At 37.3% G+C, this 288,358-nt stretch overlaps 2 protein-coding genes and 1 long non-coding RNA gene across 12 annotated transcripts; 2 read left to right on the top strand and 1 right to left on the bottom strand.

Annotated features, from left to right (window-relative positions):
- Positions 1 to 2,497: 2,497 nt before the first annotated feature.
- Positions 2,498 to 14,007, top strand: LOC308194828. Its single transcript, XR_013950904.1, has 4 exons — positions 2,498 to 2,710; positions 3,631 to 3,869; positions 12,523 to 12,659; positions 13,990 to 14,007. It is a non-coding gene; the product is annotated as an uncharacterized lncRNA (long non-coding RNA).
- Positions 14,008 to 14,022: 15 nt separating this feature from the next.
- Positions 14,023 to 110,401, top strand: LOC308194825 (uncharacterized protein). Of its 9 annotated transcripts, XR_013950894.1 has the most exons (15): positions 14,023 to 18,140; positions 18,811 to 18,882; positions 30,894 to 30,980; positions 31,218 to 31,819; positions 35,123 to 35,272; positions 41,685 to 41,746; positions 46,157 to 46,236; positions 51,175 to 51,267; positions 51,951 to 52,031; positions 60,268 to 60,363; positions 61,952 to 62,009; positions 89,905 to 89,983; positions 95,240 to 98,383; positions 98,454 to 98,561; positions 103,052 to 110,401. XR_013950894.1 is itself a non-coding variant. In XM_080591281.1 (5 exons), exons 2-5 carry the CDS (start codon positions 38,313 to 38,315, stop codon positions 80,894 to 80,896), a joined length of 282 nt encoding a protein of 93 aa, XP_080447407.1. In that variant the 5' UTR covers positions 35,134 to 35,272; positions 38,202 to 38,312; the 3' UTR covers positions 80,897 to 82,538. The 9 variants fall into 9 exon arrangements, 3 of the variants coding, with proteins under 3 accessions (XP_080447407.1, XP_080447405.1, XP_080447406.1); XR_013950893.1 differs by having other exon boundaries at positions 95,240 to 98,561; XR_013950895.1 differs by lacking the exons at positions 89,905 to 89,983; positions 95,240 to 98,383; positions 98,454 to 98,561; positions 103,052 to 110,401 and adding exons at positions 71,235 to 71,368; positions 79,601 to 79,668; positions 80,788 to 82,538.
- LOC308194824 (uncharacterized protein) lies at positions 96,310 to 225,212 on the bottom strand. Of its 2 annotated transcripts, XM_080591277.1 has the most exons (29): positions 225,021 to 225,212; positions 223,526 to 223,625; positions 222,592 to 222,773; positions 221,979 to 222,061; positions 221,259 to 221,389; positions 220,596 to 220,705; positions 216,477 to 216,540; positions 214,401 to 214,537; positions 213,995 to 214,164; positions 210,548 to 210,615; positions 205,967 to 206,067; positions 203,590 to 203,737; positions 203,428 to 203,485; positions 201,112 to 201,287; positions 198,612 to 198,681; positions 195,998 to 196,054; positions 183,201 to 195,589; positions 182,950 to 183,108; positions 181,805 to 181,870; positions 181,623 to 181,711; positions 180,461 to 180,556; positions 177,141 to 177,257; positions 176,226 to 176,362; positions 165,377 to 165,417; positions 160,330 to 160,408; positions 155,981 to 156,016; positions 153,233 to 153,414; positions 120,569 to 120,646; positions 96,310 to 101,952 (listed from the first exon to the last, which is right to left on the bottom strand). In XM_080591277.1, the coding sequence occupies exons 23-28, from the start codon at positions 176,266 to 176,268 to the stop codon at positions 120,593 to 120,595; spliced, it is 435 nt and encodes a 144-aa protein (XP_080447403.1). In that variant the 5' UTR covers positions 176,269 to 176,362; positions 177,141 to 177,257; positions 180,461 to 180,556; positions 181,623 to 181,711; positions 181,805 to 181,870; positions 182,950 to 183,108; positions 183,201 to 195,589; positions 195,998 to 196,054; positions 198,612 to 198,681; positions 201,112 to 201,287; positions 203,428 to 203,485; positions 203,590 to 203,737; positions 205,967 to 206,067; positions 210,548 to 210,615; positions 213,995 to 214,164; positions 214,401 to 214,537; positions 216,477 to 216,540; positions 220,596 to 220,705; positions 221,259 to 221,389; positions 221,979 to 222,061; positions 222,592 to 222,773; positions 223,526 to 223,625; positions 225,021 to 225,212; the 3' UTR covers positions 96,310 to 101,952; positions 120,569 to 120,592. The 2 variants fall into 2 exon arrangements, with proteins under 2 accessions (XP_080447403.1, XP_080447404.1); XM_080591278.1 differs by lacking the exons at positions 96,310 to 101,952; positions 120,569 to 120,646; positions 153,233 to 153,414; ... (6 more) ...; positions 181,623 to 181,711; positions 181,805 to 181,870 and having other exon boundaries at positions 181,879 to 183,108; positions 183,201 to 183,250; positions 183,484 to 183,574; ... (1 more) ...; positions 195,450 to 195,589; positions 225,021 to 225,211.
- Positions 225,213 to 288,358: the final 63,146 nt, after the last annotated feature.

Consider the following 288,358-nt stretch of genomic DNA (forward strand, 5'->3'; position numbering starts at 1 on the left):
TTGGCACCATGACTGAGACATTGATAGGTCACTGAGAAATGTCCTTCAGTTTTCTGTTTGTTCTTTTTAGTGCTACCAGGTAACTGTGCTCATTGGGAATCTTAAGTCTAAAACTCGAAGTGTTTATCTAGCAACATGCAGAGATCACTGTTATGTCTAGAATTCATTGACTTCAGAGCCTGTGTCAATTTGGGAAGCAAAGTTATCGGGGATACATTGTTCTACTGTTAAAATACAATGCATTGAGATAATGTCTTACACAGCTAGTAACATATGTACATGTCACAGTCTAATTGTGCTTGCAAGCATCTAAGAATTACTTTAAAACACACCAATGATTTTGTAGATTTTTAATGTTTGCCACCTTCTTTCCTTCTTTCTTATACATGTCACAGCATGATTCTTAAGAATTAGTGTGTCCACTAGTAACATGTAGTAACATGCCATTCAGGATGGAAAAAGAAGTTTCATTTTGTTAAAACTCCATATTTCATTTGTTTGGCTTAGTGAACCTTTAGCTATGTATTCATGAGACCGTGCCTCTGGATGAATGTGGAGGTGGAATTACCAACAAATCCAGTGCAACATATTAAAAATGATCTGTAAAAGGTTTCAAATTTTTTATTTCTGTGAAAGGAATTAAAACTAAAACAGACCAGAACTGTAACTGGAACAAAAAATGGCACCAAGTAAATTAATTGTAATGAAACTGACTGTAGGAATGGAGAAGAAAGGTAAGAATCTTGGTATTTAGAACTTCAAGGTCATTGTATTTTGGTTGCTTTCAGATTTTACAGCATGGAGAATGAAATGATTATACCAAAACTGCATATACATTAGCTAATTGTATATGATTTTTCCATTAAGGCTGCAATACTCATTTTTAGAATTTCCCTTTTAAAATATTTTTTCTATTCATTTCCTTCCCAAGACTGTCATGCAAATAGTTTACATTGAACAATAAGAATTGGTTTTCATTCTTTCTTGGTCTGTATTCATTGCAAAAATCATAACCAAAGCAAAAAAATAGTGCAGATGTAATACGTTCTTATATCACAAATCATAAAAAGTATAAAATAAGGCAACAGTTTGTTTTTAACATGCCTAAATTACTCATAAGAGTCACTACTTCTTTTTTCTCTGTCAAATTCTTGTTTGACTCTCACAGTGGTTTAAAAGTAGTTCATGTGCAAAACCATTATATCAGGCATACAAAATGCTATCTAATTATTCCAATCAGAGAAATTTTAAAGCTGCAAATTTTAGGATTTCAAAGATGCCACATGTCATGGTCTGGCTGCAGGGTATTTTTAAGTACATTGGAAATTCTGAAGAGTACTAATTTTACAAGTCAAAGTTTTCTGATAGAAAAATGTTGCAGGATACTTGGAGTAAAATCCTGTTAAATATATACAGCTTAACACACAGCAGTGCGTTAGCTGTAGGAGCTATTTTGCTCTGTGCTGATTAGAAATAGGAAATTTCTCAAACCGCTATTGTAGCTTGAATTAAGGTACTACAGAATACATGTATATTTAAAACAACTTTCGTTAAAATATTTACATTCTTCACCTCAACCTACAAAAAGCATCTATTAGATTTATCTGGAACTAGCGCATTGCAGTTATGCAGTTAATTCATATTGCTCAGTTTTACGTGTTTTAAACCCTAGCTGCATGCCTCACCTAATTATTATAGCACTGCCATGGAAATTTACATTAGGAAATGTTCCCTGGGGGGTGTCCTTGTAGGAGAAAAAAATGTAATTGCAATACTATCTGGAAAAACTCTGTGAGCTTATCAGAGATGAGAGTTAAGCCAATAGCTGTAAAGATGATTTCTCTGCTACTTAATACAGGATGAGTTAAAGAGACGCGTTGCTGTGATGCTGGATTAACTGACCCAGCCAAACAAACAAACAAAAAAGAAACAATAGATGTGAGTACAGCCCATCCTGACGTGCTAAGAACAAGAGCAGAAATCCTGCAGGGCCCTGGGAACTCCTGCATACCCCAGCTGGATCCTGCTGCTATGAACACACCAGCACACCACAGTACATTTACTTTTTACTGTATGTGTACCTAAGTCAAAAAAGAGTCCGCATTTCCAATACTTTGTCGTGCGTCAAGCAGTAGTCCAAGCTGCCAGCTGCAGCTAGTGCCAGGCATGGTCCCTAACCTTTCCAACTGTGGGAATAAAAATGTTGGTTTTTTGCAGAGTTACATTGGTTAAAAGTAAGGAATGTGGTATTGAGATATGCTTGCAGTGATAAGAAAATTTAGCAGGCGACCTTGTAAAATGCAGACAACCAGACTCCTCAAAACAATTAGGTGAAAATCACGGTGTCAAGTCAGGTAAGTGAAGAAACATTACCACTTCAAACAGTAAAAAAGTCAAAAGAAATTTGAAATTGAACAGGCCGGCAACTGAAGGCCATGTATTGTCTGTGAAGCATCGGATAGGTTGTGAACCTGGATTACCCAGTCAGTGGGGAAACAGGGGAGGGTCCCGGTCATCGAGACATAAAGTATATAAACCGTACTGTGTGACTAGTAGGTGCGCTCCTGCTTGTGGGATGCCCGCCACTGCAATTGTGAATAAATTACTACTTCACTGAGATCCTCGCCGGAGCCTAAGCTACTGGCTACGGAGTGTTTCTCACACAACCAGCATCAGCCAGCATGGAAAGAGGAAGGCTCTTACTAGCAGGGTAAGGCGTCTGCTATTGTCAAAATGGAGAAGATAGAGCAGAACGTGTATGCATTGTTCAATAAATGAACCTAGTTGCTTCTCATACAGTCTGATATTTTCTCATTTACTGACATGGAAAACTCTGACGGATAGAGCTATTATAATTTCTTTTTCTTTTATTTTGTTAAGTGTTGTAGAGGAAGATGTTACCTAGCTTTTACTTCCTCCTTAAATGATCCTCCATTTTTACCGTGCAGATAGGGCTTCTTTTGCTGGCCACTTTTGTTCAACAGATGATTCTCATGAAACCTGGATTGCTTCATGTGTACTGTACGTGAAAATGATCATCAATGTGCCTTTTCTTCAAGTGTATACTAGTTTCCTAACAGTTAATGTTGTTGCAGATTATTTAACATGTAATAGATAACATTTGATGTTAAGGTTTTCTGAGTTCTTCAGTTTGTCATCAACCTGAAAATGGCACATTTCCTTCCAGGTTGAAAATATCTCCTTAATTTGTTACATAAGTCCAGTGCAATGCAATATTAACAAACTAACACACCTAAGAGAAATTAACAAATAATTAAGTGCTGTTATATCAGCTCTTCAGACTGGAAAAATTTAAGATAATATTGAAAGTCCAGTATTTAAAGTGCTAGCAGTCCTAGCTGTAATGTGTGAAGGAAACGGGGTTCCACACCGTCAACCAACTATGAGATTGCTACAGCAGTATGAAAAGAAAAAAAGAAAAAAAAAAAAAGAAATCGCTGTCAGATTTAACTGAGATATGAAATAGGCTGTGGTTGTTCATGTCAGAAAACACCACCAGTAATCCAATGGTAGAGAACATTTACTAAAATAAGTAGAAGATGAGAAGGGGCTATGTGACCACTGAGAGTAGTCTTAATTCTGGAATTGCTTGTTACTTTTATGTTTCAGTGCTTCATCTCACACTGTGATTCTGCCCTTATGAACTATGTGCTTGCATGTATATTGCTGACAGTGGCCTTTTATTAAAGATGTGCAATCATCAGAAACAGAAGAAAGGAGAACATGAGACATTATCAAATCTTTGGAAGTTTTGCCTGTAGTCTGGAAGCCAAAGCTATGCCTTTTCTGGTTTATACATTATCAGTCATGAAGAATTTGCAATGAGAGTTCAGTTTATCCCAATGCTGGTAAGCCAAAATTGAAACCACTTTGCACTTCTAGAATTCTATTAAGTTTGCAGTGCTAGCAGGACTTGAAAGGAGAAACCATTTATTTTTGTTACTAAGGAAATCAGCCATGTCTCTGAGTTTACATAGATAGTAGCTCAGTTAAATAGAAGTGCATTCCATTTAGAGTAGGATTGTGCTTTAATGTTGAATGAATGCGACTGCGGAGTTGTTGACTCTCACTTCCCTGTATATGTGCGTACATTCATCATATAGAGAAATAGATCGTGAGGGTCCTTCACTTTGTATAATGGAGTATTTGACAGTGCATTGAAGGCTGCTTAGCTTGGAGATGTACAGAGAGTGGTACCTAGCAGAAGTATTTACAAAGTTTTTGTTGCTGAAACGTTTCTTCTCATATTTATTTAAATTATCTTCTTTAAAAAATCTGCTTTGGAGTCATGGGAAACTCTAGATTAACAACTGTGTTTTTAATCAAATATATCTTGAATCAATTCAGTTTCTCCAATGTAGTCTGTTTTTTATATTACAAGCAAATATTTAAGGATGTCTAAATTACAGTCTGTAATGTTTAGTGAAGGATATCAAGTAATATTAAATTAGAAACATGCTGCTCCAGTATCAAACAGTTCTCATTTCAGTGAGGTTTTTCAATAACTACCGTAGGTGTCTTCCACTATCTTCCTATCCTGTATTTATGTTATCAGATTGCATCTTAGTACAACAGTCCAATTGATTTAATTCTAAAAGAACTAGATTCATTCTTTTTTATTTATATTCCTGAACTTTAGTATCTTCCCAAAAGTTCATCTTATGTTCATAATATTCTTTGTTTCTCACTTTCTATAGAAAAACCTACCTGCAGCCACTGGATATGGCAGGTTAGCATCTGTGAAGAGATCCCAATTTTCACAAGCATTTTTTTTTTGTTTTTTTTGGCCTTCCCCCCCCCCCCCCCCCCCCCCCCCCCCCCGCCACTTACATTATAAATAGCCATCTTCTCTCCCCCTACCTTCCCCAGTCTTAAAGATGAGTCAAAGAAGGGTCAGTTCATACAGTTCTGTTAATCTACTGAAAGAACAAAAAGAAACTATGAAGAAATTTAAACTTTTTATTCACACATATTTGCAATATAAAGTTCTTGCTGTAATAAGAAATTAAATATTATAGTGCTACTTTGCAATTCAAAGTAGTCAGATAAGTTATGGTTTTCTAACTGAAAAAAAATAATTTTTGTTCATTGTGGCGTAACGGACCCCACGGACACCAGGGTTCTTTCAGGATCAGTAACTGCTGCTACTTTATTGATGACATAACTTCATTATCCTATGTTGCATCCCCATATTGAGGACAGGCTCCCTTCTTATACCATTCCCCCACAGCAGCCCTTCTCCACTAACTATTCATTGGTCAACAGCTCTGCCCGGCATCCACAAACCCCCAGCACCTTCCATGCCTTAAGGCTGGAGAACAAGCAACCCGAGACAGCGAGGCGTCTCCTGAATCACCCTTCTTTGTTCCCGCTAAGCTCTTTACACTCCTGATGGCCTCATCGTTAAGAGCCCGATGTTATCACCAACCATGGGGCTTGTCAACCCCCATGGCCACACTCCCACAGTTCATTTTCTGAACTAAAAGTTAAATCATGTGAAGCAGAGTGAGTGTTGATCAGTTATTACACTAGAAGGTACATCCTGAGCCGGTAAAATTTTTAATAACTGAGAGAGAAAATTTTTGCCATCTGTTAACTTTTTCAAGAATCAGATACCAGATTATTCTGCAATTCTGTTTTTGAAATTTCAACACTACTAAATTGATACTCACTGATATTTTAATACACAAACTCTGTAGCTGTAGACCAATGTGTTTGATGCAAGACCTTTATGGCAAATATGGCATATGCTTTCAGCACTAACATAGGGGCAGTGTATGAAAAACAAACAGACGAGGTGGTGCGAGGGAAGGCAGACTGCTTGGTGGTAATGGTTTCACTGATAGGCAGCCAATCCCTCTGGCGGTGCTGGAGGGAAGTCCAGTCTCCTGTGCCATGTTACATCTCCCCAGTGTGAAAGCTGGAAGAGGAAGGAAAGAAATACCATACTCCTGTTTATCTGAACAGAGTAACATTCCTCTGAACTCCTTCCCTGCAGGGGATGGAGAAGGAATAGTGTCTACAGTCCTACAGTGCTATTGGCCACTCACTGGCTGAGGCTGGAAAGGAAAAACAAAACGGGGGGCTTTGCGTAACCCTGGCAGAAGGATGCAGACTCTCCATGGGATGAACCAGTGTGTCAACCTGCTCTGAGAGATTAATGGGTTGGCTAAATTGAAATTTTGTCTACACTTTTAAGAATTCCAGAGACAAGAATGGACACTTCTGTTTAACCTCACAAATGCATTTAGAATGCTGTTCCAGATCTGAACCTTCTGGACATCATGCAAATCATTGCTAAATATAGCTTTAGATTATTAAGTTGAAGTCCACCTGACATTTTTGACTAGAGGTTTCTAATTTTGTCTCCTTGGGTAAGCAGACTTTTGGCTTATGTTCAGCACAGCCGATCAGTTTTGTCTAGGAACATTGCAGGGAAGCAAAGCTTGGTTCCAGTCCATTCTTACCTGGCATGTGCATATACTGCATTTTTTCAGATAGCAATAGCACCATCAACTGATAAAGCCTTTTATTTTACATATGGGGAACCTGAGGAGATGGTACAAGACAGAAAGACAAAAGAATTCAGGCAAGATCTACAAGAGAAGGATAATTGAGAAAGACTGAGCTGAGATCTGTCAAAATGTTCAGTAGTTCCAGACCTCTCAAAATTTCTTTGCCTTCGGAGAAACTATGGAGTAAAAGTTCCACATGTTCTGAAAGCCTGTTTTGGGGGCTGCCCAGACACATTTTTGTGCTGAGAACTCTAGTTCTGTCCATATGTCTTGTGTTTAAGCACAGTCAAGATCTCCAGTTAAAGAATTCCTCTCTGTCTTATGTGGTCTAATAACATAGACCTTCTGAGAGCATTGTTATTTTTTCTGTTGCATAGTACAGGGAACCACCATGTCAGTTCAGATGTTCAGATTATGTTTAGTGGAAGGGTGCTTAAATGCTGTTGCTCAGAGCTCTGACATCTCCATCTCTTAATGGAGTGAATCCTCTTGCTTTATTCTGACCAGATCTTTGAAAAAGTAATATTTCCTCAGCATGTCTGCTTTAGGGAAGTGAAGAGGGAACATATCATCAAGAGCCAGTGTCAGGGTGTACGCATACAAGCATAGTTCATTTAGAATTACTGTGTCAGCAGGCTGTCTGGGTAAATTTGTTGTCTGTTTTTATGCATGTGAATATTCATTATTGCCTGTATTGCAATTGTTTTTGCATAAATAGGAAGAACAAATCCACTGTGGCATTACAGTGACATAAAAGAGGAGGTTCCAGATTTATAGTAACATAGAAGTCATGTTGCAGTCAGAGTAAATTGATATCTCTGTCCAGGTACATGAGAATTCCTTATGGAGCTGCACTGCTGCATAATGTCATTATCCTTGTTGAATCTGCCTCTGTCTACTTAAATTAATAAACAAAAGCCAGTGTGTTCTTGCACGTGCTGTTGCCCAGAGAAAATATCATTTAGGTATTTCAGGAATTAAGATATCACAGCAATTGGCAACTGTACGAAAATCCAGCTCAATAACATACAGTGACAAAATGTTAAATCAAAGTTACATCTGAAGAGTACACATGGTTCTCACAATAATATTTACATAAACACATTTATATTTTATGGCATTACATTTGTTACCTGAATTTGAATTATCTGTTGTATCATTATACATATAACAGCAAGGTTCAGAGTATTTTTTTTATATCTGAATAAGTTAAATTTCTTTCATAATAAATATTGAAAATACACTGCTGTATTTAATGTTCAAATAAAATGAATGGCAAGGAAATAGAGAAATGGTTACAATACGCTGTTTAAAACTCCTCCTGCTATACAGCATCTGACAGTGAACAAATGAAGCTTTATTGACATTTTATAGATGATATTTAATATTCAGTGATGCAAAGTTTGGCTTTGCCAGATATGTGAACCAATCCTATTACTTTCAAAATATTCATCATTCAGAAATATTCTATAATATTTTTATTTATTGCATTAAAAAAAAAAAAAGGTTGCTTGTAAACTATATATACACAAAACATCCAAGTTTGCTAATCAGGCTTCTGAATGGAATCCTTCAGTCACAAGGACACAAGGACACAAAGACACAAGGAATACACAGAACATCATTCAAAAGGTAGGCTGTGGTTTAGATTGAGCTATGTAGACTCGTTTAGAAACTTGCAGTCCTAACTAACAGTCCTTTTTCCTAAGAAAGCCAGAAGTGCAGCTCTCTCCTGGAGGAGACAGAAGGAAAAGGGACTCAGAAGGGTTCCTTGTTTGATACAGTTCACAGATTTCCACATCAAACTTGCTTAGCTTACAAGTACAAATATAGTTTTCTTTCTGGTTTCTTAATTTTGGCAGCCTGCTCAGCATGTTCACCCCAGGCTCTGACAGTCAGCCTGGGTTCTTTCTATTTCATGTCTCATTGCTGGTAATAGAGTCTCTGCAGGCTTTATTATGCCTCCAACATATCTCTATGTGGTTGTTTTCAGATTATGCCATTGGTGACACCTGTGTTAACCCTCTTAATCTTCAGTGGTGTGGTTAAAGCATTGTGAAAGCCATAATCATAAGACTCAGTAGTTTCTATATATACAGGAGATCAAAACAGTCCTCAGAGCCTTTCCAGCCAGCAATATAGGCTTCTGGACTTCATATATGAAGTGCTATCTTCCATATTTCAACTTTGCACCCCATGTCCACTGTTAAGGATGCATAAGACACTATTCCATGTGTGGTTTAAACACGTGTGTGTAAACAGGAAGTTTTCCCACTACTTTCTCTCCTCTTGCTTCATTCTTCACAGCCTCCTCTGGAACTACGTCTGGTAGTTCATAACTTCTGCCCGCATGGCAGAAGCAGCAGCAGCGACAAATTGCTGCCAGAGAGGTGGCCTGGCACAGCACTGGACATGGGGTGGGGGCAGCCTAGGGGCCTGGCAGCAGAGACCTGCCTGCTTCACTGCAAATGTCATGGCTGGGTTAGTGCCCTTCTCTGGGAGGTGGCAGCTGGAGCAGCCAGAGGCTGCTGTGATGAGGCATGTGGGGTAGAGTCCTGGGCACAGCAGTCCAAGTGGACATCCCTTTCCGTCATGGTGTCTAACGTGAAAACAACTGAGGTAGGTTCAGCTGTGAAATCAGGTCTTGGGAGAAAACAGTGCAAACATTTACATCAAAACTAAGAAATGTTATACACAAATCTATAACCTGATGTAGCCACTACATAGAAATCAATGCCAGGTTTAATTGGGTCCTAAGACAGTTTGTTAATTTCTATGTGTAATGCATTTTGTGTTTTATTTATTCATGAAAGTCCAGACCACTGCATTGGCATTTTCAACAGATGTCTGATATTAAGAGCAACTCTGAGGCTGCCCTGAGTTACTCTTGGGTGAGTTCATCCTGCCCAGCCTGAAGTTCAGCACCAAGTAAAGAGGTTCAAAGGCTCTTTCCTGTCTATCCAAATAGAACCTCTTCACAGCAGGAAGCCTGACTGTGTAGATTATGTATCAGGCTGCCCTTTTCTCAGACAACAGAAGGCAGGTTTTGAGATCAGCTGCCATGCTCTGTGGCTGAGAACTAACTTATTGGGGAGGGGCAAGCAACCCATGTCCAGCTTCAGGGAAATGAAAATAAGGATTGGATCAAAGACCAGTAATCACGGAAGAGCCTTCTCTGAAAATGACAGTAACATGCCAGTTATTGACTTTCTGTGTACAGTTAAACAAAGCAACAAGCAAAATCCCTCCAATCTGTTTTCTACCTTGTGCAAGCCTTGAATCTCTCCCCAAATCAACTCTTCACTTATCCACTCAAGCCCTGACACCTCAGGCTGGGTCACTATGTGAAAGCAGAACACAGAGCTGGCTGAGAGCTAACATTTGAGCATAACAATTGAGCTGCATTCAACTCCAATGTCATGAGCTCTGGCAACAGCATATCAGCATTTGTGAGTAAGCTGCTAGAGCACAAGCTGTTTTCCTAACCTGACAAGTAATGCATTTGCAGATGCAGATGAAAAGAGGAGGATACTAAACTTTTGCATGGTCTATTGATGATTTTTCTTTATAGGAAAGCAAAGGTTATTGAATAGCACAACCGAGAAAATGAATTTGTCCATATAACCTCAAATAGGGAAAACCTAGCAGGGCTGGAAAGGGAGCGAGGATGGGGCTGGGCGGAAGACCTTTGAAATACTGGTGATAATCCACAGATATGCCTTCAATGTGTTGCAGATTGCTTTCTGCAGGGTGCTTCCCCCTTGTGTTGTGACTGATTTTCTCCAGGATGGGAAAATCTCATTCTTCTTGTCCCTTTTGCTTCTACCCCTTTCTTACATCCTGGTAAGAGCTGTTCAAGGCAACCTGTATCTAGGTTTTCAATCAAGTCAGATTTGTTATGAACATTTTTTTGAATGATCGTCTGTTAATGATTTCTTAGAAGATTTCACAATGTGTCATGTAAAAGGCAAAATCATTGTGGGTATCTGCTTTTGTTTTGGATTTGCATGTTATCCAGTTTCTGAATAATTCTTCATTTTTTGTCCTGGTGCTTTCTTTTCAGTGAATAATTCCTCATACGTTTGCATTAAATCACAGCTGATTCACTGCAAGCGTGTCTATTGTCTTAAACATTTGACAATGTAATATTTCATAAGCCCATTATCTAGGTGATTTAGAAATTTCCGCAATGAATAATTCTTCAACCTTAAGAGACTTGCAGAAATAGCTTGGGATTTTCAAAATGTTTCTGAAATTCTTTTAAAAATCAGTAAATCAGTGTCCTTTTTTTTTTCTTTTCATTTTTCTTTTTTTTTTTTTTTTTATACTGAATCCTGGACAAATTGTCCAACTGTGAGATGAACAGGCTCACGTTACACTGGGTGAAGAACTGGCTCAATGATAGAGCTCAAAGGGTTGTAGTAAACAGGGCTACATCTGTCTGGTGGACAGCCACCAGCAGTGTTCCACAGGGCTCAGTTCTAGGGCTGGTCTTATGTAAATTTTTTATCAGAGAGCTGGGTGCAGGAGTGGAGTGCATCTTCACCAAGTTTGCTGTTGACACTAAACTGGGATGTGCTGTTGGCTCCCAGGAGGGCTGAGAGGCCTTGCAGAGGAATCTAGATAGATTGGAGCATTGGACAATCAGCAACAGCATGCAGTTCAGTAATGGAAAATGCTGGCTTCTGCACCAGGGATGGAGTAAAGCTCGACACAGGTCAGGCTGGGAGATGAGTGTCTGGGTGTCAGCTCAGCAGAAAGGGATCTAGGGTTGCTAGTTGACAGCAGGCTTAGCATGAGCCAACAATGTGCCCTGGCAGCCAAGGGGGTAAACCGCATTGTAGGGCACGTTAAACAGAGCATCGCCAGTTGGTCAAGAGATGATTCTCTAAATATCCTGATATTTTGCATTGAAGTGGCCTCACCTTGAATATTGTGTGCAGTTCTGGGTTCCATGGAATAAAAAGGATGTTAAGGTATTTGAAAGCATCCACAGGAGGCAAAAAAACTGGAAAAAGGGATGGAATGCATGTCCTGTGAGGGGAGGCTGAGGACACTTGGGTTGTCTAGTCTGGAGAAAAAGAGGCTGAGAATTGGCCTCATTGCTCTCTGCAGTTTCCTGAGGAGGAGAAATGGAGAGGGAGGTGCTGGTCTCCTCTCCTTGGTAACCGATGATAGGAGACACAGGTATGGCACAAAGCTGTGCAAGGGGAGGTTCAAACTGGACATTAGGAAAACTTTCTTTACCATGAGGGTGGTCAAACACTGGAACGGGTTTCCTGGAGAGGTAATTGATGCCCCATGCCTTTCAGTATTCAAGAGATATTTGAATGATGCTCTCCATAATATGCTTTAACTTTTGGTTAACTCTGAAGAGGTCAGGCAGATGGAGTGGATGATCCTTGTAGGTCTCTTCCAACTGAACTATCCTAGCCTACTCTAACAAATAAAATGTTGTTAGTTTTTCCTCTTTTTCCACTCATTAGAGACTCATTAGACTGGTGTAAGTACATGTATGTTTTATATCTACCTTTTCCTCTCTAACTTTCTCCATCTCTTCTTCTATGAATTTTGGTATCTTTATTTATGTTCAGAGTATTTTGAAATACAAAAGGAATGGAATTATTGTATGTGTTTTACAGAAATAAGTTATCACATATCTTGCCTGGATACTAACAAAAGATTTCTGATCCATTGAAAATAACGATTATGTATCTATAATAGTATATTGGTCTTTTTTTAAAAAGCAAACAGTATCTTTTTTTTTTTTTTAATTGCTGGTGTTTCTATTTTAACTCTTATTTTTAAAGCAGAATTTCAGCAACTATATCTATTATTGCTAAACTCATCTTGGTCCTGAGAAAACACATGCTACTAAACATTTCTGTTGAACCATACTCAGTAAGGGAAAGTGAAAGATAAAAATAAATACTCTGTATGGAACCTTTTTTCTTTTTCTTTTTTCTTTTTTATTTTTATTTTCAAGAGGTCATTTTCTTACCACTTTCTAATGTTTGCTTGATGAGATCCAGCTGAGTATTGTTGAGAGGATGGGAAATTTAGATAAAAGCAGAAGCTAGAAGGAACCCACTTCTTCACTAAGCACAATCCATGACATTTCAGGTACTTATCCTAAGACATATATAGGATATTAACTGTCTGTAATCTTCTGGTGTTTTTGCTATAAATGGGAAATGTACTAGAATGAGAGAGGCAGCATTTGTTTTCAGTTCTTAAATGTATCACATATCATTTTTTTTCATGTTTCTACAAATATGTCTATCATGTATATGTATAATTTGTAATGATATATGTAATCACTTACATTCCTTAATTCTCTTATACTGTATAATGCTATTTTAAATAAGTTGTCCCGCCCCCCCCCCCCCCACACACACACATTGGAAAACTGGATTTGTCACATGTTGAAATGTATTTGTTTCCATCTGTTATAAGCAAAATTCATTTACAGATTCATAGTTTTCATAGGCATTTAAAAAAAAGTCTGTAGTATCTGTAGAAATGAAATATTCTGTGACGGAAAACATCTTGAAGTTAATATATCAAAGCTAAAATCATTAACCCAATCCAAAGCATTTGGGAATCCAAAGCATCTCTTCAGAGTGCAAAGTAAGTTAAACAAGTATAATGCACTTGTGTGACCTAGTCAGTCTTGGCTGTCTGATCAAACATGCTACTTCTCCCCAAACAAATAAACAAGCAAAAAAATATTACTTTTTTATGGTTTAAAAACAAAGTGAAAGTTTGCTAAGATTAGTCACAGAAGTCTGAACTGAGTAGTCTGGACTCAAAGATGATAAATACTAAAGTTATCTGGAAGAATGGAAGATGGAAGAATGTCCTAACTATCAGATTTAACCGAGGGGGAGAAAGAATTTTAAAACTTAGTTCAGGCATACTTTAAGAGAAGTGCTAAATGTTAATTTTATGGAAAATCAGTTCTACAAATTGCCAAAGCTTGAATGTGACAAAGAATTAACTATAAAAAGATTTCCATTAAAGGGTACCCTCACCAGTGTTTTATCCATTTCATCTTTATTTTGAAGATCAGGATGTCACTAGATGATATAACATAGTTTTAGTTCAGATCACAACTTTTCCTTCTATTCAGTAAATGTAGTAATTCCCCCTAGAGTCAGCTTATTCTTTCAAAGAAACAACATATCCAGAGTGGAAAAGAAGTCAAATTTGGCTAGTAGTGTCTATTAAAACTATTGAACAAAGGGTAAGAAAAAAGTTTAGTATAGTGAAATATAGCTATTGTCTGCCTGAATGTATATTTCTCTCTTTACACTTTATTTAATCATTTGCTATGATGGTTTTGTTTTTGCTTTTTAGGGTGATGGAAATATTTCAGAGTAAGATTCTGTTATTACATTTTTAATGGGAATATCGGCACTTATTTTTTTTCTTTTCATTTTTTTTTCTTCAGATTATGGTGTCCTGTTACACAGGTAAGGTTAACAGGTAAGGTTTGGTGTAAGACTGCAAGTCACTAAAAGACAAATTATTGCATGTGCAATTAGGTTGATCAGTATTTCCAGTTCCTACCATAGATTAACTTATTTGCTAAGTGATTATATTACAGTGCTTTATCCAACAATGTGTATATGTACGTATGACCCATAAAGCACAGAACAGTAGTTATAAAAACCAGTTTAAGTAACTGGTACATTAACCTGACAAATTAGTTTTTCTCCTAATCACAGATATAAGGCCATTTCTAACTATTATGATTTTTAAAAATAATATCCTGACATGGACAATATTTACTGCTATAGAGTTTATTATAGTATCTGACTATCCATGCATACATATAAAATTAAAATTAATAGAAGCCATAGAGATGAGTAAGAGTTGGAGACTTAGGTCTGTTTTAATGTAGTAAGAAAGATACTGAGGAAAAAAAATATTTTACATTCCCATCATTTAAGAAGTGAAGCCACTCTCAGCAGTACCTGAGTACCTTTCAGAATGTACAGCAGGACTTTTAATAAATTACCTTGTGTGTTTGAACTAAAGGTGATTCAGAGTAATTATGTAGGACAGTCCAATATAGTAGGGCAGGAAATTACCTGAGTCCATTAATTTCATTTGTGTCCTGTCAGAGAAAAGTCAGTTAGAGGTGTACATCAGGGGACTGCAGTTCTCAAAAAAAAAAAAAAAAAAAAAAAAAAAAAAAAAAAGGTAGAGCATGTAAAAGATCCCCTCCCCTTGTCAGTTCCCCCAGATCACTCTTTGATTAGGGGATGAGGTGGGCTAACCCCAGTAGCTATCACAGAACCAGAACCACATTAATCAATAGGGTTTGTATCACTCCATTAAGTTGCTATGTGAGAGCCTCAGTCTTCAATGACTATATATGCACAACAAATCAGAGACAAGGAAATATTAAGAACCCTCTCATAAAAAGGGATCTGAGACACAGAGACTAATATACCTACAGAGTGACTTGGATGGACTTCTAGGGCAGGAGTTGTGTGGTCTTCTGTCATCTAAATTGATTATCTAGTGTGAGAAAAATCTTACAGATTCCCTTACAGTCAGAGGAAGGAGAGAGAGGAAATGCTAGGGAGTGATTTGTTCTCCTTATTGTAGGATGGGATGAATCACCTGCAATGGTTTTAAAAGAGGGGAGATTTAGATTAGATGTTAGGAGAAAATTTTTTACTCAGAGGGTGGTGAGGCACAGGAACAGGTTGCCCAGAGGAGTTGTGGATGCCCCATCCCTGGAGGTATACAAGACCAGGTTGGATGAGCTCCTGAGCAACCTGATCTAGTAGGTAGCATCCGTGCCCATGGCAGGGGGGTTGGAACTAGATGATCTTTAAGGTCCATTCCAACCCGAGCTATTCCATGATTCTATGATTTTACGAATGAGGTATTCTCAAGAGGGAGAATATATACCTCCAGTTTAGGAGGTATGCTCTAGGCAACATTTACGCACATGCAAAAACAGAAATGTAGGACACTATGGAGTTATAAACAGCTGAGTTTGGGCATCTCAGGAATTGTAGTTTTGGTTCTGGATATGAGATACAAGTCATTTTATGCGTGTAAAACTAGTAGATTTCATCCTAAATGAACTACTAGTAAAAAACACAAGAAACCATGATAAAACAGGGATTATACTTACTAGGACATGTACAGTTTTTGTTAAAGGAACAAGCAAAATATATCATTTCCTTGTACATCTTTCCCACCACTCCCACACTTTTCAGATCTATTTCAAAATTATTTTGGAAGCCTTTGCACACTAAACTCTTATGAGGTATCTGTGATCCAGGAAAGAGAAAAAGAACAAATTCTAAGCCTTAATTTTTAATGTGAAGTCAGTAGTGCAGAACCTTTTCTAGGAGAAGCTAAGTGGGGGGCAAGGTTTATTAGTATTGGAAGTAGCACATTGAAAACTGACTTCAAGCTATGAATTAATTTCATCCTTATCAGTAAAGATAGAAACAGCATTAATTTGTGAGCAAATAATCTTATAGTTGTTAGATCTCAGGTTGCAGGACAGCCAAGTAGTAGAAATCCATACAAAAGCTAGGATCAAAATAGAATTCTAAACCTGAACTTCTAAACACAAAACTCAAAGTCATATTTAAGTCATGTAAACATTTGCAGTGCCTGATAAGCAATCAGAAGATGCAATTTTTCTGTAACAGCATTTCTGAAAATCTAAGTAAATAAGAAACTGTTTTTGGAGCTTCAGATCATGTAATAACAAAAGAAAAAAGAAAAAGTGAAAAAATGTTATGTTCTAAAAACTAAAAAACATTAGAATAATTGAAACAAATATTTTTAAACAATGCTAGACATAGCTCTTTACTACAAGACTTTGAGATCACTGGTTTTATCCTAATATCAGAAAAGTGGCATTCTCTTCTTGGAACCCATATTTCTCATATAAAAAAAAAAAATCACCTAACATTCCCGTAAACTGCGATTATGCAATGTCCACTAACATCATTGTCTGTTAAGTCGGTCAGTTCTACAGCTTCTCATTAATATTGGTGTCCTTCCAAATGAACTCAGAAGAGGTTTGTAACATTATCAACGTGATGATAAATCTGAACGTGCTCTCACTTCCATGCATTGAATATTGTGTGGAAAGCAAGCTGGTGTAAAACTGCCCTACATCTTTAGAGAAGGGGGGACTCTGGGGACTACCAGCATAGCTGAAGATTGGGGTTATATCAGCATGACTAAATACTGCAGTTTCAGGGATTGATCCCTGACATGTCAACTGTGCGTTACAAAAAAATTCATACCGACATGGATCTAAGTCTCTTTGGAGTAGACAAGTTTAATTAACACTCAGCCCTGCGTCTTTTCTGGTTTACACATAGTGCTACTGTGGCACTAAAATGCTTATTGTTTCTCTCAGCATGGGCTATTTTCTTTCTTTTCCCCAGTGCAGAGAGTCTGAAATAAAATGAGGGACATATTATAACCCACTACAGTGTTCCTACAGTATGGAAGGCATGGGTTACACACCTCAGGTTGTACCAGAAGGAAATGTGGGGGGATATGATAGCGCTGTGTGTATTGGCACATTGTTGCAAGAGGTAGAGGGGGAAGCTGTTGAAGCTTCCTTCATGCAGCCTTTTGGGAATTCTTTCTGGTGCCCATAGAGGCTCCATAGATTTTAGTTTTGACAGAGCTAGTTGGAGTAGCCTGAAGATGCATGTACCCCTCTGTATGTAGTATCATTTGATGTAGGAAATACTCTTGCAATATTTTAGTGATGCATCAAAGTACACTGTGAGATCTGATAGATGTTCTTTTTCAATGTTCTTTCTCTGAGTGTTGGGAGAAGCTCCGTGTCAATGTGCTGGAATTTTGATAACCTGCTACTGCAGGGGTCATCAGCATAATACAAGCCCTTCTTCTGCCATGCCCATTGATGATAAATATTCATTTTCCACTCTTGTCAGCACCAACATTTCTATTACAGCTGAATATTTCTGGGCCACCAAGGTGTTCACTTCATTGCCCATAGTTACTTACCACTGTAGATGTTCCCAGGGTGATTTTTTACCTGTTTCAAGTTCAGTTGAAACACCAGTCTTGGAAATGTTTGAGCTAATAATAAGTTAATAATTGAGAATTTTTTTAGTGTCAAGTTGACTTTGAAATTTCATTTTGTGCTGGCCTTTCTGAAGATACTATTCTAAATAATATTATTAATTTGCATTGCTAAGCAAAAAGTCATCTCAAGCCAAAATTTGGAACTTTTCATTTAGAAATTGCCAACATGGGAGACATGGGAAGATGTGACAACTATGAAACATTTCTGAAAATATTTTTAAATTGGAAGAAAAATACCACCCCACCTTCAAAATCAACACTTTTAAACACGTTTTTGGTTTCAACAAATCAGCAACAATAAAAGTTCAATCAAAAAGTGCCAGTGAAGCTGAAGTCAGTGTGAATGTGATGGCCATTGCCTTTTGCAGTTCCTAATCCTGAATTATGTGGCATCCTGAAAAGAATCATCTATGTTTGCAGAAGGGAAGAGTGCCTAGAATGGACACAGTTCCTGATTCTTCACTTCTCCAAAGTGCAGTTGAACAGGTTAAGGTCTGTATATGGGGTTGATTTCCTACTTTTGTTTAAACAATAAGAACTTATTAGTCTTTTCTTGTAGTTCAGTTATGGAAATTTTGAGTGTTAGAGTTTTGATCTTTCTTAGGATACGTTCTTGCCAGAAATGTGTGTTATTTGTTTTGTTTGGTTTGTTTGCATTACACTACCAACATTAGGTGTCCTAGACAAGTTGAATGTATTGGAAGAGATGTTTGTTGTTTTGTTTTGTTTGATTTGTTTTTGTCTGTTTGTTTGTTTTCCAGGCAGGATTGGGTTGGTAGATATGTGGCTATACCTGTCACACTATATTAGCAAGAATTTCATTGTCTATGATGTCTGAACCTTTTACCATAAGTAAAGCAAGAACTGTACAATATTGTTACATGAATCATTCAGTCTGTAATTTTTACAGATCAATAGAACTGCTTATTTATGTCACTGAAGCAGCTTTTGACAGCCAGCTCTAAACAAGTAGTCAATTTTGAGGAAGAATATGGGATTTTGATTAAATTTGGTTCTGCTTATGGATATGGAGGTTTTGGCTTCTTATGACACTGGTTCTGCTTGCTTTAAGCAATGATGAGAAAAACCCATATCTCCATGTACCTGCAAATTGCCATGTTAGACCACATACTTGACAGCTGTAATTCTGTTGTTTATCTAGTTGTGTTCATGTCCATCATGAGTAAATGAGAATGGCTTGACTTCCAAGGATGACTTTGAGCATATCTTTTAAGTAAGTATCTTTTTCACAATTTTGAAAAAAACAGTGGTAGTGATGAACCAAAATATTACATCTTGAAAGAAGGATATGCTGTTTATTATTACTATTTTATGCCTATTATCCCTTGACTTTGAAACTAGAAAAAGAGAAGCCATCTAACACGTCACCAAAACAATATACTAAACAGGCATCCTACCTGTCCAATAAAAATTAACTCAGAAAATCAATGATTTCCTCAACAAAAATTTTGGGTCATTTCACTACATAGCATAAGCTTGACGAAACCAAGCAAGTTACTGTGTACATCTGTGGGTAACTGACCCATGTCTCTTCAGTTCAGAACTGAACAGAGATATTTGATTATCAGTTTTATAGTTGCATACAGATACAACCTTCATAGGGATTTTTTTTTCACTGAACTGACTGACAAAAGGCCATGAGTCATATCTGAAATCTATAGCTGATCTCCATACAAACCATACAATTAAACTGATTTATGGCTTTTAAAATTATCACTACCAAGGTTGATTTACAATGTCATCACCGCATCCTCTTTTAAAATAGATAACAAAATCCATACATAATGATCTTAAAAATGAAGCAAAACAGAAATTCAAGCATGTTTTCTTTGCTACCACTTTAAATGAACTTCAATTCTCCTAACTGCAAAAGCCCTTTGCATTTTCTTGTCATCAGAACATACGATGATGACTGCAAATCAAAGACTTAAAGTAATGTGCTGCTTCTGCTGTCTATTCCTACCCAAATATAGTTGCCACTTACTGCTTCACGTTGCATATACTATCAATAACAAATGTCAGTGAAACAGTGTAGTATAACATTAATTATAGCTGTATGTTCAGTGAAGTACAAAAGGAATGCCCCTCTTATAAGCAGTTTTCTCCATAGAAAGTCCTAAAGTACCCTGGTTGTAGATGGCTGTAGAAAATTCCTAGCCAGAAATAATGTCAAGACTTGACAGAGCTTCAGCACTAAAAATTGTTGTAGTTGCATTTACTTTATTAGAGCCATATCAGTTTACATCAGATGTGGCACTTACATAGTTATATTATTATTATATTTGTTTCTCTATTTCTTGCTCATTTCCTGCAGCATATTTTATATGTTAAAATAACTTGGTAAAATGATAACACAGACCAGGAAAAAAATTTTGCTGTTCTCTGGCTGGCAGTTGGAAAATCACATTAAGACTATAATAGATTTGATAATACATATTTTCTCATCTTAATTCCATTTTCCAAGAGCCTGTAATGGCAAAGTAACTTTCCTGAGTGGGGAAATAGGCTAGAGATAGCAATATTATAAGAAGAAAGAAGATCCAGATTCCACAATGGAAGACTCCTTCTGTTCTGCTTCTAAAGACACACAGAGAAACTCACTAAAAAGTAATTGTCTTTTCACTTGAAGTATATATCATCTGCAGAAACTAGTTACATTTTGTTCCCTAACTTGTGAAGTTCTTTATCTGCATAAGCCTTTTATGCTTTGTGTGTCCCATCAAGAGAATCAAAATATTTCATACTGCACAAGACAAGGGGCAAGACAAGGGTTTTCTTTTTTTTTTTTTTCCTTTTCTTGTGCATGCTTGTCTGGCATTTAACATTACAGACAAATATGAATATATTGAAAGAACTTGGGAGATACTAAAGAAGAAATTAGATCTTAAACAGAATGGCTTTTTGGAGAGTGGGCATTACATAAGCTTCTCAAGGATATAGAAAAGTACATGCACTTGATGAAAACTGATTAGTGTCTGGTCTAGGTCCTTAAGACCGTGTGTTTACCAGGTGATATGCTATAACCACGTAGGAGGGTGTCTATGTTATCAGCAGCACAAAAGATTGCTCCTTGATACAACCATTTTCTTCCATCCAGAGCAATAAGGAAGCGTCTCTGTTTAGCCACAGGCAACATTCAAGTGTTTGGATAGCAAAATAAACAAGCAAAAGTATTTGATCCTCTGGCAGGTAATCCTTAGTATGGTTAATATTATATTGGTTCACTGGTAAATGCTCTTATACACCAAAAATTAATTTAGTCAGGAGCCAGAATAGCAGCTCTTTCAGATAAGCATCTCTTGTCAAGACTGTTTTAGAGATTTGGGTTTCATTGTTGTCCCACGGATGATAACAGAAAACCATTCAGGTTTTTAAATATTGTGGCAGGTCCTACTGAAATATTCTAAGGCAAATAAGCAATTGTCAGTTGTTACTTTATGGGTTTTGGCTTAAGGAATTCGCATAGTCATGCCACTTCAATAATGGTTAAATAGGTAACCTAAACCATTTTTAGTGGAACATCTGTGAATGTTTGAATTGGCTTGCACCAGATTAGTATGTTCCAATTTTTGCTAGACACTATTTTCACAGAAGTTTTTCTATTGCATAATAGACAATTTGCAATTCTTCAGTATCCACTTCTTGTCAAGTATGTTGTCTTTGCAATACATTAACTTGCATCTTGTTTAAGCTAAATGAAGCCTGCAAAGTAATTCTACAAATTTTCTAATCTAATATTCCCATAAGACTACATATAGTCCTGCTGTAGATGCTAGATGCAGTTACTGAACATTGATTTAGATGAGTTCTTGTCAAAATCAAGAATGAATGATGATTCACAAACTTTTTTGACTGTTTTCTTCTTTAGTCTGATCAGTGGCAGCTACCAGGCTAATAAATAGATGGTGACATAGCAGACAGCTAATATCACCAATCTTAAGCTGCATTTTTATTTTCCATTCAAATCTTTCTCACATTTTATCAGCAGAATTTTTATCTTCATTACAAAGAAAAAAATAAAGCATAATTTTAAAGTTTCATTTACATATTCTTGAGGAAAGCAGAATCAAAGAAAAAGTGTTTAGGATTACTGAAGCATCTGATTAATTGCAAGCCTTTTCTCACTTAGTTACACATTAATCTTGAATTGATGCTTCAGTCTTTCTGGTGACTGAAATCTCTGTTATTCAGGGGACATTTCCAGCTGTCTGTGTTGGTAGCAGCAAATGACACTCATAGGTCTCTGTTAAGAAGCTGCCTAAATCAGAAAGCAAACAGCACAACAGCACCATGACAGAGCCAGAAGATACTTTGGGGCTGTCTAATCAATCACTTCTCTGTGAGAGGAATACTATATTTTCTTGAATTTGTTTCTGACAAAATGAGTGTGTGTGTAAAAGCCCAGTGGGCCAAATTTTGTTGTCACAACACTGGTAGAACTGGTAGAAACTGGTAGTTTACAGTTACTGTTGATTTACGCTGTTGTAAATAGGATGGGAGAATGACTTAGTGTCTTCATATAGCAGAGTTTAATGTTGTCTTTATTGTCTTCAGCAATAGATTAAATGGTGGTCATCTACAAGAAGTTCCCTCCCCTTCCCTGCCTTTCCGTTCTTCTTCCTAATTTATTAAACAAACTATATATTTTTTTTCTATTTAGTTATTCTGTACCAGGCACAGAATTTACAAATATATGACTCATGCCCAAGTTTTCACTTTGTAGAAGGAGGAGTTCTGTTTGTCTCACTATCTTTTTAGTTAGTGCTTTTCTGTACTCTCAGGAGTTTCATGGATATGAATTGAGCGAATCTTTGCCTGAGCAACATACATAGAGAATGAGAGCAAGAAGTCTGAAGGTATATATATATGTATATTAAAAAAAAAAAAAAGGAATAATGAAGGGGGTGAAAATACCTCCCTGCTACATGCGCCCAGTATGAGGCAGCTGCTATAGGACAGAACTAGTGTTTCCCCAACAGTACGCACCCTGGTGGGTTGGGGGAGGGTGAGAAGCTGTTTTGCAAATTGTACTGAATAAGAGAGCTGTGAATCATTCCTGTTGCTTGAGCCTTTCTGACAGGCTCCTTGCAGAATTGGATTAAGCTGGGCAGAGTGTAGTTGCTATAGCTGCTGCATGCTAAGAGATCTCTCTCTGTCCCTCTCTTGCTTTCTTCTCCCTCCTTTTATAGTACAAAATTCAGAAAGAGGGATGCAGGGGAAGCAAGCCCCAATCCAAATTTTTACCTAAGATCCATTGCTCTCTGAATCAAACCCTGGTGGTGGACTGCTGTCTTTATTTTTCCCTGTCTGAGAAGTCAATCATCTTCAGTGACTCTTCTCTGCTTTAGCAAGTGTGTGCTTGTGGAGAAAGGGATCATGTCACTGTGGGCTGGAGGTGTAAGGATCACTTCCTGACACTTGTAACATTTGTCCTGCAGGGACCCAGAGAAAAAGTACTACTCCTCTAGTTCAGCATCATGGAGGGAAGGGCATTGCCCTGGTGGGATTTGCTGGGGAAGGGCCAGAGGACTGTGGTATAACCAGGGACTCCTAGTTTGCAAAATGTTGTAAGGTGCTACTGTAGCTGCTTTGGGATCTGCTAATTCTGAGGACAACAGCTCAACCTTTGGGTCCATGCATCCAGGCAGAAATGGGCTGAGGAACCGGTAAATGCTCTGCAGTCACGCCGCAGGTCCTCTGCAGCATGCCTGGTGTGGGTGAGGCTCTACACTTGCTGGGGCATAAAGGAGGGGATGTGAAGTTGAGTCTCAGTTTTGGGGCATTATCCCTTTCTGGGCTGCCCCACATAGTGTCTGGCACAAGTGTGGAAGGGTGAAGGCAGCAGGGAGTCACCCTGCCAGGCAAAGAACAGGTTCTGTAACTGCTGGGGGGGACCGGGAAGAGACTCAGGTATGGAAACCAGACCTGATTCCTGGGGGTTTGCTTGAGGCAGGAAAACTCTGTGACAGTTCAGCTACCTCAGCATGGTCCAGAGTGGGAAGGTCTAAGCACAGCCCCTGGGAAAAATGCCTTAGGTGACGGAACAACTCCCAACAAATCCTCCCAAGGCTAGAGATGGGTTTTGGTCTTGACCACCGTCAATGCTGAGCTTCTTGGTCATTACTATGTTAGAAAAGATTTGGGCAGGGGGACTGGCCAAATCACACACAAAGTTGACGCTTTGTTCCTATATTCCTTCCTGAAGTGTCTTGGACAATGTCTACAGCACGAGGTCTGGTTATCACTGAAAACTGCCCTCCTCTCTTCAGAAAGGAGTAGAGAGCTGTTGCTACCAGTGCTACAGTGTTGATGAAAGCTCGTTACCTTTCACTGGTCTTCTATTCTTCGGAAATATTGTAATTCTTCCCTGTGTCTTTTGAATAGAAAACTAGGTGCTTGGTCTCTTCTTACTCTTGACAGCATTTAGTTCTCACTGCCCATTGCTATCTGATCCAAAATACGTCCATTGCAGATAGGAAGACACCTATTGCCTTCAGCAGCTATTCACCAGTTCTGCCTGCAGTATGTGGATCAGGGATATCTATCAGAAATTAGCCGGCTATGGTATCTTACTGGAAATTAACGTTACCTACAGCATTTTCCTTTTGGCTATTTTATATTCCCAGCCCTTATTCTTTACTTTCAGTGCGTTAGCAAAATTTTGCTTTCATTTTAAGTTCAGTTGGGAAGCAAATATTGTTGGTGGTTCGTTCTTTCTTTCTTATAAGGCAGTGCTATTGGAAGTTGGGAAACTTCTTTATTTGTGTCCGATGTTTACATGTAACTATAACAGATAAATTAATTGCAACATCACGGCTGAATTTACAGATTAAATTGCGCTATGCACAGTTAACACAAAAGTTACTGAAAATGGATATTTATGTATGACGTATCCAATTCATTTCAACAGTCATTGGCTACATATTGCAAAGTTTTTGTAAGTTGCAAAAGATTGCTTCCAAACATCTATTTTTCTCCAACTGACACACAGTTAAAAGGCAAGAAGTGTAAGTTTAAAATTCACTGTGAACTCTGGTCAGGTTTCATAGACATATTTGAAGCCTGGTTGAAGAACCTGCTTGAAGAGAAAACAGAAAAGCAGTTGATGTACCAAGAACTGAAGCTGTGGCCCTGCTGTCTGTGGAAAGCTAGTATTCACAGCTGGGGTAGGACATAATTGCAGTCCTAGAATAAATCAATTTCAGTAAAACATGGAGATTATGGTGGCTAAAGTTGGTGTTAGAATAATAGAAAATTAGAATAATAGAGAAGAGAATTGCTTTATAAAAATATTTCAAAGCTGACAAGTCTACTCAAAGCAGTTAATGAATTAATGTTAAGGTTGTCATGTGATTTGGTTTAAATCTTAAAAATGATTGTAAGCACCCAAATCGCACCCACCCCTTTCCTTACAAGGCTATAAGAAGTGAGACGAAATGCACCCATCTGTCATGTTGATTGTTGTTGGAAGACCAGAGTAAATCCCAACTATTCACACCAACATTTTCCTTAAAATTAGCCACTCTCCTAAGAATATATGCCTTAAAAACAAGCTGGCTGTAAGGCAGGACATGGCCTTTTACTAATGTAGACTCACAAATATAGCTGATGTGTGCTTTTAGATGGGTTATGTTGATTTACCTAGCTAAAAAAAGTGGTATGGGAAGGGCACAGATATTTTTTCACACTCATGTTGTCTCTACAGGATTTTGATTAATTACAGTCATGTGTTAGGCAAGGAACTGATCACCCACGGTGATCATGAATTTCCCACTGTCTGCTGTACGGCACTGAACAATGAAATAGCTAGTTGCAAGAAAAGAACCATTATCAGCAAATATTTTAACAAAGAATGATGGAATTGGTATTTTTCACAGTAACAATTCTAATACTTGTCCCATTGTCATCTGATTATGCATGAGAAATGTCTTTAGACAATGGGACTTCATATGTGAATAAGGATAACTCTCATGAGAAGCTAAATAATTAATTCCTGAATAGTTAACTTTAATATATTATGTGAACATTTCAAATGGCCTATTTACACAATTTTAATCTGAATAAAATAGAAAATGTCACCTCAATGCTAATACAACATTCCTGTAAATTATGCACATTTTTAAAGCTAACAAACCTGTCATTATCTTATTAAAATTTGGCACAGCAGTTATTTTTAAGTTATCATCATGACTTTTAAAATATTTTGCAATTAAATGGCTGTAATTCATTTGTATAACTCATAGATTCTATGAAAACTATTTTTTATCATTACTATTAATATGAATGATGGTATTATGTTTTATTACACGTTCAATCACATTTGAAAACTTGGCGACTGTCATTTCCCACATCAACAAAGGTTGTTTCAATCCAGGTCTCAGTGAAATGAGAGACAAAATTTCAGTTGATTTCACTTGAAGCAGGCCTAAATACTGAACTTATACAGCTAATAATAAGAATAAAGATTTATATTTTAATACATTTTCAAATAACTTATCATTGTATATAGAATAAAATATTTGGGTGTTTACAATCATTTTTAAGATTTAAACCAAATCACACGACAACCTTAACATTAATTCATTAACTGCTTTGAGTAGATTTGTCAGCTTTGAAATATTTTTATAAAGCAATTCTAGCAGATTCATTTTTTTAATCTGAACCAGTTTAAAGTAACCAAAAGAACAGAAGTCTGCTACTATGAGTGAGTTATAAGGAAATTCTATCTAAGACAATGAGCTGCATGTATAGGGCTTTTGGGTGCTAAATTAAGAATATTAAGAACTGGCTGAATCCAATGCTACTTCACTGCCCCCACACACTCTAGCCGAGTTCCTGGTAAAATGTTAGTCTTCCTACCAAAAGCTATTGTTGGATACACCAAAAGCTGGCTCCATAGGCAGTGAACATCAGAATCACTCCTACCCACTTCCCCAGGAAAATATTTACTTAAGCAGATTCAGGATTTCACCCTCCTTTTTTTTTTTTTCTTTCCTAAAGTGTTTTTATGAAACTGGCTTGTACTGTTAATGTTTTTTTTGGTTGGGTTTTTTTTCAGAGCAGAAGGAATTTTAGCAAATATGCTGAAGTAAAGAAAATAAATTCAGTGGTGAGGACAAAACATGATTAAGTATATGAAACTTTAGTATTTTTGCTGTTTTCTGGTAAAAGCATCCTTCCAAAATGGTGTTTGTGGGCACTTTTAGCCACAACTCCTGAGAACAATGGTATCTTCGGAGTAGATGATTGCCTGGAATTCTGTGCAAGTGGTTGGCCTAAAATTCAGTTTCATGGTGTAAGTGCCATAGTGAAGTTAATTTTGGAAAAATACGGGTCATTGTCATCTGAGATAACCAAACAACTGGCCAATTTAGTCATTTGTAACATATCTTCATTGCAGTTCCCTACAAACATCAGTTTTGCGGATTTTCTCTATAGCAAATCTTAATTTATTGACAAATATATTTGTTTTTTGTAAGTAAGCCTTTCATGGGACTCGTGATCATCAAAGGATCTGTGGGCCACTAGCTGAAAAGCAATGCTTCAACTGACATGTTAGTTAATTTCAGTACAATTTATATTCCTAAACCACATGGCAACATTATGATAAATTTTTTGATAACCTAAATACAGATGTAGCCCCTTAGATTTTATTACATGTTTTTTGTATCTGTTCTTTGAACCTCTCTGCATCAAGCCTAGTATTCTATATTATTATTTTCCATGACTTATTAAAAGGTATGTGTATTTGAAATGAAGAACTTTTTTGAACATTTAAAAATCATTATCCAGTAGTACAGAGAAAAGGATTCCTTGGGATTTACATGAGTCACTTGTTAAAATATGTCAGCTACTCATCCTGCAGTTTATAAACAGTGAATCTTCATCACCAAAAGAGATGAAAATGTTTCCTAAAGCAATCTTGTTTGCTTTTTAATAAATCAGACTTGTGCAATATGGTAGATAATTCAAAATAGTATTAGGAGAGGAAAGCTGTAGATCCTCTTAAAGGACTGTTTCTTCTTAAGTCTTAGTTGAAGACCACAATCTACTATTATACTGATATCCAGAATCCATTAAAATATTTTTTTGAGAGAAGCTTGCTGACTAATCCTGTTTACTCAGTCTTCATAGCTGACTGGGGGGAACAACAACTTTTGTTTTTATTATTTCCCCTTTTGTCAAGAAGACTTATCTCCTAGTATATTTCAGTTTTTCCTTTAGTTAGCAACAAGTTTTAAAAAATAAAAAAATATTGGCAGCTGTTATGACCTCTACCTGTTGGATCCAGAAGCTCATTCCAAAATATTTTAAAACTAGTATACAGAAATGGAAATGTTCCAGAATAATTGTGTAGCCTTCTTTGTGTATTCAGCTGCTTAAATAGCACAATCTTTCATTCACCATAAAGAAAATATTCAACATTTGGGTTAAGTTCTTTTCGTTGAAGGGCAGTAACAATGTTAAGCAATTGGGAGATTATTTATATTCACAGTCTTGATGTAAAGCATTTGAAAGAACCCAGTAATGTTTCAGCAGACGAATTCAGAAGACTTTCAGAGAATTCCTAAGTAGTTAATGCATTCTTTTAAAATGCAATTTTGATGATTATCCCTTTGAGTAGGAAAAGAAGGGTTGCTGTAATGGAATGAAAATGGCTGTATGCATCTATGTGAAGAAATATCAAAGTCATAATATGTAGTCTTATCAGGGGGGCAAAACTTTTTATTAATACATGCAATTTTAAAAATAGGATGGAATATCTCTGACAAGATATGGAATCACTTTTGTCACCTTAATTAATTTGCCCCTGTGTCTTGTAAATCATTTCATGACACAAATAATTGATTAGTGACTGAAGCAGAAATGAACAATTCAGCCTGTGATTTAAAGGGAATTAATTCTTAATTAAGTTGGCTTACTTTGGATTTTCATCTTTAGGGATAATGTGCTGCTAAGCCTTCACAATACATTCACTTAGTTTAATATTAGGAAAAGCCTTCATAAGAGATTAAGGCACTCTTCACATTAGGGAGATCAGAATGAAGTACCTGAATTTAAGACTAAGAACCAGAACTCATATGAATATAGAGGGGTCTGGTGTCATCCACTAAGTGAGCTTAACTTTATCCAAAGAAGTGAGGCAAAATGGAAAGTTAAGAATTCTGTGTCTGCAAAGGAAGTAGACAGTTAATCCCAAAGTCTTTGTATGATGATGATCTCTCCCTCTGGTGCATTCCTCTGATATGGCTGCTATCCAGAATTTCCAATAAGAATAATACAGTCCGTTCATTGTCATCTAATTGTAATATTTTATGGGTACTTATGTATAAGAATATTGAATGTTTTTTCTAAATATTTCTAGAACTATGCATTGCCTCAAAAGTTCTCCTTCTCTACGTCTCATGGTCCTCCTCTTCATGTTAATTCTTATACTGTCCTCACGTGTTATTTAATTGCAAATGGATACGTACTTTCACATTAACTTTATAACATAGTTTGGAAACTATATTATTAATCATTCTGCATAAATTATGTAAGTGCTGAAAAAAATGTTCAGATAATAAACATACATTAAAAGAACTATTCAAATCTTACAAACCGAAATGCTTCTTTCTGAATTACTTAAATTATGAGGAGGTGTTATGGAGAAGCTATTTAAAGGTTCTTCAAAGTCTTAAATGTTGAGATGGCTTCTAGATAGGTTCTTCAAAACTATGTAGGTGTTTCACTTTAATTGGAAATCTGGCTCTTAATTTCCTGTTACAAAATTTGAGTTGTGCTTGCATTGTATTAAAAGCACATAAAATTCTGAGTTTAGCTGGTCATAAGCTAAAAGCATTTTTTTCAATTTAAAAAGTGTTTGTTTTTTTCTTTTTTTCTTTTTTTCTTTCTTTTTTTTTTTCTGAAAGACAACATAAAATTATTGGTTTCACCAGTGCTTGCTCCTCAGAAATGAAAAGAATATCATAGTTAGTCATCAAGGAGCACTACGTTTTAGAATGCTTAAGTGTAAATATCTTTTGTGATTATGAAGAGATGGGACAAATTTGTTAGTGCCTCCTTAAGCCCAGATTAGAAGCACCTTAAAGACAGAGTATAAAGAGAAAGGGAGATGTATGTAATGTCAACACATGTCATTAGATTCCTGTATCCATGTCATTGATGCATTTGAAGTTGAATACCTGTGTTGGATTCTTTTAAAGCATTTGGTATGTAACAATGAGATGTAAGATACATGTAGAAAATGGCATTAAAGAAGTAACTGGGAAACACAGCATAGACATGTCAGTGGAAAGACTAGAGCTGAATAACTAGCAACACAATTGTTAGTGAAAACTCACGTACTTTGGCATGGGAATGCATTTGCTAGGAAATAGCAACAAGGAAGATGAAACTGATTGTATGGATAAGGATTTAGAAGGCGTCCTTGGAAACAGTTGTGTTTCAAACTCATTCAAAGTAGGGTAATTTAGGAAGGTCAATCACTGGATAGCTGCCACAACACAGTCTCAGTGGAAAGAATTTACTGTTTAATTAATTTAAAACGTTAATAATTCTGTGCTTGAATTCACCCTTTTATAAGGCCTAACTTCCAGGGTGAGGGTGAATTATTAAAGTTTATTGTGTAAATTCTCCTACTATTACATGACCTAGAAGACACCAGAAACTAGATCAAAAGTATACAGATAACTAGTTTGGCAGGTACGTGCAAAGGTAGCAAGCAATGGTTCTAGGCAATTCGTACATCTCAGACTTCCTCATCTCACCAGAAGGGACAAGAAGCAATATGCCATAGAGCATGTCCTGAGAGCCTGTGTATTTGGCACATTTTGGATCAGTCTGCAGAGTGAATATTCAGTCACAGAATAACTCCAAACATTTTTTTCTTTACATTTACTTCAGATTTATTTGTATATTCTTTTATGACTTTTTTTTTTCAAAAAATTGAGTCTCCATTTTGTACGGCTGGAAAATTTTAAAATCTACTGAATTTTTATGTATGTTGATAAGATTATTGGGATGCTGTTCATTCTGTAGTACATTTGAAAACTACTCAGTGCTTCTACCTGACAACTTGATGTATTTTAGTATGCTACTCAATTAATTGCTTTAAGTGTTTGCAGAAGACAGGAAATGAAGCATCGTGGTCAATGCTCATGATTTTATTGCAATGGTTGTGAAATCATGTAATTAGATGAATTTCTGCTATTATGTTTCTAGCCTTTACAGTTATGGAGGAAGGGAAGGAAATGTGATTCAGAAGACTGATAGAAAAGACTCAAAATACACACACCTCATGACTTTAAGGTAGTCTTGTCACTTCTTTGGGTCTAGCTCACAATTTGTCAGTCTCAGGGTAGGTAGCATTTCTGAAGATACAAAACCAAGTCTGATATAGGAGGTGGTTTGATTCTTCATGTGCGTTAGGGTTAGTGTTTCCAAATATATTTCTATAATGGAGTGCTAGTGTATTTGATGTTTCATTAAATGTGTCAGTTTTAAAATTCTTCAGAAATCAATCTCCACTTATGGTTATTTTTAAAGGTCATGAGGCAGAAAAAAGTAAAGGACAAAGTTAAGGGAAAAAAATGGAGAAGATCCTACCCTTGGAAAAAAAAAAGTGAGCTATGTTACCTGTGTTTTATTTTTTGCAATACATGCATGTTGTCCTTTTGACTAAGTTTCTGTGTTTCCCTTAAGGTGTTTCTGTTCAGTAGTGTCTCCAGAGGTAGTTTAGCTTTTAATTAAAATACAATTTTCAGGTTTTTTAGTGTGTTAATGAGACAGCAAAAATGAATTCATTGAAAGAGGAACAGATATCTAGGCCTTACAGCAGTGAAAGTTAGAGCCTCATTAGTAGCTAATTATGCAGAACATTGTATATAAATAGAGCTGTTATGGCATTAAAAAAAAAAAAAGCCTCAGTGCATTACCTAATGACATAAAATGTTTACAGTCTGTTCAGAGTATGGTATAATGTGTTAGTGAAGTAATTAATGGCATATTTAACAGTGACACAACTGGAATCCCAATTGCTTTTCAGGTACAAGTTGAAGGCAAGGGAATGCGAAAAAGTCTTTGAGAAACAGATTATTTGTCCACTAATAAATATAAGACTATCAGCAGATAAAAGAGGAACACATAAGGTAGGATAATGTCCCTTTCTGACAAGGGCAGACTAGAAAATACTTTAGTCTCATTTTTTCCAAAAGCAAGAGTGAGATGCCAGAAGTCCAAACAGGGATGGTTCCTTGAGAGAACTGAGGCCCCTCTTTTGATAACTAAGGTGAAAAATATTTTGGAAATCTTCCTTTTAGATTTAAAAAAAAAAAAAAAAAGGCAAGCAAGACCAATAATACACACAAGGTGAAAAAAGGCCTTTTTTTTTTTGTTTTTTTTTTTTTTGACTATAAGGACCCAGGGAATTAGAGAAAGATACTCAAAATAATGCTCTTATAGCAAGTTAAAAATGTTTCCAATAAACTGAAATGTAAATATGATTTTCACTCTGCCTAACAAGAACTGCATATGCAGCTTTTTGGTTAATTATTATTGTTATTATTATTAATAATAAAGAGCTTTATATTTCCATAAGGTAATGCTTCATACTAAGAATAAAGATGCAAACAGAAATAACTAACCATAGCTGCTTAGATGCAGTATAATAAAAAATGGTCTGAATACCATAGCAGTAGTGGTAGGGGAATGGCTGAAGGAGAATGTTACATCAGGGGAAACATACTAACTATGGAGCTTGTCTAGCACATTGGAGATAATTTGGATGTAAGTAGAAAAAATATTGTGAAAAGCTAGAGAGGGTGAGAAGGCAGATGAGGAGATGTTTACGCAAATAAGAAAGCCCTGTGAAATGATCTGAGCATTAGTCATGATGATTCCAATTACTGTCATACTGACTAGCAGCCACAGAATCAATTAGATGTTTAAAAATATAAAAAGCTATTTCCTTGCTCAATTTGTTCATCAGTCAAAAAGTTTAGAGTTTGTTCTGGGAAATTATTTTGGTGCAGTGACCAAGTTAGAAACTGATCTAGCTGTGGGTAGGTGGATGGAAATTATATTGCTATGAATTCTGTGCTTTATTTCTTATCTGTGACACTTGGTGAAATGACTTGGAATGATGGAAAACAAAGCTTCTGTGTTAGCAGTGTTGCATGTGTTAAAGACACCATCAGCTGTACTGGGAGGAAGAGTTAATGTCTTGCAAAACCCTTTTATAAGAATTTCTGCAGAGGTTTTGATATTTTTCTGCTTTCATTATGAGATAAATAGTCTGTATAATATTTTGGTTATTAATGTAAATTGCTTCATATATCGAATCAATGATGGAATCAGCTAGTGGGGAAAAAAGCTCTGGTAGATCAATCTTGATTAGAAAATGTATGGATCAGAATGGTTTTGGTGATAGTAATGTAGTGGGACAAATCTTGTCTTTATTTGTATTGGTACTTTTGTATTAAAAACCTACCTAGCTTGTAATTCAAAGAGTTATTTTCTATTTTTTAATTAATTCATATATTTATTAAAAAATATTCTTCTGCTACATAGCTATGAAAATATTGAATTAATTCTATCTGAATCTTTAATAATTATGAAAAATTAGGATTCTGGAAGAACAGTATGCAGTTTAGCTCAGTGTATTGCTTTTAAATGATAATTTTGATAATGTGATAAAGGAAACACTGGATATTCATGCAAAAATATACAAGCAATGCTCTTTTTCTGCAGCACGCATAGAATATCTCCTATTTATTTTTTGTTTTAGTATCACATGTGTATGATTTTAAAAAGTCATATAAATCAGATTGACAAGTAGTGCTAATTTATATAAAATACTTCAGCATCTCAATATTATATATTTTTCTGTTTTTATTTACTCTTCATACAGGAAAACATTCAGCTTGGTGGCAATGAACAGACTTTTTTTTTAAAAAAAAGAAAGCTTTAATAAAATATTATAAAAGATTAATACAGACCTTGTTGTATAACCATGAAGACAATGCAATAAGCTTCTGCAAATAAACCTTTACAAGAAAGGTTTAATTATATGCCCTTTTTTGTTATACGTAAAGACACAAGTGTAGAATTAAAGTGACATTCCTCAGTGTTCTCTGTAGGAGAAAATATGTTTCATTAGGATTGTTTCATACCACATTTCCTCATTTGGAGGCACTCTTTCAAACTCGGAATTCATTAAGTCAAATTAGAAACTTCAACAGGATTTTCAGGAAATTTCTATCGTTCAGGCAAGGTAACAGAAAAAAATATCAACTATTTCATATTTAATTGCTTGTGTTTCTCATAGCAAAAGAATACACAAATATTTTATTACTGTGCTGTCTATTGTATAATGGATTAACACAAATAAGCTATTGGGAAGCCTACATATGTGGAAAATTGCCTAAAAATGCTAATCTAAAACCACTTTTTGCTTTCCGTTTTCTCTACTGCCCCTTAGAATCTTTGTGCCTCATTTTAATTTATGTGATGAGATATCTAGGTCTATAGAGTCACGTAGAAAAACTGGACATAATATTAGGAGCTTCCAGAGACTTTCTTCTGAAAAGAAGAAAACATTTCAAAACATGAAAATGTAAATTAAAAGTTAGCTCACATGGTGTATTATGAAATACAGTTAGACGTGTCTAAATCCCATTAAGTCAATGGAGAGTTCTTTTGCCTCAGTGAGAGTACTTGGTTGATTTTTAAAACTGAATTCCAATTAGACACACATAGCTGTGAAATACCTAGCCAGATATTCACCTATAGATGTTCAGATGTTCACCTATATTTTCAAATCCTTATCCAAGGAGCAGAATTATATTTGTTATACATGGTGATTATGATTGTTTAGATAAAGTTGATGAAATAAATTTGAAACAGCTGAAAGACAGCCCAAGAGATATAAAATAAGTGGTTAGAGATTAAATCCATATATCAATACGTAAGTAAGCATATTGACTTTGGGAATTACAAGGTATCTTTCAGAAGTGTTTTCAAAATTACAGAATAATAAGCAATAACAATGCATCATCTTTTGGAAAATCCAGGCCTTGCTTAAATCTGGCCAAAGAGGTTTATTCCTCAAAATTTCCCTGATTTTTATAAAAATTAAAAGAAAGTATATGTATTTAAATCTCAGAATACTCTTCTTCCTGTAGTTTTATCCCCTCCCCTGTGAAATAAACATAAAATGTAAGAGCAGAATAAGAGGGAATGTTATAAAAGAATATTGCGGGATTTATATTATGTTTTGCTATTTGTAAAGAAGAAAGTTAAAGGGCATGACAATGTGGTGGTTTGGCTGGGTAAGCCAAGTATTTTTCTGGTCCTAAGTAGGACCAGAAAATAGAAGTTTCTAACTGAAATGTTCAATGACTTCTACGGCTTGTAGAAATTGTGGTGCAGTTCATTCTGACTCTGGTTCACAGGTACTGACAAGGAAGATAAAAGCAGTGGCCTATTGTTGAAGGTGACAGAGAGCTTCTGCTGTTTTCCCCATATGTCAACTCACCTGCAGCTTCATCCAGAAGGAAGCATCACTGGTGAAGCACATGGTCCTCAACACAGAATTTGACTTAGTAAGTCCCTGAGTTTTAAAGTCATTTATATTGCAGCATGGCTACAACATTGCTTATTTCAGTGTGATTCCGCAGGGTTCATTCATGCATGTGATGATGCACTCAAAAATCTGTGTGTTGGATCAACAGAATATTTTTTTTCCTTCTCTTTTTCAGTTTGATTCACAGTAATATATGATCTGAAGTGAAGTTCATGCCTCTTTATTAAGGCAATGAATAGGACGTGAGACCCAGTCTTAAAGGGTTACAGGAAACTTTTGTTTCTTTTGTTAAGTGAAGACATAGACAATCTCAGAGTGGTCACTGATTCAAAAAGCTGACAAACTCTCAAGCCTTTTCCCCTAATGCCACAGGATCAAACCTATTTTAACATAGTAGTGAGTCAACCTCTTAGTTTTCCTTCATAATGCGATATAATGGTGTTTCCAGACCTGACTTTCTGGACAGAGATGTAATAGTAAAGGAGAATTGTATTCCTAACTGACAGTTTGTTTAATTTTTATTTTTTTTTTAAATCTCAAAAGAAGGGAAAACTTGATTGGATAAGCCAAGACCTAGTGCCCAGTGTCTTTTGTCATCTTGGTTAATTAATGTCCACGTCAGATGTTATTGCATAACTATAATGTAGGTTTTTCCCAGGTCCTTCATTATATTATTATTTTTTTTTTCCTGCAATTCACAAAAAAGTGAACACAATACTCTTTGGAAAGGGGGTCCAGGGTGGACCTTAGCTGTCACTATGGTGTGCAAAGACATCAATGATCGTAAAGAATCTAGTATTTATTTGAATGAAAATGAGTCAGTAGGTGGAAATGTGTTTTTACTAGTAGCTGCAGAAAATCCTGCAACATGGTTGTTCAGTTTATCATGTACCTTGGTGATGATCCTGATAGAATAATATTTCTGATCTTTCTTACCCTATTTACTTCATCAGTAGAGTAAAATTTATACAAAAGAGATAAAGACAAAGGCAATTTGCAAGATTTGACCTACTATCTTTACATAGGTATAACAATTTGAAAGCAATCCTCATATTTTTACTGTGAATGATAACATTTTTATCTAAGTGCTAAAGATATGGAAAGAGTAATAAAGAATTCATGCTCAGGGCTGCTATTTTAGTTATCAATAACTACTTTCTAGAGCACAAATTGATCAGTTCTTCTATTTACCAATTAAAACAAGACTCTTGACTTTAATGACTGTGTACCAGTAAAAACATGATGTAGATGTAGGCTCAGCTTCCAAATACTGGAAAGTATGGACAGTTAGAGCACCTATAAGGGCAAAAATTGTTTTACACTTTGTAGTGACAGGAATTGCTTACCTGGCAAGAATTGGGATTGTAAAATATCCTACTCAACTCTAATTTTTGTAGTGAATGATTGGTATTATTGTTTGATAGACATCAGTATAATCATAATTCTCATTCAAACTTGTATTATTAATGGCCTCATTATTCAAGTTAAGTATTTCAAGAATCAGTGCAAAAAACCACTGAAAGTACTCTTTTTTGGTGGTGGTGGTGAAGGCAAATTAGGTAATTTCTTAGGTAGCTTTCAGAAGCTCAGCTTTTTGTGATATCATTTTGTAGTTCACAAATACTCATTTCTAAATTTTTATTTTAAAAGCACCTTGAAGAAAACTAAATTTGGCTTGTGCCACCTTGCCTAATGCCAAAATGCCACACTCAGAGTGGTGTTAGATAACCAATAACATACAAAATGCTCCTGGAATTGTATGTTCTCCTTCATTGGTTGAAGCTGTGAGTGGAAGAAAAACTTGTAAACAATAAATTCTTTGCCAGTGACTGCAATATGTGGATTCTGATTTTGTTCTATTTCTTTCCATTTTTATTGACACCACTGTCAATAATCTTTGTAAAAACTATTTCTGTGATTATTTAAATTTTTAATGCTCAGCTGATACAGCAAGCTTGTATACATTTCATCCTGATTTATATTACCAGAAGGATATGGCCTGTCCTTAGTTTGTTCTTCGCATTCATTTTCTTCTCTCTTTGTTTTGAAAACCTGTGCAACTGATTTTGATAAAAAGTCAGATTCCAACAAGGTCTTTTGATACCAAATTGTCTTTTTTTATTTTTATAAGTAAGAGTATAGTGTACAGTATTGCACAGTAGGTTCTGTTTATTCCTTTCGTGCAAACGCTTCTAGGATGAAGTTCAGACATTGTCATACGTTTAGTGTTTTGTCATTTAACATCAGAAATTGTTCAACTCTTGCTTTTGAAATACAATGAACAGAGATCATATTGCCTAGAATATGAGTGAGTAGAGGAGTTAGGCAAAATTGGGATGCCTATGTTCAAATATACAATAAATAAATAAATACTCTTCTATTACATCTCTGAAAAAAAATCCTTGTTATCTTATCCTTGACCACTTCAAATTAAACTTCTGTATTTGCTCCCAGAGTGCCTGATCTTAGTCTCTCTAGCTTGTATTAATCTCTTCTAACTTAAACCTGAAGATGGAAATGCTAGGACCTTCTTAATCTTTACAGCCAACAGATAGAAAGAGGCAACACCCAAGAACAGTTGATACCTAAGTTGAAATGACCACTGATTGCCCTTCTTGTTTTCAATGACTGTTGCAAGCCGGTGGTTCTTTCTTCTCTTTAAAGACACTTACCCAAGCTTGTGACCACCAGATTGCTAGCCAATCCCACCAGAAAAGAGCTAGCTCTCTCTGAAGCAGACTAGACACATCCATATGGAAGAGCACTGAGAATGTTTGCAGCACACCAGGGATTTATAAACTGAATATGTTGCTTTGTATGGCATGCCACAAGACATTGATCAGAGCATGTGGAGATGTTTGCACACAAGCAGCTGGAGCAGCAATGAACGGTATAGAACAGTGCTGGCAGCTGCATCTGGCCTGATCTCATCTGTCTTTCCTCGGCAGGAATTCTTGGAGTAAGCTATTCCCAGATCTGCACCTTGATTTCATCTCAGAGTGAGCTAATTAGCTGGTTCCAGCAGACAGCCCATAAGCAAACTGGAGTGTATTAAGCAGATGATGAACACACCAAGATGTGAGTGCAAACTGAGCACTTATAGTATATGCATGTCCAAAACAGGCTCCAGAGCTGGGAATGAATTTTATTTTATTTTATTTTATTTTAAATGAGCTAAGTTTCCCTTACCTACATCTCTGAATAGTTCTACTGTGAGTACATCTTATTACAGCTGTCTTCACAGGCATTCCCCCTATGAACTGGCTGGCTCACAGGTACTGTAATCCACAAAGATTAACCAGGTGGTTGAAAACAGCTAGGGAAGAACATCCAAGCTGGGGAGCTTTTCTTTATCACTGTTCTTAACACAGTTAGTATTTGAAATGTATCCCTTTATGTGATCAATAATTAATAGTGGAGGTTAAAAGAAAAATAAAACAAAAATCATGATACAAGGAGCCAGGGAGTAACAGCAAGTCTAACACATAATAGATCTATCTCAGTGAGTTTCCATTTTCAAAATGGAAATGACAGAACAGACAGCTACAGTGATTTTCCTTAGTCTGTAAGAAAGATAAAATTCCAGGAAAAGTGCTTTTTAAGAGTAGCAAAATATTTGTAGGAACTTAAAAAAAAAAAAAAAAAAAAAAAAAGAATGTTTAGTGGCATTATTTAACATGGCACTAAGGGAAAGTTTGCAATTACTTGGGGACTCTCAGGTAAAATGACAAGAATTGCTGGCACTGCAGAAACACAGATGGAATTGTGCACAATTCATAATGAATGATTATCCAGGAACTAAAGTGGAAGGCCAAAAAGAGAATAAAGAAGGTTATCTACTTTTAGTGAAAAGAAATACTACTCGAAGCAAAACTAACTGCAAAGAATAGAAAATACATGTAAGTGCGTAGAACTAAGCTTCTCAGATTTTCTTCATTTTATAAATATCCATTACACTTTCCATCTTCAGCTGGAGAAAGAACTGAAAAACAAAGTGCACGATCCCCTGAATGACAGTACTGCTAAACCATAATGACAGCCTGGCTTGTGCAAGGAAGAAATGAAGGGAGCAGAACTGCAGCTGTTTTCCTTTTCTCTAAAGGAGATTAATCATGCCACCTGAAATATAAAAGATTAAAGCAATAAATTGCATAGAGAATTTATACAATGCTCATCAGGTGTCATAATGTAAACCAAATGAGCTAATCTATTACAGCACTACAGTCATTCCTATTAGTAGCCACATACTAGGGGAAGGCTTGCCACACACTGCAGCCTGCAACTATGTGCCAGATGAAAAAGGCTTTTACTACAAAACAGCAGCTTCTATCTCCTGTACATACTGCGACATACGTATGAGAGACATTGTGACATACATGGAAGAGGCTTCATCTGCTTTATGAGCCATAAAAATATGTGATTAAATGTGCTGCCCTCTAAATGGAAGCAGCATCAAAATTTCAGCTGAAGAGTAATAGGATTAATCTCAAAAGCACATAAGGCAGTGCTTTAGAATAATGCGAATCCTCCCTCTCAAACAGTTGTAACAAGTGTGCAGCTTTTGCTTGTTTCCATCATATCTGCTTAGCCTACTCTGCAAATATTTGATTTATTCCTATACTTATAAAATAAATGAATTAATTTATTGCTGCTGTTTGTGTCACCTACAAATAAATTGGCATGGCTTACTTTCCAGTGAAATGCTTTAGCAAGCATATCATTCACATAAAAATTTTGTTAGGGTTCTTGGCTTTTATAAGTCACAACAATAGTGGTGGAATAAAAATAAATAAAACAACCACAACAGCAACAAAACAAATGTAAGAAACTGCAGTAGAGAAGTACAAGGCTCTGAGATAAAAAAGAAGTTAATTTCCTATGAAATATACTTAGATGTTTTGATTATTAATTGCCATTTTTAGTTATTTAATACTTGGGTGCTCTAGGAACATGATAAATGAGAGTATGAATGATAAATGGGCTTGTGACAGAAATTAGATGGAGCCTATTTCTTGCTTTGTTTTTGGTAATATACATCAGGTGAAAGACCGTGGATTCAGAGAAGACTTTCCCCATTTAAGGAACTGGGGATCAGCTTAGAGAATTTAGAGCAAGTGAAACCCTTTCTGTGAAAAGATACTTATTAATTAGTATGACAAAGCCATAAAGACCAATCCTTGCTTAATGAAGAAATCAAATTTTATGGGAGATTGTTTTCTGTTATAACAAATACACCTTTTTAGGAAAAAATATAAAACCTTGGTGCTATTTTCTCTAATCTTTACTGGGGTTAAATGCATTATGGCAGAGTTAATAGTGTTTTCTGTAGTGATATATTATCTGAAGTAGTTTGTTTAACTATAAATTCCATCCTTTTTAGTGGAAAATTTCATCTTCCCCATCTTCCTTTTTGCTTCTCCTGCAGTTGTGAGTTGATAATACTATCTAATGATAGTGGCAGTTGTTTCTGTTTCGCTTAGGAATAAGGCTTGAAATAATTGATTTTAATATGTAATATGAACCGTAATTTGACTTCAGTTGTATCAGATAACATTTAGTTGCCCCTAAATGTTTCTAAGTTTCATTTAAACATGGAGTTGTAAATACACAGGTATATGCTCTTCTCCTATTTGGCTTGTTAACTTTCTTCAAAAGGAAAAGAAAAAAAAAAAGTGTGGATGACAGGTAGGATAACAAAAAGCATTAAAAGCCAGCAATCCTATCTCAGATTTTTATCTCCTCCATTTAAAACCAGATTTATTGTGTCAGTTGTCTATTCTGGATGGTTTACATTAATTTGGTATGCAGGGTACATCATACACTTCTCCCTCCGGGATTTGTGTTTATATTGTAAGCATTGCTTCTTTCAAGCTTGTATTTGTTGTATTGTATTGTATTTTATGTGTCCATGATACAGGAGAATGTGGACTATAACGTGACCCTTCTCTTTTTAGTATTACAACACACCAAATACTTTTTCACTGTCTGCATAAAATGCATAAAAAGACTAGATTTGCATTTATTTCAGCATGGTTATATGGAACTATGGGATACTTTCTTTGGCACAGATTGCTTGACACTTTAAGCTGATATGTGTTAGGACATCATAAAGCTTTATCCCAGAAGAGGTATTAATTTATCTCAGGTGGCATCCTTGGGATTCGTATTTAACGTACACGAGGATATATTTTGAAGGCTATAAGGCAGTTTTGGTAGCAATCAGCAGAGTTCTGTGGAATGTCACAAAGCCACAGTCAAGCCAAGGCAGTGCCTTGAATCAAACCATTGTTTCACAAGGAGCTAATTGAAAGGTCCTTTGGTGTGACTGGATACCTTTGGTGAAATATAGCATCTGTTTCAACTTGGTGACTTGGAACCGAACTTGTCTTATTCTGTGTAAAATTAATTTAAACATTCTACATCTAAAACAGAACTGCAGTCAAACTCAGGAGAGCAAAACAGAGAAAGCTAAGCTGATAGTTCGTGTTCATAGGTAAGTGACTTCTAATTCAATTGTTGAGTATCTACATATGCAAGGGGGGGGGGTATAAATATAGATGTTCAGTTCAGAAAAGTGCTAAACCTTTAAAAATAGTTGCCAGCCATAAATCATATGTGCTGCAGTGATCCCTGCAATGTTGCAGAGAACTGACTGGAGAAAGTCAGTGAAATCCAGCTGTTAAAAGAGGTTGCTAAAGCATATAGCAATGTAGCCACTGGGATCAATTTTTATCATGCACAGCAATTCAAAGATATTCAATAAGTCATTAACAAGATTAATGAACTCTAATAAAAAATGCAGGCCCCTGTTCCATATTTTATTTAGCTTACTGTAGCTTAAAATTGCATTTTATGATTTTATTAAAGATAATACTTAATTTTGCTCAAATTGGTCATTTTATTAAGTTAAAATATATGAAATAGATTTTTTTCCACAGAGAAATAGGATTAAAAAAAATACTTTATATAGTAAAGTACCTTTATACCATAAGTAGATATCTAATCAATAGGCTCAAGTCTGCTCTATTATAGTAGCATAAGGCTTAGAGTGAGACTTTGAGACTGGGCGAGTGCATAATTGCACTACTTTACTATATGCCTCAAGTATAAGGGGTGTTATATCCCAATCATATATCACGTAGTGAAGATTATTTCTTTTGGTGACTTATATGTTGGTGGAGCCCTGCTAAATCTAATTGCTCTCAGCCCTCCTGCTCAAGAGGAAAGTATTGCCTTTGCAGGAGCTGCTTTATTCATTCCCATATTCAGACCTTTAGTAAGAGAGGCTTGAAGCCGTTTGCTCTGCTGTGGGAGCAGCCCATCATGTGGGCTTGGATTAGAAGTCTGCTGCAGCCTTCAAGCTGCCTTAGCGCAAATGTGAGGGGCGAGTGATGGCAGGACCTGGCACAGGGGTCAGTATTTCTTGTTCATGTCCTGAGGACATTAGTGCTGGGGGGGAGGGGGGGCTAGTACTGTAGGAGGCTATTCTTGAAACTAGGTGCATTCTGGTATGGAGAACCAGCTTTCCACTGAAGGCAAACCAGCCTAATGAGACCTTCAGTACAGCTTGTTCAGGTGATACTATATGACTTATAGGATCACATTTGTTGCTCTTGCTAATAGTTGTGAGATTCCTAAATTGGTTAATGGAAAGTGACTCACAGAAACAAGTTATTCTTTGCCAGTGATTAAGACTGAGAGATACTTAACTGTCTTCCTGCATCTGTGTTATCCCTGGCATTACTCCTCTGCATCTAATCTATTTCTTTAGAGTATTTCACCTCGTCTAAACAATTTGGGGTTTGTGTAGCATCTGAGAAGCTGCTTGTCTTTCATGTCCTGCTACTTAGTGCTCTTCCACAGGAAAATTTCTACCAGAGATTTATTGTAGCCCCACTCATTTCACATACATTTGTAGTATGCCATCTCTGAAGAATATAATTCTTCAAACAAACAAACAAACAGAAAACAAAGGAAAACTAAGTGCTAGTAAGTAAAACTTGGTGGGACATCGGCCACTCTTTCAAAATGTAGTTTTCAATTACTGTTCTGGGAATCTGTGACATTCACTTGACACATCCTTTCATGTTCCTCTGTGATTCTTCTGAGCAAATTTGCCCTAGAGAAACTGGTCACAACACGGTTAGCCACCATTTGTTTCTCCTTTTGTGCAAGTTTTACTGAATAACTACCTCAAGTCTTCCTTTATAAAGCTTTGCTCTGGAGACCAGATCTAAGTGTATTTTTATGATTTAAAAGTTAATTTAAAGGACATATAGCATGTTACACAGTACAAAGTTTATTTTTGATTCTTAGGTCCTGGATTGATTGGTTTAATAACATTTCTTAATAAAGTAAACAATGCATTTTATTTGTGTGGGCTCATGGGATGGCAAGTAGGAAGTTTCACTTTATAACTTGGTGGCTTTGACTTACCAAAGCATATTAGTCAGTCCAATGCCATGTGATTGCTCTATATGTACAACTATTATTTGAAAAATGTCTCCACAACATTTGAAAATGCATATATTTGCAGAATATAAACAAGCTTTCACATTCAGCTATCATGTGCAATTTGGGTATTTATTTGGAGCAGATTTCTTCTATGTCCAATGTTTTGTCCATAGGCTTTGTGGTCCTGAATTATCATTTCCAGAAAGCAATCTTACTGGGAGGAGATTCAGTGAGTTCTTCAGGTATGAGTTAAGTTAAATGTTTTCTTAGTAAAATCTTGTGTGCTTCCTGCTCCCCCCTCAACCCTCTTCCAGTCTTTTCCTTTCAACATAGACTTATATTGTTCATCTCAATTCCATTCCATTTACTTGCCTTACATGGGAGAAGGGAGAATTGGCTGCAATATTTTATATACTACGATGAGCGATTTGAAAAAGTACTGATTTCTACCAAGTGTTAATTTATTGTATTCTTCTCAGAAAACCTCTAGAAAAGCTGCTATTTTATGGATTCCAAGAAGGTTTTCGAGAGTTGAGAAATGTGAGAAGTGACCTATAAACTATAACTGATTTTGGATCTTAAACCTCATTTGTTTTCAGCTGAATACATGCTTTCAAATATAATGAGACTCTGAAAATGTCTTATCTACTTGAAATGTGAACATGAGAGAGATGTGTATTTGATCTTACTGAGAAACTGTGAAATAAGTTTCATACTGAGAAACAACTATCCTTCTCTACTTAACAAATGTCATCTAATATATTAGAGCCCTCTAAGGTTTCGCATGTACACAATGAGGTACAGAAATATTTTTCTAAAAGTATTATCTTCTTGTATTCTTCAAATGTATGTGAATGGAGAGGGCATCAGTTCCTTGTGGCATTTTGAAGTAGTCTACAGACAGCAAACCTGCAAAATGAAATATGGAGGGTGATAAACAAGGAGAACACTTCTGAAGGAAGACAAAGAGAACACACATAGGCCTTCTTTGCTGAGGCAGTCAATAAGTCTGGCTCTGATTTTCATTTATGGCAAAGCCAGCCATGCTTTCTCATTGTTATGAATTTCTGGAGTTCATACTTTCATACTCTGTATGTATCAGAGGCTCATGGGAGAGGGAAAAAAATCATTTGAAATGTGAAAAACAAGAAACATACTTCTTTATACCTTATCTTTGCAGATGTATCAAATTTTGTAATTACAAGATTCAGGAAAAATATTTTATATTTTCCCAAGGTACTAGCAAGCAATGAAGACAAAATATATAACCAGTATGGTTCTAAATAAGCACAGGTAAACGTACAGTCCTAGTTGATTCTCACCATGATCACACATCTTGGGGAAGAAAAGGTTCTATATTTTTGAAAATGAAATGGTTCTCAAGTAGTTTTCTGGTATGAGAACAGAAATCATTAAGAGTTTTTTTGTCATTTGGAGAAAGAGTCACTTTTAGGAGTCACTCTCTTTGGATCCTGTAGAAGGACTGCGAAGGATCCAGATACAAGCTAAATTTGAGAATTCAAAATGCAGAAACAAAAAAGTAACTAGAAATGAATAAGAAAAATGAAAACCCAAGTTAAAAAAAAAAAAAAGAATCAGTTTATATATGTACGTTCTAGCTGTTTGAGATCAAGCCCATAATATCTATTATTCGCAGAACTTTCCCAAACAACAGTTTACTTCTGTTAAAATGTCTCCAAAAATACACTTAGAATCAATGAATAATATAAAGGTACCTATGTAAATGTTAAATGATTTCTAGTCTCAGTTTAGCCACCTCATATATGCCTCTCCTACCAAAGGTGTGGAAGCTTTTTAGAGTGAAAATAACAGTCCTTCCTCCCTACTACCTTCCTGATTAAAGCATACACTGTGCCGCTCCTCTGCTGGCCTGAAAATGTTGTCCCAGAGGAGATGATCACTTTGCCTTCTCATTTCTGCTGTGCAAAAAGTTGAATACACAGGGGCATATACTAACAGCAGAGTAATGCCACAAGTCTTGGAAGAATGGTTGTTTTGTTTGTAATTTATTCATCAAAAAGGTCAGCTCAGACACATGACATCTGTTTTCCACCGTGGTTCCGATTTTACCAAATAATTTTGTATGCTGCTCAGCGTTTCAGTAGGAAGACAAGATTAATTACATGTTTCAGGAGACTTTCAAAAATAATCTGAAATACTGTTGCAGTTATGAGCACGTAGAAAAATCATTCCAGGTAAGATTCAGTTTGGTGTCTTATAGGGAGAAGCTTGGGAAGAGATACTGTGAAATGAGAAAACATCTAGTTTGAAGGAGAACCATTATGGGATAGGATGTACACAGTTATTAAGTTGGAGAATTGAGCCTTCAGTAGGAGAAGGATACAAAGTGGGCCTGTAGCCTGAAAATGTATTAGTTAATATTTATAATGTACATTCATCTTTCTCTATTTCCTGTCTATGTGCTTAGCATCAGTGTTGGCTGGACCCATATCAAGTGAAAACGATACAAGTCATTTATACAAAGCAAAGTGATTAATATCTATCGAGGTAATTGGAAGTTTTTTTCTTCGTTTACAGTGCTGCTTTATGTACAACATATATGCATGGTACATAAGGCACTCTACTAACAACACAGATAGATGTTTTATTGATCTCCTTCTGTTCCACTTCACTAACTGGAGCTATTTTCAGTGAGGCATAGCAGCAAGATAATGAAGTATGCATTTAATGCTAAGACTGCATGTAGTTTTCTGGAGAAGCAAGGTCTAATGAATTCAAAAAAATAGCAGGCTTCTAAAACTTATGGTGAAGAGAGGAAGATCATGAGAAAAAAAGAGGTAGCGAGGTTAAAATGATTTAAAGCACATTGGGGACCTAAAAAATGGCAAAGGCAAACTGTTCTCTGAAACTTGAAAACAAGAGTTGTCTGTTCTAACCCATATATATGCTTTTGAAAACATTCACCGAAACTAATTTTATGCACTGCGAAAATAAAGCAAGAAGAGAAAATTATTACGTAGAAATCATGAGAAAAAAGTGGCTTTTGTCTGTATATATTTTCAACATTTTTTTTTCTACTGACACTATGGGTTATATAAAAATACAACTCCTTGGTAAATATTGGAAATCAGAAATGCTTGAGCTGGCTTGAAACACCAAAAATGTAAGTATAATCTGATTCATTATTAAATAACAACTTTAGAGTTATATTTTCTATGTAGACAGAGTCACAGTTGGTATAACTCATATTAAAATAATTGAGAAAGCCATGTCTTTATGTACAAGAGTATACATGTTATCCAAATGAATTCAATTAATGCATATCAAGACTCAGTCTCTCAAACATTAGGAAGTGTCTGATATTAGCTATCTGAGAACATCTTTAATTTATCTCCACTTGTACTTTGGCAGTATTAATTACATGGCTGCATTATTTTTTTCCATATAAGGTATCATAAATACACTGTAATTTTACAATAAGTTCAAATGTACAAAGGGGAATTAAACTAGTTAAATGAGCAAGAGAATGAAAAGACAATTTTGAATGCTTTACTCAATAAGTGGCCTCATTCTAATATCTCAAAAGCAGCTGTTATATTTTTTATTTTTATTTAAAATCCATGAAAATGCATTAATTAAATTCATAGTACATACTGTATGACAAAGTGTTAACAAAACACTGTGAAGAGAAAGAAATCCATTAAACTGGACTCATGAAAATTACTAATAGTGAAATGAAATACATTGTAGTCCATTAATATCTTTATCGATGATCTGGATGAGGGGATTGAGTGCACACTCAGTAAGTTTGCAGATGACACCAAGTTAGGTGTGTGGGTCGATCTGCTTGAGGGTAGGAAGGCTCTGCAGGATGACCTGGATAGGCTGGACTGATGGGCTGAGGCCAACTGCATTAGGTTCAACAAGGCCAAGTGCTGGGTCCTGCACCTGGGGCGTAACAATCCCAAGCAGTGCTACAGGCTGGGAGATGAGTGGTTAGAAAGCTGCCTGGCCGAGAAGGACCTGGGAGTACTGGTTGCTAGTCGGCTGAATATGAGCCACCAGTGTGCTCAGGTGGCCAAGAAGGCCAACAGCATCCTGGCCTGTATAAGAAACAGTGTGGCCAGCAGGTCTAGGGAAGAGATTGTCCCCCCGTACTCGGCTCTGGTGAGGCCGCACCTCGAGTACTGTGTTCAGTTTTGGGCCCCTCGCTACAAGAAGGACATGGAGGTGCTCGAGAGAGTCCAGAGAAGGGCAACGAAGCTGGTGAGGGGTCTGGAGAACAAGTCTTACAAGGAGCGGCTGAGGGAGCTGGGATTGTTCAGCCTGGAGAAGAGGAGGCTCAGGGGCGACCTTATCGCACTTTACAGGTACCTTAAAGGAGGCTGTAGCAAGGTGGGGGTTGGTCTATTCTCCCACATGCCTGGTGACAGGACGAGGGGGAATGGGCTAAAGTTGCACCAGGGGAAGTTTAGGTTGGATATCAGGAAGAACGTCTTTATGGAAAGGGTTGTTAGGCATTGGAATGGGCTGCCCAGGGAGGTGGTTGAGTCACCATCCCTGGAGGTCTTTAAAAGACGTTTAGATGTAGAGCTTAGTGATATGGTTTAGTGGAGGACTTGTTAGTGTTAGGTCAGAGGTTGGACTAGATGACCTTGGAGGTCTCTTCCAACCTGGATGATTCTGTGATTCTGTGATTATTTCCCTCATTATCACATCATGGAAGCTGTGAATATAAATATGCCTAGAGAATCCCATCATTTTACAATTTATCAATTTCCGAGAAGAATTTTTATCTACATTTTACAGAAGTGTAGGTGCAAAGTTACTAGCCTGAAGTCCCACTGGAGCTAAGATATAAATCAAGATCTCCATGTTCCAGGTTAGTGTCTGGAGCATAAAACTTTAAAGGGACACTTTTAGTCTAAATTTGAGAGAAAATAAAGGCCTTATTGATTTTAAGGGCATCTGTTATATTTTAAATTCTTTATTGTACTATGCCATAATTTCAAAAATCCTTAAGAAAGATGGTGGTCTTAAAATTATATCTAAAGTCTGCTATATAGGATTTCTATGAAATGAATACAGTGGTGGAGTATTTACACCTACTGGGGTTATACTGGGCCTCAGACACAAGACAGTTAAGTCCAAGTCTAACATAATGAATAGTTCTGGTTAGGTTAGCTGAACTATATTTATGTTGAAAGTAAATACAGATTGAGATATTAAGTAGGAATGCTAGTTTCAAATTCTACTTATCCAATGTCATTCTCTAAACATTTTAAGTAGTATGATATTGTGAATTACTTATTTTAATTGCTTTCTTTGCAGTGACATTTATGTAGCTTTTTAGAGATTAGAAGATAATTAGTGAAGGGGTCTTATAAAAAGGACGGAGGAGGACTCTTTACTCAGGTAGATGATGATAGAACAAGGGGGAATAGTCTTAAACTAAGAGAGGATAGACTTAGATTAGACATTAGACATTTTGTTTGACAGCAAGCTGAACATGAGCCAGCAGGGTGCCTTGGCAAGCCAGGAGGGCCAACCATACCCTGGGGTGCATCAAGAACAACATTTCTAGTCGGTTGAGAGAAGTGATTGTCCCACTATACTCTGCACTGGTGCGGCCTCACCTTGAGTGCTGCATGCAGTTATGGGCACCACAGTATAAGAAAGACATAAAGCTTTAGAGAATGTCCAAAGGCAGGCAATGAAGATGGTAAAGAGTCTAGAGGGGAAGATGTATGAGGGGGATGATGGCTGAAATCACTTGGATTGTACAGCCTGGAGAAGAGGATACTGAGGAGAGACCTCATCATGGTCTCCAACTTCCTCACAAGGAGAGCGGAGGGGCAGGTGCTGAGCTCTTCTCTCTGGTGACCACCGATAAGACCCGAGGGAACAGATTGAAGCTATGATGGGAAGGTTCAGACTGGACATCGGGAAAAGGTTCTTCACCAAGAGGGTGGTCGAGCACTGGAACAGGCTCCCCAGGGAAGTGGTTGCAGCACTGAGCCTGCTGGAGTTCAAGAAGTGTTTGGACAGTGCTCTCAGACACATGACCTGCTTTTCTGGGTGGTCGTTTGGGGATCCTGGAGTTGGGCTCGATGATCCTTGTGGGTCTCTTCCAACTCAGATATTCTATGATTCTATGATCTTGACCCATTTGTGGCTCCAGCCATGAGGGTTCATACACTTCTGTGAACCTACCCAACTTTATTCAGAAGTGGACCATGCTGAAATTGCATATTTATTTACTTATTTATTTAGGAGTGGTCAGTGTCTCAAAGTTGTACTCCTCTAGCTATTCTTATTTCCTCAGCTAGAAACAAGAACACCAGGCAGATCTGTCTAGAAGAATGTACATAAGGTACTATTTCTTCCTAGTCATTTTTATCCACTGACAAATTTTGAAACTAATCTTACATAAATCTCTAATTACAGCTGACACCAATATTTAATTAGCTATTGAAGTATTTAGTCTTTGAAGATATGGAGCCGGCACCGGCGAGCCATTTAAATTGGGCACAGCACAAGAGGGATGTGGAGCTCTTGGAATGGGTCCAGAGGAGGGCCACTAAGATGATGAGAGGGCTGGAACACCTCTCCTATGCAGAAAGGTTGAGGAAACTGGGCTTGTTTAGCTTGGAGAAGAGAAGGCTCCGTGGAGACCTCATAGCAGCCTTCCAGTACTTGAAGGGAGTGCATAAACAGGAGGGGGAATGCTTGTCTATGTGTGTTGATGGTGATAGGACAAGGGGAAATGATTTTAAACTAAGACAGAGGAGATTTAGGTTATATATTAGGAGAAAGTTTTTCACTCAGAGGGTGGTGAGGCACTGGTTGCCCAGAGAGGTTATGGATGCCCCATCCCTGGAGGCATTCAAGGCCAGGCTGGATGCGGCTCTGGTCAGCCTGCTCTAGTGGTTGGCAACCCTGCCCAGAGCAGGCGGGTTGACACTAGATGATCCTTAAGGTCCTTTTCAATCCAGGCCATTCTATGATTCTGTGATACTTACTTTTGGTAGGCATTGTACTAAATGCATTTTTCAGTTTGTGACTATTTTTCATCAATATTCATATATGCGTTTATAAAAACAATGGTTCTTTTGAGAAACAAAAGTCATACTGAGAGAAGCTATTCGAAATAAATAAATAGTTTTAAATAAACACTTTAAATTTTGGAAAGTCAAAGGCAAAATTTATTCAGCATCTTCCTCATTATGACTCAGACAAAAAGGATGTCATCTGAGAGTGGGCTTGTACCCTAGAAATATATATCAGGCCTGCAGGTATCTGGCAAGAGAGGACGGCTGGAAAAAAAAACCTCTCATGGATGATTGTACTAGTGGGCTGCAGGCTTCTTTGAGACTGAGTGCTATTACAGCACTGAGTGGGCACAAATGAAAAGTTTCCACAGGAATAAATTCAGCATTTTTGAGACTGGAAAAGCGTTTGCCTGAAATCCTACTTTTCTTTTAGGATAATATAGATTAAAGACACCATGACATCTGGTCAAGGAAAAAAGTTGAGACCAATTACCTGAAATTCTTGTAACAGGAACTTTGAAAACTGGTAATAAAAGCATGGGAAAGAAATTTAACTGTGTAGGCTGTAAATATGTTTTCCAAATGCTTTTTTAAGCGTTGGATTTGGCACAAGAGTTGATGTAGTCTCATTGATGCATGGAAAAGTCAATAGTGTTTTCCTACTATTGGGTACTGTTCCTGGATTACTGGTGGAGGAATTTTCTTTAGTAGTTTACATGATTTGATAATAAGAAAAATTTGCTCTAAAACCTGTGTTCTGATAAAGCCTCTCATAGAATAATGTATAATATTCAATACCACGTCACTACTTCCAAGATTAAAACATGCCACTATTTTAATGGATACATGTTTTGAATGTATCCAAGTATTGTACTCTTAGGCTCTATTGTTTGTGATAAGAATACAGTAAAAAAGGAGCATGAGCTCTCATAGCAAAAATAAAATTGATTTCACTTATTATCTTGAGTGCCAAAATGAAGGAGAAGAAAAAAAAAAAAAGGCAGTAGTAAGCAGTGGAAATTACAGGTTTAAAACCTTTCCCATATTAATAGTTTAAATTATTTTGAGTAAAATTTTGATATAGATGGTTTATATGTTCAGACCATAGATTTTTCATCGTAAATGTCAGGATAATTATGTTTAAGAAAAAATAAAATAAATGCCTAGTTCTTGTTTCTTGAGACTTATTTTGTTTCAAATTTTCAAAAGGTACTGCTACTCTGAGCTGGTTCCCGGTGACCCATCAAAACCCTTTGGAAAACTGCAGGTTTTTTGATGGAGTTAACTAACGTAAGATCATTGGCTCTTAAGAAAATTACTTATATACTGCAAATTGTGGTTGAGTACTGCACCCTTTTGCATTTGTTTGTTTTGATTTTTCTTTATGCTAATGAGACTGATAGAGCTATCTGTTGAAGTGAAAAAGATATGGATTATTATTCTCTAGTATAAGCATGTACAAGATACCCTTGAAAATGCTAAGAGCCACATGGGTTTCTACCATGCGCAGAAAATACACCATTTGTATTTCGGGGGATTACAAATTCATAGTAGCCTCTGTGAGGCTACTATGTTCAAATCCTTTAGGTTTTGAATAACTGTTGTCTATTTTTGGAAAAGCACTGTTTTTCCTTTGTGATTATTGAATTTCTCCAGCCTCTCTGTTTTGGGCAATTACATGAACGTATAAACTGCAATAGTGATTCTGACTGCAGAAGTATGTATTTCAGTATAGCATCAGCCATAGTGCTCTTAACCAATTTATTTATTTATTTATTTCTCAGAAGCTGTACTGAAAATAGTAAAGGAAAACTGTAATTCATGGTGTAATCTATCTGAAGGGATGTTTCCCCTTAAATCTTAGTAACTGAATATTAGCTTGTATCTGCTTCAGAACAGCTGGTGGGTTTTTTTTTTGTTTGTTTGTTTGTTTTTATGCTTACTTTACAATAACTGAATAGTCCTGCTATCTATTACATAAATACCTACTCCTCCTGTAAATCTTGTGAGTTCATATTTGCTGACATAGCTTTCCATTCCCATTTAACTCCCACCATTTTGCCATGTAAAATCCTTTATACCCCAGGGTTTAGGTTTTCCTGCTATACCAACTATGTATGGCTATTATGTGTTTTGGTAATATCTTAAATACCAAGAGCAATTTGTGTCAGACATTGAACACCTTTGATGATTTTTACAGGAAAAAGCAGTGCTTATCACTAAGCTATTATGAAAATTACTTTAAAGGATGTGCCCTGCGAGATCCAGTGCCTTTGGTTCTCACAGAAAGTCACTAAAATGTATAAAGTAAACAAAAAATATGTATTTCAAGAAAGTACTGTGCCTCAGAATTACTGAGGTAATCATAGCATGAGGGAAGAATTTCTTTGTATTGAATCAAAATATTTTAAGTATATCTATGAAGAAAGAATGTATATTCCAATTAATGCTATGCAGTAATGAAGCAGCAGGTAAAACCTGCTACAGTAGCAACTGTAATTATTCCATAAATCAAAGAAAAAATACTCGAGATAGAATGCTTGTCAGGCATTTGACACAATCAGGCTACTTTAACTGCATTTTTCTTATCAACTGTACAATCCATGGGTGGTAATGGTTTCTAAGGAAGTGCAGATGCTTTTGAGATGTGTACTTTGCGTTTTTTTAATGTGTTGTGTAAATACTTGATTTACTAGTTAGTTAGTAATGATAAAAGGTGATTAAATAAAGGTGTTAGTTTGGTGTAATCAGCACAGCTGCTTATGCCTCCTTTTCAGATACCAATAATGTTTATTTCGTGACAAACCTATAAGGCATAATGGAGCTGCAGGGATTAGTTGGAGGATTCTGATCACAGGAGCTGCCTCACGAGCAGTTTCTTATCAAAAGGCAGCCAGAGGTAAAGAGCCAGAGCCTAGAAAGCAAGGCAGACACCCCTCCCTTGGGCTGCGCGTCAGGGAGGGGAGCTGCAATAGTCAGGCACTGTTGTCAGAATCCTGTAAGTGGGAAGGATGCCTTCCTTAAACAAGCAAAACCACTGCAGCATCCAAAGATGCTGCTTACCTCTCAGGAACATCAAGGCTATGTGTACGTATTTGAGGACAGGAGTTGACAAACGAGGAGGATGAATGATTCCACAACATGGTGAAAACGCTGAACATCAGCAGTAGGAAACAAGTCAGTATCAGTCAGCCAACTATTATCTGAAGACTTGCAGGGTTGGTTGTTTTTTGTTGTTGTTGCTTTTGGTTTTTACTTTTTTCTTTTTTCTCTCTCTCTCTCTCTCTCTCTTTTTTTTTTCTTTCTTTTTCCCTCTGGGAGAAGTTGGCTATTTTGTGCTCAGAACCCCTAGCTTGAATTTTCAAGTTTAATGGATTAGATTTGTCCGGTTGCAGTGCCCTGCAGATAAAAGAACTCATTCAGCCAGCCCCATCTCCAATAATTAGTACCTGACCTTCATAAATATCTGATTTTATCAATGCTTTTGTTACTATAAATGGATGAAGTCATAAGCTTCTCTGGGTGTAGGCTAAAAGTGAACTACTAATATTTACTGGACATGATGTAAAGCAGGGCTCTTTAGAGATAGTGAGCAGGAATCAATATTAAGGAAATAATTGTAAAATTTTGAATATTTTCTGCTCTGATAAATATATTGATTGTTTTGGGCTCTTCTGAGTGGAAGCACAGCCTTGTAATTCTACTAGCACAAGAGTGAAAATACAAAGATCTGCTTTTAAACCCACTCTTGTATAAAACAGTGACAATACCTGTAACCTCATATATTTGCTTGAAGCTTTCCCTGTATACTCAGTCCCAGTGTCTTTAGATCCTTACAGTCTAATTTCAGTTAATGTTCATCATTTACATGCAGAAATAAATATATCCTGGAGACACACATTTCTCCCGTCCGTAACAAATATATGTATTTATAGTTAATAGAGTTGGGATTAGAATATCTCTGCTTTTTGATCAATATTTCTACCTCTCACTTGTCCAGGTACATGAGATTTTTCCCTATTACAGTCAATGCAACTAGTTTTTTACTCTTTGAGAAAAGTGCCAATTATTTCTATTCTGAGAAAACTCCCAAATGAGCTGCTTCTCTGGCCCCCAAGGCCAAGATGATCACCATTCTCACTGATCCATCAGATCAGTTTTCCACTGGTATCAGGTATAATGATGTAGTCTCTTGTTACTACCATTCACTGTAGTTTGTTTCCCTGTGTTGAACTATCAAAAAGTGCAGTGTGACACTTACCATGCTATATCTAAAACAGTCACATTTGTTAGTGTTACCCACTGAATACGTTCAACAGGGTTTTGGTACTGCACAACACTCCCAACAATACACTAGGTTTTAAAAGTAAAAATTCCAGCAGCAGGATCCAGCAGCCTTGAAACGCAGCTTCCCTGATGTGGTTGCAGCAGGACTGCATATCCCAGGGGAGAATCAGATACTGCAGAAGGGATGCCTTGAGCCGGAGTGGTACAGTAGTCACACAGGAAGATGGCTATCTTACTTTACCTGTCTTCACATGAGAAACAGAGGGCTAGATCCTGTAAGTTTATTGAAAGTCCAGCTTTCCAAATTCACCCTCGATGCTGGGCTTTTTTTTTTTTTTGTCCACATATAGATTAAATTAACTACACATAAAACAATTCACATTTAATGTTCATGTCCATCTATTGTAACTCCTCCTGGTGCATACCAGTGGCTTTCTATTGAATCCTCAGATCAACAAATGAGGTTTCTTTCTCTTGTGCCTTCTAGAACCTGATCTTGTATAGTATTCCTCTCCTTCTACTGACTAGAAGAGGAGACAAAGGTCCCAAATAAAAGGGTGGGTTGTCTTCCTGGCATTTGACAGTCTGTATGACCATAGCTGATGGTGGATGTGTGAAGTAGCTCTGGTAAAACCTGCTCTTAGAAAGTCTGATCAATGCATACAATTGCTTTCTTGCATATGTGCGCACACACACACATTTTTTATTTTTTTTTGTGATGTTAGAGACTTTATCAGATTTAAGAAGCAGCTGAAAGAATTTGTGTTTTGAGGAGGTTTATTTTATTCCCACGTCTGTTTTACCCTTTTCACTAGATACTTTCTTTTTTTTGTTGTTTGTTTGTTTGTTTTTTCTTTCCATTTTAAAAGCACTTTCTGATTATAATAGAATTTTATGAAAGGGTTTGGAGAAAACATAAGTGGTGATGAAGTAGGGAAACTTGTAAAATTCAGATTTTGAAAGAAAATAGTTTTTTTAGAATGATTTAAAAATGGATAGAAAAGAAAATCATCCTGGTACACAAATGCACTGCTATAGGAAAAACAGGTTATTTTATTCAAAGTAATTTTATAATAAGGTAGATAAATATAAAATCTGTTATAGACCACTTGTCAGACAGACAGACTTTCTCAATTCATTTGTTGACATAGCCTACATAGCCCTTCCCTCCCCCCCCCCAAGGACCTCACACAAGCCTAATTAAAATCCAAGGTGTAACTACAGTAGTTGGTATAATACATTCACCTGCTAGTTTCTATCAAAGTGTATACTGGGTAGAAGATTTGAGACAAAAAGACATGAACAAATTTCAGCTAGCAGGAAATTTTGGAACTTTACAGATCAGAAATGTCTGCATACCAGCATTTTGTGGTGGTGCTTGCATAGCTGGCAATGTTTGTATAGCTTACAGGTGCGAACCCTTGTTTAAATGCGTATTCTCTGAACTGTGTATTTTGAAAGTCTGTCAGAAAATCGGCCCTCTTAACACATCATTTTAAAATCCGTACTCAGCCTTCGATATTGCTTAAATCTCAGAGGGACTTAAACTTCTGCTTAAATGCCGTTCTTAAGAGAAATTTTCCTGAGGAAGTCATTTTCTAAAATATGGCCTATAAAGGCTCTGCAAAACAGCAAAGCATCTTTGTCTTCCTGTTTCAAGAACCTCAGATCAATTATAAAAAATACCAATTTTTAAAAGTTCTTCAGATTGAGCTATTTTTCTGTCACGCATGTGGTTGTCAGTCTCATTTCCAGCTGGCAGTTTGAAAACCAACCTGCCAAAGCAGCTATTTTGTCATAAATTTAACTTGACAGCTTCTCTGCAGGGCTTTCAATTAGGGTCTTAAAAAAAAAAAAAAAATCAGAAAGATTGAAAGTGTCAGTCCAAATGTGATGAGCAAATGCTATTTTATGGGAGACCTATATATACTTCTTTTTGTTAGACTCCATGATTATCAGGAACCTGCAATGCCAAGTGTTGAATAAAAAGCTGTGTGTAAAACAAAACAAAAAAAAAAAACATAAACATGAGCAAAAATAAACTAATTACAGTGACATAAAAATGCCTCCACGTTCCCACTGGTAATGCGGACGCGGTTTTGCCATCGTAGCAGATTTGTGCACTGGGTGTCATGCAGCACAAGCAGCCTGTTGGCATTTCCTGCAGAGCTGAGGGATGCAGACACAATGTAGGGGAGTGAATCTGTGTAGCTACTCATAATCAGGTTTCTTTCACTTAAAGTTTTGTACACGTGATGGAGAAAATTTTAAGGAATACTAGTTTCAATTGTTGGTTGCTGAAAGCTTTTATTATGAAGCGAGGGAAGCCCGTGTGCCTAGAAAGGGGTGAAAACCTCAGCTGTGACTAAAGCTTTCTGTGCCTCAAGTGTAAGCTGTTCAACAGTGCTGGCAGGACAATTTGGTCGGCTTGTCATAGCTGCAGCCCCTGGCAGCTCTCCTCCTGTGACTGCCTCCCAGGAAACCCTCCCTGGTTTTAAGTCACAGGCGATCATGTCTGGCCCTGGATCAGGATTGCCACCACTGCCTGTCTTGGTAAATTTTATCACCTGGGCTCCGGAACTGAGGGTTTTCTTGTGAAGTGGAAAGAAAAGTTATAATTAAATATCCAACTTGCAAAATGGTAAAAATAACCTTGAAGCAGTCACTAAATCTAAATTGATTCATCATTTTCTGCCTGAATCTTCAGAAAGCCTTAAATGACACGCTTGGCAGGCGTGAATGGGAATGCACGAGCCCTTGTGTCTGGCTGAATGGAGGCCAGTTTCTGAAACCTCATTGACTTTAGATTCATCACTGAAGTATGGAACTGGAGAACTGATGAAAACCTTAGGACAGGGACAAATGGTGAACGTACAAAGGAAGCCAAACAGCACTCCGCAGTGCGCACACCACACACTCTTTGGCTACATACCACACTGCCATTCCTCATCCACTTGCTTTCTTTCACCCATAGTACAGTTGTAACTGTGGCAGCTTAACCAGCTACGTGCTAAATTGGTTAAAGACACTCTTTTCTTTCTATTGCTATTAACTATAGGCGGGCAGCAACTGAGAAGCGATGTAATTACAGAAATGGCTGAAGTTCAAAAGTTTGTTGGAATTTCTCTACATTGTAATTATGCCGGAGTCTTGGTGAGAGTTATGTGATGAGTATTTTGCCGAAAAAGGATTTTTAGCAAAAAGTTTTTACACACCATTCAGGATGGAATGATTTGAGGGGGGCTGAAACTGATGGTAACTTACAACCAGCAGATCCTTATTTTTTGTGGTAGAGAGAGTTATTATGGAAATGTACTTATAAGCTCTCCACTGCTCTACACTTGTAAGGTCTACTTCACCCAGCCACCCCAGCCATGCTTTTCCATCCTCATTAACTTAGGCCTTGAGCCAGTTAAGAATGCCTTAAAAAGCTCCCTTGAGTTGCTCTCTGGAACAGACAAAGCCAATTACAAATGCTGTTCAACAGCTTTGACACCCTCATATTAAGCAAGCGTGTGCCTGAAGAGAGGAAAAGGCTCTCCGTTAGCATTTTCCACTGTTATTCCCAAGTGAGTTTGGCACATTTCAGGGTGAAACAGCCCTTCCATTAGTAACGTGTCAGCACTCAGAGGCGCTTCATGAAATCTGTAGCTCAGTGCAACGGAAGCATATTTTTTACTTTTAGAAAGTGCTCTTATCTGCTTTAGTGTTAGCAAGTCAGTCTCTCTTTTCTTCATCAGTATGGACTTGCTTCTCATTAAAAATATATAAATAAAGGGTTGTGCCTGTCCACAGGTGTCTCCCCTCCCCTCTGTCTGACAAGATGAAAGCTTACAGCTAGATGATATGATTTCTGTAATAATACTCTATTTGCTTTCTCACTGCTGGTATTCTGAGGATCTAAAAAGAAAAACGCCGAATGAGAAAACTGACGGATGCACCATGAATTTTGCTAAAAAGTGCTTTGTTAAGCCATGCATAAATACCTATTGTACATCTATCTGAAGGATGGGTGTGAGATAGCACAGTAACACTACTATCAGATTGCCATTTTGGATTCAGTTAACTTGTGTTAAAGTTTTTCTGCTGTTCCATACCTCATCTTCAGCTGTTCATCACCCTTTCCCTGAAATTACCAGCCTCTCAGATCTGTCAGTGTAACTGCATGTGTAGTTTCCCCATAAGCCAGTTTTGCTAAAATGAGCTGTGTTAGATAACCCCTACTATTAGAAGTGTTTTAGCTGTTGGATTCATTTAGACAGAACTGGGTTAGAAGCAATTACACGTGCCATTAATTGACAGTTTGGAGAAGTCTGTAACCTCCAGTAGGGGTGAAACGGGCAGTGGGGTCATCAGAAAGAAGAGCAATAACCTCTTAATGTGACACAGTTGCTGCCCAAGTAGCCTTACTTAGCATCAAGGACCCCATGTGGGCAGTAGCATTTGTTAATACTGAGAAACTAATGTAACTATGATACCTGGAAAATGGACAGACAGGGTTACTCTTCTACCTGCAACTTCTTAAAAGTGGCAGGATCAGACTTGCAGTTAAGCTCATGACTTTCTGTTATGTTAGGAAAACAGTTTTTTGTCAATCCAAGCCTTGATTCTGGAGCAGTCAATGGCTGAACCCACAGCAGGTTACCTTCTTGCTCATTAGAGAAAATAGTTGTCATGAGGGTTTTACTAAATACTAAAAGTATGGGTGTCAACTAAAATGAGGTGAATTGCAGCTGGCCACAGCATACTGTACATGTGAAACTTTGACTGAGTGTGTGTGTGACAGTAAGATTGGAAGAGGTGTCATAAATGATGCATTTTCCCCCATTCCTAACAACCTATTAGTATGTGAACTAAAAAGTGTCCTTATTTCCACGTATGACATTATTTTCAAATTTGACCATAGGAAGGGGTTTTGGTGTCATCTGGTAGAAGAAAAAAAATCACGGAAGAGTGTGAAGACTGAAAATATTTATTGATGAACCGAGAGATAATCTTTAAAAAAAAAAAAAAAAGTTTTAAACTTCAGTATTTAGGGCATTGGAGCATTAATGTAGACTGAGGATACTATTATAGATGCAATTAGTCTAGCAAAAGTCTGAATGTATTTTAAAAATAAACCTGATTTTTAATGCAAGGTTGTACTTGCACTTTTAACTTGATGAAGTTTTAATGAACAGTTACATGAAGGTGAATATTTTTCCTAATTACATTTTTTTTTTTTTTTTAATTTTGTCAGTCAGATCCTTTTCATCAAGCTATGACAGAGCTGTCCAAGCTGCTGCACAGATGAGGGCAATCTCCCCCATCCTGGCTGAGACAGGAGCTACAGAAGGTGAGATGGCATTGAACATGGGAAGTAAATGAAGTGCTCCTGTCACATGTGAAACTCATACAGCCTAAAAATAAATATAAAACTGAAAACTAAATCATTAGGTGCAGACACTTGGAAGCATATTACCATTTCCTTGTTTACTTAGGCTCTTGTATAAGTAGTTTAGTTGCAGTAAACTTCTCTCAAGGGAATAAATCACTGAAGAAAAAAAAAAACACACACACAAAAAAAACACCTCTTTCTCAAACACTGTATTTAGTGAGGTAAAAAGAGCTGACCTTAAAGGAACTGCACTGAAACCTTGTCTTAGACTTACTGAGCGGAACACCTGGCTGTGTGATCCACTGACAAGCAGCATTTTGGGGTGTATGCTGAAATGTATATGCTTTAGTGGGTTCAGGAACTATTTCTTGGTCTGACAGCAGTAGAAGAATTAAAAAATAATACTAATCAAAATATCAAAAAAAAAAGCTACTTTTGGGAGGGCTGAGTTTGTTTGTACTTCTGTGTATTACATTTTGTAGATGGGTCTGAGTTCTGTGAACAGATGTGTTTTTATAAACCTAAATAAACAACCAAGAGAGCACATAAACACCTGGGATGGTTAGCAGATGGGTGGTCATCTGTTTGAGCCTTCAATTGCATTTTCCTCTATAATTAGTTGTCTAATTGCTTTTCCAGAGTTGCAGCTAATTTATTTACACATGTAATTAATTATACTTAAAAAAATAATAAAAAACAACCATTTTCAGTTGTTTGTTCTTTTTTCTTCATTTGCGGAATGTCAGACTATCACACTACTGAACTGTTATCAGTTTTTTCTATGGACAACTTTATGACTCCATTCTGGTTATGTCTGTAGAAGGATATATGATACCTAATTGTTTCTCAGGCTAAATAAGGAAATACAGGAACTCAATTGTAACTAAGTTAAATATTGCGAGCAGTAGTAGGCAGGGCAGGAATACTTTGAGAGCATGGCTAAGGACAGTAATGGGAAGTGTTAGCTAGCCATGATTTTTATTATTTATTATATTATTTTTTAATCTAGAAATGGTCCCATTGACTATTAACAGTGCCTTTCTGAAAGCTGAATTTGAAGAGGGAGCTTAGCCTTACTAACTATGTGAGATGCTTGGCAGACTTCTGTTGGTGGGCAAAATTTTGACATTCACTTCTGAGAGAATTCTGCTGTTACAACATGTTTAAAGAGCTGTTTTACCAATGTGCCTTTCTCTGCCATGTGTGGGGTAGACAACAGTGGCTGCGGGACTGTGGCTGTGTGATGGGGTTGTCACTCCTTGCCTGGTCCCCAGGCACACACACTTGTGTTTCTGAAGCCATGGCCACTTGGGCCTCTGGTCGAGCTGCTGTTTGAACTCTTCTGGAGTCTTCAGCTCTCAGCTGTATTTAAAGCTCTGTTTGTGCTCAACTCCAGCATCCCTGTGTCTGTGCCGTTTCCTGCTTCCTACCTATTCCAAAATCTGGATATCACTCATTATACACTCCCCACATTTGCTCCTATTTCCTCTTTTGTCAGTGACCTGTGAAGCCACCACAAATCCCACCTTTCCCTTCCTTTTTTTAGGATATACAGTCCTGTGGCCAGCACTTCCAACTGTACCAGGACAAAGGAGAGAGGCTGGGTAAGCTGCTATGCTGTTACTCAAGCTGCACAGTAAAATAAAAGGCAAATAAAAGAAAAACATCACTAACAATTCTTGCTAGTCTGTCCAAACACGTTGATGTTTTATTGTGGTCATACTCAACTCTTGGATTCAAAGTCAGTATCAAAAAAATCAGACGTATTGAACAAAAGCAAAGAGAAACTTCGTCAAAAAAACCTCTTTGAATAGATAGTGGGAGTTTCATAGGGCACCTCTACATGGATCTGTGTGATGCTGTGTCAAGTAGTTCGAGCCCAGAAAGCGACACAACCCTTTCAGATCCTTAGGGATCCATGCCAGAGACAGTGCTCCTTCTGCAGGAGAGCTAAAAAAAAAAAGTTCAGAAATAAAACTGACAGGATTAACTCACTGAACTATTAAAAATGAGAACTGAAACACCACCCAGTTACTCTCCTAGACCTCTCGAAATAAAGAGTACTTTAAACATTGTAATGCCAGTTCATTGCTCATTAATTCTGTAACTTTAATGACACACTAAGAGTGAACAGGGATATTTTGCAGTGCTTAGCAGACATATCAGAGGATCAACACTTGCAGACTGTGAGTTTGTTAATTATAGTATAGTTATTTTTACAGTTAATTTTCTGTAGTTTTAAAATGCGATACCTATATAAAATTAAATAACTTAATATAAAATCAAGATTTTACATTCTTTTAAACGCTGTTTAATGATAGTTAAGAGTTAACTCGGAAGGCTGTTATTATCTATAGATATATCCCATTAACCCCTGAAGACTGCTAAATCATTAGTTTCCCTAATATGTTGCAATAGTTGGATGAAAACTGCCACAAGGACAGAAGCAAAAAGGAGAACCTTTAGGAACTTTAAGAACTTGGGATGGATTGTGTTACATACTTAATTCACAGTGACAATGGCAAATAACATTTCATTAGAGAAAATATAACTAGATTTCAGCACCCCCCCCAAAAAAAAAAAACCACCCAGAAAAAAAAAAAACAACCACTGCCAACAACAATAACTTGTGTTAATTTCTAGAAAAATTACCACATTAGAAAAGCCACACCAATTAGAAAAAAAAGGAATAAAAGGAGGAAACAACAGAATAAGGTGGCTAAAAAGAGATACCGACTTTCCAAACTCTGAAACAGCCCCCAGCTAACCAGTGAAATGATAATAAATATGCTATATACTTATTTCAGTGCTATGGAAAAGACAGCTGGATTCATTTGGCCAAACCCAGATGTCTAGTGCCAAGGGAGATGCTCTGCAGTAGTAGATCAGTGGGCTGCCACTTAGGGGGCAGGATGGGCTTTTGGTCTTGGGTACCAACCCCAGGGACTCTGCCCCTGGCAGGGCTGGGGCATGTGATTTGGGAAGGGAGTCCAGCTCCAGGCAGAGCTGGCAACCTCCTCCTGTCACTTGCAGAGGCAGAAGCCTGCCAGGACAAGAGGTGATCCAAGGTCATTTTGTTTGATTATCTGTATACCTGTAACCAGCAGTAGGTCATGTTAAAGCAAGTACACTGCAGTAAGCAGCTGTGATTCACATAGATAAAATGCTGAATGAATATTCTGCAGAAATTTCTGCTCTTGATTAATTCAAGCTGCTTACACAGAGTTAGTTGTGAAATCAAATGAAAGAAGTTGATTCTGTCCTGAACTTTTACCTGCAGCCATTTGGTGATGATAGCTAATACTCATTACTCAAGGTAAAACTCATTGTATTGCTTCATTTCTGTCATTATAGTGAAATACTACTTTGCTTCAGATCTGAAGGGTGACATCATTTTATCTTCTGTATGACAGATTTTCTTCTGCATGTAGCTGCTTCCTTATGCCATTCACCATTAAGCTTTGTGTATTTTTTTTTCTCTTTCTCTTTTCTCTTTTTTAACTAGTTATTTAATGTGGTCGTCCAGTTTATTGTAAATGACCTATACAATATATGTAAATTACCTTCTGCAGTTAGTAAGCTTATTTTATATACCAACTTAAGGTATTGTGAAACATCACACTTAAAATAGGGCTGGCAATTTTCAGGGTATTAATCTGTTACCACAATAGAATAAATCTGAAAATGTTTGATAGGATAAAACTTTGTTCTTTCATCCCATTTCCAACTATAAGATTTCAAAATGCTCTCAGCTACGGCTGCTTTCAGCATGGACTCCCAGGCATCTTCATTCCAATCTCTGAGGTGGGGGAACCACAGGAGTGCAGAGAAGAACTGTCTGAAGCCACTGAAAAACGTCTGATGAAACACGGTGTAGAATTTTCTGAGCTTAATGATAAAAGGGTTTTCCTCACTAAAGGCAACTGTCGGGACTGACAAGGGGGGCAGAGGGATAGGAAAAGTTCATGGATGTGGGATGTAGGCATGTGGGTGTTTAACTGACAGAAAGTCTAAATTCTGTAACCAGACTCCTATGAAGACATATTTAGTGTATTTAAACCTTGTAATAGTTCCAAAAATGTTTAAACTACCAAATTAAAAAAGAAGACAAACCTTTAGAAAACTTTTTTTTTTTTTTTTTTTTTCCTCTCCCTATATTATTTCAGCTTCCAGAGGTTTAAGTAGAGAATATGGGACAGGTTGAGGGGGATGAGAGAATTCAGCCATGTTTTAAGTATCTGTTACTTTGAAGATGTAGCCCCCACTTTGTGTCTGCCTAATGCAATTCACAGTAGGAAGATAGACATTTTGCCTGCACCATAATGGCTTCTGAAAAGGCAGATACCTTGGGCTGTCTTGCATTATTTTTATTTTATAATTAATCATTAGCTGATGCCGTTTATAAAATAAAAATCAGGCACAGCAGCTGAGTTATTCGCCTTTGAAAAGTTGTTACTATGCACACAACATGCCTTTCTTCTTGTCACTAATAATATCACAAAGGTGTAAGGAGGGAAAATGCTACACTGACATTGTGTCATGTCCAGTACAAATGAAGGTGCCATAAACACTGGAAAAACATATGAATAGGAAGAGCTTCATTGACAAATACTTCCAATGGGCCATCACAAATGATGATATTGAATCCATCGTTTGTATGCAAGGATAGAGGCTTAGCAAACATTTCAATACAACTGTCTAGCCATGTTTTGAATTTGTTTCTCCTTACAAGTCATCTATTTACCTCCACATTTTTCTTATTTTTTCTTCCTCAAAGAACAATGGAAAAAGAGAAAGAACTCATTAGTGGATAAATATCTGTAGCAAGACCTGAGCCACTAAAAGTATCTGCCCCAATATTGTCAGTGCCCATTTTGACCCAGTAAATATATGTGAAACCATACTGTGCATGAGAGTTGATGCAAGTTCTGCCTCGATTAACTATGCTGACCCTAAGAGAAATATTAGCATTTAAAATGCATGGGAGAGACACTAATCTGAAATCCGAACCGTATAACAATGTATGAGCTCCCACTGAAGTCAGATCACAGTCCATTACATTCAGTAAGCTGTCCCCAAAGATGGCCAGGAGTTGGGTGAAGAGAAGCTGACAATTTGGGTAGTCATCCTATAGAGGATGACTATGCAACTGAATCCTTTGGGATTCAGGAAGGAAGCTTTTGAGGTAGACAGAGCAGAAAAAAATGATGCAGATGGGTCACAGGATTTGGGAGCCTGCATAAAGGAGATGGTCTGTACTCCAAAAGGTGAAGGTCAGCAAGATGCTGAGTGCAAGGTGCTATGCAAGGCTTTAGGAGTTATTCCCTCCCTAGGGTCTTTTTCTGCTGTTTTCAAACATACGTGGTATGGACACCTACCCCACTTCTAGCTCCCTTCTTCTGCATGGGTGACTGCCACCCTCACTGCCAGGCAGGGGTGAGCTCCCTCCGCCATCCTCCCTCTCCCCCAGGAGGCCCCTCTGCCTTCTTGTTCTTTGTCTGCTGCTCAGGGCAGGGGATGTGGCCAAGCTGCTCTCATTCCTGGGGGTGCAAGAAGAGATTGGGGAACCACAAAGTGGCATTTTGCGTCCCTGCTTTGCCATGTGCTGGCAAGGTATTGATCTCTTCCTTGCTTGTCTGGTCCTTGGTGTATTATGACTTATTCTCAAGTGTTTCTTTTAGATGAGTGACACACAAATGAGTGTTTGTGATTGACAGAGCAGCAGACGGAACTCAAATAATTTATTATTATCTGTTTGCACACACACACAAAATCCTGAAAGCGTGTCTGTTAAACTTCAAAATAGCCTAGCCTATGTCTCTGACTACATTTTGTATTGTTAAATAAGATCAAAGTGTGATTGATGATCTGCAGATCCAGATCTAGGCTTCTAAACTATCCAGCTGCATCTACAACCCTGTCATGAGAACACCCTGTCATCAAATGCCACATCTTTTCAAGGCAGCTCACATATCTCTAAAGTGCTCCTTAGTAATTAAACAACTTTATCACTATTATAACAAATGTCACTCTTAATGTTAATGAAAGCATTAGACTAGTGTTTCAACTAAGAGCTTATCAGGGGATGTTAGTATATTTTGGGTTGTTGTTTTGTTTTGTGTTTTTTTTTTTTTTTTTTTTTTAATTAGAAGTCTAATATTTGAATATAGAATATGAGGGTTTTAAAAAGTTACTTAGCATTTGAATATTTTTTCCCAGCAGTGGAAGATTTCAGATTTTTCAGATTTTTTTTAAACATATTTAGTTTAAAAGTCAATTAGCAAGTTAATACATAAAAGAGATGGATGGAGAGAAGTAGAACATCTATATATATTGTTGGTGGTAAGCCTGACAGCCATCAACTTTGCCTATATTCATCTATCTTGTGCTCTGTATTATTTGTTCATCCAAAACACATTTGAAAATCAATCAGAAGAAGATAATATAAGGTAAATTAGTCCTGTTTCATGTAACTAGAGATCAGAACTGAGTAAATACTCGTAGGACCAGAGCACCCCAGCATTGGTGGCTGCTTCCATACATGAAGTGTTTCCCTTAAAAACATAAATCAAATTGTTCAAGAGTAGTTAGAATCTACTCCCAGAGCATCTTTAGTTTATTATTCTGACTGTGCACGTAATAAATATTTTATATTTTAAGCTCTGTCTGCAAATGATTGAAGGAAGGAAAAGAAAAAAGGAAGAAGGAAGGACTAGGGAAAAAAAATGCAAAGAAGAAGCAATCAGATGGGAAACACCAAGGTGCATTTATTGCAGGATTTACCTTATAATGAAACTTTACACCCATGTCAAGAGAAGGGGAAAAACACAATGCGTCCTGGCACAAGTATAACTGAGGCCAAATAGCGATGAAGCAGTCCAGCATGTCCTTTTATGCTGAAGTAGAGCACAAAGTAAAATTTGTGAAGTTACAAACTTTATCCTTGGTTTTAAATTGCATTTGACTTCATGTAGCTTAGCTCAGGGCAATAGAATTGTATGTGATATCCATATTTTTCATCTGTTGAGTGTTGAGCTGGGATATTGTCATTACTGCTAGATGTTGCATGAAGGATGATAGATTGACCTCTATCTGCATAGCTTTATGCTATGAAGCGTTCTTACCACTATGAGCTGCATTCCTCTTGTTCAATTTTATCCCTGTTATATAGTAGTAAATGGCCATGGAAACATGGATAGAGTTTTATTAATCATAACAATGAAGGGTTCTGGCTTGAAAAATCATCATTAAGCAATTCAAACTGGATTTCTTTTCAAACTGTTAGTTAATCAATCCAGTTAAAGGTTTTTTTGCTGTTGTTGTTTTGTTTTTATATTTGCTAGTTTGCTGGTTTGTTTGCTGAGGAGTAAACTTTCAGGTTCCATACAGTATACAGGTGGCGTGGGTTTGCTCTTTTCTCAGCCTTTCTATCATCTCCTACCACATTAAGACACATCTGCTCTTCACAAAGCAGTGCTGTCTTAGAAATACATCTGCAAGCTGGAAGCTAATCGGCAACTCTACAGACTCTTGATGGATGGTTTTATTATAGATCTGGTTAAGTCAATAACTGCACTGAGTACTCAACGAACTTGAAACATAAGCCAGCTTTTCTTTTTGAGTGCAAACATCAAGAAAGCCTTTGCTGAGATGACCACAGGCTATAATTGCCTTTTTAAAATTCGAAAGTCTGTAGCTAGAGTTCTCTACCAAGATGTGAGAACACCACTGTATCTTTTCTTCTCAGCATATTGCACTTACACCTTCAGAGCTTGGGAACCCTGTCAGCAATAAGTAGATTAGGTGAAAAGGGTTGTCTCTCTCTGATTTCAGTAAGTGAACCCAAGGTTATATGAAATATGTGAGTATTTATTAGAACAGTGAGAATTTATGAATCCCTAAAGCCAGGGCTTTAGGGAATATACTGTGGTAAGGGAAAGTTATGGGTTTCAATCCCTACTTCCATTAATATTTAACTATATTATATAACAGAAAAAATTGACACACCTCTTTCAGCCTAGTTGTTAGAGATGATCACTGGGCATGGCAACACAGCTACACTGATTTTATTTTTTTATTTTTTTTTATTTTTTTTCAGTTACGCACAGTTACAACGTATTATTCCAATTGTCCTTGTAAGAAATTTTCTTGTAAATTAAATATGGTTCTAAAACCTCAACCTCACTTTGGATTTGGTAAATCTGAGAGGTCAACTCTGAGCATTCATTCAGAAATAGGGCTTCAGTTTTGGCATATTGCAACAAAATTCTGGAAAGCAGCAGTGTAGTGAGTTGGTAGAGAATGAGTGAAAGTGCTATGAAATTATTATTTTTCTGAAGGATACATCTTGCCTTGTGTCCGCTTTCAGTTAGGACAGAGTTAATTTTCCTCCTAGTAGAGCAAGGGCCCAAGAGCACCAGGTGGGACCAAACTACATTTCATGGTTTCTGGAGTCTCACATCATGCTTTGTAGCAACATTGCTCTGACCATCCTGGGTTGTTTCTACCTTAATCTTTGGGAGAAGTTCTTTAATCAGATGCTTACTTTTATGAAATTTCACTAAAGAAATATTTTTCAGTTCTTTTTCTGGATGAAAGTGTTTCCGATTTTCCATTTTAAAGATTTGCCATTAAAGATGGCAAAACTGTACAGATAGTTGTATGGAAGAATAGTATATTTTGTTATAAGCTAAATTTGATTTGCTGTGTGGCCTACTTACCTCACCCTTTACCTCCTTTGCAAATTTTGACAGAAATTCAGATATTCCAGACATGTATCATGATTACTTCAGTATCTGGATGCATTGGGATTCTTGGTATCAGATACTGCATTTCTGTAACTCTATTTTTTAATGAAATATGAGAAGATATTCTTTCAAAATCTATTTGTATTTTATATATATATAATAAATGTGTTGAAGAGCTGTGCTTCTTATTCAACTGAAGAATTATATTACTCCTATGCCTATAACTTGTTTTTTAAATGAAGTTTTACTAGCGTGCTCTGCAAGTAAACATTTCATAGCATAAGAAGGCTTCTTTTGTCCTTTTAGGTTACTATGTAACCGATGTTGCTTTAAGTCACGTTTGTTATTAGCCATGTGATTTTCTTTTCAGTTGGAATCACCACAAACAGCTTGAACCTTTCAAACTACCTAAATTATTGGTTAATAATAACTAAATTTGACAATACCCAATAGTAAGAATCTATAACTTTGAATATATGTTTTATACAGGTATATTTAAAGACATCTAACTTTATTTAGTTCATATTTTAGCTCCATAAACTAAGTATATCCAATAACCACTTTGTATGAGTTTTGTGGTACTGCATAAACCACTCTTTCTTCATTGTCATTGTAGATGCACCAATATGAAAAAAAATTAGACACAAATTAAGTGTTCTTTGAAACAAAATACAGCTCAAGCTCATATCCACATTTTGAGTTTAGAGCTCTTTCTAAAATGTTCAGTATGCAAAGCTTAATATGGCTTTAAAATGCTGTGATCTCAGTAGTGGTGCTCAAGTGTCAAAAAAGGATGAAGGTCTTTCAAAATGTGAAATGCTAAATTTCCAATCAATACATCCATCCAGTCTAGATCGGGAGTATGTTCCATTCTGAACTAACAGTCATATTCAGATTTCCTCTGTGCATTTTGTTTTTGCTGATGGAGCTGCTGTGTGGCTCTTACTGGCAGGCTAATTGCAGGAGTTCATGCAGGATAAGCAAGTGCTCAACTTCACACATGTTTGTAAGGTCCCAGACAGCACAGTTTGCTGTCTGTCTGAATTACATTTAAGTAGATTAAAGATGCCTTTAGTTTATAACTATCACATTTTTAATAAATGTGCAGAGCTAGGGCAACAGAAAAAGTTGTGGCCAGTCTAGGGTCTTTGTCTGGGGGGCTTTTTGCTTTCTCTGCAAAACTATTCATAATGATTTATTATTATTATTAAAATCTTTTTCTTGTTTGGTTTGATGCAGACTAAAGGGAGTTTTAGAGATTTATTTTTCAGCATGTAAAAGAAATGGATTAAGTGGATCTAAGAGTTGAGTGACTGCCAGCAGTAGAAGTGGAAATGGTGTCATCACAAACCAAGTAGCAATGTTGTAAAGAGAGAAAAATGTGTATTTTTCATGTCAATTGGTCCATTTCAAGCTAATGTTAATGTACCCCCTTTTGTGAAAAAGAATTAGTTTTCTTTGTGTTTTTAGGCATTATTTGAGTTTGAGTTGACAACAATACAAATCTCTGGAACATTATCTTGAAGAGTAGATGTGTGTACTGGGAAGTGAGCAGGCTTCCCTAATGCTTCAGGACAGATGAAAGCAATGCTATTAAGCTCCTTACCATTCAGAGTGTCATTCATCCATCATCAGCAATTTTAAGGTGTAAGATAGATGTTGTCATTTCAGTAATTACATTAACATAGTTATTCTTCTATACATTAGACAAATTCATCATTTAGTTTACTTAGAAAAGTAGGTTAGGGACTAGCCTTTGGAATAAATACTCATGAACAAAACCAATGGTTGCTACATTTGATTTTGTTTATTAACTCAACTGACTGTGTACTTCCTGGTGCAATTTTTATTCTGTTAATTTCAAAATTCTTTACATTCTGCATGCCATGTGCCCTGTGTGCAACACCTCACCCTGTTTGGCCCACATCCGTTGTCCATCTTTAATTCTAAACTGTGCCGTCTTTCTTCTCTCCACCTGCAGTTTCCAAGCTAAGATGTTGTTGGCATATGGAAGGGCACAAGGATCAGATTTGCTGATTGTATTGTAATGGTAAACTGAATGTCCCATCCTTTTCACAACAGGTGCAGTTTTCCTCTCTCCTGTGTCCATCCCTCCCCTTGCCCATAAAAGAAGCAGGTGTCCAGATGAACAACTTAATTTCTGATACAATTTCAAAACAGACTTTCATAGTCCTCCTAAAACACAGCCCTGTCAGGTATGTTGAAGCAGGGAAATAAAGTGAGCTTAAATTGAAAAGTAGACCTCAGAACAGGCCAGTCTCAAGAGCCAGGATACACGCAAGGGCAATGAGCCTCATCTATCCTCTTTATCAGGACCAATTTAAAATCTGTGGCAGGGAGGCCACAATAAAACATCTTGATGGTGTTTGGCTGGACCTGGCTTCAGTGGATTGTGCAGCCTGAATGACCCACTGATGCTCAGTGCCCTCAGTGTGAAGACAGAAAGAGGTGCTGCAGGGCAGAGCTCTGGAGGATAAGGTCTTGTCCACTTCATCCATCAGTTGGATCCAGCTAGACCCAAGTCTAAAACTGCTTTGACACATTGAGTTTAACTTTCAAAGTCTTTGACTCACATTTGATTTTCTACATCTTTAGATGTGGCTATTAAAACAAAACAAACAAACAAACAAAAGAACACAACTGCCTCACAAAGTGAGGCAACAGACAATATGTTAGATTATGTGCATAGGGCAATTTGAAGATGAAAAGCACAGAAGAAATGCCAACCACTATTAATGTTAGTCCATATGGGAATGAAACAGTGATAAATACAGGATAGATGTCCTAGACATTTGAAAGACACTTTGTGTAGAAAGTTTAATACCCCCTGAATGCTGCAGAAATCAGCTTTCAGTAGTTCTGAAGAGAGCTCTGGCTCTTTGTTTCATTTTTATCCCCTCAGTAGTAAGTGACAACAAGCTGAAGTATTATTCTAATAATCTTATACTTCTTGTTTATTGTTGTTTATAAAAGGGCTTCTGGATGAATGTTCAATACTTTTTTTTTTTTTAATGCCCCTACAAATATATGTCATGACTTTACAGATACACTAAAAAGATGGCCCATTTAAAAGTTTTGAAGACTATCTGAAATGGCATCATATGCTGGAAAATAGTATATATGCTGTATGCAACAAAAGCAAATCTCATTTTTCATTTGAAGGAGAATGGCAAAATAATAAATCATGACTGGTGACATTTCCCCATGCTACCACGTATTTGTAACACACTTATTTAAAGGCTGCGTTGGCCATATCCATTCATCTTTCCTCCTGGGTCAATTATGCTGTTTGCATTCAAATCAATCCCTTAATCAAGCCCGTTGATAATTGCAGCAGTGCAAGGGAGATATTTATCATAAAAATGTAATGAAGGCACTTTGTTCCAGTGCAGCAGAGTCTAATATTGTGCTGCCACAGTGGGCCATTTATGCATATGCCTGTAGTTTATTTTCCTAATCATCAGTCTCAGACACAGGAGTGCTTGGATCTCACTGATGGGGTTAGATGAGCATGATATTTGCTTTAAAAACACTGTCTTTAGGGTTTGCTATGATGTCTCTTGGCATTGCTAACTAGGGGAAAATTCTACCATTGTGTAGAAGTCTCTACCCTTCCAAAGAGAAGCAATCAGAATGAGACCTTGTATGTGCTCTTTACCACATAGCATAGAAGTGGGAAAAAAGATGGGCTCATGAGTGCAATTCAGACCTGGGCAGAGAATTAGCCCATTAAGTCTGTGTGGGCTTTCTAAAATTTAAATTATGTCCTTGCTCGTCGAAGTTTGTTGTGCTCAGACAGGCAAAAGTATCATCTGATCAGTGTGCATAAAACACGCTGGAACTGCTGATACTTGTCTTCTGTTATCACAGAAAAAATACCGATCGAAATTAAAAAACAGTATTGTTGAACAAAGGCTATATTGCCACTGACTTGAGGAACTGTGTCATTTTCAAAAACTTGCTTCTCAGTCCAAGGGATGCTCTGGGTAGAGTTACTAGTGAGAACATTGTTGTATGCATGATGGTGTGAGAATGTAGAGGCAGGGTTTGTGAAGAAAGATAATATCTCTTATTAGATTAAAATATATAGCCAGGAAAAGCCTAGGCATGTTATCTGGATCATTAATAGATTTCTAATCTGAAACGGAATCTTTCATCTGAAGATCGTGCTGACCTATTTCCATTCATTTATATGAACGATGAAGTGAACCCAGGTTTTTCCTTTTTGGTAAAACCGTTGTTAAATCTTGCTGGTTTTGGTTTTAGTTTTAACAAGCATCTGCAATAGCTACTTCTTGGTTAACATGTTATGAAGTTCTAACAAAAATATGCTTATAATTGGCCTTGAACAACAAAAATTTGTTGCTTTAATAAAGCCCAGGTAATTTGGATTTAGTGAGCTGAAGCAGGCAGAATGACAAAGCCAACATGCCTTTGCCATTTTCTGACTCCTCCATTTTTTTCTCCAATGTGTGCTGCATCCAATGGAGACGGCTAGGTCCAGGGGGTTCAAAACAGAGCCTGTACTTTTGTGACAGCTCTCACCCAATTTGCTGCTTGCATGGTGCAATGCAAGAATAGAATGAGTTGGAGGGTGCCTTTCTCCTAGTCTCAGATGAATGACAGCAGTCACTCCTTCCTCCAGAAGAGATGACAGATGACATATAAAATATCTTCTAGTCTGTGGTGCTCACCTTTTCTTCTCTCTTTTGTAAGAAATCTAGTTAAACAGGGCTTGCTTTGGTTGTATCCTCTTCCAGTTACCAAACTGTAAGTAAGTTCAGCCAGTAAATTTTGGTATCTTTTAAGGGAATCCAGCAGTGTTCTTCAATATTTCAGCTGCTAGCTAATGGCATTATGCATTTAGATTCCTCAGTATACTTTCAAAATATTCCCCTGCAGCTTTAATACTGTCAATGTACATCTTTTGTATATAAATTGTACTCTCTAATTAAAAACTTTCATGTAGATAACTACAGTTCTAGGGAAAAAACATTTTCATTGGGGAAAAATGTTTTCATTGTAGAAGAACAAGTAGCCCAGTTCTACAAATACAATAAAGTTCCTCAAAATAATGTTGTCGTGTGTAACATCAGAACACAAGTTTAAATGGATGTGATACATCTGAGTTTACAGAAATTAAATCAAATGAAATGAACATAGAAACAATTTATTTCTGATGATTCAGTTTATTATCACGTATTTCTTTGTGCAGCCAAGCCTCAAATAGAGGTGTATTGAAGTTTTTGTACATCACTTAGTAAGGGTTCTTTGAACTGCCATTCAACTCAAAAGTGCTCTGCAACTGCCTCAGTTCCAATTGCACATTTTATTTCAGTTCATCAGGCTTCACACACACACACACACACCCTTCACAAGCCTTTTATTCTCTGGGGATCCTACACAATCTACAAAAATTCCCATTTTATTGCCCTGGTAATAGTGTTTTTGAGACTTCAGATTGGTTAGAAACATCCCAAGTAAAATATTTGCCAAGCGCTTAAACTTCAATACAATAGTTAAAACAGTACTGATGAAAGGATCCTTGCTTTTTTTCTGTTTCAGAGTAAAACTGAAATTCTGCTTAATTTAGAGTTTACTGGCACTTATCTAGGTTTAGGTTTACATGAGTAGCCCAAATTTAAATACATTTCCAGATTAGATATACATGGAAGATCTCTGCTTGTACTAGCTCAAATAAAGGGAGTAGTTAACCTACTATCATGTATCTTTATGGGAAACAGAAGACAGACACAAATTCCCCTGACAACATTTTATGACAATTATTATATCAAGTAGAAAAACTGAAAGTTGATGGGACAACTGAGCCTGGCTTTTCTAATCAACTGGGACAACTCAGTGCTGTTTTTACAGCATTTTTCCGCTAGTTTTTATGCTATAAACCAAGTAATGAGTGATGATATATCACCAGCAAAGAACACTTGCACAAAAGCAAGAGCTGTGGGTGGGACTGCAGTATCTAAGCTGCAACCTAGTGACCTGATATCAGCATGTTTGTTAAGTGGAACACAAGCCTACTCTAATAACAGGTTGGGACTGCGATTGCCTTAAATTTAAATCTAGCTCTACATTTTAGAAAACTACCAGGAAAAATAAATAAATAAATAAATAAAATATATATATAGCTGCCTATAATAACTCTCCCTGTAGTATCAAATACACTTAACAGATCTGCCATCAGGGTTGGAAAGCAGCGTGGTTTCCTTGGTTCAAGTGAGCAGAAGCTTACTTTCCTTGCTCAAAGCTGCTCCTTCCTCTTCCTCCTCATTTTCCTCATGCATTTTCCAGACACTGCCTTGGCCCTGCAGCCCTTTCCTCCTAAGCAGCACTAGCAATGTGCTAATTAGCTGGGGCATTATGGGACATTCATGACTGCATTCCCTATAGAGATATAAAATGCTCTATGAGTTAATAAGAGATGACTCTTAACACAGCTCATTAATTCAGGGTTAGGTATTATGTGAGCACACCTCCTGTCTCACATTTCCCGGGCTGCTTAGACCTCGCTTCCACACTGCTGCAAAAGCCTCTGTAAGGTGCACCCTCTACTCTTGAAATTAACCCCAAGTTAGCTGAAAAAAAAACTGTGCATGTATGTCTCATGCTCAAATCTGTGGCATTTTTCTGGATGCTGTGAGATACACTAACCCCAAGGTATCTCATAGATTATTTGGCCAGGAGTTCGGTTATCCTACCAGAAATTACAAGTATTGAAGTCACTTGTGAATAATTGTGCATTTGACAACAGTTTTGGAGCTGTCATGGCACTACTACTTCAGGGAGAATAAAAGTTTGCTTTCAGCTGGATAATCGATATCTTTCAAATATTAGTGAGTTGAATTGTTTGTTCTTCGGAATATCCATTTTTAAGATCGTTGAGCAGAGAAAATAACTGGGAGTCATGAATTCCTACCTTCAGGACTTTGTTATTGTCAACATGTAATGCATTAGTGGGTATTGGCCCAGAAGGCATTGGGAATAATAATGTTGTTTTGAGTCACTATTGACCTCCCTTTTGTAGTGAAACTCCTAAAATAATTTGAGAATAATTTGAGTTACTTTGATTTCTGAAATACAGTCATGTGCTATTTACGCAAAATAAAAACCATACCAGCAAATGATGCTTGGATGTGGAAAAGAAATCGAGACCAAAGACAACGGCATGTGGTTTGATTCACAGCAACCATGAGGCATATTTCGCTAGGGGCTGGCTTTGTTGGACTCAAATATGAGAACCTTTGCTGCCTGAAGTGAGTGATAAGAAAAAGCCAGGTAAAAATGATAACCAGTGCTAGAATATTTTTTACATAAGGAAATATGCACTGGCTTTGATTTTTTGAGCCCCACGGCACTGAGGTGTGTAAGGAGAATCGTTGTCACTGCTTTGTCACAGTCTGCTTCTCCACATAAAACCTTCCTGCAAATTTCAGCTTTGTGCACAGCAGCGTTCAAGGTGGTGCTTGCACACACATGTGGCCTCACCATCTACAGGGTATGAGATGTGGCTCTCTGAGCTGGATTTGCTGCATTCGGTTTAGGGTAGTGATCTCTCAAGGAGCCTAAAATGGTCTCAGTCGCATATCTATGGCTGAGAGTGAAGCTGTGGTATTTGGTGCCTCTGAATGGAGCCTAGCACCATAAATAGGATGGATGGAGACAAAGGAGCTACCTGTGGAATAAAGTTCATTTTTTTTATAATCTGCTACCAGTTCATCAGAAACCGATAGCTGTTGTGACTTTTTTTTTTCTTTTAGTTTACCTGATTTGTTATGAATATTAGAATGGAATGCGAAGTATTATAAATGGTGGAAAAATGTGTATACTAATTTTACCTCATACTTCTCATCCAAGTAATGCAAGCAGGACTAATAATAGTAGAATGCATGAGCTTCGTATTCTCCTATTATGTTAATCTCTCACATTTTTGTGGGCCACAAATCAAACATTTTCAGTACCTTTCATAGAACAATGTACACAGCTGAACAAAACCACATGGACTGTAGGAATTTAAAAAGAGGTTACATGCTACCACTAATAGGCTACCCATTTCAAAATAATTTATTCTTTATAACCAGTCTATTGCTTTTTTTTTTTCCCTCGTGTACCATGAGAATTAACAGTTTTGGTTTATCCTGTCTACCACCAATAGAATAAAGCAATTTTCGCAATACAATTTTTGAAATATGTTAAGAATGTGAGTAGGTTAAAGTTACTTAAGTTTAGGTAACTTATTGTGCACGTACTTAAATACTGCTAAACAAAAATGAAGGGTGTTTCTCAATTCAGGAAAGTGCAGTAAACAAAAGGGAGTTGTCTCTTTCAGGAACATCTCACTCCACTGTTCTCAGTTCATGATGTTTAATCCAGGATAAACTGTGACTTTATACCTTAGTATGTACGTACTCATCAGTTATCCATTTCACACCTGGGATTAAAATCTGCCCATGCTATAAATAGCCTGTGCACTGTGCACCCCTGCAAAGCCATGGTAGGTGTTTTGCAAAAACAAGCACTGAGCTACCGAGCAAAGGCAAGAGCTCCAGCTTCCTGGCCTGTCAGAGGAAGGCAGAGCTAAGGCCTTCATCTGCAGCACTTAAACTGGAAATTAATGCTTCCAAAATGATGCAGGTACCCCACATTTTTTGTTAGAAATTAGACAAAAGCTTGCAGGAAATACCCATTTCCTCATCTGAATTCAAAGATCTTATCTTTGCTTTATGAAATCTCTCAGTTACACACTGTTAGAAAGTGGGAGAGCAGAAGAGAAATATGACTGCATGCTTGATCTAAGTTCCTACACTTCTGTATTATCTCTTATTGGGGACAGGATCCTGGACAGACTTTCCCTGTGATTTGGCACAAGCAGTCATTCTTAAATTCACAGGAGCAAGAGTGGAGCCTTTTACCTGTCCGAGCCCCTCTCAGATCTCCCAGATGTTCTTGGAGTCCCCAGAAAGCAAGCCTTCCCTTCACCTCCCCACTCACCAATATATGGTTTGAATACATAGCTTGAAACAGATTAACATCAGTAAGTTTTCAGTTAAAAAGTTTAATTGTACTTCTTTCTGGTGTTGCTGCTCTTAAGATATTTATGTACCTACATTTAGACAAAGTCTTCTATTTTAAGGTATTAGCAGGGCATTACTTTTGAAGCCAAGTCCTTCTCTCTGTATTAGAAGAAACAATTTCGGTGATATTTTTCCAAAAAAAGAAATCAACAGTTACTTATAACTCTGTGGCTGACAGTGTAGGTCACTTTCCCCCATTTCAGCCAAAATCATAAGTCCTATTGTCTTAAAATTGCACAGTTTATAAAATAACAACCTTTGAGATTCAAGAGCAAGCAATCCCTACTGACATGAACAAAAGGAATGTAAGGGGACTGGGAAGGGTTTTTCTGAAAGAATGAGTAAATATAATAGATACAGAGAAAACAAAGAGTTGTACAATATCTTGATTTTTTATTTATTTATATGGGGGGACCTTTGTTATAGGTAGGCAAAGCGTGGCACTGAGATGTTTCTCAGCTATGCTCCCAGAAGTTAGACCTGACAGCAATTTTACTATTCAGATTTGTGATCCATTTAGCACCCTGAGGTTTACACGAGGAGTGGGTTACACAGGATGGGCAGCTGTCTGCTTTGCTGTGTTTTCCCATGTCAGATCACAGCCTGTCTGTGCGGGAGGTGATGGCTGAGTCTTCTTTCAGGTACTCACACGCAGTCTTCCCAGGGGTAGTGCTATTGCGGAGTGGCCAGCTCGCTCTGAAATCAGTGTTTCACATACTGCATTGTTGTTTTTTCATGGGGGGAGCCTTGTTTTTTTCTGTTTACCTGAGGTATTAGTTACTTCCCTTATGATTAGGAGGGTTATTAGAAAACTTTTCAGTAAATGTTAACTATCAGAAATAAGTAATATCAAGCACAGTCGAGAGCACCTGGGGGAAAATGAACTCAGAAATACTATGCAACACGATGGGTAAAGACCTTCCTTGGATAATGAACAGGAGACAAGCAATTCATGCTGCAGTAGCTGTGGGTCTTTGTTTTAAGAAAGTGGAAGATAAGGTTACCATGTCTTTTAGGTGACTTGGGTGGCTTTTGTGTTTCTCAGTATAATAGGTCAACCTTCCAAAAATGCTAAGTAGTCTTGTCCATAGAAAATATAACCTAACATATTCAAATGGAGTAACCCAATTTTTCCATGTTTCTTGTTTCCAAAGGATCTAGCAATAGGTATATTTACCCTAAATGCCCACCAATACAAAGCAAAAGGCTAGATGGCCTTTAAAATAAAATCAATTCATGTTGGGTATGTTGTTAGTCAGTTCAGAGGATGGATTTCTGTATTTATGTGTGAGGAAATCACATGAGGCTGTGGCCAGACATTGTGTTGTCTCCTTTAAGGATTTTCTCCTCACCATGGAAGACCTTGGTTTTGATTTAACAGGGACACTCTGCAGAGAAGGCATTTGGTGAGTTCATCTGCCCCTGTTGCTTGATTCCTCCTGATGTAGTGCATGTCAGAGATGAACGTGCACACATTTACAGTGACAATTTTGGCACCACCTTCTGAAGGGTGAAGGCACCGCCACCTGCCCACCTCTCACTCTAGCACTGGATCTCAAGCCCTGTTGTAACGTGTGGTAAGGCGAGGGGACTTGCTTCCGTTCCCAGAACCAGTGTGATGTGCTGTTGGTGCAACTGTGTGACCATGTCTGCAACCAGTCAAGGAGTTTGTGTCGGCCTGTACTATGCAGATCCCTGTGCTGCATAGCTGTGATTCATTGGCATTGTATGAATAAGCTTCAGGGATTCCTCAGCCCAGAAGAGATCACATAGTTAATTCAATGGAAGTCTCACGTGCCCCATAAATGCACATATTTGTAGGCACAGGCACTGGCACAGTTCTGAAGAGTTTTTTAATGCACTCAGATGAAAGCAGAGTTAAATGGCCACACTGAGAGCTGCTCTCCCATACATAGTATTGTCCATTTATTCTGCATTTTTGACTTGACATTGAGACTTACAACAAGCCCATTTGCAATGTGCCATTGCAGAACGTGCACTAAAAACCAATGATTTTTATGCAGGATGTGATTCTCTTTGCATTAGCTCTGTGCAGGTATCATCCAGGGAAATACCAGCTAGGATATCGATGTGTTGGAAAATGGTTTTATCTCCAATCATAGCAAGCATAGATCTGATTCATTCAGCAATACAGCAGAAATACTTTTAATGGAGGCCCTGTAATGTATAGGTATTTAGACCATCCCAATACAGCAGAGATGCAATCAGCATTATAAGGTACCTGACTAGAGAAAATGCATTTCTATTCATGGTTATTTTCAATTTCTTAACATTCCTTGTCAGTGCAGTAGCAAGGGATCACTTCCACAGCAAAAGATAGTGTGGCTGTAGTGTGGGGGTAGTTGAATTCACAAAACTTGGCTTTTTTTCCCTTTTTTACTTTATTTTTTTATAGCAAACACATTATCTTGAAGGGAGTGATGGGTGGATAATAAAAAGCAATGCAGATGTGGATTCTTTTGCTGAGACTGGATTAACAAGGAAGTTAAATCTCTGCTTTTCAGAATGTCACTTTCCTCATCAGTCCAAGGGAAGCACAGTGCTCCTGAGAAGGAGTTAGTTCATTGCTCCTTTCAAACCACATGTGCTGCACTGATGGAGGTGGCCGTGTAGCAGCGGTGCCAAGACGTTTCAGTGGAGTCATCCTGCCAAACACGCAGACAAGCCATTTATCTTCTCTCTTTTGGAGAAACATCATTTACAGCATGGGGAAAATAAACTGGCAACTGTTTAGAGAAGCCTGATATTATGACACTGTGAGGATGTGCTTTTGCTTAGTCTGAATCCTTGCCTGTGCAAATGTTAGATTATTTGCAGTAGATGTGTTTCCATAAAGGGTAAATGCTCTAAGCCCCTTTTTGGCTAAAACTGGGGATATGTAAGTTTGTATAAAGCCATTCATATTCTGAAATTATATGTTCTGGTAGGTTTTGGTTCAATATTTATTTTTGCTGTAAATATTTCATTGAAAAAAAGCCAGACCCAAGGAAGTCCTTGGCTGTCGCTGAGTGCTGCGCTCAGCAGCGGAGTTGTGTTTCCTGCTAGCTTGTCTTCCTGGTTCAATGAGGCACCCAAAACTGGGGTCTGGGCTGCACAGACCACCTGCCTTCACTTTACCAGCTTTGAAACAATAGCATAGGCCTAATTTTGTCTGATATGGAGCTCTTCCAAGAAGCAGTAGGACAATAAGCATAGAAGAAATGGCAGAAGACAGGAGGAACTGATAACCCTTGGGTAGGTGGTGCCACCATTGCTCCGTGCTGTTTTCTTTTGAGATGTGGGCACATGTAGTACTCAGGAAAGTAAAGAACAGTAATCAAAACTCCTGCTGGTGTGAATGGGGTCAGGAGCATGCCTGCATGCTCTCAAGTGGGGAGGGCAAGGTCCAGATGGGACCAGGGCCTGAGGATGGCCTGAGTGGTCCCACGGGACCTTCTTGCCCAAACAAACAAGGCCGCATTCGAACCATGGCTCTGGAGGCCTGAAGCATGGGGACGTTTCCTGCTGCCCCTGTGGCAAGGTGTCCTGGTGCTCCCCGGCCGCCTGGTGTGATGAAGCCAGAGAGCGGGCAGGTGCAGCAGCAGGGCTGTGAGGTGGCAGCACCGCTCACACCTGCTCTGAGTGGGAGCCAGACCCTCCTCCCAGTCTCAATTTGTTCCCAGAAAAATCCCCTGACTGCTAAATTTCTCTGGAGCAACAGTGACATCTTGTGGGTTCGTTTTAAGTGAGCTTCATAGGGAAATGGTTTGTCTCCTCTGCTTCTGCTTGCATGGAAACCCGGTGGTCTGAATTCAAGTGACATCCTCAGCCATCTGCTCAGTGCATCACTAGACCTGACAGCAAAGCAACTGATGGAAGGCAGAGCTGCTCATAAAGTATTATGCCAAGGGCTTGCTAGGAAATTCAGTTAGCAGGATCATATTATTTGGAAATAGCATTTTAATGGGAAACTAACTTGCAAGTACATATTGCACATATTTCATTAAGAGGACACATAGAAAGCTTAGTTCTACATGGACAACAAGAGACTGAAGAATTTGTTAACGTTTTTGAAGACGATTGTATCCTGTATTTAATTTGCAAGAATGCAATTAGATTAATGTTGTTTCAGGTCTCCATCCCCATCGTGATAATGCTTCTTCTTGTTTTGGCTTTCATAGCTGAGCATAACTTCTGCTACTGTGTTTGCCAATTTGCACCAGTCTGCTTGTAGGGCTTTATTTGATTCAGACCTCTTTTTTTTTTTTTTTTTTTTTCATCCTGGCATATTGAATTTGTTGCTTTGGAGGAGTTTTCATTCCAACAGGGCTTCAGTTATTCTCTGATTCCCACAGGGCTCCATTCTGAGTCCTACTGTGATTTGCATTTGTAGACTTCCAATGGGTAAACATTATAGCATCTCAAACTCTGTTCTGTCACATATTTCTGATGGTACTCAGCTCCTGCTGATCTTGTGAAAAAGACTGATGCTTTGCATAATATTCTGTATGACATTCAATTATGGACATCACATTAAAAAAAAAAAAATAAAACAAGAAAAAACACTGTAATCGAAAGAAGAGCTATCAGCTATTAATTAGCTGTCCAGTGCACAGGACTCATGTTGATAGTAATGGTTCCCCTTGGTTATGGTTTTATTCATCCATAGAAAAACATGCCATAATAGATATTAAAATTTCATTTTAAAACAATACTGCCAGCTTAAAAAATTGAAATTATTTTTCTAATTCATTATTTTTAATAGAATAGCTTTAAATAACAAGGTCTGTATTTGTTTAAACTATTTATTTCCAGCAAACTGAAAGGTAACATCTTTGTATGTGTGCCAGCACATATTAGTGCACATATGACTTGAACAACTGCCTAAGGAAGCTGTTATTGAACATACAACATACTTAGGCAACCTTTAGGAATGGACAAAGCATCTAAATATGGACCTCCTGAGCAGATGTTGAGGTCCTTTCCACCTGTCTCCTCTCATTATGTGCCTACACATACCTGAACATGTCCACATGTTTCTGTACATGCATACAAACAACTTTTCTTTCTCTCTAATGAAGTTCTGAAAATCAATGTTAACAGTACACATATCTTCTTCCTCATCTCCTTGTACCCTCCTCTTTTTAAAATCTAGATCTGTAGTTCCCTCATGGGACTCTTTCAGTCAGCCTTGTACAGGCCGGGAACCATACAGAAAACTATGAAAAGTAAGTGGATGACACAAAATAAACTAGAGGAGTGAAAACTTAAGTTTTTGTTTGTTTGTTTGTTTGTTTGTTTGTTTGTTTTTCTGAACTCTTTCCACAAGACTATTACATGAAAATGGCACAGGAGTAGCAGTTAGAATCAGCTTTTCAACTGGAAATATGATTTTGAAGTTATTGTGTGTGTTGAAAATATACTCACAGGCAGTATTTTGGAACATATGAACTATCATCATAGGTCAAACAGAAAGTAATCCAGGTCAGATTCTTGTTCAAAACTGTCAGGTAATGGTAAGGCTGGAAGACACAGTTCAAATGCAGACTAAGCCTTGCTTTTTCTGTACCTTCAGAGCTTCTTGTCAAGTTTAGGGAGCCTGGTATTGCATTTTAAACTAGTTCATGAAGTTAACCTGTATACAGCTACCTGCAAACACAGAAGGCTGCCAGCGTGAGGCCCCGATGCTGTCAGGCTCTGACTTCACTTTATGCAGGTGTCTCAGGTGCAAGGTGGGGGTTCATTCATTGTAGGTGTTGTGCTTGGATCACTTTGCTTCCCAGCAGTGAGGTTTCCTTAACAACTCCTGCCTTGTCATAAACACATCCTACTGGCCTGGGCTGAGGGCTGCCCTGGTGCACCTACCTGAGGGAATGTAAACCTTGTACTGAGAGCTTTCTGTGGAGGCGGACCAATATGGCTTTTTGCCCATGCCAGCAAAGAGCTAACCATGATTTTCAATATTATCACACACCGCCTTTTCTTGTAGAAGCAGCAACATCTACAAGAGTTCTCTTGTTGGAATCCTAGATTTAAAAGCGACTAATCGTGAGAGAGAGCCCACAACCCAATAACCTACTAATCGTCTAAAACAGTAATTCATCACAATGCCATCTAGCTAGAAATGTTATAAATCATGTACCTTCCCTGTACCTCTAACGATGTCTATAGCAGAAGGGTGGTTTTTAATCTATTAAAAAGAAATTAAGGGAGATAACAATCCAACAATCCATCAGTTTCAGAACTACATTCTTCTGGACACTAAACATCAATTAATTAAATAATATATGTGCAGTTTGTCATTGCTATAATATATTTTTTCAGTGCAATTGATGTTTCCCTTTTATAAATTTCTAAGGATTATGAGTTTTGTTCTTCTAGTGATATGTGCATGTTAACAGGGCAAGGAGATGCATACCAGAGCTAAATATACTGCTACATTATCGCTTCTCATTTATTCTACTTTCTTTGAAAGAAATTGATTTTCACCATGATTCATTTTGCAGTACAACTCAACTACTGTGTATTTTTTTCCCCCTCAGGTTCTTAAGGCCTTGTTATTTTTTTTATCCAACAGTTTTCCTATTTGTGCTTTTGCATACTTACTAAATCAGAAATATAATTGTATTGCTGGTGTTGGTTGTGGAAGTACCTTTAATGTATTGGATGTTCTCCATAGAAAAGTAGCTACAGACTGTATGGGTGATGTCTAGGAGTTACTGATTTGCAGAAAAACAAACAAACAAACAAACAAAAAATCTTTGGTAGCTTTGTGCTCATTAGCACTCGTATTTTGTGAGTTCCAAAGACAGAAACAATTTCTGAAAAGTCTTGAAGTATATTTAGATCTTGCACTTTCTTTCCTTCAATAGTTAAGTGTGTCATTTAGGAGAACATTTTTCCATAGGAAAGCAAAGGTGGTTTCTTCAGAAGTGCTGCTGGTGCCGGAGCTATCTGGTGTGTAGCTCTGTCCATGCAGTAGGAGTTGATCATCTCCTCCACTCTGTGAAGTGATATCTGCCTTCATTGCTCGTCCTCCTTTTAAGATGTGATCTAAGAAATGTCTTTAATTAACATCCAACAAAATTATGAGGAAAAACTTTGCCCAATATATTTGCAGTTTGTTTTGCAGGTTGGTCCAGCTGGCAAGGGATATTTGTCACGTCAAACTTTACCTATGTTTGGGATGATTAACACCTGAGGCTTTGATTTTTTAGTGATTTCTTATGACTTGGAAGCCAACAGGGAAAATCAGATATAAACTTTTCTAAATATGGGAGTTTGCAGTTACAGTGTTGTGATTTAAGCTGGTTTCAAGTACACGTACCTTCAACCAGCATCACACTATTACTGGCCTTCCCAGTTTCAAACCATTTGAAATTTATTTTGCTGAGACACCTTTAACACATTTTCCTCTGGAATTCAGCTAAGTTTGGGATTTTCCCTGTGTAGCTGAGAAAACAACACCTACATTGAAAATGCAATGCATTAAAATATCTCCTGATATTTTAAAAAATGAGCATAGAGACTGACAGTTATGTCCTGGAGACCTTCTTAGGGCTCCTTAATAATGTGCTGTGTTTTCAAGAAATGCAAAGTGCTTGACAGCTTGTGAAGAATGACATTTAACAAAACAGTCTCTACTCACCGGTGGAGAACTGATGAGTTTCTGAAACGCAAATGGTGATTGCTTCTAACTACAGACTTTGAGAAACTGGAAACAGTCACTCTTTTCATGTCATTTTCTAAAATATGACATTGATTTTAAACTTTAGATAAGTAACTGAGAGACAAAAATTTCCTATTATATACTTAAATATGTCTTACTGCCCTTTTTTGATTAAAGGCAGAACTAAGCTGCTTTTCTTCACAAATGGCTGCTCTGCCAAGAGGGCAGTAGCAGCTATGTTTTATTTAACTGAAGCTCAGCTACTTAACTGAAGATGTGGGAAGTCCCTAAGCACAATAAGCAAAGATGGGCTAAAAAAGATGAAGATTACCTTCCTCCCAATAATTTCTGTAGACATAATATCTGGAAAATCAGAAATATTTTTCAACAATTATGGCCACAATATTTTCTCAGAAGCAAATGCCTGTAATTTTGCTGTGTTCAAAAGGAAAAGAGTGTGTGAGTTGCTAGTTTTTTTTGGGGGGTGGAGGGGTGAAGTTGAGGTTTTGGTGTTCTTTTCATTTTTAAATAAAGATGTTCCATTTAAATAATGGGAAGTATGAGGCACTGCTCTGTATTTTTCCATGTGTGCCAGCTGGTATCTGTTTCTGAGAGTGGAGGGGGAAAGATGTTTCTTTAGTCTAGCATTGACTGCAGTGTTATAAATTGGGAGAAATACAGCCTCATTATAGCCATGAATGAAAGCAGACATTTACTGTACCTGCGAATGGTGGGTGTTCTCTCACTAACAGAAACAAGTGGCAATCTTTTTCACAGTTGTCTCATCTTCTCTTCTGAAAGTGCTTTCTTGGGAAATTAAAAGTGAAAAGTAGTCTAGATTGATGCATCTTTGGCATTTACAATAGAAAGACACTGAGTGGGACAAACCCTCTGCACCAACTCTGGTAATTTATTCCTCTGCATCTTGACCATACAAAAATTACGAGAAGTGTCCTACTGCAGGATCGTCTGCCTCTGGCACCGTTTTCTTCACCTAACAAGTCATCAGGCACAGGTGCTCATAGTGTAGGCAGGGCCCCAGAGCTGGCTTCTGTTAGAAGACATGGCTGTCTGACCCCCTTAATGAGAACTATTTTCTTTGTTTTCATTTAAATCAGAAAGAATAACAACAAAACATTTTTTTTTTCCTCATGGCCTGATGGTCTTTGAAGTTGAAAATGATTTCTCGTCTTTGTTTCCAGCAAGTAAAAAGTATTAAGATGCATTCAGATAGCTTATGGACATTATTTCCAATGTGATAAGTTGATATGTGTTTGCTGTGGGGATTGAGTTTTGCTTTTGGGAGACGCAGAATCGGTTTAAAGACAAAAACATAAAGGAGATGACGTCTCTTGTGTGCATGTTGAGTCTTTCCTGCTTAGGTGGTGGGACCACAGATGTTAAGCATGGTGCTGGCTGGTGAGGATGGATGAAGATCACTGTCCTCAAGGTCTGCAAGCAGTCCTGTGGGTTTTGGTAGCACAGCTTGCAGAGTGGGGCAGAACTCAAGAAAAGCATTGAAGATACAAGACAGTGAGGCCTAGAAGAAATAGCTGTCATTAGTTTATTCATATTTTGCGTAAGAGGCATTTGAATCAAGGTGATAAGCTGGAAAAGGGGAAAAAAAAGTGTGAAAGAGTGAGATCAGAGAGATCAGAAGAGATTTAGGAGAGGGACATGAATTTTGGATTTTTTTAATTTTATTTTTTGTAAAAGAAAGAGCTGATCAGCTTCCAGGGAGAAAACATGAAATGCTTACCAAGAGGATGCTCTATGGCTTGCTAGCCATAGTACACAACAGAAATTTGAAAAATGGTTTGCGTTTGTCAAACACATGATGCTTTTGGTGCTGTGTTACTGATTTAAAGACATAAAGGAAATGAGGTGGAGTACTAAGATTGCTGATTCTCGTTCACATGCAGTCTGATGCCCTGCAGTCAGTGACTTATAGATGAAAAACACTGCTGTGATTTATGCAGGTCTTTCATATGGAAATAATAAAGATCAGGCAATATTTCCAATACTTGCTATAACTTTGGGAGTTGTCCACAGAAGTGTTCTTTGTTTCTGGCATGTAATTAGTCCAGCAGTTCAGTGTATCTTCCACTGTGTGGTTTAGGAGTTGAATTCATCCTACAACTCCACGCAGACATTTCAGGGGCAGAAACACATATTTCATCGGACAGTTCAAGTTTCATCCTCCGAGTTTTCTGCAATATTTGATTTGGTCTCTTTTCCAGTGATCACTTTTTATCATTTCCATTGCAATACTGAATAAGTATTATGAAGATAGTAAATGTACCAGTGGCACAAAAAGGTTCAAAAGTAATTGAAATGAACTTTATGTACTTATGAATATGACTGCATGATCAACTTCCTGGTTATTTTATTATTGTGGGTTTCTTATAGTACAGTGCTAGTTAGCTGTGCTGGCTTCCTATTACCGCGGTGAGTTTAATGAGAGACCATGCAAAGTGTGCTTTTAATCTGAGAGTCACTCCTTTAAGTAAATTTTCTGTTAAAAATTTCCTAGATTTAAAAAAAAATGTTGAAGATTAAGTATGATGCCAAAGGTAACATTTCGCTGAGCTGTAATATGAGCTAAAGTCTTAAAAACTAAAATATAGCGAAATTTATGTCTAATATAATTGCCTTTATAAGCTTCGCATAGAACATGAACTTAGATCAACATCTTTAAACTTCCATATCTTCAGAGAAGGCAGACAGAAATGATTATCTGCACAGTTTATTTGAAAAGAATGCAATAATTCTTATCGAATTTTCTCCCCCTTTCTTATTGCTCATTCTTCATTTAAGAAGCAGTAAGAAAGCGAAAAATTTGTTCTCATTTTCATTCAGTGCATTAAAGTCCATTAAGTGGACCATAAGTCTACAACTTCCTTGTGAGGGGGAGTGGAGGGGCAGGTGACCTATTCTCCGTTATCACCAGTGATAGGACCCATGGGAATGGTGTTAAGCTGAAGCAGGGGAAGTTTAGGCTGGACATCAGGAAGAGGTTCTTCACCGAGAGGGTGGTCGCAACTGGAACAGGCTCCCCAGTGAAGTAGTCACTGCACCAAGCCTGTCTGAATTTACAAAGCGATTGGACTGTGCACTTAGTCACAGGGTCTAAACTTTTGGGTAGACCTGTGCGGTGCCAGGAGTTGGACTTGATGATCCTTATGGGTCCCTTCCAACTCGGGATATTCTATGATTCTGTGATTCTATAAGTGCAGGCACGTCTTAGGCTGAAGTTCTAAAAACTGTTTGCCTTCATTTCTGAGGCCTTATGCTAACCATAACTGCAGGAAGTTTTTCTTTGACTCCTGCTCAAAGATTACCACATAATCGAGCTACATTTGTTCATCTCACAGAATCTTGGTTTTGGTTACAATGACTTCAGAGTTCAAAACCTCCTCTAATTTGCTATGATTTGTATACGAGGTTCCCTTCAGAGGCTGAATTCTGCTATCAGGGGCCCTAAGCAGTGTCAAACTGCATTTAACAGCAGAGTAAAGCAGCTGCTTTTGCAAATATTGGGTGATCACTAATCGTCACACTATACAGCAAAAAGGAAGAACCAGAAAAGCCGGAAGAACAGGAGCAGTTAAAAGCTCCAACCAGCAGTACCTCTGAAGCATGAGCAGCTTGGAGCAGGAGAAATGGGGCTTTGGGGCATGTGTGTTTTTCGCGGAGTTGAGAGTTTCAGAGTAGCTGAGCCACTGCGCTGTGGACTGGCTGTATCTGTGGACCCCTCCCAGATATCCTAGACAGTGTTAGATCCATGGCTAAGCATCTAATAGCACACGGAAAGAGCTGCAGAAAATGTATTATGTGTATTATTTCATTAAAAGCATCAGTTTGATTTACTCTTTAGAGAAAAACACAAGAAATAGAGCTCTATCTTCACTGAATCCAGTGGCAAAAAATTCATTGGCCTCATTGTGAGCAGCTCCAACTCCTTTTTCTTCAGATACTGAATCACACCAGGAGAACATCAAGCAACTATGTGGCTGATATATGTTGCAGAGAAAGTTGTTTCAATTTCTGGGGTAAGCACCTAGCCCTCTCCTGCAAGAAGGTGAGTGATGCTGTCTGTCAGGAACAGACCCTGGGTAAGCACACTCGGTGCTGGTAAGAGCCCCAAGTCTCTTTCGATGTCAGTAATTTGTGTAATGCATTGCCTCATGCTGCCACTTCGACTAAGTAATGCATTATGTATATCTTGAGGTATGGTGGTTAGTGTAATATTTATGCATATAGGTATCTGTGAGAGTCGCCTTGAGTACGGCACAGCATGCACAGAACAGATAAACAGCATCAGTGCCTGCAATGACTGCGGCACACTTACAGCTACTTTTCTGCAATCCAGCATCTAGACTTCATGTAGAAAAGGTGTAAATGGTGTACATTCACTCATAATTTGGTTTCCCAATGAATCCTCCAGTAAGGTAAAAAAAAAAAAAAACAAAACGTAATGGGGGATGTCATCTAAAATACATGCTTCTAGACTTCAGCAGCAATAAGTATGCTAGTGACATGATTGTGATCATTTGAACCACTCAAACACTCCTCACCTGCTAGGAGGAAGCAAGAAGAATCATAAAGTAGCAGACAACACCAGTGCTGATAAATGGTGCTCCCACATAATGAGCGCTCAGTGCAGTTCTGGTCTTCCAGCTTTAGCATTCTGTGGGAATAAGGCATTGCTAGGTGTGACAAGGGTACCAGAAGTGTGGTAAACATCCACATAAGCGAAGAGTAAATAGACTACAACTTTTTAACTCTGCAAAAGTGAGGAAGGGCATATGTGTAGGAGTGGTAGAGGGAGGAGGGCTATGACGGACTTACACAGTTCTCCAAGTGTCACAGAAATTTAACATGGGCTCCTTTTCTTCACCTTTCATTACATGAACCTTGGAGGCAGCAAAATAAATGGTCAGATGGATCTTTCAAAACAAGCCAAAACATGCAATGCCTTTTCTCATATGTAACATAATGGTAAATTCTTTGCCACAGGACTTTCTGGATGCCAAAATTATATGTGGTTAAAAATTAGTTAGAGAGCTGCACTTGTGAAAGCAAAGAATGCATCTAATAATAATAATAATAATAATAATAATAATAATAATAATAATAATAATAATAATAATAATAATAATAATGTTGATGATAAAGGAAAGCAAAAAATACATAAAAAAATACAAAAGACCCCAAGTCCACCTCAAGCTTAAGATGTCCACCTCCAACTTGCAGGCTGGGACAGTATTTGGAAAAAAGTACATGGCAACCTTCATACCTTCCTCCCTGAATGTGTTACCCACCATGGCTGGGACAGGACATACCCAAGGGGTATCCCAGCCTTGGTCTGGCCTGGTGCTGCTGCCTGTGTGCTCTTGCTTTACTACATGTGGCCGTAGAGCTGCGGGCCAGCTGAAGCCTATGGGCCTGGAGTGGGGTTGAACCCTTCTCTCGCCAGCAGCTGAGCTGTCAGAGGGGTTCCCTTGGGCAGTGAGAGCCAGAGCTTGATGGGTCCTCATGTGGGCAGGGACAAGCACAGCAGCTTGGTCACTGTCTTCACTGGGGTGTTTAATTCCAGGAATCTTCTCTAAAAGACACACTGAGCATTAGTAGGATGCAGAGATACTCTTGCTGCAGGGTTCATAAGGAGGGTGAGCATTCAAGCCCTTCCGAAACTCACCTAGAGTGACAAAGCGCACCAAGGCACTGAACGGCATGCCAGCGTATCGATTTCGAGCTGAAGTACCTCCATCGCTCCTTCAGCTCCTGAGGCTTTTTGTGAAGCCTTCTGTTCAGATAATAAAGAGGTCCAACCCTCCTGAGCTTATAAAACCTGATGATTTCATGGTACGAGTCAAATCTAGCTTAAGGCTCAGCCTTGCTCTTCCAACTTCATTATAGTTACATATTTTGGTGTGTGTGTAAACTATCCAATTTTCAGCTATGTTATTCTCCAGGTGGAATCAATACTGGCTTTATCCTGTTTAGCAGAACAAGGGTCAGCATTTCTGATGAGAATGAAGCAAACAGAGACATGCCCTTTTCTTTTGGAAAATGAAAGCAAGGCAGGTTTGCTCTTAGAAGTGAGGGTTCTGAGTTTATAGCAACTCCCTGTCCCGAGGTTGCTGCCTTTTTTTTTTTTTTTTTTTTTCACATAAAGCAGTGTTGGTTCTTGCTGCATAGTAGAGAAAAGAGAAGAGGATCATTGCATAAAAGCTGGGTGGCTTCTTGCCTTGTTCTGCTGCCTGCCATCTATACCATTACCTTACCGCAGCACCTCAACATGCTACTGATGGGAAGAATCCTACTGCCTCATCTGTCGTCTGTAAACACCTTGCTCCCATTGGCAAGGCAGACATCATGAAAATTATCCCACGCAGATCAACAGATTTACTCATGTAATTAATGACCCACAACAGGAAGAAGCAAATTCAGATAATTCTGGCCCCAAATAATTATTGCTATCTACTTGTTAAACATGTAATTTTCAATTTCATTTAGTTCTTTTCTTACTGCTGGCATTATCCTAGCAAGCATCTTGCTGCAACAATTTTCCCTTACTTCTGCTGTCTGTGCTACAATCATTTGCAGTCGGATGGGGCCCCATTAGGCACTGACATTCACATCACATAATTTTCACTAACAAGGAACAGAGGTAGCTCCGTAGCCATCTGTGCCATGCCAGTGGTGCATCTTTCATCTTCTTCCCTGCTCTTTCCTGAACCACAACAGCACTGTTATTAACTCTGACAAATAAAGAGGCAGGGGTATAATTGTTGGTGATGGTGGGCAAGAAAAGGCTTTTCACTCTTTCAGAAGAGGTCATTTTCCACACAGAAGTACGAATTCCCACCAGTTCCCCAGGGGTTATTGAAGGCAGATGCAATGACCACATTTTGTGGCTTAGGCCTGCAGGACTATGCTGCTCCTGACACGATTATTGCTTAACAGAGCACTATTAAAGATTCAGAGAGCTTGGGAAGCTTTAAAAGGGGGCCATTAAACACTGCCAGTCACTGGGCTTCCCAAGCCTGAACACCGTTATGCCAGCTGATGGTGGCGGGGCTCCAGCACGTACCGGCAGCAGAGAGGGAGCAGTGCCGAAGTGGGCCACAGAGGTGGAACCCACCACGCACTGAGGTCAGTGGAGGTCTTCCTATTGATGTCATAGGATGGGGACTTAAGCAAGATATTTATTTATTTGTTTATTTATACCACGAAACACTATGCTGCTTTTTTCTTCCCCCTTTTCACATCTGCTTCTTCTTATTTTTCTCCGTGTTTTCAGGCTTGCTTCTGATGGCAGCACACGTGCAGTGTCCTCCTCTGGGCTGTGCAGGGCAGGACCCTGGCTCCTTGCTGCCCCGGGACCGCTGCTGCCCCCCAGCACCCTCAGTGCATCACGGGCAAACACAGGGGGATCTGGGCTCCTCAGTGACCCAAAATAAGCCACCAGGCAAGGGGCTGCACCAACCAGCACAGGGACTGACATCCTGACCGCGCTCCCAGCACACCAGTGGTGTAGTTTGCTTGGAAAATCTGTCAGGCAAAATTTGTTAGGTTTTTTGCAGCTCTGATTTCTCTATCCCCGAGAGTGTCTTTGCTGAGAGAAAGCATTGATTTTTGCCATCCAACACACACACATGTATGAATATGATTCATTCCTCCCCATTCCTCAAAATAACTTGTGTGAGTTGTTATCCCTGCTAAAATGAGCCTTTTCACAGGTCTGTATTTTCACCTTTTTTTTTTTCTGTATTTTACACACACAGTAAAATTACCAGAAGTGAAATAAACTTTCTTTGACTTGGAGAAAATTTTATGTTGTTGTAGAGGACTCTTCTCAAAAAAATTAGCAGTTAGCTTTATATTACATTCATTTATATGTAAACTTAGCACCATATTTATTTGGTGTAAATAAGGGATCAACTAAATCGAGATAAACTGTTGAACCAAAGGTCCACTTCATAGCATTATACTATACTAAAGTAAAAAGTATCTATCAAAGGCTAGATTGTACCACACTGGCTAAAATTTGAGGGCTTATTCAGTAGTAAAACAGTTTCTTTGCCCTAAGGTTTTCCCATGTGGCTACTCATTCAACTTTGGTTAATAGATTAAAACAAGAAGAGCATTATGGTAGAAGTTTTTAAGATGCACAAATTTATTGAATGCAATTTATTGATGTAATATTGATGTATGATGACATATTAAATTGACAAACACAAGTGTATACTAAATAAGTAGGGATTCTACAAACAGAAACAAAATTATAGGTAAAATTAAACACAGCAAGACTTACTAAGGAAATACTTGTCTATTTGACTGGGGAAAAAACAGCAGGTATAATTAAGATTACATTGTCTCCACCTATCTGGAGCTATGTCAGGTTTATGACAATACACCATCCACATGCTATTCTCCCATTTTTCATCATTTTCACTACTTCACATTGAAGAAACTGCATAATCACATGAAATGACGAGTGGCTGGCCCTCAACAGGAGACCAAGCTTATTTTCTGAGGCTGGATCAACTGGTACTGTGTTGATTGTAGCAGTTTTTTTCCATATGCATTTAAAGTATTTCTGTGAGAAAATTCTGCAGCCTCTTTATCTAGACCAAATGTCTCATCATCCTTACCATTACAGAATTTTCTCTACTATGTAACTTCCTGTATTTTGTCTTCCCTATCCAGATAATTAAAAATTGACATTTGCTGTCTTCTTTGCAGCTGTCCTTTATGTATTTTGAGATTTTTGCTGTTTTTCTCTAGACTACAAAAATGTGAATTCACAAGCTTCCTAGTAAGCTGTATTTCTCAGATATTTGCTAATATTTCTTTGGGCATTCTCCATTCAGCTACAGATTTCCTTGAAGAAGGATGCCCAAAACAGAACGGACTTCCCTTCAGTTGATGCTAGAAATGTTGGATATATTAGGATTATTCACTATAGATTACAAGCAACATTACAGAATAACTTGGGTTAACATTTGCTTTTGCACTAATAGAAAATATGCATCTTGACTACCTATTCTTTTCTGAAGATGCAGTCTACTTTCTTGATGTCTACCCTGAATTTATGCACTTCACCTCTGCTGCCTACTTTTCCAACTGAGCATTGTATCTATAGATTTGTATACAATATCATACAATATTAATTTTCCATACCATTTCTCCAAGGTGTGAAACTGTTCTTTGTATAAGTCAACAGGATCATTTGACATCTAATCTTGTAGCTAAGTGTTTTATATGAATTACCTTAATGCTTCTTTTCTCCCTTTCAGGCTCTGTGAATGACGTGTGAAATGGCTGAAAGAGCAAAGACAACTAACCACAGCTCAAAAATTTCACCAGCTTGTTTTCAGGGTTCATCAGGCAAACCAGCCAATACTTTCTAAAAACTTGCTAGTCAGATGATTTGAAATAATCAGAGCTAAGTACTCCTTGATCTATTTCTTCTGTGGTTGAGATCTTGTCTTGGAGATCTTTTGTCTTTTTCACTGTGTTAACAATTTGATATGAAATGGCATTCTGATACAAAAACATTCAATAATTCGACCATCTGTTGATAAATTGTTGCCAGGTTTTCTTTATAACAAATTTCCGTTCCAACAAGCCCAGTGCTTGTGTGATTTTGACCATTCACAAAAAGCTTTCTATCTGCCATAACTACCTTCTACAGAACTCTGTTTTTGTTATTGTTGGTGGTTTGTTTTCTTTTTTTTTTTTTCTTTTTCTGTTTTTTCCTTTTTTAATGAATCCCCAGATATGTTATGATTCAAAAACTTTGGAAAGTTTGAATCATAGAGGAGGAAGTCTTTGTGATGTACATTTCTTATGCACATCATCCAAATATATATATATATGTATATGTTTTACATATATATATATTTATTTTTTGCATGGGTTGATGTCCGCTACCAAAACTTTTATATAAGCAACCCAAAATTTGCTTAGTTTTGGAATGTTTAATTTTTATTTATGTTTTCGCATTGTAAAACTCAATGAAGAAAATACATAATCTCATACATAATCTTATACACCATTCATCAATCAAATGAAAGTGCACAACTTTTTAAAGAACTATTAAATTCCACAAAAGGTGAACAGATTAAAAGTACTGGATTTTTTAACTTGTACTCAAAGAAATTGTCATTATTTATGTGAAATTCAAAGTTATGTATGCAAAACAGCTCATGCATACATATACTTCCTCAACTTTGTTCAAATTTACAAATCTTCATCCTCTAGTAACTAATTACTTTGTCCATAATTGTGGATTGTTAGACTCTTACTTAATTACCTTACTGGTAAATTAAGAGCTGACGTTAGGATTACTATGCAAAAAGAAATGTTTAAGTAGGAAAAAAAAAAAACACTTCAGACGAGAGACAGTATTTCTGTAGACATGACAATAAGATCCTGACATATCAGGAAATCCAACATTAGTCAGAAAAAAAAAAAGTGAAACAGAAGGAGGTAGGGAATGTGTTTGGGTAGGCTTCGATTGTAGCTAGATGGTACACTGGCTGCAATCTCTCACTCTCCTTTCTGTCTATAAGTAAAACTTATGATGTAACAGGAAAAACTGCAGAAGGTTGAGGAGCCTGAGTTCCACACAAAATAGGCAATGCACTCATTTCTTTTTTACATTGGGAAAACAGGTTGTTTTACCAAGTGAACTGTCAATTGTTTAGACATGGGAATTGCAAGCAAAGGGATGAAACAGGGAGGTACCAGTTGAGAATGTGGCCAGCAGGACCACTGGAAGCCCTACACAAACGTAATAGAAAATAAAGATAAATAAAAATCTAAAGCTTGCATTTTGTCCTAATGGAGAAATAAATAAAATCTGCTGTAAAGTATAATGAGCTTTTTCTGAACAATTAATGTATATTAAAGCTGTTCTGATAGAGCAAAAATTCAGTGGCAAAGATCATTATGGACATGGGCTACTGAAGAAATCCTATAAAATTGTTTCTTATACTACACAGAGACCTGAGTCATCATTCTGTCTTATCACAATACGTCTTATTCTTTCAGTTGAGTTAAATCTGCAAATGAGTCAACCTGTAGAGATTTAATATTTTTAAAGAGATGCTCATGTATGGCAGATGCCTTAAGGTGTTTGTTCCATTAGTCTGGGTTTACTATCCTAAAAAAAAAAAAGAAAGAAAGAAAGAAAGAAAGAAAGAAAGAAAGAAAGAAAGAAAGATAAAGAAAAAAAACCTCACTTGATGAGGAAATCATTTTCAGAGAGAAGGATTTTTCTTCAGCTTAAAATCTGAAATGCTGAGGTGCTAAAATGCTAAAATTGATTATACAAAAATGAAGAGGCAAGCAAGTCATGAGCAAGGGATGAAAAAAATGTCTGCAAACATGCTCTACTCCAACTATTAGTTTATATTAGGAAAAAGTAAAGCTAAATATTCTGTTAGTCAGCTAATTAGAATTATTGATTTTTTTTTTTTGTGAGAAATCTGAAGAAATAAGTTGAAGGAGGAAACATTTTGAAAGCTGCAATCGTAGTGGTATATCTTTTTTCACCAAGCAATGAAGAGGTAAAAAGCTTAAGAGTGTACAAAAGAAAAACAAATCATAGCACACAAGTTTTAATTGCTAAAAAGTTATGGTCAAAGTCTGGCCAGCTCTGAGATGGGCTTGTCTGAGCAGGTACTGGTAGTAAAATATCCAGAGGGTGGAGGATAAATACAGTGTGAATGAAAGGGAACGCAGTGGTGCTGCTTTTTGCAGTCTGCCAATTGGAAGCACTAGAAGTTGTGGTGTGTGAAGACAGCTGGGAAGACGAGTAGGAAGCTGAAGATTTAGGCAGCACACACACTATTTTTTATATATGTGTCTATAAATTCAAAAAAAAGTGCAAATGAATGTAGCCAACAGTCCTCACTTTGCATCCTGAAATCCTGAAGTATCAACCTGACGTCCTGCGACCTTCTATTTCTACTCATTGTTTCTGACCTATCCCGTGCTGACATTGTGGGAGGAGAGCCATCAGGTCCACCTGGCTGCCAGAGACCTTTGTGGTGCGAGCCAAAGAGTTACAGAGCCCTCCCCAGGAGAGGTGCATGCCAGATGGCCTGGCAGCCATCCTGCGCCGCCAACAGGCAGCCCAGCATCTGGGGCCATGTATTCGAGTGACAGGACATTTTTCATTTAGCTTCTCTAGTGGGCATTGGGAAGGGATGCAGTCATAAAGGATGAGTAATGTGTTCAGAAGAAAAGGCAAAGGTCTTTGTTTGGCATGACTTCTTCCTACAAAAGAAAAGTTTTCTGACTACAGACATGGAGAAGAAAAAAAGAAAAAGACCCTATATTCTAATTTATTTTTAAAATGCTGCAATTATCACAAAATAGAAAAACATGGACCTAGGTCACTGCATTTACGGTGGCTCAGGATAGTAATCCAGGTAAATATGAAATAAGTAGGTTATTTCTCCATCTATTATTCTGAATTCTGATGTCAGATTTTGATTGCAGGTACGTGAGTGATGACTGAAGCAGTTTGAAAAGGCAAAAGCTGCGTATCACTGAATAAGCGGAATAGAGCTACAGTGATCTTCACCTCACCACTGCAATATAATGAGGGTGAATTCATTTTTCTGCTTGATAGACATTTCCTGATCAAGAAGCCACATCCTACATCTCCTATGCTTGGCACAGCTTAACAGCAGTGGCAGATAGGCAAAGAAATTGGGAGCAGTTATATTATATTACTCTTGCAATATATTCTATATTACTCTTGCAGTATAACGTTCACTAAGGAAGCATAATCAATGGCAAAAGCTGAAATTATTTGTCAGTAGCTCAGACCCTCACAGGAGCCGTGAATTTGGGTATAGATGAAAATCAATTCCTATGTCCGTTGTATTCAATTACAGGAATAAATAACTATACCTGAGCTGAGGGTTGACCCCCTCCAGGACTGGGGATCATATTTTATTACTGGAGAGAGGTTTGTCTTTGGAGGACTAGTTGGTTAGATAAGAATCTTGCTGATAAAACATATGATTGGTGCCTGCAAGACAGCCATTCAATTTTCAGATCTGTCATTGAATTTCAGCGTGGTTTTGAACCAGTTCTTTATAAGCCTTATCAATAAAATGCTTGTTCATCCAAAGTAGGAAACGGTAAATGATCTTTCAGCAAATTTGGAAGATGGACGCTGTTATTTCGATAGACCATGTCAGGCATCACATTGTTCCATTCGGTTGTGACTGGTGATGTTATGAAATAAAGCCTCATCACTGCTATTTCAATATCTTACCATCTTACTCGAGATATTTTAAAAATAATATTCTCTAAGATAGTTTTAAAATGCATGTACTTATCAAATACCATCTAATACAGTAATATCAGATTATATTTGTTCCAGCCAGTTTCTCCAGGAGAACACTGTGAGAAACAGTGTCAAAAGCCTTACTGAAGTATAGGTAACCACATCCACAGCCTTTCCCTCATCCACTGAATGCATCACCTTGTCATAGAAGGAGATCAGGTTCATCAAGCAGGACCTGTCTTTCATAAACCCATGCTGACTGGGCCTGATCGCCTGGTTGCCCTGTAGGTGCTGTGTGATGGCACTCAAGATAACCTGCTCCATGAGCTTCCCCAGCACCAAAATCAGACTGACAGGCCTTCAGTTTCCCAGATCCTCCTTCTAGCCCTTCTTGTAGATGTAAACTTAAAACTGAAATATAGGAGGTTCTGTCCAAACGTAGGAAAAATCTTTTTTCTGTGTGGGTGACTCAGCACTGGCACAGGTTGCCCAGAGAAGTTGTAGAGACTCCATCCTTGGAGTTATTCAAAACCGAGGAGTCAGTCCTGTGCAACTGCTCTAGGTGGCCCTGCTTAAGCAGGGGGTTTGGACAAGATGAACTCCAGAGGCCTCTTCCAACCTTAGGTATTCTGTGATTCTGTGAATGCATATCTGTAATCTATCAAAAGCTGAGACTGGGTCCATATCTTTGTAGGTGGAACTCAAGAGCAAAGGAGTAAATCTGTTTATTTTAGTACTGATAACATGGAAGAAAAGGATAGCAAGATAATCTGGAAACTCCGTTTCATGTACTTACTTTATAAACTGAATGTATATGTAAACTCACAAAACAACCCTCAGTCCCAAAGCTGGAGACATCCAAGGTTAAAGCGAAAAACTGTAGAAAGTCAGACTTGCTCCCTACTGCCAGCTGAGTGATTTGTCTACACCAGTCGCGGTTTTATTGTTAGCCCTTTCTTCACAAGAACATTAAAATCACCAAAATGTATTTAAGTAAAGCAGATATTTGATGGTGTTCGTCACTGATGTTGCTAGGGGGAAGAGGTCTTCTAAGGGGCCATATAGATCAGTGAACGCTCACTCTACAGTCTTGGTAACGCTGTATTGCATCTATTTTCTGTGAGCTTCTGATCCATTTTGACAACTTCTTACATATTCCTGTCTTAAAGGTCAAACCTGTTTCTCACCAGCGATAACTGACAAATGAAAATATTGGTGTTTTAGAAAAATGACATCCATAATAGGTTAATCTCATCTTTATCAACTGAACTTGATAGGATGCTCTTGAAAAGTGATTGGGGATATTCACCATAAGCATTTCTGAGTCTGTGAAAAGCTCAGTTTAAGCTTTCTTTATAACAGACTGTAAAACCGATCAATGTGGTATCTGAAAAATAGTGGTGGATCAAGGCAGATGCCAAGTTTTCAGTCACTTAGGATTACTCTATCAATGGCCTTAACTGCATAATTGACTCAGCAGAGGTGCCCTCCAGAACAGAACAATTTTTAAAAGGTCTTACTGACAAAATTGCTAAGAAAAATAAATAAATAAGAAATTGTATTTTTCTGATATGTGTTTCTAGATCTGAATAACAGACAAAAGAATTTTAAATTATCTTGGGAAAAAAAATAAACTCGTTATATTTCATCTATGTCTGTAGGAGTATTGCAGGTTTAGGTGGTATGTCTGTGTAGTAAAATTAATATGACTACAAAAACTGAGATCAAGGATGATCAGGGTAAGGAACAAGACAACTAAATAGGCTAAGACTCTTGACCAGGAACATCTCTAAGAATACTACTTCACTGTTTCCCACAGTTTAAGAACTAAGCATCACTAAATGAAATAAGCTTTTGTGTATGAAAATGCATTTCTTTTATGCTGAGTAGGAAACAGTCCATCTGTTTGGAAAAAAAAATATATATATATATTGAAATTTACATAAACATTCTTCAAGGGTATCTTCTCTCAAGCCTGCCTATATGTTACACAGTAAGGGCTGGGCTCCTCAACAGCCAAACAAGTCTGGGAATATGCTTACATTTTGCCATCCTCAGAAGAGAATTGAACCAAATTTTATTTGAGGTTTCAAAATAAGCTGCTAGAATATCTCCACCCTTATTATATCCCAATATGCCACAGGGGGTCGCTTCCAGTTACTGTCTGGATCTGAGGTGGGAGCACAGATCTCTTCAGTAGGGTTTGTCCCTGTGAATGAGTACTGGAGTGGGAGGAGTGAAACCCAAATCAAACGGGATTTCTCTCCAAATTTGAATGTGCTTTTAGAGGTTCCAGAAATAGCAGTGTTTCAGAGCTGTATCTACTCATGGTATAATCTTACCCACATTTGAAAAAATGACTAAACATGAGCTCAGTTAGAAATGTCCCCATGTCTTTTCAGCAAAGAGGAAAAGCTAGAAACACCACAAAACACGAAAGTAAATGCCTACAAATGCAATGAAACAGTTCACCAATATCTATGTTGACTGTCTCCATTGCTCTGTAGAAGTGATCTTGAAGGTAACTTCAAAAGGACAGGTAATATTTCTGTAACAAATCGGGTTTGGGCTGCCTGCATAGATAATTCGGTGCTGAATCTTGGTAATGTTGTGCACTTTAGGCCGTTCAAATTCCAGGCCAGCATAGGAGTGATGTAACACATCATGCTGTGCTAAACATTTTTGCTTTTGCTTTGAAATCTGAGAAAGAAAATACAGGATTAAAAACAAAACAAAACAAAAACAAATACCTCTGTAAAGGATCAAACTAAAAATGATATATAAAAAAGGTATGTCACTTCATAAATAGTATTCAAGAAAACAAATGGTAACCTGAAATTATTCTTTGTGAATGAAGTTCGAAAAGTGTTACTGTCAGAGATGCATCCTGCTGCTGCAGAAAGCTGCAAAAAGTCATTGTAAATGCTGTAAAAATGCTGAATACAATTTATAGATTCACTTTTTTATTATGTTAAGATGACACTAACATGGTACCATGATTATTAATTATAACAGTGTAAAAACCATCTGTGACTTGGCTTCTCTTTATTGATAGAAAAGATGTGCTGAACATACAGATAACCTTATTCACCACTATACTACTACAGCTTTAAATTGATGTGATATTACAGCAGTATGAATATGAAGTACCACAGTTGGAAGTCAGTCCTCTGGTCTGCGTTATTCCAGAAATAAGCAGATGACATATGGGTAACAGCATTATGTTCTCTGGGAGAGATGGTAAAATGTAAAATAAGAAACACCATCTTCCAAGCAGTTCCACAGAGATTAATCTAAAAGGTGTGATCCTTGCCCACTAAATATGACAAAAGCAAATGGTTGTACTTCAAGTCACCCTCCTGGTAACAACGCAGTATTAACACTATAAAGTGAATTCCTGTCCTCATCTAAGTCAATTGCAAAATGTGTGTGTGTATTTTGACTTGGATGGGAGAATGAATTCAACTTCCAAGTACTATTTTGTGCCATCCATACCAATTGCTGATAGTATGCATTTCCACATTGCTTAGAGAAGAGCCAAAGCTAAAAACTTGAGCAGCAGACCTTAATCTGACTTTTTAAATAGGCTTCATAATCTCTTCCTTCTTTATTTTTTAAGGTTTGGAGGAAATTCTAATTGTCTTTGGTTTTATATAACCAGAACTAATCAAAAATAGGTTTGCATTATTCCAGATCTATTTAGGCCACTTTCAGTCCTTGTCTAACTCATAAAAATCTCCAATGACTTTTTTTTTCTATTTTTTTTTTTTTTTCTCCTTGCTGGTGAAAATAATGAAAGGACAGAGAGAGATTTTGTGAGTAGACTTCAGTGAAGGCCAATTGCAAAGTGCCCTGCTATCACCCTGGAAATAATGAGGGAGAATATTGCCCAACAGATAGAAGACTGAACTGATGATGACGACTTGTGAGGAATATATAATGAATTATTGTATATAGATACCAAGTGAATATCAAGGATTGAACTCAAAGATTCATTATACAGAATTTCCATAAACATAGGAAGAAGCATTTTCTAATGTTAGAGATTGTTAGTATTGTTATTATTATTGCTGCTATTGTTATAGCTTTCACCTCAGGGCACAGGTCAGAAACAACAACAATTTCTACAAGGTTATCAGGATTTATCAGGTTTCCTTTTCTCCTCAGTGATATACAGCAGTTCCATTTCTGGTCAAAATACATTTATTGGAAACTACGAAGCATAAAAAAAAATGAGACCAATTTTCATAAGGACATCTTTCCCTTGTGAATGCAATGTGCAATCACAGCAGAGCAGTGGAGGCAACTCACCACTTGTGCTTCCAAATCAAAAAGTGTTGACCGAGCTAAACAACACCCTGGTTAGATCTGTGTCATCCTTGCTCAGGAAAGAGGAATTCAAACTAGAATACTTGTAGAGAAAGGATTTTAGGTAGAAAAGAAAGTCTGTCATTCTGAAAGATGGCAAGTTATGTTTGGTAGAGGAAGTCTAAAAACAGATACACATATTTTTGGTGTGTTGTAGGAGGACATATGTGAGATAAAAGAAAACCCTGGCAAATGAAATACAATTTGTCCAGAAAATTATGAAAATGGTTTGCTTTTGTCTCTGTCTTTCTTACACTCTGATTTCTGTGATGATGGAAAATATTTTAACTGGATCTTGAGAAGTTCCTGGTGGGTCTGGATTGACACTAGTGCACCAGGGTCCTAGTGCTTTGGTCACCCAGAAGCTGCTATCCTTTTCTATATGTTCAGAAACACAACTATTGGCAAAGGTTGTGTAGCTTAGCTGGCCATGTACCTGCTCAGGTACGTGCACATGACTGACTTTTGTTCTAGAGGGAACCTGGGACATGGTCCCAATAAAAAGCTTTTTGTCTATTAGAAATTTCAGTACAATATAGTTCTGAAAGACTTTTAAAAGGAACCAATCTCTTCCTTTCTTTCTCTCAGGGACCTAAATGAGTCCCAGTTTTTAGCAAGAAAGGGATTACTACAAGTTACATGCTTTCTCCCTTTACTGGATTCCCAGCTGTAGAAAGAATTAAGCAATGAGGTGAAATAATTGTTTAAAATTACTGCAAATGAATCTTGATCACAACCTCAAAACTGAGAATCATGATCATTATATTTGCATTCTCATGAATGTACATGAAGTTATTGTTGTGTACCAGAGTATATATTTGTGTATTAACTTTATCAAATTTAAGTGTTTGTGATATTTCAGTGAGCATGAAATGTAGTTACTTGGTTGCACCTGTTCATAATAATTGGATTCAATATTCATGAATGATTTTCCAGCAACCATGTGCATGAGCAATGATCATTAAGGCAGGCTTCCAGCTCCCCAAATGTTGTACTGCAAGTGATCTGTGAGGTCTCTGAAAACAATGGTGTATAAAATATCATCTGACACTTTGAAATGTATGCACAGGTGATTGCTTGTCTTGGCCAGGATAACAAATCCGTGTTTGTTTACAGATGGGAATTCACCTTCACGTAGCAATTAGGAATGATGGTAAATGAAAAGGATGCTATTTAAAGTAAAAAACATCATGCTAAATCTAACAACTGTTAAGTGAGCAGAACCAGGAGCAGCCTAAAACAGACTGAGGATTAAAACACTGAACATTAATTGTGGCAAGGCCAGAAAAAAGTTAAAAAAGCAAAAATCCAACTAAGCAGAAGAAAACATAAATTGGGATGATAAAAAGATTAATTAATTAATCCTGAAAATCAGTATGACAAAGTCTTTTCTCTTGTCCTTCCACCTCTGATTAGTTTAGCATCTTTCTACTAGGGATCTTCTAGACTGAAGTATGCATCTAATACACCATACAACCGATGGGCAGTTAGCCCAGTGTTTAAAAGATACATTGGACTTGCTGCAAATGAACAGATGATGTCCAGAAAGGCTATTTCTGAAACAGTATACAAACAACTTGCAGCAGATTTGTATGGGCAAGGCAACTAAGTCACACATTTCCAGACTGAGAGCTCATTTGGTTTCTCTGAGTAAAATGCCAGAACTCATTGCAGATAACATTTTGTATCAGCAATAAAAGAGGAAGCAATGAGGTGCCTCTAAAGGTAGGCTAGCTCTTGCAAGGTCAACGGCATATTGTACAGGTACGCAAAACTAACGTTTTCACCTTGCACATGTTAACTGATTGTCTGGACATGTCTACATTTTTCCACCAACCTTTAAATGTCCTCTGAATCAGAAATGATCTGACATCAGATGGCAATTCCCAATGAGGTATACAGTTTGAAAGATCATAAACACAGTTGTTTTTTGGCTCAGCTCTGCTTTACTCTAACTTTGCATTGCTGGGATTTCACTAAAATAAGCAGACATATCAGGAAGATCTACAATGACACACAAGTTCATCCAAGACCAGTGAAAAGGAGGAATAAGATGCTTTAAATCCCATCCCCTTCCTGACGGATTACTATTTCCTCTTGTGCTAAGGGCAAAGAAAGCTTAAGTGATGATTTCTATTTTGGTGGCATTTTACAGCGATATACATTTTCTACAGTTGAGGCCTTGAAAAAGAATAGCACCATTTTAAAATCTGATAAAGAACAAAGCAATTAGCAGTCAGCTCCTTGGATAAGCAATTGGTCAGTATAAGCCTGTACATCAAGGAAAGCCAGGGACTTTTACAGCTTCTTAGGATAGCTAAGAGCAACTCTGCTGGGATTATGCAAAATATCTGATGCAATAGCAATCAATTACTTGCGGATGGAGGAAGCTCTAGAAATGGAAATAATATTTAATAAGCAAATAATCTTTACATTAGCAAAGAGGTTTTTTTTTTTTTCTCATTCCCCTGCGTTAACGTGATTTTCCCTTAAAATGTGTAGTAAGACTACATAGAAATGAACCTCACAGAAACCAGACTAAATTTATGCTACATAAGTAACTATAGAAAACTGTCAGTTTATCTGGAAAAAAAATAGACCCAAAAAAAAAAAAGTTATCAAGAAAAATATCCAAGTTTAGCTTTCTACTTAAGTGCCTATATACTGCCTCATGGAAAATATGCAGTCTATTTTTTGTCCCTCATTATCTATATTTTTTGCTCACAAATAGAAGTACTGACAAAATAGATTTTCTTAAAGAATACAGCTCTTTATTGATCTTGAATTCTGAAAACTCAGGAGTTTTGGAGCTATGACTTTCCTCTGATTCGGTATTCATCATTTAGAAAGCTACTCATGAATTGTATCATCTTGTTTCACAGCCTCAGCTCTCAAAATTATGAACTTTAGATCATACTATTTATTGCAGAAAGAACAGAATGTAATTTATTTTGCCATTATCTCTTTGATAAAAATGTTTCCTGGGCTAATGTCATGAGAAAAGATTACAGCAAGCTTTAGCATGAAAAGCAGAACAGGTTAGAGTTAGGTTGCAGTAACGAGATTAGAGTGAGATAAAATAAAAGATAATAAAAATAGAAGACCACATAGATAAATACAGAGATTTTTGCAATGGAAATCTAAATATACAAAGATCACATTGTTTTTAATTTATCATTTTCATCTCCTTCTGCTTTTGAATATAGTTAGTAACATAATATTAGCCTAGAGTTTTAAGGAATAAAATGTCAGCAGGCACTATCATTCTTATTTTTATGTAATTGTATAAAAAATAATTAAATGAAAACAACATTTTTTATATTTGTTTTGAAGCCTGCAGATATTGTGGTAACTTTGCATAGTACATATTGGTATTAGTTGCGGTGGTATTTAAACCTAAAATGAATATTAAACCCAGTGACTTACTATGGCTTACAAGCACAGGATAAGTTCCCAGACTCACTGACAGCACTGCTGGCTGCCCGCGTGGCTCCGTACCATGCGACCAGCTCCAGCCTTCACGTGTTCTCTCACATCTGTCTCCTCCTCATCACAAAGCCTGCTGCAGAGGAAAGCTGCCACCAGATGAATTTCACGTGTGAATACAAGCCAGCAACACTGAGCTTTGGCCCCTTGCCCAGCCATTCCTCTGACTTTGGCCAAAGGAAGAGAAACAAATTCTGCAGTGGGTGGTTGATTGCAGAGGTGGCAAGAGGACCAGACAAGAGGCTGTTTTGCTCCAGCTGATCCAGCAGCACACCCACATTTCTGCTATTTCTTCTGGGTTTTCCATTTTAAACTAAGGGGACTCTTGAATGACTTGCAGAAGCAGAGGCTACAGAGTTTGAAGTGACCTTTAATGCTGACAGAAGGTTTTTCAGGCTGTCCTTCAGTCATCTACATGGTGGAGCTTACCACCCCATCATCGTGAACCTGCTTATCGTGAAAACTCAGCTCTGGAGTGTATCGGTGCTACCGGTACCAAGTAACAAGACAAGAGGAAATGGCCTTAACTTGTGCCAGGGAAGGCTTAGGTTGGATATTAGGAAAAAATTCTTTACTGAAAGGGTTGTGAAGTATTGGAACAAGATTTCCAGGGAAGTAGTTCAGTCACCACCCCTGGAGGTCTTCACAAAACATGTAGATGTGGTGCTTAGTGACATGTTTTAATAGTGGACTTGACAGTGCTAAGTTAAAGGTTGGGCTAGATAACCCTAGAGGTCTTTTCCAACCTAAATGACTCTGTGATTTTATTGGATTGTGCTGTAAATGTACAGTCAGTATCAGGTGGGAGCACGATGCCAGGACAGTTAAAAGGAGGAGGTGCTAATTTGGGATTTGAGCTCTAGGGATCTGGTCTGAGATCACATACAGCACTGCCATATTTCTAGCCCACATTTCAAAGGCACAAACATGCCATCATGCTATGCAATAGAAAACAAAAGTTTTCCAGATACATGCAGCTGTCCTTGCACAGGTCATCATCTGTCTCACACAGATGTGTTAGGTCTGGTATTTCAGGAGATGACTTTATTGTGGTACAGGCAACTTGTGCATTTGCTTGAGAAGTGGCTGCATGAGTGGCTGGGCAGAAGCAAGCCCTGCCGGGCACCTGGAAACCTTGGAGGAGCCTAAAAACATCCCCCAGTTCCCCAAGACTGTCTCTGACTGAGAAATGAAGGCATGCCCACAGATGTTTGCCCAGAGATCAGTAGGTCAGGAGCTGCTACCGTTGCCACCACCACCACCACCGTACTCACCAATGGCACCCAAACAAACAAAGTTTGTGAGTATCTTTTAGGCTCTTGCTTTCTGAAATAACGTGATGTAAGCATGTGATCCTCCATGTTCCTGTTGCCTATGTCTATTTCACTATCTGTGTTGCCTGGAAATCTTTGTCAAGAAATACCAAGGAAACCCCAAGAGGTTGTTGTGCTTATATTTAGTATCATTGTCAGAACTGTTTGAGCGACAATGTGATGCTGTCAGCTGCCTTTTGAGCAAGTTTCCATAAACAGATGACTGTCTTTCTTTTTTCTCATCTGCACTCTAGTCGTGGCTAGCATATTTGCAGGTCTTTGTTTTAAAAAGGTTTCTGACATTTTCTGTGAAAAATGGAGCTACTGCACTCTATTTTATTTTCCTGGAAAGCTTGGAAGAAGGGAAGATTTTTTCTGAAAATAATCTGTTTATTTGTTTTTAGTTATGTAAACCTTGTTTATATGAAGCATAGCTCCACACATTGTGTGTTTTTGCCTTTTTTTTTTTTTACAGTAATATTCTAAGCAGCAGGGAAAATTGCTCTGCAGATCTCTAAGAGCTGTGAAATATCACATTACTTTTGCTCATTGTTCCTTTTAATTTCTAGAGGTTTTGCTAAAAACATTAAAGATCAAAATTATTTTCCATAATTGATTGACAGCATATTTTTATCTGGAGGAGGCTATCAGGATCTATAAGTTATATGCACTTTGGCATTTGTTCAAGTTTCTTAAAATACCACTAGCACTTTTTTCAATTTTCTTATCTGTAGGCATCAAGACAAATTAAATGCAACCCTTCCCACTACCTCATACCGAAATTCAAATGCTGATTTCAAGCAGTAAACATCTGATCTTTTTTAGATGTTGAAAATCACAGCCCCTCTTAAAACTGTTCCATCTGAGTTATTTTGAACTTTTTCTCTGGCACTTCATCTCACACTGGCTCACATAAGTCTCGCGCTTCTCAATGTATTGGAAACAATAAATTCAATGTGACTTTGTGAGAAAATCTGATAGAATGATTATAGCATGCCAGCTCAAAACTCGGGAATGAAACAATCAGTTTTCATCACACTAGCATTTGCTTAAGGAAGACATTCACACATAGGAAAACTTTAGCTACCATAATATAACATAGTGAATATTACTAAAAAAGCACAAGGGAGAATATTTAAAGTTTCTAACACAGCAATGTTTACATTAGAGGTGGGCTTGAGCTACAAACAACAGATTCAGATTTTGCTTTCATCTATAAACTTGCAAAAATTTAAAAAGATGAACTTAAATCACAATTCCAAACAGCATATGTGGTGGAAAAATAAATCCCATTGAGAAAATATAGTTATTCTATAGTCTTTGTTGGGTGCAACTCTGGACTAACCAACATTTTAGTGAAATTGTAGGAATTATAATTTAACTTATCAATTTCAAATAATGTTTTATTGCGTAGTTCCACTTATATGAAAACTATAAGCTCTGAATTTCTCCTTAGTTTTCTATGCATGCTGAATGTTTTAAAGATTCTAAAATTAAATGAAATGTAGGCTGCTAGCACTTGGTAGACCCTTAAGCTGGGAAAAACATGGAAAGAACAGACTGGTTAACTCAAGCAGAAATTGCCCTAACGGGAAGACATCTGATTCTTCAAGGTTTTAAAAGCAGCTCTCTCAGTGGATAGCTCCAAGACAGACTCATTGCAAGTGCCACAGGACAATTCAGAGGAACAGAGTGATCTGAAAACCACTAAATGGGAGGGAAAGGTAAAAACATATCGTGCAGGAAGGGACTCATGCATTACACAGGCTGAACCAATGCCAAGACTTCCTTCAAAGGAAGGCAGAAATAGAAATATACGGCTCATGTTCAAATGAAGAAAAACACATTTTAGGTGGATGAAGATTAGTAGAAGTGAGATTGCCTTAAAACCAGTGAGAGTTGAGGAAAATAGGGAAGTCTTACTGATTTTTTTTTTAATCTGCAGAAAGGCGATTTGCTACATTGACAGCAATGGAGGAGAACTACAGCTCCTTCTTTGAGTTAGGCTATCCAGAGCACCAGTAAAACCTTGGCCTCTGTCATGCAGAGGGATAAGTTTGTAGCATTCAGGGAGAAGAAATCTGCAGGGAAACGGCATCCTCCATCCCCTATATGTGTGGGGTGAAATAGAGATGCTGGTCGTTCACATCCAGCTCTGCTCTGCAGCAGTAAAAAGCAGCAGGGCATATGCTCTTTGGGTTTTTGATTCTCATTCAATTCATCATTTGAGTCTCATTCAATGCTATCTCAGAAAACCACCACACAGAGGAGCGTTGTCACACTGCTGCTACGTTTGCATGTATTCTACAGAAGAGCTGTGACTCTGTGCTCCACTGTGCCTTTTTGCCTCTTTTGAAAACCAATTGCAGAGGACACTACTCTCAGGTGAATAGCGTACTTTTGGAAACTTCAGTTTTAACTAGTGAAAAATGTTTTAGTACTTTTGTGGTCATCTTCAAGTGGATGAGTGGAATGGTGTGGCATTCCACTGCTTCTGCTGCGACAGGGCATGAAGACACAGTGCTTTCAATTTTGACTATATTCTATACAGCTTACTTAATGGGTAGCCCTAAATGTGTTGTGGCCACATAAAATACCACTATCAGCTTTTCCTTCAATTCAGATTAATAATAGTCTAACACATGAAAGCACACCAAGTTCATTTGCAGGACACATTTTCAAACGTTGCTGAAAAAAATACATTAAAAAGAAAAATCCCATGATGGAAAATACACATACAAATTCTGTGGGAACAGTACTCTGAAAATGTGCACATGTACCTTTTCAGCTCATAAAGGAGATAAAAGAGCCAGCAATCTCTTGTGTTTACTCTGCCAATATTTAATATAGGTGATAGCTTCCATTCTTCTTCCCTTATTAAATGCTATCCTTAATCTCAATCTGAATTATTGGTGTACACGCTAAACCAGGATGAATTCAGGACTCCTGATAGTGATGGATGACTGTAGTGCTTTTCCTAGCATGACACTGCCGTAGAAAGATCCATTTTTCCATTTGTCAAGCACTTAAGCTTTGTAAATATTTTGCAAGTATATGTGATTTATTCTCCTAAAATATGTGCCAAATAACCACTGTTTTTGTTGTTGTTGTTTGTTTCTTCTCTTTTAAAAGATAATGTTAAATAGGGTTAAAAAAAATACCTTTCCAACTCCTGCCATGTTTTTTTGTCCTTTTTTTTTTTTTTTTTTTCCTTCCCCCTTTTATATTATTCTTAGGTGTGTGATATTTCCATCTCAATATCACGGTGACATAAGGATCTGCTTTGGCTGCTTGCTTTGTGCTGTTTTATTTAATGTGTTTAGAATGACCTTCTACCTCCATTAAATTATATATGAGCTAGTTTCTTGTCAGGGCCATTTATGATCATTTGTCTTAGATTTTATGTATTGCTTTTCATTGTCCACCTCAGAAATTGTCTTACTTGCACTGAATAAAAACTGACAAGAAGTGATGGAGTATGTTGCTAGAAACCCTTTGGAGAGTCTAGAAATGTTAGTTTATGAGCCTTGAGCTCCTTCAGAATCAATAACTGCATTACAGCAGGGTCAGTCCTGCCCCAGGGGACCCAGGACAGCCCCCGTCCTGCCCCCTGCCCATGCCTGATCCCCATGAGACTCAGCTTGGCAGCCCTCAGCAGGGCAACTCCTCACTGCCCAGCCAAGCTGGCTTGATGGCAGCTTTGTGGTGCTGCAGCAGTTTCTAAAGAGCAGCTTGTGCAGGACTTTTGCTCTGCCAGGTACTGTAGAGTTCCCTACAGGGAGGGCATGGGACATCTAGTTTATTTTCTTAACTTGTCTTTGGCTATTATGCTCTCATTAAAAGAAAGAAAACACCACTCCCATCCCCTCTCAAGCTTTACCAACCTGACTTTCCAAGGATGACAATGCTTCCAGAACTGGAAAGAGAGAGGAGGCCATGAAAACCAATGGAAGATGTCTCAGAAGAGAGAAGCTAGCATTTTAAAAGGCGCAATGAAGAAGAACGGGAGAGTGAGGTCTTCAGCAAATGCACCAGCTACTGAAACTGGGGTAGCCTTGTGCCAAATCTCTGTAATTGCCCTCTGTCCACACCGGGGGAACATTTCCTGAGTGTATGAGGTGAGTGAGCAGCATGGAATAGGTAGCTGATAGTGACTCTTGCTATCCCCTTCTCTGAATGACAGAGACTCTTCATTACACAACTTATGTGTATTGCAAGTGTATTGCAAGGGCATAGCACAGCTAATGTTGGGACTCAAATGTTTGTAGGTCTATTTTGATGCTAGCTTACAAAAATCCAGCATATCAACAGGAGGTTTGCGTGTCCTGTAGCGGTATGACTTGGGAGCCCAGAGCCTTAACAGACACACGACACCTCTTTAAATCCTACAGGATAAGGAACAGTAGGCTCAGTGGGGGCCATTTCACATGTCTTAACAGCCTGAACGTGCCTCCCAATGACAGGCTCTTTCTGGATGCCTGCAGAGTCATCTCTGTGCACACAGAGTAGCGTGCAACAAACACAGTGCAGTTTCTTAACTTGGGTGCATTTGGGAACCTCAACACCATTGTATTTTTTCTTGTCGTTTCTAGTATTCCCCATCACATTCATTTATTGGATAAGGGTTCTCAAAAATCTGTCTTTGCATTTTTGTAATATCTTGAAAAACCTCACTGACTTTTGCTGCTTCACACTTATTTCACTCTGCATTTCTATGAATGACAGATCTTTGCATTATGTTCAACAGAGACCATTTGTAAAGCACACGTGAAAATGGGTAAGTAAGTGGTGCTTTTTGCTTTCAGTGCGTCAGCTTTAGTTTTTATTCTCAGCAGGCTGAGTGAGACCAAATATGATGCTTCTGCATAAACAGATGAAGTATGCACTGAGGCCATATTAAGTAAGCCTTGTTACTGCCACTCATTGCTCTTCAATGGGGCCATGCAAGAAAAACACAAGTTTCAGTCAAAGGGCAAAAGTATTAAATAAATAAGTTCAGATTCGTTTTTTCTGCTTCAGGATAGAGTTTGTAATAAATTGTATCAATAAGGGTTTTCATGGTTTTGGGAACAGTTGGCTTCAGGGTGCGTGAGAGCTCTTTGATTTCTGTGTTAATTTAGTTGTCTTCAGAGATTAGAAAGACTGAAGGAACAACTGTTTTAAGATTACTGTGACTATCCAATTTCTGGCAGAGGCCACTAAGGTTTTTGTTTGTTTGTTTTAAATCTTAATAATTTCATTTATGACAAATGATGCAGCAGAAAACATTTTTCTCCTACAGGTTTATCAGTTTATTAAGCAATTGAGTCTGATATTTCACTTTGTTCATCTTTGCCCCTACAACAAATAGGAGACAAAATAAGGAATTTGTTCCTTTAGGGTACTTGGAGAATGTCCTAACACATTAGCACAACCATGTTAGATAAATCCAAAAGTAAGTCTGAGGCTCATCTAATTTTTCAAGGATCAATGAAAAATGTGTGAGTGTCATTTCTCATAGACAGTTATATTTGTTTGCTGCTGTCCTACCCTTGGCGTCCTTTTATTATTTTTAACTCATGTGAAAGCAAAAATGAGTATGTCCAGAAAATAAACACAATACAGTGAAGAGAAACTCAAAAGGTTGTGAACTGAGACAAAATCTGGAACACTGGTTGTTCAATTATATAGAATTAATGTAAACATGAATAACAGTTTACCTAAGTATTTTTTATGCCACATTAGCTTTTCTGTAGGACAAAAAAGTATTCTCTGGTGTTTGAAATGCAAGTATTTCTAATGTACATCTATGTATATTCCCTGCTAGCCATAATTAATGAGAGGTTCGGTGTTGTTGTTGTTGTTTTGTTTTCTCTCTTTGCCAGGAATGACTGTGCAGTCTTCATTTATATTATTTGGCCATGTGGCCAAAGCCCAACTCGTGTGGCCAAAGCCCAACTAGAGTTGAAGCTGGCCATGTCTTTGGGAGACAATAAAAAAGGTTTTTATAGATATGTTAACAGAAAAAGGAGAACCAAAGAAAGCATAGGTCCACTACTTGATGGGGCAGGTCTCCTCACAGGCAATGACATAGGCAAAGCAGAGATGTTTAATGCCTTCTTCACCTCTGTCTTCAACACTGCTGATGGGCTTTGGGACCCAGGGTGCCCTGAGCTGGAGGACCATGACGGTGGGAATGATAAACTCCCAGCCGACCCTGAACGTGTGTGGGATTTGCTGCTCCACCTGGATCCATACAAGTCCATGGGTCCGGATGGGATTCATCCCAGGGTGCTTAAAGAGCTGGCTGATGTCATCGCGGGACCTCTCTCAATTATTTTTCAATGATCTTGGGAATCTGGAGAGGTCCCAGTAGACTGGAAGCTGGCAAATGTTGTGCCAATTTTCAAGAAGCATAAGAAAGAAGACCCTAGCAATTACAGGCCTGTCAGTCTCACGTCAGTGCCTGGTAAAATTATGGAGAAGATTATCCTTGAAGTTATTGAAGCGCACCTGGGGGACAACGCACTCACTGGTCCCAGCCAACATGGGTTCATGAGGGGTAGGTCCTGCCTAACAAATTTGATTTCCTTTTATGATAAGATCACCCATCTAGTCGATCAAGGGAAACCAGCTGATGTGATCTTTTTGGACTTCAGCAAAGCTTTTGACACGGTTTCCCGTAGGATCCTACTGGGCAAAATGTCCAGCGTACAGCTAAACAAAACCATCATGCGATGGGCGAGCAATTGGCTGACGGGCAGGGCTCAAAGGGTTGTGGTTAATGGGGCCACATCTGGCTGGCGGATGGTCACTAGTGGGGTCCCTCAAGGCTCCATTTTAGGGCCAGTCCTCTTCAATGTTTTTATAAACAATTTGTATGTAGGACTAGAAGGTGTTTTGAGCAAATTTGCTGACACCAAACTTGGAGGAGTTGTAGACTCGGCTGAAGGTGGAAAGGCCTTGCAGAGAGATCTGGACAGATTGGAGAGCTGGGCAATCACCAACCACATGAAGTTTAACAAAAGCAAGTGCCGGGTCCTGCACCTGGGACGGGGCAACCCTGGCTATACGTACAGACTGGGCGACGAGACGCTGGAGAGCAGCCCCGCAGAGAGGGATCTGGGGGTTGTGGCTGACAGCAAGTTGAACATGAGCCAGCAGTGTGCCCTGGCAGCCAGGAGGGCCAACGGTATCCTGGGGTGCATCAAGCACAGCATTGCTAGTCGGTTGAGGGAAGGGATTGTCCCGCTCTACTCTGCGCTGGTGCGGCCTCACCTCGAGTACTGCGTGCAGTTCTGGGCACCACAGTACAAAAAGGATGTAAAACTGTTGGAGAGTGTCCAGAGGAGGGCGACGAAGATGGTGAAGGGCCTAGAGGGGAAGACATACGAGGAGCGGCTGAGGTCACTTGGCCTGTTCAGCCTGGAGACGAGGAGGCTGAGGGGGGACCTCATCGCGGTCTACAACTTCCTCGCGAGGGGGAGTGGAGAGGCAGGCGCTGACCTATTCTCCATAATCACCAGTGATAGGACCCGTGGGAATGGTGTTAAGCTGAGGCAGGGGAAGTTTAGGCTGGACATCAGGAAGAGGTTCTTCACCGAGAGGGTGATCACAAATGGAACAGGCTCCCCAGTGAAGTAGTCACTGCACCAAGCCTGTCTGAATTTAAGAAGCGATTGGACTGTGCGCTTAGTCACATGGTCTAAAATTTTGGGTAGACCTGTGCGGTGCCAGGAGTTGGACTTGATGATCCTTATGGGTCCCTTCCAACTCGGGATATTCTATGATTCTATGATTATTTCTGAAAGAGCTTGACCCAGTTAACGAGAACTGTCTCTTCCTCTCCTTATTCAAAGCCAAATTGTCCTCACTTCACCACGGAAATTTCTGATTCAGCACAGAAATATGGGTAAGCATAAGAGGTGTCTGACATCCAGGAAATCTAGTCATATGCTTTATAATTATGCAGGGAAAGAGAAAGGGTATTTTTATATATCAACTATAAGAAACCCTCAGGTGGATTTTTTGTTGTTGTCATCCCGGTTGACATAACTGATCTGAGTAGGTTTAATGTTAACAATATCTCTGAATATCCCACTGTATGTACACATTAAAATATTTTCCCTTTAGAGCAATCTGGCCTTTTACCAACCTCCCAACAGCCATGAAAATAAACTGCAGTGCAAATTATGCTAAAAGAATCAAAGGGTGAGAGTAAAATTCCTATCTGCAGAACTCTTAATTTGTGCTTGCAGCCATCTGGCATTGTTGTCCCTTGGGACAGTGACCTTCCTCTCTTCTCACTCTCTCCATATTTAATTCATTTACCTCTTCGGTTGCCACACTGGCATATGAATGCTATCTTTCATTTTTCTTCCTTCCTTCCTTCCTTCCTCCCTTCCTTTTTCTTTCCTTCCTTTTTCTTTCCTCCCTTCCTCCCTCCCTTCTTTTTCTTTTTTTTCTCTCTCCTTCTGTAAGTGTATGGCTCCTTTTAGGAGACTGCAGCTCTACTAATGGAAACTCGACATGGTCTTGTTTACTAAACACTCAATGTGGGCATGAACTTTGAGCTCCAAGGAACAGTAAGGGACAGGAGTGGAGAAAGAAACAGTTGCCCTCAGAAGCATCTTCAAGCACCTTTATTCAGTATGTTGCCATGGTCACCTGTGCCCAAATCCCAGGTCTTCACACACTGCAGAAATAGTTTCCCTTCAGCTCAAATGGCCATAACATCTACAACCCATATTCTGTCTATGGTTGAAATCATAATTTTTGTAATCTGAATAGTGTCTCCCCAGTGAGCCTTATCTGAGAAAATGAAAAGTTATGTCCCATTTTCCCCTTGGGTGAGGCAAACAAAACCAGAGCTTCACCAGCAGAGGCTGGAGCACAGGCAGCAAGCACAGTGCCCACCTGGAGGGCACGGATGTTAGACTAGAGCATACGTCTTTCCACCTCGCTGAGCAATACATCAAAGCTAACTGACATACTGAAGTTACTCACGAAAAACTAAACTACCTTGTCCATTTCTAAATATACTTTGAATGGAAAAAGTCTATCTGACAACTGCCTTCTAAAGGTCACAGTAACAGAAGGAAAGTTGGCTCCCACTTTTTCTGCTTTTATTATTTGGCTCAACTGCTACATTTGTTCCAGTCCCTACCTTACTGTGGGGAACGTGCATTTGGTCAATTATAAGCCATGGAGTCATCAGTCCCTGTATCAAGAAAATATTAGAAAAATGCTATTGTCAGCCCCAAGCATGAAGATTTAAATTGTGAAACCAATGTGACTAAATGCAGCCTCACATGCAACAGGGCTATAAATGTCCTTCAGGAGGTAGCTCATCAGTGGTTCACAAGCTACAAATAGCCCCGGTGCCCTCCACAAATATTTACCAACATCAGCAAATTAATCACCAGTTGTCATTTTACACTTCAAGAAGACAAATGTCCTCTCTGGCAGCTCTAAAAATCCAGGACACACCTACCCAAGTACTGGAGCTCCATAATTGTCCAGACTTTTTCTGGAGCTTTCACCTTACACTAAGCAAGGCGTGTCTTTGTCCTGTGTCACTAAGGGGAAGGGAGAAAGCAATCTCCCCACTCAACCATCCACACATAGGCACACCAGTGCGATTATTCAGTCCCTCGTGATCCTGCCCTTTCACGTTTGAAGTAGCTTATTGATATTACTTTTGATGTTTCTTTAACATAAGCATGTTTTTTTGTCCTCATTGTTCTTTCAGACCAACCACATATACATGCCTGGGATGATGCAAGCGCTGAATTGGTCAATAAACTAATAGTAAACAAAATAATATAACAAACATACGCTGTAAGTCAGGTGTCCGGGCAGTGAAAATCAGTATGGCTCCATTAAAGTTAAAGGGATTTCTGACTTCTGATAACTTGTTTATGCCAATTGGAAGTTAAACCTTTGCCCAAATGAAGTAATAAATAAAGGTAAAAATCCTTCTTATACACTGTACACACTTATACACTGTACACACCCTCCATATGCAGGTCATGATCTTGGACTGACAAGACTATACTAGGTGAAAGCGTGACCCTAGTGAAGTCAGCAGGGTAGCTTGCTTTCTCTGGAATCATTATCTGAAATTCAGTTTTCTTCATTCTTAACTATGCAGACCTAGTATAACATGAAGATGTTGCAGATGGCTTTGATGGAATCACGTGCTACATGACTGAATATCTTATATCATGAGTCAATCTCAAGGTAAGCACCCAGGAAACATTTTCCTTAAAATTTAGGGGTATTGCATGAAAACTAACCTAATAGATTCAACAGAAAAGCTCTAGCTGACTTGACTGGAGATCAGTTTTGCCCTATTTAATTTAGTTCAATACTGCAGCTGTAATAGGAAAAGGTTAAAGTCTTTAGATGAACTTCATCCCGATTTTCACTCATTAAAAGCTGGAGTCTGCAAGCAAAACTCAGGACTTGCCACAAATGTAGGAAACAAAACCAGAAAATGTTTTGAGAGGCTGCAAAGCTAGCAGTGGTCCAAAGATGATGTTCCAAGGGGAGTAACGTCGGCTTGTATCCTTGGAAAAAAGGTATAAAGAAATTAACTTTGTGTCTTTGCATTCTCATTTACTCTACTGTTTGCTGATCCTTTGTGTCCTTCTGAACTTGGGTAGAGAATGATTAAAGGGACTTTAAAAAGATTGCTGTTAACTGTTATGATGCAATTAATTTACTTGTGTTACAGGCATTTTCAGTGTGAGAAAATATATGTCCAAAGGAATAAACTGTTTTGATCTGAAGAAGATACACATATAGTTAATCAAAATGTTTGTGCATACTTTGGCCAGTCTGCTTTCTGAGTGCTTGCTAAATCTAGACTAATTTAACAGCAATATACTCAGATCTGCTCAGGCATATTTATGTAAATATATAAAGTATATATACACGCATAAAATAATCTATAACAAAACCCACTGATCTGGATTTTCATATGGTTAGAAGACCAAATGGAGAGTGTATGAGAATGCAAATGTTTTTGTTAATGCTCATATGCATCAATGCAGCATTTCAATGCATTTTAATTTATGGAAGACATTTATATGGAACTATCATTAATTCCTGTGAGTCATGGACTTGGTTGTTTTGCCTTTACCCAAGTAAACCCATTCCTAATATACACTACAGTTTCGTTTTGCCATAAACATACATGCCCACTAAGTGCTGCATAGGAAGATGTATCCCTGCTATGATTCTCAAGGCATAAACCCCAGGACAAATGAAGCTTTGCATTAATTATAGGAGAGGAGTGTACATTAATTATTCCTCAGTAGGGCTGCAGGCAGGGGGATATGTATGCAGCTGGCTGGCTCACCGTGCCCAGTGCAAGTAGTGTCCATTGGGGCACTGGCTGCAGGGCTGCAGGGCTGCACTGCAGCTGGTGGAAGGCTCCCCTTTGGACCCACAAAAGGGGGGGTTGCCCCCTCAAACTCCAGCAAAGTACCGGGGGCTCAAACACATTCACATGCATGTTAACAAGATAAGTAAGTTCCTTCCTAAGGAGACTCATGTATCCTTGTGAGTCAAAGCAAACAGACAGACAATTTCTGCGTGCACAAAACAATTAAGTAGATAAGACACTGGTCACTACCACTGGAGTCCAGTTTTATATTTAATCAAAGTGCTAATTGAAATTGCTTTCGTAGTGGCCATGTGATCCTCATTAGGAGATATACCGTATTACAAACCTGCCACATACAATCTGGCAAGTGACAAGATCTGTAAAACCAAGGCCTAACACACAGCTAACATACAAAAAGAATTACTTCTGACCACAAGAGTTTGGAGGTGACTTATCAGTCAAGTAGTGCTTGTAGTTTTGCATCAATGAACAAATTAATAGCCTCACATCATAGATTATTACCCATGTTTCATTTTTTAATGGAAAATATTGCAGTATACTAGTTTTAAATGGTATAGTATGCTTATCATTATGCAATACAGTTTGTAAGGCCCTAGATAAACAGAACTGACCTCAATATTATATTAGGGAAGACTAACTATATTTTGATGTCATATGCATCTTAGACACCTAACAGTGAAACTATTCACAAAAGAACCAGAGATAGTTGCCATTACTATCAATACATAACATAGAATATGAGAAAATATGCACATACATCACCTCTGACAATATCTGAAGGTCAGATCTTGGAAGAACTCCCATGATGTGTCCCTTGAGGATTTATAGAAGCATGCTGAAAGAAAACACAAGCCAAAATACATTTTATGCAAAAGGAAAAAGGAATGCAACTCAAGTCATTATTCAAGCTGAACCCTGTCTACTATCTGTTTTAGATCTTAAGATTGGCAAAGCACCATTTCTGCAATAGTCCTCTTTCTGCATAATCTGACATGGTGTTTAGGGGCTGGCTGGAAACTATTCATTCTGGGTTTTGATTAAACGACCATACAATGTGCAAGGCAGTAGAGAATTCATCCCAAGACCTCTGAGTTATTTCTGGTCTGCTAGAAGCTGACATTACACTGACAACCATCTCATATTTGCTTTACGCTTAAAGGCTTTCACAGTTTCTCATCTTAGGGACACAGCCCAGAGGAAGGCTTTTTTTTTTTTTTCTTTTTTTTTCCTAGTTTATGTACTTTGTTGATTTGTGAAAGCAGATCTTAGGATGCTTGATATCTTTTGGCTTTGTAGTACAGGCAGTTTTTCTACTAATATCAGCTCTTCTAAAGCCTGAAAAATAGACTTTTCCTTCCTTACTTGCTAACTTAATGTAGGTTGCCTTGCTGCTACTCACCTGGACTGCATTTCTGCCAGATAGAAAGGGATAAGGAGGTAGGGAAGAAAAGAAGAAAAAAATCCCAAAGCTGCTACTGTTTCTCATTCTAGATACTTCTACCACCCAAATAAACTAACTAACTAAATAAATACCCATGACTCTCATTATGGGAATATCTGAAATCTGAGGTTCATCTAAGCTCCACTGAAAGAATTAGGAATAAAGATTTTTATTTGATACCATTTTAGAAATGAGACAAAGACTGAGATTATTTGAACCGAATTGCTTTGAGCTTCCTATGGTAAACAGACGTTAATTCATCAAATGACATGCAAAAATTTCACTCAGCTATACTTCTTTATTTTACCCTTTAGCCAATAAAGAACTGCATGCTTCAAATTCCTTTTTGAATATTTTTTTTTCCTTATTTTAAAGTCAACAGAAATATGCTGCAACCTACAACTGCTTAAGAGAAGTTATTACATCAAGTGAATGACATAAGTACATAGGCAGAGTGAGAAAAAGGCAAATCAAAGCATTTAATCTACAACTTGTCACCTTTTACAAATTGTCTTGAAAAAAATGCTAATCATCACACTGGCTTGTAATTCACTTGTCTCTCACTTTCTGCCCCATTAAACAGCATTATGTCCCTTAAAGTCTTTTCTAGTTTTTCACACTTTTCACTCTTTTTTTTTCTTTTGCCTGTTATAATACCACTCGTCTTGCTCCATCATTCTCCCTGACAGATTCTTCTCCCTTTAGCTTTGGCAGAACACTGCTTTTTATTGTAGTTTCCGTGATCTGTTCTGGTGCTCAGAGTGTTAGCTTGTTTCTGAAAAGACATATCTGCTTGTAAGTAAGGATCTCCACTTGTCGCATTCCTAATGTACATGATTTAAACTCCTTCTGTGTAATGACTGGAATGCAGCTCTTTCCTCTCCTGATGAAGTGCTTTAACCACTAGGCTACTGAATCTCCCTGGATGAATTCATTTTTATTTACTCCATTAAAAGGACAATAGTTTTGATAGAATAAATTGAGGACCCCATACTCTGTCCACCACTGAGTAGAAAATCTGCTGGCATCCTCTGAGCTGAGGGGAATTGATCTTGCCATGTGCTGAAAAAGTTTTTCAGTGTTTAGATAAGTTAAAGAGGGACTTCTTCTTTCATAGGAAATGGATACTAAGCACCCAGATTCAGGATGCGATTCAAAGTCCTGACCCCCAGGGACAGAAATCAGGTCAGATCAACCCATAGTACAGAAATTCTGAAAATCTGGTGTGGAGATGCACTCTGGCAGCATTTTAGACATGGCTGAGGGCATTTCTGATTGGTTAAGTTAGGTGTTTCCCTAATTTATGTTGTATGAACATTTCCCTTTAAAATGCATGAAGAAACACAGGTGCTTAGCTCCCACAGATGTATCCTACTAAGCCAGGGGATGCAGTACCTAAAACTTGAATCTGAACTCATGTTTGCAGGCTGAGACCTGCATTTAAGCACCACCACACTTTGGAAGCCATCCGTGCAGGGCACAAGCTGACAGGCACCATCTTTACCACCTTTCTGGTGGGGAGGGGAGTCTCCTGGTGGTCTGGATAGCAGATGGGAGGATAGCAGGATGTGGTTAGTGGACCAGCCCTAATGGATTGTGTCTCTGTCTTGGGAATACAGCTGTAAACCAAAGGAATAAGGACACATGCATCCACTTCCATCGTAATTTTAGATGTTGACAAAGTAAGGTGATGTGGAGGCAGGGGGAGGAAATGACACAAGGGGAGATTTCTATGAGGTAGGGACTGCTGACAATTGTTTCAATATGCAGATCTACTGTAGGGAAGTGCAGTTCCTTCATTCCGTTTCTAACAGCCTTCCCTTGCTTTTGCAGGTACATATCAGAGCAAAACAAAAACAAGATAGGAAAAGGCTATTCCTATTAAACCTTGTTTAGATCTGGTGGAGAACGCTTATTATCAAAACATTTTCTTCTTTGGAAAGTCTGAAAATATACAACATGGAAAGTGGCTGTTATTTACCTCTAAATGTGGCAAAAAAGTTAAAATAAAGGGTAAAATCCTGTCTGCTCTTTTTATTGCATCAGAAAAAAAAAGTATGAACAGATAAAATGTTCAGGCACCAGATGAAAACAGACAGAACCAATAAAATCAGAACTAAAGATGGTGTTTTATTGTGCTCTGGTGGATGGGTGAATTATATCTCTGAAACATATTTCACCAGCTTACTGTGTAAAGGTTTGATGGTAAGTAACCCGCTTTGCAATTGCTGCTTAGAGTTTGCTGAATAGTGCAAGATGGTGTAAGAGTAATAATAATCTGCTTAAAACTCTTCCAGTGACCATATAAAAGCCAATATTGAGGTCTTTAATGGTGCTTTAATGACTGAATAAAGAATTGTATCACATTAACGATGATACTAGGACACACAGTATGCCATCAGTAAAATAAGCCACGTCAGCCTTTTCTAAGTGCAGATAAATGAGTGACAGAGGAAAAGGTCAAGAGTATTATGTAGAATAAGAGATTTTTTGGGCATAAGATCATTGGATCATTTAGACTCACCACCTGTATAACACAGTAAATAATCTCACCCAGTGGCCCTGGAATTCATCCAAGTATCTTGTGTTAAGTACAGGCATATCTAGCAAGGCACCAAGTCCTGATCTGAAGGCACTGGAAGACAGAAAATGTTACCCTTCTTTTGATATGGTGTTTCAGTGGTAAAATAAATGCATTGTTGTCTCATTCTGAACTAATTCAGAAATTTTTGAAGATCCCCATGCCTGCCTGTAGGTGATTAAATACTTCAGAGAATATACCAGAATAACTTTACATGTTTAGACCTTATTGAAAAGCAACAACTATAGGAAACATGAATGCTAATGGTTAAAAAGAAGCAATTGGCTTGTCCTTTATGAGTTTACTCTTCAACCGGTAAAACAACATCTCCAGGAGGACAACCTGCCAAAAAAAAAAAAAAGAGAGAGAGAGAAGGAAAACAAATTTTGAACTGATATGAATGTTTTAAGAAAATCATCATCTCATATTTTTACAGGGAGTAATAATGAGATTAAGAAAAGTCAAAAAAAAAAAGAGAAGATCACGCTTTACAGACTGGAGACTAATAGAGCATACTTAGCTACAAAGTTTAGCTGCAACTTCCAGCAGTTTAATTTCCTTAATTTCATTTCCCTTCCCATGTAGGAAAAAAAAAAAAAGAAAAAGAAAAGAAGAAAAGCGTAGATGTTAGCCCAGCAAAAAGAGCTGTCTTGCAAGGTTAATATAGCCATGCAGAAATAGCCATGCACCATGGATTGAACCAAGGGCCAAGCAGTCTCTTCCCTCCTTATCCAAAGAGTGCTGAGGCCTGAAAGATATGGAGGACACATTGTCCAAAGCAGGCAATCAAGACCTTTGAGGTTTCTATGCTCCCACTTTTCCGGTCTTAGAACTAGAGGTTTCAAAATTTATGGCTTCCACAATATAGTAAGAAAATATATTGTAAGTGCTACTGAATAGCTGCTTAACTAGCTCCTGCAAGCAATTGCAGGAGCACACAACAAATAAGCTGTCCCTTACATACATAGCATACAACAAGCAAGCTGTTCCTTACAAGAATGCAGAGACTGGAAGCACAGATAATGCATTGTGCATGATTGAGGAACAGGATTCATAAAGTCCTCTCTAAATATCCGTGAAGAAATCCTGACCTTCACTGGATTTTATGATAAAACCTACATGTTTCATGAGTTAGGATTATTTTTCTGGATTTCTCTCATGCAGACCTTCTAACACAGGTGTTGGCAACCTCTCAGAGAAGCAGGAAGTTATCAATAAGGGGAAAAAATGGTTGTTTTGGATCCCTTGGCCACTGGGTGAGGCAAGGGGTACAAGTTCCCACTGAACTACAAACAACAGTGTAGCCTTGCAGCTGTGATCCACGCTCTTCTTCAGCATCATCACATGAAGGTGCTTTCCATCCATTATACGGAGTTCTCCATTTCAAAATCCAAGGTAAGTTCTTTGCAAGAAGAATTTGCAAAGGAAATAAAATGTGGTATTATTTGTATAAGTCACCAAATACCCTATAGTTAAATACCTAAGTAAATGTATATTTACTTATTTACATATATATTACTTATTTACATAAATACATATTTACTTATAGCAACGTACAAAACTGAAAATAATATGTTGAGAATTCAAGACAAAAATTAGGAACATTAGGAAGCCATTCAGCTTAGGAGTTCTGTAGACCTTTTGTATGTACAAACTGCAAGCATACACACACAACCAAAGCGAAGGCCACATTGAAATCTGTATCTTTCAAAGAACTAATATCACAGTATTTCCTTCTTTTTTTTTAGCCCTTCAGGGCTCACCAAGCACACAGAGAGCAAACCAGGCACAGTAGAACGGCCTGTGCGTTGTTGCACCTTTTCCTTCCCAGTAAAAAAGAAAAAAAAAACACAACACAATGGGAAAAATGGACTTGCTCAGTTCTGGACCTCTGGACCTGTGGAGATTTGCAGGGAGAAAAAGGGAATTACTAATAGGCTGACTGCCAGTAACAAATACCTTCCTGATGGAAAACATCCAGGATCCCAAGTTTTCACCCAGTATCGCTACTTCCTCACTTGCAGCTAATGAGGTTTCCCCTTGCACAAAGATCTCCCAGGGATACAGGATACGAAAAGATGTAGTAAACTCTCAGCTCTGCCCACATTTGACAGGTTTCCAGGTGTGTTTTGCTCCCCTCTGCTTCCTCTAATAGAGAGTAGCATATGGCCACTTGTTAAGTCTCAACAGGATTTCCAATGACTGTGGTGTTACTAGAGTCATTTAATAACGATAGATGTCATGGGGAAAAGTGAAGTAGTTATGGTGTCTGTGTGCTTAATTTTCAGAGAACTAATTAAGAGTCCCTGGAAAATGGTTTTCTGAATTATTACTAAATAGAGAGAAAAAAAAAAAACTCAACTGGAAAACATAATGATTAAATTCACTCCTGTGATGCTTGCATCCATTCAGAACCAAAAAAAAAAAAAAGAAAACTATCACAAGAAGAAAGCCTGGAAGACTGGGATATGCTGTGACACATTTCTGAATTATGCATCAGAGAAATGCATATGACAAAAGACCATGAACCACATTGTTATATCACAGATTCTAAAATTAAAGCTTTTCCTTCTATTAATGTTTAAAATTAATATTAATGTTTTTCCTTCTATTAAATGTTTAAAAACATTTTTACTTAAAAAAAAGAAAAAAGTTTTCAGTTTGGTTAATGACAACAGAAATACAAACTGTACACATCACTGCTCTCCCCTTACTGCAGAATTACACGTATGCACAGAAAAGAAGTCTGAGGGAAAAAGTCATCACACACACTTAAACTTTCAGCTTTTGTTCAGAAACATGCTACAGGACCACACCAAGGACATCAGCGGAAATATGCCTGTCTTTGCTGGGCTTTGTTGAAGCCAAGAAGCTATCAAGTAGCTTCCTTCAATGTAAACATTAAGTGGCCTTTTGATGCAGCTTATATTTTGTTAAGGGAAAAAAAAAAAAAGGAACAGTAATATAAACTGCACATACACATACACATAAAGGCATTCCAGATCAACATGGAAGAAGGAAAAATTAGAAATACAAAATACCAGAAGAGAATTATCATGAAGGACAGCTGTGCTAAACTATGAAATTGTATAGCAGGAGGATGCCCTATCTACAAATGCCCAGACATTAAAGAATGACAGATTTTTTTTTTTTGTATGAACAGAAACACAACCAACCACTTAGAAATTGCCCAGTGCACTGACTGTGGTCATTGGTCCTTCTCAAAAGAATATATGACCTTTAAATAGAGGTAAATGTTTATTATCACACTACAGTGTCCTATCCACTGTAACGCATCTGTTAATCACTTCAAACACTTCTAGATTAAGACAACAATTTTTTGTTTTAAGGAAGCACTTGTTTCCTAATAGTTGTTTTATTAAAAAGTTTAATTTGGGGAGCTTCTTTATACTTATGTCATCACACAATAACTTATCATCATAGATAAGACTTAAGGATATCAAAAGACGTATATAAAAGATTTAAGAAGAATTAGAACAGTTCAGCATAATCCAGTAATCAAGTCTTCAAGTCCTACTTGAAGTTTATGGCTGTTGACATTTAATCTATGTGATTTGATCTAACATGAAATCTTGGCTTCTCTACACCAGAAAAACAGCTTATAGGTATATGTTTTACCCACGGTTCATGGGAAGGAGTTAAATTTTGATTGACTGCTAAGGGACCATTCATAACATCTATGCAATATTACCTCTACGTCCACAAACCAAACACATAACTGTATGCAGTAAACAGTTATGATATTGACAAAGGTTAGCCATCAAATGTCCTCTAAAATCTGAGCTGATAAGCGTTCACATCAGAACCCAAAGATCTAAACATTTGTTGGTTCTGCAACACTGCCTGAACTTAAATTAGAGGTTATTATAATATGAATGACTATCCTGTTTGCTGCTGCATGCGAAAGCAAAACTCAGATGATTGAGGCTCTGATGTGCAGACTGATAACTTGATTTGCTTGGGCAGCTCCTCTGTAACAGCACTGTATAAAAGGGAATTTACCAAAGCGCTGTAATGTGCTTTCATAATTCAGCAAGAAGTAGGGATAGCTTTACATACAAAAATCTCCAAAAGAACTGCCTAGCTGGCGGGTAATACCATTAAGTAATTGCATTAAAGCTATATAAATACATTTATCCCCAATGCAGATTTGAACCTGTTATTCATCATTTGGGATCCTGCCATGAATTATTCACATTCTGAGGGCCAAGTCAACAGACGGCGTATCAGTAACCCTTCAGAGAACTACTGGCTGTGGAAGGAGGCACACTATCTTGAAAGCAGCTGACGCATTTGACATCGTCCAGGACTAGGGTTATACCATGCAATAAAAAGTGCATTAAAAAGAGAACTTCCAGAAGTGTTTAATAACAATGTGTTAGAGCCACCTTTTAACTCAGGGACTGTATTTTATTGCTGATAAAAAAGATGCAAGTAATGCAATTAGTTATTCATTGCCCACCCCAGATTTTTAGAGATATACATTTAAGTAACTTGTATTTCACTGCTTTTTTACTTATTTATAATCAAAGAGTAAAGGAAGGCTTATTATAAATATGGTTAAGTAGTAGATTTAAAAGAGATAATTGAAATGTTGATTTTTTGCATGTGTTTGCTCATAGATTGGAGGTAGTATATCATCAATAACTTCAATTCAGCATTCTGTTCATTGATTCTTTCCAAATATCCCACTTTCTGATGTTTATTATAGCAGTCAGAATGTCTCAGTCAATCTCTAAACCTGAGACAAGGAGTAAATATCCATTTTCACCGTTGTAAGAAGTACTTGGCATCTTTCCTGTATGTCTGAGCACTGAAACTTAGAAACTTTTGATAAATTTCCAGTTCTTCTTGGGTATAACTGAAATGAGGAAAGCATTAACTTCTTTGGTTTCACTAATTATTCACAGATGCAAGGCTCTCATTTGCAGGACTCTCATATAAGTTTGGAACTCAGGTTTGGTGGAAAATAGTTCATTTGATATATAAAACAATATTTAAGATTGAAACAGAACATTAATCTCCTTATGTATGTGGAACTATCAGACAAAAAAAAATTGACTGAGGTCTACTGAAATAATAGATTTTGACCATTTGGAAACAGCTCTGATTCTTGATTTGAGAAATTTTGAAACAAAAATGTACACAGATGTTTTGGCAATTCTGAAGATAATATTCAGATGCTTTTCAAATAAATGTATGTGTAAAAAAAATCAAAGATTTTTTTAGTACGTTAAGAGCATTTTTCATTAACACTCTTTTCAATTTCTTTTTTAAACTTCAGCTCAACTGAAGCAGTTATGAACACTACCAAGAGGGCAAAATGATATATTTTCTGTGTCTATAAATAACACTATATTCAATAAAGCAATACCTAGAAGTCTCAGAGTACAGACATTTTTTTCCTCAGATATTCATATAAAAACATAGGAAAATATTTGACTACATACATATATTTGAACTATTGTCCAACTCCTGCATTTAACAGCCAGCCACAATATTTTTGAGACTTTACACCTCCACTTTTATCAGGAAATCTCTTTTGACCTCTCTGCTGTCTTATATACTTGTGTCCAAATGGTGTCAAAATATGAAACAAAACATAGTCAAATCAGAGCATAAACCAAATTAAAAAGTTCTTTGAAATATTCCTACAATATATGTTTCATCTTCAGCTCCTTGATTATTTTCCTGACACGCTGAGAAAGAGAAATTGATTTGGAGCTTGTCTTACTTTCAAGGTCAGTGGATGATCTGCAATGTAGAATAAAAGTTCCCAAACTGAAAAGATTATTCAAGTGCCCTGTGTCATTAAGTGTATGGTGTAACATCAACATCTGATTTTACTCTATGAACCTGTGTGGCAGGTCATTTCCAAATCTGTTTTTTTTTTTTTTTTTTTTTTCTCCCCACTGGCATAAAAGGTTATTCTGTGCTATTAAAAAAAAAATATCTCTTCAAACTTGCTCCTGTTGAAAGGGTGCCAGGGAAATTCAACACACTGTAGACAGAACATGAACTGGAAGTCCCTGTGTTGCTCACTGTGGGTTTGATTTACCTGGATGGATTCCAGAGAAAAATAATAGTACACATCAGGATGTATATATACACCAGCCCCCTGCATTTTACACATTTTGCATTGAATAATTAAAAACTAATCCCTTGCAAATTATGTCTTATATAGAAGGAATAAAAAGTATATGCATACTTGTGCAATTTTGCATACTGCAATAATCCTTGCTTTCCTAGTAGCTAAATTCTAATGATAGTAAATATAAAGAATAAGGAAAAATTAGCTAAGGTTTCTTGTTTTCCTTTTAAAGCGGACCTTCTAAATATAAAGGTGGTACTGACAGTAATTACTACCACAGTCTTTTCTAACCCTGATGTCCTGATTACCTTCAGTACACTGTTCAGAGAGGTTTGGGTGAGCAAACAGACATTTTTGCAAATGCGCAGCCAGACCTTTTCTGGTGCAGATATGCAGGGAGAAAGAAGGATGCATAGACTTTCCAGCCCTGCTATGCTGGCAGTCCAGGTCAGCCACAAAGGGTTACAAATGTCCGAGAACGCAGCTGCGCTGAATGCTGGTCCCATGGAAGAAATCCACACTAACATTTTGGAAAGGAATTGCAGCAAGCACCCTGGGATGGAGCAAGGCATTAGTAACCAGGCACAAAGGACACACTTTGTCAGTGCTGATATTGGCTTGGCCGGTGCCAAAAATAAACTTTCATACATATTTTTAGTAGCTGTCATTAGGATATCTTAAACCTTGGTAGCTTGTTGTGATTAGATATATAAAGTCTTCTCTCTCATCTCTTTTATATGTATAACTATACTGACATTGTGATATTATTCCTGAGAAATACAGGGAGAAGCGAGAAAAGAACCATGCCCCCTGAGTGAAATTCCATTTTAAGTGTAGGCTTGTGTATAGCCACTTATTCATATGAATTATATGGAAGTTGTGGATACTCCGAGTGTAAATCCAAGTGGAACTGCACTACTAATCTATTAATGTGTTGCACTCTTATGAGAAGAAAAAACAAACTCAGAGATCTTACAGCCTTATAAAAGTGTTCCCATTGTGGCATAATCTTTTAGAAAAAAAATGAATCATACCCCATCTTTTTGTAAATTGACCTGTAAGTTACTGGCAGCAAATCAATAGGATACAAATGAAAAATAATAATGCAATAACAATGCTGTGTATTATCTTGGATCCCAGATGAAAACTTGTAAAACAATCAATACGATAAAGATTCACTGCTGTTACTCTTTTACAAAGAAATGACAAAATAACATAGTAATTTCAAAAGGTGGCTGGAAAAAAACCAAACTCATCTGACAAAAAAAGAAAAGATAAACCCAAATATAAAACATTTCCTCATTTGTCTGCTTCCCTTCCCCAGACTTCCATTAATTTGAACTGGATTAAAAGGGAGCAAATTTATTTTTGTTTGGAGAAAAAATGAATAAGATAAAGAAATATCCACATTAACTACCCCAACAAACTCACTCATCTACATACAAGAAGGATATGAAAACTGGTGGTTTCCATGAATACTTATGTGAGCTTATTTTGTTTACAATTTAAGTGTTATCTGCTATTCTGCTGCAAACAAGCTCGATAGCTCCAAAAAATCCCAGCAGAACACTTGTTAATCAGAACAAGCTCAGGAACTGGTTATCATGATGGCATCAATGCCTTGCATACCGAATGCTGTTTTGTCCAATATCTGCAAATCTTGTCTGGATCTCAATGTCAGGAAGGACTGTCCCCCTCCCTGGACAAAAACTAAGCAAATATGACCAACTGCAAGATTTTATTTATTTATTTATTTTTGGAGATTTGAAACTGTATACAAAGTTAGTAAAACTCCAAAAATAACTCATACCAAAAAGAGGTGGGCAGATTTTCAAACTTCAAGAAATCAAGCATTTCAGCATTTACTGTAAGAATTTTTGGGTGTTGTTTGTTGTTTTTTTTTTTCCTTTGTTGTTGTGGTTTTTGTGGTTGCATTTTTTCCCCTATTTTAATCATTGAGTGCTTGGCAACCATATTCAAAACTTACAAGAAGATAAAGAATGCTACCATAAAATAAATAGTTTTTACATGGGGAAATTGAAAATTAATTGCACTTAACTTTGAAATATCTGTACATCGAGATATCAGTCAGTGCAAATGAGAGATGAAATTGACCCTTTTGTCTATGAATTACTGAGATGTTTAGAAGAGAAATAAGATGTAACTACAAATGATTGTTCAATATTAAATGTATTTTAGGGACACATTTATTGCTTATGTGTTTCATGCATTTGTTAAAAAAATTTTAGAAAGCACAAGTGGTACAGACTAATAGTGTGAAATCCTACTTCTACTAAAGTGAAGAGAACTTGCAAGAGAATATTGAAACAAATAGGAACCTCCTAGTTATTAAGAAAAACATGATCCAAGACCAGGTTCTGCCTCATCCTTTGGTTTAGCTACAGGTTGGTTCTTGGGCATTTTGGGAAGGATCCCTTTCGGTGAACATCCACTTCAGGTGGGCTATATAATAGTTTAGTGCCATTTCATCAGTCATAGATGCAATATTAACCTGTAAAGGTCTTATTGCTGACCAGTCAGAAGGAATGATGAGAGTGAGAATATGCAAAACTTTTCATTGCTTTATTCCTTTCTCTACTCACCCAAAGCTTCAAGTGTTTTGCACAGTGCATATTCTGCAGTTATGTTTTCTTGTAATGAATTCTAAGATATTTCTGCAAGTGAGAAGATTTTTTTATTTTTTTTTTTAGTAAATGAAAGTCTACCTCTTACCTCTGCAAGGAAGATTATTGTACATACTAAATTTTAAAATATTTAAGCATTATTTGGCTTAGGAAATTAAAATTAGTAAAATTAGTGCATAAAATTGGGATATGTAATTGCTCATGAAAACTTTGTTTGGTCTTGGTATGTATTTTCAGTGATGTTAATACATAATTGTACATATTTATATTCTTTATGGTAAGAGATCTGTCTCATAGAATGTGTGTGGTGGTTGATACTTAGAAAATGAATGGAGAAGGTGTTTTCAGAAGAAGCTTGTCCTACAACCTTAAAAACTTCTCATTTACAGAGTGGTCATGGTGAAGGAGAGAGAAACTTATGAGTAGAAAAAGGTCTGCCTGATGTTGTTACCCCAGGCTGAGTAGCTCTGTCTTCAGGACTATAGTGTGACAGATGTGAATGGCACTGATAGCACAGCCTTGATGTTAAAATACAGCAAGTTCTTTACTGCGCCAAGACTTTAAGGATTAAAATATTCAAAGGTTAATTTAAAAATATGTATACGTCTACATGACTGCACAGTGAAAAATTATTCTAGGAAATGACTCTGAGATGTCTTGTGTTTTAACTGTCATGACTATTTCTTGCCCTATCGTGGACCTACAGAAATTGCTAAAAACTTCATATGAACTGAGTGAAACTTAGGAAGGCAGAGGCAGGATTACAGCAACGCTTCATGATTAAAAAAGAAGACTAGCCATAAGCTTCCCTGAATGAAAGCTAGAATTAGTAAATTCATTTTCTGTACATTTCCACAGTTGTGGTACAGAATGGAAAATTCAGGGCAGGAAAAGGAAGGAAGTGGAAATCAGGAGAAGAGGGAGAAGAGCAGGCGTGCAGCCTGGCCGTGCCAAGGAAGCACAGGGCTTGCCATGGCAGGGCTGCAGCAGCATTCAGAGGTGGCAACACAGCCTGGCACTGCAGGCATTGAGCGAGAGCACTGCAGGACGATGGGCACAAGGCACAGGGAGAGACAGTCAGGTTTAGGAGGGTTATCTGAACCTCTGAATTCATCCACTTGATCACCCTGTGGTACACACTGATATACACAGGAGTAAAGGACATTACTGCATCTGTAGTTCAAAACAAACATACCCACGCATTGTTATTTCACACATATCATGTGCGATACCACATTGAGGTCTAGGAGGAAGTAATTTTTAATGCCAGCTTCACGGCTGGTAGATGCACAAGCCAACAGTCAATACTAAGGCCACGAACTACAAGGCAACTGATTAAGTGTTAATCACTGATGTTAGGTATTTATCCCTATAGGCTTGCATGACGCTTTTTAGATGAGCAGAAACATAAAGACCGCACCTTTAGGATTTTAAAATTAACAAGAGACATGAAAATCAGGCAATAAAGGGAGAGGGAATGAAGACAAAACTGAAAGAGAAGTGTTAGCTTACATGAGGGCACCATGTATGTGAAACAGTCTTGGCTGTTCCAGCTTTTTTTCTTGCAAGTACAAGGCAAACAGTTGACTCAGGTGTTATTCATAGTATCTACCCCAGCTACCTAATTATGCAATATTTTTATAAATAAAAGCAGGAAAAAATTGTGGCTACTTGTACTAAGAACTATGTAAAATAACTTGCACAATCAATGCAACATGGCAAAAAGCAGTTACCCTTCGATCTCACTTCTATTTTCATTCTGGATTAGTAAGTAAAGAGCAAAACTAAAATGCCTTTCCTGAAAGGCAGCCAAAAGCTGCAGTTTTTAAATTTCAGTTCATGCTCAGAGCTTTATCACAATTTCATATGAATAAGTTGTTAGCTTAGAGATTTACACAATTGCTTAAAGGTGCATTTAAAATCATTTATCTCCATATGGGTGCATTGCTGTAGGAATTTTAAAAGTTATTTCAATATTAATCCATAGTTCACGGTTCAGAGAACAGATCAGAGATCCTCACGCAGCTCCAGCCCCAAGACAGGCCACCACCTATGTGGTGACAAGTGACAGTACCCTGTTTCTCCCATTAAAATCCCATGCGTTTAGTTTTCTATGACCTTGAAATAAAGGGTGAAATTCTCACCAGCTCTATAGACTTTTAATTCCAGTGGCAGATCATTCCATGGAGATGTTGAAAATTATTGCTGGAAGACTACATCTGTCAGGGTACAGTATGAGTCTCCCATCTTAATTCTGTTTTTTAGAAATCCATGTTTTCAAATTTTTAATACATTTTTTTTTTAAAAGAATCTGCACCTCCAATTGTAAATGACATTTTTTGAAAACTAGAACCACCTCCAAGCTGCAAAATCTCATTTAGCCATTGGACTTCTTGAAAAAAAAAAGTCAAAAATCTTCACGGAAATAAGGCGAGTTATTTTTCTGACAGCTACAATTACCAACTGTTTGCAACATTTAAGGAAAGAAATATACAGGCCTATTTTATAGATGTACCAAACTAATTTTTGCATTTATTCAGTCTTTCTGCCCCCTCTTTGTTGTTGTTGTTGTTTCTGAAGGGATGATAAGCATGAGAAGGAAATACCTTATTTTGAGAATACCCTTCACTATATTTCTGTGAAGTCTGAAGAACCAAACCCACACCACTATGAGGAAAACACTTTGACATCTAAGAGTAGTATACTGTTTCCATAGCCTGCTGTACAACAACCTGTTCAATAAAAGTAACCAGATGTCCACTTACGGTACGTTAACTTACGGTAGTATGGAAACAATTAACGGAATCTCTTGATCCACCTCTTGCATGGGATGCTGGTGCAAGTTCTGTGCCCTCCCACTGTCATGCTCTGCCTGAGCCTACCAGCTGCAAAAGTGAAACCTGGTGTCCAGCCCATAGTCCTATCAGTTTGGACAAGCTTTGGCAGAGTCCCCAGAGGGCTTCCCCACCTGGCCATGGTGCTGCAGGTCTTCATCACCCTGTCTGGCACTGGTTGCCACAAAATATGAAAAAGGAAGAAGAATTAGTGCCCATTTCCCTTTCTGTTTGTATAAATCCCTCCTGGCAGTGAGAAAGATTCGGCATTGCTGGGTTTTGCCTGTGGACTTGCAACTGTGCAAGAAAAAGGACAGGCTGCAGGCTAGATAAGGAAAAAGCTTACAGTAGAAATGAAAGAGTTTTAATTTTAAAAAGCCAGGAAAATGTGTCTCATAAACATTTTTTTCTACAGTCATGGCAAGTTATTGCCTTGCTATGCCAAATCAGAGCCATATACATTCCAAGACCAAGAAACCAGCTCTCTTCATCTGCTATAAAACTAAACAATATTCTGTTTTGTTTCCAAGTAGACTGCTATACCACAAAAAATAGTTTTTATTTCTTTTCTTTCTTTCTTCCTTTTTTTTTTTTTTTTTTTTTTAGCCATTTAACTCTTCTTTATGACTCATGTCTGGCAAAAACTAAGAACACCTAAGCTCACTGAAGCTGGAAGTACCAAACACTACACTGCCATAAGTGAAAAGAAATGCAATTAATTTTGAAATCTTTCATATGATGCACCTAATTTCTACAGCTGAGGTATCCCTGACTACTTCAACAGTCTGGCATAATGATTTAAGTCAAGTGGAACAGTATCTTAATTTTGATTTTTTGTGCTCAGTTGTTAATATTAGAAGCCTACTTAGACATAATGTGAAGCAAAACTGATAATTCAATGAAAGAAAAAAAAAAGCATAAAAATCAAGGAAAGTTAGAAAAAAATACATGTCAAAGTCAGCTTTGTATGAAAGATTTGGAAGTGGTCCTTAACCTTCTCAATTTTTGGAGAAGTCTCAAGAACATAAGGGGGAATAAGTCATGCATAAACAAAAAATACTGTCTGCTCTAGTTCAGCAGTAGTGAAGGAAATGTTTCCTTGCTTCATGGTATGCCTTCCTTTCCTTTTTGATTATCTACTGATAAAGTGATAAAGTTTGCAGATATGGAAAGACCACACAATGATCTGCTAGGCCAAATCACTTTGCAGCTAGAACTTAAACTACCATCTGTCCTAGAAGTAAATGCCTTTTTTTTTTTTTAACCTAATTATTCTGTGTCAGGATAAAATAAATTTAAAAAAAAAGAGAGAGAGAGAATAAGAGAGTATTTTTAAACTGAATTTTCTGACTTCTATGCTTAGAAATAATGATTTATATCCTCTATGTAGAAGAGGAACTTTATTAATGTTTCAGACATTATAATTGTGGAGAGCTTGCAGTGGTTATAGTTTATTTGGCATTGAAATCCAGTAACAATGGTGTTAAGCTGTATACCAGGGACACTGTCATAATGAGTCACATACAGCTTTGAAAATATTTTCCTAAGGTGGCAGGATATGCTTCTGCATTGCAAGAATCATTCACTGAATTTTGCATGCATCAATAACACACTGATCAGTATGAATGAGATTTAGAATTAGAATATGTGATGGATCTCCTATGGAGAACTGGAAGCTTCAAGTTGAGCCACAGAGCAGGCAAGTTCATCTGCAGTAGTCCATCTGCCTCAAAATTCTGACATTATTAAGAAAAATGTCCTCATTTAGATAGGGAAACGGGAGAGGGAAGGAAAAATGTTTCCTGAAAAAAATTTACATTTTGTCCTCAGTCCTACTTAAGCACCACTACTGCAGCCTAGTGCTGGACAGATAAAAGTAGTATATAAAAATTATAGTCTGAAATGAAGACCCTGAAGAAAGAGCTAAAGGCTGTACCTCCTTTCATTCACAGATTTATTCATAACAAAGACACTTGATCCCTAACGTAAACCAGCAGGGAACATTATTTATCTTTAAATCTTTAAGATGACTTCAAGGCTAGCGTAGTGCAAATTGAAAATTTTGCCATTTGTGGAGTGGGTTGAGAACAGCTGGATTAAATTTCTTTCTTTAGATATCAACAGAAGTTTAGGGAGGTGGTATAGTTGCAATTCCTTTGAATGATTCCATGCTCATATTTCCTCTCTTTAATAAAAGAAAGCTCACAGTACACAATGAAGAATAACAGAAATCCTATCACACAGTATTGGATCTATGATATTTCTGATTATGTTTGATGCACCTGAAGTCAGTAGTGCATTACGGCAGACATGGATAAAGCAATAGCTTATTACATGGATAAAGCAGCAGAAGTTGCTGTTTATGGGCAATTTTATTTCACAAATATATGTTCATCGCCAAAATAAAAAAGCTTCTGAATACCTCCATAGTTACTATATTACACATTTTACATTCTTCTAATAAACTAAATAATTAGAACGAAAATTGCCTCTAAAGTGTTTGATCACTGCTTTCAGGAAAATTGGGCAAGGGGTTGTTCTCACTATTTTGTTAAGCTCAGAAAAATGCACTTTAACAAAGTTATTTTATGCTTTAGACCTTTTGACCTTCTTCTAGTAGGCTTCTATCATTCCCTCTCATTGTACTTCTGGGCTGAGGTCACAGTTGATTTAGCAATGTTAAAACGTATGATGTATATAGGCCTGAAACATAAGCAGTCTGTACTTAAAATAAGTTTACTTTTAAAAGCTGCAGGAATGCACAATCAAACTAGCTGTAACAGCCTTTTCAATAACCTTTCCACAGAAAAATTAAATTAAAAACACCAATTGGGAAGAATTCCAGCTTCAAACAATTTGCTTCTAATCAAGGAGCTAGACATTGTTTGACTGGTTCTGGCACCTTGCCCTCTCCAGGGTAAGCCCTGGCAGTTTCTACAATAATGAGTCCACTGCCCTCTCACAAGATTTCATCAAACAGCCCAGAGAAACACCAGTCCAGCTAACGGCTATATCATGCCCTCACCATTTCACAAAGCGGCAAGTAACCACTCAGGACAAGAAGAAAACATACCTTTGGGTGCACAGCTCTCGACCACACCATCTCGCTACAGAGCTGTTTCCTCTGTTCAACTGGCAATGCTCTGGCACCAACCTGTGGTTGCAAAGACCCAGAAAACCACATCCTGACCCACGACCTTCTTGCACCAACGTTGTGTCGCTCTGTCTGGCATTGTTGCTGATGGATGGCTTCACCATGCTGTGTGCCACCTGGTTGTCATCTTCAGCATGAAGAGTTTGCTGCTCCAGCTTCTCTTAAGACTGGTAGTTATCCTTTTGATATCCCTAAACCACTGTCTTTCACAAACATAAAGAGAAAAGGTTTGATTTTAGGCTTGTATCCTCCAGGCACAGTTATTGCTGGGCCCAGGTCTTGATACAAATTATCTTGCTCCCTTTGCTCATTATGAAGCTTCCTGCCAGGATCATTTTCCATGCTATTTGCCTCCCTATTTTTCCCTTTGCTGGCTCCAGCTTCTCTACTGCATTAAAAGTTATTTGTCTTTACTTTCAAGGTTCACTGTAATTTACACCTTACTTACAACCTCTGATTAGTGCACAGCACCAGTTCAAGCACCCATGTACTACACTATTAAATGCAGCTGACCATTTATTTCCCGTACTTTGGTTTTCCTCTGTGTCTTTGGCAGAGGGGAATAGACAGATGGTTGTAATGTCCAGTGCTAAGGCAGTAAACCCCTTGGAGATGACACAATCTTTTGTCACAGGCCTGAGAAGTGATTTGTACAAAGTACCCCCAGTCCTTCCAAGCTACTGTTGCACAAATAAATAACAGTGAAATAAAGGAGACTAATGAACGTGCAATATGTAAATATATTCTTAATAGCATTATTATACGTAAAATATTAACCCAGTGACATTATGCATTGACAAATGAAAGAAATATTGACCACAGGGATAAAAATGGAATTTGGCAGAGGTTGTAAAATGTGTCTCTAACCACAAGGGAGACTGCACTGTGAAAGCACCTAATCTCCATAGTATATTAAGCTATTAGTCTGTTTAAGGCAATCATGGTTTGACTCACAACTTCTTGAGCCAAGAGGAGTCCTTCTATTAATTTCCAAGTGATTTGGAAGAGGCCACAATGATTTATGCGTTCATTCCCCTTGAAGATTTTTGAAAATGACAGAAAAAAAGACAAACCAAGATGTTTTCTCCAAATGTTTGGTAGCTGTCAGTTTTATAGGACTATGAGAGTAGAACTCAAATTAACACACTTGATATAGTGTATCAAGCCGAGGCTTTCTGAGCTACTAATATAAAAGATAAATTCTCAAACTCCAGACACAGGTGACAAGATAAGAAGCCCAGCACATCTTGTATAAGATATAAATAGATCCATCTGTCAGTGGTTACTTTATAAGTGAATTGCTCTCAATTATGTTAGAAACAGCATTTAATGAAATATGATTTTAAAATACTACATTGAGAAAGAAATCGTGCAAAGTAAATTCCTGATATAATGAAAATTGAGAAGAGTGATAGATTCTGTTATTATAATTGCAAACAGAATGGATGATTTTGATAGAGGTGACAGTAGAACAGCTTTTGGGCTATCATTTGGCTAGGACAGCAATCTTCTAATCATATGTTCAGCCTGTCTTCAGAGGTCATTTTCAAGGTGCATGTTCAGATGAGAAATAGCAGTGTTATATGACAATTTCACCAATGGCTGCAAAGAAATGTTCATTACGTTGCCTTCTTGCCACTTGAGAAGGGACCAGTCATGTATCAAATGGTAGAACAGGTGTCAGTAAGAAACTGAAGTTTAGGTATTCTGAATTCAATCCTTCATTCAACCTACATTCGGCTCTTTCTCTTATGACAGGAAGTCAATGAACCCATATTAAGTGTCAGGCAAACATTTTTTCTCCAAATTTCTTTTGTGTTTTTTTTTTTTTTGGTGGTGGTGGTTTGGTTTGTTTGTTTTTCCTTCAGCACTTTTTACTTCAGTCATCACAAGAGAACAGCTAGGAGAGAGCCCCAGTTTAGAAGGGAAGCTGCAGATAAGCCTGGCTTTGAGAGCGGTACAGATCTCAAACAATCAAGAGCAATTATATTATTGCAGAAAATCTATCATGCCTTCACAAATCAAGAAGCTTAATCTAAGATTGGAAATGTCTAAATCACAAGTTCATCTAGACCGTATTGATGAACAATACCTACAGGTTGGAATTAAGGTTGCTTACATGCCTCATCCATGACCTTCCACATCATAACAGGCATATTTGCAGATACATTTTAACTTACATTAATTAGGAACTTCCTAGGATTATTTCTGGGGAATAATTAGAACATGTATAATGTATTTGACCCCAAGGTAATTATACTCTCCAAGTTAGCTTAATTCCCATATCCTTTTTTGTCTTGGCTTAACAGAGCCACAGAATGAACAGGTAGCCCCATCCCAGCTGAATATATATCTGAGAGACTATGACCGTATTTTTGTAGGCTACCTCTTCAAATTTATCCCATAACCTGGCTGATGGAAGCATGCCACGTGTTTCTGAAATGCAGGTGTCAGCCTTAGAGACAGAATTCAATAATGGTGAATTTAAAGTTACTAGAAATACCATGGCTTTCACAAGTACTCAAATATTGAATTAATTACTACATCAGTTTGAGATCAGCTGAACTATAAGTAGTATTTCATTGACGGATTTTTGTTGGAAATTCACATTTACATATTATATTCACCAGTAAATTAGGCTTCTAGACATAGAAGTTATTGCTGTTATTCAATGAAATGTTTTCTACTTTGTTTTTTGTTCTTGGGAATGCTGTACACCAAACGATATATTTCCCATATGAAATAGCTTTCCTGAAACATCTGCTGCCAGAAAGTTTGTCTGGAACTTGCAATGATGGATGAATTTTTGACAGGTAATTGCAATTCAGATCAGATGCAGACAGATTTAATACCTAGAAGCTCCCAGTTTATTAAAATCACCATTGATTTATTTAAGCACCCCCTCTCTTTCCACCACCCTTCAGAAATTAATCACTTGGGTATGGTGTTCAGGGCCCATACAGCTGCTCATAATATGAAATACATCAGTTTAGCCTAACTTTATCTCTCTCTCAGCACTTCTGAAGAATCTATCACCACAGTATCTAGTCACCACCAAAACGGACACACACAATTAGCATAAGTCTTTCATGAAAGCTGAAAGAAATACTAGAATTCATAATAGTTACATGGTTTCAACTCTTCAGGTTTATTAAAGGAAATTCAGTATCACCACTATCCATTATCCCTATGAAGATGATGTTTATGTTTTTCTTACAGCAGCTGAAAGTATCAAAAGACATTACTGGTTAGGTTCCAGAAACTACTGCTTTTTACTGTTGGTAAAAAAAAAAAAAAAAATTACTGAATAATATGTATGCCATATATATATACACATATACGTATTTACACACACACACAGAGCTTATTTAGATTTTTCTAGATCATGAATGAATTTGTGCAACTGACATAATTATGGTATCAATGGCAAAATGAAAGAAGGACTGCATCCAATCATGAGCTACACAGGGCTCAAAAGCCACATTAATGCCCCTCTGTTAGATGAAGTGAGATGGTTTGTACTTGTTTTGGATTCCTAGACCACCATACTGAATCCTCCCCTGCCCCCCAATAATGGCTAATCAAAGATTTTCAAGCTGCATTAATACTTTCTTCTTTTTGAAATTCATGTCTAACTTCCAGCACTACAGTGTTTTAGCTTTTCTAAAGATGAGGTAAAAGACATCCGGCTACTCTCCCCTGTCCATTATTCCAGTCATTTTGTCATAGAAAAATCCAGGTCAGGCAAGGATTTACCCATGCTGACTTGTCCCAGCCATCTTCTCCTTCATGTGCCCTTAAATGCATTCCCAGATGACTTGTTTCATAGTTCCCAGGGACTGAAGTGAGACTGACTAGACTGTAGTTCCCCCAAGTTTGTCTTTTTTAGATGAGTGGCCTTTTCTGAAGATGGAAGACAGTTTGCTGGCCATTCTACCCTTTGGTGCTTACTTTACAACTTTAGTAGTTGATCTATCCAGTCTCTCTCTCGAAGTAACTATAACTCCTTCATTTTAAATCCATGTGGAACCGAACAAGGATGAATGTTAGCTGTTTCATTTGAGGACCAGGATATCAGTTCAGTGCACTCAGAAAATACAGCACACAATGGCTGGACCCCATGGGGCATAGATGTCTGTATTATCTAGAGATGTACATCATAACAGCTGGTTCAGACTGCACCAGCTCTATAGAAAGAAAAGTTTCATTAATCTCAGATTCTAGATGGAAAGAACAGATCACATCCAGATATTAGATTAAATTAAATTAACATTGATTTGAATAATGCTATTGGCATACAGTGCTTCCATTGGTTCAAAGCGAAGTAAGCAAAGAGACAGACTTCATTTCATTGCAGATATTTTACTCAGTTCTAGTTGTTCCCAGAGAGACTACCATCAAGCCTTTAGTAAGGATGAGATTTTAATTTTCCTTGCAATTCACATCTGTTCTGATAAAGGATTAGCCATGCGTGAATATGCACGAATAGTAGCCATATGACCTTCAGCTATTTTACTCATACCTTTCCCAGACTAAACAGAATTGGGTAAGTGTGCGACATGTTTGGAAAAGAGCCACAGAAAGTTGAAGATGCTGGGGTAAAATAAGCATATCAATTTCAGGTAGTTAAAACATCTCTATTTGATTTTACCCAGAAGTGGCATTACAATTATTCCAGAATAGCTGCTGAAGTGACTCCAAGAGAGGAATGGTGGAAGCTAATGGGTGACATCCTCCCTTGAATGTAAGCTAAAAATACAAAAATGCCAGTCAGCATCTGGTCAGCTATCCCAAGAGTCTCCCTCCAGGAGTAGGCACAAACAGATATTTGTCAAAGGACAAGTATACGAACAGAGTAAATGCATGAAACTCCCCCCAAGTGCTATTCCCGTCTCCAGTTACTTCCAGCTCAGAGTGACGTCCCCAGCCATATGCAATTTTGTGCATTTACTGTCACAGGTAAGTATGGTTTGGCTCATTCTGGACATTAAGTGCCTTCACCAATTTGTTTGTAATTTAAAGACTGTTTTGGATGCTGGTCTTGTCCTAAACCATTGAATATTTCTTTTATTATTCCATATGCCAGTAACTGCGCTTCATGAATAGACCTCAAGGCATGCCTACTTTTGTACAGATATAGGAATCTTTGGCTGAAAACAATAAAGAGGCTTGTTTTAACACTGACTTTTAAACTGGCTTAACTCTTTTGGTAAGGGGAATGTCCTCTGCACATATGTTCTTATTGTATATGCAATAAAAATTATCAAAACATTCATGCCTCTAGTCTACCCCATAGTCTTAAAAGAATAACCACTTTTAAATTAAAAAAAAATGCATTCTGAAATTTAGGGTTAGTCTGTGTTTCATCAATCACAATAATTTAGCCAGATTTTTAGTGCACTTATACAGTATACGATTTCTTCAATAGACTATTTGTTGTGCCCACCTTATGGAAAGAAGTGAGTTTAGGCACACCTCATCAGTCTTAGAGTTATGTTACCTTTTGCACCTTTTTTCTCAATCAGTGGTGACAATGTGTGTGTATGTTTTATATATTTCTCATGCAGAGAAAGAACAGTCTTTTTCTATATCACTCTTCACATCTAGGAAGCCATTACTTGTTTTATATGATGCCTTTCTCCTTCTACCCCTGTCTCTCCTGGAGACCTGTTCTGTCTCATCAAATGTATATAACTGGCTGAGATTTCTCCATCTGAGCTCATAGGCTTTCATTAGCTAATTATTACTCTCATAGGAGTCCTTTCTTCTATATATAAATTTTCAACCTTTTTAGCTCTTTTCTAGTCTAAGCTAAATTAAACAAACGAGTTCAGTGTTTGGTAGTTTTTAGAGCTAAAATTGAATGGTAAGAGGCACAGAATAATCAGAAATCTAGAAAATATGAGTTATAAGGAATGACTGAAATAAACAAAGTCATTTAATTCAGATTAGCAGATAGTGAGAAAGACATATGACAGCATGCTCCCTGACGTGCAAACATGTATAAAGTAGCTCTACAGAAAGAGGAAAACAGTTACTTATGCCCATGGTGGACAGGAAAAAGGCGTTAGAAGGGCTTAAATTCCAGTGAAGGAATTTTAGGCTAGACATTTTGAAAAATCCCATAGTAATGATGCAGATCATAATTAAGTAGACAAGGCACAAAGTTACATTTTAAGTGCTGGTACAGAATAAAGCACTTGTGAGTCATGTGCTTCAGATTAGCTACTGCTGTGTAGACAAATACATCTGACTGAAATGAAGTTTTGGTGGCGCATGGCCAAAGGGAGAAATCCCTAGCACTGTTGGAAAAAGCACTTTCATTCTTCTCCAGGTATCTACATAAATCTTACCGGATGACTGACCCTGTCAGAAATGTACAAACCAGTACAAAACTGGTACTTGCCCCATGTGGTTACTTCTAATTCTGTCAATCTAGAGCAAAGAGGTGGCTAGAAAATATATATCTGCACCAGACCCTTTCTCCAAGTCCTCGGTTTAACAGTTTGAGCCTCGTGGTTTGCAATTCCTTACAATTGATCCATTTGCACATGCCATTAGAGGAGAAGGAAATATAGTTTTGTAAGCTGTGAGCAATCTCAAGTTACTGGAAGAAGTGGGTAAGGAGTAATGTTTTTACCAATATTCATTCACCCCTTAATTACTTAGGATGCTGCAAAGAAATTCTTTGTCTGCTAAGATTTTTCTGCTCATCCATCTTTTAATGATTTCAAATATAATATGCAGATTCTCTTTCTCTTGCTTATAAATAGCAGTTTGAATTTTCGGTAAGCTAATATTTTAAAGAAATAAAGGCCTGCAGTGTTTCTGAAAAAGCTGATTATAGAACAGCAGAATGAGATACACCTCTATTTAAAAAAAATGCTTTATAGGGAATGAAGATTAATAGAGGTGTTCTGCTGATTCATGAAGACTAGATATAGAAATTAATTTCTGGAAGCCACTCAGTGATGAAATACATAACGTATAATGCATTTGTTGGTATGACAAATATGTATGTTGGCTGATTAAAGAAGATGTATGACCACCTGAAAAAAAAAAAAAAATTATTCTGAGGAACAAAACAGCTAATTATAAAAACAAAAGTAAATGAAATGTGTATATTGAATAACTATCTATTTTTTTCTAAATGTGAAACCTTCATTATTAATTTATAACATACTTCATATGCAACCTCAATATCTAATGACACGTATATACTACTACATATATGAAATGTGCCTACATTTCATGTGAATTTAGTTAAGTTGTTCAGTTTTTTTTCTCCTTTTCTTTATGCTTTGCTTCTTACTTACCAGTATTTCCTCCTAAGAAAGATAAGAAATACCAGATCTGTTCAATTTTGCTTTAAACGGTGGATCTCCTGTCAACTTGGAATATGTTCAGTCATATAAAAAAAATAAAATCAGCAAAAGAAAATGGAAGCTTGAACAGTCAGATCAGAAATCCTGGTCATCCTCCAGCACTCTGGTGGCAATCCTAGGATTCACATACCCTTCTGTTTCTAGACAATTTTCAGACAGATCATATGAGGGATGTTAACCCACTGCCTGAAAGAATCAAAAGGAAGGAACATGGGTTGAAAAGCAGGAGAAACTCCTTCTGATGAAAAACACCTCTACAGGTGGTAAAGAGCTGGGTTCTCCCCATGGGCAAACGGGATCATTTCAGGGCACCAGGATGCAACTGCATGTTGGAGACGGACCATGGCAACAACTGAATTGTGGTGATCAAATTTCCTATTAGAAAGAGAATAAAACAAAACTCAGCTAGGCCAGCTCCTACTGCACAGAATCAGTTACTGCAGCAGGGACATAACATAAGTTTGGCCATGATTAATCCAATATTAAAGCAAATTTTAATCCTTTGTCTTCCCTAAATGTTGTTTGTAATATAAGACAAAAGGTAAAGGTAGCAAAAGGCCTGCAAAGAGTTAAAAATGGACAGTTATCAGCAAATCTATGTCCATAAGCCAACTGATGAAAATCTACATTTTCATCATAGGTTCAAAGCTTTCATACAGAAAATGTGTGGCTCCTTGCATAGCACGCATAGCAAGGTGTGTGAATTTTTAGCCTTTTTTTTTTTTTAGTTCACATAAGAATCTGTCAATCTAAGGAACACTTTTTGAGAAAAAGCAGTTCAGCTTCAAACATTCAACAAGTGATAAATGAGGCTTTTCAAAAATAGAAGTGCCTACATGTGTTGATAAGACAATATGTGAATGCTGATGGATAAATATAATCTGCCCAAGAAGGCTAAATTTCAGCTTGTCCTCACATGTAAGTTATTTGCATTTCTACAGATGTGTTGATTTTATATGCCTTATGGACAAGAAAATGAAAATCTTAAAAAACAGCTTTTCCCTATTTATATTTCTTAAAATTACTCATTTCTTCTGTCAGGTTCAGAGACTCGCAGCAATTGACGCTGTATGAATAAAAAGATCAGGGACCAAATCATCAAGCATAAAAATTTCTCTAGTCCTTTTGCAAAAATAAGAACAAATTGTGCATTAGGTTCAGGGACACAACCCTATGAGATGAGGGCACTGAAAACTGCACATTTCCCTGGGACATAATGGTTCCAAACTCATAAGTTTCAGCTTTGTTAAAATAAGAGATACATAAAGCTGGCACTTCTCAGTCTTTGTATTCATCCTTTTCATCAGTTAAGCACTGGCTGGCACCTTATCTTTAGTCATCATCCTTATCAAACCCCTCATGAATTATATGTTTTCTACTGTGGTTCACACACAATATGGCTGGGCAATGGGCACACCACCTCTGCATCCAACTTGTGGGTCCAAAGAACACCTCTGCCTGTGAGGTCCTGGTCTGCCATCAGTGACAGCCTGCCAGGACCTCCCACAAATGCCATAGGTCCCAGATCCAGCACTCACCCCCATACAAGAGCTAGAAATCACACTGTAGTCCCACAGATCAGAGCAGCTGAAGAAGAATCATTTTCAATAAATCTCAGCTAACACATTCACATGAAAATATTTTAAGATTGTGAGATGATGGATATGCTCTAAGAGAAATGCTTGTTTCTCTCATGTTTTGTCTCTGCTGATTTTCTCTAATGTTACACTCAAAGCACAAACTGTCTAAGGTGTTCACCATACTGTTGGTCCACATACACACAGTGCAAGGGAGGAGGAAAACCTCATTTGTGGTTTGTGATCCATTTGATCAGTGGATACTAATGACATGGAAGTAACAGATGGCATTCTTTTGCTATTCTTTCCCTATTAGATTGCTTAGAGCTACTCTGAAAAACCACCTGAGGACTAAAGAACTTCTTGATGAGGCAGAGAGCAAGCTGTTAAGTTACCATTTCTCTCAAGAGCTGCACACAAGTCTCTACTATGCATATCCATGATCATATTAATTTTAACATACAATTACAAATTGAAATTATGTATTATTTTAACCTTTCAAATCTCCTGACTTTACATTTTCCCTACTTTGCTTACTTACTCTGGCTTTTCAGACTAGTGGTCTTTGTCCAACCTCTCCCCTGACCATGTGCAGAGGTCACCTTTCCTGCCTACGCTGCCCTTTGTAGCTGGAGATTACTTCCCCTTAATTTGATCCACCATGTCTATCTTGTAAAGTTCACATTCAGCAAACCTGTTTTAATTTAAAACCATGACAGATAGTTTTCCTGCACAATTATTTACTCATGACTTCATTCATATTTCGACCCTTTTCTCTCTGGCTCTCAGATGTGAGTGATCCTTAGGATCAAATCCACTTAGATATAGTTTAAAGCAGCTTCTAATGTCAACCAAACCAAACCAAACAAACAGAAAAAAACAACAACAACAACCACGAAAAAACGGACAGGCAAAGAAAAAGGAAATTAAGTTCTTGCATGACTGTCCCTAAAACAATCAAGGACACACAGGAATAATAATTTCTCTCATATTGGGAATTTGTGGGTCAACTGTAATTATTTTCTAGATATTTACATGCTCCTTAGCAGTGAGGACAAAGGATCTGTGGTTCCAGTTAAACCAAACTCTGTATGCTATACAAACTATTTTAGATCCTTCATTTTATTTCATAAATTGGCTGTCTTAGCTCATCTACTCCAAGAATATTGTGTCTTTTCAATATGCCCTGTTGACAGTAATAATTCCTATGTCACAGTTACGGTCTCAGTTCAGTAAAACATTTAAGACATGCCTGAATCCTTGAGAAGTAGAGAATAAAAGTTCATATGATGCACAATTACAGATTTAAATTCAAGTGGCATGTTTTATTTTTTGCCACTAAAAATCAAAAGAGTTAAAAGAATGAAATACCAAGCTATAAGGCACTGAGAGAATGCTGTAGGTATACATGTAACTCCAAGTATTCTTTGTAATCAGTGTGTAATGAATACTTACTTACCCATGCAGTTCAGAAGAAAAAGCACCGTTTGTCACTTACACTGGAACTGATCCTAAGTAGTGATCTAGTGTACAGGTGGAAGTTCAGCTAGAAGGTTCTTTAATTTTCTTTAAAAATTGACAATGTAAAGCATATAGCTTTAAAATTTGATGACTGATTGTATCACAGTTTTTTCTTATTAAACTGTATATTATTATAATAAAAAGATCATGTACCTTTGATAAAACATGGCATTCTTTATGATTACATATATAAATATATATATAAAGAGAAATATTTGGAGAACAGTAAAAATGATTTAAAAGCTGCAGGCTGAAAATAAATCCCTCTGATGTCATGCTCTCTCATGATGTCCTTTGCTCTGCTATTGTTTATGCTGTTATTTTGAACAGAATAGTTCACACCACCCCCTTGCTTCCCCACCCCCAAAATAAATGGGAAAACTAATGAACTTCAGATAAACCTCTTTAACATTACAGAAGATGAAAAGGCATAAGGTCTGTTTCTCTGGTATGTGTGAATAACACAGGCCAGTTAGTCAGCCATTTATTCTTTACGATTTAAAGCTTTCAACTCAAAAGTTCTATCCTCTAAAAATACATCTATATTTAATATGAAGTAACAAGATTTTGTTGATAAAAACACAAGCAGGAAAAGGAATCACTTTTCAATGAAATCATCAGAGATAGATTCTAATCCATCAAAAGTAATAACTTTTGTCCTTTTCACAGGAAATCAGCTCTTTGATTCCATAAGAAACTTTGCTAAAGCTTTTCAGAAGGCGTAAAACTGAGGTTAAGGATTGTGCAAAGATTTTTGGCAATACCTGCCTTCAAGGTAGAAGCGTTTCTAAGGTCAGTGAGAAGAGTGACTGTGAAGAAGAGAGCATAGTGTAAAATTACAGAAGTACGAGCTTTGGTATATTGATATATGAACACTGGAATGTTTCAGGATGAAATTCCTGAGCCTTCTGTCTTACAACAAGTATTTAAATAATTGATATATAACACTGCACTTGAACTCTATTGTGCACCAGTATGGCACAGTCAGAGCATCACATTCTTTCACATAATTAACAACAGAAATCCAGAATCTGATAGGTTTTATTGTTTTGGGTTTTGGCTTCATATTTTCTAAAGGTTGCTGATCACCCAGCTTGTTCCGATGTACATTTTTGCATGAAGATGTTCAAGTATTTACTACATCACTAATGGTCTTTGGCATTAAGTCCTGAGAAAAAATTAAGCATATATTTAAGATGAGTGCTTTGTCTGACAAAGGAGAAAACTTAAGCGAGGAAGGCAAATAATATTTTTATATCCCTAATTCTATTCTCAATATTACTTCTCTTACAATTCTGACTTAACTGCCAAGTGCTTTTTTTTTTTTTTTTCAAGTGGAATTAAATAGTTTAACAAGCCTTCTTACTGAGAAGATGCTTTGTTTTCTGTTAAGGAGTATGTGGTATGATATTACAGAAGATTTACAAAAAATAGGATATCTAATAAAAACTCATTACAAAAGTGACAGGATTGGAAGGGAAGAGGATGGGTCATTTCTCATAAGGAAGTGATACATTACTGATTCTAACAATGTTAAAAAAAATCAATAGTTTCCTTATTTTTGCCTTCATCCTAGGCTGATAGATTAATATCACTGTCATTGTACCACCTGTGCTTCCATTTCAGAACTGATTCTGAAGAACACCCTGTTTCCCTTTTAATTTATTCCCACTTACATGCCACCACCCAGCAGAGATCAATACAGGGGTAACAACTGTGCCTACATACATCTGTACCCTTCTGCTCAGATTCAGTGAAGAGACAGGCTGAACACATAAGATAGTCATGAAAACAATTAAATATATGTGTGATTTAGCAAAGTCTATAGAAGTGGATAATTTGCTACTTGTTCGGAGTTCTTTGGTTGCTCAAATGCCTAATAATGCAACAGAAGTTAGGAGCTGGGTTAGCTCAGCTGGAGGTACTGTTGGAGTGTAATAGAGGTTCAGTATCGTGACTTTTGGTTTAATATATGAAATGTACTGTAGATCACCACAATGTGAATGCTAATACAGTATCTGGTGAAAAAAACACTCTTATATCTGTATTTCCTCAGTGCCAGGTCTCATTTTACACACTACGATAACAAATACCTACCCAGTTGTGAGTAACCCACAGTCTATGTACTAGATTCTGCTGAGCATTCCCCTACTGCTACAGACTAAAGCCCTTTAAAAACTTAGACTACAAAATATCAGCAACTGTGGAAAATCTTTGATTACCTTGATACAGTTTATACATTTGTGTTTTCAACAAAGGTCTGACTTCCTCCCAGCTCTCAATCCACTGGTGGCGAAGGAGGTGTTTTAAAGACTCTGTATACAGAAGTCCTAATCCTGGGGTGGTATTGCCTATGTTCACAAGCCAGCTACTACAGGAATTAGTGAAGTAAGCAACCATGGAATAGTATTTATAATAAGAACAAAAAGAACTAAAAAGGTAATATGGCTTAAAGCGTGATTTTAGGGGAAAAAAAATTAACAAGCAGGTAAATCTACTGCTATTAGAAAGGTTAGAAACAGACTAGAAAAATGCCATAAAGTGGAACATTCTATGTCATTTTAGCTCTCTCCCCCCAGATCTATCCTTGTCCTTTTAAGTTCAGCAGCATCTTAGATTTGGAAAACTAGGAGAAAAAACTATACCTGAAGTTTCTCCGAAACAGAGAAACCATACCTGAAGTACAGAGACGAAACTGAAAGAGGACCATATATTTCCTGTGACTATTTAAAGAAGAAGGGAATAAAGCAGAGAACTTTGGTTGATGGCATGTGGAGTACAAGTAAAGGGTTGAAGGCAAGCATGGATTCAACACTACTTGATATGGAAAAGACACATGTTTTCCCTTTTAAAAAAGATCCTGTAAACCCAGACATTAATTTTCCCTTCTCACTATAACCTTGTTCACCAGGCAAGCATTACTTCTCTAATAAAAATTTATACATGCTAAATCTCTAGTGAATGCAGTTAAATATCATGCATTGCAATTAATGCATCACCCCGCACTCAGTAATGTCACTGAAACCAAACTTCAGCATTTTATTAATGCAATTTAAATAAGCAATCAACAGCATATGGTAATGCTAAATCTAGGAGATGAGTCACCACATAAAAATACTTTTTTTCCCCACACAGAGGAAAAAGACTAAGCACATTTTAAATGATCGAAATACGAGAATAACTTAACCATCAAGTTTAAACAAAGTCTAAATACATTTGAGACGCATAGCTAACAAGATAAGGTCAACAGCTGATTCACAGTACTGCATACGGGGAAACCCTCCAAAATGGGGATACTGTCAAAGAACTAACTAAAGGGATTGGATCTTTCCTTTATATACCAGTCTGACTGTAAGGCACTGCACAGTCATACCACTTGCAGAAGTTTGTGGAGACGCTGAGGGTTAGAGGTAACCTTCAAAGCATATCCCCATTGAATCGAAAAGGGAAAAAATGGTATCAAGTTTGTGTTTGTTGTTGTTTTTGGTTTTTTTTTGAGATGTATCTTAGTCTTTCCATTTTGTGCCCTCGCACCCCAGGACAACCAACCTTCTTTCCCTGCTCTGCAAGCAGGAGCCTTGGCAGAAACCCCTCTGTGACTGGAGCAGAGGGTCAGGCCGTGCTCATGGAGGACAAACTCTCACAGGCCACTGTTTCAACCCCACATCTCTTCCCCCTACTCTCTGGGTCCTCAGCCACTTTTGTGTAGCAGAAAACTACATACAAACTAACTCTAATAAATTAAAAGGGACATTTTTAGCACAGTCCCAGATGTTTTCTGTTCCAATTAAACAGGATGAACAACTGAAGATCCCCAGCAAGTTGCTTAACTAAGCAGGGGGTCAAGAAAGGACCAAGGTGGTTTGACTGTGTGACTTTTTCCTCTTGCTGTGTTACTTTTCACTTTGAGAAGGGTTGCTGCAGCTACCAAAAGGATGAAGAAAAGAAAACATAATGGGAAAAATACTGGGAGCTTGTGAATTAGAGAGAATTAACACTGACTTTCCCAGTCATTAGAGAATGATTATCAAACTGGGGTGTGGAGAAGCTCAAAGGAAACTCCCTGTTGCTATCAACCTGTCAAAGCAGTGAGGATAGCAGCAAAACATTGTTAAAGTTTGGTATTAAAAATTAATATTAGGACAAAAATAGCAAATAATGGACATTTTACCTCTTTCCAAGGTTTCTGTGCTGTGGGAGCAGATTCATGGTTTGGTCTTCTCCTGCAGGCTGTTTCTGTGCACCAGTAACTCCCAGGTTTCCCACACTGTCCTTCTGGGGTGCGAGGGGACTGTGCCCTCCTCATCAGGACTGCCTCCGTCTGATCTGTCAGCACTTGGCTGTGCCCTGGTGCTGGAGAAGGCAAACGGCTGTTAGGGCAATATAATAAGCCTGAGCATCCATCCCTTACACCCTTGAAATCCTTACATCAGCTAGGAACATAAAAGATTTAAACATAGAAATAATATGCCAGAGTTAGAAGCAAATGAGTAATAGGATACCCTTAATGAAAGCAATCAGTAGTAAATCAGAGAGCTAGGTAGACATTTATATGATATGTGTGCCAGAGAAAGATTTTTGTATAGGAGAATCTGAAATTAAAAAAAAAAAAAACAAACACAAAACTATACATCATCATTACTAAGTATTTTCACAGCAGTTTAAGGAGGGAAAAAAAAGCAAAAAGCCCCAGAAGAAAGTTCTTAATGAAGGATAAGGATTATCAGCTCCTAGACTTACTGATGGATTTGAGATGAAGCAAATATTGCTTTTCTCCCTTTCTTACATCATTCCATCGCAGCTATGGTTTGCAATTTATATTTTTTTCTGTCATGGTATCATATCTCATCATAACCAGGCTTTGCTAATACAAAGGTATTGTATGATAATGAACAGGTATTCTACAGGCCTTATTTCTTCAGATAATATTTTATTTTCTCTTGTCAGTTCTCAAATAGGGACAATTCTAACTTGTCCAGGTTGGTCACTGAAGTCCTTTCCCTGACCATTTAACGCAGATTCAGTTCCTGAGTAACAGCATAAATATGGTATTTTATGAGATAAATTACCATACATATGGTAATTTATGAGTCTCCAGTACGTTATTCTTCATCAGTTTTTTTTCCACATTTGTAAATAGAGAACCAGCAATAGTATCAAAAAAGACCAGAATAAAACCAAGTTCTACTAAGAACAAACTAGAAAACTTGCTGCTATTAAAACTCCACAGCAGCTCCTCAGCACTGAGCCAGGGGGCAGGGGATGGGAAGAATGAGGCAAGCTGCATATCTTTGCGCTTAACAACTACCAGAGTCAGTTTGTTGGTGAGAGTGAAAACAAAACCAGTGTATCTCCAATGCTGATCCTACAAGCGTGGAAAGCAGATCACAGTCCTACCCTAGAACGGTAAACTGTGATGTCTCCAGGTAAATCCCATCAATTTTTCTCTCAAAAAAAAAAAATACTGGTGGCTGAAGGTCTTGACTGAAGTCTAGAAGATGAGAACAAAAGCCTTTTCCTTGTCCTTGCTATTTTTAAATTGCACAATTTGTCTTCACTTTGTACAATAACTGCTACGCAGCCTGGGTAGACTAAACCAGTCACTTCAAGCCACCTACATATTGAATCAGTGTACCTTGCGCACAGGTAGGGCTGCTGCTTTTTCTCCCCTTTCCTTTCCAAAATGCTCAGATATCCAACTGCTGATGCTATCAAAAAAAAAAAAAAAGGAAAAAAAAAAAGAAAAAAGAAAAAAAAAAAGTGCCAAATCCTGATGCATCTATAATCAGTATAATCCTACAGAACTATTTCCAAAGCTTCTACAACAATGCCTGAGTTCAAGGTGGAGCAGCCTAAGCAAAAACCCACCCTCTTCAGACGCTAAAACCTACACACATTTGATAAATAGGGATTTTGTTCCAATTTACAGGTTCAGAGCCTGGATGATTAAAGAAGAGAAAGCTCAGAGAATAATCAGCACTAATTATACTAATGCTGCTACTGTAATTAATCAGTTTTGCAATCTGCAAAATTGAGATAAAGAGCTATGAGATCTAGAGATGAAAAATTGCTATATAGGAACTGGGGACCATCATTATCCAAAATAGCACATTAGCACCAATTGCTCTTGGGGCTGGTTTGTCTTTTGACCTCTTTTTCCTGGTTGTTAGAGGGAGAAAGCAGCTCCACTCTCCTGTGCTTCTTGGCCTGTGGCCATGAGAGCAGCCAGGAAAGCCTCTCCCTCCTTTTTTCCTCCTATTTAGACATGTCCATGACCCCATATGATCTCAAAGCCATCATGCAAGGCTCTCATCCACACAACAAGCCTCGTCTCTCCATGCCTCCTTTTCTTTCTAATATATATGCCCATCTATCATCTATCTCAAGTGTTCCCTCTCTTGTTCTTTATCCTGTATGGGGTATATCATGCTCCAGGAAAGATATTTCTGTCCCCTGGTTTCGTGCTTCAGATAACCACGAAATGTCCTAGCAAAAGAAGGGATAAAGCAGGGAAAGCAAAAAGATAGGTCAGTCTGTAATGAGAATATCCCTCCCAAAAAGAGACAACACTGTAAGGACAATTATAGCCAAGTCCGTGGTGAAGCGACAATTACGGACATTACAACCATAAGGTTCGACCCCACAAACACGTGCAGGCCTTTCATATGGCACCAAGTGGAACTACAGCAAGGAGAGATGCTTGTGTGGTTTACCTAAAGTTTGTACTGATTTTTATGTTAAAGTCTGTAAATTTTAGATTGGGGGAGATTTTTGATAGTGGGAAATAGGATAACACTGAAGTTCTCCAACCACTAAGACTGGCACTCAGAAGTTCATTCCAAATATGTAATAATTTTGTTAGAATTTTATAAATCCGTATTACTCAATTACTATTATTCCATGCTTGTGACAGTATTACCTGTGGACTGCAAACACTTCAAATGTCTGTAGTGACCTAAAAAGACAAATAATAACAACCTAGTGCAGGCATTATTACCTGTACCTATGCATTCTAATAACTATGTGACAGACTGTAGTAGTTTATGAAGCCATTTTTCAAGAACATATAAAGTTTCCTTGCATTATACACTAGTAAAATAAACTATAAAAATAATTTGACAGCAACATGAAAATGATAAATCATATGGACAGAAATTCACAGATGTAATTTCATCGAACATGTTGTCCTTGAGTCCCGCAGTTGTGCTTATAGAACAAATACTTTCAAATAACCTGTGATTTTACAGATCAGCTGTCTAGTGATGTTTGGCATAATGGATGAGTAAATAAAAACTGTTCATCTTGATTGTGTTGCAGCATTAATTTGATGTTGTCCTGGCCCTGTGAGTTAAGGAGTATCCTTAGCAGTAGTTCAAAGTAGTTTTTGTGATTTAATTTAATATTTATGTCTTTGCTCAGCTGCAAGAGATTTTTCCTATAAATAAAGACAGTGACAATGAATCTTATATTACAGCTGTAAATTTTTGTACCAGGCTACAACTTCAGTGATGCAAAGGCTGGTGCTTTTGTTTTTTGTCTTTTTTTGTGTGTATTTTTTTTTCCCCATGATAAATATATCAATGTCTGTCTGCAGCTCCTGGTGGAAATATGGTTTCAATTTTTTTCTTAAAAACATGGATCAATCATTGTTGCCCTTGCCTATTCTTTTCTGTCAAACGGTTCAAAGATATTGGAGTATCTGCAAAAAGTTTGAGAAGCACTTTGGCTACACATCTTACAATCCTACTGTACAACATTTAACTTCGGTGTAGATCTTCATTGCTTTCTTTTAGGTATAAAAAGATCTGATTGACACTTAAAAATGAATGTGATTAATGATGATCCAACATATTCAACAGATAGTATACAGCAATGTAACTGCCTTTCTCACCTGCAGAATACCTTGTGATCAGGAGTTGACAGCTCCCTGTGCCTTTGGGCTCTAGGTTTTATATTCCACACCCCTAGAAGAAAGTACCAAATCTCCTACCAGTAGATCTCCTACCGGGGGGAAGGAGGAAACTATGGGTTTAAGTAATACATCAGCTTCTTTTTCCACTTAAATTGATGAAAATTTTATGCTTGGGACTACAGTGCCAATAGGAACATTTTGCAAAAAAACTCCAGAATCTTTCCATTTTATTGCACTGCCTAGAAGCAAATTTTCTGTGCTTAACGAATATATTTGGTCTTTTGTTAAATGGGTACCTCTCCCTTAGGAAAGAAGGAAGGAAGGAAGGAAGGAAGGAAGGGAGGGAGGGAGGGAGGGAGGGAGGGAGGGAGGGAGGGAGGGAGGGAAAAAAGGAATTTGAGACAAAGGAGACCTGGAAAGTCATTAAAAATTAAATACTTAAATCTTTGATGCTGTACTTGGTTTATGACCACCACTAATGAGGGACAGCCAACATCTTTTCTGATATTGTATTCATAAATGTCTTATCAGAGTTATATTAACCCCTGCAGACAGATTCCAATGTGCTTTTCTTTAAACTCCAAAAGTTTGTGATTCACTGCAAGGAAATTGCAGAGGAGAGGAAGACAGGAGGAGTGAGCTTCCCCTGATGTGAAGTTTGCTTCTTTAGCTTTTTTGTCAGTGACACATTCGCATCTAAAACATTATGTGTGGCTTTGATCCTTTTCTCTCTGATGATCTGTTCAGTTAGCAATGTAGTCATGAAAATATGTCACTAGTGTCCTGTTAATGCTCACCTCATGGAAGAAGTATTCTTGGAATGAAAGCATCTAAGGGGTTCCTTAATCTACCTTGCAGGAAAGTCTTTATTTTATGGCCAACACCACATACACCAAAAAATTGCAATATTGCTGGTCACTGAATAAAAATCTTATGCTATAGTATTGCATAGCTAAAGCCAGCATAATACCACTGCATCAGCGATTACCTGAACTGTCTCAAAGATACCATAAATAGATAAAACCTGCTTGCAAAGCAGTTATTTTCAATATTTGCTTGAACAAGTAAATATCACCTTTTTATCAAGCAAAAGCCAGACTGATATATTAATGAAATTTCTTCGGGCTATTTTCTGGGTAGAAACTGAGTGCCTATGTCAGAAAATGATCTAAAAAGTGTATCTATACTGCAAATGAAGCACATTCACCCCTAAGGGAAGAACCACATCGTGTGGAGCCTGGGTAAATCAATGTGCTGTCTGGCAGAGGAGAAACACACCCTCTGGGAGAAAGGAGCCCCATGTGCCAGGCCCAGGACAGCAGACGGCCTCACGCACCATCTGCCTGCTGGCCATCAGCTGAGGCAGCTACTGCACCAGAATCGGCTGTACAGTCACACCAGAGACAAGCCTCTCAGTATGAGAAAAACAGCCTTAACCGTGACAAATTGCGGACTCTGAGCTTGAGCAGTTCTACAAAAATCAGTGGATTTCCATCTCAACGTAAGTGTGCATATGCATTATCCCTAACTGAAATTATGCTCACATATAATATCTTTCTTGATCACATCATGTGGAGTTTCATCAAGTGAAGCCTGTACGAGACTCAAGCTAATAAACAACAAGGCTTACAAAGAGAGGACATGATGCTTCCTGCAAATAAGAAATTATTGTGGTTGCTTAAATGAGTTGTCTGTGATACACTACAGTGAAGAAATTCTTGTAAGGAAGATTCTCAAAACTAATTTGTTTAAATAGCCTTGTGATGCACAGAGACACAACAACAAAGAGCAAGCCTCACAGAAAGCACTGAGGGTTTCTGGCAGGGTTATACCACACAAGAGTCCAAAGGAGTAGGGGCCAAGGAAGAGCTGGGCAGTCATTTCCACTGGGAAACAGGACTCTTTGCTAACGCCTCCTCCCATATTGGACAGGAGAGGCTGACACAGAGCCAGGTGCCAGGCTCAAGTGAAGAGTGGTAGCTATTGTACCCCACCAGATCCTGATTTACCTTTCCTCTGTGCTCCCAAGCCACAGGCTCTAGCTACAGCTGAGGACTTACATCTAACAACACAAAACTACATATCACCTTTCTTAGCTGCATTGCAGGGTACCACAGCAATCATTTACATTATTGCATGTGGACTCACTTTGGTTCCTTGTGCATCCTTGTTCCGACAGCAATTGTGAGTATTTCGGGCACCCCCAATTGCTTATTTTGGCTCAGCAAACAGAGGGAAATGTTAATGTAGAACATTGTAAAACAACATCAGCAAGTTGCACAAGGCAAACACAAGCACCACAGCAAATGAAGTCTCTGCAGGAGTTTCAGCGTGCCAGCAGTGAAGAGGCTCTGGACAGGACAGGCTTTTGGTAGCCTGCAGCTCTTGCAAAGTCCAAGCTGCCTTGATTCATGCTGCAGGAGCAGTGACAGCTGCTAATATCTATCACAGGTGCTTGGATTTATTTTAAATATTAAAAAAAAGCCACAGGTGGCTGCAATCATCAGTTAATGGAACAGCAAGAGCCTCATCTGCAGTCCTTCATGGACCTCTATCCATGGGATTCCTGGCTGTGCAACATGAGAGGGGGTAGCTCCTGCTGCTTTGAGCAGCTGGTACAGCCATACACAAAGATGTTTGCATGGCCAAATCGTAACTTTTTACTCTTCATTGAGGGTGCTGCTGTTGGGACACTTGCTGCAATAAAATCAACGTAAAGCTAGTAAAGCTAGGAAGAAGAAATTGCAAGGGTTTTAGAGGAATTCCTTAAGTTAATTTTGTTTTACTCAGTATCAGTCTCAAAATGGTAATATTGCATTTGTTAAATGTAGCACAACTTGAAAAATATAAGTATGGAAATTCTCAGACTACCAGCTCCAGGTTGTTCAGGGCATATTTCCAAAACAACATAGATTAGCAAATAAACTAAAAAATCATAGTCTGTCTGTGGGTATTTAATGAATGATAAGATAAAATTAATGGCACGAGTTTCTTATTGTGAATTGCTTGCCTGCTAAAAGCTGCTGCATAGCAGATGTTCACACCTGAACCCACTGTTTTTCACATATTGCCTTCATCCAGTGGGCTAACAATATAAATGAGCAACAACAGTACAGTAAACCACAACTGAAATATTAGTTAATTAGTGGTTACTGTAAAAGCATTATGTGGCACTGAATATAGCCAGAGAATTAAGACAGCTTTGGAAATCCACACAGATATATCTTATTCTGTGCAAAAGACAAAATGAATACTAAATGAATAAAATTTAAGATGCAGTAATTTTCAGATTGCCTATACTTTTTGATACTATGCAAAATGGGAGATAATATTCCATATTAATACACATCATATACCTATTATTTTAGGCAGGGTGTTTTCCAAAGGAGTCTCCAAGTCTCTGCCCAGCCCATTTGCAGGGACTGAATTCCCCACCTGCAGGAGAGAAGCATTATATGAATAAAGTCCTTAGAATGGTTTTTTACAAATAAACCCAATTTCGAATACTGAAAAAAGGAAAAGAAAGGTAATAGTTGCACATATATTTCCAAATGCTCTCAGAGAACAAATGCATATATGCAAGTAGAACATTATGTTAATGCACAAATATAAATGGCAGTACACAGATATAACGAAAATTACTGTTGTTATCCCCAAGTGGCTATGATTCAGTGAGATGTCTGTGTTGAGATGTGAGCCAGGGGAGATGATAGGCACTGGCAGACGAATTGCACAAGTATCAGGGGCTGGCTCCTACCTCCTGGTTAATGGCCGCGAGCCCGTACTGGTAAAGGTCCAGCATGAGGCCATCACAGTTACAGCCCACCCTCTCTCCTTGGGATGATTCGCTCTTTTCTGTGCGAGGTACAGCTACAGGAAACACCCAGACAGGTTACCAAATGAGGAAAACTTGTGGGCGTCATTTATCATTTCTTCCCTAAATCCACGTCCTTGACTGCAAAGCAAAGCAAGTCTATGCAAACACCAAACAGTACTGATGCTTCCTGGACAGCGCTTGAGTAAAGCTCCTTTTAGCACTAAAACATCTTCATTCAAAAGATCAAGCCGTGACAAGAAATTCATTATACGTGTAATGCTTAAATAACTTGCATTCCCTCTGGAAATAGAATGGCTTGGGGGATAGTCACTTTGCACAGATTTTCAAAGGGTGTTTCACAGAATGTAAGACAAGTGATCATAATTTTAATACTGGCAACACTTGTTCTTACAAACAAGATCTTAGAGACAAGTTAAAAAAAATCCCAGCAACAAACACATACTTTCAACATAAAAACTGATTTCTTACCAGACAAAACATAAATACATCTTAAAAGCATTTCAGTGATACACACAAAATAGAAAGTTTTAACTAGAAGAAAGATGTCATAAAGAAAATAACTGCTAATTACATGACTACAACTATAAGGAATAGAGAAAAAAAAAGTTATCAGTTTATATATTCATTGACTTAAAATCTGTCCTCAGTTAGACCTGAAAGAAACACAGATGCTATATGGGTCCAATGAGGGTAGATTTTAGATCACAAATTTCGTTGTTTTTTTTTTCTTCCTAGCAACTTAATAATCATGAAATTATATAACAAATCTGTAAACCAATTACCAAATGTCAGAAGGTGCCCTGATTAAAACACACACATCCCCTGGAACGTGCCATATTCACAGATTAGCCATGTGTTATTTATAGCTCCTCAAGGCACAATAATGAAGAAAGTAGTAATGAAATCTGAAAGCCTGAATATCTCCCTTATGTTTGAAAGCAGACCCCATGAGACCCATCTGTAATCCAAACTGGGAGAAATAAAATCCTTTCTGAAGCAAACAAAAAGGCCTATAAAGAACCACCATCATCTTCATAATTTCATATTTGGTGTTTCAACTTTAAAATGATTTAAGCTGCAAGTTAAAATCCTACTATCCTCCTTGCTCCCATATATTTCTTTTATCAAGATGATTCTTTGAAATTCTTAATTTTATTGGCCCTTAATGTGATGACAAAGGACACCTTCATACCTGCTTCTATCAATGCAAGACAGATCTTGTATGCATACCAATTCCTGCCTCAAGTTCCCCCAGATACAACACTCAGAGTTTCGAGACAAAACTCCCATCACTCCCACTTCACCTCTCTCTCAGAAATCCCAGAAAAATCTCAGAAAACTTTCACGAAATCCCACTGTCACGCAGATCTGTTTCTACCTCCACTGGTGGGGTCTTATTGATCCCCACCCAGATCTTTATCAAGGCATATTTACACCTACCTTGCAAGATACTTGCTTCCTTCCTCAGGGAGATACACCTGATTCAACATGCCATTTTTAACATCCATATGTTGACATTTGTAAAGCCTTCGCAGTTTCATCTCTGCCTTCCTCACTTCCCACTCTCTCCAATACCGACCTTATATTTTTGTCCTATACTTATTTTGCTCATTACTGATCGTAACTGTTGTTCAGCTTTGCATTTAAGTTTTTCTTCTATCATACATCAGTATTTTTTCCTCTTATGATCATATATACACATACTATATCATATGCAGAAAAGACTTTTGGAAACATATGGTAGTTACTGCACTCATATATTTTACATTCATCCAATTAGATTCAGTCAACCTGTAGTATTGCAAGATCTGATTAATTCATCATGTTGTAACATGAGTGCATAAGCACAAAATAAGGATAAATGAAGGAGACTGTCTCTATTTTGGCACATGAAACAAATCCACCAAGAACACATGGTGGTTTTGTCTTTTTTTTTTCATGATGGATGCAAACACCATAAAACTGCCAAAAACATTTCAATGTATATCGGAATATTTAAAATACATTTCTAATGCTTCAGTGGTAAAATAATCAGCATCGCTATTTTTCAACCCCTCAACTCAACATCTGCGCCTCCCTTGGGGCCTTTCAAAAAGAGCCTCCCCCCATCCAAATTCCAACAAGAAAATGAACAGCAACACACCTCCCACCCAAAACTCAGCAAGAACACACTGCCTTTTGCTTTCCGTGTCCCTGTCCTCCTTCTCCTTTTGATTTTTTATTTTTTTTTCTCCCTCTCCCCTTGCATTTGTTAGTTATTTTCCTGTGTTGTTAGAGAAGTTATTTCAGGCAGCCAAAAAGCTCTCTGAGGTATCTGAAGGGGCGGAAATCATGCTGGAAGCCAGGAGTTGCATCTTTATATTACTTCTGCAGACCTGACTCTTAGCCAGAGGGTTAGCAGAGGGGCATGTGTTGCCAGAACATGTTTTGAATTTAAATAAAATTACATTGACTCTTTCTGGGCTGCTGCCGTAGCACAGCGACCTCAGGAACTGTTTCTACCTATACACTGTGCCCAATGATAAACTGTGTTAAGGTTTGATTTACTTGATTTGAAATTTATCTGTATGTAAAAGATATAGAAAATAGAATCAAGTCTAAAAATAATAAAATAGCTCACATCTTCCTTAACCTCCCTTTACTGCAGTTCTTTTTACCTGTTCTTTATTATTCTGCCTTTTGAAGAGCTCTGAGAAGTACTGAAGCATTTTTGAAGTATTTGTGATTAATACAAGCTTCTGACCTTTGCTTTTGGAGACAAATGCGAAACTTTACCACACATGGCAAAATAACAAAAAACAACCCCGCCCCCCCCCCCCCCCCCCCCGCCGAATATTTATTTTTCAGTTTGCTTAAACCAGAAGAACCAATATAGGCACCTACTAGGTGACTTCCACAGGAAAAAGACTCCAAAATATGTTTCCCACTAGCTGAGCTCAAAGCCTTTGGGTGTTGGATTTTAGGGGCTCAGGAACATTTTAAGCAAAAAGAAGGCAAGCCACTGCTCCGTTTTGGTCCATGTAGCACATAATTCGTGGGTGCTTTCAGCTTGTAATTATTGTTCCCTACTGATGATCGTGTCTTAGCAAAAACAACCCCGTCAGAGATAGCTACTTGGCAGCTGCATTCATAGGCCCCTAAATGCAACAGAATTTGCTTGGATCAGGTATGGGTTGGCTACTTGGGGTTTTGGTCATGGGGGAGATCTGCTAGGGCTGTCACTTGACCCACTGCCAAATCCGGATTTTTCCTGCCATGCCTTATCCTTTCTAGTTTCAGAGCTGCCAGCTGGAGGGCTTCCAGTTCTCCCTTTTGGAGACCTTTGTGCAAGCTAATGCTGTCAAAAAGAGCTGTGTTTCCTGCATTTCCCTGCCTGCTCCCTGAGACTGATTTATTTTCATGACTTAAGAGCTGACAGTGCAATCTGCACAGAAACCCGAGCCTGGCTCTGTCAGTTCTGCTACCTGGAAGAAACTTGTGTTAACTGCAAATGCACTGTCCTGCTGCAGAAAGCTTCCTGACCATCTCTGGGACTGAGGGGCTACATCCACTTTGTGGTTATGTCCTGCCCAAGCACTTCTGAAAATCCTTCATGTTGCAGAGTGCCACCTGATGTCCTGTTTATTTTAAAGCTTGCTGTTATTTTCAGCAAGGGACAGAAGACTCGTTCCAAGAAGGATCCCACTTTCCAGGAAATCCCCCTATGCCTTTTCTGGCCTGCGGTGCCACTGTGAAGACATACAGCAATTGCATCCTGATGGCCCGCTCTGTGCTGCATGCAGTTGTGCCCTGAACAGCCCTGCCTGCATCAAAACAGCACAAATTTCTCCCCCTAGAATGCCAGTGAAGTCATTGATGCAGGGATAAGAATTCAAAGTAATACAGCCAGGCACCTACTCTTGACTTGAGACTGCCTTTGGCATCATTCAACATCGTGGTGTCGACAGAGAAAGGAAGTCTATCTATTTGCTGAGAGGTCAAAGTTCAAGTATCTTAACTTTAAAATTTAAATTATCATTGTAAAACCATACTTTTACTATTTTGTTCATTTCAGAATGTAATTACCTTCTCTTTCCAAGACTGAACAGAGATGCTAGGTGGTAAAGATTGTGTTTTGTTAGCAGAAGCAGACTATATAAGCTATTGTGTTGTTAATTTTGCAGTTATCCTTATCCTGGCTTCCTTAATATCATTTAGCTATTTCTTTTCTTTACTGATACCTTATTCTGCTTGATTCTGTTTCACTTTGAACCAACACTGATGCTGAGGATTTAATGCATTTTCTATCACACTGTGCAAAATGCTGATGGAATCTTTGTGCAGACTCTTTGGTGACATAAAAAGGTTATTATTATCCTCCCCTTTGTACTGTATCTCTACAAAACTATGCACATGCTTTGTGGCCACCCACTTTGCACAGGAGCATGAAGAAATCATTTTGTTTTATTCACTATAAAAGAACATTTTTAAAGACGTGTCTTTATAATTGTCCTTTTTAAAATTTGTGCATGCATAATACATTGCTTTTAAATGGGACTTGAATGAATTGCACCAGTTATACATACCTCAACACTCAGGTTGCTTCTTAGCTCAGAGGTGAAACCATCTATGGTGAAATCAAAAAGACTTTATTAGATTCCAAAGTAGAAGGAAAAGAATTTCATTCACCGAGGGCTGTGATGAGAGAGCCCCATCTGCAGTCTGTACCAGTCATTCAGTTAACCAATTTCTAGCATTTTGAAGAATGGTAAACCCACCCAGACTTTTTCTTGCCTCAATCCAACTAATTCTTGATCTACAAAAGCAGAGAAGAGTGAGCTTCCTTCCCTCCCCACCTCCTGACAATTTTCATACTTCCATTAATTCAAACTGCTTTCTATCTGCTATCCTGACTTGTCAATGATCTATTGCAAGGATCAGCACCTATCTAAATTAAATGGTGATTGACTAAAAGTATTCAGAAATATTTTTATGTAAGTACCAGGTTCACTGTGTATATTATTCCAGCCAGCTAGCTATTCAGCCATCCCCTGATTTACACACAAACAGCAGCTGGATATTAAGACAGTTGTGATATCCGTATATTGACCATATGCTCACTTTTAGAAGCAGAAGAGAAACTTGTCTTTGAAACAGGATTAAATTAAAATAATTAAATAAAACAGCAGAAGGCTAAAAATCCAGCCTAGTGAGTCTATTTACTTATTATGCTCTGTATTTCTACAAATTCACTTCGCAGTCAGGACACATAGGGTTTGAATAATTTTCTGCCATTACATTTTTCATGCTGCTAAAGGTAACATGGTGATGATTTTCAATAAACATAAATCTGCTCATTTCTCCAAAGGTCTATGTACACTCTGAATGCATTTGTGCCATCAGGTTTTCACTGGGGAAATGAAAAAAGTAATAACCCACATTCCTGAAAATCCATGGAGCCAAGCCTGCTATCTCTATGGAACACTATACGACAGATTTAAAAAAAAACAAAACAAAACAAAAACTAACAACAAAAACACTAATGTGTTCTTAAGTACATCCAATACAAATTGGCAAGTACACAAGAGAGGACTTTCTGGGACTGGGGCTTTCTTCTGTCTCTAGTTACCATTCTTCTGAGCATGGTCATATCAGTTTTGCAGGGTACTGTTCTCAGAGAGCTTTTTGGACTTTCTCAGGCCAAAATTTAGAAGATGACTAATAAGTCAAAATGAATCGAAACAATCACAAATAGGTCCTATTGAAGAAGTCAAATGTACATAAGAAGGACTCCTTAATTAGATGCTCTTAATGGATAATTTCTATTCCCCCTCTTTTGAATGTGAATTCTGTGTTTGGGTGTGGGTAGGCTGAGAAGTGTAAATGCATAATAGATCTGCTGAAGCTGGGAGGTACATTTGTAGTGAGGAACAACACTTTTATAAGTTACATACAAATGCTACACTTAAAAATCTAATAAAAGGCCAAACAGATCACTCTCAGCACCAGCACTGCCCATTAATGTGTTAGGACTCCTTCAGAGAGCAAAGCCATGGTACAAAGCACACAGGATGACCATTTTTACGTGAGGCCTCGATGGTACAGTCAGAAATATTTGTTATATTCACTATGAGTGTTTGAAAAAAAAAAAAAACTTTTTCTTGAGCCTTTAGATTATGTGTTTGGAAAGACCAACTTTTCCTTCCAGCTGCAACCCAAAAGAACAACAAAATCATTTCTGAAGAAAAATAACATCTATACAATGGCCTTTTTATTTTGTATATTCTTTCAGGCACTGACAACACCTGCAAGTGAAGCAAGCAGAAATTACCTTTCTGCAGTAAAAATCTGCCTCATTGATCAAAACCGTATTTTCACTTGTTCATATATTGTACACTGTCAGCTTAATACTTTGGTAAATATTCCAATTTAAAAGCATCTGGATACTACAGAAAGGTATATTTAAAAAATGCACACAATGATAAAAGATATTAGTAACACTGAGACATGCTTTTAAGAGCACCCAGGCCCTGTAACACTCCTGGCTTCAGGTGCCATTACTACCTTAGAACAAATTCTCTCTGACATCAGTGAAAGAGGACTTGGCATCCCAATTCTTTAAATAAGATCACTGAACAGCACTGTCACTTTCACTTCACCAGGACCGAACTAGGAGAAAATCCCATACAGAAGAATCTCTTCAGAAAAAGTCAACCCAGAAGTTTGTAAAATATCAGCTGTAACAGCTACAGGCAATATTTATATCAAAGATGATCAATATGTCTATTAAAGATGAGCTGTAAACAAATCAGGATCTTACATTTAATTATATTTAGATCTGCATACCTACATATATAGGGGAAAATGCTTACTCAAAGGCATTTTTTCCTTAACTCCTGTGGAGGCAGGATTCCCCACTGAATGTTTTAATTTTCAGGATATCAAGTGAAAACAAATCACCAGAAATTACATTACTTATTTTCAGCGCAGTTTAAAAATAATTACAGGCAGACCAATAGTCCAAATGACATGCTCACACTAAGAAAAGGCTGAGAAAAATTATGCAAAGCTTTGTAACCTGAAGGGTGAAAAATTAAACATGCATAGGGTGAGGTCTATATCAAATATGAAGCAATCTATATTTTCCATTAAAGCCATTGTGCAATTGGCCATTTTACAAAGGTCTCGATTGAAAACCATGTGAAAATTGATGGTTTTCACTCAGATGATCCTCAGCGCTCAAATAAGAAAGAAGGAGAAAGCAGACTCAGAAAAACAGAACTTGAAAAAAACACTAGTACGAAACCATAGGACATAAAAGAAACAAATTAAACAGCTCTAGAAAACACTATCAATTGGTATGACTAGAGGGAGATTCAACAATGAAGATTTTCATTATAACTTCTGCACTATATTCCTTTTTTTAACATAAACAGCATATCAGATTTGTCAACACTGTTTCAATATGCTGAAAGCCTTATTATCTATTATTTGACATTTGGTATTTCTGTCATTCTTCAGTTTTAATAAAAAGCAATAGAGATTTTTAGTAAAGACTTCCTTTTTACATGGTTGATTTGAAAGCTAATTAGCACATTTACATCTGCGAAAAAAATCCAGCGTCTTTTGAATACCTATTTCTGGGTTCCTTTGTGGTCAGTTTAATTAAATTTGTTGATACAATGCTTGATGAATAAAGGAAGAGAGAAAAAAAAATCTTTAATAGTTTAGGTTAGGTCTGTCAAAGGCAATTAATAGCTAGCATCCATTAAACTAAGGAAGGAATCAGCTGAATCATTTTAAAGGGTGTGGTTTTATTTTTAGTTTTTTAATGTTATCTTTAAAATTGTAATGCTCCATTTAATAGGAATAGTCAGGGGAGAAAAAGGACCTGTCATTATGCAATATGGCTTCTCTTCTTCTCCCCCAAAGGAAGATTCAAAAAAGTTGTTGAGAAGCTCAAAAACAGGAGTTCACAGTTTAAAAGGCTGCTGACAACCTCTTATGGTGCTCTGCTGCAGAAGCTATGATTTCAAGAGCAAGCAAAGTGGCTCATAAATGCTTCTGATAGCCGAAAATTAGGAGACGAAGAGAACACTTCAGAATGTTTAAGTGTGGTACGTATGATTACAGCAATCAAAACGCTATCCCATTTTGCTACAGTTTATCTTGAACAGCAAGGTTAAAAAAAGTAAAAATTAAAAAATCCTGTATGATCCTAAAACGTGCAGTATATATAAGCATTAGAAAAAGTCCTGACAGAAGTGTAAATGGGCAATTGACCCAAAAGGCAACATGGTTTTTATCTTGTTTTGTACTATCAACCAAAGATTCCTGCTGCTTCTCCAGGAGGCATCACCCCTATGGTATGGTCTGAAGTAATTCATTGTCAGATTGGTATTGTGGAATGACACGTTTCTCACAAAATACCTATGCCCAAAAAAGTACCTCATCCTTAATTATAACACTGGGGCCATTGCAAAAATGTTTGCATATATAATTCATTGACCAACAACTTGGTATACATCACTACATAACCTAAAAAAGAGCATGGCAACATTTGCAGTAAGATGTGAATTTGGTCTCACAACCGTGAATATAACCTCTGTTCCAAAGAATAAACATTACCGTGCATTTACATATACTATATAAGTAGTAGTTTTTCTCTTTTGACCACTTGGATGTTTTCTCCTCACCCTGCGCTGACTTCCCATGTAGTTTCAGGGGAGATGTTTGTTCTCTTGATCCTTGCCTGCCAATTGCTCCACAGTCTATGGCCAAGGTTCATACAGAGGGCTCCAGGGTGAAGTCAGCACTAAACACAGTGTCTTCTTGGCTCTCCTCCTCACTGCAGATGCAACATCTCCGAGGATCATCACATAAACCTTCCTATCTTCGCTACCAAGTGCAAAACAGCTCCATAAATACACAGTGACACACACATTAAAAACTCAAATCGAGCCATCCTACCACAAGAAGGTCTACCCTTTCAGCAGAGTACAAGAGAATAAACAACAGATGATAAATGCTAGGTCACGCTCGCCTTTAGCCAACATAACTCCATGCTGCCGCTAAGCACGAATCCTCTCTTTCTTCCGTCAGCTGAATCAGCAAGCTCACCCCAATTCATCAGGAAGCTGCACTACTGCTAATGGACAAAGAAGGGGTTCAACAATATAAAGAGGGAGTGATATATTAAGAAAGAAGAGAAAACACACACAAAAAAAATAGTACTAATAGTAGTACTAAGCACAGGTCAAAAATGCAAATAAACAAAATACATTCATATATCTTTAATCTTAACACTTAGGGAGAAGTTCAGCATGAATATCCACGTCTTGTTTGTTATTCTGTAAATTGAAAGGAAACAAAACTAAAAGTCTTCCAGTAAATAATTAAAAGAAAAACTGTGGACCCAGAAGTGAAATGAAAAAAATGAAATGCAAGTTAAATGAAAATCAGTCCTGTGAGGTTAAGAAGCAACTAAATGTTGTTCTCAACTTCTGCCGGGAACTGAAGGTAAATCAGCATAGGCATGTGAAGCTCTCAACTGAAGGTCTGTACTCCAAAGCACAGAAGTTAATTGGCAGCCAGCTTCTTTGCAATAGATTTAGAGATTCTAAAACCCAAAGGGATCAGCATGATCGACAGATTTGACCTCCATTTAACAGAGGCCAGAAAATGTCACGCAGTAATTCTTACATCAAATCCAAAAAGTTTAGGGCTAAAGTAGAATATATATTTGGCTAAGTATCCAGACCCAGCTTCCAAGATTTAAAGAGATTGAGTGTTCATTGACAGCCTTTTCAAAACTGATCTACCTGCCCTTATTGCTAAGAAGGTTTGCCTAATATCCAAGTTTCAATAGCTCTTTCTTCAACAGTGGTAGCCACAGCCATTCATCCCCAGCTTCTTTTTAAAGAAGTAAAAAATAAATCATGTTTTCAAAAGTATTTTCATAAATAATGCCATCAAATTAAACTAAAAAAAAAGAGAAAAAGAAAACAGGTACTCAACAGTGCCTATAATATGATTTCAGGGTGCTTCTGATTGCAACTGCCTGGGAGAATTGGTGCTAGATTTTACATTAAAATATCCATTAAGCACAGAGTGCATTAATAATTGCTTTAACCACCTTTCATAAAATAACCATCATTGCTATTCTTTGTCTTCTCCTCTGCTTAGACAGTACTCAGGAACGCACTGTTAGTTGTTATTTTGCACAGCAACCATCGCAGTCAAAGGAAAATCATACGTTAGGTAAGCAAGCAGCCCAGCAGGAGTTGCCAAACTCTTCAGATTTCCTGCATTCAGAATCACTCAAATCACTTACTGAACCTGCATTAGGAATAAAACTGCTTTCTTCCATCTTTGCCCTTACAGTGGACCTGCAAAGTTTCTAGCAGCTGCACTGAAGCCACTCAGCTGGAGCCTAAAGTGTACAGCATACAACAGCCCCAGGTGTTCGCTATGCCCATAGTATTGCCTGTGATACAAGAAAACTATTATTTTTTTCTTTTTTAGCTAGGCTTTCAAGGAAGTCCCTGCTGGCTTCTGCCCTGCATGCTGAGCTTCCCATTCCCTGCCAGGCTGATGAGCTCTTGGGCCCAGGTTCTCCCTTGCAATAATCTAATGTTATCAACAGCAGACAGGGAATCAAAATCCTGCACTTGTGTCATCATCAGGAAATCAAGATTCACCGATGTGAAAGTTTAGGAACTTACATTTTCAAAAACATATATGTAGGGTTTATTCATTTCATAGGACTGAATACAAACACAATGCAAAAACAGTGGGGCTTCTTTAATGCCTGAGCAAGCATTCCTACCCAATGAAGTACTCACCAAGCAAATAAAATACCTGCAGCAATTTCAGGAACAGCAGTAATGATGTTTGGGAACTAAATGGAAATTTGCTTATGGCAATACCATAAGCAAGTATCAGCCCTACCACCCACTCCCATCCTTACCAAAGAAAAAAAAATGTCATGGTCATATATGGTCGTATTAGAGAGAGAGTTCTCTGCTGCCTTTCTATTGATTAAAATGCACCCAGGTGCTGATATGTTGTGTGGAGCATAGAGACCAAATGCGTGCCTCTACAGCTGCTAAACTGAGCTTTTGAATTTTTTCTGAATTAAAAAATTTCCTTTTGTAACGACAAAAAAATCTGGACTAACATCAGTACAGGAAAAGAAAACAGAAGGAAAGAACCACTTCTTGCTACTTTACATTTTCTCCTGTCAGAGGGAATATGGTTATTGTAGGAGTTCCTCCAGAGGGAATGGGATCCCCTGAGAGAGTGGTGCTCACCCAGAGGCCACACAGACCCGTGCCCATGGCAGGAGAAGCCATCAGCCCAGATTTTATGGCACAGCTTTTTGTTTGTGGTTTGATGACTTCGGCTGTTATGGCTGCCTATTGCAATTTCTGAAAGTAAGGGAAACGCTTACTTAACTGTAATTCATGCAACTATTTAATTTGAAAGAAAACATAGTTGTGCAAGTACACCAAGTGCATGAATTCAACTATGTTTATTTACACTTAACATATGTTGTACTAAATTATCCATAGTGGACAGGAATAACTGCTACATTCAGGCTACTTATTTACAGTCCATGAAGTAAATATGGTTCCTGAACTAATGGCTCAACATTCAAAAGCCACAGATTATCATTACATAACTACAAACTGATAACTAACCAAATATACTGACTTACAGTAGTGGGAAAAATTCCTGTTTTTCTCATCTATAGGAAGAAGCTCAACATACTAGTAATAGACACAATGAGGATCTAAGTCAGAGGTAGAAGAAAAACCCAGTGTTCTGGGAGAGAAAGCAGTCTGTGCAGCGTAGTCCCAAAATGGGAGCTGCAGAGTGTCTTCTGTGCTCGACTTCATAGAAATGGGTCTTGGGATAGTGAATTGATGCATTGGACCGCTCTGCTGGCTGGTCAGTGTGGGGTCTTAATGAGCAATCAGCAACTTTATTCCAAGAGTATCTTATAGAAAAACGCCATCGGCCAAGCACAGCAGTGGCTGGTCAGCAGCTACTTCCACACTGCCATCATAGCTGCACGTTGGAAACCCTGCCGACACAGTCATTATAGACCCATGCCTGAAGATCTGTTTTTCTCCAGGAGCAAAGGGAAATACCATTTAGTGAGACCTAAGGAATGTCTGTTAACCTGAACTGTACGTTTGTGAACAGTGCCTGCCTGGAATAACAGACTCATGATTTTCAACAATCTGGCAACAATTCTGGGTTACTGTAACAACAAAACAAAACAAAACAAAAACAAAACAAAACAAAAACTTCTGAAGTGAGTAGCAGGATCAGGTCAAGGGGCAAATACCGCCCCTCATGTGTCACTTTGGCTCCAGGAAGACAATGTAATGTATTCGTTTTGGAAGCACCCTGTCTGATGCAAAGGTCTCTGTATTGGCCAAGTCAGTAACAAAAGACCGAGAGAGAAAAAGATGCATGAAAGCAAGTGACCCTACCTCAAGCGAGGAAAAATGTACGTGTGTACTTTCCTATCATCACACAGCAACTATTTCTTACTTTAGGATACTGCATCTCTAAATACTTCCTTCAGAGCCCTTCCTGATGTACTCCTCTAAGTGTCAGTGTGTCTTTGCTCATATACACTATGCCTATGACATGGTATTTCAAATCAATATAATATTCTGCTGTGTTGAACTCAAAATAATTTGAATGTTTTTTATTAATAAATAGAAAACAATAAACCACAAAACTTTCATTTTACTTTTGCACTAGGATGATATTGACTGCAATAATCAGCCTCTTTACTTAAAGCCTATAATGAACTTTGAGTCCTTGAAGCATAAGAATTGAAATATGTAAGAAAAAACAACCATCCAGGACTAGAGGCTTGTAAGACGATGTATTTTTAAAAATCTGTTTGTTTAGAATAGATTTTCTTTTCTCTTTATATTCAGTTTATAATATTCTGATATATTTTATAATATTTTATATTATATATAGTTATATATATGTTATATATATAGTTATATATATATTGTATATATATATAGTTATATACTGATATAGCTTATAATATTCGGATATATTTTCTTCATAAGTGGTCACAAATCAATCTAGACTACCAATACCACTACCAGGACCACTGAAGTACTTACTCTAACATCCCTCTCTTATTTCTCCAGTTTCCAGAGTTTTGCCCTTATCTGCAGAGAGATGTATTACTCCTGCATTATACAATGCAGATAAAATACAGAAAAGTGACTGATGTGTTTTAAGGTAGGCAGCCAATGAATCCTACAGTAACCTAAGGAGCTACACACCGATATGTGAAATTAAGTATAAACAATTTTTTTTCCTTGCTGAAAGCTGATATGTTATGAGCAGTTGTTTCTCTCCGTTAGACATGACTCTTTCTACTCCCCAGTTCAGAAGAAAAAATATTTAAATGGCAATAGCAGTAAATGTCAAACAAATGAGGAATAATGAATATTTCTTACTGCCTGCATACTTACACAGGTAAAAACGCTTCATAAATATTTGTGTAAATTGAAGCATATATGCTTGAAATTTTGCAATTAAAAAAAAAAGAGAGAGAGAAGTGGCAACACTGTTGAACCAAACAGTTCTTAAAATAACTGCTTTCAAAAGACTTTTGGAAATGTCACTGAAAGTTTTACTCATATTCTCTGCCAATGGTACTGACACTACCAATTGAACACAAGGAGAAAAATAACCGCTTCACACCTTTGACTGAGTCTAATATTTTCTATAGGAGAAACCAAAGCTGCATGACTATGGCTTATTTATGCAGCCATCCAATAAGACTCCTTTTGACAATTATTATTAATAACCCCACAAAAATTAGAATTATGCCTCACCAAAATTCCTCTGTGTATGCGGCAGCTATATTGAGTCCAAAAATTTCAGTAAGTGAGGAGCCTGGAGAAAGAAAAGGAAGGAAAAAAAAAGACTTTGTAACATGGACAATTTTGTATTCCATCTTCTTTTCACCTGAGGTAGGCAGTAAAGGAGTACAGTTGTCTGAAACTCCTCCATGGCCCAAAGCAAAGCATTTGGGCCTCTGCACCTAAGGAGCGCTGTGACACTGGTGCCTGTCTTGTGGGGAGCTGCAGGTCTGGACTGTGCTGGCATGAGGAGTGACTGCACTCTCAGGCCTATTGGTGCTAGCAGTTGTCTTTTGCAAATAACTAACCTGAGTTGACCAAAACCCTTCAAAAACGAGGAAATAAAAAATAAGTACAAACCGTGTCTTCCCTCCTCCTGTTCCTTCTTTCAGTTAAAATAAACCACTGCTGAAGAAGTTTGAAGTTCTTATAAACAAAAAGTGTTCTGAGGAAAACATAAATGAACTTAAAACTTAAATTTTGGCAGGGTGAAGTTGCCCCCAAAATGTTAGTGTATTTGTCCGAACAGCTTTCCAGCACAGCTTGAAAAATCACACTTGAAAAAAATAAACACAACATATTACCCCCTCTGAAGATTTAAAGTTGACAAAAAATGCTTTTTCCTCTGAAAGAAGCAAAGCAAACTGAAGGCCTATGCACAGAAAATTCTTGATCAACTCTGTTTAATAGAAAGTCTGGGAGATGTTAAACCACTGCTGTGTAGCTACAGAGATTGTACCCAGGACCTTTCACACAGACCTAACGACCCAAATATTCAAGTCTTTTCAGCATAATTCCTGGAATGACAGGAAAAAGATCACAGAACTCTTGGCACCTGTATCATGAGGAAATATTTCAAGACCATTGAACAATAATTAAATGAACATAGCAGCCGCTCAGGGGATTGGGATCCCCTCTGTGCAGGCCACCAGCATATGGTCAAACCCCACTGCATGGGCTGTTATATAAAAGTATATAAAATCTACTTTTATGGTATGATCAATATTATTTTTCCTCTCTTGTATGCTCCTTTTCTTTGTAAGTGCTTTCCAGTACAGTTTTCTTACAAATATAACCATGTTTTACAAATATAACCATGTTACTGACTCTTTCTTTTATTCTAATAAAGCTGTCTTGGCCTAGTTCAGTTTATGCAAGACATCTATCCAGCTAAAGCTGTCTCTCTAATCCCAGCAAGTATTTTATCTCACTGATTATTTTCTCAATACACACTGTAATTTTCACAAGGCACAGAGATGCAGTAATACAAGATTCTGTTATGTCTCCTTCCCTCAAAAACATTAAATTTGGTCCTTCCTTTTGATACTCTCTCAGTCGATGAAACAGGAATCAAAAATTCATTTAACTCTCTCTTAACTTGCTCTCTCCCTCCTCCACGAGGAAGCATACAGCATGTGGTATGCTTGCTAGCCTTTGGACTTTATAAAGTCAAAAGCCTTCAGGCTCAACAGAAATCTGGATGAAGCAAGAAACCGCGGCTGCGATTCTCTGAGGCAGTTACCTGTGCGGCCACTTCTGCTGTAGGGACAAAGCATTTTTCCCATCCTGATTTTGCCTTCAAGGTCTCCCCCTGGTTTTCTTGTCCTCAGAAGTTCACCCTCTCAGGACACTAGGAGCTTTTGCTCATGCTTCTGTTCCCTGTTTAAAGAGAGTTTTCTGAATTTCTCTGCCAAAAACAACAAAAAAAAGGCCAACTTTTCCGATGTGATAAGGAATAGAAGCATAGCTAGATGGGACAACTTTCTGGCTAGAACCATCCAAATCTCCTCTCATTATATCCATAGCAATTTCTAGCATTTTTCTGACTACCCTTACCCAACACCTGCAGGCAGAAAAGTCCACGTTTCCAACCCATTTTAACTGAAAACAGAACAAAAAGAATAAACAAGTGGGGAAGGAAGCTTTCAAAATACCGTCTTCTGTCATTTCCTCATTGTAAAACAGTGGCAGTGTGTGTGCAATTGCAAGAAAATCTTCATTTTAGAAATTACCATGCTCACTCAGTTCTGCAGAATACCAAGAGCTTCTCAGTTTGCACATTAAAAAGTAGCATTTGCTGTATTGCCCTCTGGATTTCGAATTTCAGTTTTTTGGAGCAGCTCAGTTACAAGCTAACTTTGTGTCTGTCTATCACAAAAGTTTCTCTTGGCTGCAGACGAAGTACAGTGAGCAGCAGTGTTTTTCATTTTCTGCTTTAGCAACTTCTACAGTTTTAGTAGTTTTTAAAAAGTTGTTTTTGCATTTTTCTTTTCGTTTTAGCAGTGAAAATTACTTTTTATCTCCTGACTGTGTACTGTTTGACCTACTGACCTCATTAGTTTAATGGAGCAAGGCCTCAAATATGAAGTTAACAGGCATTTAGATGAAGTTTTTTGGTCCGTAGGCTACAAGCTGACAAATTCTAAGTAAAACATACCTTTTTAAAAAAATAATTACTTCTTTGATTCAGTTTTCTTCCAGGGCTCTCTGAAAGATCTCTTTTGAACCTCTTCATGGTTTTGTACGGCTCTTTAAGGTATGTCTACAGAATGAGCTGTAGTTTATAGGTAAAGAAATTATAAGAAAAAATACATATATATACATAGATGATTCTGTGATAGTGCATGAACATTTCCTAGAAAGGACTTTTCAGAATATCAACATATTTTCACTGAAGTAGATCACCCAGCATCAGCAGTGGAAGAATTTTGCTAGAGAAACTATATCAGAAGAATAACACCTAATCACCAACACTAAACAATTATATTCATTGCCAACCCATAGGACTGGTTTAAACAACAAGGCATATCGAGCAAATTCACAACTCCATGGAGCCAAATCAGAAATCATGACTTTACCTTTATGCAGTCTCACCTCTGAATATGCAAATTTATTTTTATTTTTTTAAATATAATTCTCAGAAATTCAGGGGATTTGTGTTTTATCCAGACTGATTAGCATTTAGTATTTGACTGTCCTAAGAACTACCTCAGTCATATAACCATTCAGTGTTGCTGCACCTTCTCATGGCTGTAGACCTGGAGGACACTGAGAAAATGTTTCTGTGCATATAATTTCATAGCAAATACATAACCTTCTACATTATCTCAACTTGAGGTGGAAATACCAGTGAGTCAGCATTTTCTTAATTAACTCTGTTTTAATCCTGGTATCACACTGATACTTGAGGAAGGGAAATCTTTTGCACTGACTTCAGCAGCAGCAGGAGAACTGGAGTACCTATGGGTGATTTTAAGGAAATTGAGAGATACTGACTGCAATTTTTCAAGTAAAGAATTAAGGTCTCCTTTCTCCTTTTAAAAACAAGTATTAGAGATTAGTATTCTTTTCTTTTTTTCAAAATCATAAAGCTTTTTACAATGAAATTTAATGAAGTAGGCTCATTTCCTACCATTTCCCACTATTTCCTGTAATACATTTTAATAAAAGAAAATATAAGCTAATAAAGTTGCTCATGTAAGCATTCAGGATTTAAGGAATTATTTAAACAATGAATGCATGAAGTTATTAACTTTCTTGGGGAACTAAAAACATGATGAATCAAAACCAGCAGACATTTCAAGTTTGAAGGACTGATTCTGTACATGCAACTGAAACATAATGAAAACAACATACAATTGCAATGCATCTACAGAAAATTTGACCAGATTTCTAGGCAATTAAAACACCTTTTTAACAGCTCTTTTTTTTTGGTAAAATCATACACCAGTTACATCCTGGTAACAGCACTGACTCAGCAAGATTATATTCTACTACTTATCTTCAAGTAAAGGAACAGTCTAGTGAAATTTGAGATTTTTATGTTTTATTCCTTTGCAATATTCTGCTGAACTGGGGACATTAATAGGAATAGTATGGATAAAGTAAAATTTTGGTCATGCATGGCATATTCCATAAAAGCAATAGCAAGAAGAAAAAAAAAAAGGGAAAAAAAATGATACCAGACTAATCTGCGTACCAGTTATCTGCCTGTGTCAGGTATTTAACAGTAAATTTTATAATAGTAAAGGCTTAGAAAGTTTAGAACATGTTTTATCTGAGAAAGGTCACAAGAAGGTTCTTTGTTTAAAGCAGCTGGAGTCCTGGTACCATGACATTAAATATAACATTGAAAGGATAAAACAATTACCATATATTCTAAAAATAAAAATAATAAAAGAAAAAGAAACAGCAGAAATTAGGACAGTGAGAGGTATTTTTTTGAAAACTCTGAAGTTCCCTACTACTTAAGGTAGCCCTTCCTGGTGCCTTTTCATGTGTCATAGATTTTATGCGTCCCCATCAACTCGTTTTCCATCACTATCATGCTTATCTTATTACTGCCAATCCGTCATCATCAATTAGGAACTCAAGAGATCTTCAGGTTCCCTTGAAGTGGTCACTTGGCCATTAGGTATCAAAACATCATTACCAAACCACCTTTCCATTTTATATACATCTATTCATTTATGTATATTACCACCTACCAGATTTAATTTAATTTTATTTTTTTAAGACTTTACTAATCTGTTCAACTACTGAGTCATCCAGACATTCATGAATATAACATGTTCATTATAGTGTCGGTGCTATCATAAGTTGTCTGTGTACTACCTATACAAGACCACACGCAGGTACCATCTGCTTAGAGTTGACTAAAAGTTCCTATGCAACTGGCTATTAAACAGCATGGTAAAAACTGTGCAACTGCTCAATAGTATTGTATTTAACAACACTTCATTTGCAGCTGCTTAGTAACTGAAATGTAAATACTTGAGGTTTAAAATAAAGTTCATATCTACCTCAGAAGTGCTGGGCCCAATTGGGAAATCTGACTGGGCATGTTCTCTTTAAAAGTCTTATGAAGTTGCATCTTTTTTATTCTTATTTGCCATTGTAAATTTAAGATAAAGCAATAACTGTAGTGATTATTTATTGTTACCTTAAGTTTGGCAGGAGCAGAGAAAAGCAGATCAAAACTGCAGAGCTTTAGTCATAGTTAATGTGCAGAAAATGGTTAGAAAATTGTGTTCACTTTTTCTGAACATTTTCACAAACATTTTCATACATTATTTTTTCTATTTTGCCTCTTGATGAAAGATCTTTCTGAATAACTAATTTCAAAAATTTTTCAACCCATTCTACTGAATAAAAGACAGATGTGCCCAAACAGCAGAAAACCTGGGCATCATCTAGAGTTTAATGAGTGCCTTTCTGTTCTTAACGCTTGTGAAAGCTCTATTAGGGACTGACAGAAATTATTATTTTGAATGAGCCCTAAGTTCCCACCACTGTTGTGCCCTCTCTCTGACAGCACCCTAGAACATATGCTTAAAAGGATGCAGGATTAGGGCTCAGTGAAGAAGTTACCTTCTTCCTCCCAGCAGTGCTGCTGTCATTGTATTTCTCTGCTAACAGCAGGAAGAGCTGCCACCACAAAGCACCCATGATTATAGTCACTTTCTAAAATGGCAATTTCCTTATCAAGAAATAACTCCCTCTCTCTATAGAAAAACCCTTTATTATTGCTCAGTAACAAAACTGTGTTCAGAAAAGATTACCCAAACACATTAGGAGACTGTCGTTAAAGGAACCTACGCGCTACTTTTGGTCCACCTACTCTGCTAGCAGTAACTAATATTGTACTCTTCTGAAGTAGGTCACCAAAATCAACCAAACAAACAACAACAACAAGACAAGGAAAAAATTGTCACAAAGAAAAAAGAAAATTTCTCAGCTGATCATTGTATCCCTCACCTGCCTGCTGAGACTTTTTTGCCAGTTTTAATGCGGGCACAAAAGGCAGGCTTGAAGCAGAAATGTTTTTTTCAGAAGGAGGTTTACACAGGAGACCTGAATGCAGTGGGGAAAAGCCAAAATGCATACAAAAATACAAGTCTGTTACATGCAGGTTGTATATTGACTCTCTTTTTTTTTTTTTAAATGTGTTTTCTTTCTGCTTCTCCGTTGTCCATAAAATAATTTGTTTCCTTAATTCTTCCTCTGTCTCACATAGCACTTTCCATCCTTTAAGACAACAGCTTTATTTGTTTTCATATGCTTTCACCTGGCTGTCTTCTCACTTTCTCCCCATCCCTGTTCCTTTTCTCTACCCTTGCTGCAATTCACTTCTCTTCCTTGTCCCTCACATCAGCATTGTCTTCTGTCTGCTTATACCTCTGGTTCTAATTTTAAATACTTTTTTTCCTGTCTAATCTTTAAAATCTTCCTTTTTACTTATTCTTTCCTCTATGTATATCTCTCTTAAATTATCGTATATAAGACACCTTCACCTGCTGGGAACCAAGAGCTTTAAATCAAGTAGTCACAGTACAGGAAAAGGCAGAAGGAGCAGGTGGAGCTGAACATTTACTTGCAGACCCTGAGACTGGTTTTATCTCAGATAAAAGGGAAGATATCGTTCACTCTTGTGCCTCCTTCATCACTGTTGGCCTCATTACTGTCAGAAACATGATAAGATAGTTGCACACAAGACCTGAAATGAGCATACCAAATAATTTGCCCATTCCATGGGTCATTACATTTAGCAAATAATCTAATTTCCATATGCTTGTGTTTGTCTTGTAATGGCAACGGATTTTTTATGAATCAAACATTTTTCATGTATTCTATTAAGACATTTTCCCATTTTTTTGTACAGCCCTGTGACAATGGTGATAGAGCAGTAAAGTCATAAAGTGGTGCTTTTCTGTAGGAAATCCAGCATAGCTTATTTTCTAGTGATAGTTGCTAAGTGACTCTGCTTAATGGAAAATTGTCACCTCAAAATGTATAACGGTAGGAGGGTAAGTATTCGGATTGCTATTCCTTGAGCGAAGTGCAACAAGAAAGCTCAAGGATCCAGACTGTTATCAATCACCTTAGTTAAATACAAGAAATATCATACACACGTACAAACCTGAGGCTTCGTTCATTTCATTACAGCCCTGTTGCACAGAATTTGTCTTCCGTTTGAATTCACGGGCATATCAGGACCTAACAAATCCTCTGATAAGAGTTCAAAAAAACAAATTCAATAAACATAAGAGATACAACAGTAATCCTTCAGCACACCAAAAACTGGAAATGAAAAATGCATACCTTCATAAAGAACATGAGATGCTGAGAGTACACGTTGCTAAGTTATGAAATAGAAACCACTGGTACCTGGAATGAAAATAAATATGTTGCTAGGAAAGTCTGATATAAATAAAATAAAATAAAAAATAAAAATAAAATAAATCCCTTTAATAATGAATCCAGAACTGTACATTTCAACACTAATAGTAACCATGTCCCGGTACCTCCCAGCAAATATTTCAAGCATAATTTACTTCTTAGCAGTAATTGAGCTCAGGGCAGTGCACCTTACACATTGCCATTACTGAGATTCCCTGTGGTTTACAGCTAGCTAAAGGTAATCTTTTCTTTAGCTCATAAAACAACTGCTAACGGCCTGGGGTTAGGAAGCAACCTTCCTTATGGGTAAATTTTTCCAAGTTGTCCACTGTGAGCTTAATTAAAACAGAATGGTGACCGCCATGTTAACCACAAATAAGTCAGTCAAGTCCTAAAACAAAGCCATTTCATTCTTTCATTTCCTAATTTCATTTTTATTCTGATAAATCTGTCCAGCAGAGTGAATGATACATGTAGGCTTACACCAAATCTATAACTGGTACACCAAAGCTGTAATTCTCCTTGAGGAAGGTGACAGCATCACAAAACAACCTGCTGATGCAGACAGGCCTGGCAGGATATCACAGCCACAAAACGGAGCTGTTGCCTTAGTGCAAGCACCTGGAAACTTGGTGGTGGAAAGGAGTAAGAATGCTGGACTTACAATAGGAATCAGACAGGAACATTTGTCTGCTCATTCACAGGGCAGTGTGCCTAAACAGTCCAAACAGCCAGCCTCTTTTCACCTCTGCTTGCTTTTTCTAGTGACTTTTTGCTTTACTATTTAGTACCTTGCTGCTATTTCTGACCTTTTTTGCTTTTAATCTTTTACCCTGAAGCCTGATAGCTTGATTCTATCAAACATTTCCAGCCCAAACACTGTGAACTTTTCATGCTCTTTTTATCTTACCTTGATCTCTGATGTCTCTTCCAAAGCAAATGTAATGAGAGAATAACACAGAAATAAAGATAATCTTAAATAAATCAGTAAAAGGCTTTCTTAGTAACCTCATCACAGAACTGCATGCACCTCAAAGCTCTGTAACCATCACCTTCCAGTCACTTACAACTCACACCAACAGACAGCACCAGGATGTAGTCAGGATCCGGCACACTGGGAAATGTCAGGGACAGCCTTCCCAAAACTCTCAGTTTCAGTCCGGACAGACCAAGCTTCAGAAGTGTTAATGTGCACCCACATAGCATGGTGCTGCATCGCCTGTTAGCTGCTCTAGAGCAGGAACCCAAAAAAGTATGTTTCTGTTAGCACAGTTTTATATCCAATTTAAGTAGTTCTGCTTTTTAATGTATTACCTACCTCAAGCAGAAATGATTGTACTAAATCCACCTCTAAGGCCCTTCCATTTTCTATTGGATGGAGAGAGGAAGAATTACAAATCAGAAATGTAAATCTGCAATAATATGAACACAGATCTATTGGAGAGATCACAACGTAGGCCTGTATATAAGGACAGGGGTTTTGTACATGACAGCCCAGGGAGGGTGACGGTGAACAGCAGGATAAAGGGTGATTTATACTTCTCTACTAAAAGTTTGGCTAGTGCCAGGGTGAAAAAGGACTGGTGAAACAAGTACTTAACTCTTAAACAGATGTTCTGGGAATAGCTTGCTCTGAAGTACATGAGGAAAACTTCTGTCCCTTATTGAAGAGAACTGGGTTCTGTTGAGCCACTAAAAGGCACCCCACACCAGCATTCTGGCATTAGATATGATAAAAGAGGTTTCCCACAAAACTGGGAAAATAATGACTGAAAAGAAGTACAGAAATAGAATTTTTTTTTTTTTTTAAGCATACACCATTGAATAATAATGGATGGTTTGCAAGCACACAATTATTTTTTTCTTAGCTTTCACTGGGCTAACTATACCTATAAACAAAATCCATGAGGAGGAAAAAGTATAAAGAGGAATAAATACAAATTAGTGTTTTGTTTTGTTTTTTTCTCCCACTATCACACACATTTGACTGGAAGGGAACATTTTAGTTCATCTGCACAGAGCTAATAGACAGCTCTTTTGCTGTCTGGTCTAGTGCCAACACAGTCACAAAGCACAAGCAGTTCATGCTCCCCCAAACCATCTCTACCTTACAGGGCAGGAATAGTATAAGGAAGCTACCTGGAAATCATACACTGAGATCACCTTCTGTTCAGCATTTACCTTCACACTATATATATCTACTCCTGACTATTCTAGAAAACGAAACAAAACGAAACCAAAAAAAACACAACAAATTACACCATCAACAAAAAAAACCCTCTTCTTCCTGACTGAACATTAAGCATATAACTCCTATATTCCCATTCTCTGTACAGTAATATGTCATTCCTTATATATGTCAGGGATTTGGGCCAACACAGACTTCAGGCTTTTGCCTGCAGTAGCAGGTAATACACAGACTCAGCTCTTGGCCAAATCTTCCACACTGAACAAATTTGACAGGGGAACCACTGATGCAGAATAAATGCAAATCAAGACGCCAGTTTATTTTCCACTCAGTTCTGTACGTAACTAGAATCTAATCCAGTTATGGTAAATATTCAAAATCTAGATGCAACAGTGAAACATATGTAAATTGCTACTGTGATTACTTTTTTTAAATAAACGAGAATCCAGCAAATCCATCTCGTTTCATTATTCTCTGCAGCAGAGAAGAAAATTCAGTTGCCAAGAGCACATTAAAAATAATACCGGTAATACATAGCTTACAAAGTCATTCTGTTTCTTAAAAAATAAGGTCCCTGGATGCTATAGAAATCAATAAATTATTGCGCAGGCCATATGCAATGTACCTCCGCTCAAAGTAGATTATCTGCTCACGTTAAAAAATAAATAAAAAATGAAACCATGCCACTTCAAATCTGAGTACACCACTGTTGGTGCATTTTGTACTTCTAATGAAATTTTAGAAGCAATTACTGATGACTATGCAGAAGGCCTGTCCACTGCCAGAGATGTCAGTTTACATAAACGCCTAGTGAGGAAACCAATATTAATGGCTTAAGCTTCTCTGTACCCTGGAGCTACGTTTGGTTGTGAAGACAGGATAAGCGGTAACGCCAGGCTCGCTGCCCTGCTCTCCTGCCAGCTTGTGACGCAGCCTGCAGAAGAGCGCCGTAAACAGACACGAGTGCCTGCCTGCCTCTGCTGTCAGGGCTTTTAAAAGCAAACTTGTTGACCAGAGAATGAAAGCTAAATGGTTGTCTGGCCAAAATTACACTATACTGCCAAAGGCATTTTTAATACAGGAAGTGCTGAGAGCTCACTTTTCTTTTTTATATGCCCTTGCAGACTGAGTCAAATGTCAACACAATTTATGCATTCAAATGGAAATATGGTACATGCACTAAATAAAGCCATATTAAGAATCACAGTCATTTTTGTGTATTATTTACTCACATTGGTTTTCATGCAAAAAAAATATGCAGTTAGATTTAGGAGAAGACCAAAAGCAGAAGTTTGCTCTCAGGGAATTTAATAAAAACTGTAAAAGGTGTTTTATGCTAACATAAGTTAGTAGCCTTTTCATTCCAGAAAAAAATAAAATAGAATAAAATAGATGATTGTTTAACTGAGAGGCGTGAATTTAAAATTTTTCCAGCCTTTTATTTTATTTGTAATTTTATGGCACTTTATGAGCAACTCAGTATTGTGTTAGAGAAAGTGAGGGTAAGTCTAGAAATCTAAATGCTTCTGAAAGCAAAGCAAGGACAATACAGTGTAGCTCCTGAGCCTTTCTCACAGAAAAACCCTGTTACACTGAAAACAAAACCTGAATTGTGAAACCCTCATTAATATATACACATACAGAGCATTTGTCCGATGCATTTTTCTTTACCTTCCTCACTTAAATCTTCTTCAGTTCTTATTGAAAATCCATAGAAGCCGAAGAAAATATTTTCAGTAGTTCCACTGCCCTTCCTCAGGCTCCTAACATTCTAATTTCATTTAGGATCCTTACAGAGTGCATTGTTAAACAATGCAGATTACTAACAGTTGAGTTAACGTTCAAGAAAATGAGAAATTACTCTGATGACAGACTGTTAAATATGTAGAGCAAATAACAACACTCACCTTTTTCAGCTCCATGTTTATCAGAAGCGGGATATACATCTTGGGAGAAAGGAGCCTCTTTGTTTTGAGAAGTGGTACCCAAATACAATATTTGTGACCATTGTTGTTTGGACTTCTGGTCAGCCTCCTTGTTTGTGTAGCAAACTTCATCTAATTTCAACAAGCATAAATTGAAAAGCTACGGGCTTTAAACCATTTCCCAGATATGATATGTTTACCAGGCAGCACCAGCTGGGCAATAAACTTATAGCCATAAATGTTTCTGAAAGCAACAAGTTCATGGCCAAAGCCATAACTACAGTTACATCAACTGATGTCCAAAATGCAATCTAGCTGCATGGTTCCTTTTAACACAAAACAATATCTTACATTGTAAGGTACTTACCAGCAGCCTGCAGGTTAAATAAGACAGGTTAAGGTCAGGTGGGATGACTCCAAAAGGATCCATCGAGTCAGTCTGAGATTTGTGGCCTCCTCTGAGCCTTCAGGACTCCCTGATTTCATCCCCCTTCTATCAAACACTCAATATCACTTTAGATTGGATATTGAAATCACTTAGTTGCAATAAAGAAGAGGAGTGCTGCAGAATTGAATCCCATTTTGCTCGGCACATATCTCTAAACTATTACCAGTGTGAAATGAAATCTAATGTCTCCCTTAGCAATCCCATCTTCTTTGTCCTCTTGTTTTTCTAGGAGTGTTATGATACACTAAATCCATTTGGACACCCAATAGTACACGGGTTGTACCACACACTTCAAGAAGAGATTTCCAAATTTATGCAGTCACTGTGTCAGGTTGCTTTTCAGCCACTGTGCACTCAGAGAAATCCATTAATAAAGGTAGAAAGAGACAATGCAAACACCTTAGACAAACTCACATAAAATGATGAGAAGTGAGAGAATGGTAAAGTTTAGTAAAACAAGTTAATCTAATCTCCAGAACACTCATACTAGTCTGACTTTGTGAGAAGACAGACATAACTCTCTGCTGTCGTTTCACAGGGTTAATTTAGATTGCTATTTCACAGACTGTTAGAAGGAAGTAACCTCAGTTAACTGAATATATAAACCCAACACACTCTCTCCCTTTGTGTTGTTAGGAGTTACTTTCTCTCTCCCCATCAGATTCTTTCTTGCTGAAATCTGATTTACTAATAAAATGGTAAGGATGAAGCTAGGGTTACCTGTGACCCACATCTTCTTCTTTTCCCTATTTAAATAATATGGTGGTAGAAAACTGAAAATGTGACTGTATCTCTGCAGTTTCATCTAATGCCCTCATTAAGGAAGCGAGCTGTACAACAGCACAGACATTACACAGAAAATGCAACCAGTTGAAATTCAAACTCCTTGACTTTCATGGGGAAAACAAGGCAAATGCTATGGGTTGAGCTATCTGAGATGAATCTTTTTCTCAGTGCTGCTAAACGCTCCCTGATTTTCATAGTCTTGCCTTTCTGTCATTCATAATATCCCTTCTTTCTCTCCAATCACATCTTCTATTCCATAGAACTGGAAGTTTTGCTGAAATAATGTACAAGGCAGGTGACTGATCTGCAGAACTGACTATCTAAATGATGAATTTGCAGGGCAAGTGAGGATATAACACGCCCCAGGAAGGAGTTTTTGGGGAGGATTACTGTGTTGTCAATTACCAAGAACAGATGTAGCTTGTGGAGCTTGGGCAGAAAGCTCATCTGATAGCTCTTGGCCAAGTTAAGATGATGGCTAGTCAACAAAATACGATGCCTAAGAGACTGTGAAACTAAACCCTCTGGAAACATGTCCAAAGAATAAACTAAGTGTAAGGCAATAATGTACTAATAAATCAGCTTAGCCGCTTAACAGTAACAGAGTCAGATATGCATATAGCAATTCTGTTTAAAAGATCTGAGAAGCTTGTCAAAGCTATTCTATTATTATTATATACATAATTACTTGTATTAAAAATAGATTGTCAGCTTCCAGTTTTCCTCAAATTTAATAAATGCTATTACTCTTTGTATTAATGAAGAGAGCAGTCTCTTTAGATAGCTGCATGTCACAGTGTCTTCTTGGATAGCATTTTTAACTCCTCACAATTATTTCTGGAATATACTAGTTCTAATAATGTCATGAAGACAGAATCTAGCACAGTGAGTCTTTGACGCAGCTATTCAGAGTTACAGCTTGTTGTCCATTATGATACCAGTCTGAGTGGTTATAAAGTAAAAGTGGCAAAATAAAAATTAAACAGTGTTGGAAGGGCAATTTGCTAAATATCTCTCCTGGTTATCTTGGGCAGTCAATAGGAATGATATGTAAAATAAACTGGATACAAAAATAACAAAACATGAGCTAAAGATATTTGCTATTTAAAATATGTATCTACTCCACTGAAAAAAAAAGCAGAGTAAATTTATTGCCAATTACAACGTAATTAACTGGTTCAGTAGCAGTAGGATTAATATGTGGGTTTTTTGTATATGACTTTCAAATAAATCATGTCAATCAGTACTGGACCAGAATATGATACTGTTGCTTGCACTAAGTAGCATCTTACAGTTTGAAGTAAAATACCATTCAGCATGAACAAAATTACCACAATTTATGTATTCATTCATGTTCCAAGTTCAGAAATTGTACTTCCAACATTTTTTTTTCCTGATCTATAAAATATAATTGCAGTTTAAATGAAAGCAAATAACCTGGTTGAGCATAAATATTTTGGCTGTGGAAAATGAATAACTACACAACAGTGTATTCAATTTCCCCTACTTTTACCATCACCTGGCATAACAATTTAAGCAAAGACATACGTTAATGTGGCAAGTTGAACGTACTGGCCAATATGACACTGAATATCCAGCATCATCAGCAGTCAGGAATAAAGCTGTAACCATACTGGAGAAATCCTAATTATAAACCTGAGAAAGGAACAGACTATAGTACCTCTTGTAGAGGCACCCATCTCAGACACAGGAGCCCTTACTCTGACATTTTTCAGCCTGGACTTCACATTTTGTTCTGCATATCCAGGATGAAAACTGAGTTTTCCTCTTTCCTAAGATAGCTTACCTCTTTCCATAATGTTTAAAAAAAAAACAAAACAAGAAAATCAAGAAAATGAAAACAAGTGCCAACCACATATTAAAAAGAATTCTTGGTTTTTAGCCCCAATATAGATTGCAGGATATAAAGTGAATGTTTGTTCTTACTTTTCCTTGATTAGATTTGGATTACTAGTATTAATAATGACGGCAATTTGCAGTTATTTTCTTAAAAGAAAATTTCATACAAAAGCCATTCATCCCTCTTCAGTTCTTTTTCCAAACACACTGGAAACAAACAAATAAAACCACCTTCCTCAGGTGGATGAACAGATGGGTGGGAGGACAGGCAGAAGAGTGCCCTTTCGAAGTGTAGGGTTACACTGGTTCTGTCCCTTCTCCTGGGCCATATTTACCAGTGACATGTTCTAACAACATCTTTTTTTCCCCCTTTCTCTTTTATTCACACATGCATATTTGGGTGAAAATCCACTGCTGTCATCTATATGAACTGTAATATCCCCACTGCAAACAAAGGTGAAAAGCTTCTTAAATTCAAAAAATATATATATTGTTTCACCAGGTACAAAGGGTTATGCCAACACTAAAAGCAATGGCAATTTATGCTTCCCCAGTCAAGGCTCTTACTATTTGTGTTTCAAAGTCTAGGCATGTGTTAGACAACCAATTTATATAATTTACAAGTTATGTAAGTTATAACAGCATCTTGATTTAAAATAAAATAAAATAAAATATCAGAAGGTATTGCCCCTTAAAGTAGCTTTTACATGTAAATATAAAACAAGACTATTAGCATGGCTATTAGACCATAATAAAGGATGTTCATGATTTATCTCCTAATTATTTTCCCACCGTCATACTGTGGCAGTGCAATTCCCTTTTCAACCGCAAACCATGTTCATGACATAATATAATGCAATAAAATTGACACAAATAAAAGCAATGGATCATATTATTCTGTGGGATTGCATCAGAAGACAATGCAACTGCAGAGAATGTGTAATTCAGTGAGTCCCTTTCATTTCTTTGGAAGATCACATTGCCAGAGATAAATTAGAAAACAAACAGCAATAAACTATAAAAATACAGAATACATGTTTCTATAAAATGTCAGGTGAACTTCTCTTTACATATTAAACAAGTTATCACTGGCACTTGTTGCCTGGGTCAGTATCAACTGCAATTTAGTACAAGAGTCTTTACATGCAATTAATCTAATATGGTAAAAAATCATCATTAACTATAATATTGGGTGGGCCATCATTAGCCACCTGCTGAAGACACAAATTGTAACAAAAGACACAGCAGGACACGTTACAGAAGAACTTTTGTAAATGGTAAGAAAATTTCTGTGACGGGCATCCCAAGTAGGGCCTGCAATTGCCTAGCAAAAGGAATTTTTTTTAGAGGTGGCCATATGGGTTGCAGTCTGGTTAGGTAACATGGAATGGGGCATCAACGTTTCCAGAAAAGTTTGGCTTATTTTTATGTGTCACTTTTCCTGAATAAGTTACTGATATAAAAATAATAATAATAAAAAAAAAAATCAAACATAATTTAAAGATCCAGAACATATAAGCATTAAAAAATAGAAATTTAGGCAAACTATAACCATTAAGCAGCCATATACACATTTAACCTACTCTCAATATACAATTTATATGTCAGAATGCATTTTCTTATAATGGAGAACTAACTGACAAATAGTTCATTATGACCCTACAATAACTACTCACGAATCCACAAAAAGAGTTTACTTAGTTCAGACCATTCTTTACACTGCATGCACGGTACTTTTTACTTAGTGCAATGCTTTTTCTACATAAAATTGCACTGACATAAAGCTGTTGAATTGGAAATAACAATAAAGGTCTTAGTTTTGTTGGCTGTATTTTGTACTTATGTGACAGGCATTTGTCTGCTTAGGTAACAGAGAACTGTTGAGTGAATTCAGTAACATAAATACTGTTTTTTAGGGAAAAAAAAGGTCTTCTGGTCCAGAGGAGGGACCAGAACTTCAATATTCTATTGAAGGTAAGAATGTGGAAGAAAAAAAAAAATTAAAATTTATGACGTTATTGAAATTTTCCTCATCCTACACATACAATTATGATGCAATACTTTGTTCTATGCTCACATGTTGACAACTTCACTTTGTTCTAATCTGAATACTTTCACATCTATCTGAAAAAGTAATATCCATATGGGAATTGGCTGAAAGCAATGAAGGAAGCTTTTACCAAATGTTCTCCAAGAAAAGCTGGTGTTTTGAATATATCTGGGAGACAGACACAGCACTGATCCAGATATTTTATTTACTACATGGTGCAGTCTACAGAGACAATCCGGATGTTTAGCAGTACTTCCAAGGCTCTAGTATCTATGGGGAATTTTGTTATTTATTTGGAAAACATTGTATTAAAAAAATAAAAAAAAAAAGAAGAAAACACAAAACCAACACATCAGCAACATTTGGTCTATTATAGCAAAAGCACAACCTAGAGTTTTCAAGAAAGAGGCTTTAAAAAGCACTCAGAGTTCATCTTTAAAAATCACAGTCTTTGTTAATGTAAAACGGGCTGGGCTGCTGTAGCCAGACTACTCCTGAATAACAGCAGGTCAAAATAGCAGGAAGAATGATATCACCAGGCCTATCACAAAAGAGGTTGTCAGATATGGACTAGGAATAAAGTGCGTAATCTTGCATGTTCAAGAATAACTCACACATATTAAGATGAGGAATATGGGGTTGGATTTTATGTTTTTACAATTTTTTTTTTAAGCGTGAAGAAAATCACTCTGCATATTAAAACTGTGGATTTATTTTTCAACAGGCTGAAGATACCTGCAGTTTTAAAAGGTCTGTGGGGCTGGTTGTTCATTAGTCTTCAGCCATGTTTTAAATAGACAAAAGCCCAATTATTGGCATTTTAAATTGGTCTAAGATGCCATCAGCATATAAAGATAAAAGCTCCCACTATGTTACTGATTGGCCACTGTCCAGCAGTTACACTATTTGCAATGACACTAGAAAAACAATCTTCTTTACACTTATACTATCTGTATTTTTTCGCCTTCAATCTAGAAACCGATTACTGTTTGCTATAAACCATTAGCCTAGGCTGTCTAGCATAAACACCAGGGTGAGAAGGAAGCTCACAGAACTACCAGTGTCTCTGGTGCACTGAATTGTCTGGAAAAATAAAAAAAAAAAAAAAAAAAAAGAAAGTGACATCCAGGATCTCTTTAGTTTCTGTTATTTACTCCTAAAATATAGATCCCATTAGATAAAATAACATTTCTATTCCAGGCAGAATGAAATCTTAAAACTGATGACATGAAGCTAGGAAACAATAACTGAAATACCACTTCCAAGTGCCAGCCTGCAAATAAAGTCATAATATCTGCAGACGATACAGGGCTTTTGTGAATGCTATAAAGGAATAGACAATTTGAGCTGCTGTTTGCAAATGAAACTGGCTGTAGTCTTCTCTTAAGAAGTCAAATAAAGCATGCTGACTGAGCCAGTCAAACCCACCCAACTGCATACACTTAGAGCTAACTAGTAGTTCTTGCCGAACTCAAGCTGCAGCACTGGCCATCATTGCTGTAGCAACATCTCTGCTCTCTGTAGTGTTTGTGATACAGCTTGCAGCATGGAAAACCTGAGAAAGGTTGGGTAGGTGTTGTGGAAGGGAGAAGGAGGAACAGCTGCTTTGCTATTGGTTTATCATTACACCGTTATAACTACAGACCCGTCTGTACTGGCTATCCAAACAGTGCTTTTCAGTCCCCTGAACTGACGGCTCAAGTTACGGGCTTATGGCTAGCACCTCTCTCCATAGGGACTATATACCACACCGCTCTATTTTAAGTGGGATATAATGGAAAATGGAGCAGGGATTTCAAATGGCCTTTAGCTGTTAACCTCAAAAAACAGCTTTACAAATATTGTGTTTGTTACTGTAATTTCTAATAGTTTCCAAAAAGATAACTCCTGGGACTGCAAGAGCTCATTGGCTTCACATATGTACATCCTTCTCTGAGGTCAAACAGAAATCTTTCATGAGTGCACAGTTGAGAGAAGAATTACCTAATGAAGTGCTCTTGCCTGAGTATATTCAGCTCAGGCAGCACTTCCTCACAACACAAACATAAAAGCAGCTTTTAATGTGAAAACCTGTTTTTGTTTGAAACTAGGAAATGTTTATGGGAAATTCTGCCTTTAGGCTCTGAGACATGCACATGCATAAATGCACAGAGTATTGTTCACATTTACATCATCGTGATCCCAAGGGAGAAAAGGGCTGAAAAAGAGATCTGTTTTTCAAAGGGGCTGAAATGAAATTATCCGTGTTAGAATATTTTACTAACAGTGACAGCTAAAGGTATTTGCTGAGGTACACTTTGTTGAAATTCAGTCTGTTGATAGTCTCTTCAAGAATCAAGACACAAATGTCAAAAGCACACATTTCATAGTGAGTATTGCAGAAGTCTCCACTGAACTTGGTTAACTGATGAGAAAAGAGGGCATTATATGATCATGTTTCCCTTGGGAACCAGAGAGAAAGGGTGGTGGAGAAGTGATATTATAGCTAGTGTAATGTCCACAGTAACTAGTTTGGTGATAAGTTCAGTCATCATCACATGATAATTCTACTGCATATGAGAACATTAAGTAAGAATTCAACTTAAAATCTCAACTGAAATTTCAGGTTTGACTCATTCAACTTACGCAGTGATTTTCCAGACGATATCTTAGAGGTGGCAAGCAGTAAGAACTCACATAGAAAGGAGAACTGAGCAGGACAGGGGATCAGGGCAGTCAGGCTAGACTTGTTGGGTAAATAGGTTGGGACCAAGATAAGGAATTTAAAGTTTGGAAACCTGGACTGAGAGTAACAGGGGCCAGGGGAACAAAGAAACAAAATTAGAAACAAAGAGTGTTTCAAGGACAGGGCGTGATACGTGACTAGAATTTTTGCAATATTATCCATCTCATTCAGTGCTGGAATGGTCCTGCTCTGAAATTCCTGCCAGGTGGAAGGAAGTTTTCTATAAAACCCCAATTTCACATGTACAAGGGGTTGGAAGCTATGTAGTGCATAGGAGAGGAAACCTGCTCTGCCACAGATGACTCATGTGATGGTAAAATACATATTTAAAAAATAGAAGTAAAAATAAAAGCACAAAGGACTACTACTTATATATTTCTCATCTTCTGGGAACCTGACATGATATTCTAAAGTCTGACTGACAGATCCTCAAAACCAAAATTTAATACCATAGCAAACCACTAAGATCTGTTCTTTCACCTTCCTTCATACCATGAGGCACAGAATTCCATCCCTTCACTTCGGTATAAGCTTTGAACATCATCTGATTGTACGAACAAAATCCACAATTTCTGACTGTAAAACTGTCAGCCTTCACCTTCAATGACCAAATTGGACTGCCTACAAATGTTCAGAAAACTATCTAGGAAAGATCCAGTTGAGAAATGCTTAAAAATGTGAAGTTGTATTTCTGGAAGCTTTTGTTTCTTATTGAGCTCCTGGGAATATGTGAGGTATAAATAGGCAAACATTATCTTCTGTTCTCCTGTATCTTTTTCCTATTACAGAACAGGAAAAAAATAACAGTAGCAATACTCTCAGAAAATGTGACAAAATAGAAGATTCATACACAGTTGTCTATGCTTAAACCACTAGGGAGTGAGATATAAAGACAAAAAAAAGACATCAAGTTACTATTATTATTAGGCAAAAAAAAAAAAAAAAGCTCTTCAAAACTGTCTGTTAAGCAGTGCTGTTTGGGAATGCTTCCCTTGCTTTTCTAATTGCTTCCCCATTGGGAGGAGGGTGGAATGCATGTGTTGATTTTACTTAAATCTCCTTTTAAAAAGGCTGTTTAACTTTTAAGAAACACTGAAACACAAATAACCTCACTCAATTTATATACAAACTTCTCTGACAAGCCAAATACCTCCCTTTGGCAATAGCTGAAGCAACAGAGCCTGTGTCTGAGGCATTTCAGCTGTTCTCCTGCTGCTTCAGCACCACTTGGACTCTTTACATTCTACAGTTACTGAGGATATGGTTACTATAATAAAGTCATGGAGAAAAATCACTGCAATGGTTCAGCCCTAACGTCCTTCTTAATATTTTGCCTCTCAATAGTTTTTTTCACAGAAAACAACAAAAAAAATGGACCCTAATTCTGCATTGAAGCATTACAACTCCCTGCACACAGGCTCACAATTTTTGTGAATTTATTTTATAGCCTTCTCTGTAGTTGCATAGTTGCCTCTTCAAACCACTAATTCTGTTTCTCTTCAGCTTTAAGTAGTGAGTACTGTATTAAGGGCTGCCTGTTCTCTGGGAATCCCATCTGCAGAGAGAACAAAATAACTTTACTCACTTCTAGAGCAGATCTATGCAACCTCCGAGGAGTTACTGGCTTGATTTGAAGACAGAAGTGCCTTTCCATTGTTCTTCCCATTGCTCAGGAGCTGGAGTGTTTGCCAAGCAGGAGAGTCAAAGATGTATCAAGAGTTTTCCCTGAACAGCAAAAGTAGAGAGATAGCACATAAGAAAAAACTAGCACAACTCTCTGCTCTATTAGCTGCCACACTTACTTAGGAAACATTTTGTTCAATATTTAATCTATAGGTTCTTTTAGTAACTTGCTGGATTGGAAGGAAGGAAGTAAGGAAGGAAGGGAGGGAGGGAGGGAATCAGCAGTCTCTATATAGTTAACCAGCGTTTCCCATCACCACCACTATTCATCATGAGCCTTGAGAAATCAATTTTTTTCATTCTCTCTCACTCATGTTTAGTACTTCTATGTAAAATACAGCAGATTGAAAAGGAGAGACTGGGATATACTTTTTTTTGTCAAGTAGCTCAATGATTAGAGTACTATTTTGAGTGACAGGAACTCTCTTTTTCCTTAGCTAAGCTACACACCAGTATTAAAGCTATTCAGTGCAGCAGGGGGAAAACTTCACCCTTTCTCTGCAGAGTCTGAAAAAAAGAAAGAAAAAAACATATAAAGAAAAGGGCTTAGACACGTACAACAGAAAAAGTCTGGAGAGACGAGTCCTGTCTGTGCACTATTTTTCTTCTCTCCTTGCCCAAATTCTTAAGGGCCTTCTTAAGGCCCTGAGCATTCCTCTATGTTATATATAGGGCCTAGATACTATATATCTTTGAACATCAGGCTGTTGATCCCACTAAGGTGGAAGTACCAGGTGTTGGCTTCGGACAGACTAAATCCTTTTACTGTGGCCTGAGCACCTAATCTCAAGCACGTTCCTTCAGGGATTCAGGGACCCATAGTTCATAATCTCTAACTCACAGCTATGATCAAGCCTACAGGTACTAAAAGGTTCTGTGGCACCATTCATAAGCATAACACCTTCTTACCTCACTTTTCAATGGCCTGCCCTGCAGAAGTGTAAAGGCTGTAGGTGTCACGGTCTCTCTGAGAGCAGCACAAGCAGGCCCCCATCCCCGTGAAGTGCTTTGCTACTGCAGGCAACATTTCCTCAGCAGCGCTATCAAAAGAAGCAGCTGCCATTGTCACTGCCTATCATCAGCTTTAACAAATACTAGGGAACCACTGCCAGGACTAATCCCTCTTCTGACTGAAACAGATGTCGTAACACGTACAATGAGTCTTCTCCTTGAGCAGCTTTCTCTACGTACCTCTATTTTTTTGCTACAGAAGCCATGTCAACACAAGCAAGGGATCATGTGGAAGAATGAATAGGCTCTGATTTATGCATATCATATCAGACAGCATTTCAGAAGTTCCTTCTGGGTCAGCATGCTCCATTATTCCCCAAATGTCACAAAAAGGTATTTAAATCAACAAGCTGGAGAGCATGGATTAACAAGCACAGGAACACACGGATATCAGAGCAGTCACTGACATGATGATAAATACTGTACATCCGTGTCTCCACTGGCCCTCTCCGTGATAATGGTTGGGATGTGTACAAGCAAGCTTGTTCAGGGTAGGAGCTGTGGGTGCCAGCAGGGCCTACCTTGCACACAAATATTTTGATGACCATTTCCATGTTGGCTCATGCTGCTGATGCCAACCATCAGGCAATTTCCACCCAACAGCCCTCACATGCAACCGTGGTGAAGCCACTGGCAGCCACAGCAGGACTCTGAGGTCTCTTCAGCTCCAAGGCTACCAGTGCAGCCCCTTCACCACTAGGCACAGCGTGACATCACATGAGCCCTGGTCCCTAGATGTCCCCTCCTTTGGGGCACCTCCTCTCCAACCCTGCTGGAGGCTGATTCAACTCACTGACTTGACAGAAAAGCCACCCAGCAGTAGAAAGCAAACAAGCAAACAACTACAACAACAAAACAGTGAATATTTTTCCTCGCTAATGAGCAGTCCACCTTGGACAAATCACGGAAGAATTGCGATGCTCAGAAACTTCACCTCCTACTTCCCCACCTCTCCCTTCCTTTTTAAGCAGTGTAATTCCTCAAGCTCGTCCTTCAGAGCTGTGCCCTGTGCACCTCTTGGCTCTCATACTGCACTGGCAATGGCCCTTGAGTCTGCGTGGGGCAGCTGCTGCTTTTAGTTGTTTCTGGTGGATATAGACTGCATTGAACTTCCTGCTGTCAAACAGCATCACTGCCCACTCACAGTCCTCCACAAATCCCTAGTACACGTAACTCTTGGCTCCATCATCACATTAACCCAGTGCTTTCTTTCAAGTTATGTAATGTTTTAAAATGACAATAACAACAATAAAAACACTTCCAGAGAACACAAAAGTACAAAGCTCTGTTACAACAGAAGGCTGACAGCAATATTTATCAAGAAATTGGCTGTTGTGCCTCTAGCTGAAAATGCAGGATATCACTGACAGTTTGGGCTTCTGTGTGTTCCCACTATCCCATCCAAATTCTTGGTAGGGGTTGAATTTAATGAATAAAGGCACCTGTGGGGCAATCAGGAGCATATCAGAGCAGGTAAACCAGGAGGCTGCTAAGCATCCACAGGGCACTGGCTCTAGCCAGCAGCCTCCTCCATGCCTCATTGGGGCTGAGTCCCTCCCCATGCACTGCAGGTCCCGTCACCTTCCGGCACCGACCTGCCAGCTGGCATCCATGCTGCCACAGCCATGGTAGGAGTGCTCACGTTTATTCTACTTCCACGCATCAGGCTTATCATTGTTAACTGCTGTCACTAACCGATTAGACACTAAGCATCTCCAAAAATACGAGTTTAGGGGTGATAATTTTCTGTCAGGTGAAATCTGGTATCTTGAAAAAAAAATAAAAAATGATGCATGTGCACATGCAGGCATTTCAGAGTTTTTAAATATTAGCACCAACAATTATTTCAGCTTCAATTCTTACATTTTTCAGTTTTAATTAATTATTTAGAGTTCAGACTGTTCAAAAACTTTATTTTTATATTTACTTTTTAACTGTCACACTTTTTCTCACAGCTTTGAAGATAACTTAAAATTTACTAAGAATGTATCAAGAAATCAGTGCTCATACCAACTCGCATATTCACTCATCCAGCAGTAATTTAGTAACTTACAAATGCCATTGAGATGCCCTGGTTAGAGTCTTCTCCTGAACCATTGCTCAGGTAACCCTTCCACATTTTTCTAAAGAAAAAAAAAAATGATTTTTTTTTTTTGCATGCTTTTCAGAACAAAGGGACTTTAAATGTACAGGTGATATCTTCACAGGATTATAGGCAGTCCTGGCATCTTGGATATTCAGCCAGGATAGGAGTGACTTGCTCTCTTTGTAAATAGGAGTGAGCTGCTCACCAAAATTAAAAGTCTTCCCTGGGTGCTTGTTCTGAATCCTCATACTGACACTTGTATGAAATCCTAAAGTGCTTGCTGACGTAAAAGGAAACACAGAATTAGACTTTACAACTGGTTGTAAGGCCTCAGACAAAATCTACATTTTTCAACTGATTTGCTATCACTTAAAGGAGGAAACAATCAAACCCTCAAGTGTCCATCCTTACTATTTTGAAAACATGATTTTTGATGTATATAGCTTCCTGATCAGGCTAGCTGATATATATATATATATATATTTTCATTTATTGAAAAGAAACCCCTACCATCTCTCTTACCTTTACGCAGACCATGTGGTCACGTCTACATGGCTGTGACACAGTTCTTGAGCTCCCTTTCCATTTTCAGGCAAGCTAAATTTGCAGCCACATCAACAGCTTATGCCCTAGTAAACCTATCTACTAGTAGATAATATTCCAGTACTAACACAACAATTACTCCTACTGATATATAGTATATTACAGTATACCTACATCAATACCTGCTACTCAGACCTGTCTCTGCTGAGAAGTCAGGAAGAAAGATCCCCACAACACCACCTTCTCAACTTTATTAAATACTTCAAGTTACCAGTCCTGAGAAAAATTTATTTGCATTGATAAAGATCATTCACAACACAGACATATTGGAGAGCTCAGTGTGCCTCCACAGGTGCTCTGGACGATTTATGAGGACAATGAGCTTCCAGTTTCTCAGGTCACCCTCAAAAGATTTACAGGTCAGGATGGTTAGAAAGAACAGTGAACTGTGTGTCTTTGGAGATACGGTGTGTATGCCCATAGAGAACAGATTTTGCAAGCAAATAAATTTCACATTTTTAAGCTTCATTCTCAATAGGTGGATTCTGAGAAAATAGTTGTCAGGAGTGCTCAATCAAAATACAAAAAGAGAAGTGCTGACAGTCCACTGGAAAGGTTTTGGAGGTAATTAGGGTGGTTTTCAGGGTGAGCAGCTGGGAGTTGACAGAATAGGTCCTCCTCCTCCTCCCAGGAAGGAGAGGCCCCCAAAGGCAAGAAGGTCAGGGTTGCAGCTTCACCACTTTTATATCCTCCTGGATATTAAAATAAGGAGTGCTGAGTCTTTGGCCTGAAGGTCTGGCTCACTCCTCCCAAAGGTCTATAAATCAGCCTCTAGGACTGAGGCTCTTCGCCAGTGAGAAAATATTATTTATGGGTTGGAGACATGTTTCATTGACTCAGGGAGGCTGAGAGCAGATTAAGCTGTCCACATGGACATAGATATTCTGCAGAAGGAAGCTGCTTGCATAAAGCAAGTCTTTGGGTACGCAGTGACTTCATAGTCCAGCTTTTTGTTACGTGTCTGAACACAGACTGAAAAGTTTGGTTCAAGTGCTCACACTTTTGCAAATATTGTCTTTCTTTTAGGTTTCTTTACCACTGGATCATCCAAACACATACTGCCCTTAACAAATCCACCAAAACTGCTGTTGAGGGTTGAAGCCACAAAGATGAGGTAGCGTAACATGAAAGGTACATATAAAAATTTAATTCAGTACGTATTTGATACCCTGTTTTTACTCTAATAAAAAGGTAAATGTAATTTTTCACGAATCATTGTTCACAAAAAAAACAACTCTCTATGCTATTATGCACTGACTGCAAATGGTGTATTTAAATATTCCCTACAGTAATACTGGGGAAGAATTGACAGAAAAATCCTCAGTTCTCTCTCCGTCCTCATTCAGCAAATCAGGTTGGATATTTTGAACAAAATTCAGAAAGTATTTTCACATGTAGAATAGTTCAGCATTTAAGATTGTGGTTTTAAGCAGTTCTGACTCTTCTCAAATTCTCTGCCTATGCCTTGGCACAAATAAATCAAACTCTTAAGCTGCTGCAATAATCTCTAAGAAACAAAACAGATGGAAAAAATAATGGGAAAGGGTACCTCAGTAGGATTTTGGCAACACAAACCTAATGTCTCTGTTCTCTACCTAATGTTTAGACTTGCAGCTGCCAAACCAAAATAAAAATAGTGGGGTTTTATTTGTTTGTTTTAAATATGTGGTGTATTTTATAAATAGCACACATTATATATATATATTTAAAAAGTGGTACCAATGTGCCCAGGGAAAAAGTACTTAAAGCAGCAAAATACTTAAATACTCTTCACTAGATTTTGGAAGAGACCTCAGGAAAGAAAGAAGGCAATATGTACAGACAGGTACACAGACAACCTGTCTTGAATATAGACGTCACCGACCTTTATATCTGCAGCCACAGTATCCACCAGCTTGATGCAAAGGGAAGGGCAGATGATGCTGAGCTGTCCCTGAGTTGTTCCTATCCATGGTCAGTGCTGGTATGATCTCCTGGGGATCCTCCCTCAGCTAGGGAAAACACATCATCTCCCTCCTGGGTGCGGAAGCAAGGTCCAACCTGATAATGATGGAAAAAACAACATTGATCAGGCACGGAGCTGCTTGAAAGGAGTCCTGTAGCAGCACCAATCATGATTTTTTTATTTCCTTTTATTGTCTTTTTCCCCCCTCTCATTTTCATCCTCATTAAAACCCTTGCTGCATCCCAGTTACACAATCTAACCTCTTTGGCCCTAGTTTTGCTCTCCTAATATCTTGTTTTTGTTATTTACTGTATGATTATTTTGCTAACCCTCCCATAGAAATTTTCTATCCCCCTGTGTTTATTATTTATAAAGATTTGGCCATTTCTCACACCATTATATTGTTGTTGCAGCTATAAAACAGAGTTAGCCTGGACAGCATGGAAACTGCTTTCTCTCTGATTTCAAGAAAGTTCAACAGCATATTTTTTTTTGTGTGTGTCTGTGTGCGCAACTACATGGCCAGGGTAGGCCACCCTCCTGGGCATTAATCGCTTTTGATATCAGGAATTTCTCATGCTGTTGTCCTGAACTACACATTCTGGACAGGTTGCCTGTCTGTGCATCGCAACATGGCTGTGGCTGATCCTTTTCTACTTATGTACTTATGGACCTTCTTGATTTTGTGCAAACAGCCAAGCAATTTTGCTAAGGATGGTATTTCACTGGCATTCACTCTGTTGTAGCATGAGTAAAGTTGGCTCTCACAGCTGCCCCCAGCAGAACATTGCTAATTCCAACCAATTTTAGTTTTATGGGAGGCTCAATAATGCGTCTGCAAGGTGGTGGTTTTTGTGTTATTTTTTTTTTCAGCAAGAAACCTGAGAAGAAATAGTCACAATTATCAAATTTCACATTTAAATACATTTAAAATAACCTGTACACTACTGAGTTTTCTTGACTGATACAGAATGATAATCTCTTACAGGAAAACCACATCATTTTTAGGAATTTTTTTTTCCCTGAATCAATTAATGAAACACAACTGAAAGCACATCTTAAAAATTGTTGAGAACAAGCTCTATCTTCTTTATATAGCTCTAATGTGTACTATGGACTTGCAGTGAAATCTATCTACTTTGATCATTGTCCATTCTCTGAATGAAATAAAACTTAAAAATATAAAATATACACAAGGATCCTCATGCAACCTTAGAGATATAAACTTAAACTCCATCAAAAATATATAAATAAATAAAGATGTGCACATACTACGTTGAAAGAAATACATTTTGAGGAACCTATCTTTACTAAGACGAAGAAAAAACCCTAGAAAACCATACTACTAAATATGGCAGTATGTACGCATATGTTTGTGTGCACAGTCATGCAGCTTAAAAGCACACATAGCTTAGGGGCTTTTTGGTTACTTGCTTTTAATCTGTTCCAAAGTGTGGTCCTCAAATTGTGTTTTCTGTAATTGATTTTAGCTGAGCTATAATTCACTAAATTTGGAAACCTTAAATCTTCTTGGTCTTTGGTTGATTTTTTGGAGACAAATATTAAAACAAACTTCAAATCATACTAGTAACCACTGCAAGAATCAAGCTAAATTTTTTAGTGTTAAGAAAAATGTAACAGTTTTCTTTTTTAAGTGGAACAACTACAAAACCCCCTGTGTACATTTGTCATTTTTATTTCGATACTAATAATCAGGTTTTTATGACCTCATTCAAGAAACCCACAAGAATCTAACTGTTCTTTTTATATTGTTTGTGCCCTTTACATCATCTTCTACTTTTAATAACTAATGACGATAGGTAATTACTTAACAGATGGTAAAAGCATTTTAATTGCTTTTAAGGACTACTGAGCTTTGCTGTATTTGGGGAGCATTAACTTCTGTGACTTTTCATCTTCCTCAGCTCATTCCAAGTTTGTTCAGCCATCATTAAATATTGAAGGATCTCGGCTTTTTTTTCTCCAGCACCACTGAACAGGAGAGCAACATGAGGCTTCAGACTGCTGTTATTTCAGATACATGACTTTTGTGAGGCCACTCTTGACACTGAGGAAGCATCACCCTTCCCTTTTCTCTTCGGGTCTGATCACCACATCAGCCCATGCAGCCTAGGGCCCCTGACCTTTAGTTACCAGAGATACATCTCTCTCTCTTTCCTGTAGCAACATACTATCAGATCATTAAGAGGAGGCGAGGGGAAAAAAATGTCATACCTCAAAGCTAAACAGACTGAAGTCTCATTAACATCTTACATTGTATTAACACCATCTCCTGAGTAACACAGACAAGAGAAATTTCCAAATCAGAAGGGGTAAAAATGAGGAGGGAAATTCATAGTCAACACAAACACAGTTACTAACCCTCTTTAGACGTACCTTGCACTTTGAATAAATTGCACGTTAACCACAGTAAATGCTGGCCTAATTAGTCAAGCTACGCTATACACCACCACCAATTCCGCTGAATGCTTCTTCAGTTCCAACAGCTGTTTGTCTGGGAATGTATGTGAATGTGTACGACAAGCTGTGGTAAAAGACAAAAAACCGACTCAAATTTACTGTGTCACAAATTAGCAAAGAGTATGTCTAGAAACAAATAATTCAATTTTATGATTTCAGCTGAAATAAACTATATGGCTTTTGCATTTTGCATGAGACTGTGACATCTGAAATGAATAAAAAAGGATGATTTCATCAAATATAGGATCAACAGCCATTCTGTTATATAACTAAGGTTACAACTGATTAAGCTGTATATTTTTTATTGTATATAAAGAGTTGCACAGAGGATACTGGATAGACCATACATGAATTCTGGTTAAGTGTGCCCAGAAGTGTGATTCATTATTAAAAATAAAAGTTTATATCTGATTTGCTACTTGAAATAAAACAGGTACATAATATGAATGAAATAAATGGATTATAAGGTAGAGGTAGTGAAATTTTTATTTGAAGTGTAAAATGTAAAGGTTTGATTGCTCTTTGGGAAAAATTCAGTCAGCCAAGCACAGAGAGAGGCTGCAGACTCCCCCTCTCCTTTTGCTGAGGGATGAGCATTTCTCTCCTTCGTACTTTGGTGAGTATTTATGCTAAGGTAGCCATCAATGACTAAATGAGAGTCAGTAGCATTGCCATCTCTGACAACATTTGGTCAGTGGTCCAATACTAAAGTAACAGCTCCTGGAGTTATAAAAGACATTTTGTTCTCGTAACAAAAAGTACATTTCCAACCCCACCAATCCTTGGAGAGAAGATGGAAAAAAATGTAGAATAAAAACACTCAAGAAGTGCAATGCAGAAGAAATCAATGTTAATGATTTTTTAATATATCAACATTTATCAAGGCCCAAATTCTACTTTTGAACGCCTACCTACCTGCCTGCCAGGAATACATTTCCTCAGATTTTTACAGCGACAGCATCTTTCCACAAACATTTATACCACTGACCTCCAAGGCTCTGTGAGTGCACCTTGCAGTCAGCCCCATCCAGCGAGTCCTCAAACCAAACTGGCCTTGTCAGAGCAAGAGGCGTGACCTGCTTATTTTCAACTGTATGCCTCTGAGCTGCTCAGAGCACAGATATAAACTACCCATTTGTATGCACTGAATCTGAAAACCTCCTGTAACTTTGCAATTTTATTTTTCATTGAGAAGAAAATGATAGTTATTTGCCCAATGAAAACCCAAACATGACCTGCAACTTGCATTTTTTTCAATAATCTCTAGTACATTTATTAAACTGCTGTTCTGAGTGTATTATGTTCAAACACAGAGCGAATACTTATAATTATCACCATAAAAAAAGACTCAGTAGGTATTAATTTCTGATGTACTAAGCACTTTCTTTGCAATTCTGTTGTCATCTGGCATCATTGTCCCATAAATTTAGAGTGTTGCCTGGAACAGTTCTGCCTTGTTTTGTAACATGGCTCTTTATGATTTAGCAAGCTTAAACAGATATAGCTGATTGTATAGCCATTTGTGCTCACTACATTATGAAGATATGAAATACAATCTAAAAACTTTTAAAATACAACTTTCTCTGCACAGATTATTAAATTGTTTTGAACAAGCAAAATCCTAGATAAAGGATTTCTAAATTAGCCTAGGATTTACATGAGCTTGTAACAGATGGGGGAAAAATGCACAAAACACAGTAAGTCTTAGCAGGTGCTATATGAATAAAGCCAGAGAAAGGACAGAACGAGGAATAATCACACACTGGGGAGACACTAGTAATTACTACGCCTGACTTTGAGTAGTTTTTCTTTTCTACTACCTAACTTTGGATCCTCACATACTGCACAGGATTCTGTCCTCAAAAGGACTCTGGGATTTGGCTTTTTTTTTTGTTTGTTTGTTTGTCTATTTGCTTTTTTCTGAAGACAGATAAAACTCTACAGAATACTACAGGCTGGTGTGCACGCTTACTGCAAGATTTTCAAAACAGAATTCACTGCTCTTTAGAAACAGGTAAAAATAGACGCCAAAGAACCAGCTGTTTCTGCAGAGAGAGGAAAGCTGTGCTCGCAGACTCGCAGCTAATGGCACCCAGTGTGTGTCTCTCTCCCCCTGGCCTGCCAAACCCTTCCTCCAGTGTCGCCCATTTCACCATCTTCTTTCACTGTCACTCCACACCAAGTCGCTCCAAAAAGCCTCCACATGTGGAGGATTGTGTGGTGAAGACAGCTAAACCCTCCTCCACACAGGCCAGCATCCAAGCATGGCTTTGGACAGATGAGCGAAGCCTACCTTCACAGCTCCAGGAAGCACTCCTGCCCAAAAAATGAGGAGAAGCAGAGTATGTCCCTCAAAAACTCTTCTGGGCTGTTTTTCATTTCTCTTCCTCTTTTCTGTAAACAGTATCAGAAAGAAATACTTTTACATTTTAATATGTCAGTGAATTAAGTGAAATTATATCATGATACACTGCCTAAATGAAAGGTATATGTAATATATAGCATTTGGTCTTGCAGTCTGACAAAAGAAATGGATTTCCTTTTAAATACCATTTTTTGAAAGCTGAAACAGAAAACAGATCCTCTTCCTGCCTGAAAAAGCACAAAAGGCACATTACTGGAAAACTGAGCTCTCTTCCTCAGCAATGAACTGTAACATGCTTGTATGTACTTAGAAAAGCTGACAGGAAACAACACATTTGCATTAGGCTTTACATATTTTTTTTTCTTTTCTTTTCTTCTTTTTTTTTTTTTTTCCTGTAAACCTATGTTCTTTGAAGTCCTCCAAGAGCCACTAAAAGCAAGCACTTTGCAGGAGGCTCTCTGAACCTTAGAGAATTAAAGCTGTGAATGGACTATCGCCTTAGTTACACTACATGATTTCCGGTCCCGGCAAGTGCACTAAGCTCATTTAGAGCAAACCACAGATTTATTGTAATTCTGAGAGCCCCAGGTTGGAGCCATTTCTGAGACAAAGCACAGTCAACAGTCCTGAAACATTTTAGGCTTTCCATCCTTGATAAAAGTAAAACATACCTAGGAAGGGGAAACAAAGAAGTACCTATGGTTTAATTAAGGGCTGAAAAGCCATAGGTATCTTCTGATATTTGAACTAATCACAGTACTAAATTTTAAGTTACTACAATTTTTTTCTGTGTTGCACACACCTCTGGCAGAAGGCATAAGGATGAATGCGTTTTCAAGGCTTGAGGCTAACATGTTCCTGTCTTTGTCTTATTGATATCATTATCCATTATTGATGGAAACAATAATATTGAAACTATCTTTACAGCCTCTGGGTACTCCAGGATAAAACTACAGCAAAACTCCCTCAGTGTTAAAACAATCACATCAGCAGGATCTTTGTACTTTTAATTACAAAGAATATTTATTTTCAGAAAGCAAACTAACTATGTATGCTTTACTAAAGGTGATAGCAGGTCAGGCTGGGAAAAGTAAAAAAAAAAATGCACTGAAAAAAACATTTGTAGATCATATGCATTCGCATCACCTGTTCTGTTTAAACTATTTAAAGCACTACCATGAGTCATGTCTGGTAGAGAAAATGAGACGGACACTGGCCATGCTTGTGCATCCTTTTCCCCATTAGGTGTCTGTTTTGTGTTTTCCTTCCAGGGACATCTGGGAAAGGAGAGAAAGGAGACCTCACCTGTCCAGCTTCAAAGAGAAGCTGATTTGCATCTGAGATCTCTGGGTCATGGGCACTCTGAAGTTTGCTAGTGCAGAAGTACTCACAGAGAGCAGAGATCATCCCTGGGCATCATCTGTATCTTAAGGGAGAAGGAAAATTCAGTACTCCCATAGATACTGGAGTATTTATTCTGAGGTTTCTAATGCTGAGTGCATTTCCCATTTGAATAGGGTACACGTGGGCCTGGTTTATCACCTCACCAGTTTAGCAGAAACTTAAGACTTAAAAAAACTATAAAACTTAAAAAAACTATAAAACTTAAAGAATCTTAAGTGATCCAATGGTGATCATAGTACAAGAATGGCTGTTCCCACCATCAGTAGAATAACTCACAAACTCAATAGATATTATTAAGACTTAGATCCGTTGGCCCTTCTTTAGCCAATGCAAGGAAATACAGTTACCACAAGTTACCACAAAACAGATACTTGCAAAACCCATCTTGTGCTTCGTTCTTATGCTGCAAGGATATTTTTGGAGCGTGTCCTGACTCAGTTCAGCTTTTCGGCTGGATGAACAGGGGACAGAGCAACATACCTATTTGTACAGCTTGATGGGGGAAATAAAAGCAGGAGAGCAAAGGAGCACACAGTGATCAGCTGTCTATCAGGGACAGCAGCTGCTGAGTATTAGCTTTTGCTCAGAGCTGAGCTCAGAGCATCTGGCAGCTGAGGGGAGCAAGAACACAGTCCAGCTCCCACGCCAGGCTGCTCTGTCCAGACATCCTGCAGGGAGGGGTTGGGGGAGAGCTGGGCAGAGCCTCAAAACTCCCAGGTACTCCCAGGCGCAACACCTTGTTGCACAAGGGAGCTCATTCGCTACTAAAAGCGTGTCTGGGAATAATTTCTGTTCTACTGATCAGTTTGATCTATAACAAGCTCTACGTACATTTTCTTTAATCTAATAGGTTTGCTTGCCTAACTGATACTTCCATGGAGAAGTATTTATTCTGTAGAAAATACAGAATTCTCTAGAAAAGTACCAAGCAGTAATGCAGTAGTACTGCAAAAGTTTGCAAATCCAAAGCTCTAACAGAGGATCTGATAAGTCTGGGAAATAAACTTCATAGCATTTACTCATCATCCCAACAATCATCACAAAATAGAGGCTGTGAATCTTCTGCAGACTAGCAGGCTAGGGAGAAGGAAAAAATGTTGGTAGTAATATCTATGTTTTTTCTATATTCTTATTTATTTATTTACTATCTTGTCTCCAACCTAGTAGAAGGAAAAATAATTAGAAAGAGGAAAAAATAGATTAAATCAAAATTTGGTCATTAGCTAGCAGCTCAGATTCCTACAGTCTGGTGCTTAAACCTACATGATGCATTCAGGAGCTCTATAGTACATCCACCATCTGTAATTCCAAACATAAAAGAACAGCGTGAGTTGAAATAGATGTTACTGAAATAAAGATAACTCAGGGTATTATGAGTTTACCCTCTTTTCTTCCTCTGTGTAATTTTATATGTGTATAATGACCAGTGAAACACCATGCAGGAGCAGGTGGGTATTTCTTCTTATTTTTAAAAACTTTAAAAAGTACTTTTAAAAGGTACAAAAGTATTGCGGCTGTGTCTATACTGACACCACCTTGATCCCTGAGTTACATACACTTGCATTTACACCTTAAGCAAGCAATCCTTTTTAATCTTGATGATGCGAAATAGCAAGCATTTTGGAATGAAATGATAGTTTTTACTTTTAAACATAGGCTTACATGTAATATTATACCCCATAGACCCAATCTGTACAATTAGAATTGTCTATCTGATGAAAAGGCAACCAGTTTTTCACTGGCAATATTCTGGTCTAAAATTATTTGCTGATGTAATACATATTTTGGAGAAATTGCTCAACTGTGGATGAGAAGTTCTTACCATAGGAAAAGGTGCCTGTAACCCCATTACTGAAAAAAACAGATCAGACAATTTTCTTTAAAGCTCAGCTGTTATGCAGTTTGTTTGTTTGTTTTTAATCCTTGGAAATCCGTCTTCTCCTCTAGCAGCTTGGCAATTCTTGCTCTCTACATTAAGTTAGAAGAGATTTTCTTATTCATACAAAGTGCCTGTGGGAAAAAATCCTGCTTAATTCTCCACAACATATCTTTGAGTACAAACTTTCAGAGTCACTCTGTATTGCTTTGAAAAATGGAAATGATGTTCTGGTTACAGCTTACAGACGGGTGTTGCTTGAGAAAGAATTTATAAGAAGATAAAGATGAATCTTATTAAGCCAAATCTCTTCATTTCCGCCCTTACACTTCAGTATGTTTTGAATGTGATTTCAAGAAAGATCATAAATGAGTATGGACTTTCATAGCATTGAGAAAGACACATGTGCCCCTTAAAGCCTCTTCCATTACTAGAATGTTTTTAGATCTGGGAATACAAACTGTGGCTAGTTCTAGGGTGCAAGCAGAGGAAGGGGTACCTGGAAACAGCCAAAGGGATTTAGAAGTGCATGCTGTTGTTAATATGAGCATTATTTTCCCCATTAAATAATGGCTGCATTTTCTTTGAGCAACATTACTGTTACACAGCTGGCTATAATGTTCAGTTTAGGAAAATGAACTGCTGTGAGACTGACAGATTTTTGACTCAAATAATGGATTATGATTTGGGGGCAGCAATGGATAACATTCTTCACCCATTTGCTTAAGGTTCTTTTTCATCATAAAAATTGCATCTCATGTAATGTGACTGCACTATATGATCTTGTAGATATGCAAGTAACACTCACTTTTGGATTAAAATTGCATCCATTTAAATGGCATGCAGAAGCATGTAGACATCTATTTTAGTGGTTTTAGCTTGTAAAAGAAAGAGATCAGAATGGAAAGTGTAAAAATCATTAAACAAGTAGATATGTATGCGATACAGGTGCATTGTAGCTTACCTGGAAACTGGGGTGGACAAGATCGTACAGTCCTAACTTTCCACTGCTTGGCTAAGACAAATGCTGTTTGTACTGCTTCTTAAAGATACTACCAGTAAACCTAGCCAAAGTATCTTAATTTTTAATAACATTTCAAAGTCATTGTGTTGCTGGGATAACCACCAATCACACTGATCAACAGACCCTGTTTCCTTATATTCTTGTCTGTATCCATTTTCAGTCTCTTTCCATATAGTTGCATTAAACAGGGAAACCTGGGAGTTACCTTTTAGTTCCAGGTGTGTATAAGCTGTAACACAATCGGGTCTGGCAGTGCTTCATACTTTTCAAAGCCTGCAATAGTAACAACAGTACATTAACAAATGACAGTTTTAAAATGATACAGCAACAAGCATGTCACTTAAAAATAGATTTTATTTTTATTTTTATTTTTTTTTAAAGTGCCAATTCCTGTCCAGAAGAGCTTACCTAACAAATCAGGAAAAAACTTCTGTTTTGGAGTGTGCAGCACAGCTTTGCTAATAAAAGGCTCTCAGAGCTTAGATAATACTGAGTATAAACTTCCAGCATTTTACAGTCCTCTGACCTGAGCTAGCAATCTGAAAATACTGATTTGCAAATTACCAGTCAATGCATTTCCCCAACTGCTAACAGAAATGCATATCACAAAAATATATCTGTCAGAATGTTTCTTACTGTAGCACTACTTAAACACTAGCAGAAAGAGAGAAGAAAGAAAACTGCATTATACAAATAATAATAATAATTAAATAATCGTGATTAAGATTAAATAGGTGAGTTTGTAAAAAAGCACAGAATATTTCCATAGACCCAAGAATTCAGATGATACAGCGCTCAGAAATTTTCTGCCAGAGCTCTATATTCTTTGCCTTTAAGAAATTTTGATACATCAACAGCCATATGCTTTAGTTTACTGGACTGTGCTGATTTTAGTAACATTTTGCTTTTGATGAGAAAAATCTAAGAGATCTAAAAACCTACGTGATGTTTCAAAATGAGTTTTCATTTAAAATGTATAATAAATATGCATACACCATTGGATTAAAAAAAATGATTTTATCAAAATATCTCCAGCAATACCATGATGAACTGTAAATTCTGTACTACAGAAATATAAGTATGGGAGGAGAAAAATAAACTTGCAATGAAGAAGATCAAGGCTTCACTACTGTTCAGAAAATATATTTTTTCCACTGGCCACACAGCATCATTGCAGAATTTTCTCTTTTTGTCAGGATATAGGAACCACATTAAATATATGAATATATAGGATACATTCATCTAAATATTCTTGATTCTGCTTCAGTGAGTAAGAAATGGTTAAATGATCTCTTGAGGTAATTTCTAACTACAAATATGCTTTCTAGAGTAAATGAATACTGCAGAGTCCCCCTTTATAACAAAAGGACATATCTTCAAGTACGTTTGTGCCCTTTGAAAAGATGATAGCACCTAAGAGAATGTTTAGTAGTATGCAGAGCATTGTTTCCTAATTCAGATTCATCTTGATAAGAGTACGTTACCTGATCCATGCAGGCATTTTTGAAAAATAGACTAAATACATGAGTATCTTGGAAATCTCCCCAAATTTTGGAGTTACTAGTTAAATGGGCAAGCTCTTTAGACATACTCCATTAAAACAATGGAGATTACAGAGTAATTTGGGATCTTGCTTCCATATTAACTAGAGTTAATAAAACAGCCATTTTCAAACACAGTACGCTACTTTATTATAAAGTTGTATTTACCGGGGGCAATATAATATATGGATTGACATTAGGAAAATATTTGGGAAAATTCCAAAAGAAGTAAATTATCTTGGAATGCAGGACTTCCTGACTCGGAATTATGGTGCAGGTATTGGTAATCTGTTTCTAGAGTGAATAATCATAACCATTCCATGAGTAACAAGTCTCTAAATAGGTTCAAGTGAAATATTCATAGAATTGAACTGATCCTTGTTTCCGATCCCCTGTTGAACCTGTAGATTCTTTTATTTTATGTCTTCCAGCAAATTTGGTGCTGTTTTAAGCAACTTGATATCTATACTTCTGAGAATGAAAGAAATGAGGGAAATTGCACTTTGACCCTGATTTGTGAAAGAACTTGCCTTATTTTAACCCATAAAGAATATATTCATCTTTTCTTATAGAAAAAGCCAATTATGAAAATTTTCCAGGTATGTTTTTTTTTTTTTTAGATGAGAATTCAGCTACTGCCATCTATTGATACGTTGCGAAGTGTCACTGGAAGAGCAGATCTTCACTGTATCTTTTCAAAGAGTACTGTAAAATATCAGGGGTGAGAAGAGGACACTGAAAGAATGTTTCTCTTTCACAGCAGTGAAACAGTGATTTGGGGAGGTAAGCAGTGAAACAGTGATTTGGGGAGGTAAGAAAATATCACTAGTAATTTGAGGGTTAGGTAAAGGCATGAGCTGCTTTTATTTTAGAAGTAAATCTTCCAACGTGAAGGACAACTTCCACGTACATAAGGGAGGTATGTCACTAAATGACTTATCTAACAAACATGTCTGAGATGCATGGTTGCATTGTCCTCATTAGTTCATATTCAGGTGTGTTGGCCTACGTTCGGCTCTTTAATAACAGCCCCATCTCACTGGACATGTTCATTCCCAAAGCCTTTGGAAAACAGCCTGTGTTTCCAACCATCTGTGGGAGGAATGCACTGACCTCAATTAATTAACCGAAATCAAGCCAGTTTTATAAATGAACAAGACCAAAGACATAAATGCACTGAATCTGAAAAAGGAGCGAGTTCTGACTTTCAGCAAAGCCTGGACTATATGATAGAGAGAGAACCACGAACTTCGTGAAACTGCCACAACAGCTGAGGAACGCAGTTCAGTCAGAGCAAGCTCATGGGAGTGAAGGGGAAAGCAGGGAAGGGTCTGAGGTGAAATCTAGTAATTTCATGCTATCGCCTATCACAGCAAACCCTTCAACACTTATTTTTCTCTCTGTTGTGCTGAACAGCAATAGCACTCATTAACTCCTCTTTTCTAAGAAGCAAGGTCTGACATCTATATAATACACCTAAGGGCTTTTTGAATATTATTGCTCTCCCTTTCTCAAATGAATAACAAGGCCATTTCTAGGTTTTCATGAGCATTTTTTTTCTCACTGCTTCTTTCCTCTTCAGTTGATCACGCATAAATAAGATTTATAAATAAGATTTTTGCCCTTCAGAAAACAAGCTTGGCTTATCTGTACAGAAATCTGCTTTGTTAATTTGTTTTCAGCTGAGTATACAAAATATCTGCTGCAAACTTCCTCCATTTTGTCAACATCTTGCTAATCACTTAAATGACACAGTTTTCTTCATTTCTTTTTTTTTTTTTTTTAATGAGACATGTTGGAGAGAGGGAGAGTCTGTCTTCAGTTACTCATTTCATTTATTCAAATTACAGCTTTCCAATCCAATACTGCAGAAAAAATACTCCAGGGTAAATTTGGAAGTCTGTTTCATTATGATCCCTTAAGTATAATGTAATTAGAATCATGCCATGAATAACAGTTTAGAAGCAATTATTTTATGACTAGGTGAATTTCTACCTCACAGCAAATATTTCTCACATTTCTGTCTGCTAGACATTTTAACTGGTGTTAAGAAGATTAGAGAGATTAAATAGACATTTATAATCATGAAAGGAAACCAATAGCAATCTTACTCTTTGTTTGAGGAAGCAGAACAGGGGGAGTTGAGGGCCTGGGCCAGCTGTAGGTTCTGCAACACAAGCTGCAACTTAACAGAGGCCTGATGCAAAGATTCTTGAAGACTTGCTGTATCCACTGGATCAGATCCTTCAAAAGTTGTGGATCCTCTAATTGTGATCAGTGTCTTGGAAGAAACAACACAGGCACAGGTTGAATGTAAGGTTAGGGGGCTAGTCAGAGAGAAGGGAATTAGAAAGGTGGAAATACACCAGCCCCATAGTGGTGTGGTTTAGCGCAGAAATATGATGAACACTGAGAAAATGGAAGGCAATTAGCCCACAAAACGGTTAATTGCTCTACTATCAAAAGGCAAGAATGGAGATTATAAAGCTGAGCCAGCTTCAAGCTCATTATCCTCACTCTCTGCCTGAGTTACAGCTCCCAAAGAGCCCAGGCTTTCTTGTGTGGATTCAGGGCAGTCCTGTTGCAACAGACCAGATACAGTGGCAAGCTTCCAGGACTGCTATAGATTTCAGGACAGCTGATTTCCTGATAAACTGTTGGGGAAAAAGAAAAAAAAAAAAAAAAGAAAAAAAAAGGACAATCAGAACTGTATTGTTTTTTTAGAAATTATAGAAATTATATCATTTAAATATTATAGACTAAACACATATAAATAACCTCTTTAGCCACTGAGAGGGATTCTGCCCTTCCTAATTAGGATTGTGCAGTTTAACATCCATTCTTTACCATACCATGTGAAAAGTTACAAATAAGAAGTGCATTACTAGTTGCTTCTTCACTTCAACACTATACAAGAATAATAAGCCTTTTAGTCTTCAACATGAAAATGTAGCTCCACACAACATCTGTGGTGGAATTGTCATTTTAAGGCCTTGAAGCTCACCAAGAATGTGTCCTTCCTTTCTTTACTATTATACTTATTTCCCTTTAAAAATAAAAGTTACATTAATTATTATTGTAACGGTTTGCACATAATCTCCTAAAAATAAATACCCATGTAATGAGCCTGAAATGATATGGTAATTTCTTAATTCAAAATAATTACATGGCTATTTGTGCCCTCTAAAATAAGGTATTACTTATTCAGCCCAAACAAATTGCTATTTGCCCAGGTTTTGAACGCTGGTAAACAGTAGCACAACAGTCAGCTGAATACAAATCCTGAAAAAATTTTTATGTTAGATGCTTACTTACACAGAAACAGAAACAAATATTTGTCAAGGCAACAAGCAGACTTTAGTACAACCAAGGGAAAAACAAAAGAAAGGCCTTGAAAACAGGACTGAAAATGCAACCAAGTCAGAGTGCTACAAAGGCACCAGCTGGCACAAAGTCACCTAGGTGCCTGCTATAAAGTCTTACAAACTTGAAAAATGAAAGATAAAAAAGTGGAATTTGTTTGGCTTATTTTGGCTTGTTTGCATCTAAGTTAACTGCATATCTTCCTATATCACCTGCAGACACAGATAGGAAAGCCACCAGAGAGGTGGAAACTGGAAGGAAAGAAGGTACAAGGCAAGAGAGACATTTAAGCTATTGATTCCTCTAAATCGATAAAAAGTCTTCCACTGGTTTTAATGGAGGCTGGAGAAGGCCTAGATTTTGGAGCACTAATAAAGGATTAAGAGTCACCTTGTTCTAAATGGCAATAGAATGCTTCTCATTTACTTTAATAACATACGCTACAGCCACAGGCACTCATGACTATTGACTGCTAAATGGTAATTCTCTGCTTTCTCGGTCTGGAAGAATAACTGATAATGAAGGACTTGCAAATAGATTGGTGCTGCTCCATATGAAGACAGAGCCCTTCAAAACCCAGAGTGGACATCAAGTACTTCCCAGACATGCATGAATGTGCTCCATGCATTTACTACGTGAGTAAATGAAATTGTGCACTACTTTTCATCTGTGATGATTAAATATTTGGGCCTGCAATGAAAATTAAATCCACACTTGATTTTGTATTTCTATGCTGCAGAGCTACTTACTTCTCTTTTTGTTTAAACACACTGGACTGAGTTTTATACCTGTATTTGTTCTTGGAGTTACTGATTTCACTCACAGAAGTGATATGCAAGATATCATTTGATACGTAGTGATATGCAGAAGTATACGCAAGATCTGGCATGCTGTTTCCTGCTTCCAGAAAAATTTAAGAATCAGATGAAAACTGACCCATCCCAATTGCATACATCATGGGTGAGAAACAAAACTCAGTAATCAACGTTTCTACTTAAAATCATAAGCAACACAGAATAAACTAAAGAAGCAATATTTTCAGAGGGTGATAGATTATAAAGAAGATATAATACAGGCTTTGTTTTTGCAAATGTTTTCAACTTAGAACAGGGCACTTCAAGCTACTTTGTACTCTTTCATGCAAGGTCAACTTAATTCAAACTTGATTTTTGCTAAGGTTGTCTTGATGTTTTGCATACCAATATTGTTTTAGGTGCTCTTGATACTTACATATTTTCACGAGAATATTGCTGAGTCCTTTAGCTAAAGCTCTTTACAGTTTTCTAGATGGATTCTTTCAAAACACCACAAGGAAAAGAGGAAAAGTAAAAATAAAATTAAAAAAAAAAAAGAAAACAAAGCCAAAAAAAAAAGAGGTTTGTGTCCTTTCTTTAGCTGTCAATTAACATACTCCTTGTTGTTCAGGAGTAAACGGCATTGAATTTAGTAGCTTGTGATAGCACAGTACTAAATAGCCCCACCATTGTACTTGTAAACAGCAGCAAAAATTACCCATGAATTCTTTGGTCAGTCCCACATTTTTACGATACAAGATTTTTAACAACTTGGCTACATTTAACATGCTATTACTGGTAGCTCTGATGGGAGTTACATCACTGGGTTTAGCATCCAACACCCCAGTACTAGCAGTACATGTGTTAGAACAAAACAGAATATCCCAAGTTGGAAGGCATCCACAAAGATCAAGTTCAACTCCTGACTCTACATAGGACTATCTAAAAATTAAACCGTATCTGAGAGTATTGTCTAAAGGATTCTTGAACTCCAGCAGGCTTAGAGCCATGACCAATTCTGAGGGGAGCCCAACCATACTCGTGGTGAAGAACCTTTTCCTAATACCCAGCCTGACCCTCCCCTGTCCCAGCTCCATGCCGTTCCCTCGGGTCCTGTCGCTGTCCCCAGAGAGCAGAGCTCAGCACCTGCCCCTCCGCTCCCCTCGTGAGGGAGCTGCAGGCCGCCATGAGGCCTCCTCTCAGTCTCCTCTTCCCTGCTCTGAACAAACCAAAGGACCTCAGCTGTTCCTCATACATCTTGCCCTCTAGGTCCTTTACCATCTTTGTTGCCCTGCTTTGGACACACACTAATAATTTTATATCCTTCTTATATTATGGCACCCAAAACTGCACACAGTGCTTGAGATGAATGCATGTGCCTTTGCCTGTTTTGAGTGATGACATCCAAATTATCTTGAACATATCAGCTGAAACTTCAGCTTTTATTCTAATGTAAGTGTTGTTACATCATCTTGAATAAATGTATTTTACCCATCTCAGTGATATTGCTTGTTTCAGCTTGTTCGGTTTTAATTCAGGCCTGAGCTGCTCCATAATCATTTGTTCACATTTATGAGATTGCACATTGTTGACTAATAGCTTCATTTTGCTGAGTTTCCATTTATTACTGTCACAGTTACAATTGGTTTTGAATTTTTGTAACTTGCCTATCCTAGCATGAATCTAATTTCATTGACGTTTAACACTGATCCTGAGGGCTCCTCTTTGACCGTTTGTCACCCAAAGATCAAATACTTTTGCTGCTGACTTTTAAAATCAATTACAATATCGCAGGATTTGGCTGAGAGGATAACCCAAAGTGAAAGGCAGTGAGTCTTAAGAGAGAGAGTTTCCCGATGCATTAAATAAGATTGATTTTCTATGTGCAGAAACAAAAGATCTGGTAAAGAAAAAAAAAAAAGAGCAAAGTCTTTTCTGTGATACATGGAAAACGTGCATAAATCCATATCGCTGTTCCTGAGTGTTAGGATCTGCTATAACAGAGGACAATCTGGCAAAGTGCTGGAGGGACACTGTTACAAAACACATTCATGTCTTCTTAAGTTAGCCCTTCCTCTTTCTTTAAACCCTTCAGTTTTTCCTGTGACACATTCTATCTTCGGTTAAATTAACAAAACAAAACAAAAACTTAAATAAATCCTATTAAAAAATCCCTTTAACTTAATACGAATTAAAAATATAATTAAACTGCAATTTATCAATTCCACAACATTTCACAGAATCACAGAATGGCCGAGGTTGGAAGGGACCTCTGAATATCGTCTACTCCAACCCCTCTGCCGAGCAGGGTCACCTCCAGTACATTGTGCAAGATGACATCTGGGTGGGTTTTGAGTATCTCCAGAGAAGGATACTCCACAACTTCTCTGGGCAACCTGTTCCAGTGTTCTGTCACCCAATATTTCCCTCTGTTTCCCAGATTTCACAGTTTCATTAATTGAATCTGAACTAAATCTCCAAGTTTAACAAAAAAATTGAGGCAAACTGAAGTACTGCACTATGTATTTACTTATTTATTTATTTTGTGATTAGATAAATGCCCTCACTTTCCAAGTCATTTTCTTATCTACATAACTGACAAATACAGATTAATGGAATCCTTGAAAAAATATACAATAACTTAATGGAACTGGCAAACATTTTCTTGAAAATACCCTTTCACACTATGAACAATAATTCTACTTCAAATTCACAGAAAGAATATACATTTGCTTCACACTTTGAATTAGGTTGAAAAACATTTTAAGGTACTGAATTTGAAAACTGCTAGAAAAATTATCCACCCATGGATAAGCAGAAGGGTCACTAAAAACACATTTCAAACTGACGTATTTTAAAAGCTTATTTCTGCAGCATACTGAATAATCACAGAAAATAGGCATAAAAAAGTAAGGCCTTTTGTCTAGCAATTCTTAGTAACGAGTTGCTCTTATGTGATCGATAATAGAGAAGAAGCTAGGGGAAAGACAGAGCCAGAAGGTAGAAAACAGTGATGGAGAAGCAACACGCAGGAAGATGGAAGAGCTGCAAATAGAAATCTCGTAGAAGCTAAGGAGAAGACCAGATGGGCTGGCAGAAAAAGCTACTCAGAGAAGCCCAAGATAATGTAATTGCTTAATTGGCTAGCATGTCTGAGCAAGGAACTGCAGGATTGCCCTTTACTTGTCTTTCCAGGCCACAGATTGCTTTAAGAAGCTTCTTTTTAGCCCTTCTGCTTTTCAGTTACTCCTTCCCCCAGTTGCGAACCTTCCCATAAATGAGAAATAGTCATTACAGAAGCAATCCAGCAGTCCTGAGACACAGAGGGTGACCTTTCCTGGTGCATAAATTGACATCAAATAAAATTTCAGAACTTTAAGGAAATAATTTCACCTAAAAATTATGTTTGGAAATATTTTCCAAATGTCAGGTTTTTTTCTTCAGAAAACTGGGTCTTGCATTTGTTTTGTTGTTGTTGTTTTAAATCCAAATTGCAACAATTTATTGTATTAAACAGGACAGTGTCTTTTGCTCAAAAATAAATGAAATTCAACTGCATTTTCTTAGAATATTGCCTGCTGGGAATTTGGACATTTCTGTATAAGCAAACAAGAGTTTCAAGTTACACCAGATGATTTAGTCATGTAGGTCATGATCTAGGTATATATATATAGGTATTTCAGTCACTTCATCCTAGGAGGAGTATTTCTCAGCACCACAAAGAAAATTGGAGGCCAGGCAACAATGGCAATAAAATACGTCTGCATGCTGATCAGCTCATGAACAAAAGAAAATGAACCACTTCAGTTCCAGGAATGCAATGCTTGATTTCAATCAAAAATGCCAAACCAAAATATGTCAACATCTCTAAATGAACGTTCTTTGAAATCTCGATATTCTGCAGGCAGGCTTTAAAACTCCACATTCTCTCAAATAAAAGAAAACACTGAAATATCCTTGGGAAGAAAAATATGCAATTTCTTCTAATCTACTTGTTTCTACTCCCCATTTTCAGAACACATCCTAAATAATGGAGGCTCTTAGCAGGGAGGTCAGAGAACGTTACAAAATGTTTAAGAGATAATCTGAGCACCACAGTAAGAGTAGGAAAGACATGAATCTAGGGAACCCTACCAGAGCAATGAAAATCAAAAATTTTATTTGGGGTAGAATCTTTGTAACTGAAATCTAAACAGAAATAAACACATATATAACGTAACTGTTCATGCACACACAAACACTAAAAGCAAATTCACAAAGATGTCCTGCTGTCAGAACTCAGCATTAATTTACTTTCCAATTCCAGTCAATTTGTTATCACAAATGCCCTCAATTAAAATGTTTTATCTGATATAGGGTGAACTAAAACAATCTTTTTATTCTGACGATAGAGATGCACTTAGCAGCATATAAAATAGTTATTTAATGGGTACTTAATGGCCTGAAGCTTTAAATGAATAAATCATAAATTAAAGCTTTTGTAGCCTTTTATGCTTTCCCATTTGGATCCTAAAAATACAATTTGCATTCATTATGTAGGGCTGATATACAGTACCTTGCTTCCCAATGACATTCAGCTGCATCACAATATTTGTTCCCACAGCATGCTTGATGCTGTTGCCTTTTGAAGAGCTTTTAATGTAAGGTCTAGGTCACAGCCCTTCCCTGTGGAAGATGGACAGAATGATTTCAAACTTCTCTGGGAAACTCTGAATTTGCTGAAGCACCTAGTTTCTGAGCAATCACTGACAATAAATCCATTTCTTCCTCTTCAGTGCACTTGATAATTTCAAACGAGGCAGAAGGGGGTGGATTTTCAAAACATCAAGTGAAATCTGAGCACAGAGCTTTGATAAGTAAATAATAGCCTTGCATGTGCCAGTTTCTTTCAGTGACCATTTTTCTATTTTGTGACACTACCTGAAAGAAATACCTTACAAAAAATACCCCCCCCCCCCCCAAAAAAAACCAAGACTTTTCTTTCCTAAATATTTTGCCTGTGTTTTAAAGTGCTTTTCTATATGTTTTTCACATCTGAATACTCACTGTAGTGAACCAGGCAGTCTCAAACTACAACACCTTTGTCACACAAAACAAACCAGGAAAAAAAAAATATAAAAAAAATGAAAATTAAGCAGGAATCTATGTAAGTTCTTAAGCACAGCAATACCTGTATTCTAAACTGCATTCAGCATGTCCTTAGACTCTACTTCTATACCTGGCAGCTGTTAGTTTATGTCCTGGTCCTTCTTCCTGTGATAGGAAAGGTGACACCATGCTCCCCGCCATCCGCAGCCACAGCTAGATAGAAAAGATCCATGGGAGGTAACCACAACAGTCTTTTACACGCTGTTTGGAAAGGGGAGGAAAAAAAGTCACAACAGATTTCCCTCTAACTTTTGTTCAAGGTATTTATAAAATAAAAAGTGTCTTGCCAAAGCACGTACACCTCACATTGCTCAGTAGTTGCTACCAGCTTTCAACACAGCACCTGCCTTAAAGGCAGCAAAACCAGGAGTTCACAGGTTCACACCACTTAATTTTTGACTTTGCTCTAGCAGATTTATGCTGTTTTGTGCAGAGAGAGTACACAGTGCTGCTCCACAGGCAACTTACATATGGGACCCTGAAAAAAACAGGGTAGAAGGAAGGAGGAAACTGACTGTCCTGTATCACTTTACCCCTGCATGTGCAAAGCATGAAGCTTGCCTCTTGGTGGCCTTTCCTCAAAACCCCCAGTAACAAAGCCTCTCTTCCCACCATTTCTGTCTAATAGGCTGCCCTTAAATCTGTCCAAATAGGAAGACAGTTCTGGTAGTAACTAAGGTGTTTTTTTGTTTTGTTCTAACCAGTAATTATACCTCATGCAATGCTCATTTTATTATTAGTTTTTTTTGTTAAGAGTTCTCCCTGGACAGATGGAATCAGAGTCAATCACCTTGTTGAGGAGTCATCCTTATACACAAATACTGCTGCTGCTTGAATCCTGCACATTATTCAGTCTCCCTTCTTCCTGAGTCACTGTGGCGTTCAGTATATCAGTAATTTGGTGATTTAAAACAAACAAACAAAAAAAACCAAAGCGCACACACATTCACGTACATATATTTAGAGATTCATTTTGTGTTAGAAATATTCTTTTTTATAAGAATATTTACCTAAATAAAAATAATTTCTAAACAGAAATGTTCCAGGCTAAAAATCTCAAAACCAGAAGAACTTCATTGTTTACTCAATATGTTTTGAAGTTCCAAAATCGAATTTGTATTTTTTTCTAAAATAAGTAATGCAATTAATTTTAATACTACAGAAAGAATTTTAATACTACTACCAAAAAATTGTTCTAACAATTTCAATCAATTTCCTATTTTTTCACTTCTGAATTACTTCCAAACATCCTGTTTTATCTTTCTGTTTATCACTGCTATCTGTTGACAAGGCATTTTCAGATGTTTTTCATGGTTACACGTAAATGGGGATTGGGGGATTTGTTGACCCATAATGTGGTGTGCTTCCATTTTTTCCTCGTGTACTGTATTATTAGTATTTACCTCATTTTTATATACACTGTCATCTCTGGTCATTTCAGTCATTACTGCTTTCTGTGCAGTTTCCTCCCTGTAGAGATCTAGGTTTGCAATAATTCTCCCGACTGATTAGTTTTGAAAGTACCATGTTGCATTTCCTCTTGTTCTCTCTCATGCCCATTTTCAGCTTCTTCTATACTGCAAGCCTAACAGGATTATATAATAACAATATTAGTATCTCAAATGATATCTGAGAGCTTACATCCTCTTATTTATTTATTATGATATCTATCATAGAATCATAAAGGTTGGAAAAAACCTACCTCCAAGATCATCTGGTCCAACCATCCCCCTACCACTGATATTACCCACTAAACCATGTCCCTAAGTAGCACATCCAACCTTTCCTTAAACACCCGCAGGGACACATTGACTATCATTAGCCAATGAACTTCTTTTTTCCCTCATAAGTAGCACGGGCTATTTTATTTTCTCCAAAACTTTATTGCATTTTTTTTATTTTATTTTATTTTTTTTTACAAAAATAACCTTTTAATATCATATAAATGAATATGTGAATTATCATAAAAAATGTGTTTAAGAAAAAAGACAAAATTAAGAAAAGGGTAGAAAAATTTAAGTGATATTTCTAAGTGCACTGAGTCTTTCAAAAACAGATTTCCAGTTCTGTACTTTAATGTGTATGATACAGTCAAAATCTACACTGACTTTTTCATCTGCTTCAGGATTATATTCATTTTATAAATGTGATTTATTATTATTTTTAATTGTTAGAAGATGCCTACTCCTTGTCCAGCTGCCTTTGGGATTGCCAGTACAATTTGTAGTGTAAATAGTTAAAAAAGCAGAGCAGTATCATAGTCTGCATTCTACAAATCTTGCAAAATTGAAATTTGATTAAAACAAACAAAAAACAACTTGTAAACCATTATCAGACCTTCAGAAATCAATCTGCTTACAGTCTTCATATTTTCGTCATCTTTCAGTGACTTTGGATACTTTGAAGAACGGTTCTATGATTGCCTGCAAAGAAAGGACTTAAAAATATTGCATAAAATTAAGCGCTCTCATCTTCCTTAATACAAATTCATTACAAATGGTTTATTAAATGCTCTGACTAGTCATCACATACTTTTGCTGAATTTATATATGACAAGTACAGGAACAGACCTAATTAGAGTCATGACAGTCTGAACTATTATTGGGGTGCTATCATATGCCAGCTGCGTAATATATATATTTTTTTATTTATAAAGGTTAACGTTTAACAAACTTTTTATAATTAGAAAAGCTAACTACATTTTTTGTGGTTTGCATCTCTATTGCCAGAGCAATTTCCAGATGATATCCATAATGCATCCTTCTTTATGGACGGAGCCCTTTCTTCTTATTGTTATGTAGTCTACCAAAGCACCGAACACACCTTCTGGTAGCTACTAATATTAGAAGGTGCTTCCTATGTTAGCTCTTTACAAGGAGAGGAGTAGGACGAAAATTACAGGGAGTGGTCTCCAGTCTCCCATCTGTAATGCTTGGCGATTCGCACGATAGAGAAACAAACACTTCAAATCACTTGAGAGCAGATTTCCTACCTATCGCACCATTCTGAAGAATTTACAAAGACGATATAACCCAATAACTTTTTTTTTCTCCTGCTCTACTGACACAAATATTTCTGAATTAAAATAATGTAGTAGCACCCTAATGCACAAGTTATGTTTCACTCAGAAGTGAATTATATAATTTATTTATAATTTATATAATTATATTTAATAAATATAAAATTTAGAATTTTATTATGATTTATATATTATAAAATCTACAGCAATATTGTAGATTGTATAATGAGTGTTTTATGAGAAATCAAGATTACAAGGCACCTTGTCTAAATATTTTAGAACTGTTGTGTTATAACACAGAGGATTAGCTCTAAAAGGCCCCAAAAGTTGCTTCAGCAATGTTTATGCGTTATCAGTGAGTTTTCCCCCAGAACTGCTACTTTCATTGTTACTTTCCTCTCCTTGTTTCTAACTATTCTGCCCTTATTCTATTCTACCTTTATTATCCCTTCTTGACTCTAAATTTGGATTATCTCAAGATCCTTGTTATATAAGAACTTATTTTAAGCCCTGACACATTTAAAAGGTATTCAGCTTTTTTGATGCATGGCTTTTCTGCATGAAAGTATTGCTATTATCACAGTAAATGATCCTTAGATTGAGTAGTGCCATAGTGACTGAAGAAAGTCAAAGTCCAGTTAACATGCAAACAGCCCCATTTATTGATTTACAAGAATATGACTTGAATAGTGTTTCTGAATGATTTATTTTGCACACTAAATATTACTATATTTAGAATAGTTTAAAAGAACTGTTTTTATCTCCCACGTTACTCATGAGCTAACAGGAAACTCCAATTAAGTAAATTCTTACCTTAACTTTAGACCAGGATATTTCCAAAAAGAGTGTTCAGCCTGCTCTCAAGAGAATCTGACTTGTTAGACTTGACCTTGTTCCAGCATGGAGTCAGACCATGCCTGGGAAGTCCTCCCTGGTTCCACGAGGCAGACACAAGCTGCAAAATCCAGGCTTCAGTAAGGAAAGACAATTGTGCCCTGGATCCTTCTGCTGGAGCAGACTGTATTAACTAAATGAATTTAAAATGTATTTATTTTTTTGTGCATAGTAGCTGTACTGAATGACTCTGTGACTTTTTCTTCTTTTATACACATAAATAATTAGTCATCTGAATATAAAGTTGCCCCAAAGTTTTGTTACTGTTTTTGTTGGTGTATTATCAGAAAGACAACCATTTTAAGAGGCAGAATTCTTAAAAACAAAAGAAACAAAAAAAGCTGCACTTAGAGCAAAAGTAAGAATAAGGAAAGAAACTAGCAAGAGATGCACTAAACAGAATTTGATTTATTTCACGAGTTAATACAATCAGATAAAGTATTTGGGATCAGACTAAGCACCTTCTTCAAGAAGCCTGCACAGTATGCACTTTCATTTATACCTGCTCATGTTATAAAATGGCATCCAACAACCATTAGGCTCCATTTTTCATAAATATTATTGATAGCTTCTTTCTTGAATGATTACCTCCCGTGAACCTGGAATGAATAAAAATGATGAGACGTGCAGATAAACCACGACTGAAATTTTTCATGAGACTTACATAAAACAGGTGATTAGCAGTGAAAAGATGCATTTAATAGAAGTTATAGTAATGTTTCTTTATTCATGAGATGGTCCAAGTCCTTGAACTTCCACAGAAACCTCTGAAGCTCTGGCAGTCTGCACCAGCTATAGCTGTACTCTTTAGCACCAATTCAGCAAGCACTTTGCTGATCAGTAACACACTGACTGGCATTGGTAAACTGGGAAAAGTGCTGTGCAGCTTTCTGACATAATTTCAGTAACTGGCCAGAGTTCCCTTATGTTTAATACTGTCAATCACAATTATCTGTTTTTAAATCTATTTTTTCTATGGATTCCTAAAACTAATGAGGATTCCATAACCAGATATCAATGTCTGACTCAGACATCTGTTTGTCCTAAAGGAAGGGGGGGGAAATTTAAAAAAATCCAGCATTGCAGTTTTCTTTCTTCTCATTATACACTATGTTGAAAATAATTTTGCCATTCCTGTATCTGAAGACAGTCGCAAAACTCCACGCAAAATAATTATTTCAAAGTAAGTAGTAAAGCACTACTTCTAAAATAGTTCTAAAAAATGTTAGATGTTAACTGTTTTTTTCCTCAGAGAATGGTAACCTTATTTTTAAAACTTAAAAATGGGGAAAATAAATAATATGCATACCTTTATCCTTTCCCATTTTAGGAGCGGTTCTCCTGCTGCACTGCACTAATTACATAAACTTAGACAAATAAAAAATCTCAAATTTCATTACATATTTTTGCATGAATAACACTGCCAAAGAAATCTTTCCTTAACAGTGAGTTAATTGATGTGGCAATTTTGCTAGTGAATATCAAGTATGATCAAGTGTGGATCAGGACATGGCAGTAAAAGAAACACAAGTTAAAAATAGGAGAAAATTTTTTCAGTAATGTGTGTGTATCCTTCTTTAGAAGTCATAATTAAACAAGGCATTATCCTTTTTTTAAATGTATTGATTATTTTTTAATGAGTGGTATGAGTTTTAATTAAATACTTAATTCAGGTCACAAAGGCCTAAACATTTTTTTTTCAAGTTAAATTTTTGATCCAGCAACATAAGAATTTTGCGAGGCTAATAGATGGGCTTATGCCACTGAATTACTTAACGAATTGAATCTAATCCACCTACAGCAAGTCATATGTTATTCATGACAAAACATACTTAGCACAGAGCTTTTAGACCTGAGAAATATATATTTTAAAATTAATCCTCCATAACTAAATACCAATACTAAAAAACAAAGCAAAACAAAAACAATACAATACAATACTTTACAATACAATACAAAGTTTTTCAAACGGACTTCTACCATTCTACCCTTTCGCAAATCAGTTGTTTGGCTGTTTTGTTCTATTTTGGCTCAAAATGCCTGCCATTTTGGTGAGTTTACAATTCCATCATCAGGATAGAGCTGTTCACTTCACAGGCCTCAATCCCAAACCATTAACGTCAGTGAAGGGTTTTTATTGATTGTAGTGGATGGCAGAACAAGCGGTACCCAGGATTTGTTCAAATTGCTTTTGATGTGCTCTGTCTTTTTTCCTTTAGCGACTTGTGTAATCACAGTCATAGAAAGTTTAGCCTAATTTATTACTGATTTAGAAGTGGATTTTTCAAAGAATTGCCTAAAGAGTGTTCTTTCGGATACCTAACTATTCCTAAGAATCAAAAATTTCTCTGGTTTTGTTGCTTTTTCAGACCATCAGATCTCTCGTGCCTTCACAGAATGGCTCTAAGTAGAAGCTTGTGGCAATTTGAAGGTCTTATACTGCAGGGAGGTGAAGTTAAGATAAATTAAGGAGTGTATTTATGACTTTTGTTGTTCCAATTTACTAGGAAAAGTTAATGAATTAAAGTCAACTGATATACACAGATAATCTTACCCTAAAAGTTCAACCAACTACTTTTTGAACCAATGTACATTCACACTGTATGAGCAATAACACTATGATCAGCAGCAGAGGATTTTAGTTCAATCTGTAAATAATACATTTCCTTGTTCAGGTGACATCAAGGCTTGTGTCATTCTTCCCTTCTTCTTGCCTTTGAATCACATTACTAGTTAACATAAGGCAATTACAGTGCAGCAGCAGGTACGCTCACAGGTGAAGAGCAGCCAGAAGAACAGAGCAGACAAGTTTTCCTTCAGTTGGTCTCCTTATGTGAGCAATGTAGATACCAAACATTTTTCGTTGTCACCTCCAAAGCCAAAATGTTATCAAGACGTTGCACACAGAAAATGATTTTTAGCTTTCCCAGTGAGTAAATTAATTGCAATTGCACTTTAAAAATTAATGGGAAACGAATGAGATTATTTTGGATCCTGCTGTTGCCTGCATAAAGACAATACTGTCAGTGGTAGACACAGGCAACTGCATATTGTACCCCAGGGCGCCAAGGCTTTCCAGTAACAAACAATTATGCATTCCTGCCCACTCTGAACCTGTGATAATACCTCTTCCAAAGCTATTAAATATGCATCTGTGTCCAGAGTGAGTCCTGCATGCTTGGGTATGACAGATGAGAGCGAAAGGTTTTCTGCCTTTTTTTTGGTGGACAGGGTTATTCTAAGTAGCTATTTCCCTCACTCACACCTCATCATAAAGATTGGTTTTCTCAAGTTGGACTCAAGAAGGATTTATTGGCTTGAAAGTGCTCTCACCAGTGACACCAAAATGAATTTTTAAAGCACAGATTCTCACAGGTACAAAGGGTGGATGAGAGTTGCTCATGAAAAAGTGCCACGCTTTTGGAGGTAGTCAACAGGAGGACTTTTCTGTAATTTTCCATCCTACTTGCATCCAAAACCAGATGTTTCTGCCTGCGGTCTGCTATCAGATCCTTTTCACCTGGATGTTTTAGGAAGGAAGAATTATGTTGACTTCGTAATTCACCTCAGATTTTTCAGTCCTAATCTTATCTTGTTTGATGTTGCCTTTACTGCCCTGAAACTTCATGGTATGATGCTTGAAAAAGCTCCTCCTGCATTGTTAACTTGCCAAATATTCATACAGTCATAACATCCCACACACCTCCACACCTGTTTTTCTCTGTTATTTATTTCCAATTTATTCATCCAAGCTTTTTCTAGGCTTAAATTAAACTGGCTGCTCTACAACTTCATTGCGCTTCTTATTTATAACTTCCACCCACTAAGCAATATTCCCTGATAAGTCAGAAGACTATCAATCTGTTCTATTTTCTTTTCTTTTCATTTTTCACCTTTTGTTTCTCCCCTTTTCCTGATATTTGTAAGCATTGCAGCAATCTCTGTAGCTAGGTTTATACTTTGTCTGGTTCACATCACATAGAATATCTTGATTGTTTTACATGCAAAATAAATAGTTTCTACTTGAACTCGGTATTTCCAGAAGATGACATTGTTTTAATTATTATGAAAAACATTTTGTCTGGAAAATATGTTATCTATCATTATAAGACTATCCGCTAATTCTAGCCACATTCATCAACACATTTGTTTCAGAAAAAAATTCGAATGAAAGGGAATAGACTAGAATGTTGTAACCCTCTCATAACCTACTGCTCTCTGGCTAAAGCACTTCATGCTGAACATCAGAAATCTGCATTGCAGGTTCCAGTCTGTGAGGATTTTTACCTACTGCAATCCACCTGCCAGTGACGTTTTCCCCTCATCAGACTGGTAGGCATGCTAAGGCATCATATTGGGGATCTTTTATTTTTTTTCAGTATTTAAATGTCCGCTAAACATAAACCATTTAAGAGGGATAGGAGTACCAATTTGTTCCTACGAAAGTTTTGAAAGTTTGCCCCTTCAGTTGTATCTTCAACCATTTTTCTTTTAAACTTCTTAAAATACAATACTCCAGTTGGACCAAAAATAATAATATTCTAAATAACAAAATAATTGTAGTGAAGGTGTGTATTTTATTTTGGTCAAACAAAAAAAAAAAAAAACAGAAAAAAATTAAGGCTTGTATTTTCCTTTGATGAAATGGCCAACAACAACAACAACCAAAACACTCTCTGAATCATGCTTAATAAAGATGCTTTAGGTTTTGTATTTAGTAGCCAAAGGAATAAATCACTTTTGAGCAGCACTATATACTAGCAAAAGAAACATTGTTGTACCCTTAATTATCCCATGTCAACTATCCTCATTATTTTCTTTTTGCATATGCATTCAAATTTAAATTTAGTTTTATGTTTAAATATAATTTTGTATTTAATTTTAAGAAAATCATAGCTGGAAGTTTTGAGAGAACAGATAAACTGAGCATTTTGATTAACAGAATATTTTGGCTTTGTTTTCATTCCATCTTCTGTGTTTTGCCATTTCTGTTTTCTTCCAGCGTTAACAAATGTATATGTGTGCGCCTGCATACACACAGAGCTGGGAGATTTTGTGTTGAAAAGTTCTACACAAAATAGGGGGGCTTGCCAGAGGTTAAACCTCAGCTTCCACTTCTGATATTGATCTGGAGATTGAGTAAATTATGTTACCTTGAACTAGAACTCCTTGGATTTAAAATGTGATTTGGTTCATCCCTCCTACCTTTTTGTTTGTTTGTTTTTACTTAAACATATGTTATGACTTGTAAACACAAGAGTTTCCCTCTGTTTTATGGAGAGAAAAAAATGGAAGCAACGGTTAAAGCTGAAATCTTTCAGCATTTCCTGCTTTATATTTTGAGATGAGTCCTAGGCATTTTGGCATAAGTTTTTTTTAAAGCTTTCAGAATTCCTTTGGTTTCTTTGTATCCATTTAATTGCATATGGCAATATTGTATGACATAACTGTGGAAAGACCACAAAAATAGTGTTTGTTGTTAAGAGACTGGCTAACCCCAAAATCTCCACCATAAATGCTTAACATTGCCAAAGTGGCCCAGAGCAGGACACTGCTGGTAGCTCACCTGTCCCTGATTTCAGTTGCAATGAAAGGAGATCATTTCATCTCACTGACATGGTAGGGGCTTGCCCAGGCACTTCCCCATCAGGTACTGAATGAAAGTCCCAGATCCATTTCCTATAGGATGCTGCAAAGCCTGCCAGGAGCAATAGCTTTCAGTGGAGCACTTGAATCAGGCGCTCAGGTGGAAAGCTTTCAACTGCTGCTTGGCCCCTTCAGCCATCCAATCCACCAGTCCAGAGTTTCTCTGAAATAGAAGAAAACACATGCACTATTAAAACTCCTATGCATATTGGAAGAGTCCGTCTGAAAAAAATTAAAAATGTATTATACTGCATTCTCCACAAGGCTTGAAAATAAAGTGTTGCAATAATGAAATATTAATACTTAGAGCAGTGAACCAAAACCTCAGAACATAATACATCACACTACAAGTTACTCACTAAAACTTACCATTCTGCGCTTTTGGACTAAATGTGCTAACATAGAAAAGGGAAATGGTAAGGACTACATTTTTACCTCCCAGTATCAAAAATAGAATCGTTTTTAATTAAACTTTGATTTATATATGATAAAGAGTGATTTTTTAATCGTTATCGTTCACCTTTCATGCAAAATTTACTTATTGTGTAAGGGAAGCGTAACAGAAACTTGCAAAATAAAATTAAAAAATAGGTGCCATTTCTTCAGAAAGATCTTCAGGTACTATTGTAATTTTCTGTAGCATTCATAAGATTTCAAAAGACACCTCCTTGCCTGGATATGCTACCTCCAAACTTAGGACAACACAGCAAAAGCTGTGGAAGGAGTGACAGAGCAGGGCACTCTGGTTAGAGCCACCAAAGCTGGAGGCATTTCTCTTACTTTTCTGTGTAGACACCAGGACCTTTGCTCATGCAGACAGAGGAAATTAATCCAGCAGATCCTCAGAAGCAGTGTTGAAGTTTGGTTTACAAGTGTACACCGTAAGAGAGGATTATTGTCATTTCAAATCATGTTTCATTCTCATCTCAGCAGTATGATTCCTTGCTAGTTTCCACCTTCCAGAAATAGTGAACTAGAGGTAAGACATAGACAACAGCTGCAGCCACCCAAAACACAAAATACTAACAACAGCGAAGATGAGCTAAGTGGGAGAGACTGATGGAGAGAAGAGTAACTGAGGGAACAGGAGTTTCTGTCTTGATAAAGAATGTCTCACTCAATACTAAATGGAAAAGAAAAAGTAACCTCAAATGACTGGTAGCCACCAGATTCAACAACAGCAAGTGCATGCGATTTTCACAGCAACTTGAGATAACAATTAGCAGCCACAGCATCTTGTGGCTCTCAGCAATGCCACGTGGATTAGACACATCAAACGTTCTTTCACGGTGGAAGTTTTCATTTTTCTATTCCCTTTGGGAAACCCAAAAGAAAGAAGAAAATCTCATAGCATAAACATACCAAACCAACAGATATGAAAACAAAGCAAAGTGAAGCTCTGAGGAAAGCATATGAGTAGAACATTAGCAGCAGCATGACATATTTGACAGTCTTGAGAGCATTGTTTATGATAGAAGCCAGAAAGTTCACAAGTAATGAGGAAGGTATGCCTAGCAAGATGAAATGGCAAAAGTGACAAAGGCAAATGGAGAACAGCAACAGGATTATGCAAAAGAGACCGTAATTAAGATTCAAAGAGAGAGAGAGAGATTATGGTAGATGATGGCCTGATTCAGCATAATAGGGATAAAATAATCATCATACATGAATAGTCTGAATTAAAAAAAAAAAGAAAAAGAGAGAGAAATGTCAGCAATATGCACCCCAAAAAAAAAATAAAATAAAAGGGGTGGCAGGAATATAGTGAATACTTCAAATGCAGCCTTTTTGAAGGTAATAGCTGTTGTTAGAACTGTCATCTATAAGCCAGTCAAAAGACAGATGTACTTGAAATGTCTTGCCCAATAAAGATCCCACATGTCACTCAAAACGATCTGACTATTTATTACAGAATTTGTAATGGTAACATGAAAGAAGGCATGGAACGATACAACAGACAGATGGACTGCTTGCTACATATGTCATTTAATATCAATCAGTGACTAGAATTTATTAACACACTTTATGCTTTAATGGATTGAACAAGCTTAAAAACATTCAAAGCAGTAGATAGTAGGTGATGATTAAAATGCAAGGCACACGGTTTCAAAAAGTAAAATAATCTCCAGATAATAGGTAGTATAATCTACTAAAAAATAAACAAAAATTGAGTGAGGTCTACTTTGAAGAACAAAGGTTGTTTCGCTGCCAGTGAAACATCTTCATAGGAAGATGAACTGAATACCAGCATTATATTTATATTACTGTTTGCTTTTTCTTCACCTGAGTCTGCTTGTTCCCTTAAATTTTAGGTACGCTTCTTGCAAAATACCTGATGCAAACAGGGAAGAATGAATCCACCCAGGAATGCCCTCACAGAGGGAACGCCCAGCTGCTGGAGATACTGCAGCTATCACAGTTTTTCCCAAGTACCAGCTAGCACATCTTTAACTTTCCATTTGTGCCGCCTGCAAATTATCTGTCAAAGCAACTCTAATTCAGCACCACTGCATATTATATATAATGCTTGTAGGATGAATTCACCAAACAGTATTTATTATACTGAAAAAGACTAGAAACTTTTCCTCGTTCCCTCTTTTATCATAGCCCTTCATCCAGTTTAGAGCAGCCAGCTCTGGTGAATACTTATTTTTGGTTTTTCCAGTGAGTTACCTGTAAGGCAAGTTATTTATGTAAAAGCAGAACAGAACTTTTCTAGAAAAAAAAAGTTATTAATTCTTATTTAATCTCGTAACAGAGCAACATGTTAACAACTTCAGGATGGGAAAAATGCAGAAAAAAGAATACAATGACCTCACTGTATAAATTTAATTCTAAAATAGGGAAATCCAAGTATAATGACTGTCAATTGTTATCATGAATGAAGAAATATACATAATACACTATTATAACTGTTTAAACTATTTTGAGTTACTGTGAATAAGAATCCAGATTTCCCTGAAAATCTCATATTATCATAAATGTCCAGTGGCAGAAATTCTGAAGAATTTACTAGTGAAACTAAAGACTGTTTGGTGTCAAAAAGTACACTTGTATTTAATGGATTTTGGAAGCCAATTGCCTTATGCTGCTTTGCAAAGTGCAACTCTGTTCTGTAGGTTGGTTCCATGATTTTAGATGAAATATATTCCTGGTTTGTTTTTATATTAGTGCTCTGTCTTCCCAGCTACAGCAATAGGAAAGATCACAATTATGCTGTGAAATTAATCACGTAAAGTAACAAAACAAATATTGATCACTCTCTCACTCTGGGGGCAGACTAGCATTATCGTACCACTTTCCTGAATACTGTTTTTTGACAATGAGAGAATATTCTAAAAAAAATGAAAGAGGACTTTTTTATCCTCTGCTTCTTCCCCTATTTTTTCATAGTTTTTTAATAAATCCTTTCAGCATTGTTTACATAACAATACTCTTAAAAACTAAAAAGATGAAAACAAATAGTTTCAATCACATTCCAGCAGGATGCTTGAGAATGAAAAACTTCAGACCTTTGTAATTTACCATGAGAAGATACTTTTCTTATTGTACTGACAATGTCAGAAGATGTAATTTTTGCCATCTCTGTAAAATTACTTATCCACTTACTTTTGTGCACACAAACAAATGTCCCTGAAAGAGACACCAACTTCATGCATATCCTCAACCCTTTGAAAAATGTGTGTGCACGTGTGTGTGTATTTATCTCCCTCCAGTTCACATAAGCTGAGGATCTGGCTTTTTTCTTCAAACCCAGTTGCTTAGCAACTCATGGAAAGATAGAGCATTTTTAGAAAATAAGTCCTAGTTGTTTAACAACAGAGTTTTAAGATTTAAAATTGTGTGGGTTTTTTGTTTTTTTTTTTTTTGTTTGTTTGTTTTTTGTTTTAATTCCTGAGACTTAGTTACTCAAATTTTGAGAAAATCATACTCCCACTGAAATCAAGGGAAGATCTTTCACTTATTTTGAAAGGTAGAATTTTCTGTTTGTTGCTTTTCCTGTTTCTTTATGTTTTAAAGCCAGCATTGATCATGATATAGTACTATTTCCCATAGCGTGAAAGGTGCTGAATATGTTCACAGGCTTCAGTTATGCCTTCTCTGAAAATGATTCTTTCATGTGTACTTATGAGAAATGACAAATGACATTCATAATATGCCATGTCACTGGAGTACTAATCAAATTAGACTTACTACCTTTGCAATCACAGGTGGGTCTTCATGTTTTATATCTGAACACAATATGAGTCAAGTTCGCTTGCCAGAACACTGCTCCCATCCTCATAAAAGTATATGACAGATATAACAAGCATTTTGGGATTAGGCAGGTGCAGTACAATACGGACACAGGAAGTCTAATGAAAATATAAACCAGACTGTTTTCCTCACTAAAAGCTGTATTTCTATTAGCAATTCAGAAAAATATCAACAGCAATCAATTAAGAGTGATTTGGAGAAGACATTCTGCAGGTGTATGAGATTAATTATAATCACATTAGTTTACCGATGTGCTAATTCTGTGTATTTATTTAGATGGCATAGCATGGCTTGCCTCTAACATTAAAGTCTGGTTTTTATTTCCTACTGTGTGAAATGAGAAAGACAAAATGCTACAAAAATTTGTTTTGCCTAATGAAAAGGCTTGTGCTCTAGTGCTTACAAATTGTGATTCAAAAACCAGGACTGAAAGTAGTCTGAGAAATACATCATTTACCATTTGATTAAAACACTTAAATAAGTCCCGACCTGTTAAGAATAATAAGTAGGTTCTCAGCACATGATATCTAATCCAATTATTTTTAAGAACTCCTAGAAATATAGCTAAGCATTATCACCTTTGGCCCCAAATCATTGCAGTAACACAGCAAATGAATAATTCAGGCAAATAGTATTAGCAATTAAATTATAACTTTCCCAAGAGAATACACTATCATGCATCATTGAATAAAACGATATCCAAAAAATAAATTTCATAACCATCTCACCAGGTAGACACTTTGGAATAAGGTGTTACACGTAGAGATAAATGTGATAATATAGGACTCAAATATTTGAAACTCATTGAATACAAAATACATTATGGCTTCTAACAGTGCCAGTTGAACTGTGCCACCTGAAATAATGTTTTATAAATTTTCAATGTTTTGCAAACATTAAAAAATTTTAGCCTCAATCTGTCAGATTTCATTTTCTTTTGCCTAATGGGTCTCACTTTTCACCTTTATGGTTACTGCTTTAGAGTAGTGCTAAGCTGAATCTAATACAAACCATCTTAGCAGATCCTCATTTACATATTTTGGTTAATTTAGCTATTTTTAGCTCAAGGAAATGCTTTTTGTTAAATTGAGACATTCATACACTGAATGTCATATCCATTTTGCTAGGAATTTTCACCAAAGGATGAGGAGAAAAGGAAGAAAAAGCAATCTATATTCTATATAGATTCTCTCTATATATATTCTATACATATTCTATATTCTGAGCAAAATACGTATTCTCAGAATAATGTAAATTTTATCATTTGTGTCCAGTGAACTATAGAACAGTTAAGTATCAGTTAACAGTAGGTTAAGATCATCTACATCCAACAGGATGGTGATAAAAGATACAAGCGAATTTGAGGGAAATTATGGATTTTCTTGGGGTTAATTCTGTTTTCCTTAGTGAACCTGGTAGTTGCAAAGGGAAACTTTCTTCATGAGACAAGCATTTGAGAATGTTTTCAGAAGGATATTTCTACAAGGAAAGAGTTGTTCTTTTGAAGGCAAGAATAGAGGCTACACCAACAGAATGACTCACAATTTCAATTTAAGATTAAGCCTGCATTGACAGTGTCCAGAATCTCTCTCTCTTTTTTTTTTTTTTTGTCTTTTGCACAAGGAACAGTAACCTGAAGAGAGAAGACTGATTTAGAATGAAAGTCAGCTATCGCAGTTAGATGGGGCAGCCCCTCAGTCATAACTAGATCACATCTTGCAGATGGTTTAGTCACAGCTATAACTAATTAGGGACACAGGCCCTTGGAGCAACAATAGCATATATGCTTGTCTTGGAGGGCAGAAAAGAAGGCGACTTCGTGTGAAAAATCCCATAAAAATATGCTATCACTATACCATTTTGATCCATAAAAGTTATCTTGCTCTACTCACAATTTTACAGGTAAATTTAAATTAGTTTCAAAAAAAAAAAAAAAGCTTTCACTATCTTTTTACAAACTTTCACTTTTTTCACTCCTTGACAAATAATATGTATGTGGGTATTAGATCCATGTAGAAGAGATCAAAATGAGGCCTATTGTATTGATCCAAACTGACCTGGAAAAGTTGCATGAATTGGATACACAAATGGCTCAACAAGTGTTGATGATGAAAAAAAAAATTTGGCTATTCTTTGTATGATTATTAAAAATTACTGCTTTGCAATAATTTAAGAATAAAAGGGTCAGATCAGAGCAAGGACATCATCATTTAAAAATGTAATGTGATCTTAAATAGAATTAAAAACTGTAATTAAATAAAGTCACTCAGTGATATACACCCTGCCCCTCTGACCACTTGGAAGTGTACCAAGTTGTGGCTCAATTTGTCAGTTGGAAACTCTGTCACACATTTACTTAGCTTACATCATTTAGAAAATAAATGTAATGAGCTATAGTAATTCACTAGTGGTTTCAAAACCTAGCCTGCTTTCAAAATCTGAACAGAAACTTCTGTGATAGTCTACAAAGATTCCAACTGAACTACTGAATACTAGAAATCTAGCTGTTAACAGTCTTCAGTATGTCATTGAGATCATCATTTAGGCATTAGTTGATTCATGCAATCATGTCTCAGCATCATTCCCTGGTTTGCTGTTGAAATCAAAAAAAAAAAAATCAGTTGGATCTCCAGAAATCATGCTTAGGGAGACTAAATTTATTTCTTACTCCCCAAAACAATTCTGTCACTTCCAAGCCTTTCTCTGAATTCTCAAGAACTAGAATTTTCCATAAAATATCCACAAGGAGCATAATGATTTTTACAGTTCCACCAATTTCGAGTTTGGTGAAAAAATAGATGACCAGTTTATTCAGGCACCATGAAAGGCTTGTCCTGTCTCCTTTCTAAGGCCATATCAGCTATGAGGCCAGAACATGGACTATGACTGTAGAGAATTGCTTTCCTCCAAGTCCCTCCAAATACTCTACTGTTCTAGATATCCATGAAAAGTCAAGTTTCCAGTCCCAAAATCTTCCAAGCCAAGTCTTTGTAAAATTCAGGTATGTCCAACTTTCAGGTTCTAAACTATGTCTTTTCAGTATCTAGTGCTCTTATACTCTTCAGGATCTATGTCTCTTCATCAGGTTACACAAATGCACAGATTCGTATGTGAACAAATGCAGAATCTGGCTTTTCCTCAGGTACTAACCAAGAATATTTTTTGATATTTCTTGTTGTTTCAAATTATTAATCCCATCTTTCTAACCCATCACAGATCAATATTACTGGTCAAGATTATGTACATTTCCAATGGACTGAGAAAAAAACAAACTTATCATTTTTACTACAATTGTGAGGAAAGGTTGCATAATTATCCCTTTCCGAGGCATGATGACTAATATGGGCTAGAGCAAGCTCTGTAACAAGCACTTCAACATCACGTGATTTTGAGACGTATATTATTTGATCAGATGCAGATGAATTTTCTAGTAAGATACAAAACATGCCTAATATAAATAGATTTTCCAACTACTTCACACCCCTGCTCAAAAAAAAAAGCAGAAACATTTAAAAATCTCCAATATATTTTCTCATTTCTCATTACAAATTATCCTTTTCTCACTTTAAACCATTATTTCTTGGTAAAGGTGGCCTATGTCAAACTGAAGTACCCCACATAGATGTTTTAAGTCCATTTAACACTGATGAAGTTAAACAACTGAAAATTTCAATGTTAAACCACCTGAATAGATGCTGTTCTCATTATTTCTTTTAACTACTTTATAGAAATAGTGCAGTGAACTGAAAAAATGTGTAGGTGACCCATTTTTTTTCAGGTAGCTGAAGAATTAAAAAGATTTTGAATAAATCCACAGTGATCTAACTAGGCAAAAGACAGGAGAATATGAACAAAGAGTACGAGCATTGTATATGAGTCAATGCATATGAATAATCAATAGTAACTGTTAGAGTTTCCCCCTGAATTTATAGCAAATAAAAATATCAACTCAAAAAACAAAAACAAACAAAACACCTTGAAAGCCTAGTAAAAAAACATTAGCCATTCTCTGCAGAGGAAAAAACAACTGTGCCCAGAAATTGTTTCATAAACCAGTGTATCAGCCATTAAGTTATTTTTCTCATTTCCACAATTCTTTACGCACTTTTAGGAGTGGTCATCTGAATTGGTACTGGCTGATCATGAATAATTTCTAATACCTGATTCCAGAGAGGGATTAATTCTATAATCAGGTCAGTTTTTTTGAATTCGAATTCATGAATAGTTCTTTTTGTTGATGTGTTGTTGGTTGTTTTTGTTTGTTTGTTTTGTTTTAAAATAAACTAGAATGAAATTAATGGCTGTCATAATTTACTCATATGCTATTCCTTGGCTTCATTTTCTTATTAAAGATATCAACTGCTATTTCAACACTTGTCAGAGAAATAGCAAGTTCTTGGGAAAATATATGTAAATCTTTATATATTCCAGGCTGACGAAGCACCAGCAAGATGAAAAGTTGTAGAGACAATGCTGTTCCCAGCCTTCTGGTGCTTCATCAGATGTGCCACTTAATAAATTAAAAATTAAAAAGTATTTTTTGCAAAAATACAGGTCTTCCATATTATTACTTTCATAACAACAAAAGTCACGGTGTTTCTCAAAGAGCAATGCTCCTTTTGAGTGTAGCTAAAAAGACAGCCACCTTTTCAGTTCACTTTTCAAGCAGAAAGGGATTAATCATGTTTGTATTAACATTTGACTTCCAGTGCCACGCGCTCTATGTCCTGCATGCTAAACACAGTGGTATATATTGTCTTAGCTGATCTGCTGTTAGCAAGGAACAGGCAGACCTGTTTCTGCACACCTTTCCTTGCTTCCCTCCCTGTCTGAGGGGTGCACATTGTAATGGGCTGGGCTTGAAAAGACCTAAACTGGGCTTAAAAGACCCTCCCTGAACAGGAGGACGAGGTGAATCAGTAAACCAGTTCCACATCCTACACCATGCCCTACACCATATGGAGGAGTCTCCTGCTCCATAGGAGAGTTTGTTGCCTTTTATTTATTTAAAGAAAACAGAGCCCAGGGTTGCTAGAAAGCTGCGGCAGAGTGGCTGATATGCAGACACTGTTGTTGATCTATCATAGCCAAAGTACTTCCATTAATAAATGATTTCTATCAGCAGACAACCTACACAGTAGATATGGATATATTACTGAATGCAGAATAGAAAACCGAGTTTTTAGCATCTGCATCATTTTCCACACTTGCATAAGTTTCCGATTATTTAAACAGTACTGCTAGAAATCCATTGTATAGTTGAAGATGAAATGCTTTGCCGATTTTTAAAAGATCCTCTTAATGCTTCATGGTGTTATACACACACACAAAAAAAAAACGTCACAAGCTAAGCATTTTTTTTCCTATGTATGAAAAACTGTTCCATAGCCTTTGTTAAAATTTCGTTTGTATAACAGTTTGTAATCACCAACTGGACCGAAAACTCCTACCTCCGTTTTGGCCATTTTGGGACGTTTTCTGAACCTAAACTCTTCCTGCAGCCACTTAAGTTCAGGGGAAGTTTTGACTGCTCCCAGAGCACCCTTCTGGTCACATCCCAGGAGCTCTGGCTCCCAAGACAAACTCTCAGAGGACACTCCATCATTGTGTGTTGCTAAAAATACATACCCAACAAGGCATCCTTCCTACAACGCATACCACAGGTCCCAAGTAACTCCTTTATATTTCTAGCAAAATTCAGAGATGAGACAAAGTGAAGTCTCTGAGAAATTTCGACATATGACTGATTCAACATACTATGATAAATTTACTGTTTAATACTTAATATTTTTCTAAGGTTTATGAGGTATTCCAGAAATGGGTAGCTGCAAACTCCATGTCTTGTCATGGATCTTAGCAGTCATATGCTCAAGGCAGTGTATGCCAGCTTCTGCTACACTACCTAACCTGAAGAAATACAGCATGCTAATACAGAAGTTAAACCTCACGCTTTAAAGATAGTGAACCAAGAGGTAGCTAAGTACCCAGAAGACAAGGTCTGCTACGTTTCTAGACTCGAGTCCTCCTCAGAATGTCCTGAACTGAGAACAGTTGCCTTGTGGATCTAGTAAGGATAAAAGAAAGACAGACTTAGAAATAGTTGTCAGTTTTTTTTCTGGATGAAATTTCCGAGGTGGCTTCTTAGGAGAGTATCTGCACTGTTCCAATAGCTTACGGTAGTAATGTTGATCTTTTCTATAACTTAAGCAAACTAGGAAACAGTATTACTTTTCCATCCTTGTTCTCCTCTTTTGCAGCACATGAAACTTACTGGGAGTTCACTGCCAGCACCATGTTAGATGTACCTGTGCTGACGGGGAGAGGAACTGCAGCACAGCAGGTCAGTGAAGCTGAGACTGGCAGGAGACCTTTCTGCCCTACGCTGTTGTGGCTGAACGCCAGAAGTAAATCTGGGCATACCTTCAGGATTGCTGTGCCTCTACACAGGGATTTCCTTTCACAGGGAAAAAAGAACAGCTGGAACTATTAAAAATAAGGCAATACATATAAAGTCTTCACCAGCAACCTGGGCTGAAGAACAAAAGAGCTGTATAATTTAGCAGATGTGATGTTTTCTCCAGGCAAAAGCAGCAGCTCCTTGGAGGGCAGGTACGTGCAGGCAGCTTTCCCTCCCTAGTGCCACAAAAGCAATGAAAGAATATCAGTATATCAAAGAAAGAACAGCTGAATAGAGTGTTTACTTTAAATCTCTTTCCTAAGTTTAACAACCACATCTTTGCACTGAAGCTTTATGGCACTGAATTTCCTAAATTTTTCTTTTCTTCTTTTTCTCTCTCTCTTTTTTTTTTCCCTCCTTTTCAAAGAAAATGAAATGTACCCTGGAAGGTCTAACAAATTTACAATATTGTTAACATTTAAATTTGTAATTGAAAAACTACTGGAATCCAGAAGAAAAGAAAAAAAAAATTACATGTCAGGTACTTCCTTCCTACTTTTTTGGCGGGTGTATATGAACAATTCCATTGAAATGAGTGAGGTGTGCAGTGGCTGACAGGATCAGCATGAGATCTCAGATGTGGTGTAAGACAGCAAGCAACACTTTTTGGTGACTCGTAAGGAGGACTGAAGTAGACTCATGCTTCTCACTGACTGTTTCTTCCATATTCCATCTTTTTTTTTCACAGCTGAGAAATTTCCCACTACCAATGTTTAGCTCTTCAGTCTCTGACCACTATTTTCTGAAAAGTTCTGCTCCTTTTTTTCCATCTCCCCTGCCTCCACATCATAAACTACAAATGACTGCATTTCTGTTTCATGGTCTTTCTTGTGTTTTGTCTTCAAGTGTGTAGACACGTTGCAAGGTTAGGTGAAGGGTGCAAGGAGAGAGATTTGTGTAAAGGGTGACTTTAGCAGTCCTAATAAGCAAAAAAGCCCACTAAGTGAGAAATCAAGCATAAATAAAATCAGAAATGTTTTTCTAAGTCTTAGGTATTGCTCACTTCAACCATTATAAATATTGATAAGCAGCTTTCCTAATCAATAACTATTTCATGTGCTCCTCATGTGCCCACCCCCCCCCCCCCAATTTTATTTGTTTTGTAGCACTGTGGTGAATTACTGACATTTTTATATTCACGTTATATTTTTCTCAGAAAGTATCTATAAGCAAAAATAAATAAATAAAATTTAGAAAGATTTTAAAGTCTTCTATTGAGATGTCAAGAATACAACTTCTCCTTTCAGTCCTGCTGTATTAGCCATTCAGATGACGTTATAACAGAAGTCTCATTAGGTTCATATGTTTAGCAAAAAAATAAATCAATATTATATCATATGGCAAATAGCTAATGTGAAAATACAATAAACTATTTGTAAATTTTAAATAAACTATATTCCCAAATTTAAAACTTATTCTAAAATATAAATCTAAATTTGTTTATTTTTTAATTTAACTTGAAGTCTGCACACAGATCAATTGCTCACAGAACAATCTCCATTACAAAGACATTCTGCCCAAGTTCCCAGAAAGAGCAATTTATGTCAAAGGCTTCTAACAGATGTCATTGAAGAAACAAATTTAAATTTATCTGAAAATGAAACAACCTTGCAAACATCTTTACATTTAATCATATAAGTCTTATTCTCCTGCCTAGGTTCCAAACACCCATGAGGATCAAGAGTATTATAAGAAACACTTTGCCCAAACAAATTATTCTGTTAAAAACATGGAAGAACACCAGATGTTCAAATAGAACTGGGTAAAGATTTAAGAATAAGAAAGGATGATGAATATGGACCATGAAATAAAACATTAACCAATGTGATGAGCATCTGCTGAGTAATAAATCTAGTCTTTGTATGGTTCTCTTCCCAAAGTTAGTTTGACAGGAAACTTTTCCAGCTTGATGAAAATATTGCCAAATAAGAAAATATCGGTCATTTTAACAATGATATTTTATTTGTTAGCACAAATAATCACGTAAATAAATACACGTTATTTATCTGTGGAATAGAATCACTTTTACCAATTAATAAATAAGCCGCAGTTTTTATTTATGTGTAATCCAGATGGGGAGCCATAATTGACTCACCTCACGAGAAAACTGGAAAGCTAAGGCTAACCATTATGTGTTAGTATTAATGTGTGTGTGGAAGCAACAGCTATAATTTAAGATTATGTACATCCCTTTCCTAAATTCTTTAAGTTTTTAACATTTGAAATGATGATATCAGGATTGGTTTCTGAGGGAAGATAAGTATTTGTTGAGAGAATGAGTAAAAATGGTATCATGCAATCTCCATGTGAAGAGTGAAACAGAGAAAGAAGATAAGGCTTTTTCTATATGCTGTAGAGATGGTGTTGTGAACTTCTTCCCAAGACATTTGCAACTGAAACAGCTAGGCTGGAGAGCACGAATTTGGCATGAAAGGGCTCCTTACTGAGTGCCTATTGCCTCTGAACAGTCTTCTGAACTTTTTATTGGTTTATGCAGAGACAAAATACTTGAAAAACTATATGCCACATGTGCATTCAGTACATTTTGTCACAGTTTTTTACACTGAGTATTTAATATGCGCAGCTAGGGAAGGGTATATTTGCACCATCTTGGCTTAGGCACAGAAAACTTTATGAATGACAAATGTAACCTGCTCAGCATTTTACAATATGTTTATTTCAATATAATGCAAAGGAAGTTTGGATGTGGAAGAATAAAAATTTGATCATCTCATCTTGGAAAGGAAGCAAAGTCTGGGCTGCTTCTTCCTCAGTTCACCACATAATTTCTCACAAGGAAAGCAAAACCATATGGCACATGCTCTTCTAGTTGTGTTGTGTATTAAATAGGGAACAGTTAATACTTCCCTTTTGTTCTTCTTGTTGTTTTTGTTTGTTTTGTTTTTAATGAAAAGCTATATTCTTCAAGTAACTTGGAAAGTATTTTCAAATAAATGGTGGATTAATTTTAGCTTAAATGCCCTCTTTTAGTATAATAGCAGCCAAGATTTGCCCTGGCAGTCTTTGCTGTATCAAAGCATGGCTTCATCAGGGAGGCCCCGCCAAAATGCCCCAACCGACCTGCCTGATTAGCCAGATGAACTCTTCACATATGATTTCAGAGTAAGGGAGTAAAACTCCAGTTTGAAAAACTATATAACCATTCTTTAAGATTCACAGCTGAGAGAAAGTAGTCACAACTACCTTTTGAAATAATGATTATTTTCTTGGTGTGTGTTTACCTGTGATCTGGTTTCTGGATTGAATAAGGGGAGGAGGGGGACTTACTTGCCACCTTGCTCTGACCAGCATCAGGTATATGTGGAAATAGGCTGGTCTGGGAAATTTCAGGTGGATTTCAGGTGGATATTCCCTTTTGGATCTGTTTTCAAGTGTTAGGGCTTTATTTCATTTCTGTCTGCCTAAATGAGTATGAGTTCTGTTGCAAAAGCAAATCCACAGTCTGTATTTCCATACTGTTATTTTAAAACAGTTTTTATCTGCAAATAGCTACACCCTGAAGTGAGTCTGTGAAGGATGATGCCTGAGAAGTGTACACGTTCAGTTCCTCTCCTATCATCTGTAGTCTTAGCACAGGTTTTACTAAATCTTTGCCCTGAGCAAACTCTTCCATCCTCGCCTTTTAATAACAGATCAAAAATCTAACTTAATTAAACCAGAATACATGGCTGCACATCTTTCACCTTAATCCCTTTGTTCATTCATAATTTAATTTCCCGCTTTCTTATTAATTTTTATCTGCACTATGTAGGTGAATAGACCTGTTTGTTCATCTCTCACTGAACTGTAGATCACCAGCTGTTACATTCCTTGTAACAGTTGCATTGGATTTGGAAAATCATTTTTCATTATTTCGTCTTAGCCTTTGGAAAACATCCACATCATGTAAATGTCTCAGTGTCTTGACAAAAAAAAAATTAATCTCCACAAATACAGAATTAAGCTGCAGTATTGTTCTAGGTCAGGCTTCACATATTTTGTATCAATCAGCAACAACAAAACACATGTATCTGCTACACTCTGCACAGTACTTGTGGTGCAATACTGATCTTTTCAGCTCTACCAAAATTGATTTTACATTAAAAGGGAGGGGGGAAGATTCAGCATACTCTTGCTAAAAAACACTCAGCTAGAAGTTGCACTGTATAGAGCAGGAAGGCAAAAAAAAAAAATCTGCTACCACTGGCACATAAAAGAAACTGTTACCCTTTCTTTTAACAGTATTAGTTACTCTTTCTTTTACCAGCACTGGTATGCTGATAACCAAGACTGTTGGTTATCAGGGTTTTATCTTATCTGTGAGCAATACAGGAGTTCCCAGCTCCTGCTAAGAACATCTTTGCAGAGCCAAGTCTGCAAGGCAATGGTCCTCAGGTCCTCATGAGATTGTACCCAAGTGAGAAAGAAACGTGCCTCACTATATGAAAGCCTAATACCACTAAAAAAAACTATTCATTACACCTTACCCTTTAGGACACAGTGTCATTAGGCTTGAATGAATTCCTCACAGAACCTGCATTGAAATGAAAAAAAGATATTTTGTTAGAAACATTCTCTGAAAGGAAAACTTATCAAAATACACCATATGCATAACACAGATATGGATTGTTTTCAGTCCTAGATGAAATCATATGTCCAAATTCATTAGAAGGTCCCTTTCTCCCCTTTACCATCTACTCTTCATATGCTTTATCTATTTCAGCCACAGTAATGACAGCAGAAGTGTATTTCTAAAAGATGAAATATTTAAACTTCCATCTTCCTAGAAATGTTTTAGCTCAGTTACAAGTCTGCTGGCACAAATGACAAACTTGCCAAGTTGGAGCATTCTTTTAAACCAACAGAGTGTTGCAAAGAATGCCCCCTTTAAAAATCAATGATATTTAAATGAAGTAGATCAACATATACATTTACATAGAAATGTCCCATTGTTCTATATGCAACTACAACATTATAAGGCACTTCTGCTGTTATGCAATAATAATAATAATAATAGTACCCTTATCAGAACAAAAAAATCATCTAAGGAGGTTTTACTAAAACAGTGGAGAGGTCACGTTCCAAAAACTCTTTGCTTAAATGTCAATATCTCCAGACAATTAAGAAAAGTTGTTTAGTGCTATATCCATCATCATTCTACACCATTAATATGTTCTCCCTTTATACCTACTACAATCACCTGAAGGGAGAGATTGTAAACTGTTTAGAACCAATTTTCTGTGACACAGTTAACAAAGAAAGCGAGTCCCTTCATTTACCTACTCTCCAACAAAAAGTCGTAAATTAAGTAGAAAATCTAAAACATGCTGTACCTGCATGCTTTTAAAAGACTGACAAAAAGGCCAGCCAAACAGCCTGAAACACAACAACATATGGGCAGAAATGGAGATTCAGTCCATAGCGGTGTCACAGTTACCTGTAGAAATTTTGTACAAGCAGGATGCAGAGGTCTGAGCAGAGCACCACGCAGTCAATATTCAAGGCAAATCTATGATGTTTAAGTAAAAGCTTCTGTTTCAGAACTGTATAGAAAAGATAAAAATGCAGTGAAAAATGACATTTGAATGCAGTCTCTTAGCTATTTCCTTTTCCTTCCTCTCCTAAAACCATTTCTGGCCCAGCTTTAGGTATCTTAGTCTTTTGAGAGTACTTTCAAGCAAAATCATTTTTTTTTTTCTTCTATGAAGTACTTTACAAGCAAAAGCAGAAAAACACTGGTTAATGAATACAATCTCTCTCCACACTTCCAAGAAATACTAAATTATGTTTTAAAAAGCTAAAAAAATTTTACTTAAGAGATATTGCTCTTCACTATGTTCACCTGAGTGTCCCATCTCCTTTTAATATTTATTTTTCTAGTTCTATGAAACACATTTTATTGAAGTGATTTTAATTGAAGTTCTTCAAAGCACTGTTACTTCTTAAAAGAGTGTAAATACCACTTTATTTATAAATACATTCTATTATCCCTGTTAGACTTCAACAATGTAATCTTGCACAAAGATGGTAAACTGTTTCTGTGGGTACAGGCTGGGTCCATCTTCACTGCATGAAACTCCACAGGAGCTGAAATGTTTGGTATCACAAGATTTAAGACATTGTGTCATAAGGGCGCCCATGGAGAGGGGAAATGCTGTCTCTGCAGAGCTGTGCCATCAGGCTCCTCCAGATCTAGGAAGAGGGAGATCTGAAGGGATGCAGAAGGGCTCTGCAAAACAGGGGCTAACTTCCAGGTCCTGTTGAATTGTTAAATCCCCACTTTGACATTATCAGTTCTGAGTCTGTTGTATCCAGGTTAATAAAGTTGGATCTTTTTGGTTTTGTAAAAAAAAAAAAAAAAAAAAAAAAAAAAAAAAAAGTGATTTTCACAATGAAAATAGATTTTTCTCACATGGGGACCTAAAAGATGTACTTTATTTATTCATTCTAGCATAATTATGCAAGTTAAAATGTCAGGTGCTACATATGTTAATTCTCAAATGACAGAAACAGAGCAGAGTAGCAGCTTAGGGTACGCATTATCCACATTCACTAACTCTTTTCTCCCTTAATCTAGAGTTTCACCATAATTTCTGTTGTTAAAGTTTTATACAAATCAAACTAAGGAAAATGACAGTCTGTGTTGACAAAACCAGAGGAACAAAAACAATTAATGGTGACTTTTAGAGCTGGTGCTCTGAATGTGCTTTTATAGTATTCATGAATAAACAGAAGAATCATCTTATTGAATATTAATATTCATAAGAGCGGGGCTAAACAGCATCAACTTCTTCCTACTGACTATTGCCTTCATCTAGAAGATTAATTAAATTATGTTCTGTAAGGGCAGTGATTTCTTTTCAGATGTCATTTGTAAAGGAACGGTCTCTTTATCCAAATGTTATCTTTAAGCAATAAATTCAGTAGCATTACTGCAGGCGACATTACTCATATTACATTAATGGATTTGAGAGCCTGATAATTCTTAACAAGCTTAATACACAGGCAAATTATTTAAATCAAGATTTTTGTTTAATATTAAAATATGCTGATTTGTGTTGGAAAATGAAGCTGGTACAGATCATGAACCAGAAAAAAAAATGGATTCCCTACACTGTTTCAAAATGAGAAAAAAGCTGATAACTAATATTTCATCAGAAATATTAATTTATTAAATGAAATACTTCACATTTTGAGCAAGTTTCTGGACTACAGTCTTACATCTTCAGGCTGATGGATGAATTGAAGCCAAGTTTCATATTTCTTAAACAAGCATTTGTATCAGTGCTAGCCTTACAGACAGTGCAGTGGCACTATCACCTTATTTCTGTTCGGTAAGCAAAAGCCTTTGCTTATGTGATTTAAAGAATGAATGTTTCAAACCATTCAGTAACTATTTTTCAACAACTTGAAAAAAAATACAACATCATTTATGTTTTTTATCAAATGCTTTGTTTGAAGCATGTTCTCAAAGTAACCTTCTCCATACAGGTTTTCTTAAATTGAAGTGTAAATTTGCACATTCTTATGCCAAATGCTGAACTAATCCTTCCTAACCTCCTCCTCTTCCTTTCCTCCAATTATTCATACATCCCTACCAAGGACAGGGCAACTCTCAGGGTCCAGGAACCACTCTATGCAGAAACCAATCTTCACATAAGTCAATGCCCCAAATTATTAGGCGATAAACACACATACAAAAAATCTTCATTTCATCCTTACGCAAAACAAGGAACTCTCAAAGCCTCTGAAAATGTTCGTTACCTGGGAAAATCATTTATTGTCTTCTTCTGGTGTAAGAACTGGGATGAAACCTTACTGTCCTCCAAAGGTATGAATTACCTTAGGACAACATCATCTCTGGGGTTTAGGCCCCTCAGGAACACTGGAAAGGTAATTTAATCTTTCTAATGTGGACAAAATCTTGCAGTGAAGAGTGGATATTATTTCTATTTTGCTAGATTGACAAATTTACAAACCAAATATTTTATTTGTTTTATGTCATTTGAAACTCATATAGCTTAAGTAGCTTGTCTTTCCCCCTGTGAAGATCAAACAGGTATCAACCTGTTTGTTGATTTATCTTATTTGGGAATAAATGGAGACTCAAGTAGTATTTTAGATTGTGAGGCTGCAGCATCTTTAATCTTTGTATTAGTAAACATGGTAAGACAATCTATAACATGTTCCATTTCAAGATTAAATACTTTCCAAAATCTTTAAATAACCCAGATACAGATGTATAAATCTAATAATTGCTTCTAGCTTACAATTGTAATTCTAAAAAAGTAATAGCTGATATTTTTTCAGCTCTAACAGAGAGATTCCAGGTCAGCAGGAAAATAGCAGAATACTAGATGGCACTTCCAATGTGATTTATTTAACCTCAGATTACCCCTCCTGTTCAGACTCCAGGGGAGGAGGACCTGCAGAGTAAGGCTAAACACCCAAAGCTGTCACTTGTGCTATTGAAGCACTTTGGCCCATAAGTATATTTTTATCTCTCTCCTCTTTATCTCATCTTAGTAAGCAAACCTCTCAAGGAATGCATTTCCTTTTACTAGACACAGTCAGAAAGTAAAATAAGGCCTTGACTTCAGCTTTGCATCTCTAGGCCATGTTGGAATTAGCCACTATCTCCCAATTCACATAGGCTTACAGTGGTTTTAAAGGTTTGTAAGCAAGCCAACTCATGTAACATTTCCTTCATTTGAACAGAGAATAAAACTTGGAAACTATTAACTTTATCTCACTGAAGCAAAATTCTAATTTATTTTGACCCCTGAACACTTCGTCTTATCTTTTCTTTTCCTTTTTTTTTTTTTTTGAAAAGAAAGGGAGAGAGAGTTAAAAAAATATCTAAGTTAGTACAGTGCCCCAGTGTTGGAGAAGCAATGAATTGTTGGTTGGTTTTCTAGAATTCTAGATTTTTTTATTGCTAACTTCATCTTGAATTTTATAAAGTAGCAATGATCCACAATGAGAGACAAAGGAAATGAAAAATAGTGCCAGATATATATAGATATAACAGCAATTATTTTGATTTTAGTATCAGCTTTCAGTATCTAACATTCACCCTACAAAATATTAATTTTTTCAGCACTGTATACAAATAAAGTTTTTTTATGCCTTTCTTAATCATGATGGTATTAAAGATTACAATATGAAACTACCTTTTTCAAGGATTATGTGTTCTTTAAGGTTAGTGGGGAAAAAAAAAAGATGGATAGTTAAAGCTGAAATTCTACTTAATTCTTGGAAACTCCAGAATTTTTATTTATTTCTGTAACATAATGATTTGTCACTGGTAGCTGAAGTACGTTTCTTTTTTTAAACTTTATTCCAATTTATCTCTGTGTTTGCGAAACAGCGTATTGGATGCACACCTTGGTTACATTTTTAAAAATTTCTTTAAATGTATTTTAATATATGCTTCACTGATTAAAAAGCAAGCTTTAAGTGTGAAAGATGTCCATGAATATATGGACACATTTGTAATCCTTCAAAAATTGTCTATATAGAGAAAAAATACACTACTTTTGCTTAGTACTTTGCAATTCCCCTGATGTGATTTTAGTGCTCAAACTTATTCTGAACTGATTTCTAGGCTTAAATATTCTTTTCAAGTCAAATCAACATAGCAAAGTTTATTAATATAAATATATCATATTTTTCCTTTGAGAATTTATCTCAGACTAATGTTGTGTTCTATTACGGATAATTAAAGTGGCTCTAAAATATTATTTATATTAAGGGAAAAGTTAATTTACTCTGAATTTTTAGCTAAGGGTCGCGTTCAGTATTACTTATATAAATATGCTAATGGTCTGAAAACAAATTTCTGTTTAAAAAAATCTTCATCTTATTAGAATTCAAAGTCTAATTAAAAAATTGCTAACCCAAGACAATAATCCAAGATACAAGCTTCATTGTGGAACTATGAAATTTGACTGGAATGTTTTGTTGAGCTGGAATGTTTTGATGTGCTAGCTTACTGGCATTGATTTTACTTTATATGCAAGTCATGTCTTTATTTCATAGTTTGTTATATCTTATCATTAATAAAAGCTTACCAGCCCTTTGAAACAATCCAAAACATGAAGATTTTGAATAAAAAAATAAATAAATAAATACAAAAATGGGGAAAAAAAGCATTTCTACAGCGCATCTTTCAGAAAAAAAATAAACTTTTGACAGACACCATGCTAACGTTATTATTGTAAATTTTAGCAAAAACAGTTTACTGAACTATTTTCCAGTTCTCACAGTCCTTAGTAGCAATGGTATTGAAGACTTGGTATCTGTTATATGTGAAAACAGCCTGGTTCCTGTTGTTTAAACCAAATCAGGATTGAAGTGGTTCATTGACTTAGTAATGACTTGCAATTAACCTGCATTCAGGATCAATATCAACAATACTACATACAAACCCGAATTCCGGACACTTGCAAAAAGCAAACAAACACCATCCACACCTTCCTGAACCTCACTACGGCTAATCCCACAGCAGCGTAGCCCAGCACCAGCACACGTGTGCCCCATGCCCGCAGGCTGGTGGGACAGACCTGCACACCCCAGGTACAGGTCCCAACATACTCATGGTGCTCCTTTAGGGCAATGCCATGTCCAGCCCCCACTAAGGTCACAGTATGGGTGGGGTGATGCCTCGTGTTGTCACAGGGGGGTTTGGGTCCCTGCCATTTCTGCTCCAAGGAAATTTGCCTTCTTCTTTTGACTTAAGAAATGATCCGAAGTGTAGGATGGCAAATACATCAGTATCAGAATGAATGGATGCATTTGAATCAACGTAAAATGAAAGTCTTGTTGATCAGGAATGCCACGGATTTCATTTTTGTCTCTCAACAGAAAGAAACCTTGAAGTCCTGTGGCTGCAATGTGCTGAATTACAGACACGTTCCTAGTGATGCAGGATTGCAGGAACAATCTCCTCTAGGCATTCTGTGTAGGTCTATCATGTATGATGCATTTGTAGTTTTCTGTACACAAATAAATTCCACTGATCTGGTTGCAGTGTCATAATAATTACTAATACAAAAAAAAAGTGCACACAGTGTAGTATTGATCAGAAAATCTGTCAAGGGTGACAGAGGAAGAAGAAAAACTTAAATCAGAGTCCCTTTAACCTCTGGAAATGCTTTTCACTCTTTCTAAGAAGCTCATTAGATGTAAGAGTACTTGGTCTTTGCCTTAGACAGATTTAGTATTCGTTTCCACTGTTCATAACCTGTATGTGTTACATGGGAGATAACACAGCTTCAGTATTTGACATTCTTTGTTCTTTTAGCCTGCACAGAAATATGTTTATATCTATGTATCTTTAGTTGGACTTGTGCATAGCACAGTCAAAATAAATTTCCCAAAATGTTCAGAACTGGACTGGTCGATCCATTAAATGGCTTTTCTCAATAATCCAAACAAATTTAAACTTCATAAAGTTTTAAAAATAAGTTTGGTAATATTCCATATATGTATTCTGCCCGTTTCTCATTATGGTAAATGACTTTTTTTTAAATCCAATATAGGCTAGAAGGAAACCTACTGCTTGAGTTTTCTGGATTTGGTGCAGAACACAGTTGCCAAAGTCCCTTGGAAAGCACAGCATATTTTCAACACATTAAAGATGATCTAAAAGTTGTCAGTTATTGAGCACTAATGCTGATAAGTAGAAAAACAGTCTGATTAGCACTTGATACAAAATCATTCCCTGCACCCTATCAATTAGCATTTACGCGCTGTCACTGAGTTCTGCATATATTTTGTTTGACAGGCTGAATATTGAATATGAAAAATCTAATTTTTTACCATCTTAAAACTTATTAAGAAGACTTAGATTATCTGTACGGCTCTAACCATTTCTTCACTACTTTCTCATGAAATCTAATGATGCTTGAGACACTTTTTAAAATTATTTTGCATTAAAAAAACAAATAATTTTCTAGTAGCACTTGGCAATGTCCTCATCAATGTGGCATTTATTTGTATTTTGGAGGAAAAATCTTAAGCACTACTTAAAAATAAAAAGATGAGCAAAAAGTGATTGAGTGTCACATTTTCTCTTTTATTCCTTAAGAAAGCAATTGTATCAGCCTGCACAAACTTGTGGTGTATTGGTGTGTTTCTCTACAGATTGCAAGATCCTACTTTTCCTTTTCAGAGGAAAACTAGAACTCAGACAATGTTGACTCTAAATTGTTTTGAAAAAATCAAAGTTCAAGAATAAATTCTGTGCATGATTTCAAATATAATTCATTAAACACAACGCAGGATATCATACAATCACACAACGTTAATGACTTTGGTTCTGAGTTAATAATTCTTAAGTTAATTCAGAAAATTGCCAATGCCAGAGGATAAGCATACAGTGGCCATAGAAGAGCACTGAGCCACAGGTGTCACAATTTCCACCCTTAAGATGACTGTAGCCCTCTGAATTCAAACTCTGGAGTCAACATCCAGGTTCACTCCAGTCAAGAAGAGGAAGAGAGGAAGAAAAATCAATGCAAAATGAGCTCTCTGTCTAGTAAACTTCACAAGTTCTGACGATAGAAAAACAAACAAAAACAAACAAAACACAACACCTGAAATCCCTCCTGTCTCTGAATAAAGGCACATTGATCAGAAGCGGTCACCACCATAAAACATATAAATAAAGAGGCATTCAGGCAGAAACACGCCTGAAACCTAGCTGGAGAAATCCCAGTTCTCTGCCACCCCTAAGGATGCCTGAATGCACCAGACCCTGCTCTCATCATTTTGCAGACACTAAGCAGCAAGAACACTCGATTGACCAGAGGAAAAATAAAAAGACTGTGATTGAATTTCCCAAAGGTAAAAGTACTTATACCTGTCCTGGTTAAATACTCACAGCACCCGTTCTTCACCTTTCAAAGGCTTCCAAAACACTGTATGTGAAGGGTTCTCAGGAGACTCACTGTCCTACTCAGCATGGGGTTTCTCAATGATTCTTCCACCAATGACTCTGGAAGCAGGTAGCTGAAAATTATGGATTTCCAAACTCTGATCCAGGAATTAAGGGTTAGGTGTTAAACCTCAAATCCTGGTTACAGGCCAAGCTTACAGAGAAGATGAGCCCTTCAGGTTGGCCACGTGAAGGTACAATGATAGGTGTCTCCAGGTGACCACTGTACCTCCAGCCCCTGCTGACCGGCTGCCACATTCACCTCGCTGAATGTTTGGATGGATATTTGCAGCTAATCCAAAACAGAGATTGAAACAGATTTTCACTGTTTGGGTAAGGCCTACTTTCATCCCAGTATCTAAGATAACACAGAAGTTTTCATTGGACTGATAAACTCTGAAATAGACAGCACTCATAACTAGAAACACTTTTTTCCTTACCTGTCCTTCTTTCAGGACATTTTTGCCCCAAACCGACATTCATTCAGACCACTACAGATAATGATAACCACCTGATATAGTAGCCAGGGCATATAATAGAATAGCTCTGTACAGTATCACAAAATTTGACAATAACCAGACACACCCCTGGAAACACAAGGGTCTACAAGCAAACATTTTCCTCACTCAAAAAGTCCAGGCCCCAACATTTCTTTTTTTTTTTCCTGGGCTCCAACTTTTTCTCAGCTTTATTCTTTCATTGTACCCAGATTTAATGTAATTAGTCTTACCATTGTCAGTGCTGTTGTAGCCCTATTAGTTTATCAGTTTACCCACTCCATCAAAGAAAGTAAATGAAAATCTTGTAATTAAATGGTTTCAGTATCTGGATTCTATTTCTTTTCCAACTAGTTCTGGACAACGAGACCTCACACCTGTGCATGACAGCTGTCACAATATGATCTAATAAATCATTGTTTTTTAAAATATTTTAAGGACCAAGATAGTCATTCAATCAATTAAGCATTAAAAAAAGGTACAGACATACAAATTTAAATTTTTACTTTGTACTTCTACAACTTAAGCCATTCGTACACAGTTGTGTTCAAAAATTTTTCATACCCATCAGTTAAAGAACAGATTTCAATGCATCAGCATTTTGCTTATTAGTTTTTAAGATTACAACTAGTAACAGTGATTTTTTTTTACTATATTAAAAGGTAGCATTGCAAAGCATAATTGCACTGATGTTTTAATCACTGTATCAACACATGACAACACCAAATTTTGGCTCAGGTTAAAAAGACAGAGAATGGATCGTCATTGTAATTTGCTTTTACAAATTGCTTTAATATCCTCTTAAACTAAATGAAAGCTGTAATTTTCTGTGTATTCCTCTTTAAAGCCCTGGAAATGCTCATAACATCCTGAATGATGTACCACAGAATCATAGAATATCCCAAGTTGGAAGGGACCCATAAGGATCATCAAGCCCAACTCCTGGCACCACACAGGTCTGCCCAAAAGTTTAGACCGTGTGACTAAATGCACAGTCCAATCTTCTTAAATTCAGACAGGCTTGGTGCAGTGACTACTTCACTGGGGAGCCTGTTCCAGTGTGCAACCAATAAGCACAGTGTAAGCCTATAAGCATCTGTAGCGTGTGATCTACAGAATCAGCAAATGGATGAATACAAGCCACATTATACGGTAAGTGAAAGCTCGAAATTTCTACTCTAAAACTATTGCTTCATGATGTTATAAATCATATCATTTCAATAACCATGTAACTGGATCTCAGAAGCTAACACAATTAAGGCATGGCCTACCGAAAATATCAAACAGGTAACAAAAAGGCACAATCGTCTTATTTTTGACTGAAAATTTTTCTGATGAGTGCGGAGGGACAACTCCAGGAAAATATCGTGGTCTTGACATAGGTTGTAACTACCTGGATTTTCCATATTCGTACTAGTACAACATGGCATCTAATAACAAGGGAGAATCTTCAGTGGGCTCTTATTTTTCTGACGTACAAAGTTTGTACTTTAGATGTGTTGTTCAAAGCTGTAGTACCATTGTCTGCAATTTTAACATACTGTGAGCCAGTGCTCTTACCTTTAGTTCAGCAGCAGTTGAGACATTCGCAGTATATCAGACTTCCGCAGTATTTGGAGGATTGCTGTTTCTGTTCAGATTGACAGCTTCACCCATACTGTTTTCCACATACTGTAATCGGTGGATTTGCACCACATTTCTCACAGCATTTGAAGAATGATCAGGGTGCCCAGGTATTCCAAATAAATTAATCAAAAGATATTGGCTAGTAAATTAGTAGTAAAACTCATTGAAGTGGGCTCTGTTTCAATTCATCTACTGAGGCTGCCACCTATGGATAGCACAGCAGGTTTTAAACAATTTCCTTATTTAAAAGCTGATCTCTCTTTTGTTGGGGAACTGAAACAAGTATATTGTGGAGCAATCTAAAATTGCCTTAGAATTCAGCTCTAGCTGAAGGTGAAATTGATGTGGGTGAATTTGAAAAGGATATTTTTGTTCATGTATTTGGTATGAAAGTCTCAAGCATTAGTCCAGCCCTTGAGACAACCAGTGCAATATGGGATGTTATGGAGACATATTTATGGCATTTGGCTTACGGAGAAAGTCTGCTGCATTTAGGACACTCACAAAGTGTGTTTTCTTTTGAGTAATGAGGAACTCTAGGATGATTTCTATGAGTCCTAATAGATTTTCTGTGAAAGTAGCATGGATGTGACAGATCTGCCATCATCAGTCTCAGTGACAAGGTAAAGGTTCCTAAAGTGATGGATGGTAAATTAGGTTGATCTGCATTTCTTTGATCCTTTTAACAAGGGGTTTGATGCTATGGTTGAGTCATTTTTAAGACCATATGGAATCACTCAATTTACACCTGCCACAAACCTTGACACCTAAACTGTTTTCCCTAAGAATCAAACATTTGTGCAGCACTGAAATTCTATCTTTCTTTTGAAGTTAATGAAAACAGAATGGCAGAAAAATACTTGAAAAGGCTATGCTCAATTGTTTACTATTGGCTTGTGAGAGAGTAAGAGAAAATTATCAAATATAACATTCAAGATTAGTACAAAAAAACACAGTATAAATAAACATTCTCCATTCCTTTTCTTGCTGCAGTTCCAAGCTTAGTATTGCATAGATAATTATAGAAACGGACTGGATTTCTTTCAGTAACACAGTCCATAGGCGTATTATGCTTATATAGGAGGCCACAATATGATCTTCTGCTACAAATTCTGGCTATTGGTTTTGAAAAACACAAAATAATATTCAGTTTATACAGCACACAGTATTATGTATTAAAACATAGTATAGCCTAACAAATGAATCAGATTCAGTTCAAGCAAGATTTAAAACAGGATCTACATTTATATCAAATACTGTAAAGGAGTTGTGTATTTGATAACTTCGACCAAGCTAAAAGATGAAATTATGTGCCTAAATAGTAAAACAATTTTAACACAGAGTGGTATTTTGTGTTTTATACATCCATTTATTCTCCTTGTGCAAACTTACTTTTTTATTATGGACACTTTTACAACCTTTACATCCAGACTTGCAAGTCAAACCTTTGTAATTTGCAAAGGGTCAAATCTTCATTTTGCAAGCTGACAGCAGGAAGGACGCGTGCATATGGCAAAGCAACTTTCATGTGAGAGCTTGTGAAGGCAGATGCCAAGTATCACTCCAGGATGAAGAGAAAACATACCAGTTTACAATTAGAGTGGATATTATGGTACTTTTCCCTTAATCTTATGAAGTGCAACTTTAAGATATACAAATATTGTCATTTCTTCTTCCAAGACAGATTTCTGTTTCTTAATATAAGTATTTATATCCCCAACCTTTAATAAAATCATATGCTGTATTTTCCAGATTTCATATGGTAATACATTCTAGAGAATTTTTGCATACTTAAAATGAATAAAAGATGTGAAGGCAAATTAATGTCATATCTCACCAAAACAACGAAAAATAAAACTATAAATTGAACAGTGGGAACTCTGCTGTAAATGGATAAGGATAAATCACTTTCCAAAAAAAAAAAGAAAAGAAAAGAAAAAATGTGTAAATTGCTAAGATACATGTTGAACATTTCCTGGAGATCTTAGCAGAAAAACTATTAAAATACCAAATTAATTTTCCTGACACCTTCATTAATATCTCTAAGTTTCTTTAACCCTTCCACTTCCTTAATCTTTTGTTTCTGATGCATATCGCTTTTTGTGTCAGTGCAGCAGAAAGGTGTTGATGCCTGTGGTGACCACCAACAAATTTGATATTTTTCAACAAATCTCAAAGGATGACAGAAGACAAAAATACAGAATGATATATTCACCTATTCTTTTTTCCAGGTCAGAATAGAGAGAGATAAGCCTGTATTTTTAGCCTCAGCAGTATCATTGGCTTTTCTTGTCTCTCCATCTTGATGCCACGCATACTCAAAGAATGATTCAGACCGAGCCAAGACAACAAATATTAAAAAGATTTTTCATTCATGACTATTTTACCTGTTCTATTGAAACAAGGATTACTCAGGAAAATGTTGGTAAAGATCAGGAGTCTAGATATAACAAAATACAAGACTTATTTGAAAACAAAAGGCACATGGAAAAATCTATTACAAGTTTACTTACAGAAACCTTAATCCTGAAAATATTTCATCAGGTCTTAGTGCATCTATGCTCATGGCACATCTAGTCCATTCACTGAATGCAAAATCCTCCCAAACCCAAACGTTCATCCCAGTCATGGCAAAAGTTTCCAGGTGGGCTAGTTCAGTGAATAACCATGTATAGTCCAGTATCTTGGAAGCAGCAGAGCTGTGTGATGGAGGAACCATGCTTTAGCCATTCGGCCTTGCTGCCCACCACCCTCATCCACCCTTGCATGGCTGTGCACTGCCAGTTTAGGACTTGCAAAACATGCCCATCTAAGAAGGATTAGTCAAAGTGTTTAAAATATAGAATACGTTTAACTGGTTGTAAAGAAGGCAGTCTTAAATGCTGAAACAATAATCTTTTCAGTTGATGGAACATTTTCAGGTAACTGGATATGCATTGAGCATATTTTTTATTATTATTTTTAACTGTAGAGCTAGGATTTTCGTATATCAAAATTTACTTTTGAACCTTTTTATTCCATTTTTCTCAGATGTGTTTTGGTAGTGTCACATACTAGATACTTTAACTCTCAAGTTGGAACAAGCACCCTGGTTCATTACAGAGACTCTGGTACAGATGCCAAAGGATCAGACATCCAACTTTATAGAATTTAATGCTTAATCATTCAATCATTTGTTTTTGGATACATCAGCCTATCAAATAGCATCTATTACTGTTTAATTTATCTTCCCACCAAATCTGCACCTATCTATGCATTCTTTGTCTGACTATAAATAGAAAGTAACAGGAAATTGCTATATTCTACGGTCAGGCTCAAAAACTAGAATCATAGAATATCCCGAGCTGGAAGGGACCCATAAGGATCATCAAGTCCAACTCCTGGCACCACGCAGGTCTACCCAAAAGTTTAGACCGTGTGAGTAAGTGCACAGTCCAATTGCTTCTTAAATTCAGACAGGCTTGGTGCAGTGACTACTTCACTGGGGAGCCTGTTCCAGTTGCGACCACCCTCTCGGTGAAGAACCTCTTCCTAATGTCCAGCCTAAACCTCTCCTGCCTCAGTTTAACACCGTTCCCGCGGGTCCTACCACTGGTGTTTACGGAGAATAGGTCAGCGCCTGCCCCTCCACTCCCACTCACGAGGAAGTTGTAGACTGCGATGAGGTCCCCCCTCAGCCTCCTCTTCTCCAGGCTGAACAGGCCAAGTGATCTCAGCTGCTCCTCATACGTCTTCCCCTCTAGGCCCTTCACCATCTTCGTTGCCCTCCTCTGGACACTCTCCAACAGTTTTACATCCTTTTTGTACTGTGGTGCCCAGAACTGCACATAGTACTCGAGGTGAGGCCGCACCAGCGCAGAGTAGAGCAGGACAATCACTTCCCTCAACCGACTAGCGATGCCGTGCTTGGTGCACCCCAGGATACGGTTGGCCCTCCTGGCTGCCAGGGCACACTGCTGGCTCATATTCAACTTGCTGTCAGCCACAACCCCCAGATCCCTCTCTGCGGGGCTGCTCTCCAGCATCTCATCGCCCAGTCTGTACGTATAGCCAGGGTTGCCCCATCCCAGGGGCAACTACTGGGCGTAAGTAGGGCAACTACCAGGGCAACTACCAGGGCATAAGACAACTACTTGTCTTATTGGTGGCTGTTACTATGATATAGGCAATACAATATATTAAATACTTTTTTTTTTTTTTAACCAAATGATTTGTAATAGGTTATTTTTCCATTTGTTACTTGAGATCTTAATCACTTAGCCCTCACAGCCAAGGTGACTCCTATTATATGGGACCCGCTTCTATTTTGACAGAAGCATTTGTAATATTTGTAACTACGGTGACAGTGGGTTTTCTATTTATTTTTTTGAAGAGAACAAATCTATATCCTAAAAATAGAATAAATTTTAAAACATCTAATTGTGGCCATTGATAAAATAGAAGAATGATATTGATAATATGATTAGCCTCAAATGTTTTGTACAGCAAAGCAATTAAAACAGTTTATATCCATCTAAGAAATTCTTTGTCAGCTTCTTATATGTCAACTGGAGGCTGTTAATAGATACATGAAATGGAAACAGTGCACAAATTATAAAGCTTTTTTATCAACTGAGGTAAAATCATGAACATTTTGTGAAGGCAACAACATTACATTTCATCTTAACCTCTTGAGTGTGTCTGTCACAAAAATATACCTTTAATCTTTGTGGACTGATTCATTTTAAATAATCAGTAACCAAAACCCCAAAGATATGCTGATAACATAGGGACTTTTATGAATATGCACTTTGGGACCTAAACACAGATATTTGGGCAAGCTCATAAGATATCCAAAGTAGTTGGATGATCTGAATGACAATGTTCTTCTAGATAGCTTTGCAAACAACTAAATTTCAATTATTTTTTTCAAGATCATATTCATTTAAATTCAGATTTGGTTTTAAATAAATTATTTCCTCTGCAAAACAGATCGAAAATCCTCATCCTATTTGTGTTTTCCATGTGCCTTGGACTTTAGAAAGATAGAAGCCTAAAATTGAAATCCTCAGATCTTGAATGCCTCCCTTGAGTCAATAGGAAGTACTGTGGATGCTTATGGCCTTTCCAAGCTAAAACTGAAAATTTAGGAAAAGTTTAAACTGGGCAATAGGAACAAAATGTTAGGTTTTTAATTTTGTCAATTTAAAATTTTAATTTTAATTTAACATTATTTTATTTTATTTTTGCTTGCTTGCTTTCCTTTGGCTTTAACAGGATGATGGATCTTCTGATCATCTATATTAATTAAATAATTAGATGTTAATGTATTTATATTATATATACTATATGTATATTTATAATATATGTATATATATTAAATAAGTGGCTCTATCTCTGAGTTACTTCAGTGAGGTCACATTTACTGATATTATGATTTCCTCTCTTTGTGTGTTACCGACACACAAGCAACTGGGTTTTCAGGAAGATGCTACACTTTCATCTGAATTTAAATGGAGCCTGAGTTGTGAAGACGAAATATTTCACCCAGAAACCTGCTACTAATTAGAAACAATTTTATCTTGGAAGAAAGAAAAATAAGAATTGGTCTGGATACAAGCTGAAAGTGTAATTGGTCTGGATACAAGCTGTTGTTGTTGTTTGTTTTGTTTTTCTATATTAGCTTTAAAACATATTGGAAAAATGCACTGGAAACAACTGCACTGTTGCTGACATCATGCATCCACATTCCATTATAAGAGTTTAACATATGGAAATCTGAAAAATCACAGCAATTTTTTGAAACTTTTTTTGAAAGAAAAGCAGTGCAGAAAGAAAAGAAAAACAATAGGAGATTACTATTTCTTCATAAACATTTGAAGATACGTCCTGGCTGGGTCATCAATCATTTGACTAATAGTCTTGTGGTGTGGTATATTGTTAATGAAATGCTAATAGCTTGCTGCTTTGCCCTGTGGGTATCCGTGCACTGGGACTAATATAATATTGATCTGAGGACATAGTAATGCAATTGGCTACACAGATTTCCTCTGAATATCATTTCTGGGAAGTCCAGCAATTATAAGCAGTTCTTGTACAATTATAATAATTACTTAGGGCTCCTTTTACCCCTCGGACATTTGTAAACATTTCATATCCCTAATTGTAACGGGAACAATTTTAATTACTATAGCAAAAATGTCTTCGGCACATCTTTGTTCCCCTAATCGAATTACTAGCCTTGCAGATATGCAAAAAGATGGAAAATCTAAGTTCCTAGGTAGAGTCTTATCTATAGACTTAGCAAGAGGAGCGTCATCATAGATCCTCTTAAACACCGGTACCTTGCATTCTCTGAGGACGTGGAAGTTATTTCTCTACATATACCCTCTCTACCTTGGCAATGCCATGATCTTTGTTACCTGCCACATACTTCTTTCCTAATGAGTCGCTCAGATTCAGCACATCCCAGCCGATATCACTTCTAGGACTGATTTGAATGTATTAATTCAGAGACTGCGTTCTCACAAAACACACCACCATCTAGCCAATAATCTAGGATAACTCGCCTAAAACATAGAAGACCCAAGTCATGTCTCATCACCGACTTTGGACTTGAAATCTGTCATTTCTTGAGGAAGTACTCTAATCAGTCTGGAGATGATTACTCTGATATGAACAGAACATGCCAACGTTCTTTGCTAATGACAGGAAACGTAAATTTAAATCCCCTGCAGACAAAAACTGCTATCAAGAGAAATGAAATCATTTCCAATTTCCACACTGGAATAGAAAATGCAGAACCACCTTTCCTACCAGTGTTTTAGTTCTCCCATTTTCTATTCAGCTTTCTTGACGATAACATTAACATGATTGCTTATAACTCTCCAAATGTGAGAAACTCAGGGTCACTGGAGCAGGGAATCAAGACCGTTAAAACAGGTCATATTACAAACATTATATGAAACAACTGAAACTCAGTGTCACAAATCTGGGAGTTACTAGGGGAGGGGACAGGGCTAATTTTCATAAAACCAGTCTTACATGAGTAAGAACGCTCAGTAACGTTTCCCACCCAAGATTGTACAAGTGCTACTGACCTCTTTCCAGGTAATGAGAGCTGATTCAAAGGCAGTGCTCTGCCTTAATGTAATATCTTCTCAGAACTGCATCTTTCTGCACGCTGTTTCTCAGACACCCAATATTACTTGGCTGTGACAATGTTGGCTCACTTAATAAAATGCTATTGTTATTCAAATGACTCCCCTTTCTGTTCCACGCAAGTGCACGCTAACGAGATCTCCTATAGCATTGTGCTATCAAATTGGAAGTTTACATGGGTGAGAAGACTCGGTTTGTGTCCATGTCAGTTGGTATTTGTCACCCATTTCCATTCTGCATATGGATGATTCCATTTTTACCACCCAGCTAAAGAGATATGAAGCCAGCAGGTTTTGAGAATGAATTGCAATGCTGCCATTTTTTTTTTTTTGTCCTTCAGCCTCAGCTTTTGAGTAATCAGAGAGCTTTCGAATCTAAAGACCAATTTCAGAAGCAATATAAAATTTTATGTAACAATGTTCTCTGAAATCAGACATGGAAGATGCCATAGAATAACCGAGATGATGGCCGATCTAAGCAAAAGTGTTCAATACCAGCTGTCTTTACTATGTCTGACCTGTGGTTCATCTTTACATCATCTCATTCTTCCTGTACGTTAGGTGGGAAAGCAACTTAGAAAGGAAATGTGTTTGCTAAATATAGTCGTAAATAAGCTTTAGATCAAAGAGGAAACTCACTTTTAAAAATACATTAACATAAACTATTAATGATCTTAGAGGAGGAGAGCTCACAAAAGCAAGATTAAGAAAGAACTCTTTTGACTCTTTACATCCATGAACAGATGACTGAAATACAAGATAATATTTTCACTGAATTGCCTCTGCAATTCAGAAAATTGAAAACTCAGACATTATCATTGTCATACTAAAAGGAAAAGGATATTCAGCTTTGAATAGGTTTCCTTAAGCTTGCTGTAAAGATATACTTCGGATCTTCTTGTGCTTTGGACTTGAGCTTCACATATTTTCCTAAATATTGTATCAATGACATACAAAACACATTTTGTTGGTTTTAACACAGAGACTTAGGGATGCAACCTTCTAATCAACATATTTTATGATCTTTGTTGTTTTCCCAGTAAATAACTGTTAGGCTAAAACTCCTTAGCAGAACGTGTCTGACTTGTAACATGAATTTTACAGAGAAGTATGCTAGGGAAATCAGGGAGAATTAAAACAGTTATCAGTCTTACACATGGCTCCTCAAACTATATCACACCCATCTTATCAGTATTTCTTGCTCTGATTTAGTGAGGAACTTCTGCATGTACATAACTTGAAACACTACAGCAGTGCTATTGAAGCCAATGGAATTATTTCTACATTTAAAGCTAAGAAAATGCTGAAGTGTGTGAGGCAAGAAGTTTCAATACCTACAATGTGATTTAGTTTATTTTATATATAAAAATAAAGATAAGGAGAAATACAGCACAATTACTATCTTGGTAGAAAAGAAAGGACTCCTTTCCCTTATCATTTCCATATAAAAATCCAAGCTGCCTAGTCATCTTCTATTTTCTGCATAAATAAGAGGCCATATGAATGCATTTACAGAACAGCGAATTACCTATCACTCATTTAACATGCAGAAATGTTTGTTCAAGTGTAGACATGCACAAGCACTGAATTTCTGCACACAGCAAAGTGGAAGACATTACCATTGAAATGCCCAAAAGAGTAGAATCCTTTGAAAAGTCGCTGTTAAAATGTCTCCCCTTCAAAAACATCACTGAGTAATTTTACAAGATTTTTGAAATCTAATTTCACCATTCTTGAAAAACCTTAATTTCAAGCATTGGTTTCATTATGGGAAGAAAAACTGGCTTATACAAGAAACAACTGTAAATTTAGCAAATATATGTTTAAACGGTTCCACATAAATAAAAAACGTTCTGCTCCCACCAAATTGTGACTACTCTGAAGCTAGGTCTTCCACTATCATCCTCTTTTTGAGTGTATCTTTGGTGTTTGCACAAGAAACAGAAGGAAGGGGTATGATGCAAAGAAAAAATCCTAAGCAAAATGTGCATGTCAGTCACTAAAATATGGGTCTAAAAGACACCTCAGAACACAGACACATCAGAAATAATGCACTGAAAGAATCATATTCAACTTTTCCTAGCAGACCAAACACTTTCCATTCTCCAAAAGATTAAATATGCCTGGAGCTGCGGCCAGGCTAGGCTTTTTGCAGTGGCATAAAACTGCAGTTGTCCTTATTTCTCTTTATACTTCATTTTATTACAGCTAAAATATTTATTTGCATGGAAAGGTGACTCTTGCCTTGTTTCTGCATTTGAAGGATACTAAAACTACTGCAGCATTATATTTTGTGGCAAGTAGTAGGACTGTGAATATTAAAAAGTACTATCTGCAGACACACTGCACTTCTTAAGATTAAATTATAAGGTCTATCAAATCTCATGGCTAAGGGCACTGACTATTATTATTATGCATTTATGTAGATCCGTAAATGTACCCTATGCTTCAAGAGACTTGCAGATATTCTTGCCCGAAAAAGGCTACCATGCTAAAAGAATGATTGCAATCAGAGATAGGACACATTTCCCATGTGCCGCAAATGTTTTTTTGCATACATTATGAACTTACTTCACCTTGCTAAGCAGCATTGGGCTTTAATTCCTGTTGGAGTAAGGTTACAAGATTAGATGCCCCACTGGACTTTACTGGCATTTTAATCACTTCATTTATGAAACAGAAAAAAAATAGTAGAGAAGACACTGCAGTGCATGATTTTTTTGTTTCTACATCCAGGGAAGAGTGTTAACCCCTGCCTTATCAAACAACAGCTGAGTTCTCTATTGCATTCTCTTATGGGAAATCTTTTCTCCACTTTGCTTCACCTATGTTTTACAGTCTGCACACCACGTCATTTCTTGTGACCTGGGACCACAGTTCTGAAATCCTTCTGCAGCAATGACAGCTTTTTCATAATTGCTTTCAGAAATACACTTTCCAAACGTTAACTTTCTGCCTGGAAGCTCAAGGGCAGACAGCTACAAGATGGCCAAGAATTCATGGACAGCTGTGTCAGGTAGAGTACTCTCAGTCTGGAGAGTTTTCTCTGCCTGGCTGTGTTGGTCCAGGGCCATTAATCATGCCCCCATTCCTGAAATCCCTCAGGTACAACTTGAGTTCCAGCCCCCTACAGACTTCTCGGGCTTTCTAAAGCCTAAGTACTTGGGGAGTACTGGCAGTCCAGATGTACCAAGAATCAACAATCTGGAAGTCCCAGACTTAATCTAGGTTTACCACTTTATCTCCAGCAAGAAGGCTGGAAGTGCTAGGAAAATACGAAATCACACATTTGGAAACCATAGGACCTGAAGTTTTGACCCCATGACTGATCTCTGAGGCATTGGTGGTAGATGGTAATTGAACTGATCTTTTTAGTTCCATTAGATTCCAATGGATTATGAATGATTTGGCAAGTGAATGTGTTATATATATTTAAAATATTTATGGGTTTGGGAAAACATGGAAAATGGTTTCTTGTAGCCTAAGACTAACAGGAAAGTTGGCTTTGTGCACTTAAAATTATGTCCTTCAGATTCATAAGTTCCACAGATAGTCCTGTTTATATTCTAAATACTCTGAAAATTGTCCACCTGCTCTTTTCAAAGAGCATTTTAACCAGAAGAAAATGGAATGCCTAGTCTTTTAGGCTATTCAGAATTGGCTCTATCCCTACAGAATTGTCAATAATAAACAACAAATTTCACATTTGCAATAATAGCCAAAACTTAAAAACCACTCAGCCTATAGTTAATTATAAGAATCCTACTTAGTTGCTTCAGCAACTCAGTGTTTGTAAAGTTGGTTACTTACCTTTTCAAACCATCTGGCACTGGCAATTCTTAGAGCGGCATATTTCTTGCTCTTTCAGAAAGACTATGAACATTGTCCAGAGCAACTGCTTTAGTCAACCTGTCCCCTCTCTAGCCAAGGTGGGAAAGGGACCCAGCACAGTCTCACAGCACCACACAAACAGTTGTGAAGAGAAGGCAGTAGAATATCACATACAGAATATCATATACATTATTTTCTTCATTGCTCCTGTCAAAGCTACTTAATCTCTAACGATGCACATGCAGTTTGACCTCCACAATCTTTTTTTTGTTGTTGTTGTTTAGCAATCAGAAGACATACAAGGTGACTTTTTTTGTCATACAATTAGATGCTAATGGTACAGTCTCGCTACATTCACAATTACTAATTATTTTTTCCTTGAGCATCGTTTGAAGAGGACACAGTACACAAGATGGTGGAATACAGCATGGAGCGCCCAGACTAAGATATTCTCCTGATATGAAATGCAAGATTCAAGGAAACATTTTTGGAAACCTCTCCTTCCCTGCCCCACCTTTTCTCCCTTGTTTCTCTGTTATACCATATCAGAGTATCTAAACAAAAGTAGTGGCGTTTACAACAGCATGAAGCTGGCATGCCGTAATGGAGATTCAGATCCTCACTCTTTCCAATAAGGTGAAAAGGTTAAATGCACCTTTCAAGATCTAATTAGCTCAGCCATTTAGTGCAAGGCAAATTTTCACTTACCCAAGTGAATATTTTATAGGGTTCTGGCTGCAGGCCACTCAGAGGTTTTAGATCAGTGGAGGCATCTCACATTAACAAACTGGCATTATTCTTTAGAAGGAGTGCTTACATGGGATGCTCCACTTGCTGAGATTTACTCTAGAGATGACCTTTCAACAGAGGAGAATCCAAGTCACTCCTTTTCCTGCTTCTTCATTTCACATCCAAAAGATCTTCTGAGGTAGGTGCCTCATCTGGAAACAAAGAAACAGCCCCAGCTGGTGCTTTGTCACTTGCCAGCATCCTAAGCACATTGACTCTGAGGAAAGTTTAGCTCTCCTGACAGCTCTATGCCCAACAACAACTTTCAGAACTAAAGGAATTTGTCTTAAATTTCACCTTCTGCAGGTGTTGATCCCTGTGTGCCACTGCAGAAAACTGAAAAGATGCACCAGAACCCTGGGTCAGAGGCCAAACTTCTCTTGAGAAGTTGCCAACTGGCCAAGCAAGAGCAAGTTATGGGAGTCCTCCTTGGCAGTGCATGAGAATCAAAACGCAGCCCACAAACTAACTTCATTAAACTGTGAGGCTGCTGTTCACATGGCTGGGTGCAACTGCAGGATAATGCTCGTGGGTTCCCCCCCCCCCCCCCCCCCATATTTTCCTTTTTATAAAAACAATGCCATGGGGCTGTTTCTTATTTTATTCAGAGATGCACTAATGTGAAGCAAGCGCTCAGTCTGATCAAAAAATGCTTCTAGTTATCCATAGCTTAGCAATATACACTTAATTGCATATCTTCCCCTGGCTGATGATTCCCTTATGATAGTTAAGGAATAGCTGCACCCGCATCTCTGCTTTTTCTCTGTTTACTTTTGTATATATTTTGTTGTTGTTATATAATATATATATGTAAATATACAGTATAATATATATAAAACTCAAGCTGTCAGGAACAAACACGTACATCTGATGTCTGATCTGACAAAAAAATGTTCTGTTGTAGTTTTTTTGTTTTCATTTGCTTTTAAGAAAATATTTAAAGGAATGACTTCCTGAAATGAATTCCTCATGATTCCTCAAAAATGTTCCCATTATCACAGGAAAATACTGCACCTTCTGGTACTAATGTGTCATTAAGACATTTCCCTCACAAAAATCACTTCCTCAACATCTTTAGGACAAGAGTTGTAAGTGCAGCTTTTTGAATGCAGCATATTGAAGACAGAGCAAGAAATCATATTATAAAATTAGTTGCCCTAAGGCCATCTATCACTGAAGTCAGTGATATAAGGTATTTATAAAATTACACTTCTAATACCCAAGACACTGTAAGAAGGAACCAAACTCACCCCTATCATAAACTTGTTTGAAACTTAAAAAAAAAAAATCACTCCATCCAAGCCTCATGGTTGTTTTAAACTTTGAAGATGACAGTTATTCTTTTAAGACACGACAGATTATTTCTACTACTTTCTTGATTTCCCATTACACTACACGAACAAACAGGAACTGGGGCAAGACAACCATCACTGTCAATGTGCTATTAAAAGGCCAATAAACAATGAAGTAATTATGGCAAAGATCCTCTGCCTCCAGGGATTCATTCTTTCTCCCCTGCAGTCTCTTCTGATCTCAGAGGTCAGTGTCAAAAAGTCCTTTCCAAACAGCTTCCCAAGTGCACTGTAACCAACCCAGCAAACATCTAGGCCTGTATAATTTTGTGGCTCTTTGGAGCCAGAACTAAATATATTTTCTTCCCATGACTGTGTGAATATCTACACAGAATTTACAGCTTGCCTCTCTCTCAAACCTAGAAGTCAACTAGCAGAAAGCTTAAACCAGAGTTTCTAGCTCTGGTCTGCTTCAGAGTCTGGGACTATTTCAACACCAAATGCAAGATCCAAGCTGCCTGTCTGATCCTCAGGAGCTAACCTTAAGGATTAGACATCCTTTAAGAAACACCGCAGGTTTCAGGAGGAAGGCTGAGCTGCCAAGACCTAATTCTAAAATACATCTTCGTTTCTTATGCTCCACAGGCAGCTGAATTATAAACATTTTACTGCTAAGCTCAGGGCTAGAGCAAGAATTGAGAATGCATAATAAAAAAATATAAATAGGAGCAAGACAGAAACCTGCAGAGAAAAACCAAGCAAGCTTTGATGTCAGGGTTTCCTAGAGCTCAGAGAAGCTTATTTGTTAGAGTCACAGCAGTAACTGATAGCACATCTGTGGCAGCATGCAAGCAAAGAGCGTGTGCGTGCCTGGGGACAGGGAGCTGGGGCAGGTTCTCATTACACCCCTTCTGTGTCTCTCTCCTTCAGTCACACCCGGGATGCACCTCAGCGAGATCATTCAACAGTAAAAGTAGCATCTATGCATGAAGATGACTGAATTTCCTGACAGCTTAGTGTTTTATTTCCAGCTGAATAGGGCTGTATATCTCAAAAGTACCAGTCAACTTCTCCCCAGTTTGCAAACTCTTACACTTGAATGCAATCTGCCCCCTCCCAGTTTTAAATGCAGAGCCCTCACAAGCATTTTTCCTGCAGAAGCAAGTCAGAGTATGCTTCTTCATTACCGAGACAGAGCACTAGACCATTAAGTGAGGAGAAAAAAATATATATATATATATGCAAGGATTACTTTGCTGAACTTAAAGCCTTGCCAAATACTTCACTGCCATTCTGACATGTAAGGTTTGGTGAAAGATTTTTTTAAGCCTCAGAAAAAAAATTTTGTTTCAACAAACCAGTAGGGATAGCACACAAGTGTATTTTTTAGTTATTATTTTAAAAGTTTAACTCAAGTATGTATTTAAGCTTATGACCTTTAAACTTTCTTGACATGCAAGTTCAGTAATTTATGGCGTGGGGATATTTGGCATGAAATGAAAATGGCCACAGATTTAATTAAAATGTAAGTTATTGTTAGCAAGAAAGGTCATGCTAAGAAAATGTAATTTCAGGAGTATATTAGCAACAACACTCCAGTGTTATTTGCATCTAAAATATATATTTTGTACTTGACATTTAAAAAGGAAATTGGAACTCTTTATAATGGATGCTTGAACACTTTTGTGTTCTTGTGCTGCTTTTGTTCACATTTTTGTATAATTGGTTGGATCTCACATACAACAGTAGTTACATTTTATTCTCTATGCCTGAATGCCTAACTGATCTGGGAATTAGTTTACAAAAGCTGATATAGGTTGGAATCAAAAGCATACTGCAGCATATTCCTTACGTGGCTACAGCTTCAAATGAGCACAGATCTTGATAAGAATTCCTCGTTTGGGGATAGTTAATTGCCCACCTTACTTAGGATCATTTTTTTCTTGTTCTTCAAGCAGAGAAATTTTAATGGTGATGAAGACTCCTGGCTCCATTCCGTTTATATGGCACTTCAGAAGTGCTTGTGTGAAGGAGGCAGTTTTTCCTTTGAGAGAGTTAATATTTTATGATCTGTTAATAAAAGTAATGGTGTGTCATACCAATCAGTCTAACTTCAGGGAAAGTGGGAGGTGAAGGAAAAATGCTTTGACTTAATTGAAAGCATTTGTTTCAAATAAATCAATACAGTGGGTTCTCGTCTGAAAAAAAAAAAGAAAGACTAAATATAATGACACTGTTGTTGACTACAAAGGGGTGCCTTCATGCTCAAAGACATTTTTACTTTCTGTACTCAGTCTTGCAAAGCAACATCATTGTGGATGATCTTGTAGATGCATCTTCTACTTCATCAGAAGTCACTGCCCTTGAACAAGCTACAGATGCATCCAGATATTGCTGCATACATAACTTAGAGACAGGAAAATGGCAAGCAGCTACTGAGACTCTGTTTTTGCCTCCATAATGCATGCAGCTAATAGTAGTCCTTTAAAGTCTTTGCAAACTCAGTGCTGAATGCTTGGTTGGAAATAACACATTGTTTTGGGGGCATTTACGTGTAAATTAAATAAACATAATGGTAAAGAAATCTCCTGGCACTCTGTAACTCCACTCCTAGGCAGTCTCAGCTCTTCACAGGAGGAATGACTTAGTCACAGAGATCTGAAGTATTAGGCATGCTGGGATGGGATGGGAAACGAAGTTATCACAGCAAGAATACGCACAGAAGTTACACAAACTGGCTGTAAGAACAGCTGGAGAAGCTAAAAAAGAAATTGTGCATTAGCGCTTGCCTTTTCCACCACCACAGCACATGCTGCTGTTGTGAAGACTGCGAAGAAAACCAGACAACAGTTTGAAGCAAGCTTTGCAGCATCAGGTGAAAAGAGTCAGCTGATCAGGACAATGGATACTGAGGTGTCCAGGGATCCCTGATCAGAGCATTACAGAACAATTTGCTCTGCAGGCTTGGACCTCTCTTAATGCCTTGGAAACTACTTGAGAAAACCACTCCAGACAGCTTGGAGATCCTTGCATTTGCCGAAGCCTTTACAGCTTTAAGAAGTACAGCAAGGTCATGTGCAGTATTTCACTGAATTTAGAGTTTCTATATCTAGATGAAGGTGATTTTTTTTTGTATTTATTTATTAAATTTAACAAAATCACAGCAAATTTTTGTAGGAAAAAGAATAGATCGTATTCTCTACTGTATGACAAGCACCTCTAAATAACTGCTAGCAGACTTTTTTTTTTCTTAACTGCAAACCCCCTTGTATTCTTGCCAGCAGGTAAACTTTTATTTCAAACTTGTTTAACACCAACTAAGTAGTTTTGGAGACAGAAGAGGCATGTATGTGATTGAAACAGAAGAATAGGCTGTGTGGTTGTGCATGGTTCTGTAACACACGATGGTTTATAAACCTGAGTGAGCACTAGCTATTAATCCGATGATAAAATAGATACATAATGATCCCCTCATCAATGCCTGTCACCATTTGTCTAAAACAGTTCAGTAATACATGACAGTAATCAATACATAGGTTGTAGTCTGAGTTCATGCTGAGCAAGGGGATACTTAACACTTACTATGAACATTGTTGAATAATTTTCTGTTGTTGATTGGGTAAAAGGATTTATTGGTATGCTGGGGCCCAACAGTTGGCGTCTGCTTCAGGCTGTGGTATTGCACCTGTACTCCCAGCTCCCTGTCAAACAATCACCACAACAAGCTGGTCCCCAAAAAGGAGGAGACACATGACTTTAGCTTGCAACATCACTATTTGCAATCCAGTTGGCTCCAAAATTACTAAACAGAGCCTCACCATCCCTAAGGGGACCAGGATGCTCTCTTCCGTCAGCCACAGAGCTCCGTACATGCCTCCATCAGGTTTTCCAGAGGCAGCAAGACCAGCTCTTGTCTCTCCTCTAATCCCTCATTTGCACATACAGTCCCAGACAGAGGTTTAACATGCTCTGACCAGGCACACACACACACAAAGTAAGTGATTTGACAGGGTAGGGATCTATACTCTAATGATACTGACACCTGTCATCAGGAAAGAGTGCATCTGCCAAAAGTTCAACTTGTAAAATCAGAAACAAAAGGAAAAGAACAAAGTTCATAGAAGCCCCAGCAGATCCAAAATGTCAATGCAGGGTGTTTTCTGTGTAATTTAAGCCAAGTTATCAAAATCGTCAGGCTGATTTGTGCTCTACAGCAACTATTAGTATAAAGGCACAGTAATTACTCTGAATGTTTTGCAAATACAGTTTTAGAGATCAATCTCTTTTTTTTATGCATTGGTGCATTCTAAATAGACACACTTAAATGTCAGTCTGTGAAAGGGAAGGAGTCAGCAGCAGCCACAAAAAGAGAGCTGTTACCCAGCCAGGTGGTCTCGCAGCCAGTCACAAAGACAGTGAAATATGGTGGCAAATCCTGGACAGATCTTTCCAGAACTGCATAAATTCCTCCCACTGGCTGGTGTATTGCCCTGGTAATTAATGGCATGATTTTCTTTTAATCTTGTTTAATCTATTCAGTGTGTAGCTTGGTTAGCTTCTATTTTAAAAGAATTTACGGTAATACTAAGCCGAAGACTCGACAGAAATCTAAACATAGTGCACTGCAGTTACCAGCTATGTTGGTGACGGCCAAACCATCAAACTCCTTTGACAACCTGTATGTTCTACAATATGAAATTACTCATTAGCAGTCATGTTGCCTTTTAATTCTTTAGTAACTGATTCCAGTAACGTTGTGGTTTTTTTTCTATGATCGATTTTATATTCGCTTGGATTATCATTACGCCAGCTATCCTGTCATTACCCATTTCATCCTATCTGTCTTCTTAAAATACTGACAGAACATTAGCTTCTAATATCCAGAGGATACACCTTCCATGGTCTATCCTCCCTGGGGTAAGATCTTGAAAACATTTTCTGAATAAACTGAGGGGAGGGGGGGATCTTTTCTATTTAGATCAATCACTGTAGCAATATAAAGTGGAAGTAACCCAATTCTGTTCCTAATAATGAAATTTCACTAACTGCTGTTCTCTTAGTCATCTTCTCTCACAGGCAGTTTTCTGAAGTATGATTTTATTTTTTCCAAATAAATTTTTGGTCTAACATAAATAATCTCCTTTCCTAAATACATTTAATCTTAGGCAAAATGGGTAAAAGAAAAAGCTGGGAAGTACTAATTCCAGCTACAGATATGCCTGAATGTCAGATCAAGTCTTCTTTGAAACTGACTAGAGGAGTATTACATAGCTAAGAAGAAAATAAGATAAACACAGTTCACAAAAAAGTACTTAATTTTACAGATGGGGCGGGGGGAGGGCGTACTTTTCATATACACTTTCATAAGCCAAAGTGCTTAAATTTCACAATAACAATCAGAAAATCTGAATTAAGTAGATATCAACATAAATATCAGAAAATTAGTGTTAATTGGATATTCTTATGCCATGGAAGATAAAGCCTTATACATTGAATATTCATTCTAAGGGAAGTGCATCCTGCTTACTGTAATATATATCTTCTAAAGAGAAAAAATATAAACTGTGCATAATAGAGAAACAGAAAAATACCACATCAGTATTTTGTTTAGCACTAACTACTAAGTTATCAATGAAATAGAGGATTTTGTATGAAAGAAAAGACCTCTGAATTTTGTCGACAGTCCTAGGGGTATAATGATTTAGGAGTGATTGATGGTGGGTGACACTGGAACATGTAAGAAATTCATACTTAAAGACAGAGGTGTGTTGGAATCGTGCCCATGAACATGGAAATTACTTCCTGCCCTGGTATGTGCACATATAGTATTTCAGCTTCCTTTACAAGAAGAAAAAAGGGGGCTTAATAGACTTACTGTAGGCTATTTATACTGCTTGTTAAGGGGATCAGTGCTGCAGGTGCACATTTGCCTAAAACAATCACTTCCGAATGAAATAAGGCAGTTTTATTGCTTACCTGCTTTCTTCCCTTGCCTCAACAGAAACCCTGCATTTACTTTTGTCCCAATAGGAGAAAAACTGCTGCCAGGAACTAAGATGGGACTGAACTGATTAACTGATTAACATCCTAGAGAAGAAGGTTAGAAAGTGAATTTTCTATTATGGAGCAATTGCCATTGGAAAGTAATCTTATTTATTAACTGCACTTTTATCTTCTCTGGAGGGTTCCTTGACATAAGATAATGGAATTTGCTCACTTTATATTGTTTAAAACTATAATCATATCCAGAAAAGAAAGCATTTACTGTGTCATTAAGCCAAGGTAAGGAGGACTGACTTGAAGGGTTCTTGATGTCTTGCAAACCTTTTTTATCATTTCAATTAACATTGCCAAATGTTCTGCTTTATGTCACAGACATAAAAGTAGTTTTAAAGGCTTTCTAGGTGTGCTAATACCCCAATTAATTTTAGCAACCGAGATTAGTAGCAGGAGTGAGACTACACATAGAAAGCAAAAGAATAGCTTTTAAAATGCAAGGCCATGAAAACCAGTTATTACCAGCTACACCCAGGGAAAGCTGTGTGCAGTACGCTGCCTACACAATTTGTTTACTGTTACCAAACATCAGTTTAGAAGTTTTGTTGCCTCTCCTCCCTGTCCTTTAACAAAGAAAAAAAAAAAGACCCCCACCTTTAACAAAGAAAAAAAAAGACCCCCCACAAAACGATGTTTCTGTTGCCTTATTCCATATGAAAAGTGAATGATGCTGTATCAAAGATTCCTCTACATAACACTGAATTGATAATCTTTTTCCATGTAGCAGAATCACTCTGAGCAGGATTTAGGGTGCTTGCTTGTTTGTTCATCATTCTGCCTCTGCGTGAGAAGATTTAGTACTGAGCTGAATCAACTGGAGTGCATACAGAGCACTTCCAATTTCCTTATCATAAAAAAAGATTGCCTCACTTGGATATTTCTGATCTTTAGGGCAGATTTTCTCTCCTTTTGCCCTTCTGCATTCTTAGGAAATCCAGAAAACAATGTTGTCTACCATCCTGCCCTCGTATACCACCGGCAAACAGCAGAATGTTCTGCATATAGTATATTTGTGGTGATTGGACTTGACGATCTTAAGGGTCTTTTCCAACCTAAATGACTCCATGTTTTACAGATTTGGTGATTTGGATGCAGGCTCAGTTTGAGGGGGGAAGATTGATTGATCTTAATGTATTGGCAAGCCCTAGCTTCAGGCTAAGAATAAAAACAATATTTCTCAAGTCGTGCGTTATTACTTTTCGTTTGTTTCTTATTGATTAACTGTCAAAAGTAAGAACTTGTTTTTTAAAACAAGGCAGCTGTGGTGGTCTGCCCCCACCCCCACTTTTTTTTTTTTTTTTTTAAGTTTATAAAACAGACTATATAACAACAAAGGCTAAGGTAAAACTAAACATCATGCACTATGGCATTGCTATGTATTAAAATCTGTGCTCACACTAATCTTGTAAAATACAGCACTAATTCATTTTTCCCAGTTCAACACTCAGTCCAGTCTCAAAGTATTTTCCACTGCTCTTGTGAAAATTGCACAAAGTGAAAAGCTTATCTTTTAGTATTTTTACAAAATAGGAAATGCATTACTTATTGAAAGAAAGGAAAGCATTGTTTAAAAAAAAAAGGAATAAGCTTGTTTCTTCTATACTGTCTAATGAAGTTATCCAGACATTTGAAACACTCCTTGTATCTCAAAACAAAATTCCTGTCCATTTAGCTCAAACCCTAATGTCTAGGTAAAGTAGGAATTTCTGCAGCTAGCAATGAAAGACGACATGACTTTTGGCTGAAAGGGGGCTGAAATGATTCTCAGAGATGAGAACAGTCATCTGAGAGAGTTCTAGCCATGTAGCCAAGAAAAAAGGAAAAAGCGAAAAGCAGATGAATAAAGCCTTATTTCACCAGGGCCATCACACTTGTAGTCTAGTACAGTATCTTTCCCAATTGCAAGTTTTCTAACCCAAAGCATCCTTCTGCTTCGCTCTTCTTCCTCTCTGCTTCATGAGCCATGCGTCATTCCCACACATCAGCCTTCTCCTCCATGTGCCAGAACAGATATATGTATTTTTCCTCTACATTTGCTTTGTTGTAGTTAAATTAACACAGTAAATTTGCAACAAAGAACAAATGTTTATAGTAGTTCTGAATTTTCCTGTACTGTTTCATGTAGTGTTCTATTTTCCCAACAACAGGCAATATTACAGAATTGCTGTTTCCTCTCACCTCTTTCCCAGGCTGCAAAATGCGTCCTCTGGCTTGAATGTGGTAGGCACTGAGTCAAGAACATAATTTTTGCTTGTTTGTTTTTGTTTTTCTTTTTGTTTTTCTTGCTGGAGTAAATCTCCCCCTTTTTAACTGAAGTACAGTAGGTGGAAAGTTCTGTTTCAGAAGAGTAGATTTCTGATGAATCTATCTTTTTAGACTAGTAAAACAATTTCTTGATCATTAAAAGCATAGTGATGTCCCTCAAAATGCAACCAGTAACAGATACAGGCCAACTAATTTCAAGAAGGTACTTCATTGTATTGAAAAAGGGTCTTTGGCTTTTTCCACCTCTTTTCAATATCTAAGACAGCAATAAATATCACCACTGATTAACTACATAAAGTGTATTTGAAATATGAATATGGATGTAACAGTTAATAAAAGTAATAAAAGAGCAATAGCTTTCTATTTCATGTGGCAACCATGAAAGAACGCAGAAAGATGCATCAGAAAATAATTGGAATAAGACACTTTGCCACAGAGAGCCTTTTTTTTTTTTCATTGCAAGCTTCTGTAAGTTACTAGTTTTGTAGGGCCTTCAGAGATAATAAAATATCAGAATTAGATTTATCAAGCTAAGATGACAGCTTAATACTACTTTCCATAAGAATTAATCAAGAAACTTCAGTATAAATCCACACAGAAAATGATCTTTTAATTATTAAAGCCACCTTAGATATAAATATTCTGTTTCTGAAATGTTATTTTTCATCTCCTTTAACTCTGGAAATCAATAAATGAGTTGAGAAACAGCTGTAGGTTGTGAAATAAGCTCCCTATTTGACATAGGATTTTTTGTGGGGCAAACAAGAATAAGATGTTGGCACCGGGCCTAACTTATTGAACTGTAACAGAGAAAATGCTGATATTTTTTTTTCCTTTTTTTTTTCTTTTTTTTAAAGGATACATAAATATCCCAGATTTCTCTGACGCTAATACACAGTAGAGAAGATGCAGGCAGTTTGGTTGGTTTCCTTGTTAAGTCAATGGCCATCACATAATTTTTTTTTCCCTTAACCTTTAAATAAATGTTGGAAAATTAGTGGGAAATAAATTGATTTGGAATCCTATTCCCAGGACAACAAGCGTCAAGCTGGGAGAATAGACATTATGCAATTTATGTTTAAAAGGATTGTGCTTTAGAAGTAACCTTGGGCTGACTCCAATGACTCTGCAGGAATTATGCAGTAACCTAATTGTTTATATTTTCATTTGCCATACCATGACAGGAAAAATAACATTAGTTTACCCATACATTTCTGGCAGATGCCACTATGTACAGTATGTTAAGTTTAACAGTAGAAGAGATCCCTGTCCTACACTTCTATAACACATGCTCCAGCAGCTGGCAATAGCAGGTATGTCACAAGTCCTCCAGCTCAGCCAGCTAGCACTGACCACATTACCAACCACCCGGACCAGCCCAAGGAGGGACACGGCAGAGGTGACACTGTGGCTTTGCAGAGGACTTCAGTTACTACTTCAGTCAAGGTTTAAATGGGCTTCCACAGCCTGTTAATATTACAAGCCATTTTACCTTCACAGAGTAAGATCAAAGGTGGTGACAATTGGTTCTAATTGTGTTATCGAGTAAAGAAATTTCTGTATTAGTTCTATCCCTGAATGGCAGTTCTCCAGCCTTCCTACAGCTGCGATGGAAGTGCAAGCCGTGCCAAAAATGCCTAGTGTCTTGAGGCCTAAAGCAGGAAAATAGGTGAAATCAGCTGGGTGGTGAATAGTCTTCATGTAAAGCACACTGGGAAATTTATACATTAAACCAAGTCAGGAGAGCTTGAAACACAAAAGAGATTGAATTAGAGAGGCAGCGGTAGTTTATTCTAGATTCTACTCTGTGTAGATTTTCTGACCATTCATTTTGTAACTTACCATTCTATCCTAAGCATATATCTCCTTTCTTAAATTGACTCAGCAAGGAAACGTCAGTTAATTGACACAAGACTTTTTTCACATTTGTCTACTGATGACAGAGTTCACTATTTTGACTGCAGCAAAAGACAAACTAAACTCATAACTTAAGACAGTTTTTAAATATTCAGGTTTTACCCAGTGCAAAATGTAGTTTAAGAACAGATTTCCTTCTGTTAAATTAACTTAGGATCTGTCAGATTTTTGAAAGACTGATATAATCAATACTATTTTTTATACGCTTGAAAAAAGGTTGGATGAAAAAAAGAAAATCCTAACAAAAGAAGAAAAAAGCAAAATAACTTTAGGTAAATTACAGGAATTCAGAAGGGGAACAAGTACAAAAATGATTGGTGATTTAATTTGTGGGTAAGAGAAAGTCTAAAGTTAATTTTCAAAATGTATTTCAATGAATATTTCACTGAATATCATCCTGCTGTAAGCTGTGCATCAAGAATCACTTTATCAGTGTTTAAATCCTGTGATGCATTCACAGCATACTCATATCTTCATAGTTTATCAAGGTTCAAACAACACATCTTGTACCCTAACTGGTAGGGACAGTTTTTTCTGTATTCAGCAGAAAACACCAAAGCAGAAAACTGTTAGGGAAGTTAAAGAAAAGCTAGTTTTGCAGAGTTCAAGAGTATTAACTATTTAAAAAAAAAAGGCAATATGATCGGTGAATTTATGAGAGCTCAGTAATCTCAGGTAAGGCTGCAGACTGCTGACTGCAGTAGTAAATGGGACTATTTCCTGCAAACTACATTGGAACTGATTTCATGAAGCCATCTGGTTCAAGAAAAGGAAAATGCATAGCTGCAAAATCAGTAGTGAGAGACAGAAAGCTCAGTGGCACTAGTTCTGTGGTTACCTTTTGGTCCCAGCTGAAGGTTAATCTATCCCATCTCCCAAAGTCCATTAAAACCAGCCAGTTTCATTCCCTGGCAAAACAAATGCAAGCCCACAAAGATCCACCCATCTTTGCCCATACACGCATACAGAGACATAATTTCTTCTGGTCCTACTCTTCATCCAGTGCAGGTAGCCAGCAAAGTTACGGCTCCTATAACTGCACTTTCTGCACAGAGAATAATTCATTAACAAGGGTGCCTTACTTCAGCACGCAGAGAAATTTTTCAGAACACAACTGGTGTTTGTCATATGCTCCAACTGTGTGAAGTTTTCTGAAATAAACTTCTCTAGGCTCCAGTCCTGACAGTTAATAATTTAGAAACGTGTGCAGTGGATCAATTTTAGCAGGAGAGCTTGAGAAAGTCCCCTGCGACATACTGCATCTCACAGGGAAGCCCGATGGCAATAACAGGTTTCGGAGGCTGCCAGGACACAGGTACAAATGAGAACATCCCAAGCATATGCCAAACCTCATCAGTCTTTGGTGGAGAAACAACTTTCCCCTGGACTCACAGTGTGATCGAGGGTAAAAGCTGTCCTTAAAACCTGTCACATTCCCCCGTAAGCATAGCTTAGCAAGTCTGAATACTTGAGCTGCATTATTATCTGCTGAAAAAGATGAATTTTTTAAACAACTCATCCACCACATCCTGCGGTGATGCACACTTGTACAAGACTCAGGCTGGACTATTTTTGTGCTGGTTTACCAATCCTTTCCAACTCTGCAACACAGATATATTTGCAACAATGAACTTGACAGTGATGCAGTTATTCTTTGATTCTTCAAATGACTTTGGAAAGTTTTCAGTTGAGTGTCTTTATTTATTTATTTATTGTCCCACTACTTCGCTCTGAAAAACCTACTGACCTCTCTACAGTTCTTTGGATTTTTTTTTTCCCCCACCTCTGGTAGGTTACAGGTAATTCCTTTTGCTTTGCAATTTCAACTCTGTCTCCCCCTGAGCAAAAGAAAAGACTCCATCCTACTTGCAATCAAAGACAATGCTTTTCATACATACAAAGCATTTGCGAGCACTACATTGTAATGGACAATGAATGATGGATGGATACATAATACTCATTCTACCCTTTGTTCTCTATGTTCTGCAGGTTGTGCTATTAACTGTCATTTATCAAATACATAAGGAGTAGGTTTTCTTTCTTTGCATGTACAAGAAACAGCAGTTACACTACTTAAGGCTTTTTTTTTTCCAGGTTAGAACATTTTACTGTACCTTTCCCACAATTTGTACTTAGATTTTTTTTTAATAATAGTAATGTAATGACAATTAAAAACAAAACAAAAAAAAACTGATCAGCCAAAATCTTGTCTATAAACCTAAATGCAATTCCCACCAGTTTGCCTTATGTTTCTCTCTAGCACCAGCTTGTTATTCATTACATACAGAATCTGGCTCAAAACAGAGACTGGCTCTTGGTATCCTCCACCTCCTTTTAGGAAAGAAAATAAAAACTGGCCCAGTAATTTCCCCATAAAGGGCATTTTTGCTGTTTGTTCTTTCCTCACAAGGAAAATTCGAGATACTAGGAAGTTTGTAAATGAATTACAAATTTGTTTTTAAGAGCTATGAGGTTTGATCCTAAGAGCTATGAGGTTTGATCCTGCCTACCCAGCAACAATTTTGACAGATAAGTTTTGAAATCTGCCAGGGAGTTACAAGGATAGCCATTCTGCATAACACCACAAAACAACAGCTACTGTTTAATATATATATATATACACGTCTGTCAGTCAAAGCAAATCATGCTTTGTTTCCATGAATTCAAGAAATTTTGTGAAGGTCAATGCTACTCTGTGTAATGAGGTTACCTGTTACGCTGTTATACTGACTCCAGCTGCTTCAGGAGTAATTCACTTCCTTTTTCTATTTCTGTAGAGCTGTTAAATTAAAAACCATGACCTGTTCATTGAAAGAAAATCAGTGAAGGATAGTGCTGCTCATCTTCCTACCTGAAGAGGTTCCCCATCCCACTGCACTGAGGGCAAGGTATTACGCACTCTTTTTTATTTCGGGTCCACAAATGGATCAAGGCAACAAGTAACGACCAGCAGATTACGGACTTGACAAGAATGGTAAAAGCCTTTATAAATGAATTTATGTTCTGCAGACTGAGGGCAAAAGTTTTGTTCAATTTTCCAACTCTTAACAGCTAGCATAAAGAGAACTGTGTTTGTACAGGAAGGAACCAGTAACCATGCAAATGAAGCTGCTGCCAGGTGTTCAGTGCTCAGAGGAAAATACCTTTCCTTTGCAGCCCCTCTCTCACCAAGGATCTGCAAATGACAGTAATGCTGCATACTTGTTTCGGCTTTCCTTGGGGATAGAAACAGTCTTTGCTAATACTAAATCACTAGGTTTCTCTGTACTGACGGGAGGCAGGTTAGCCAGTTATAGTAATTACTGTGTGTGTTTTCCAGATGGGTAAATTGATTCATAGAGGTCCTTGACTTACCCAAGTCCTTACCATGATGCAAGCGCAAAGATTGGGGAAAATTCAAATGCTACTGTCACGCAATGCTCTTCATTCTAACAAACAAATGAACAAAATAGCCTTACAAGGGATCTTTCTTCCACCCCCTCCTTGCAAATGAAAGTTACATTAACTGTGGAGCGAAAACACTAACCGATCTTTCTCAAGAGCTTATTTCTATCCATAGAGAGCAAAAGGTGGTGCTCTTTAATACTGTGTCATTAGCATGCTCCTTAGGTACAGTGGAAATACCATATGCATTTGGAAAAGAACCAGCAAAAAAGATGAGTGACATTTCTGAGAAGAGACAAAGAAGATGGCTCCTCTTCCTAACAGTAAAGAATTTTTGGGCAAATTCAGACTGAAATATAGAAGAGCAAAAGCCAAAAGCCTGAGTGGAAAACAACAGCTATGCTACCATTCTCCCAAGCTTGCCTTGAACACCTAACTCAAGAAGTTAGACTAATATTAAACTAAAATTCCTGTTGTTGGAAATTGATTGTTATAATTACTATTTCAAGAGTTTAGCCTACCTAGGCTAAATGGTTAAGTAAACTGCAAATAAAACACCAAAATGAATTGCAAAATCAAATCTAACAGTATTCAGGACAGAAGTCTTACTAAGATGAAATCTATTACATCAACATTTGTCTCCATTAATTGCCTTCGAACACATTGACTCCTACAGCCCAGATTTTGATTTCTTATGGAAATATTTATACAGTGTATCTGTGACCCAGCAGGTAAAATCTGGTCACATCCCCTCTGATTCACTACAGTTAGTAATGTGATGTTGGATTTCATTGCAGGTCATACTGACAAAAAGACAATTTTTATCTTTATTTCCCATTCACCTTTCCCTTATTTTGTTCCAGCAGTCATAAAAAAAAGCAAGGGTGAGGGTTACAAAAAGACCAGAAGGGTTTTCTGACTAGAAACTGATGTGCCATGTACTAAGAGCATACAATCTGCAGGCTCTCAGGTAAAGACACTCAGCCAGAAATAAAAGAGAAACTAATTAGAAAGTGACTCGGGGACCCTTTCATGCAATTAGCATTTTTCTTCTGCTGTACAGAGCAAACTTAAAGACCTGTCTGAACACTGCACAGTGTCCACACTGCAGTTCTGCACACAAAGCTTCCCATTGGACAAAATATTTTTGTCTTGTTTCCTGCTGAGAAATTCATTCATCTTCTGACCATATTAATCATTTTAAAGTATACTTTTCTTGTATTCTACTCAAAACAATTACAAATACAAGACTATCTTAAAGAAACGTGTTTCACTTGACACATGGGAAAAAATACATGTTGGATCTTGCTCATCAAATGGGTAACCCAACACACCAGGCCACAAATACAATGAACAGAAGATATCTAATCAAAGCTTCCAACCTGTCAAGAACAAATTATTTGGCCATGATTAATTTAATTCATGAAAAAAATATATTTTGCTCAACAGTGTTATTCATGAACTTACAGCTTGGCCTTAACTACCTCACCTGGAATATGCCCTAAAATCCATTCCCTGCATAGGCAGGCCTAGGAGTTTAATTCAGGTGGTAATATAACCTCTGATCTGTTGCTATTTGATTATTCAGACAGAAGAGGAAAATACAAGACAAAGAAATGAAAACTATTGTCCCTTTCCTTTTCACTCCTCCCCAAGGTATATTTTTGTCAAGTTTATCATTGCAATAAAAATATTACATCTGCAGCTTAGCACTCTCAAGTAACTAAATTATGCTATCTCAATAAATGAAAAATCCAGAATCAGTATTTATGGAGTTAACAACAGAGACATTAACTTTAAACAGTTTCTGAGAATATTCTTCATTGCCTCCATCTTTGCTGTAGTCCATCACCTGATTTGCTGCAGAGAAGATCAGTGCAGAAGGAAAACAAGGTGGAGCACAGAGCTAGCCAAAAGAAACAGTTTAAAAAAAAAATAATTCATGTTGTTTTCTCTTTAACTTTCCCTCGTCATGTTTTCCCTAAAGTTTGCCCACCTGGATTTGGGTAGAGTAAGTGAAACATGCAACACCTAACACCAACAAAACAATGCTAACTTTTGGTTAATGTCAGAGACATTATTTGAAAAGGCACATTAAACCTTGAAGGTAATTGAAAGAAGCAAAGGCTTTTTAGCTGTTTTTAAAGCATGTGGTTTTTTGTTTACCTGTTGTTCTTTGTTTGAGAGGAGCTGTTTCTGTGCACCACAGTATGGATGCTAGGTACAAGTTTTCCCTACCCCCTCACACTTTTGAATCCTCCTCCTCACCCACTCCACGGCCACTCCGCGGAAGTGCAGGAGTTGAGATCGCACCACAACAGCATCGGTGTCATTCCTTTTGCACTGTCACTTTCAGCCATCAGGCTCTTCCTGATCCGTTGTCGCAATCTGTAAGCATTACTGTATTTGAAATTACTCTTCTGTCTATAGCTTTATAGCTTTAAGTACTTATTAATATGCTAAATCTAAACTCAAATATTACCTTGCTTGTGATCCCAAGTACTAAAAACTGAAATATGCCTCTACCACCGTAAAGCTGCTTCTGAACAATGCGAGCTTTTTTTCCCAGCCACTGCAATCTGGCATCCAACGATCTCTGCAAGTTGCACATTTAATTAGAGTGAGAAACTCGTTAAGGTATCTGGAATATTAAGATGATAGCATTGTTCTAAATAGCACTGTGCACAATCGAATATGGCAGATGGCACAGACTGCTGACACCTGTACTGGTTTTGCTATCTTGCTGACAGATACAAACAGTCAGCAGTATAATTGTAAGATACATAATCATTAAAAAGGATCTGAAAATAAAATGCCCATCAAATCTTCAGGTTTTTGGATGACTGTTTGTTCATAAAGAAGCATTTTGTATTCAGTCACAGAATTTGAGACAAGAGATGCACAGGTTGTGGTTTTGCTTTTTATTTCTTTAAATGCCACTCCGATTTTTATGCATCAGTTCTACTTAGGAACCAAACATTTTCTTACTTCTTCGGAAGTGACAATGTAGTGCTATTGGGGTCATGGGAAACTTCATTCCTCTTCACCTGCATGTTCAAGTGACATATTCACTTTTGCTCCTCATTAGTCCAGACTCAGGGAGTATATTCAATGCTCTGGGGAATCTGATTAAAAATGGACATGCTTTAAGGTGCCTCAGCTTGCAACTACTTTACTGATAATGCTGATGTGATGGGAGTTCTTATTTCTCCCCAGAAAATTGTGAGATTTTAGTTTTTAAAAAGTTATGCAATACCCAAAAAACTCAACAACAGTTAATTGGTAAATCTCACGGTGAAATGGCGTACTTTAAATCATACCAAGGATAGAGAAAAATGACTTAAGATGTAAGATTTCATATTTGCTTTGGCTTGAGAGTGATGGTGGCAGGTAAGAGATGACTCAGCAGTCACTAGATCTCGCAAAGTGGTCTGTTTTTTTGGAAGAAAAAATAAGGTATCTTGTTTGCACACATCAGTACTACTAACAGACAATGACAGAAAAAGAGATAGAGAGAAGAAAGGTTATATTTCATGTTCTAGTCAGCTTCTAAGAAGCGCTACCAACAAGCATTACTTCAAACACCTAGCCCCAAAAACTTGTCTTCAAGTCTCAATTTCATAAAATACCACACTTCCTTTTGGTTTGCTTTTATTTAACACCATAGAAAAGCAACAGTTGGTACTACACCTACTTGCAAAGACTTGGTACAATTCAGGATTGACAGCTTCCACGACTGTGCTACATTTCACATGTTGGTGTGCTGTTTATGGAGGTACCTGAAGAGCTACCATTCAAAAGAGTGAGGCAAGTCTAATCTCCGATTCCTGCAGTACATTTTCTATCATCCTGTTCATTATTGCAGAAAAGAAATAGAACACTAGTGTTATGGTCATGGAGAACTTTGTTTATTGAAGAGTTTCTTCCCTGAAGCACTTGTCTTATCAAAATTACAATCTATGTTTTAGCTTTTAAAACCTATGCACATATTTTGACCCAGAATTTTTCAACAAGCTTGGGTTGTTGCAGGTAGCTTTGTCAGAAAGTAAACTGCTAGTTTTAATACTGAAGTGTATACTGTTTCATTTTTCATTATTGAAATAAGCTTGGATGCATTCCACTGATCAATGCTGAAAATTAATTTCTTGTAGTTCCTGGCATAAATATGTCTCATCAGCACTGACTTTTTGTACCGTAACCCCAAAAGGGCAAAGCATGCCAACCGATGCATGCTGACAGATTTGCAGTTATTGGCAACTAATGTAATACCATCATGTTTTGTGAATGCCTACATTTTCAGAAAACCATTAATATATATATATATCTGAACAGGCCATTACCTCTTGTGGTGTTAATGCCACATTATCCACTTCTTTAGCTTGATCTTTCAACTTCAGGTCAGAGTTTAGGCTTACCAGACAACAACCTTCCTGTTATTAAGTGTTCTTTCACACCGAGAAAGAAACCTTCTCTGCCCTATTTTTCAGAGAAACTGTCCTTTAGTGAAGAATACTCTTACAGAGGACACAGCAACATACTTATGAGAAAATTAAAGGTATCTTTTACTTCCAGGAGAAGAAATGAAACAGCCCACAGTACAGCAAAACATTAGGCTTAAGAAAAATAAAATGCTATAAAAATATAAACTTACCTTTCTTATACTGGTTTTAATTTTTTGTTACTGCAATACCTATTTATTAATAGCCAATAGAGATTGTCCAGTTATCTTAATATATACGTAATGTTAATCTTGCAACTCAGTTTGCATGATACTCTGTTAGTGAAGCATGAGTATCCATTCCCTATCTGAAGACTTGTTAAATAGATAAGAATTAATTCGATTTTATTGGAGGTGTACAAAAAAGTTAAATATAACACATGAAATGCTTATGAGTTCCAGGCAGATTTTCCTAAATTTAATGAAAAAAATAGATGAGCTTAAGGTTTGGTCTCTTACAACAACTCTCTTGCTGCTCTTATTTAAGCAAAACAAATAAAAGACAAGTCTAATTACACTCAAGGTTTTCTCATGAACTTTCCTGAACATAAAGTATTATTTATTTTGATCAGTTGAACTGGGGGAAGTTGCCAAGAAGCTTAGTGAAATCAAGAAATCCGAAGCTCTTCCCAAAGTTTCACATTAACTTTTATACCTGAAGA

Source organism: Anser brachyrhynchus, assembly GCF_964034855.1.
Source record: "Anser brachyrhynchus genome assembly, chromosome: 4".
NCBI classification, from domain to species: Eukaryota; Metazoa; Chordata; class Aves; order Anseriformes; family Anatidae; genus Anser; species Anser brachyrhynchus.

Coding starts and splice junctions, on each gene's coding strand:
- LOC308194825 (XM_080591279.1), top strand. Junction 60,364..61,951: donor TGAGACAGGAGCTACAGAAG/GTGAGATGGCAT, acceptor TCCTTTTTTTAG/GATATACAGTCCTGTGGCCA. Junction 62,010..64,139: donor GGACAAAGGAGAGAGGCTGG/GTAAGCTGCTAT, acceptor TCCAACTATAAG/ATTTCAAAATGCTCTCAGCT.
- LOC308194824 (XM_080591277.1), bottom strand. CDS start 176,268: ATGGGAAAAATGCTTTGTCCCTACAGCAGAAGTGGCCGCACAG. Junction 156,017..160,329: donor CACCCTGCCTAAAATAATAG/GTATATGATGTG, acceptor TTGTCTTTTTAG/GTCACTACAGACATTTGAAG. Junction 120,647..153,232: donor CACAGAAACCTTGGAAAGAG/GTAAAATGTCCA, acceptor GTTTTCTTTCAG/CATGCTTCTATAAATCCTCA.